Here is a 271261-nt window from a genome sequence, read left to right as displayed (position 1 = left end):
CGCAGATATATCGGAGAGGGTGGGCCCAGGACGGCCGCAGCTGCGATCGATTCAGGATTTTTCGGGCGCTCTCCTTGATGCTGGGTTGATAGATGCCGGTTTTGAGGGTCCTCAGTTTACCTGGACGAACCGGCGGGTGTGGAAGCGCTTGGATCGGATACTTTATAACCTTTGTGGGAGGAGTTTGCGGAGACCACGCGCCCCTTCTGGTTCAGGTCTCGCATGAGCGACATTGAGTTTCGTCAGCATTTCGATTCCAGAGCATGTGGATTCGCCATCACTCGTTTCTGGACAGAGTTCGGGAGAGTTGGGAGGTTCCTACTGGGGTGTCGGGGCTTCTCAACCTACGCTTGAAGCTAGGGAGGCTCAAGCGGTTATTGAGGTGGTGGAATCGCCATGTGTTTGGCGATGTGTTTCATTTGTTGGCGGAGGCCGAGAGGGAGGCTGCAGAATGTGAGGCTGAGTATGACAGAGATCCCTCGGAGGCTACTTTGATGCGCCGACAGCGTAGTGCGGCAGCTTTGACACATGCCATTGCGCTGGAGGAGGCTTTTTGGCGGCAAAAGGCCGCGTGTAGATGGGCCGTCGATGAGGAGAGGAACTCCCGGATGTTTCACTCGATGGTTCGGGAGCGCCGTCGACGGGCTTCTATATTTTACATGCGAGATGGTGACAGGGAGCTTACGGAGCACTCGGACATCAAGGCATCGGCCGTATCTTACTTTGCCTCGATGTTCGGGGAGATGGATGATGCAGATACCTCGGGTATGGATGATTTGGCGGATATGCCGCCGCAGGTTCCCCCGGAGGAGAACCGGCGGCTTTTGGCACCACCGACGTTGGCGGAGGTTCGGGAGACAGTATTCTCGATAGATCCGGATAGTGTGGCAGGTCCAGATGGATACTCGGCAGCTTTTTACAGAGCTTGTTGGGAGATTGTTGGTCCGGATGTGTTAGTAGCTGTATTGGATTTCTTTTCGGGGACCCCGGTCCCGAAGTTTTATACGGCCACCACCATTGTCCTCATCCCGAAGAGGGATGCCCCAGAGTCTTGGGCTGATTATCGGCCGATTAGTCTGTGCAACGTGAGCAACAAGATCATCACGAAGTTGCTCACGGTGCGCCTTGGGACTTTACTACCGCGCCTCCTTTCACCGCATCAGAGCGGATTTGTGAAGGGGCGTGCGATTGCGGATAACATTCTGATGGCATCTGAGATGGTTCATGACTTGAACCTTAGAAGCACGTCGCACAACGTGCTTCTGAAACTGGACCTTAATAAGGCATATGATCGGGTGTCTTGGCGTTTTTTGAGACATGCCTTTTTGAGGTTCGGTTTTGCGGATGCGTTTATTACATTGATGATGCATTGTGTAGAGCATGCTTACTACTCCGTTTTGATTAACGGAGACCTTGGGGGATTTTTTAAATCCTCCAGGGGGGTCCGGCAGGGAGACCCGTTGTCGCCTACTTTATCTGTGCTTGCGGCGGACCTGCTGTCGAGGGGTTTGGAGCGTCTTTACCAGGGACATCCGGAGCTTTACTTTCGGTGTAGAGGAGGGTTTCGGTTGTCTCACTTAGCATATGCCGATGATGTACTGATATTTGCGAGTGCCTGTAGGGAGCAGATGAGCTCTTTGACGACCTTTTGGGCCGATTATGCGAGGATCACTGGCCAAAAGGTCAACTGTCAGAAGAGCTCGATTGTTTTTAGTCGACGATGCCCGGGGGAGGTTCGGGAGCAGCTTCAGTCAGTCACGGGCTTCAGAGTGGCTGACCTACCCCTTACTTACCTTGGTGCGCCCCTCTATGTGGGAATCAGAGGAGCATATTGTATGAGGAGCTTCTGGGGAAGCTTCGGAGGTATTTGAGCTGCTGGGATCGGGCTGTATTATCACATGGCGGTCGATTACAGCTTATCCGGAGCACACTCTTATCCCTACCACTATACTTACTTCAGGTCCTGCATCCGCCGCAGTCGGTCCTTCATGAGGTTGAGCAGATCTGCGCGCGTTTCTTTTGGGGCTCGTATCATGGTCATCGCCAGCGTCATTGGATTTCGTGGGCAGATGCGGCACGGCCGCAGGATGAGGGTGGATTGGGAGTTAGGCGATTATCGGATTTGGTTCATGCCTTCTCCAGGAAGCTTTGGTGGAAGCTTCGGGAGGGTTCTTCATTGTGGGCGCAGGCCATGCGGCACAAGTACTTTCGCAATTCCTTCCCGGGGAGAGCCCCTTGTCGGATATACGACAGCCCGGTGTGGAAGCGCTTGTGCCGTGTTAGGGAAGAGGTCCAGTTGCAGATATTCTGGACGCTAGGTCGAGGGGAGTGTTTCTTTTGGGAGGACAGATGGTTCGGGGAGCAGCCCCTTTCGACCTTCCGGGGAGACAGCCGGCCGCCTCCATCGATACTGGTCCGGGATATGTGGACAGAGGGGTCGTGGGATATTGGGCGACTACGTGCTTATCTTCCGGAGGCTTTAGTACAGCGTGTTATTGAGATCCCCTTCGACAGGTTGACAGAGGATCGGATGAGTTGGATGGCTTCGGCATCCGGTACATTTACTACCTCCTCAGCTTGGGAGCTTTGTCGGGACACAGGGGTACAGAGTTGGCTTTCGGGTTTACTATGGTCGCGGATCCTGACCCCGACGATGTCGGTTTTTTTGTGGAGACTGTTTCGGCGGCGTATACCGATGGATGAGATCCTTCAGCACTATGGGATTCCGATTGTATCGCGCTGCCATTGTTGTCATGCGGAGATAGAGACTATCTCACATGTCTTTATTGATTCGGGAGTTGCCATGAGAGTTTGGGGGCACTTCGCAGCATTATTTGGGATATCGTTGCCGGAGATACACACTCCGCATTTGTTGGTGTCATCATGGAGACTCTCTTCGACGCGTTCTCAGAGTATTAGGACGTATGTTCCATTGTTGGTATTCTGGTTCATTTGGACAGCACGGAATGACGCGAAGCACAGGGGGCTTCGAGTGTCTTCCGAGAGGATCATCTGGCGGATTCATGCGCATTTGCAGACCCTATGGCGGGCTAGGGTCCTTCTGCGTCGACATTGGGAGGGCGATTTCCATATTGCTGATGGGCTTGGATTTCGATATCCCCCTCCGGTCCCTCGACATCCGATTATGGTGCGTTGGGAGGCACCGTCCCCGGGATGGTTCAAGCTTAACACCGATGGTGCTTCGCTTGGCAATCCCGGTGCGGCTGGAGCAGCCGGTCTTATACGGGATTCGGCTGGAGCAGTGCTCGTCGCATATCAGGTTCCGATTTCACACGCGACGAACACTCTGGCAGAGCTGACAGCGATTCAGAAGGGAGTTGGGATTGCGATCGATCGGGGATTGGTGCCGTTGTGGATCGAGACAGACTCGAAGGCATGTATTTCTCTGATCTCCTCCTCGATGAGTCATTGGTCGCTTCAGAGGTGTCTTCTTACTCTTCGCATGCGCTTACGGGACACGACTTGGAGGATCTCGCACATTTATCGGGAGGGGAACCGTGTTGCGGATATTTTAGCAACGACGGCAGTCTCCCTTCCGACGGAGCGGATACTTCTTCCGATGGATCTCCCTCGGGCGACCAGAGGCCTCCTTCGAGCGGATGCTGACGGACTTCCGGGCTTCCGTTTCCGGTTGTAGGCCTCGTCTTGGTATGACTTTACTTACTCATTGATACTTTGGCTTGATTGGCTTAGTGTTGATTGGTGTTGATGACTTAGGCATTTTTCCTTAGGATAGATACTTTGATTACCTAGGCCTGTCATGCATGTTTGTTTACTTGGACTATGTAGCTCTACTTAGAACTACGTATGGCTTATTCCCGTTCGGGTACGTAGGCAGCCCACCTTGGGTTCAGCCACTGCTATATAGTTTTTTTTTTTTAAAAAAAAAAAAAAAAAAAAAAAAAACCCTAACCCTGAACCCGAACCCGAACCCCGAATTCCGAACCCCGAACCCCAAACCCTGAACCCTGAATCCTGAACCCTAAACCCTAAACCCTAAACCCTAAACCCTAACCCCGAACCCCGAACCCCAACCCTCAACCCTAAACCCTAACCCCGAACCCCAACCCTCATCCCTCTCTGGATCGAGATGGACTCGGCCAGCAGTATCTCTCTCATCTCCTCCTCGACGGGACACTGGACTCTCCAGCCTTGTCTCCACCACCTGCGCCTACAGCTTCGCAGCATCGAGTGGAGGATCTCTCATATATTCCGCGAGGGCAATAAAGTGGCGGACAACTTGGCGAACACCTCTGTTGCCCTTCCTCATATGCGGATACTTGAGCCGGCGGACATCCCAGCGAGGACCCGTGGCCTCATCCATGCTGACGCGGCGGGCCTCCCGTGCTTTCGCTTCCGTTAGCTTTTATTTGCTTACAATCTTTATTTACATTTGCAGCACTTGTACCGAACTTTGCAGAACTACGTATGGCTTGATCCCGTTGGGGTACGTAGGCAGCTCTTTGAGCCCAGCCAAAAAAAAAAAAAAAAAAAAAAAAAACCCTAAACCCTAAACCCTGACCCCCAAACCCCGACCCCCGACCCCCGAACCCCGAACCTCGAACCCCCGAACCCCGAACCCCAAGCCCCAAGCCCCAAGCCCTAACCCAAACCCCAAACCCAAAATCCCAAACCCTAAAACCCCTAAAACCCCAAACCCCAAACCCTACCCCCTAACCCCTAACCCCTAACCCTAAACCCATACCCCTAGACCCTAAACCCCAAACCCCAAACCCTAAACCCTTGATGCTAAATTGATAACCCCAAACTTTTAGGGCCTAAAGCCTTGTTTAGGAATGCCAATGGGTGTTGGCCCTGCATGAGAATAGCTCTTAAGCCCTTGTAAGATGCATCAGTCTCAACAACAAAAGGTTTAGTGAAATCAGATAAGGCCATAACCGGAGCTGTAGTCATTGCATTTTTAAGAATTTGGAAGGCAGTCTCAGCCTCTGGAGACCACACAAACCTCCCCTTTTTTGTAAGATCAGTTATGGCCTTAGCAATTGTTCCATAATGTTGAATGAATTTTCTGTAGTATCCCGTGAGGCCTAAGAATCCTCTTAAAGCCTTAACATTATATGGGGTCGGCCAGTCCAGTATTGCTTGAACCTTAGACTTATCCTTCCGCACTCTTCCACTCTCCTAAATACTCAACCTTTCTTCTTCCAAAACTGCACTTCGATTTTTTTGCAAATAAAGTATGCTGAGATAGAATATTAAACACTATTCTCAAGTGTTCTGCCATGTTCAAGCTGTAGATAAGTATATCATCAAAGAAAACCATGATGAAATTTCTTAAGTGAAACTTAAAAATTTGATTCATAACTGCTTGAAAAGTAGCTGGTGCATTTGTGAGGCCAAAAGGCATCACAACAAACTCATATAGGCCGGAGGCAGTTACAAATGTTGTTTTTGGGATATCCTCTTCATGCATTCTAATTTGGTGGTATCCAGCCCTTAGTTCTATCTTTGAAAAGATAGTTGCTCCCCCTAGCTCATCCAATAAATCATCTACCAAGAGAATCGGGTAGCTATCTTTAATTGTAGTTGCATTGAGTTTCCTATAATCAATGCAAAACCTCCATGAGCCATCCTTCTTTTTAACTAATAGCACAAGCGAGGAATAGGGGTTGTTATTGGGTCTAATTACCCCTGTTTGCAACATCTCATCCACCAATTTTTCAATCTCCCTCCTTTGAATCATAGGATACCTATAAGCATGTTGCTTAATAGGTCCTATATTAGGCTTGATGGAAATTCTATGGCCCATGCTTCTCTTATGGGGTAAACCAACAGGGACTTCAAATAGATGTTGATACTCTTGAAGCAATGTCGCAATTTCAGTATCACAAATAGATGCCTCCACTGCTGTTTGCTCAGAAATAATGCATAAAAAACCCCCAGTGTTTTCCATTTCCAGCTCCCTACTAAATTGGTTCATAGTTAGCATGCTTAATGCAATCCCAGGCTGGATTCCTTGGAGTTTAACCATATTCCCTTTAAAACAAAACTGAACTGTATGCTCTGCAAAATCCATGGTCACCTTTCCAAACTGACTTAGCAGGTCCACTCCAATAACCATGTCACAGCCCCCCTATTTCAACAATCTCACAGGAGCACTGAACTTGTGGCCCCCCATTTTCCAGGCAAACATAGGGCACTTAGATCTGCATTCCACCTTGTTCCCATCGGCAATGGTTATCAACCAAGGATTAGTAAACTCCACTATGCACCCCAACTTTGAGGCTGTTTTTTGGTCCAAAAAAGTGTGAGTGCTGCCTGAGTCTAGCAAAATAACCAGTTCATAGTTGTTGGACTTTCCTAACAACTTAATGGTGTTGAAAGGGACCTGACCAGCCATAGCATTCAAAGAAATTTGGGGTTCCTCCACCCCTTGGCATTCTCCCAATTCCAAAGTTCCAATGTCGGTCTCACTTTCCCCATCCTCTTCTCCCATGATCAAATATACTCTTTTGCACTTGTGTCCTATATGGAACACCTCATCACAATTGAAACACAAATTTTTTTCTCTTCTAGCCTTCATTTTCTCGGGGGACAGCCTTCTAATAGGAGGTAATTTTGGTTTAGCAACATCTGAACCAATTTTAGTTAACGGAACTGTTGGTTGATGGCTGCTACCCCTGTTCAATCCTCTTTGTCCGTTAGTGAGAAGATTCACAATATCCTCACTTTGGATCGGCAATTGAATAGCATTCCTCAAAGTGTTAGGCTTCTGCATTGTCACGAACTTTCCAAACTCCTCCCTTAATCCGCTAATGAAGCTTTCTACAATTTTTCCTCAAAGCTTTATTATCCTCCCTTAATAAGGCTCTCATTTCTTCAAACTCCTGGACATAATTCTGCACAGTGGTGTTTTGCCTCAACTTATTAAATTGAGCAACTAGACTTCCTCCAGCAGGATTCAGAAACCTTTCCAACACTAATGCAGAGAATTCAGTCCATGACAAATTGATATCCTCCTCAATATAGTCCACAAACCAACTATCAGCTATTCCTTCCAAATTCATAGCAACAAGGCTGAGTTTGTCATAATCAGACACTGGATTGTAAGCAAAATACCTAGTGCACTTCCTAAGCCACAGCCTGGGGTTATCTCCATTAAATTTTGGAAAACCCAATCGTAATTTATTATTATGCAAAGTGGAGTGAGCTTCATTAGTCAAGGGAGTTGGAGACAGTATTCCCCTTCCTTCCTTAGGTTTAACACCAGAGTTGAGAGCAATATTTGAAATATGAGGATCTAGAGGCTCTTTACCTCTAAATGAAGGTCCAGCTTGTTGTTCCTTCATGAAATTCCGAAATTGAGTCTTCAACAAATCTCCAAGACTCTCCAACTTCGCATCTAGCTTAGATTCCAGCCTACCTTCCATTTGAATCTGACCTTGGATTATAGCAGTTTGGCCGTCTACAACCTCTGTTATTTGCTGTTCCAAAACGTCCAGCCTTTGTGTTTGGGATCGCATCATCTAGAGAGAGAGCAGCGAAATCTAGCTCTGATACCAAATTGTCACATCTCCGGCATAAGCGCGCGAGAGATCAGAAAGATTGGAGAACAAAAAGACATGTAATTCGATTAGATTTTTTGTTGTCCCCAAAATTGGTTCAATATAGATATTTATACAATCCTAAATTGCAAAATTAGAAATTAAAAAGAAACGCTTTTACGCTTTTACAAGTTAACGCTTTTATTAATATTTGTCTTATTCTTTTTCATTTCTTCGTGACAAATAAGGGAATGGCTAGGTTTAGGGACGTAAATAGGGAGACCTTCTCACTATGGAAGCAGAAAGAAATCAGATAGCAGAGGCAAAAGGAGAAACGCCAGAGCCAGAGCAGCTGCCCTACCCTTCCCGAGACGATGATGACATCAAAAATCTCGACTGAAACTTCTATACTTACTGTAAGTCTGTAACACTAAATATAAATATGAATATATATTTTTTAGCAAAATATTTTTAAATGTTATTATTATTTTTTTTCATAAAATATTTTATTAAATATTACTTTTATACTAAAATCAAATCAATTTTCTTAAAAAAAAAATCATAAATAAAGAATTTAGTGGTCCAATATTTTTTTTATATAGTTGTATATATAAAATTTGTTTGATTGTAAAAGTTATTGGGTGTTTTATATGAATTATATTTATATAATAATTTAATGTGATATTTTATAAATTATATATTTTTTATTAAAAATTGTATAAAATTAACAATCTAAATTCTAATTTAGAATAGTAAAAGAATAAGTTCATAATATATATTTTATTTTGAAGTTCTGTTATTGTAAAAATGTATAAAAAATTATATAGTTTTTACTAGAAAACAAATACTACATTTTTTAATGATAATCTAAGAAAGAAATATCAATTTGAACAACTAATAAAGTAATAAATTTCTTTCACCTCTATATATATTGTCTTATCAATTAATATTTATTATATAATTTTTTTTAAATCCAACTTACAACTACTTTTGCACATGTGATTTACCTGATATCAAAATATCACAATTGTACTCCTACCATTCATTTTAAATGGTTTTCTCATTCCATTAAAATATTACGCATACAAGCGAATGCACTACCAGAGACACGATTTGGTCTCAACTCGGCTTACCGGCAAAATTTTAATTATTTTCTAACAAATGAAATTTCTACTACAAAAATCTATATTTTGTGGGATTTAATATGAATTTAAAATTTGCTTGCCTTTGAATGAATTTGAGCTAACCAAACATCCTGGGCAACTAAAGATGATGAAGAGGTGCCCGAATTGGGCACTAAGTACCTTTCGATAGATCTGCAAATCACTTGTACAACTGTCAAAATGGTGAGAGGCAGCACGTGGTTATGGTTTAGGGGTTAGGAAGCGGCAGCTACATCAGCAGACGTATGCTCTACTTACATCACAACAATGTATACAACTTTTACCCAAAACCTAGATATGATGACCAAGAAAGGGTAGAACAGAAAGAAAAGAAGCATCGGGTAACCTAGTCAGCTGATTAACCTAGCATGCTCGTTAAAAGGTAAATCCAGGAACCAAATCATCTGTAGTCTGAGTGAAGTAAATAAACACCAAACTCCATATAAATTTTTTTTTTTTTTTTTTTTGGGGGGAGGGGGCAGGGGAACAAAGAAAAAGAATTGCATGCTTGTACCTCCAACACTCTTGAATCAGTCAATCGCCTGCCACGTAAGTTTTATCTTCATAATACCTTCTCTCACTTTCAGACTTCTTCTCATTTCTTTTCTGTCATGGAGTTATCACAGGGAGAAGGAAATGGACTATTCAGTGCAGAATGCAGTGATGTCAAGTTGAAATCAATGTACAGAAGAAAAATGAACACTGGTTTTTTATGCACTTTCAAATAGCAAGGCATGCAAGAAAACCTGGTACGCCTCATGATTTGAAACAATCCTTCTGATTATTGTGCTAGTCGTAATATCAAGAGGGCTTTCCAACAGCTTAAAGATACCGAGGTCAATTGGAACAGCATAAGGATTCTGCTTTTCCTACATATTAGCCCATTGGACAGCAGGGGATGAAACAAGGATTCATATCTCAGAAACTACAATGAAACAAAACCAAATAAACAAAAAAGAAAAAGAAAGATTAATACCTTAAGGAAATCGTTGTCCTCAGCCACAGTTCCATGCACAACCAAAGAGATGTTGAAGGTAGTAATCTGCAACCCAAAAGGCAAACATACTGAAATACATTAAAAAATGATAACAATATACACTGAACGTGACAAGGCTAAACTAATGGTACAAGCAACTAAACCCTTGTGGCAGTAAATTTCATGGATACAAGTCAGGCAGCAGTCAATCTTGACATCTTGTATCTGACCCTATGCATGGAGTCAATCGACCACAATACTCCAAAACATTTAGACATCAAAAATGCAAAAGTTAAATAACTACTTCCTTTTGCTATGGGTGTTTGCAGAGTATAACTGGCGTTTCATAGCCCTAGGCAAAATCGAAAATAAAGGCCCTTGTACTTCTAGTCCTTTAATTTGCCTATGAAAATAAATAGATAATTGATTAGAAAAAACACTATGTGATACCGATTTGTAAACAGTTAAACAGTTCTTGAGACATCAATGACAGAAATAATTTTCAATAATATTAATACTAAATTTTGTTTCAGTAAAATGTTAGTCACTCTATTAATAATAAAATACAGTAATTAATTGAAACATTTGAATGATAATCTCAATTTAATAAATTCAAAGTATTCAATTGGTGGTGTAAAGCTGATGTAAAAATAATAATAATAAGAAGTAAACAGATTAATTTTCAAGAAAAAAATAGAAGAAAAATAAACATGCTTTTATTTTGCTGGAGATTCCCTAATTTTCATGTCTATATTGCTCTACCAATATGAACACCTTATCTAATATTGCATCTATATATTTCGGTTGATAGGCCCCCTACCTAGAGTGGACTTGGTAAGGGGTTCAACTATCTTCCTAGATCATTATAGCTAAAATCTATCAATCAAATCACCTTACTTTTCCAAAATGTTTTCTTAAACACATTTTTGAATGCCTTTAACGTACTGATTAGAGGTGAATTCAGAATAATGGCAAAAAAATAAAACCAGATCCAACAAAAAGGCTGAAATTTAAGGTAGGGCGCAAAATTAAGCCAGGTTAGAAAGATCATGACCATGATAGTTGCCACATTCAATGTCTGTTTAATTAATATCCATTTTAAATAATTATAAAACATGTTAAATTCCATAAAATTTTACAAAAAATTAACATGAAAAAATTGACAATGTAATCTCACCATATCTTTCGACACTTCCCATGGTGCACCAATTATAACCTCATCTACATATCGGCACGCCAAAACACTTAAGCTTCTTTCATGAAGATTCATAATCGGACGGTGTGATCCTCTGTTTGCACTACAAAATACAGAAAATATATCCTAATTGGCTAACAAATAAAATCAAAACATGAAAAGTATCCATTAACAGACTTATTAGTAATAAGTCGTATTGTGAATGCCAAAAGTTAATTGGTGATGTTAACTGTCAGATTGCATGAATATACCATATACTTATGTCAACTAAGATATAATGCATGAGTAAAACCCTCTGTCACACTCACATCTAGTTTATGTTGAATGATTATCATCTAGCCAACTAAATCAAAATGCACTATAATTTTTCCAAGGTACAAAAACATGTCTATCCATTACTGTTAAAAACATCTTACCGTTTAACATCACTCACTGACTTCAGCTTTGTCATAATTCTGTTTTCAACTTCGTTTTTGCGCTATTCATTAGAATTTTCTTTAATAAAAATATCATATTCGGAACCAATATTTCATTTTAAATATTGCATAAAAAGCATATTATCTAATCAAAATATCACATCCAACACCTATATTTACATTAAATCAAAAAACCTGTTTTTATTCAACTTTTTATTATTTCTAAAACTCCAAAACACTTCCCGAAACTTTTACCACTTAACATCACTGAATGACCTCAGTTCTGTTTAGTTTTTACTTTTGTTTTGATCTTTGTCTTCACACTATTCATTAAAATTTCTCTCTAAAAATATCATATTTAAACCCTAAGTTTCATTTAAAAACCTATTCTCTATTTCAAACTTTACGTCTGACACATATTTACATCACATCAAACACATTTTATGTTCAACAATTTAATATTTTCAAAACAGCCCAAACGTCAAAAACACTTTCAAACATATCTACACATCCTTCCAAACAGTCCAGTGCCAAAATTCTGGCAAGACCAGCAACTCAAATATAGTCAGTCATGTAACCAGGCTGACATTACTTACAACCTACAAAAGATTGTTCTCATATGGCTTGAAAGCCAGAGCTATGCAACTTGTAAAAGTTTACAGTCCAAATAAAAAAATCACCAATTCAGAGATTAAAATTAGCCAATATAATTTGGTTGTCTTGAAGTAAAATGGAGAATGTCACACGTGATATGCATTCATGCATGCATCCAAGCAACACACAAGTAGATGTGAATGTATGTCTGTGAGATAGTATAATGATACAGAGTACTTAAAATTGTAGCAAAAGGTTAAAGTTAGTTGTAGGGAAAAATACCTGCATATGAGCATATATGTTGATGTAAATCTGGGGGTGGAAAATGTATTGTTCTGATTGTAAGTAGAAGAAATAGCTTAATTATGAAGTAAAATACATTCAGGAATCATTTAGTATGTTACCCAATTAGAAAACGCAATCTAAGATTGCCTTAATTTTAAGGAAGAGAACTGCACCACCTGGATAACATTAGCATCACAGCTAAACCAGCATTCAATGTTTAGGGTTGTATGGAACAAGTCAACAAAAAGTTCACTTTTTCAGAAAATGATCAATGACAACTAAAAGTAATAACAGAAAAGCCATCAATTTATGTGAAATCTCGTAATCAATAACTACAGTGGCTAGCTCAGGTTATATGGAACTAAGAGAAACTACACCTACATGGATAAGAAAAGAATTCACATTTATTGAGTAGAGAATGAGAAAATAAGGGAATAGGCAATGTAAACAATACACGTGTCTAATTATGAGTTCGCTTAAAATGATTAGAGACAGGATTTAGCTATAAATATGAAGCAGACCTAACAGTTTGGTCTGTATGGATGCCAACAAGAAGAAAATCTCCTAGTCCTCTGGCAAGCCTGAGTATCTGCAAAAACCAAAATTGGAAATGGAAGTAGCCAAAATATGCAAGCAGAGGGAAAAAAAAAGGAATTGGTGAACTTATTTAATGTGGATTAATTTGAAAAGATGAATCAAAGGACATTAGATAAGATTTTTATAAACAAAAAAATAAAAAGGAACAGTAATAGTACAGAAGAATGAGATATAAAATTATAACTAAAACAAAAGAAACAACTTGAAAAGTTGCAATCATGTCAATTAATATGGGATCAAGTATCAATCACCTCAACATGACCAGCATGGAAGAGATCAAATGCACCATCAATATAGACTATCCGAGCATCAGGTCCAGGTCCCTGAGGGGGTCATAAATTTCAGTGAAGTTTGTAAAATAAAACAAACAATTTTCAATCGCATTGGAATTACTTGTACGCTATAGAGATATATTAGCTTAAGAAGATAATAGGAATAAGATAAAGAGTTTGATTTACATTGTATATGCGAAGGTGTCAAAATATATTTTCTTTCAATTATATAAGCCCAGTTATCTTTAGTTTTGTCTTAATCCAGGCTAGAGTTAATCATCTATTTGTCTCAGATTTAGAAGGGAAAAAATATCTTGTCAAATTGACCTATACATATACATGAGGCTGTCAAATGTGGACAACTTAATCTAGGAAGACAAATCCCTATGATTATGGGATTGTTCTTAAGCACAACCTAGTATTGATAACAAGATAAAGCTATGATAAGTAATAGAACTACAACATGAATAATATATAAAGTTCCTAAAATACACAATAAATATGATTTTGACACTCCCCTCAAGCTGGTGAGAAAGTGTTCTTCATTCCTAGCTTGGATATCATCCTTTGCAAATCAACATTCTTCAACCCCTTGGTGAGCATGTCTGCAAGTTGACTCTGTGTGGGCCACATATGGGTTGCAAAATAAGCCACTTTCCAGCTGTTCCTTGATAAAATGTTTGTCCACCTTGATGTGTTTAATTATATCATTTAGCACTGGGTTGTGGGCTATACTAATTGCAGGCTTATTGTCACAATATAGCCTCATAAGTTCAGCCGGAATTACCTTCAACTCTTCCAATATGATAATTACACATAGAAGATCACATATTCATCTAGCCAATTTGCTCAAAATTCTTAAGCACTGCATCTAGCAAATACACTTTGCTTTTGGCTCTTTCAAGTCACTAGGTTCAAAGCAGGAAAGGTGCAATATCTAGTAGTTGATCTCTTATCCACAACTCTACACAATCTGCATCCGCACATACTTCAAGACATGCACTCTTATTTCATTTGAACAAAATCCCTCTTCCTGGAGTTTCATTTAAATACTGGACAATCCTAAAGGTATCTTGTACATGTGCTTCCTTTGGTTGGTTCATAAACTGGTTCACTATGTTTAAAACAAAGGCAAAACCTAGTGCAATGTGAGATAGATAAATTAGCCTACCCATAAGTCTTTGATACATTTACTTGTTCTGTTGTTCATAGGACCACACTTCCTAACTGAATAGTTGGATTAACTGGAATATTTGTTGGTCTGCAAGTTGTCTTGCATGTTTTTTAAAGCAAGTCAATGATATACTTTTACTGAGATAAAAAGATTCCTTTCCTGGAATGGGCCACTTCAATCCCCAAAAAGTATATTAAATCTCCACAATGTCTCGATCTCGAATTCCAAGCCAAGACATTGACTTAACTTTTGTTGCTCCTTTTGTCATCCCCGGTTATCTATAAAGTCATCCACATGCACCAGCAATATTATAACTCCCCCTGAATCTGAATGTTCATGAATAAAGTGTGAATCCCTTGACTCTATTTATACCCCAGACCAGTCAAAACGTTAGTGAAATTTCCAAACCTGGCTCTTCGGGATTGTTTTAGCCCATATGTTGACATTTTAGCTTGCCAATAGTTCCAGCATTGTTCCATTTTATAGTGTGGCTTGTTGCTGTAGTTACACCAAACCCACTCATTTTTTTCCGTCATCATTAATGAACTTCCCGTAATTGGGATCTGCAGGATCAGTTCTCTCCTGCTTTCTTCACTCTGGATAATGTCTACCACTTCAAAGCTCGGGAACTTTCTCTTTTAGCAAGATCTGAATCGGTACCTTATCATAGTCAGGTCTTAGGCCTACCAGATAATCATATACTCTATCGTGTTCAATATACTCCTTAAGGATTGTTAGTCTTCTGAACACTAGGCTTTCATAACTTGATAGTGATCCATTCCCATCCACAGGGACTTGAGTTGATTGACATATTTTGTAACCAATTTGTATTCCTGCTTGGCAACAACAAATTTTGGCCTTTACATCATAGACTTGAGTAGAGCATCCTTGCCTTAGAATAGGATAGTTCTACTGCCACCCTGATTTCCTTTGTTGATCTAAGACACATGCAGGTATCACTGATTTCTAGGTAACACAGCCATAGCATGGTCATGGAGTCTTCTCCATCCCATGATTTGAGCTGGGCATCTTTTCCATCAAGGGCATTATCAATAATCACTGACCTTTCCTTTTCCTTTCAACATGATCCTAATGAGTTGAGACCATTTGAGGTAATTTTCGCGTTTAATCCATAAGCAGAATGAACATTCAGCAATTCTCGCAGTGCTTTTTGGATTTGTCCCTGCTTCCAAACCTGATTATCTACCTCAATCATCACGAATGGATGCAATCAAGGTAAAGTGGATTGTGCAGCAATGAAGGTTGAGACTAGGCTCAAGGTCGCATTGAAATGAAGGCTGTGACTTAGGGTTTCCAAGCTAGGTCAGAGGCTCCCAAAAAAAACATATCTTATTAATTAATGAGATCATTTGACCTATATATATACATATATATATCAGGCTGTCAAATATGGACAACTAATTATAGGGAGACAAATCCATGTATTGCGTGATTGTTCTTAAACACATAATCCTAGTGTGAATAAGAAGACACAGCTGTGATAAGAAATAAAACTACAACATGAATCAAATATACAAATCCTACACACAATAAACAACACGGTTGGACAATGGACTTGCAGGATGATAAGAGGAAATGAACACTAGTGTATAAGAGGATAATGAATAAACAGAGCATCCTTAACCTTGACAGGTGCCAAGTTTAATTACTGATAAACACATAGACACAAATCAACAGGTAGATGATAAAGGGGATAGAAACAATACTCAATATGATATGTTGCTTATATGTACAGAAACTCATAAACAAGGGTTACCATATTCTATGCAAGCAATATACAAACCTTTCCATTGGAAAATTGCACAATCCTTCGAGATGTAGGTAAGAAATGAGATACACGGGTTCCACTACCAGAGCCACCATCTTCGGATTTTTGGCTGTGACCATGGCTGAACTGTCGTTGCAAAGATGAGTGATTATGGCTGTCCCCAGTTGGCCTTTCTCTCACACAGAGAAGCATTCGTCCTGTAACACAAGCGCAGAAAAACAGCACTGTAATTTTCCACCCAATGTGGCACCCAGGGGAGGGTTTTCAAGCAATGAGTTAAAGGATAAAGAATAAAGAATCAGCAATACTATACAGTTATAGAATCTCAGTTTGAGTTCAAGTTTCAAAGCATCAAAAGCAATGAGATGTTGTGAAGATATAGTGTACAAAATAAACCAAATTGCATCCAGATCCAAACACAAGGGCAAGCTCATATAAAGTAAGAAAGACATACAATCAGATGCAGTTAAACAAACAAGTAGTTGCAGGTACCAACCAACAATATCAGTGCTAGATACCCCTTCAGTGCGCTTAATTTGTTTATAACGACCAACTTTCTTAGCGAGGGCATAAGCATCAGTCCCATCAGGAAGAATGCAGGGATCATCCCCATGAATAATGTAATCAACATTGTACTCATCAAACAACTTTCTCATAAAATCCTCTGTTATAGCATAAGGAGCATCAGGAATGACTTCATCCACCCATTTCACAGCACTTACCATGATGATCCTGTGACAGATTTAAGCTTTTAAGTTAGTTATCCAGCAAGACACAGTAATCCTTGTAGAATACTCAAGTGAAATTATCATATAAATAATAGGATATGCCGATTGTGCTCAAACTTGAACAGCGTGACAACCAAATATCACCATATAGATAGCACCCAATGAGAAGTGAGAAAAAAGGCCATGCATCATGCATGGAACAGGGAAGAAATGGATTCATAATAGTAGCCTGACATTGGAACAATTCCGCTCGCATGTATGTTTCCCTTCATCTTCTTTAAATTATTAGTAAGATCAAGCAATCAGGCTGTTCAGAGAAATCCAAAACCCGCAAAGAAGCAAGCAATAAAATTTTTGTAGACAGAACACCCGGATCACCAGGTCACGGCGATTCCTGCTTTCAGTAAGCCAATAACCGCAGTATAGGGGAGAGAGAATTAATAACTGTGGGTCAGAGACAAATAGGTAAAAGAAACGGGATAAATCCTAATCTTAAAAGCTCCTCGCTAACTTATTTTTACCTGAACATAAGTCCAACTCTTCTCTGTCTAAGATGCTAAAACAGCTTATTGTATACACATTAACTTCAATGAAGGTGCTTGATTTCGGTTCTAAATCATTCAATCAGAAAACGAGCGTATTTTTGCAAGCAGAAATATCGAGACATGCATCGGATTGGACACATGATATATAATTATTTATATATGTATATAGACACGGGGCCTGGGAAACAGTGGATGAAAGAGGAGCTAGACCTCTCGTTCAAAGGAGTAACAGGAGGGCCTTTGTTGGCAGTGATCTCCGCGTCGCTTACAACGCCAACGATCAATTGGTCTCCGAGGGCTCGAGCTTGGCGAAGGGCATTACAATGTCCGTAGTGCATCATATCAAAGCACCCATCCATGTAAACCCTAATCGGCCGTTTCTTCTTGTTTTTAGGTAGAGCAAATCGAAAGCCCAGAAACGAGAACCCTATTACGAGACCTCCGATTAGCCATGATGCTAGGATCCGAGAGCTCAGTTGAGCGTTTTCCCCGTCCACAACCATTCTCCTTTCCTCTGAGCATTCAGACGCAGTTGCTCCGAGTTTACAGCTCTTTTTGTATCAGCGAACTTTTTTGGGGATGGGGGTTGGGGGTTTTGGTTGAGAGAATGGAATGTGGAGAATAATGTAATTGAATAAAGAATAAGAATAAATTTCTTTTTTTGTTTATTTGGTAGAATAGATAATTCAGTTGAAAAGTGTAAAAATAAATAAATGGATGAACAAAAATAAATGATTAATTTAACAAAAAAGAATTTTAGCGAATGAAAATTTATGAAAAAATTATTTTTCTGATTTTTTTAAAATTAAAAATTAAAAATTATATACGAAATTTTATAAGATAATATATTCGTATAATTTTTTTAAAAAAAATAATAAAAAATTAAATATTTGAATGATAAGTTAAATATAATTTTTGTAAAACTGAAATAATATAATATAAATAATTATAAAAATTAAATAGTAAAAAAAATAAAAAAAAAGATAACAATATATATATTACAATATCATTTATCTTCATTTAAAAAATAATAATAATAATAAAGAAGTAAAAATAATTCATTTTTCAAATTTCATTTATCTAATTCAAACAAATAAGAAAAATGAAAACATTTCTATTTCTTTGTTGTTAAGTTTCATTTCTCTTATTTATGTAGAATGTGTTTGTTTGGGGTTTTGGATTTTGAGTGAGAGATTTTATTAATATAAATTTTGATGTAAATGTAATATTTTGAATGTTAAATTGATTTTTTTTTAGTATTTTGTATGTTCGTCCTTATATTTTTTTAGTAACTCTGCTGTCTACATAACATTAAAAATATACTTTCAATTTATCGTTGAATTAACAAATGTCATTATATTTATATAATATTAATATTTTTATTTTTTGTAAAAAAATAAATGGATAAATATATACGAGACGAAGAAAGTATAATATAAAAAAATAAAAAATAAAAAATTAAATGTTTAATTTAATAATTTTTTTAAAAAAAAATATTAAATAATAAAAAATTTTGAGAATTCTTCAAACAAAGGCACCCTTAATACTCCTTTGCTTGAAAAGGCCTTCTTATCATACATATGTTTGAAATGGAACACATAGCAATAAATACATATCTCTTACTCTCATCGTCCGTTTTGAAATGGACTTTTTAGGTGTAGATTAATAAATAATATTATGTCCGTCTTATTTATTGTATTCATCGTTTATTTTCATTGGTCACTTTTTTTTTTAAGGGTGTGTTTGTTTGCGGGTTTGGATTTTGAATTGGGATTTGAATAGTAAAAATTTTGAATTTAAATAGTTATATGATGTTATATAAATAGATGTTGATGTGATGTTTTGAATGTAAAATTGATTTTTAGTATAAGATAAAAAATGAAAAATAGGTGTTTGATTTGATATTTTTTGGGAAAAAATTGGATGAATAATTAAATTTAAATCCAATCATCCAACCAAACACATTCTAAAAGTATTATACTTTAATCTTATTTTAAAATGTTTTAATTTAATTCTAATTATATTGATTAATTATCTTCATGTTAATTTAAATTTATTTTTATTAAATAATTATTATTTTAACTAATATATTCTTAATTATTTACTAATTATTTCTTCTAAAACTTGTGTCTAAAGTAAATGGGAGTAAATGGGACAGGATACCTGAGACCATTTGACTTTTTTTTATATAAAATAATTACATGTGATGATATATTTGTAATTTAAATAAAAATTAATTGATATAAGACAAATAAAAATAATAAAAATAATACTTTGAATGATAAGAAGTAAGGGTATATTTCTCCCAGCCTGACTTGGGCAAAATCACTGTGTAATTACTGTGCATAATGATTTGAGCGCCAAACCGGGCAAACCGCTGCAATACAATAGAAAAGACCTGCAAATCACTGTAGTGCTGCACTTTGTTTTTGTTTTTGAATTTAAAATATAAATATAATTCAAATATTTTATTTGTTTAATATTTATAATTATTATAAGTTAAAAAATATATAAAATATTATTATTTTTTAGAAAATAATTTTTTTTTATAATACAAATAAATAAATATTTAAATATATATATTGGATATAATATAAATTTATAATCAAATCATACAATATAAATTTTATCTATTAAATTTAATACACATTTATATTATTTTATTAATTATTCATAGTATCAATACACATCAAAACTCTTCAAACCCCAACCAAACTCAAAAACAAAAGAAACAACAAAATTCAAACTTATCCCAAAATTCAAATAAAAATCAAACTCAAACCCAAATTTTCTCAAACTGCTCTAAAGAAACATACCTGAATATCTCCACATACATGTTTGAGGGATGAGAACACTCGTGTGCACCCAAGAACTGTGTCATTGGAGATGATTTAAATATATACTCTCTTCGTCCTAATTAAAAAGATCTCATTAGTTAAAAAATACAATATTTTAGATAATATAATTTAATCAACATGATAATTATAATATTATTTTATTAATTTTATATAAGTAATATTTTTTATTATTTTAAAATAAAAATTAATATATTACTACGTCCCACAATTGGTGTCTTAGTCACTGTAAATACGGAAATTTAGGATAAATATAATTAGTAAATATAAGAATATATTAGTAAAAATAATTAATTTATAATATAAATTATTATAAATTAAGATTAAGATAACTAATTAGTTTAATTAGAATTTAAAAAAATTAAATTAAAAAATTTAAAAGAAGATTAAAATGGATATGAAATGCGGGAAGAAGAAAATATTAAAAAATTAAATATATATATTTTAAATATTATATTTTAATAAAAAATATATAATATGAATATAATGTAAATAATATATAAATAAATAAAAATATATTATATATATTTACTTATACATAAATTAAATTTTATAAAAAAAAAAGAAGTTTTTAAATATATAAAAATATGTGTTTATTAATAGAAAAATCAAAATAAAAAATTTAAATGAATTTATGTATATTAAATTTAAAATTTTAATTAAATTAATTTATATTTAATAGAATTCAAATTAACAAAAATAGAAAATAATCACGTGGGATATATTAAAAAAATCTTCTGTGATAAATAAGAGAAAATACTATACAGATATTGGGAATCGAAGCCCCTACACTGCTGCATACAATTGATAGTATCAAAAAATTAATATCTACGGTAACTAATATAATAAAATTCATTAAAAATATATAGATATTTTTATTAAAAATATATACGCAAAAGTGGATGTAGTATATATTTATAATTTTTAAATTTTAATTATGGATCACTTCTATTAATTAAATAAATTATTATTACAAAAATATTCAATTTAATTGTCTAAATATACTTTGGGTGTGTTTGTTTGGGGAGTTTGGATTTTGGATTGGGATTTGAATAGTAAAAATTTTGAATTTGAATAGTTGTATGATGTGATATAAATAGGGTTTGATGTGATGTTTTGAATGTAAAATTGATTTTTAGTATAATATAAAAAATAAAAAATAGGTGTTTGATTTGATATTTTTGGGGGGAAAAAATTGGATAAATAGTGGAAATCCTTCAAAATCCTTCAAACAAACACACCCTTTCTTTGTTTATTGTAATTTAAACATGATTTGAAATGAAGTGTTTTGTTTAAATAATATTTTGTTAAATTTAGTAAAATAAAATAATATATTTTATATATAAAAAAATTGTATTTAGTAAATAATATTAATATTAATTTAAAATATTAATAAAAAACAAAACAAAATAAACCACTAATTCTCAAAACTATAGATTTTTTCATGTCCAAAATAAAATAAAATAAAAAGAGTGGTAATTTCTCTGGTAGGAATTATTTGTTTGTGTTTTTACAATTTCAAATCAAAATTGATATTATTTATACAATTTTTTAATAAAAATATACTATTTATTTTCATAAAATATCTGATTTACACAAAAAATAATAATAATAATAATAATAATAATAATAATAATAATAATAATAATAATAATAATAATAGGATCTTAAAATAAGTTAGAACACGAACACTACAAAAAAAATAGTATATTTGTAACAGAATTTCGTCACTAAAGATCACGTAGCTAATGTAATTCCATCATTAATTCCGTTTCTAATATAATTAGTAACGGAAAAAGTGAATTTAATGACGAAAAAATCTCGTTACAAAAATGATATTTTCTTGTAGTGGAAGTCCGGCGGAATATGAGAAAATATGCACTTAGGTCGGTTGGTCCACGGTCGGTTGGTCCGCAGTCGGATAAGCAGGTCGGTTGGTCCTCAGTCGGATAGGCAGGTCGGAAGGTCCGCAGTCGGATAGGCAGGTCGAAAGGTCTGTAGTCGGATAGGATGGTTTGCAGTCGGTTGGTTCGCAGTCGGTTGGTCCGCCATCGGTTGAGTCGACCAATACGGAGTTTGGACCAAGTGAAGGTCTGTTAATTAGTCGTCTAATTAAGTGAACAGTAGTTCAATCGCTTGGTTGGGGCGACCATTGAATCGTCTTGAGAGATCAGATATTGGTCGCTTGAGGGGGCGACCAATAAGTCGTTTGGTCTAGCGACCAGTTAGTCTCTGGAATAGTCGGTCGGGCCAGTTGAGTTCTGGAATTGGTAGAAGCGTTTGGCGAGACAGTGTAAGACACGTGTCGACAGAGGAGGACCTTGTGGACGGTTACCGTAACCGCCCAGACGACGTTTCAAAACGTTTCGTTGTGGGCGGTTGCTGGTGACGGTTCTGAAACATTTTCTTGAAGGAATATTTAAGAATTTAGATTTATTCTGGAAAGGCATCTTCAATCATCTTCAAACGACAGCTAAGTCAGTGATTCGGGGATCATCATTTAAATTTTCAGTTTTTTATTTTCTAATTTATTTTCTGTACCGTACAGTGTTTGGAGATTCATAATCTCAAGCACTAATTATATCAAATTCGAAGATAATTTCCTATTTTCGGGTTTTACTTTTTATTGTTGAAAAAATACATCAACAAATTGGCAACCACAGTGGGAGAAATGCAAAATTGATGATCCTACGTCAACATAGAATTTTATACGATTGAGGTCTGGCCGAATCATCAGAAAAATCCATATGGCAGGTTCACAACCTCAAGAGTCTTCAACACCGGTAGGAGAAACAATTTCACCACATGCTATGTCGAATGCAGGGGAAGCACCACAAGTACCTACCGATTGGATATCTTATATTCAACAATTGAACAATCAGCAAATTTTGGTCATGCAAAACATGTTGCGTGAGCAGCAAAACCTCATGTTGCGTGAGCAACAGAATCTCATGTAGAACATGTTAGATCAAGCTTTATCAAGGGTTACTCTTCAACCCACTCACACGCCACCAGGAATATTACCATCAAGAATGCAAGCAGATTTCGCTAGGCCATCATACGTTGACAGTACATTGCCAAGCGCCACAACGTTCAACCGAACAGATAGGGGAAAGACTCCTCTAACTTTTCCAAATAATGTTCCTTTAGGACCAAGATTGATAATACTCAGCCGAATATCGTAAGGGAAGAGAGATTGGGGGGACAAGCTCATAATCTCATTCCAGCCGAGCCAACTGTTCCCAGAGAAGAAAGATTAGGAGATCAAATTCATAATCTCATCCCAGCCGAGCCAGCCTTCTCTAGGGAAGATTATGTTCCACCCAGGGTAGATCCGAAGGATATCGCTCAAGTTTTGCGGGTGTATTTCGGAATGAACCCGAAAACGGTGAACCGACCGGCGTATCAAAGGCCATTTCCAGAGAGAATCATCAATGAGTATCCTCTCCCAAGGAATTATCGACCGCCAGACTTTCATGTTTTCTCAGGAGAAGACGGATCCTCCACAATAGAGCATGTGGGTCGGTTCACAGCACAGTTAGGAGAGGTCAGTAATAACCCTTTTTATAAACTGCAACTATTTGGTCTGTCTCTTACCAGGACAGCTTTTTCGTAGTTTGTCGATCTACCACCTGTACAAATACAAACCTGGGAAGGTTTGGAAACGGCCTTTCATGCAAGGTTCTTTAATCCTCTTCCAACAGTCTCACTCACAGACCTTCTGAAGATCAGGCAAATGCCGGAGGAGACCGCTTACAAATTCATAGAGCGGATGCGATTAATGAATGGACGTTGCCCGACAATCGTTGAGGAGAGCGAGATGACCAATTTGGTGGTCCGAAATATGCATACACAACTGCGGGAGGCTTTAACGGCCCACGAAGTTCAAGATCTGGCCAGTTTAGCATCCAAGACAGGGAGATTAGAATCATTTTTCAGAGAAAATGATCACGACTTCTGTCATGGGGGAGGTGCTGAAGAAATGATAGTGCAAGATCGACGAACACGCAAGCCAGCACCAGTCCGCGATAAATGGAGGTCGGTTACAACGTAGCCTCGAAAGATGGAGGTCGGATCTGAGGCTGACGTGGCCTCGGATGACGGCCTGCAAACTCCTAAACATCATGAGAAATGACGCTTAGGAGTCTTGCAGATGAGGCAAGTTGTTACACACAAAAATAATAATAATAATAATAATAATAATAATAATAATAATAATAATAATAGAAGGATCTTAAAGGAAGTTAGGACACGAAGTCCGGCGGAAAAGGAGAAAATATGCACTCAGGTCGGTTGGTCTACGGTCGGTTGGTCCAGTCAGTTGGTCCGCAGTCGGATAAGCAGGTCTTGGTCCTCGGTCGGATAGGCAGGTCGGAAGGTCCGCAGTCGGATAGGCAGGTCGGAAGGTTTGCAGTCGGATGGGATGGTTTGCAGTCGGTTGGTTCGCAGTCGGTTGGTCCGCCATCGGTTGAGTCGGCCAATACGGAGTTTGAACCAAACAAATGTCTGTTAATTAGTCGTCTAATTAAGTGAACAGTAGTTCAGTCGCTTGATTGGGGCGACCATTGAATCGTCTTGAGAAATCATATGTTGGTCACTTGATGGGGCGACCAATAAGTCGTTTGGTCTAGCGACCAGTTAGTCTCTGGAATGGTCGGTCGGGCCAGTTGAGTTCTGGAATTGGTAGAATCGTTTGGCGAGACGGTGTAAGACACGTGTCGACAGAGGAGGACCTTGTGGACGGTTGCCGTAACCGTCCAGACGACGTTTCAAAATGTTTCGTTATGAGCGATTGACGGCGGTTGCTGGCGACGGTTCTGAAACGTTTTCTTGAAGAAATATTTAAGGATTTGGATTTAATCTTCAAGCATCTTCAAACGACAGCAAAGTCTGTGATTCGAGGATCATCATTTAAATTTTCAGTCTTTTATTTTCTAGTTTATTTTCTGTATGTACAATGTTTATAAATTACTAATCTCAAACACTAATTATATCAAATTCGAAGATAATTTTCTATTTTCGGATTTTACTTTTTATTGTTAAAAAAAATACATCAACAATATCTAAATTAAAATACTATTTTAAATACAAATTTAAATTCAAATCAACTCTCTACTTCAATTAATTTCAAAATTATAAAAAAATAACCTTTATTGTCCAAATGTTTAAAATTAATTTTTATATAATATTTTAGGAGTTTATTTGTATTTAATTTTTTGTTTTAATGTTAACTAATTTTTTTGAAAAATAAAAAAGAAAATATTTTCACAAAATTTTTACTTCAACGGAATAAAAATTGAAAAACGTAGTAATTTAAATAGACTTTTAATTTTTAAAAAAATGAATAATAAAGATAAAATAATAAAAATATTCTAATCATAAATTTTAATTTTTATTCACTTTTTTTCATATCAATACATATATTACAATTTTATTTAAAAAATAAGAGTAATAGAAAAAAAAATTAATTTAAAATTTGATACTAATTCCCACAAGCAACAGCCTTATAAATTGGCAAAATATAAAAAATATAAAAATGATAAACAGAGGACTTTCTCAATCAAACCATTGCTTTGCTCTAAACATATTTCACTTTCGGTGTCTTTCCTTATCTGTATTCGTGCACGTAATATATTAAATACATGTTCGATTTATGATTTATCTTTAATATGAGATTACGCAAGCTGAGCAGAGCAGACTGCAGCTCAGCTTGATCACTATCAGCATCAATCAATTATTGTTGGATTTGTCTCTGGCCTGCAGCTCCCACCCTCTTCCTTGGCATGGCTATAACCTTTACTACTATGCTGTAGTGCTGTAGTTAGTTCGGGTTAGGTAATTGGGTAAAGGTTTGGTTCTAGTGATAACGCGCCGCCGTCAGCCTTTATACTATTCTCTAAACATTTTATTTTTATTTTTATCTTCCATTGGTTCAAGTCGAGATATGATACATGTTTGTAGAGATCGACCCAATCCCCACTTTCTGATAAAAAAGGAAAAGCAATACTAAAAATCTAAGGAATAACCGCTTTGCCTTTGCCCGCAGCTACGTAGCCGGCTAGCCGTTCGGATTTTGGGTCGGATTCGGATCTACCTACCATCAGGGTAGAAGGAATGGATGCGGAGGCTGGTAGTGGTCAGGCTGAGACTAAGCGTGAGCGTGAGCGTGAGCGTGAGCCTGATCCATCCAACTTGAGATCTAGTACGCAGGAGGAGGATGATAAGCAGCTGATGGGGTCTCAGGCAGCAAACAACACCAGCGGCGCGGGGGGCAGATCCGGAAGATGCCTGTGCCTGTGCCCGTTGGTTGCTGCTGCTGTGGTTATGGGGGTGGGCCTGTTGTTCCTCGTACTGGGTTTGACCGTTTTCAAGGCTAGGCGCCCCACCACTAGCGTCGACTCGGTCTCCCTCTCCCACCTGGACGCCTCCTTGGATTTAGCGAGTCTGAGAGTGAACCTGAACGTCACGCTGGACATCGGCCTCGCCGTTGGCAACCCCAACAGGGTGGGCTTCAGGTACTCCCGCAGCACTGCCTTCCTCAGGTACAGAGGCAACAACGTTGGTGAGGTCCCCGTCCCCGACGGCAAGATTGGGGCCCGCGAGACCCGCCCTTTGAACCTCACCCTCACTTTAATGGCGGATCGCCTGCTCTCCAACTCTGCTCTGTACTCCGACATCACTTCCGGTACTTTGCCCTTTCAAACTCACATCAGAATCGCCGGCCGAGTGCGGATGCTGTTCAAAATTCATGTCGTTACCTACACCACTTGCGATCTGCAAATCGAGCTCGCCGATCGGGCTCTCTCTCAGCAGAAATGCCGTTACAAGACCAAATTATAGTTCCACATATGTATAACTATCTATCTCCGTAATCGTTTGATTTTGCTGTCAACTGAGATGTTTTGGATTGCAGCTGTGTGTGTACATTTTGACACGTTTTGTTTTTCCCGTGTCCATCTCTCTCTCGATTTCCTTATATATATATATACACACACAGCTCGCATGCCCAATGTTCTACACAACGGGTTGTTCTGTGCCCAATCAAAAGTGATAATCGGTATAGACATTTTTTTTACAATTTTATTCGATAACATATTCTTCAAAATCGTTTTATTTCTATAATACATAAATATATTTATTATGTTATATGTTTCTATTTTTTTTATAAATAAATTGATGTTATTCATAATAAATGTATATTTTTATTTATTTGTATATAAAATTTTATTCTTTATAAAATAATAATTATACATAAATTTTATTAAAATATAAGTTTTAAAATATTTAAATATATAAATTAACTTTATAATCATAAAATTATTTTTACTAAAACTATTAACAACACTATTCACGTAAAAATAATAATACTCTCTCCGTTTCAAATACCATGTCCACGTTGCCGTTTCTGTCCGTCCTACGTACCATGTCACTTTCCTTTTTTGGAAAATGATTACACACTTTAATCTCATTTTAAATTTTTAAATTTTATTTTTTTAATTTTAATTAAACTAATTAGTTATTTTAATCTTAATTTATAATTATTTATATTATAGGATAATTATTTTCACTAATACATTCTTAATTATCTACTAATTACACCCTTCCTAAAGTACCGTATCTACTATATCCAAAAATACCGTGTCTACTATATATCATATCACGATATCTGGGACATAGGAGTAATATAGTATCACAACGCACTAAACTTTATTATCTTAAATATTATCACTAATCAAACATGTCAATGGAAGCAAAATGGAAGAACTAAGATATTAGTAAATAGGTTTGTACAAAATGAAAAGTTGTTGGAAATATTAAAAAATATATTTATATATATATTATATATCCTCATTATTGTTATTATATTAATTATACAATTCTTTATACTCAAAATAAAAATATGTTCTTCAAAACCATTCCTAATGTGATATGATATATACAAAAAAAATTGTATTATTTTTAATAAATATAAAATTTGTACAAATTATATTTGATTAAATTTAGAGCAAGTCATATTTTTTAAATGAGTGATTTGATTCTCTTTCTGAATCGATTTGTTTTTCAATTTGGATTTAGATGGCTTATTTGGACGATCTAAAATGATTTGATTTTCGGTTTGGCTTTCTCGGACTTTTAAAGGGTTTTGGCCTTTGTACGGGGAATTTGATTATCAACTTTGGATTTGATGTCGTACTTGACGGTCCAAAGGAATTTGGCTTCGGTTTGATTTGATGGACTTCAGAGAGCTTTGGTCTTTGTAAGGACAAATTATCGTCAATTTTGCATTTGAATTTTTTTTTTTTTTTTTTTTTTTAGATTTGGGGGTTTGATCTTTGAGGAGGAAAATTTGTTGTTCCATAACCTTTTTGACAATGTGTCATTTGACTTTTGGATCCAACATGACTGGATTTGATGATTCGGTGAAAAACACAACGAACGCCTTGAAGTTCTAGGATGAACTTTGGAGGCTCCTTTAACCGATTCAAGTCAATGACTTTCGATAAAGAAGTGCACGACAAACATTGTAAAGAGAGTCCAGGGATTTACTTTTTTATTTAAATTCTCGATATAACTTCGACGCATCAATTCACATTTAATTTTCATAAAAAAAATATTTTTTTCCAATATATATCATATTTAATTTAATTTAATCATTAAATAGAGATTTGAGCGAAAATAAATTGATAATTGATTAAGGCTCATAAACTATATATATATATGTATGTATATATATATAGATTGAACAATCTTAAACAATAAACAAAATGAGTGTGTTTGTTTTTTGTTTTGTAAAATTGTTGAAAATGAATTTTTTTTAACGTGAGATACAGAGATAGAATTGCGTAGAAAATATAAAAATAATGAAGATGTATAGTGTATTGATTTTTTTTTTTTGAGAAAATATGTAAGAGTTAAAAAGAAAAAAAAAAAAAAAAAAAAGAAAAGAAACAAAGCCAATGTAACTAACCATTATTATATTTGATTGTAGTTTGAAATTAATTTAAATTGAGGTATTGATTAGTATTAATTTTAGTTTGAAATAATAAAAGAAGAAACTGTATATACAAGCACAATGTATTGAATATATTACTTTCATTCGCCCACTTTTTTATGTCAAACTTTTATTTTGTCACTCCCACCTTATTTGTTATAATTCATATTTTAAATTTCATCATTTATAATTTTATTAATTTTAATTAAACTATTTAGTTATAATTTTAATTTATAATTATTTTTTTATTAATATATATATTTTTATTTCTTACTTTGATTCTGGTGTCTATTGTAAAATGAGCGAAAAAAGTGAAACATAGTACATTTTTATTTGAATGATGATAATTTTAAATTTAAATTTGATTAAAAAAATTATTCCTAGTACTTTTTTACAAAATATAATAGTATTAAAATTATTTATTTAAATTAAAATTTAAAATCTAAAGATTTATCTATTTTTAATTTAAAACCAAATTATTGAACCTTTACAATTTTTCAATAAAAACGTTAATTTTTTAAACTCCATGGTAAACTAACTTAATTTACTTTATTCTAAAAAATACTCCCTTCGTCCACAAAAAAAGTATACAATTACTTTTGGCGCGGTGTTTAAAAAATAATAGTATTTTAATTATAGTGGGTAGTTAAAAGTAGTGTAATGACATTTTTGCCCTTGCTTTTTGGTGTAAAAGTAATGATGTGATGTAAAGTAGGGGTATTTGTGGAAAAAATTAAGGTATTTAATGAAATGTTTACTTTGTAATTGGACGTCCCAAAATAGAATCATGTATACTTTCTAGCCGGACGGAGGGAGTATTATTATTGATAATACGAGAATCCGCAGTTATTTTTCAGGTGCGTTCTGGATAAATCCCGGTCGAACTTAATAACCTACCTATCGGTTGTGATAACTCCAAATATGAACATATTTCTCGCTTGATAAAACTACGTATTACTTGAATTTCTGTATAAAAACTATTACAATTTATGACATACTTTATTGATCTATCTAGCTTGGCATGATCCAAAGTTGGGTTGTTGAGATTATTAACAATTTTTGTCATTTTAAGCAGTGTTTTGGATCCAAAAAGCTAAGACAGATGAAACTAACGATAAGTCATTTCCGCTCACAAGCGATGATCCCATCACTAAGAAAAACTAAGGTAAGAGAGGCAAGCGGTAGCTTCCACCGCTCGCGAGCAACACTCCAGCATTCAGGCCAGCGACCAGACACCCACCGCAGGGAAGCGACAACACTTAACTCAAATATTGCCGAAGTGTTCCAACTGCAGCCGTACAGCCACTCCACTACCAGCCAGCACAAGCAAGCCCGCTGATGCCCTCCAGCCATCCGGCAAGCGAGGAAGATCTGCGCCCTTACAAGTCTCCGCAAGCAAAGCGAGCACCTGGGAGTTATGGCTAGCAACTGCTTCAACAGAATAATCGTCATCAACTGCCTAACTGCTTAGCGGTAGAAACCACTTTGTAACTGTTTGCAACCGCTACTTCTATCTGCTATAAATAGAGCCAGATATCTATATGTAAAATATACTTCGAGAGGAGTATATTAGTAATTACTTTCGTGCACTCTAGTTGTTGTTCTGTTTCCCGAGAGCTCCAACCCTATAAGGGAGTTCTCTACATAAATGGCCAAGGGAGTTGAAACTCCTCTTCTCCCTTGGCCATCGCTTCACTGCTTACTTAGTTTAGTTTATCGTTTTAATTACAGTTTTGTAGAATTAAAATTTCCAGCTTTGCTAGTAAGTAATGAAATATCATTCAATTTTTCATTATCACTTCTTCCACCCATTTTCACATTTATATAAACCCTAATTGTCACAAACATATTCAAGGTAGTTCAACGTAGTTAAGTACTAGGGAGCCTTGTCAACCTACTTAACTACTAGTTTAAATTCAATTTTGATTAAAAAGAGGTAACAAAAAAGTAAAGCCACTAATGAGGCAGAATTTGAGATAATTAATGGGGCATAGACGGTGGTCTATTGGGTTACAGAAACTCCTAGTGACAGTAGGGTTTCATGAGGTCTATACTCGATTTAAATTTACGATTTAAAATCCTTGTGTTCGACCTAAAAATTCACAAGTCAAAGAGTATAAATAATTATGATAACAATTCAGGGTCTACAACCACAAATTTTACTATATCTGATCGCTTTTTATAATTCACTACATCTCAATCTTCGAGTGAAAATTCTCTGTGGCTATATACATATACCATCAAAATCTTAGTTACGAGGTGCTCCAGGTAAATCTTCATCGAACCTAATAGTATGCAAATTAGACTTGAAATATTACATTATACAAATTATGTGTGACAAGCAAAAGACAAGTCACAAACCGTGGGACAAACAAGACCTAAAAACATCGAAATTTGAACCCATACTCTCACGGTCACAAATCTATCTATTATAAAAATTATTAGTTGATACTAACAATTGCTCTTCCATATATACACATATTCATATATAGTAGATTTATAGGACCGAATTAAATTATTTCTATTCATTGCTTAAACTTTATTGCTATGAACAATTTAGTATGATTTTAGCTATCAAAATAAGAAAGATCATGGTATCCGCCTGGCGCATTGAGACCGAGATCTCGATAGTCAGGTTTGCCAACAAATATAAATGATATGGTATATTGAGGCAGGTGAATTAATGAGGAAATGTACGGTCTGTCATATCATACGATACAGAAATACAAGAAACCTGCTAGATCAAGCTCGAGACGTGAATACATGCGATATTTGTCAATTAATTACAATGCCTTTTAAGGGGAAGAAGTAACACACATAACGGATCGATTAATGTTGTTTGCTTTGTGAATTATTAATTACTCCATATTTCTTGTGTCCATAACAGAACAGTAAGCTTATATGCCCGCTAATTTCATTGAACGAAAGCCTTGCTTAGCAACAAAGGCTCTGTAACGATTACACGCAGCACAAGTCGTCGGCAGCAAGTAAAATGGGGAGAGATGGGAGCAAGAGACGGAGGAGGAAGAACCCCCAAATCAAAGCCCTTGATGCCCCCCCAAGTACAAGCACTAGGACGACAAGGACTATCAAGCGGAAATTTGATGATGCTGCGGCGGCGGCGGCGGCAACACCCGTCTCAAAATTAGCCAAACAAGTTTGGAAGGTATGCACACATGAGCATGAGTACCGACTACCGACCATCACTGGACATTCTTAGTTTCTTACATCCATATACATGCTTATTATGCTGCCCGCACGCTCTCATCACTCATAATAATAATAATAATAATAATAATAATGTTGCTTTGCATGAACTGAATACGGTGCAGGGCAGAAACAGCCCAAGATATGGACGTCGCTCCACGGATTCATGCGGTGAGTAAACTTAGCCGTCCAACATCTCACCCAGCCTGTAGCCTTAATTTTCATGATGGGTCCATCATTAACTACCACTACTACGCATTTCTGTTTGCTGGCCTTGGCAGTACTGATCTGGAAATCTAGCCATGGTGAACACCATAAGCAGGATGGTGGTACTGGTGATGTTGAAATTACAATATAATTAGTTTCTCCTACTTTTATTCCAGATTTTTCAAATGATAAAACTACTCATTTACTGCATCTAATTATTCCTTCCACATTAATGATTCTGTCTCTTTCTCCTTTTAATTGGTATTCACAGGCAAAGCATTGATCTTGCCGGAGAAGCATACTCTAGAGCTTGTTCTTGACACGCTACAAAGGTGAATAACTTTCAGCAGCATTGAATATCCTATTCCGTAATACTCTGGTAGGCTAGGTCAGTGTACAGGTGAATAACTTTCAACACAGCTTCTGCAATTAAATATATACACAAATTTGTTTTAGGCTTAATGGGATGGATAATCGCATTGTTCTTGAAATGCATTTCAGGAGAGATACATACGAAATATTTGCTGAACCAGTAAATCCGGATGAGGTTTGCTTCCGCTCATCTTTAATTTGCTGCATCTCCATCACCCACGTACTTTGGCATTTTCTAGCTCAACTATTAACTCTGGTATCGTCCTCTACTAATATTGTATATATATATATATATATCTATATATGTGCTGTAGGTTGAGGATTACTATAAAATAATTAAAGAGCCCATGGACTTTGGGACAATGAGGGCAAAACTTCACGAAGGGATGTATGAGAATCTCGAGCAATTTGAGGTTGGTTTGCTTCGGCCTATTCAATATAGATAGATCTACACAACATTTTACAGAGTTCCTATTAACTACACCAACATAGAAATTAGAACCAATAGCCTAACGTTTGGCTACACTGCAGCGAGATGTGTTTCTGATACCAGAAAATGCAATGCATTTCAACTCCTCAGGCACCACTTATTTTCGACAGGTGTGTGCTTCTGTCTACTTTGGACTAGCAGGCAATATATATATATATATATATACTTATATAAGTGGACCAGTTTCCCGGCACACATATATATATTCTCTAGTTGATCATAATGGCGGTGGTTCACATGGACGTCAAACAGGCTCGTGCCATGCATGAATTAGCTAAGAAGGTCTTTGAAGCCCTTAGAGTGGATCCTGAAAATTTTGTAATGGAATTTTCGGGGGCTCGGAGAAGATCTATGAGAAAGGCGTTAGGCGAGTCCAAGGATTCAAGACCGCCAGCAGCGGCAATGGATGAAGCAAGGGACGCTTTTCCCAAGGAGACCCCCACATTCCGAAGAAGCAGCGGCATCAGAAGGACCGCTGGGTGCTCAGCCGAGACATCACCCACTGCCCTGGCCCATCATCACCATGCTAATTGCTCCGACAGCAACTTATTGTTCGCCACCGCCACGGGTAATTCAGGCTAGTGCTAGCTAGCTCCAAAGATCTAAAAAGTCTTTCGGGTTAACTAAATTACTTGGTTTCCTAAGCAAAATCCTGGCCATCACATATAAGCAGGGCGCAGAGATGGCCGAGTGTCGAGCTCCCAAGGAGCGGACGATAGGCGTTCCACATACAGAATGGGTCAGCGGAGGTCATCCTTGTTTAAGCACGCGGTCGACTCAACCGCATCTTTCCCACACACTTGCAATCAGCTAGTATCGGTATGCATGCATGCGCCCTTCATATATTTTCTATTTAATTTACTTAAAATTTGTATTGCATTCATCACTATCTCGGTGATCGTATCCAGACTGACTGTTGCACTAAATGTACTTGTCACGCACGCACGCACGCACAGATTAATCAAGTAGACATAATTAGCTACAGGAGTAGCTTGATGTCATTTGTCAAGGGTTTAGGACCCACTGCACAAATGATTGCATGGCGGAAGCTGGTGAGTGAACGCGCATCATTTGCCGGAAAGCAGTCTGCGAAATGTCATCAAAGACAGAGCGAGGAATCCCTTTGTTCGGAAGCAACTACGCATAGGGCTATGTATGAATTGTATCCCGGCAAGCGCCAATTCTTCACGGAGGGCAACAAAGCTGATTCGACCGGAGGAGGAGGAGGAGAAGAAGCAAAAGCAAAAGAAAAAGCAAAAGGAGAAGGTGACCTCCCAGAAAAACAAGAACAAAAAATTGATGCTACTGCATTGACGACAACTCGCAACAAAATTAGAAGGGGTTTCAAATACGCAGGCAAGTCAGATCATGATGCTAATAGTGTCAGGCCAGTTATATTAGCTTTGGAAAGTAGTCATTCAAAGGGTGGAGCTGCTGAGAATAGATCGAAGAACAGGAAAAGCAGCACAACGCTCCCGTGGAACGTCAGCCCGACCCCCACCCCGAGCCTGAGCCAGAGCCAGAGCCAGGGGGATTCAGTGGGGCAATTGCAATTAAAAGAGGAGGCAGCGTTAGCAATGAGGCCTGCACCTGCAGCAGACCCCTCAGCGACATTAACCACCTCCCAGTTCACATTCAACCTTTCTTTCTTAAAGGCAAGGTTGGATCAGATGAACGGGCTTGTTGTTGGAGCAGGTGGTGAGCGACTAAAGAAGGGGCCTTCATCCGACAAATTAAGTATCGTAGGAGGCGGCGAGGTAGAGGTTCGACCGAGTAGAGAAAGCGGGCCCGCTCAACAGCAAGCTACAGCAATCATTGCAGGCTAGGTGCACGGCCGTCCGCACATATGAACCTCACCTAAAGTTTCTCCGACCCTCCGTATCGCCTTCTTTTTCTCCGCATCACATTATTTTTTTCTATTTCAATAAAAAATTCATATATATTCATATTTAGATTAAAATTATTTATTTTATAAATTAAAGTTAAATAAAAATCTATCAATAATAAGAACTTTGTAGAGAAACTTAAGGATTCAGTTAACATATTATTGACATGAAACAGTGTGAGCCTAGAGTCTCTCTCTATAATATAGAGTATTCTCACCTTTTGAAAATATCACAATGTTCATAATGACAGTGTTTCATATGTAGATCAGTTTGATTAAATTGAATTACTAAATTATGTGTTTTATATTCCTTTTTTGTTTTTGTATTGTGTTATTTTTTTAAAAATTGATATCATTGAAAGACTGCAAGATTAGAAACATATTGTCGGTAGAATTGCAAGAATCGGTCCTTGTGAGTGTCTTTTATGAGATCCAAAAACTTAAAAAAATTTTATTTTCATAAATCAATTTTCAACTGTGAATATTGCATATTGAGGAAATAGAAAAGGATGATCAACTTGAGAGAGAAATCGAAATAAGCAAAAGTTGAAACTAATGCATGGACAATTGTAGTGACATTTCTTGGTGGAGCATACTATTGCATGACATTCATTGGTAATGCAACAAGAATCATATGGATTTACTTTATGAAGCATTTCAACTTTTTAGGAAGTGAAAAGTTATGATTAAAAATTAAACAAAACTCAAGTTAAAGTTTCTAAGATATAATAACGTCATAAAATATGAATTATCATATCATATATATATATATATAATATTATTGGAGCTCATTGTGGGGTCCATTCATACAAAAAGCTTGAATTTCTAGCAATTTTGTATTTTTTTTAAAATAATTTGATTGGTCTTTATTTTTGATTGGTGGTTATAAAAATATAAATTATATATAATAATTGTTATATATATTTATTTTAATGATTATTTTTAAATGTATATATATTATTATAAGAGTTCATCGTAGAGTTCACTTATATGTAATGCAATTGTATTTAATGGTTATTTTTATATACTTAATACATTAATAGAATTGTAATAATTTAATAATATATTTTCTAATATGTTAATATATAAATAATATTATAAATGTAGAGATAGATTTTAATTGTATATGTATAAGTTGTAAATTATAATTTTACATCGGATATTTTTGTATGCTTATAAATTTAATTATATATAAATTTATCTTATCTTATCATATTAATATATGTAGATTCCAACTTATATAAAATTTGAATTCTTAGTATTTTTACATTTTTTATTTAATTTTCATTGATTATAATATTTAATATATAGAGTATATATTTAATATATATGTTTTAAAATAATGTGCATCATATATAATAATTATTTGTATAGATATTTTTGTAATTATTTTTTTTAAATATATATTTACATGTGAGATAGATGTAGTTTATTATAACATTAATTTTATTTTGCATAGGTATTGTAATAAATTTATTTATATATATAATTTTAATTATATCATATATCATAATTATATGCATATTTAATTGGCATGCGTGCAAGCATGTATGTAATGATGAAAATGGGAGCTTTTTCTTTGGGGAAACCGAAGGGTGTTTTTTTGGAAATAACTAACAGAAATTTGAAGCGTTTCTTATTTTAATTATGCAAGTATTTTTCGCGTGTGTGTATATATAAGATAACCTATAGCCCTATTTCTTTTGAACGTGTCACGCCACTGTCCGCTGAATCTTCTTTTTCTCCGCTTGGATCTTAGACGTCGATATGGAATTCTCCGGTTGAATGGCCAAGCCGTTGCTGTCCGCCGGCGAGGATTCCGTGCCGATCATGTTCTTGCACGTCGGTGTTGTTCGGTGGAGGAGTACCACGTGTATCCGGACGAGAGCATCTTTCGAGCGCTGCCGCCGGTGATACCTGCTGCTGTTGTTGGAATCAATTGATGATCATATCATCGCTGAGAGGAGTCTTCTACCTTGATTAAATCAAGAAGATGAACAAATAGAAAGTATTTTGTAGTATGATCTCCGCACTGCTTCTAACGGCATGGTCGTTTTCAGATTTGTTGCTTCTGTAGTTGCACTATAGTAATAGACGATGGATTTGATGATTTATATTTTGCGGTTTTTTGTATTGTTTAATTAATTGTAGTCTTATAGTGGTTTGATTTGTTAGGATTATGACTCAATTTATGCGTATTGATTCTTTAATCTCCTGTTGTCTTCACCCTAAATGACATATACGGCCGTAGGAATTACATTTTCCTATAGGTGAGGAGAGAAGATTATATAAAAAGATTATTTGGGAAGAAGTAAAAAGAAGGTGGGAAGTAGAGAAATAGAAAAAGATAAAGAAGAGAATGACCAGGGCTAAGCGGAAAGAAGGAAATAGAAATAGAGAGAATGAGTTGAGGAATGGACTAAAAAACAAGTTGAAAGTGGAGATGAAGGCGGAGATGAAAGATTGTTGTCGGTATGTTAATTAACTAGGATTTTGAGCTATTATTTTTTTTATTAGTGTATTTCAAATTTAAATTTTATAATATATTTTATTGTGTTATTGTTATATACAATGTGTGAAAAAATTATATAAACAAATATTTTAAAATAATTTTTTAATTATTATATCATAATTATTTATTCTATTTTATTACCGTCAAATTATGTTATGAAACAAATCTTCTAAAAAATGTTAACATAATTTCAATTAAGAAATCAAAAATTTTAAAAACAAAAATAAATTTACTGACCTTTTTTAAAATATTATTTTAGCAATATAAACAATTTAATTCTCATAGCATACAATTAGAGAAATAATTATATATCTTTAGTGTTTTGTAAATTTAAAATTGTAATTATTATTATTATTATTATTTCCTACTTAAATCAAAGCTATACAAATAATTGTGTTAGCTTATTTTCTTGAATTTAAAAGTGTTAAATGTAAATAGAAAAAATATTGTAAATATAGAATTGAAGTTTGTTTTTGTTTATGAGATGTAGTTAGAAAGTTGATATTGATAATATATTTCATAAAATATTATTATAAGTAAAAGAATAATATAATTTGTTAAAGATTTTTCAATTTGATATATGTTTTTTAAAATTTGAATAGATTATTTTATTTGTCTTTTTATTTTTTAAATTTTAGTCAGTCTTATTTATTTAATTATTATTTTTTATAAAATATTTTATTCTTAAATTTATGAAACTATTAAAATATTTGTATAATAATAAAAAATAAATAAAAAAAACTTGAATAGTGTTAGTGTATTTTGAAATAGAGAAAATTGGAAAAAAAAAAAAAAAACTTTCGTATGTAGGTCCAATTATTATTTTCAAACATTATTTATTTATTTTTGCAATTTAGAAGATTATGTGTACTTCGAATATAATTTTTGTCATTCGGTGCCAAAAAACGCACTGACGTCTTTATTGTATGACCAACATATACGTGGATATTGTCGCCCACGTGGTCTTCAGACAAGTAACGTAAAATTATAATTTAAAAAAATAATAATTTATTTACAATTTCAACTTTGCTCGATTAGATCAAATTGCAAATAACATATTTGGATTTTGGTCCAATTGGACCAAATTGAAAAAAAAAATTAAAAAAAAAGGCTAAAACAAATTATTTTTCCATCTGGAGGGCAAATATAATGTCAGGAGTACATATAATGTCTTACATTACAAAAATGAGAAAAAAGATAATTTCACATCACCTGTCCAACAACCACGCGAGCGATAACATAGCAACGGCGACATCCATGATATGCACCGGTCATACCATGAAGGTGCATGTGACAGTCATGTGCGTTTTTTCGGAGATGGAGAGTAAAAATTAATATCCGAAATATACATAATGTCATGGGAAAAAAAAATTGTTTGAAACTAATAATTGAGCCTAATTCTAAATACAAAATATTTTTTGAAATTTTTCCTTTAAAATAAATGGCAAAAATTCATATAGATTATTAATATTGCAATTTTTTTTTTTAAGTTAAATGCATTGTGTTTGGCACGGGCCTTCCCACTAGCATATATATGTATATATATATATTTGAATTCAACGTGGATGCCATCCTTGAAAAAAACATGAAGTTTTAGCTATTTTGAATTTTTTTTCTTCCTTTTTCATTATTATACAATTGGATTGGCTATTGCAAATAGTAAATTTTTATTTTATTTAAATAATATGTGAGACATACCCAATGATTATTTATATATATATATATATTTTTAATTGTTGTTTTCATATATATATATATACTATATTAAATTATTTATTTCATAATATACAAAAAATCATATGTGATGTGATGTAATTGTAATTTTACTATTTCTAATTAGTTTTTGTATTGAAAGAAATGTAGTTATAATTAATAGTTATTTTTAAATATGTGCTACATTAAAAAAAATAATATATATATATATGTAGTATCTTTATATGTATATAGTAGATATATATATATATATATAAAATTATAATTTACAACTTACACATATACAATTAAAATTCATCTCTACATTTATAATATTATTTATATATTTTCATATTAGAAAAAATATTATTAAAATTATTGCCATTCTATTAATATATTAGGGTGTGTTTGTTTGAAGGATTTTGGAGGATTTCTACTATTTATCTAATTTTTTCTCTCCAAAAACATCAAATCAAACACCTATTTTTCATTTTTTATATTATACTAAAAAAACAATTTTACATTCAAAACATCACATCAACACCTATTTATATCACATCATACAACTATTCAAATTCAAAATTTTAACTATTCAAATCCCAATCCAAAATCCAAACCCCCAAACAAGTATATAAAAATAAACATTAAATACGATTACATTACATATAATTTTTAATATTTTTAAAAAAATATATACAACAATTATAATATATGACTCATATTTTATACCAACCAATCAAAAGTGATGACCAATCAAATTATTTTTTAAAAATAATATAAAATTGCTAGAAATTCAAGCTTTTGCATAAGTATATCACACAATGAGCTATTATAATAATATATATAAGATATAAGATAAGATATAAGATATATAATTTAATTTTTGTTTATTTAATTTAATATATATTTTTGATTAATTTAAAGTGATTTAGTATAGTGAAGTATTAATTTAAAATTTAAATATAAATTTATATACAAAATTAATATTGCCTCTGTCTCATAAGAACAGTAACCTGAGTTTTTTTTATGTTAATATTTGAATATTAATAATTATATTAATATGTAGTATAAATTTAAAAAAAATATAAAATAATTTCTATTAGTCTCTTATAATACAAATACAATAACACTTGTGGAGTAAATTACACAAATATGAATATACTTTTAATATTAAACACAAATGATATTCTTTTATGGGACGAAAATAGTATTACAATTTTGTTATTCGTTAATGTTATCGTGCGTAGCACGGGCTTACCACTAGTTAAAGTTTAAAGAGTATTGCGTTAGTATTCAAATATTATACTTTTTTATTTGGGACATCCAACAACTATTGTCTTATTTTTTTTTTTTAAATACAAATTTTATATTTTTACCCTTCATTCATTTATTATTTTTCATCTCTTACCCTTCAGATCACCTAAATCTAGTTTACATAATATTAAATTCAACTAAAAAAAATAATATAAAAACTTCAAATTCAGTAAAAAAAAAAAAAAAAAGAAAAAGAAAAAAAGAAAACGATGTATCACAATAGAGAGTGCGTGTTTTTTTAGCTCTTTAAAAATATCTCAAAGTAATAAAAATTCTGAAAATAACAAACAAACCACTGTCTCGGAGTCGTCTCTCTCTCTCTCTGCTAACATTTGGTTAGGCCTCTCATCCTCTACGGTTTCTGTACCTTCGCTACTTTGCACTTTGCACACAAAACCTTCTCCTCCCCCTTTCTTCTCTCTCCCTCTTCCTCCGCCGGTGGCTAAACCCTTGCAAAGTATTTGGTTGAGACGGTATGTCTGGGCTTTACAATCCCAACTTCTCCCCTGCGAGGGCTGCTTCTCCCCAGATTAGAAGCGCCCCAGATGTTGACAGGTGCGATTCCTCCCCATTTCTATTCTTCCCGATGCTCTCTCTCTCTCTCTCTCTTTTCTTCTTTCTTTTCGTATTCCTGTGCTTCCTCTTGTAAAGTACTTCTGATCGATCTCTACCCCCCTCTCTCTCTTCCCTTTCCATCTTTTAAACAAATTTTAGCAACCAGTATTTGTCAGAGCTGCTGGCTGAGTATCAAAAGCTGGGCCCTTTTATGCAAGTGCTTCCGATCTCTACCAGGCTCCTGAATCAAGGTTCAATATTTCCCCGTTATATTCAGCTTCCAGTCTCTACTTTAGATCTAGGCTTTATGTTGGTTTCTTGCTTCTTAACTAGGGGTTAATCATTCGGGTAATGGATGCTGCTCGTCATCTATTAGATGGTTTTGTTGGATCCATTTCTTTTATTCCGTGCAAAAGCTAGTAGTTGCTTCCCTCCTCTTATATTATATGCTACAATTCATTCAGCGATGTGAACTCATGGCTTCGAAATTTAGAACATACTCAAGTTATTCCCCAGTGATTGCGAATGAGATGAGTGAGCTACGGCTGTGCAGGTTGTCTTTTCAATGCTGTGCTCCCTGCCTCCATCGCAGTGCGTCAATTGGTGTGGTACCAATGTTTGGCCTATCATGTACTTGCTCGGCATTTACATTAGCATTGCACCATCTGGTTCAAGATTTATTTTCATAAATAGGGAGTATATAAGATCCAAAACATGCACATTTCTTGTATTGGTTCAATAGGAACCTTCGTGGGGAAGAAGCGGTTCTTTACCATTAATGGTAGGATGGACGGCTAAGCCATTTCTTCCTTGGTGCATTACATATTGATGTTACCTATTTCTAATTCCAATGTAGAATTTTACTTTATGCTAATATTTGTGTGGTTTGGTACTTTGGTTTGTCTTTTGATGATTTTCTGTGTTAGGCAATTATTACATCTTCAATTATAATTGCATTGCGCACTTTGTCTTTCTTAGAGATCTTACGGGTCACTGGAATGGTACCGAATCAAGGCTTCGGTGAACTTGAGCGACTAAGGCATAGAAGTCCCAGTCCAATGGCTTCATCAAATTTTTTACCTAGTGTTGCTGGGACAGGATTACCTGGCTGGAACGGACTTCCTCATGAGGTAGCTATTTTACCTGTCTGCTTAGCTCTTTGGTATCATTTGTAACATACTTCATTGTTCTTTATCTCGTGATTTTCTTTAGATATATTTACTAAGCATGCGGTGGATGTGAGGTAGCAATGCACCTTGACAGCTACTAGCTAGTATTTCTATGCTGCTTGCAAGCTATAATCATGTGTAATTTGGCAATGGTATCCTTCAAACTGGCTCTGCTTAGAACCTGTATTAAATCTAGTTCTGTGGTTAACCTCAAGACTGGATCTGAGCACAACTCATTTCCTCATATTTTCTACAGAGAATAAATTGAGGAAATTGGGTGCTTGCATGATGATTTGTGACACCCTTGGATCCATCTGATTGTGTAAACTTGGTCTCCTACTGGTACCGCTGCTGATTTGCTTCTTGTGTGCATTTTACCTGCTGTGGTCTATGATATTGTGCTTGAACTCAGTTTGGGGTGTGCTACTACATTTGCTTGGGCTATTCTCTCTTTATAATTTTGGAAGCCAAAAAAGTAGGTGGTCACATAAAAGTCTTATTTTTGCATAGGTAGGCTATAAGATGCTGTTTGAATAATAATGCAATCATTGTTTCTCCTGGTTTTATATTTAATTTCGTAGAAACTTGTTGATCTTCTTTATCAATGGCAGAGACTTAGTGGGCCTCCTGGGATGACAATGGACTGGCAAGGAGCACCAGCAAGCCCCAGTTCATTCACAGTCAAAAGGATTTTGCGGTTAGAAATTCCTGTGGATGTATATCCAAATGTACGATTATTTATAAGCTTGCTGTCTACTGACTTTTGTTGATAGATTATAATCAGCTTTCAGGTGTCTCTCTTTTTCTTTAGCTCCCCTGAATGAGTATTTTCTGGTGTCATAGTTCAATTTTGTTGGGCGCCTTTTGGGGCCTAGAGGGAATTCGTTGAAAAGGGTTGAAGCCACTACTGGATGCCGTGTATATATCAGAGGAAGAGGTTCAATAAAGGATCCAGATAAGGTATTCTGATCTTTTAGTTTTCTTATGTCTTTTTAGGATTAATACAAAGAAAATAAATGAACCACTTGCAAGTCAGCTTCAAATTATGCTAATGGAGTTTACCATGATTGTATTGATGAGTACATATCAATATTTTGCACATCTGTCAATGTCAGGAGGAGAGTCTACGAGGACGACCTGGCTATGAGCACCTTAACGAGCCACTTCATATACTAATTGAGGCTGATTTACCAGCAAACATTGTTGACATCAAACTTAAGCATGCACAGGAGATCATTGAAGAATTGCTAAAGCCTGTGGTATGCACCTCAGTGACTCAGTAATTTTCTTGCTTTCTTTTGAAGAGAAATTGAGCAATCCATTGACTCAGACTGTCAATTCTGCAAAGATAAAATTTCAAAGTAGATATAACTCACCAATTCCTAATGTGATGCTATTTTGGTTGAAATTAAAGAATAAACTTTGCCCAGCTATGTTCTTTCATTGGATCAAAGTGGGTATAAGTAATGGTGTTTTTCTCATATCATCGATACCTTCTTGGGGAGTTATCCAAACATGTGGATGCTGCTATCGATACTGTACCTGAACTAAAAGTTGAAGCATCCAAAATCCTGAGTGGTATGAGTTACTGATTGACATTTTCGCATTTCTACAGGATGAGTCTCAGGATTATATTAAGAGACAGCAGCTGCGTGAACTAGCCATGTTAAATTCCAACTTTAGGGAAGAGAGCCCTGGACCGAGTGGGAGCGTCTCTCCATTCAATACTACTGGAATGAAACGTGCAAAAACAGGACGTTGAGATATTATGTCAGTATAATATCTGAAGATATTCACTTATGCGATTGGAGAGTCATACGTGTCTATCCGTTCAAAGCACATGATAACCTTGCCTTGTTGATAAGAAATAGGTAAAAGCATCTTTGTGGCTGAGCATCTGTTTCCTGATCTAGTGAAAAAGTTTACGGACAGGACTGGACTGGGGAATGGGCTTGTGTGTTGTTATTGAGTTTTATTTTTTGGAGAGAGAGAGAGAGAGAGAGAGAGAGAGAGAGAGAGAGAGAGAGCAATTTAGAGGGCAGGCATTGGTCACAGCATACATACTCCAATTTAAGCTAGGCATTGGTGGTGCGAGCACTTGAGAAGGCCCTCGTTGCATTGATTCTTGTGTCGGTAATGTTGTTGTTTGGTAGAAGGTAGTTTTTTACTTAGATTAGCATAAAATTGGAATTTGTGGCTACAGCAGCGCGCCCCTATTTTATGAGAGTAAAGTGGGTATTTTACGCGGTATCCTCCTCGTAACTCTGGAGTTGGAAGTTGAAGCCCGCTCGTAAATTGATGTGCCCCCTGTCCTGTGTGAGTGGCCCTCCCCTCCCATCCCCTCCCAGTAGATGAGAAGCGCATACAAGGGTAAGAAATGGTAATGCTACGCTCTCCCTGGTTACCCTCCCTCTGACCAATTGCCTAACCAAACCAAACACGCTCAAAAACCAATTTCCTTGGTTCCTCTTCTTCCCTGCATCTCAGACTCAAGAGTGTTGGAACTTCATCTCTCTCTCTCTCTCTCTCTCTCTCTCTCTCTCTCTCTCTCTCTCTCCACACTTAGTAGTCATCCGAGGTCTGCATTTTACAGTATTTTCTAAAATTGACCAAGTTGATAATAAGGCAATTTACTTGTTGACCTCCTTGCAATGGGACATATTCAAACAAGTGTGAATAGTTCTTTAGTTGCCGCTGCTGATGTCTCTTCAATGATAATTTGCTTCTTCCTACTCGTTGAACGGAGAACTGTTGATGCCCCTAAAAGCTGGGGAAAATGGAGCTTCCAATTGGTCCTTTCATGAAGCCCGACAACAGAACGTCAGGCTGTGGATAGAGCACACAGAACACACCTCAAGGTTTAATTATCAAATAAGTGTTGCTTTGTATTATGTTTGGCCCTGGCTGCCCTTTGTTTCGCAGCAAATACAGGTGCTGCTTGCTTTGATGACTGACTCTGGAAACGGAAGGGGAGATGAACATCACAGGGCAGCATAAAGGAGCAACAGAAACAGTAGCAGCAAATCCCCCAGAGATAAAATCTTATTGAATCCAATCTAATTCACAGTTTTGAAATCAACAATTTGACTTGACTGAAAGTGTTTTGCACCCCGAACAAAGACAGGTATCAGTTTCTGAATACAGACACCAACGCACACACACATCCAGGTATTATTTCATATGGAATACAATTGTGACACTTCTGTGAGCAGAGACACAGAAAATTACTCTCCCTTCACACAGAAAATTATGACACAATTGCCTTGCCTTGCCTTGCCTTGTCTACCCTCATCTGAGATGGTTTAGTATTTCGGGTACCAGAACATACCTTTAATGCCCTCAGGATCAGGTTCAAAACCGAGATTCCGATAAAACTCCACAACTGCATGCAAGGGCAATAAACACAGTGAACTCAAAGGGTCTTTAAGTAAAATGCTCATATTTTCTATGCCAAGCAAAAATTGCACGACCGCTCATATATGGATACGCATCTCATAGTTGATCTTACCTTGGCTGTCTGCAAAGAGTGAGATGTTACCAATATCCCGCTGCAAAAGAGCCCTTATAAGCTTCTCAATTAGGGCCTTACCAAGTCCTTGACCCTAAATCACCATCACATTCATCAAATTGAACTACATGATGCTGATGCCTATAGGAATGGTTAGAACAGGTATTGAACTTCTAATTTCCTGTCATTTGGATCAGTCCAACCAACATGGAGACAAAATACTATATTACTGTTACTAACTCAAATTACTATACAACCAGGTAAAATTTTGCTATTATATAGTTTCAGCTGATGACTTTCAATAGTACTCAAAAGTACCTGGTATGAAGGATCAACAAGTACATCCCAAATTGTAGCATTGAAAGCATGATCTGATGTAGCTCGAGCCATTCCAATCAGCTTCTTTTGGCCATTTCCCTCTGCCAAGTAACTTGAAGTACACTAAGATGTCCGTCACTTAGTTTACTAATAAATATATCACTAGCTATTGCATAGATTAGTTTAGTAGTTTCAAGATAAATGACGAGTGTAAATATTTAGTGTAGGGTTAAAATTACATTTTTAACCAGGAAAAGTACTGTCACTAACCACCTTCCCCCGCAGACTTGCTTATGGAGTGCAAAGTTGCAACTAAGTAGCTATTTCTCAGAGCTGCTGCTAGCTTTGACAGTGGCCTCCGAGGCCAACCAACCTATTGCATAAATTATTGCGTTAACTTTATTTAAAAATAAATACAACTAAATTTTATGAAACCTAGCACCCAAAAGAAACTAAAAATATCTGGAATGTGTACCTAAGGACACTAACTATTCAAGGAACACATTGATACTAATAATTTCTGGTTCAGCACACAAGCAATATTGCAATAATGCTGAAAGTCCAACATGCCCCAAGTCCACTAAAAGTCTAAAACAACTAAACTTTATACTAATATTCATTCTTCCTACTGCAAGACCGAGGTCTGCATCCAGAAAGAAATATAGTGTTTTTCCGGTATCTATTCTATTTCTAGCAAGGATGGAAATCATTTCCAGAATCGACAACATACCTACCTAAGCCAGAATAGGGGACTGAGTGCACATCATATGCTATATCTGTGTAGGTTTATCTACTGCAAGACATCTCACAAAGAGTGACACTGTAGGAGGATCATATAGCCTAGAAATTTGGAATTATGGAAATTTATAAAAAAAAAATTAAAGTGCACCTCATGGAATTCAAAAACTTTCGTCACCTATACTCTCTATGAATTCAAAGAGATGGACAGAAAAAGTAGTGAGCTTTAATTACCTTATCACATAAAGCTTGGAGATCATATACATCAACATTCCCACCAGATGAAAATATAATCTGTTCGACTGTGCCATCAGGTCTTGTTCTCTCAACAAGAACAAATTCCTCGGGAAAGGGCACCTCCTCCTCAGCAGTGGAAGCTGGTTCTATTACTTGTGCTGTATTGTTTTTTAAAATCCTGCAGCAGAAAAGTGTCAAGTTGCTGATCATCCACTTGATGACTTCAAAATACAGTATATCTAAGTTAGAGTCCCTGAATTAATGAGCTAATGTACTATTTTTTATTTTTTTATTTATTTTTTAATCCTGACATAATAGAAGGTGTAGTAGGATTAGAATTATTCCACCGAAAGTAGGTTGACATTTACAATAGATACTTCCAATTTACCCAGATCTAATGGATTCCCAAAATCCAGCCTTCAATTTACGAATCTTTTGGTTCCTGCTGCCTGCAAGAAAAATAAAAGGAAAGGAAAGCACAGGAGAGTATATGGAACGATACAAGAATCCAGAAAAACAGCAGAAAAATCAAATTCACAGTCGATTGAGCTCGGAGGATCCAACTATTTTTCAAAGCATAACATGCAGCTTGTTCGTCCGCTGCTTCTCCGTACCATTTCAGCTCCCACGTTATCAAAATCGGGCGTCACTCAGTGACGGGACAAAATGTTTAAATCGAGGATGCTAGGACATATCACATTATTATTCCTTTTCCTCTAGAATAGTCAAAACTTGAATGATAAGGAAAGCGACGAAGTGTGCTGGAACCCTAGTGACCGGTCGTCAGTCACCGGGATCTCAATTAAAAGTAAAGATATTTTAAAGGTGTTAGTTACGTTACAGGAGGGGGAGCAGGGGAGGTCGGCATACGAACCTCTGGGAAGAGCCAGCGCGGGAGTGGAGGGGAAATCAAGAGAAACGAGTGGAGGGCCACTGCAACTAGTGAATAACACAGAAAAAGAATTATTTACGAGACAAGAGGCACTTGGAGATGAAGAGGGATAGACTCACAGATTGAGAGCAGAGGATAACAGAAGAGCGGACATGTTTCTGTTTCGGCGGCGGCGAGGAGGGGGGCGGCGTAATTAGTCCAGATAATGAAGATTTTTCGAGGGAGCTTTCGTCTTTTTCTTTTTAGAAATTAAAGGGCGCACTGTAGTCCAGAGAATGAGATATGAAACGCACCCCCTCCCCGGTTATATCGCTGGTTAGTCGTTCCGAGTTCAAGTAACACCCGTACCATTCCGTACCATATTTGGAATTGGAACGTAAACCTACCACTGCCACACACTGACCCCCGGCTCTCTATCCAACTACGGGCTGGGCCAGAGGCCTACTTTCTCTTTTTCTTTTTAAAAAAAAGTAATCAACTAAAAACACACTGCCGGGAGTTTGTGATATGCTATTTGTCTTACAAGCATTTTCCATGTCCAACAATATTTTCTTACCGTATGTTGATATACGATAAATCCAAATATTTAAATACCAGAATATAAATACACAGGAAAATAAATAAAGGATAAGACTTCGATCATGAGTGACAAAGAAATATAAAAATAATGAAGGAGTATAGTGTATTAATTTTAAAAAAAAATTAAAAAAAAAATAATAGAAAGAATAAAGCAAAAAAGATACTTTAAGTTATCTTACAAAATAAACACACCCAAGAAAAAATAATAATATTTTAATATTAACATAAAATAAGAATAAAATAGCATAAAATTCCAACGTGATTTTTTGAATTTTTCATAGTTCTAAAATTCCAAAATGTATACTTGTTGGTTTGTCAATGCGATTTTTATTAATAAACTAATATATCTCTATTTGAAATTAGTAAAATATATGCATCCTCAATCAATTTACACAGTGATAATCTTTATATTCACAAAAAAAAAAAAAAAAAAAAAAAACAACTTCTTGAAACACATCATATATGTATCTAAATAAGTAAATTCATCATATTTTTCTAAATTCATTAATATTTCTATTTTAATATTTTTGTTTATTCTACTCAAAGATATCGATTACATATTATAATAAAGGTAATTTATATATAATTGTGGGGAGAGGATTGGGTGCTGAGTAGTGTAAATATGATTATACATAATTATATTAATTATATGATTTATAAAATAAGTTAATATAATAATTTTTTTGCACTCATGCTGATTAAAATCAACACCCAATCCTCACCATGAATGTTAAAATACTTTTGATTTTTATAAAAAATATTAATTTTCTTTTGTATTTGTAAAAGCAAAAATGAAAATACAATCTTAAAACATTTTTATTAACTGCTAAAATATTAGAGTATACTTTTTTATTCTATTTAAAAAAAAATAAAAAAAATAAATTGTACTTCTGATCCAAAGGAGGAAGTTTTAAACAATAGAAAAAGAAGGATGTCAGGTCACCTCCTCGCAGATGGCATGATACTAAAAGGCTTTATTTGTTGTTGGGAAACATGATGCGGTGACATCTATAGCACCGAACCCGTAAGGTAGAGAAGAAAAACTCTATTTATTTATTATATACTTTGTGAAGAAGAATTGGTTTGAAATCATGTAAATAATTTGATACTCTATTTATTACTTAATGTTTACATCTCTGAGATCGCTATCAACACATAAAAAGGACGTAATATCCACCATGAACATATAAAATAAAAGAAGATCATACCATAAATCGAAAAAGGAAAGAAATAAAATGAATATCTTCTAACAATTGGACATCCAGGTTCACTTCTTTCTTTCCACTGCACGCCCCAATCTAATCACTGTATCAACTTCGAGAAAATGACATTGCTGCCTAAATGATAAACACTCAAAACCAACCTAAAAGAACCCGGCTCGTCGTCCCTTTCTTTTATAGCATCTGCAAAACACTAAGTCAAGCAACTGCAATTGTGCTGACTGCGTTCATTTTGTGTGGATATATATGCCCCTTGCCTGGAAAATAATTAAAAGAAAAAAATAATAATACAATGCGCAGAGCCTGTGAACACACCCCTGCAAAAATTTCTAGTTCTCTTTCCTACAGAAGCAGCATCCGCTAGCCTAATCTTCCAGCATCCTTGTTCACTAAATCTGCTCCGCTAACATATCTAGCAACAAAGGTTATTAGTCGGAATGGTGCACCAATCAACGGGGCATCCATAAGTGGGACATCAGCACTCTCATCGTTTTCTCCCAGCAACATATTAGTTTCCTCTACATCTTCATTTTCATGTAATGGAATTTGAACAATTTCATCCCCCTCCATTTCTGAGGTTGTTACTCCAACACCATAACCATCACTTAAATTCATATGTTCTCCATTCCTCTTATCCTCAACTATGCCATCTTCCAGGGATTGGTTGCTGCCCAAGATTTGCACCACCTCGCTAGCTTTGGACTCTGAACTGGTAACCGGGGCGGTTCTGTTCCCATCACAATCTCCGACAACCAATGCTGGAGTGAAAGTGGAGCCATCACCAGGAATAGCTCCATGAAGGGAGCCAACAGATGAAAAATGCTCCATTCTTCTCACCTCTCCTTGGTCGTGCTTGGCATGCAACTCATTCACCTGAATGAAAATTAGTAAGTTATTATCATAGCTTAGCATGAAAAATATTTTTATTCTATTAGTATCAAAGGCATAATCCAACAACCAATTGAATCATATCCCTACGAAAAGCTGCGACAGCCAGTTCCACAGAATTAACTCTTTGTGGGGAGGAGAGATTATAAAAATAAGGAAAAACAAGAAGAAATGTGGATAGCAAACCAATTTCCAAGAGCTCAAAATATACCCCCAAACCATGAAAAAAAACTAATAATCCTTAACCAAGTAATATAAACAGCAATCCATAGACTAAGCCCGTGATAGATAAAGATAAAACCCTAGATAGAATACGGCCCAGCTACTTCACCTCCTTTCTTCCTTCTAGTGTAGGCAGTTAAACCTTTATTAGACTTCAAACTCTGGCTCATATATCAACATCATACCATTTCAACAAGCAAGCTCTGAATTCTACGCAACCAATATCTAAATTAGCGTTAGTGCAGCTTCTATTGTAGCAACTATTTTTTTTTTGGATCGTTTTCAACCCCATTAACCTAAAAAAATGATAAGCCTAAGGTAACCATCTCCATAGATCTTAGTCGTTAAAGAAGGGTAGGGTAATAGTGGTATGTGGGATGGTGTCCGAAAGTGGTGTCAGTGCTCTGCCCATGATCTATGCAGCTTGTGAGTGCCCATCAGAGCTGCGGTGCCTTAATCTCGGCAAATTTCTAACCCAATTTCTGATCAAATGTTAGAACCCACTCACATATCTTTTAACAGTGAACTTACAGTTTTCTCCAACTCTTACCACTTTCAATTCTAGGTCAGTAATTTTGGTAGTGTTTAGCATCCCTCCAAATCTAACAGGTTGGACCAAATTGATGGGACTAGAATTTATTGATCAGCAAAAATACCCTTTGAGAGGGAAGACCAACCACGAGAGAGAGAAGGAAAAACTAAAATGCAATGGGGATATCCCGCCAACATCATAGGGAAGAGAAAACTAACAATCCTAGAGCAATTCATGGGCTAAGCCCATGATAGATAAAGATAAAACTGTAGATAGAATTCAGCTCAACTCCTTAACCTCCTGTCTTCCTTCTAGTGTAAACAATGAAACCTTTATTAGAAGTCAAATTCTGTCACATATATCAGCATCATACCTTTTCAACAAGCTCTGACTTTTCCGCAACCAATTTCTCAATTAGTGTTAGTGCAGCTTCTATTGTATACTTCATCTCCTCTTCCGAACCCTGAATGACAAAAATGCATATACCACAACGTTAGTAATGTAACACGCAAAGTATACTACCAACTCAAATGAGCAGAATTCATTCTTCAAAAGACAACATACCAAAAACAACAAACAAGTGAAAAGAAGCCAGAGAACACAGGAAGTCCTCTTACCACTTTGTAGTTCATAGAGGAATTCGAAATACAAGCAGAGCTATCAAGATTTGTAATCTGTGACCTTAGCTTGGAAATAACTTCTTGCAACTGTTGTTTTTCTTCGGTGACAATCCTCCTTGTTTGCTCCAATTCTATCACCTATGAAACTTTAGATTTAATTTCCAGTATAAAAATAAATAGAGATTCCTAGAAATACAGTACTACAAACATAGTTGCATTTTTCACATTTCCCAGACCTGAGGAAATGAATCTGAATAAAGGAGAGCACTGGAGAAAATTAAGTATGTGAGTAGATTTAGCTTTCTAAATATTAATTTATGCTTCTATAGCTTTTACCTGAGCTTTTAGTTGTGCCTTCTCGTCAATCAGGTTGGCAATTGATTCTTTTGCTGTGTTCTGTCAAAAATGTTCAAACCCCTACATAAGATTAGTATTAAATAAAGCATCAATTGAGTCAAGATGATGAAGTGAAGGTTGTCTTAATTCTTCATTATATATGTGTGTGTGTGTGTGCGCGCACACACACATTAAACCAATTTGAATATTTTGAATCCATAAAAAATTGTGGGTTCTATGATCAACCTACATGCTTTATCTCACACTACAGTGCTTTAGGAGGACTTGGTGTCTGAGCAACTGTAGAAATTATTAGTCAAATATGCAAATATGTTCAATTTGGTGATATTAGTATGAGGATAAATGCTACCAATGGCATTACAAAACCAACTGCTTACCTGACGAGTTATATTATAATTGACTATTAACTGTACTTTAAAATGCTCGTATAAATTTATGCCAGAAACTAGCATTGGGTGTGTTTACTTGTAAAATTTTACTCCTAGGTTTACTATTCCAACTTTTTTTTTCCTAAAAAAAAATCAAATCAAACACCCAATTTTTATTTATTTTATTATACTAAAATCAAATTTTATATTCAAAACATTACATCAATACATATTTATATTACATCAAACAACTATTTCAATTCAAAATTTTACTATTCAAAATCAAAACCTCACAAGTAAACATACCCATTGTGTTTTTTTGCTATTGAATAACCAAAATAATAATTCAATCTATGAAGAACGCCTCTAACTTACTCGCTTAAAAGTTATAAGAAAAGTGATCATGTTTTTGTCCATAAGATGCCCATATATCTTAATTTGAGTTCGCTTAGAACACTGATCGTGTTATTTCATCACTTAATTGTGAGTTCTTTGAGACACTGGAGTTAAAAATGGAAGACTGATAAAAAAGCAGTTTCCAGATTTGACCTCATTCTGGATCCAGGAATCTCTTTCTCTTTCCATCTGTCTGATCTTTTCTTGTAAATTACCCTGTATTTTAGCAACAGGTTAACATATTCAACAGCTTATTTTGTCTTTGTTATGTAGACCTAAGCGTCAGGAGTTTAAAATAGAGATCCAATCAATATTTATCATTATTTTAGTCGAACATTGACTCGATTTCACCTCTTGTAAACTTAAAGCTGCAGTTTCTTCCTTCATACTTTTTATTTTCTCTTCAAAACGTACCTGCAAGATAAAAATTACAAGCCTCAAGAATTATGGCATAAACATGTTTAAGAGAATTGAACTAGCACAAATACTAACAGAAAAGCGCAAACTCAGACATAAAAGCATTGCTGGTGGTGCCAAAACTAGAGCTGTAAACGAATCGAACAGAGTCGAACTTGTCATGTTTGAGCTCTAAGGACTCGAGCTCGGCTCGTATTAGTTCGTTAAAAGATACGTGTTGATATTTTTATTTAAACTCGGCTCGTTTAATTTTTTTTTTGGTTCCTGTTCGGTTCAGCTCGGCTCGTTAAGAGAAATTTTATTTTATTTATTTAATTTTTTAAATAATTTTTTTATTATTAAATTTAAATAGAAAATAGAATGAAACATAATATTTATAAAGATATATATGCTTATTAAATATAATATTATTAATTTAATTTTTCTAATAAATACCGGTGAACGTTCGCAAATAAGCTCGAGCTCGTTCGTGAACATAACGAGCCAAACTTTATGTTCGTATTCGGCTCGTAGTTTAATAGACGAGCTCTTAGCGAGCTCAAACGAACTGAATCAAGCCAAACTCGTAAATTGTTCGTTTGTTTTACAGCTCTACCAAAAACTGATGATGACATAAAACAAACAGTGTGCAGATTTGAAAAGATAAAGGAATTTAGTAAATTTCACAAATTGATGAGTGTCACATCTTTCTGTATCCATAAATGCTTCAAAGCCTCCGGATGTAAAATTTTTGTCACTAGAATCTAGACTGGCTAAAATACAACAAAGCCCTTGCAAGACCCAAAGAGAACCAATGAAGAATAACTCCGGCCAAAGAAAAAAAAGCAAACTTAAAGGGTTTAACCAATGAAATAATCTTCTACTTCAAACTTAATATAATTATGCGGTCCCCCTTTCTAGTCTAGTGTAAACCTTGAATTGAGTAAAAACTATTCATGACTTTCAAAATGTACAGAAACTAAGAGAAAGTCTAGGATAGCATGTAAGTACGGACAGTAATGCTCAAGATATCTATGATACATGGTCTGATATACAAATTCAAAACTAACCACTTTCTCAATCAATGCATTATTCTCCTTTTCCAACTGCATGAGTTTCTCTTTCAGGATAGTCTGTAAAGAACACATTTGTCACATGCGGTTTCTCTTCAGACTTGTTTGTAGAAGCATATAATTAAGAAACTCAATTAATCCAAAAACAGCTTTAACATAGGCAAACATCAATTTCTCATAATTCACTACCTCATTCATCATGGAGCCATACTTTTCATTCTGTAATTGTTGAATCTTGACATTTTGACTAGCCTATTAAAACCAAATATAGCATCAGCTCTTCAAGGTAACAGGTGGCATAATAATAATAATAATAATTAATTATTATTATTATTATTATTATTATTATTATTAAAAAATAAAATAAGTAATTAATATACTGGTAATTCAACAACTTATGACCACTTCTCTTAAGGGTGTGTTTATTTGGGAGACTTTCCCAAACTTCCACTATTCATCTAAATTTTTCCTCCCAAAAAATTAAATCAAACACCTATTTTTTATTTTTTATATTATACTGAAAAATCAATTTTACATTCAAAACAACACATCAACACCTATTTATATCACATCATACAATTACTCAAATCCAAAATTTTTACTATTCAAATCTCAACTCAAAATCCAAACCCCCAAAAACACACACCCTAAATTATTTTCATCGTTATGCTTCAGCAACTGGTAGATTTTCTCTTCAAGGAAAGCCAGTGAAAGCAGATGACAAACTATTTTAATGCAGAGGGCTAGGGAAGCGATTAATAAACACAATAAGTATAGGAACCTCTTTCTCTGCAAGTGCGTCTTTTTCTGATTGCAGTTCTTTAACTTGCTCCAGGAAGCTGGTCTATGTAGATACGGTGGTCAACAGTTTTTCACAAGTTTGTTAAATCAGTAATGATTAAGTACACGCTGCAACACATGATACATGTGGGATTACCTCTCTGTCCAGCCTGAAGTTTTCTCCCATTTCAGCTAAATTTCTCTGTGCACAAAATACAATATCATGCAACATATAAAAGTAGAGGTACAAAAGGATGTAATTGGTACTTTCTGAACCGGTAAGAAACCTCAAGGTGTTTCACTAAAAGATACAGAAAACAAAATTGACCTACTCCTTCAAAGCAAAAAGGAAGGGCTCCTTCCTTGTCCGCATCCAAGTGTTCTCCAACATCATCCTGATCATCTGTAGCCTGTGCAATCTGATGATAATTATTATCTTCTCCCCTCTCAAGAACATTGCTTTGACTGTTAGAAGCTGACTCCCTGGTATCATGAGTTGCACTTTCTATTTGTTTAGCAGCTTGTTTACTCCTTTTTTTCTTGTTTCTCTTGTTCTTCTTGTTCTTGTCTACTTCCATAAGGTCTAAGATCGAACACTCAGGGTATCACAACAATTGTGCACCACGCTCTACCTGCTGTATGCTGAAAGAACATGTCTCAGCAACAGGCATTATATAATAGACTTATTTTCTTATAATATTCACCGAAATAGTGACAAGCGTGACTTTCTACAAAATAGTAAGCACATTAATTTGTGCAAGCTCAAAAATAAACGAACAAAATAGCACAAATTGATGGAAGGAACTTAAAACAATGAGATGGACTTACACACACATACACATCGTTTTAAAACTTAGAACTAGTCTCATCAGATGAGATCCCTCAAAGCTCCAGCTAAACAAAAATAACACCTTTCATACATCTAATGCAACATTCCGTGTTGGACATCTACATCACTACATACAGGTCGAACGATATCAAAGATTAAGTGCACGCCTTTACTGCTGGCACAATACCCCCGAATTAGGGAATAAAAATAAAAAAAAAGTAAAAATTGAATTCCGCATTTTAGCCTGAACGGATAATGAATTCAAAACCTAGATGAGAAACGGGCACTGCGCATCCAAAAGCAAATCAAAGCAAAACAAGAGATGGCGCACAAGAATACATACATTGAAATGAAGAAGCAGCTTTGGGAGATAGGTGGGTCAGCCTTCCCTTCGAAGAATTTGATTCATGCCGGAGAGAAAATAACGAAATTAGGAAAGCGTAGCAGAACTCCCACGCCCGCGTCTACACAAATACTCACTCCGTGAGAGAGAAATCAAGAACTCCTTAGAAATAATCTAAAGTTATCAAAATTTATTACTTTTCATTAAAAAAAATATATATATATATATTAAATACTATCACAATAATTTTAAAATTTTAAATTATAAATTAAAATAAACTATTTATAAATATATTTAAGATTTATTAATTAATTACATTTTATCTATTATATTTTAAATTTAAGTAGGAGGCGCAGTTAGTACATATTTTTACTTATTTAATATTCCTTTCATCCACTTACAAAGTTTACAATTTTTTTTCATTTTGGGTTATCCAATTATAAAGTTTACATTTTTTTTAGTAAGTATAGACCCCATCCATATTACTCGTACCCTTACTTTTAAATTTATTTACACAAATACCATTATATTTATTTATACAACTTTTTTTTTTAAATAAATACAATTATTAACATTTAAACACAATACTTAAAACTAAAACACAATTATTAAAAATAAAAGCCAACAATTAAAACTAAAACACGTTTTCTAAAATAAAACACAATATTTAAAAACAAAAATTAATTTTTAAAATTACAATAATTATCTGAATCTTCATTCTTGTCGGTCCTCTCTCGCTCTCCTAGGGTTCTCTCGCAATCTTCGTCTTCATCATTCTATCGGGATCTTGGTTCCACCGTCGCCATCGACCACCCGTGCAAAATCGCCCAAATCGCGATCGATCGGAGGATTTATCAATGGATCCTCATCCGGCTTCACCCGTCGACCTTGTTCGGCAGTCGCCTGAGAAGCCATATTCCGATCTTTCACTCTTTGACTCTGATCTTTACAGATCCATGGTGCTGGAGACGTACGGGATCTTCGACAGTGGGCTTGAGACCTTCGAGACGGGGGGCCGTCGGCTGTCTGTTGAAATGCCTTACTCTTGTATAGGCTCGGAATATTTGGCCTCCGAGGTGCCAGAATCGCCCCACCTATACTCCGGCTGGGTTGTGCCAGACTCCAAGGATGCCATTGTGTGTCCGTCGCCTGTTGTCGTTCAAAACGACATGGCCAAAAAAAACCCTTAGCTGGAATCGATGCTCGTAGCCGCAGTGAAGTGTTCCTTCAGTTCCTGAGGATTTACTATCCTTTTGCGACCACCTTGCATGAGTTCTCTGAGGTATACCTTATATGGTTTTTATTTTATGAGTACTTGGAGTTAGGAATTTAAATTTTAGTGGCTGAAATGATGATTTTCGTGTTAATTATGTGCAATATAGGTTGCTGGTTGTGTGTAGTGCATATTTTTCATGGATGACTTACTCTATAAGTAATGTACCATATATGTAATGCCCCGATTTCGGAATGTATAAAGTAATATTATTATAGCAAATAAATATTTGACAATAGTAATGGAATCAAGAAACTAATATTTTGGGATAAATTATATTCCAATTTTGTATATTAGTTATAATTAAATAGACTGTTAAATGGATAAATATCGATAAAATTAAAAATAAATATAAATATAAATATAATATATAATATATAATATAATAATAATAAAGGTAATGATGATGAAGATAATATTTATAATAATAACGTTAATAATAATAATATAATATAATATAATATATATAATAATAATATAATTATATATATATATAACAAACTTACCTGCGAAGCGAAGGAAGGCAAAGGAAGAAACGCGAAGGAGAAGAAAGGAGAAAAGAAAAGAAGAAAGAAAAAGATTTAGCCGTTCGATTTTGATTTCGATTTCGGTATTGTATTCCTTGTTATACGTAGAATTTAATTATGGATTTTAATATGAATTTCAATATTGGGAATATTAAATTAGAAATTCTTTAAAAAATTCATAACCGGCTATTTGGCTATTTGATCGACGAATTTCTTTAGCTAATAGCCTATTCGTAGTCCTAGTATTATATTCTGAGAATTTCGTATTGATCCGAGCCAAATTGAAAACGGCAGTATATCGCACCTGCCTGCTTGTTCATACCTTTGCGTATTTTTATTTAATAATCGGGCAATATAAATATTATGAGGTAGAAGGATTTTATAGCTAGAATATCATATTCTACTAAATATAAAAGTTTGGAGCCCGACGAGTTAATTATAGAAATTAGCTTTTGAATAAGCAGGTAGCTCCTGAGAATAAGCATAAAGCTCATCTGATTTGAGTAAATAATGGAACAGGTGTACGTTGGAGGAGATTTGGGTGAAGTTATAAAAATCCAGAAAGTATCGGTAGGAGGTAAGCAGTAGGGAATTAAATCTAATTTTAAGAAATTAGGTATTTATGTTGCATGTGATTCTGATTCTGATATTGATATGATATTATGTGGAATCATTTGGTCAGTGCATCTATATATGTATATATGTGTGTGTATCTGCATGTGTGAAACTTCGTTTTACGATATTTGATATACGTATTTGATCGTGTTGGTGAATTTATGAAAAGGAGGATAGGTGGGCCGTCTCACCAGCCCTTTTCATTAAATTCACTTATTGACATGCTGCACACATCGCACGATTTATCGGATATGTTTTATGGATCTATCGTTTAGTCGCCGTGTGCGGTAGTGCTAGGCGAGGGCATCATCTGGGGTTAGGATATTCGACCCCGATGTACCGTAACACTTTGGCGATAGTGGACGATAGTAGTCGGACAACTGGGTGACTTAGTCGCACGGTCATTCAAGGATTAGACCCATTGCAGTTGAGACGTATTTGGTCTAATCATGCGTGTTCGGTGTTGGTCCACTCATTGGAGTAGCTACTAGTGAGGTCTACCGGTAGTTTAGGATCAGATGCCAAACTCCAAACGCGATCCCGTTAGGGCGTGCGAGGAGGAGTAGAGTTTCCGGGTTTCCTTCGGGTGATTCCAGGTTGCACGGATTCTACTACGTTACACGGGGTAGGGCTAGACAGGAGGGTCCTATCTTCGCTATCACAGACTATGGGGTGTCTTGTGGTTAATGGCGACAACGCTCGACTATCTATGTATTGATTGCGGGAGTCGTATGGTGGGTATATGGGAGTGACCGGGTGACCGTTATATTATTATGGGTTTACCAGGTCCTTCCTTGAGCCGAGGATTTTCCGGCTATTTATTGATGATAGTCTAGTGAGCTGTTATTATGGAGCCGAGGTTATTCCGGCTGCTCACTTTGACATATGTATATGGGTATATGTGCATGAGTTGTCGATTTTGACATTATTGTTACATTATTTCAGTATGGGCATGGCATGGCATTTATTTTGCAAATGACGGAAATTAAACTCTATTTTCGAGCATGACATGGCATATTTTATGTTAGTTCTTAAAATGGATTTAATTCTAGACTGCTTTTAAGAAAAATATTTGATTCAGGTACGCATGGCACCTCCGGGACAGGGGACGTCTCGGGAGATAGAAAGACGGGCTGAATGAGTGAACTGCATCTGATGTATTATATGTAAATTCTAACTAGAAAAACCTCCCGTTTTGGGAGTATGTTTTTGTAAATATTTATAAACTATTTTTTTGGGAATAATAAAATGCTTATATAATTAATTTTAGCCTTAACACTGTGTTGTGGGGCCCGAAGTAGAAGGTGACGACCTCATGATGCAGTGTGGCGGTAGCATTTCCAGTATGAGCCAACTGGGGGTGTTACAATATATGTGCAAGACTTTTTGCATAACTAGCTTCCACTCGATGACGATTTTCTTCCGAGAGTGTCTCAATCGTGCATAGTTGTATCGGATGCTTACTTTATAAGTAATGCAACCACTGTGCATTTGAATTCATAGTCACTGCCCCCCTCGATGAAGGCTAACGTCTGAGAGTATATTGAATATGTTCTTTGATAGTCCTATATTGTATTTGGAGGCTTACTTTTAAAGTAATGCAACCACTGTGCATTTGAATTCGTAGGCATTCCGCCCCACTTGATGAAAATTATCTTATGAGTTACTGATTGTGCTCTTTGATGACCATATGATGCATTTTGTATTTGGAGACTTACTTTTAAAGTAATGCAGCCACATATGCATTGAAATTTGTACACCTCAACCCTTACTTGATGATGATTAGTATCTAATAGCACCCAATAAATGTCAATTAATTTGAGAGTGAGTTGATGACACTGTATGATGATAAATTATGAAAAGAGACATACAAAATGTTCCGCATATGCATATTATCCCATCCAAAGATTTGTTGAGCGTACAAATCGATTTAATTATCCTACAAAAGAGATTATTAGTTATTGTTTAAACAACCTCTCTAAATAGAGATGTTTTATAGCAATAATCATAACTTATCCCATCATTAAAAGCATGTTTTACTACACATACGCATTTATATATTGCTAAAACTCCTCTATATAAGTTATAAAGTCCTCCGGACCTTCCACTTCATTTAAGTCCATCAAATGATCAATACATGCTTTGATCATCTCATGGTCAACTTGAATGTCTTCCGGGAGATTCCATGACCTTCTCGAAAACTCTTTTTCTAGGTGAAGGATCTTATAATTGTTTATCCAAAATTAGCCATTATCTTGCCAAGACATGCTTGCAAATTTAGAAATACTGAGTTTAGAGCTGTATGTGAGAGCTGCTCAAATGATTTGTGAACTGCATTTGGTAACGGTGGGACTAATGGTGGGAATTTTTTTCCTTGATGAGAAGGGTTAACATGATGTGAGTATGATATGATTATCCCTCTTTGGGAGAGAAATGAATTTGTTTTGGAGGCTATTTTGTGCACTAGTTTTTATCTATATTCACTGTGATTTTTATTGTGTGATGCCATGATGTTTTATTGCCATTTCTACTGATATATTGCATTGTCTACTGATTTTTTCTTCTCAATGTATGATGTTATACATTTGTCTACTAATCTTTTTTCTAATTATGCACACTTTTTAATTATGTGAATTGTAAATTTAATTGTCTAATTTTAATTTTAAATCGGTAAATTTAATTGTGTAGTTTTAATTCTAATTACATTAGTTATTTTCTGCATTTTGTGATTTTTCTAGTAATTATGTAATTATCCCAGTAATTTTAATTATTCTATAAATTTGCTAATTTTTTGTACACTCTAGCTTTAATTAATTTTTTGTAAAGTGCATTAATTGTATTACCCCAAATTACCACTTAATTACAAAGCAAAAAAGTAAAAGTACCATAGGGGTGTTTTTGGTCTTTTTACATTAAATTTGTCATAACCTTGCAACAAGTAAATGTCATTTTTGTAAACAGACGGAAGAAGTATTATTTATTTTTCAAAAAATTCACATCAATTAATTTTTTATTTTTTATTGCAAAACATCAAATTAAATATTAAATATTTACTTTTGTTAAACTTTTAAATTTCTAAAAATTTCTATCTAAACAAATATATTTTCGGTATAGCTGCGAATTATCTGTATATTAAATGAAAAAAAAAGAAAAGAAAAAGTGATCAATGCTATGCAGGCTGCAGTTAGAGGTAGTTAATTCATCGGTACCGTGGTCATTGCGTTTTACGCGCTTTCTTATCCTTGTTCTTCTTTTTCTTCCTTGATTTTTCCCCACTCACACAAGTTTTGTATTCAATATTGATTTAAATAAATTTCTAGGACTTTATTGAATTTTTTACGAATTTATATAAATTTTGTAAGATTGTAAAATAATATTTTTGATAATATATATTAATTATATAAATTTATATTCAATATATTAAATTAGTTTTATATTTTTTATTATTTATATAATTTTTTTACATAAAAAATAAATACGTATAACTAAAATGAAATGACAATATATTATATTCGATAATTGAAAAAAAAAATAATAATAATACATATTTAACATGATAATAATATTATTTAAAAAAAATATATATAATATAAAAATAATAATTTATTAATATATTTTAATTTTAAATTATTATTTTTATTAAAAATTATAATAATATTAATAAATAATTTAATAGTATTTATAGCAAGAACAACAATAACAATACCATCACCGATGATAATAATAATAATAATGATAATAATAATAATTTTAAGAATTTATTATCAAAATTTCTATGTATACAAGATATTCTATTTTATACAAAATTTTTACGATTTTTTAAATTTTAAAAGTGCAATAAAATCTAAGGGAGGCTAAATTGAATACACCACTTAATTGGATCCACGCCATGCCACGCCAATTCCCAAGTCCCAACCTACCATCCACCCACTGTTCCGCACCGCTTCGTTCATTTGATTAGTCCCTCTCCTCCCCTTCCCTCTCTCTGTCTGTGATACCGATCGATCGATCGAGCGATCAATCAATCTCGGATTCTCTGATTCAAGACCTCTCGCCTCGCAATTTGGAATCTTCCCTCTACCCATAATCCTTCCGTCCCCCTTCCCCAAAACCTCTCAATTCCATCCTCTCCTTTGCCAGGCTCCTCTTGCTCCCCCTGCTTTCCTCACCACCGAATCTCTGCTCGCAAGTTTTTCCCTCCTCTGAGATAGCCATAAACACAATCGGTTGTGTTAGTATCAGAACCCATTCCTGTCGCCTTGATCTTTCCAATTCTATTTTTTTTACCTTTATTTAAATTGACTTTTCATCATTTCCTTTTTATCCATGCGAACAGTTTGTGGTTGCTTCTCTACGCGTCTAAGCCGAGCTTCTGTAAACCGTCCTAATGGGTCACTGCTTGGCTAAGGTACGCGGATTTCTCGTGATTGAGCCATGTGTTTTCTTTTTGATGGATTTTGGTATGCTTTCCTTGCGTCAAATTTCGGATATTGGTTAAGTTTCCTCCCCCAAAACGGCTTCTTTGCCGCTAAGAGTTTTTCTTCTTCAAATCAACTGTAGAAATTTGATTTTTGTGACGATGCAATTGCAGCCTAAGGATGACATAGATGACGCTGACCATGACGTTGAATTCTCTGGCGGAAATGTGCACCTCATAACATCAAAGGAAAGTTGGGAGCAGAAGATGTCTGAAGCAGAAAGAGATGGAAAAATAGTGAGTTTATTTTTTACAACCCCCCAAATCCAAACATGCCCCCATAATTTTCACTATTTCTGCAGTCACATGTTAGCAGCTACTGAGGGTGTTTTTGTTTGTGGGTTTGGGTTTTTTGGTTTGGATATTTTAACAATAAAAAATTGAATTTGAATAGTTGGTTAGATGCTATATAAATAGATGTTAAATGTGATGTTTTGAATATAAAATAAAGTTGTAGTATAATATAAAAAAAAAGAATAATTGTTTGATGTGATTTTTTTAAAGGAAATATGTGTTAAAACCTACAAAAGAACATGACTTAATTGAGCGTGCTAACAAGTTCCACTTTACTTGCCAATGACGCTATGCTATTCATTTTCTAGTACAAAGGTGGTGCCTCATATGTTGTTCTTGTCCTACATTCTTGTTAAAGAAAATTCCAACTATAAAAATCCCACTAATACTCTTATGTTATTACTTTTTGATGAAACTTACGGCGGGTGAAATTTTACTATGGGAATAACAAGATCAACACAGTATTTATATTCTACCCAATAATCTTAGGAGATCCCTCTTTGACAGAATCTATATTGTTAAAAGAGATAGAATTGCAGCTTTGGACACCAAGAATTAATTATACATAGTCCCTTCCTACATTACAATATAATGCTTCAATATTACTTATGTTTACATTGTTAGCTGTTACCACTGATGATCTTCTAAACTGATTTATCCATCTCTCCGCCCTTATATGACTCAGCCCACATACTACTATAGTTCAAGTTGGTTCCAAAAAAGTGTTCTAATAGCATGGAGGTGAAGTAACTCTAAATAAACTAAAGTTGATTTCAAATACTTGGTGAAAATTTGAAGTTCTTTTGTCTTTGTTCACTCCATTATTTTATCCCCCATCATTTCTTTTTGGAGTCTTCATATACATTTTGTAAAATTTTCAATGCCACTAAGTTTTAAAATTTTTATTCTGATACAATTTGTTAGGAGAACTTTAATAATGAATTTTCCTTCGAAAGCTTCTATGATACCTTTTGGTGAAAAATCTATATAAGAAGTCACAGTAGCACTACACTAGCAGCTTGGAAGATAGACGATTCATAACAAAAGAAGGAATGTGTAGGCAACCCCAACAAAATAACTAGAATCTTTACTTAAGCAATGTGTATTACATTATGACACTAAAAGTTTTGTGTAAGCACGCATGAAGGGTGAAATTACAAGGCTTACGCTCTCCTATTTACATAATCACAACTAATGTATGCTTCAATTAATTCATTTGTCTCTATAGTCTTTGAACAAATTGACAACATTAGTCGCACGCTTCAAAATTAAATATCAATAGCCCACTTTCACAATAAAAACAAACATAATATAGCAAGAATAGAATCGTTTCCTCTGGGAATCAGAAAGATTTGATCTCCGAATGTTTAAAATAGAAAAAATCTTACGAAAGTCTGACTTCCGAAATAATAAAAGACTTCTAGATTTTCTATGAAAAGAAAAACTTGATCATTGATAAATATTTATTTCCGTTGGCTTCTAAATAAATTAGTTATAGTTATCGACACACGTAATAACCAGTTTTTCCTTATTTATTTTTTAGTCAAGGTACGCCGGTTAATTGAATTAGAATCTGGTGACACCATAAAGTATTTACTATTCTGACCACATTTCGAACTAGAAAATACTAATTTAATTCAACAATTATCTATGTGGAGATGTTTAAAATTGATTTCATAATTCCTTAGTATTGACTATCTCTTCGTTGTTACCTAATCAAATTAAAATGCAATTACGGACATCCAATGCCCAACTGAATTAAAAATAATTAAATATTTAAAATTGAAAACACAAAAATGCTTATCAACCAACGGAATATCATAGAATCAAAACAAGTCAAATATCACAAATTCATACCAAGTCAATTTCACTCTTAAATTAGAAAAGAGAACTACTCAATAGTCATAGAAATATAAACAAAAAGAATAAAGAAAGACATTGCCTTAGACTTGATCGATTCGTCGGGGGAAGAATTCAAAATCTTCTTGAAAGAATCTTTCATTCTTGTTGTCTCCTAGGCTTCGGATTGTAACAAAAAATCATAAAAGTTAACTTGTTTGTATAATCCAATCTGCTATCTGAAACATTGAAAACTTGTCATCTCTCATTTAATTTTCAAAATGTATGACAACATGTCATGATAAGGATTGAAAGTATCTGGCATGTAACTGGTATTAGAAATGCAGTCTATTCTTTTGATGAATGTAAGTCTTAATGATACTTATAGCTCTTGGGTAGCCAGATCAGAGTTGAGCAGCCTTATGGGACAGGAAAACGATGTGGTGAAGAGGGAACTTGATAGAACAAGTCTTCCACGTAGGGTTTTAGTCTTCCTAAAAGTCCTCCATATTAAGAGCAACTGATAAAACTGTATTATGGATGTGTGTCTCTTTTTCCCTCCATTACTTTTATATTACTTCATACATACCGTAAAAAGAAAAAAAAAGAAAAAAAAAAGGTCCAACATCAATAATCAACACATGTGAGATATATACAAGATAGTTTGGTCTATTTTATGATGGGTAAAGTTTGCACTGATGTTGTTGGTCTCTATATTATGATTAGTGAAGTAGTTTGCACTGACGTTGTTAGTCTTAATACCTTCTTAGAAAGTATACAAAATTTATGTGATACATTTGATCATTATGGCTAAAATGTTACACTTGTCATCAGTGCTGGAAGAAACTTCTTTTGCTATTGCTACGACACCCTAGATGCAACAGGAGTTTTTGTTCTTCTTTTTTTCCGTTCACATCATTGAGGGTTGGAGTTGCAGATCTAGGGGAGGTTGGTGATACTGCCAACATTATAAATTGCAGATTTAAGCTGCTAAAAGAACTCTAGTTGCTGTTGTTATTGGACATGATATGATGGAACATGTTTGTGTACTATCACATGCACTTACTTGCCTTAATGATATTTTTCATCCTAACGTGGATCAAATATGTGCCAGGTGATTGCCAACTTTAGTGCTACCTGGTGTGGCCCTTGTAAAATGATTGCTCCCTTCTACATTCAGCTATCTGAGAAACATACGAGGATGATGTTTCTGACAGTTGATGTCGATGAACTCATCGTAAGTCCTGCAGCTCAGCGAGCTGAAATGATTATAATCACTGTGTTGTAATTTCTGAATTCTGTGTGTGTGTGTGTGTACTGTTAGCTAAACTCCAGTACCAAGGGATTTGATCCTGTTTGTCTCAGGAGTTCAGTACGTCATGGGATATTAAAGCAACGCCAACCTTCTTCTTCCTAAAACATGGACAACAGATTGACAAACTTGTTGGGGCCAACAAACCGGAGCTACAGAAGAAGATGGTTGCAATTCTAGATTTGGAAGTGCCACGCCAAACATAGTTTGGAGCTTGTTCTTAGACTCTTAGTAGATGCTTCCATCCATGTACCTGATTGTAAATGTACACTTGTAGATTAATTAGGTCTTTTTTTTTTTTTTTTTGTGTGTGTTAAGTGTATGGAGGATGCGGGATGGGATGGGATGGGATTGGATATCTTGAGTTGGATGCTGTGACTAATGAGGCTAGCCAGACAGATTGATTTTTATTACAATAAATCAGGTGTGATGGATGGTTGAATCGGTTGTAAAACATGTAATGACGTAAGAAATCAGGTGTCATGGTCGAATCGGTTGTAAACATGCAATGGCATAACTACTAAGTCAGGTGTGATGATTCAATTGGTTGCCCTGCGATCGTGTTTTTATCTGGAGATCAAATGAATTCTCATCGACTCATCATATTGGCTTGGCTGGCGGCTTTCAAGCTGGCGGACACTTTCTGCTTCCGCTCCCTCCCTAGCATTATTATTAGCATAAACGTATATGTTTGGGTTGGGGACATAGTAAATTTAAAAACAGTGGCACGCTCGCTCCTCAGTATTGGCAAATACCAAAAATTCTGCAGTCAGGGAGTTAAATGGCACTACTCTTACAGCAGGCAGCGCCCAAAACAGGAAGAAATATGAAATGAGAACGATCCCATCTCTCTCTCACAGACATTTACTTACTTGGATCATCAGAATGGTACATACATCTTGGCTTGGCGGTAGTATAGTTCTGAACCAAACGGGAGAAAGAAACAAAATAATGATAGAAACAAATAATACACAAGACAAGACAAAAGAAGAAAGAAAAAAAAAAGAGAGAGAGAGAGAGAACAACCTCTCTCCCCTTTCCAACCCCAGCAACTCTCTCTATCCATGGCGAATGGCAAATGGCATGCGTGCATGCATATATTCATATACAATACAATACACCACACTCACCTCCCTTTGGGATTCATTATCTGCGAGAACACCGCACTTGGGGTCAATCCATCCGAGTCCTCACTGGCAAGGCTGCGGCCTCCAATGCTCATCGACATTCCACTGCTCTTTGAATCCGTGATGTTCCCGTCGAAACCCCCCGCGGATGAATCGGGATCTTTCTTCACCTTGCAAGATGCATCATCATCATACTCCATGTCCATTCCCCCTCCAAGTCCCAGGCCGCCGCCCTTCCCACTCTCCTCCGCACTCTCCTGAAGCTGCAGTGCAAACTCCAGGTTCCACAGCACATCGCCCATGGACGGCCGGTCTGTCCCTACATCCGACACACACTTCACTGCAGTCTCTGCAAATTTCTTAAAGCACTCGGGCGCAATCTTCCCTTTGAGATAGGGATCCAGTATCTGGTCCAGGATGCCCTTCTTATAACAGTGCTGAGCCCACTCCGCCAAGCTAACCTGCTCCTTTGCCAGCGTAGGGTTCAGAGCAGGCCTGGCACATAGGATCTCAAAGAGCACAACACCATACGAGTAGACATCAGATTTTTCCGTCAGTTGTTGCCTTCTGAAGTACTCAGGATCCAGGTATCCGAAGCTACCCTTTACCACCGTGCTGACATGGGTGTGATCCAGCGCCGGACCAGTTTTTGACAGGCCAAAATCAGAGACCTTCGCCACCCACTTCTCGTCTAAGAGTATGTTAGTAGTCTTGACATCACGGTGTATTATAGTATGCTTTGCTCCAGTGTGCAAATAATGCAATCCACGCGCTGCACCTATGCAAATCTCAAGTCTCTGCTTCCATGGCAGTGGTGGCTTTTGGGTCTTGTAGAGATGTTCGCGGAGTGTTCCATAAGCCATGTAATCATATACAAGGATCATTTCACAGTTCTCCTCGCAATATCCTATGAGAGAAACAAGGTGACGATGGCGAAGTTTTGAGAGCATTTCAATCTCCGTTTGGAATTCATGCACTCCCTGCTCAGACAGTGGGTTCCCTCGCTTGATTGCCACTTTGGTGCCACTGTCAATCTCACCACGATACACTTTGCCAAAACCCCCAACTCCAAGGAGAAGAGCCTCGTCAAAGTCATTTGTTGCAGCCTTGATGTCGGAAATTGAAAAATGGCGGCAAAGGTTAGACGGGAGGGAGGAAGCATAGCTTCCCGTGGTGTTCGTCTTGGCAGAACCAGACGAGTGAGAGTTTCCATATAATGACAAAGGAAGCCACCCATCGCTAGTGCTAGAATCCTTTTTCTGCTTATGCCTTCGCGAAAGGATGCAAATAAATAAACCAACCAGAAGAAGGGCGGCAATTCCACCTCCAACCCCTCCTCCAATAACAGCTTTGTGACTTTTACCAGATCCAGAGGACTGGTCGGCCGAGGGGTCGACTGGGGCTTCTGGAAGAGGATCTGGATTTGAGCCAGCAAGATTTCCGGTGGTATCATTTATTTTGAATATTTCCACTCCGTTCAAGATGGCGTCATAGTATTGGGGAGTTCCCTGCGTGTAAGGATGCAATTCAAGCCAAAGCTCCTGGCGAGGAGGCCCAGTGGGAACAAAGACTATATAATCCCTGTGAACAGGCACGCCGTTACTTCCTGCCCACCCAATAACATCGGCCTCTTCCTCCGCCGTCTGATTGTTCAGGAAGATAGTGAAGACTCTTTGGTTGGCTTTTGTAATGATATCCGATATCTCGCAGAAGTGAAGCCTAACGAGGTACGAGAATCCAGAATCAATATCGAAGAACCATGTTAGATTGTAATTCTGGTTGACGGATGAATTTGGCCCCATTGATCTGAGTGTATTGTACACGTCAAGCGGGGCATTGAAACCCGGCGATTGGACAGTCACGTTTGGATCACGAACCTCAGTAACCCCATACGCTGCACCATATATATATGAGGCATCATCACGCCACGACCTATATAGCCCAGTATCGCCAGAGGGTGAGATGTCATTTCCGCCCACATTCAGACGATACACATTCTCGAGCGAGGTACTGTTGTCGAGGGGGAAGCCAGTGGACTGGCCAACCACAGGTACAGTCCCGTCGGTGCTATAGATGTCGGGATGCGACACAACAGCAATCCCATTCACAAATGCATACGAGTCGGACGCATTTGGGGAAGGAGAGAAGGTGACATTCAATACCTTGGAGCCGGAGGGCACATTAACAGAGAACTCTTTCATCATATAATCGTAGTTTAGAGCCTCAGTTGTTTGAGCAGCACTGAAGTTCCTCAGCAGTGTATATTCCCCGGAAGTAACTGAGAAGATTGCACTCGAAGCATTAAGCCCATTGTAGGATGCGGGGTAGAAATACAAACGCAGGAACTTGCGGCCTGTTGCCACTGGGAAGCTATAGGTGAATTCGGAATGAAAGATGCGCGCTGTCATGTAAGGAATTTCAGGCACCGATGGCTTTTGTATGGACGCCGAAGCAGTTGAAGACGACTTGCTGGTGGGTGACGTGGCAAAGGTAGACCCGATGTCCGACGTCCATTTAAGACCATCAGCATCCGTAGACTCAGGGGGACCTCCACAGTTCAAGAAGATCTTATCTGATGGTACGTAATCAGCGGCTGATATTACCTCAACCGAAACCAACAGCAGGAGAAAGCTAGGAGCCCAGAGGAGCCACCAGGTATTGCTGTTTCTCATGGATGTGCGATCAATAGCTACGCCGCCAAAGTTCTGACCAACCAGAAATAAGAGAAACGATTAAATTATCTGACCTCTACACTAACTACAACACGCCGCGCCGCAGCAGATCTAAGCATATAAGGAGCTGTGGTGTGTGAAAAGAGCCGAGATCCACCACATACAGGGCAGGAGACGCGCTAACGACAAGGACACGAACATAAAAGAAAAAGCTTGGAACTGCACATGAATCTTGGAAGTTGAAGAAAATAAAGCGCAACCACCATTCAAAAAAAAATTGAAGAAACTAAGAAGGGGGTGGGGTGGGATCGAGGCCAGAGGAAATACAAGGTTACAGATCCACATAAACCCTAGACCGGGAAGCTAAAAAACGAGGATGGAATATGTATCATCAATCAGCACCACCATCATTAGCATCCGTCACAGTTAAAACACGAAGGAGGAGGCGGAGAATAAGAGAGTTACCTGAAAGATCCGCCTGCTAGCACAAAAAAATTGCGATCTTCAAGTCATTCATTGACGAGAGGAGGAGAAGGGAGAGGCAAAAGGGGCGAGTGGGTCAGATGAGAGAGGTTATAGAGTTAGAGGAGGAGAGAGAGTGAGAGAGGAGCAAACGAAAATAATAAATAAATGTGAGATGAGAAGCAGCAGAAGCAGCCAAGAACCATATACATACATATACATACATCTCCCGGGAGATTTTTTTTAAACATACAATAATGATGGTGATGGTATGGTTACGTGTGTGTGAGTGAGTGGAGGGAAGGGGAGTCGTTCCGCTACACACCGATCGATCAGTATGTTGTTGTGTACAGTGTAGGGCAGTGTAGTGCGGTATGCACAACCAGAGCAGAACAGCTGGGCTGGGCTGGGCTGGCCTAGCGGTGTGGGTTGTTAAGTTAATAAGTCGATTGATGATAAAATATACTAGTACTATAATAATATAATAATAATAATAAAGAATACAAGTAAAATTGATTGAACAATAGTATAATAATAAAGTAAAAATAATAATTTTAATAATAAGAGTAAAGTACAGGGTAGGCGTACGCGGTTTCGCATATATGATTATGATGATGGCATTATTATATAGAAAAAATAAAGACAAGAAACGAGGCGAGGCAGCTCGGGCGGTGGACTGGTGCCTAACACGTACGGACACACCCACACACCCTGTCCTGGCCTGGCCTGGCCTGGCCTTCACCATCACATAGACTCCCCGTATGTCTCGGTAGAAAAGATCCTACAGCTGTCCCCAGCCCAGGCCCCGGCCAAGTGGGGCCTACCTTACAGCTGCAAGAGAAGAAGATGCTCAGCATGCCTCCCCTCTTTCCTTTCTTTCATACATAATTAATAATCACGACACATACATACTTAATTACTTAGTACTGTTAACTTCTACCCTTATTATTATTATTGTATAGATAGAGAGCAGAACAGGCCCTCACGTTAGGTGCGGTTCCCACATACATACATGACACAACCCTTATCTCTTTCTGCATTTCAATTCTAATCCCAATTCCAATTCCAGTCGCAATTCCCACACACTTTATAATAAATAAATATACATGGTAATAATAATTAATAATACTCTCAACTGCTGCAAGGCTGGCTGGGTGGCTGCCAGTGCCAGTGCCAGTGCCAGTGCCAGTGCCGCCAGCACCCAATCAATTCCACCGCCTTCATATGCACAAGTGGACTGGCCGGCCCACTCTCACTCTTTTTGTCAATTTAATTTATTTATTTATTTTTATTATTATTATTATTATTATTATTATTTGTTGCCAAAACGGAAGCCCATTTGCTCTGCTCTTCCCATTCCTTTAAAAATCATTTACAAACATAACAACACACTACTTATTTTGCAATTTTTCTTTTTCAACATCCATCGTAAAAATAAGTATAAAACTAATTCGATGATGTGAGCAGACATATACACACATACAGGACTTTCTTATAGAGTATTCAAGCCAAGGCCAGCCCATTTAAGGGCATGGGTAACTTTGGGTGGCTCAATAGCATAATCTTGTCCAAATATATATGATTCTCATCGTCCCAATTTAAATTGTCTCTCTCTTTTTTTTCTTTTTTTTTATATCATTTTTGTATATTTTATTTCAAAGTATGTTTTTTACTAATATTAAAATGCTTTTAACTATTATTTAAAGTATAAATTTATCATTACACATAAAATTACTTTATACTCTCTCCGTCTATTCTAAAAGTTTCATTTACATTTTACATCATTATACTTTACATTAAAAATATTATTATATTTGTATAATTTTTTACACAAATGTCATTATAATAGTATTATAAGACATTAATATAAATATTTTTTTTTATTAATTTGTACTATGTTTTCGTATAATAATTAATAACAAAAAAATAAATGAAACATTTGAAATCAGACAGAAGTAGTATATAAATGTCATCCAAATACCAAATTTATAACTAATACTTTCCTTTAGAGATGTCACCGTATATACTTTTTCTTGTTCTTCTTCATTTTTTTTTTAAAAAATAGAAAATCATATTATTTTGTATTTTTGGGTTATAAAAATAACAAATAGAAATACTTTCTCTGTTTTAGAATTGGTGATTTTTTATTTTTGACACGATTATTTAAATAGTATAGATTAGTAAATTATAAATTATGATATTATTTTATTATTTTTTATATGAATAGTATTGTAGGTATTTTAAATATGTTTACCATTATATCTAAATAAAAAATATATATAATATGAATATTATTTAGATAATAAAATTTTATATAATACAAATAAATAAAAAATACTTCATTCGTGACATTCAATGGACCAACTCAAAATTCTTTTCTTTTTATTTCTTCCCAACAAACAAATATAAATATTTACATTAAAAACCTTTCTTTTTTTTGTGATATTTAATTTATCTTAATTATAAATAAATAAATATATATATTTTATTTGTTTGTAATATATAATAATTTTATTATCCACAAAATTATATTTATATTGCATATATTTTTATTAAAATATTTAAATATATATTTTAAATTTATTTTAATTATATACATTAATTTTTATTTTAGAATTAAAATAATATTACTCACATAAAAAAGTAAAAAAAAAAATTTAATTCAATATTATTAACTAATTAAACTACATTTTTTTTTTAAAATATCATGTCACAATCAAAATGAACCAGCTCTAATAAGACGAAAGAGTATATATTTATTTATTTATAATTAACTTAAAATTAATTTTTAAAAAAATAAAAAGTTTTAAATAAGATAAAAAAATATTTGTTTATTAAGTATAAAGATAAAAATAAAGGGTTCAAAGTATGTACTGCAACATAGATATTTGTTTAATATATTTAAGATCAATAAATCATTTGTGGCGGAGCGGAGAAAATATATGTATATAAAAATTCTACATTTTTAGAAAGAAATAAAATTTGTGTTATTGAGTGCATAAACCATATTTAAATATGCTGAATTGAAAATAAAAATTTACAGAAAGTATGGGTGTGTTTGTTATAGAATTTTAGTATATTCTTAGTATGATTTATAATGTGTTTTGTGTGTTTAAATACAATGTAATTAATGTATAAATTTAACATGAAATGATAATACAACAGGATGAATATGAATGGGGACTTAAGTGTTCTATTGCTAATTAGTTTAAGTTGGAAGATTTGTATTCATGAAAGTTCATACAACGGTTATTTATTTAAATTTTTGGATTTTAATTTTGATTTTTTATAATGTAATATAATCATGAAAGTTGAACAGAATAAATTTAGAAAGAAAATTATCAAAAGAGCAAATTCGATCTATAGCAATAAACTGGCTGAAAACTAACAATAACATAATCTATATATATATATATATATAGAGAGAGAGAGAGAGAGAGAGAGAGAGAGAGAGAGAGAGAGAGAGAGAGAGAGTACCAACTCATGTAATTAGAGCTAACAAATTCCTAAAGCTTTGGTTAAAGAAAATACATTAAAGGCGAAATCAATTAATTTGAAAAATAGAAATAAAATTACAGAGGCTATTAATTGATGCACAAATTCAAATCAAATACTCCTCTTTGGTTTGCATCGATCAGTTCGCAGGAGCAAAGTCGACTACGGCTCTCGACTCCATGTAAGGTCAGAAGTTAGCAGGCATCGTTGCTGGCTGATCGATCCATCTCTGCTTGTCAATTCTCTCTCTCTCTCTCTCTCAATCTCTCTCTCTCTGTGTAATATATATATATATATATATGTTTAGTTTGTTGTGTTGTGAGCGGAGCTTGGAGGAGCTAGGGGTACTTACACATCCCCAATCATTCGATTTCACTTTTTCACAAAATAATATCAATAATAATAATAATAATAATACTTGTCAAAATATTTGACCGCCAAAATGTAGATTAATTATTCTGATGTCAATAAATCGTGTGTCTTTCTTTGTGTTTTTAGTTTATTGATTTTCCCAAATTTCGCAACAATATTTGGATTGGAGATACGGATACGGGCCGTCGGTGGGTCGGTCGCATTAATGTGTGTGTTTATATATATATATATATATAGATATATGCATGTATGATGGATGGTCGCCGTTTGTTGTATGTTGCGCCGCAGTCGTCGTCAGCATTTCATTCTTTCGTAATCAATAAATCCTAGTATGCATCTTTCCCCCAGCCGCATTAATATATATGTATGTATGATGTATGACTGACTATATATGTATATATAATTGTATTGATTTTTCATTAATATTTTATCAATTAAACAAGAAAAGCATCGATCGAGGCTTTCTCTGTCTAGCTTCTTCTTCATCACACGCACGCAGTCATAGATAGATATTCATGGAGATGGAGATGCAGGTGCAGCTGAGCAGCGGCAGTAGGGTTTGCTGTCCCTCCGCCTCCGGGGATCACCACCGTCGTCACTTCAAACTGCAATTGCGGGAGTACTTGCCAAGATGCACAGCGCCGGGCAGCACTTCATGGTGGAAGAAACTATTAATGCATCCATCCTCCACCGTGAGGTATATATCTATACATAACGATTTTATATATTTCGAATTAATTACATCGAGCCAATATTCATATCCATCTGTATGTTATCCACTTGATTGATCGTGGTGCTAGCTAGCTCGTATGTATTCGATCATCGGGGCTAATCAGAAATGATATTTATAATTAATTATATTGGCCATATATATGTATGCCAATAAAAGTGAAGGGAACCTACCATATTAAATAATACTCCATTATTCACCTTATGTATTTTTCCCATGCATGCAATTTAATTATAAGGAGATTATATGTATTATGTATATGGGTCGGGGGTAGCTGGGAATTACACTTGTCCCATTCCTACTTAAATTGTTAATCCATACGCATTATGTATCCGGTATATATGATCAAGTGGGGGCTCATCATGTATAATAATAAATTTAGCCAGCAAGCTCATTCTAAGTTTGTTTATTTGGGTTTTTTTTGTTTTTTTTTTTGTAAGAATAGTAGTAGTAGTAATAGGAACCCGAACGAGATCGAAAAGAGATAGAGAATAGAATAGACTGGGGTGATGATGGTGATGGTGGTGGCAAGGCATGGAGCTAGCTAGAGGAAACTTATAAGCATTAATTGCTGCTCCAGCAATTATACATATAATATATATAGAGTACTATAGTATTGGTTAATTTGAAAGAGAAGAAAGTGCATCTTTGCTTTGAAGGGAGGCAGAAAGGCATATGCAGCAGCAGCAGCTCCTGGATTTCACCTACTTGCAAGCATCCCAAAAAATAATTACCAAGACCCGACCCGACCCGACCTTATATAAATAGGTAGATAATTAATTCAATGGGGCTCCTGCTGCTCCGCTAGCTGCACCTGCCTGCAAACATGGATTCCAAGTATGGGCTACTTGTTGCAGCCATTTGTTTAGTGCTCACACACGCATTGCTTCTTCACCATGCATCATCATCGTCATCGTCCATTGTTGATGTTGATACTGCTACTAGATATGAGAGTTTTGAGTTGGAGGAGGAAAGTGGCGCGGGATATTATTGTGGGGCTGGGAGGAGCAACAACAGGTGGTCGACGGCCACTGATGTATTATTATGTATCGTAGATGACGACGACGACGTTATAAACATATATTACTCCATTAATTAATTAATGAAGATCTATGAATGGACCGATATATATTCTTACAGTCCATATTAAATAAATGTGCATGCCATGTATGTAATTTGTCACTGGTCAGCTGTGTGTGTGTGTGTCTGACTGCAGATTTGAGGAGGAGGAGGATGAATGGAGCATGGTGAAGAAGAATGGGAACCAATTCAGCGTGAATGGCAGACCGTTTTACGTGAATGGATTCAACACTTACTGGCTAATGGTGTTGGCGGTGGATGAGTCAACCAGGGGAAAGGTGAGTGAGGTGTTTGAACAAGCATCAGCTGCGGGTCTATCGGTTTGCAGGACCTGGGCTTTCAACGATGGCCAGTGGCGAGCTCTCCAAACATCCCCTTCTGTTTACGATGAGCAAGTCTTCAAGGTTTCTTTCTCCCTCTCTCTATCTTTCTCTCTCGATTCTGCATATCCATATATATATATATATAATGGTATAAGTGACCCATATCTATCCTTCCTTAGCTTCAACTCCGATCCATAATTGTTTTGTTTGCGTGCGTGCAGGGGTTGGATTTTGTCATCAGCGAAGCACGCAGGTACAAGATAAGGCTCATACTATCGCTGGTAAACAATTGGGAAGCCTATGGTGGGAAATCGCAGTATGTGAAATGGGGTAACGCTGCAGGCCTCAATTTGACTTCTGATGATGACTTCTTTTCTCATCCCAATATCAAGATCTATTACAAGGCTCATCTCAATGTCAGTTCAGTTGCTTCTTCTCAATCTCCGCTGCTCTAGTGCTTTGCCGCTGCTCTCTCTCTCTCTCTCACACACACATATATATATATATGTATAGTAATTGTCGGCCTCATCATCATTCATCCCACTCTCCTTTTTTTTGTTTTGTTTTCTTCTTCCAAAAAACTGCAGAAAGTGCTGAACCGAGTTAATACAGTAACAAACATAACGTACAAGGATGACCCAACAATTTTTGCTTGGGAACTTATGAACGAGCCGCGCTGTGAATCAGATCCCTCAGGCGACAAGTTACAGGTTTGGTTTCCTCATTTATGTATATGTATTATATATATATATGTATGTGTGCATGGATGATATAATGGATCCTCCTCCTCGTCAGGGTTGGATAGAAGAAATGGCCGTGTATGTGAAAAGCATTGATCCAAAGCATCTGGTGGAGATTGGGGTTGAAGGTTTCTACGGGCCTTCAACTCCCAACAAAGTTGGGTACAACCCCAATGCTTATGCCCAGCGAGTTGGGACTGACTTCATCCGCAACCATCAGGTTCTTGGGGTGGATTTCGCCTCTGTCCACATCTACCCGGATTCCTGGTACTGCTGCTGCTACTACTACTACTAGGTTACGTAGACTAGTAAACGCCAAGCCAGACAGCCATGCATCTATCTAATCCATTCATTCATTTGTGGTAGGATTGCTGCTGATCAACCCATTTCGGAGGCACATATGGTTGAGTTCACGAGGAGGTGGATGCAAGCCCACATCGAAGATGCAGAACAATTCCTGGGGATGCCGGTGGTGTTTTGCGAGTTCGGGGTGTCGGCAAAGGACCCCGGCTACAATGCAAGCTACCGCGACACCCTGATCAGCAGCGTGTACGAGACGCTCCTGGACTCCACCAAGAGGGGGGGTGGGGGCGGGGGCAGCCTCCTCTGGCAGCTCTTCCCCGAGGGCACAGACTACATGGATGATGGGTATGCAGTTGTGCTGTCCAGGTCCCTCTCAACCGCCAATATCATCTCCCTCCACTCCAAGCGGATGAAGATGTTCAACTCCATGTGCTCTTGGAGGTGCCGATGGGGCTGCAAGCGAAAGCATCCCCATGCCCACGCCCACGCCCCTTCCCTGCACTATGAACTTTGATTGCTCAATCACTCTATTGATATGTATATATATACCCAACACAATACACCGGATCCACTCGGTCAGATATATACTGGCTGCATAATATAATATCGATTGTTTGTATGTATGTGCAAACGAATATGATTGATGGAGCCAATGATTGTGTCCCCACCTCATCGCAGCAGACGACACTCAGATAGTTGAGAAAAAACTAATACAGGAGAGAATAGTACAGGGCCCATCTCAGCCTCACGAGAAGGCAGTGCATAATAAGGAATTTGTTGATAGCTTCACCTTCACCTTCAATTCAGAAGGTAGGTAGTGTGGATGACGAAAATGGCAGCAAATCATTGCTGCTGCTGCTGCTGGCCGAGCGAAGTGAATTTAGAGAGGACGGCAGCAGCTTGATCACCGCCCAACAGAAAGTAAGGATGCCTCAAGGCAGCGGCGGCAGAAAGGCGTCCCCTTCTCTCTGCCACTAGTTTTGTGGCCAAATCCCAGCCTCTGCCAGAATCAAGCTCAACCAGAATGCTCAAGTCTGGCCTTGATCGAGTTTTGTCCCTCCATCTATTCAGATCATAGCCCACACCCTTCAGCTCCAGGTTAAAGTTCTTCAGCCCTGCGCTGGTCCTTAGGTTTGGCACTGCCATTTGCAGGAGTACTATTCCAGCAGAATACATGTCAAACAGATCAGGACTGTTGAGCTGCAAGAGCAACCAAGAAAGATTAACGGAACAAGTAGTAGGAAAGGGGACGATGGCATGGGCATTGAATTGACATATATGATATATATATATATATATGATGTATATCTATCTATCTATCTAGCATCTACTACCAGCCACAGGATTGGAGAAAGAAGGGCAGCTATGGGTTCTGGCGGAGGATTGGGAGTTTCCTCAGGCATTACATAAAGCTCAGGGGGGCAATAGTCAGGGTCCATCAAGGTACGATTGGGGGTGTAGTTTTTGCCTATGCGGAGGTCTGTTGCAGCCCCGAAGTCAATAAGTTTGACCTGCCCCTTTCGGGTGACTACCAGATTGGATGGCTTCACGTCTCTGTGAACTATGCCCGTGCTGTGGATTTTCCTGAGGGAGCTGATAAGCTGTCGCATTATCTGTTTTATGATCAACGCGCTGCGCTCCCTGGACTCGAGGCCTTGCAGGACTTGTCCGAACATGACCGACTCCAAATTCCTAGGAAAGCTCCGATCTTTCATGTAGTCCCCGAGGTCCAAATCCCCCTGCAGGCAAAAAGACAGACGAAGATTGTTTCTGATCGATCGTCAGTTGAATGATCCATCTGATGAGGCAAAAAGACAGACGAAGCAGAAGAAGAAGAACAAGTAGTAGTAGTAGTAGTAGGTGCGCCAACCAACCTCGTATTTCCAGACAAGCCATTTCTCACCCTTTGCGAATTGGGTACTCGTTCGATCAGCTACAAAACTTCCCAGAAATTCTGCACACGTCTCAGGGGCTGCTCTCGATAGCCTATAATTGAACCACTCTTCAAGGTCCCCAAACTCCGAAGCTCCTCTCACCCCAACTTTTACCTGCTAATTGTAAATGTAAAAATGCAATATTAGTTGTTAGTATCGGGGTTAGCAGTAGCACTCGGCAATAGCAATAGCAATGGCAAATTAGCAATAGCAATAGCTCTAGCAAATTAGCTCTTTGATTCTTCAACTACTAACTCCACACTTCGATTCTCTCTCAGTAGTCAGTAGTACACCAGGACTCGACTCAACTCAACCGCTAGCTAACCTTCTTCAGGATAACTCTCTCTGTAGACCTCCCATCCACCTTCAAACTTGCTCTGCTTCTGCTGCTTGCATTTGCAGTACCCCGTAACGTCGCGTCCACACTTACATTCCTGGGAAAAACCATTCCAGAATAAACGACGCCGAAGGATCCTTCGCCCAGCCTATTACCGACCAAGAAATTGTTACTGTTCAAACCCCTCCTCCCGGTCAAAGTGTCGAAAAGCAGTTGCGCGGGAGCCAGGAGGTAGGCATCAATGGCGCCAACGAGCACGCCGGGAGTGGCGGTCAAGTAAATCCAGGTAACTCCAGCAAAAGCAAACCAACCCCATCTCTGAGCCTCTGGAAGTTGGGCGGGGAGTTCCTGGAGTTGGCGGAGGAGGGCAGTGCCAGTGGTATACAGCGGCGCAGCCTCCAGATGAAGGGAATTATTAATAATATCGTTGGATAGGGTATCGGAGAAGAATGCGCCGCAGGAGAGGGGAATATGGTTCCTTAACCTTGTGAGAGGATGGGGATGATGATGCCTGGAGCTGGAGCTGGAATGATCCGTCGTCGAATGGGTGAATCGGGAGGCGGTAGAAGAAGAAGAAGAAGAAGAATCTTGAAGAAATGTTGGAGGACGGGGGAAGACGAGGGAAGCCACCATATCTGTCAGACTCGGACTGAGGGCTCGTCGATCGTCTTCTTCCTCACTTGAATGGATAGATAGAGGAAGTGAAGAAGAAGAAGAAGAGGAGGAGGATGAGACAGGTGCGTGTGTGGGTGACAGACAGACAGGCAGGCAGACAAAGGGCGACCCTCTTCTCCTCCCTCGCCTTCGGAACTACTACTGCACTGCAGCAGTGCTGATCATTCCACTTTGTCTTGGATTTTAATTCTTTCTTCCGTTAGTTCTCTCCTATTGTCATTCGCTAAAGCAAAACGGCAGCTACCCACACCCACCTGATTTCTACCTCATCTCATCTATCCATCTCTGTATTTGTGCGTGCTGCTCTCTCTCTCTCTCTCTCTCTCTCAAGTATTAAAACAAGGAAATTGTAGAGTATCACCATAATTCCAAACAAAAGGATGGGCCTACGCATTTGACTTGGAAGGAGTTTGGGAACGCTATGGCCCATCCCAGCCCAATACTGTCTTATCCAGTAAGACGCAAGTTAAACAATTAAATATTTTATTTGGATAACAAATAATTTATTAACTTTAACGTAAGAGCGAAGCAGTAGCCGTTGTCCGCTCGGCTGCTTTCAAATTCAAACCCAAATTTGAAATCCACGCACTCGGGCCCACCCAAAAGCAAGTGAAGAACAACAGTAGAAAGAATATAGGGACATATAGTAAGTAGTATATAATACTAGTGGGCAATCTTCATTCTTGCTTCTTCTCCTCTTCTTCTCCTCCACCATCCATCCATCCATACATCAGGTAGGTTTCAGGTATCAGATCAGATTCAGGCATGGTGGTGGCCGCTCCTCCTCCTCAACCTCGATGCCAAGCTCCTGCTGATGCTGCTGCTACTCTTCAACCTCGGGTGCCTCTCCGCCCCAAGAATCATCATCCCACTACCGATGCTCCCCCACCTGCTGTTGCTCTTGCTCCTGCCCATCCCACTTCTTCAAAGCCCCATCCCCATCCCCATCCCCAACCTGCACATGAACACAACAAGGAGAATCATCAGCATTTCCCTCTTCCTCCTCCTCTCTGCTCTGTTGTAATTACGACTACTACCACTGATGAGCCAGAGACAGAGCCTTTCTCCTTTCCTGTTCCGCAAATGGACGCATCGCTGGCCGATGAGCTCGGTGCTCTCCGGGAAAGACTCCAGAGAGTGCGAATCGACAAGGACAGGACTGACAAGTTGTTGAGGGAGAGGGCCCTCTCACTCGATTTGCGGATGAAGGAGATTCTCAGCCGATGGGAGGTGCAGAAGCAGCTCGAGATGGAGCTGGACCGCCTCTATCGCCTCCACCAGATCCGACTAGCATCCGCGGTAACCAATCCAAATCCATCTTTACATTATGTATGTATAAATATTACTGTTAGCATTCATTCACACAGCTCCTGCTATACACCACATATATAGTGACTAGTGAGTGATCTGCGCTTTACGTCTCAATTCATTCCAGAAAAACTTTTTACACACACAAAATATATTTTTGATGGAGCATATATTTATATATGTGTATGTCTTGCCTTCTTGCAGAGGGTATCTCCACTGCCATCCTTGAGAGAGAAAGAAGAAGCAAAGAAGCTGCAGCGGCAGATGTCGCCTACGATCATACATTCTAACTAATATACTGCTGCTACTACCACAGCCTACAGGCACACATTCTAACTAATATACTGCTGCTACTACTACAGCCTACAGGCACACGCCAGATGTTTTAATCAATCAAATTATTCAGAGCGCATCTGTGAATCAATAAGATTCATTAATCAATCTCACTAGCCCGAATCCAAAAATTTACTCATGATAGACATGCGTTTGTGCGGGGTGGGGTGGGGTGGGGTGGTGGTTGCAATCAAGATGGATGGGAACAACCATTGAAATTGATTGCAAAATGGAAGAAAGAAACATACATGGTCCATGTACCATCAGCAGTTAAGAAGGGAGCACAGACGGACGCCTAATTGTAACTGTTGGAATCCGGCTGGTTATAGATACAATTCCGCAGTCTCGGATGGAAATAAATTGGCTTGCCATGATGGATTCGATCTAAAATTGGAATATCATTGACGTGAAATGAAATAATATCATGTACCTATAGATTTTATACAAACAAAAGTATATACAATGTATATATAATTATAATTCATATGCATATTATGTTATTATTATTATTATTATAATAAAATAAAACGCTATCCAAAACCAATGAAACTAGCCATGCGAGCTAAACTAGTTAAGCTAATCAAGGGAAAGCATGCATGCAGCTTATTTCTGTAGGAGACCCGTGGGATCCAACATCTATGGGGGACGGTCAAGTGAGTGAGAGAGAGAGAGAGAGAGAGAGAGAGAGAGGTTTCGTTAATTTATTGGACTGAATAGATATCCCTATCTATCTATCTATCTACCAAGCTCCAACAGTAAGCAAGCAAAAAAGCAAACAAATACCCCCAACCCACACCACCACATTCAAGATTCAGTTCAACCCAATCCCTTTCATTCACTGGAGCACCGCCACCAAGTCTTGGCGAGGCCAAATCTTGTCGTCAGGTTCACATGAATATGCCTGAAAAATGGATGTGCCATGACTACTTCTTTAACTGTGTACATCACTCAAATAAATTCAGGTGTTGTTTCCAATTCCAATGAAAACTTACCCATCCATTTCCAGTGCCAAGCTCAAGATCAATTTCCTGGTTCCCCTTCAAAATGAACCCCCCCAGAGCGCCCTTTATCTGTAACAATCCTGTAGAGATAGAATGCAACTACTCCACCACTGCACATCACCAAATATACCAAGTCACTTTCACCGGGCTCAGGGACCGACGGACAAATGTAAAAGCTTAAAACGTCATAAACTAAGCCGGAATTAAACATTTCTCAACACGCAGGATCCATGATATAATTGAGAATAGCTGTTTATTTTTCCCCAGCCTGCCTCAACAACTCTCAACACCTCAGGTACTGCCACAAACATTCCTCTAATCAGCTCTTCTTCCCTGTCTTAAGATTCACAAAATGCATCCCTTCATTTTTCACATTTATTGTATGCAACATAACCTTCTAAGCACAATGCCAAACTGAATTCAGTTGCAAGTGCTAATGCACCGCACTGAGGGCGTACTCAAATTGATACTTCATACAGCAGTGGGTTAAAAAATATATATTATAAAAGACTGATATATCACAGAGAAAATCAACAAAAGTAGAGATGCAAGATAAGGTGTACCTTATTGTGGTGGAAATGAAATTGGCAATAAAGGTTCGCTGCAGATAATACAGGCACAATGTTAAGGTAAAAAACCATAATCTGTTTCTGGGATTGTGGTAGAACAGATCTTACCATAGACAGCATGCGCATTTCCCTAATAAATAAGACACTGGCAATCACTGCAAAGATAGGAAAATACAAAACTATAATGCATGCCTAACCAATTTTCAAACATTAAAAATATAATCTGTAAAGAAAGTCAAACAATCCAATTCATCTGATGAGCTTGCAATGACTCACTATAAAATAATTATGCGAATGCAATAGCTTGTGTGTTAACACAAGTGAGAATAAAATGCATTCTAAAGATTAGTATACCTTTGAACAACATTTAAACAGATAAGCAACCACACATGCTATCCCACATATTCAATGATAACTTCTCAACATGATGCAAAGATAACCATGTATTCAAATTACTTAATCAGATTGTAAAAAGTTTTATCCCAGCTGTAAAACACAAATCGGCTAATTTCACCACTATTCATAGGTAAAAGTTTATTAAGCTACAACCTTAGTCAGTCACTGAGAGCTGTAAGAAGAAAATATTGATATTATTTAAGTTTAAATTAACATTTTCAGCAGCAACATTTGAGTCAGCAATTTAAAATCCAACAGTCTACTACACATGTATCATATTTCATTCTTTTAGACAAATAGGGTACAGTATTCCTTAATTACAGCAGAAGACTAACCTGCCTGCCCCTTCAAGGCCAAGGGTGATGGTTCCCCCCTTTTCCATGATCTCAAACTTGATATACCCAAGGCCAAAAGAGTACCACCAAGTATAACACCAAATCGGATTGCAGGAATGCTTCCAGTGAGCATAAACGAAAGGAAGCCTCCAGCCGAAAGAAAAGCACCTGCACAAAACCAAATGCATTACTTTATAACTCACACGGAGCTTGATTATACACTGATGAGCTTACCATAAGGTATTCCAACATAAAAGTCTCGCACTTTAGACATGTCACTGAGCTCATCACTGGAATCTGCAAATGTTTCAACAATATCTTTCATTGCCTCAGGGGAATTTTCTGCAGCTGTGGCCAAGTATTCTTTACTCTCCTCCGCAATTTCTTTGGCAATTTCACTCACATCTTGTCTTGCCTTTTCGGCTTGAATTTTCAATTTTTCAGATGTCTCATTCAGAATGATAATTGCTTTTTTAGAATATTGTTCATAGGCTTCCTTAGATATGCTCTGCATTTTTAAGGCTTGTTCTTTGAAAGAAGCAAGTGTCTGTTGCCATGCTTCCTGCGATTCTTGAGCCTTCTTTTCCTTGTCTATATCAATATCTGAGGCCTTCTGAAAACCAACTCACAGCATTAGATCATTCTTGAGCATTCCAATGAAACAAAATAAAGAAATTTTAGACAAGCCTAGTAGCCTACTTAACAATATGAATTGGCGCTAATATACTGCAACAAAACATGAAAAAATGCATTTCCAAGGACCTAAACAAAAGAGAATTAGGATCATTCTATTAGAAAATGCAGTTCAGCAAAAATAATAAACATTTTGCAGAGGTGCAAAGTACAAAGAAGATGGCAGCAAGTTGTTATGCAATCATTAAGGATTGAATGTCAATCTAATTAACAGATGCAAACTAACTAAATCATTGCTCCTATGGACACATCATTCAGCTACGCTTCCAAGAAGAAAATTTAAAACATTTTAAGAGTTTTGATGTTAATAGAGAAGTTATAGGAGTCTCTCCATTTAGAAGAGTTCAGCTCTGAGAGTAGATGAGTCTAGAGAATGCAAACCGGATCTATGTACTTTGAAACACCGAAGTCTCTCTTTTTCGCCTGACGAAACATCATCGGTCAGGTTATCCACTTATGTACACGAATCACATTGCTGTTAGTTCTAGGTATCAGCATTCTTTTCTTTTCTTATCTTACCAAGCACGTGGAAACTAAACGAGATTTTAAAAAAGTAAACGCATAGCCAAAATTAAACAAAATAAATATAAATTCCCACTTAGTTAGAACCTAGCAAACTCCTTTACGTTGCAGAGCGGATCAAGTTAACCTTGCAGATATGAACTGAGATACGCAGGAAATATATAAATTGGATTCAGTAGAAACGCAAGGGACGGACGCTGACCGATTCGTCGTGAGAGGCAGCAAACAGTAAGACAGGGCGATTGCGCGTATATTTCAAACGCAGATTGAAGGCAAGGGGTGGGCGGTGCATTGTAGGTGTGGAGAGTCGGTGAAACCCTAGCGAAGTCGGGAGCACGCGAGACAAGGTCATGGAAGGAGAAGAAGAGGAGGCGGCGGCGAGGGTAGGGTTTGCAAAGGCAATCGAGTTTAAAGAGATTGTCATTTTGGGGAAGGGAATAGTAGAGGTTGGCGGATGGGAATGATGGGAGGGTGAGAGTTGAGTGGCAGGGAGGGAGCGGCGACGAGCGGCGACGGCGGAGGATGAGGAGCCGGCGGCAGAATCTGAAGAGTGGGGCTGCTGTGACTGACTGTCCGCTTGCCTAGTGATTAAGGAAGGGAAGAAGGGAAGGGAAGGGGAGGAGGGCAAGGCAAGCAACGCATCAATTTCATTCAATTCAAGAAAGGCATCTCCCTTCTCCAACACATTATAGTGCTTGGGAAGGGATGTCGAGTAATGGGCCCGGCCCAGCCCAGCCCAGCCCAAGTTTGAAATTACTCACACTTTCAGTCTTAGGCATCCAACCAAGTTACCAATCAACACGAATTTCCTCCTCTTCCGTTGGGATAATAAACAAACAAACAAATAGATAAATTATTATGTTATGAAAGCGTGTGTGTGTGTGTGAGAGAGAGAGAGAGAGAGAGAGAGAGAGAGAGAGAGAGAGAGGGAGAATCGCATGGCATGCACACAGAGTCTCCCAGATTAAAATCCCTGAGGACTCTGCCGACCGAGTGTGGATGCTGCTCTAGTGTTGACCGACGACCCAGTCTCTTTTTTCCTATTATTTATTTATTTTTTTAATGTAGGAATTCATCTCGGACTAATCTCTGCAAAATAAATTATACTTATACAGGACGAACTACATATGCCATACATGATTGATTTAGAAGCATCATAAACTTGAACCCCTTTTCATTCACTCTTATTAATCTATCTATTTATTTACTTTATCTATTCATACCCTACCATATGTGCGTACTTCATATTCGTTTTTTTATAAATAAATAAATAAATATAATAAACAATCCTTCTTGCTTGTTAGTACAATTGATGTTCCAAACAGCACTAACTAGCCGGTCGTGCGATTACTGCTGCTTGTCCCAGGATTGCATTGTCTTCCATGTTTCGTCGTCGTCGTCATCATTTTCATCATTATGATGTGCTCGCTCGGTAAACCTTTAACCTGAAGTTAACATTATTAATTGCACTACAACACGCTGGCATGAACATAATAATCATAGACCACCAATAAATAAATAAATAATATTTATGTTTACAATCAAAAGACAGTTACGTATGGATGGCGTGCATTCCCTAATTATATATGAGTCGTATGTACTGCCACCCCCTGGCCCCTGGCCCCTACCCAATCCATGTTCCTCCCTACAAAGAGCACTTATCAGAGTGTCAATAGATTACTTAGATTAGGTCGGCTTTAAAAAAAAAATAAGAATACTAATTCTTTACTGGAATTGTTTAAGTGGGATTATTCAACATACATTAATATCATTAACAAACTTATATTCTATTTAGATAGAAATTTTGACATTTTTTAGAATTAATCAATTTTTTAATATTTAATTTAATATTTTTACGATAATAATATTTTCTAAAAAACTAATAAATAATAATATCATTAGTTATTAAAATAATATATATATATATATTTCAAAAGTGTATGATTATTCTGTGCAATCTTAAATTTTTATTATTTTTAATATTTTATGACTTCATATTAAATAGGTCCATATACATATTACTAATAATAGCTTGGATTATTTCTTTGGGATCAAAAAAATTATACTATAAAAATAATTTTATACTAAACCATAATTAAATATAATTAAGAAATAAAAAATTTTAGTTTAGTTTTTTTTATTATTATTTTTTTTTATGATATCGAAACCCATAACCACTACCCAAAAGTGCGCATTGGATAAACTCCGATGGAACTTGATTTTAGTTTCTTTTTCCTCTACGCAATTGATGTCCACTTCTACACTTACATACTACTATCTCATTATTCATTTATTATTTTTATTTCAAAATTAGGTTTTAGGTTATGTGACAACATTGATAAAAATATCAATAATTTTCTTTTTCTAACATGTATAAATGATTTTTTTTCTATTTTTTCAACTTAATGTAAATTAGACCAAATTGCTTATGACATCTTTTGATTTGAAAATTTAACATCATATTTTATCATGATTTAGAAATGACACGAAATACTCTTATATTTTAAAAATATTATTCAGAATCTTCTAAAATTGCATGAGATTTCGAATAAATTTCATTCAATTTTTAAATCATAAAGAAAATTAATGTAGAATTTTCAAATTGAATTATAAGTAATTAGTTTAATCTAATTTTAAATTGTGATATTTGATTTATGATTTGCATCACTTAATATTCAATATTTTTTATTTTATTTTTTTAGATTGCACACGAAGGGAGAAAAATAATGATAAAAATAAAAAGATTCTCACTACTAGAGATGATTTTTTTTTTTCAAATTAATTTTAATTTTAATTTTAATCTAAGATGAATTATAAGTAATTATTTTAATTTAAATTAAGTTTGAATTGAAATTGAAATTGTAATATATATATTTATGATTTGAATTAATTCATATCTATACTTACTTTTAATTTTGATTAAAATATATAAATTTAAATTAATGTTAAGTTATTGTTAATATTTTTTATAAAATATTTTAAAACAAAAAATATACGTTAATTATATAAATATTAAAAATTAAACTATTAAAATAAAGCATTACAAATATAATTTTACATACACTTATTGGGATAACAGTACACCATTTTCCCTTGAGTTATAAGTCAACAATGTAGATAAAAATTACATAAAAAAAAAAAATATTAAATTTAAATTGTATTTTGATGTGATATTTTGTAAAATAATAATATATTTTTATTGAAATTGTATAGAATAAATAATATTAATTTTAATTTAAAATGATAAAATAATAAATTCATAGTGTTTGATGTAATATAAATAAATACATAATTTTGATTTAAAAATAAATTTTTATAGGGTATATTAAATAAAAAATAAATCTAAAAACATAAGATATTAAAATCATACTTTAAAAAGCATGAAAGTTTTTTCTCCTTATAAATTGTTTGATTGTAGTTTATAATTGATTTAAAATGATATATTAATTTTTTTATTTTTAATATATATAAATAAATATATGCATGTATGTAGATGTTGAGCGGGTGGGTCAGGAGAAGCATAGGAGACTGGAGACCGGAGAGTGTAGTGGGAGATCATGTAGATGTAGTAACACACTACACTCGCTATACTTACTAGGATCATTGCTGTCGATCGGGCCCCAAACCTAATCAAGCTAAAGCAAAGCAAAATGGTTTGTAGTTTGCCCCCATGAGCATGAGCATGAGTGTTGTAGCAAACACTTTAAAGGGCACCCCATCCCCATCATCAATGCGGCCCTGCTGCCATCTCCCCTCATCATTTCATTGTCCATCTCTCCCCTCATAAATCAATCCATTAAGTAAACTTTTTTGTATTCGATTCTTCCACCTCTCTCTCCTCTCTCTCTCTCTCTCTCTCTCTCTCTCTCTCTGCAGTCTGCACTCAACTTATTTCACGCTTGCCGCCCGGCCTTCTTTCCTTCCGATGCTTATTCAACTACGAGCCAACAAATTAACTAGCAGCAGCAGCAGCATCGCATTGCAAATTTGCAATTGCAGCATCTATATCCGGGAGTACTGCTACTACTTATTGTTCTGCCATCTCCTTTAACTTTAACAATATCATCAATATCATCATCATTCTCCTCCTCCTCCTGCTGCTGCTGCTTATCTTTATTAATTCATCTCGCCGGTGCGCGCCTTACATTCTTCATTAACCAACTGTTTTTTCTTTTTTTTCTCAAGTTCAGATATATCCATCACCCCCTGGCGATCGAGAGAGAATGCTGGCTGCTCTTTTTCTATTATTGTTGCCGTCGTTTCTTCTCGTTCACTCTTTGGAGACGACGACGACAGCTTTCAACGACGATGTGTTGGGCTTGATCGTGTTCAAAGCCGGCCTAAGCGACCCGCACTCAAGACTCGCTTCTTGGAGCGAGGAAGACAACTCTGCCTGCGGTTGGGTGGGGGTGGTATGCGACCCCGCTACCAATCGCGTATCCCACCTCCTTCTTGACGGTTTCTCTTTATCCGGACACATTGGAAGGAGCTTAGTCCGACTTCAGTTCCTCAGGGTCCTGCAATTATCTAGAAACAATTTCTCGGGGGTTATCACTCCTCCCCTTTTTCAGATTCCAAGCCTGCAGATGATTGATCTGAGCGAAAACAATCTATCAGGGCTGATACCGGCGGAGCTTTTTCAGCGATGTGCTCCGTTGAAGGCAATTTCACTGGCCAACAACCTCCTCACCGGCCCGATTCCACAGTCGTTGAGCTCCTGCGCAAATTTGGAGAGCCTCAACTTCTCCTCGAACCGTCTTTCAGGTCGGCTGACCTCTGGATTATGGTCGCCTATGACCTCCCTTCAGCTACTCGATCTGTCCGATAATATGCTAGCGGGTGAGATTCCCCGAGAGATTGAGAGTTTGTCCAGTCTGAGAGTGATCAATTTAAGTAGGAACAGTCTATCAGGGTGGCTGCCGGAAGGCATTGGGAATTGCTTGCTACTAGAGTCTATTAATTTTGGTGAAAATTATCTTCTTGGCGGACTTCCTCCATCCATGAGGAAACTCGGATCGTGCAGATATCTTGACGTGAGCGGGAATCTATTGACAGGAGCATTTCCTGATTGGATTGGAGAAATGAGGAGCCTGGAGCTGATAGATGTTTCAGATAATAATCTTTCAGGCCGGATACCAAGCAGTGTGGCCAATCTCCAATCCTTGAAACAAGTCAATCTATCAAACAATCAATTTGTGGGGAGCCTTCCGGACGCATTTGGGGGTTGTGGGAACCTCAAGGTTCTGGACATTGGCCACAACTGGTTTTCCGGTAATGTGCCTTGGTGGATTTTTAAGTTATCCTTGGAGAGTCTCTCAGTTGCGGCCAACAGATACAGCGGAAGCATCAGTGTCCCCGCTTCACCCGTCCAATCCCATGCCACGCTCCGGCTCTTAGATTTGTCATCCAATGCCTTAACCGGAGATATCCCACCAGCTATTGGGAATTTCCGTGTGCTGCAGGCCTTGAACCTATCTCGGAATTCTTTAGTTGGCTCCATCCCCGCAGGCGTTGCTGGACTCAACACAACCTGCATTCTTGATATGAGCCACAACCTGTTGAGTGGGAACATTCCGGCTGAGATAGGACGCGCACTTTCACTGAGGGAATTGAGGTTGGAAAGCAATCTCCTGGCTGGGGCCATTCCACCGGCCATCGGGAACTGCTCGGCTTTAACCTTCTTGTACGCGAATCTCTCTTATTTACTTCTATCATATTAATCTCTGCTTAATTTTTACATCTATCTGTTGTGATGATAACTTAACTACAACTGTTTCTCTGTGTTGTGTTGTGTGCATGTAGATTTTTGGGTCGGAATAACCTAACGGGTCCCCTCCCTGTTAAAATCGCCAGCATAGCCAACCTTGAGCATGTAGATTTGTCTTTCAACAACTTATCCGGAAGGCTGCCAAAGGAACTGGGGAACCTTTCCCACCTTGCCACGTTTAATGTCTCCTTCAATCATCTCCAAGGAGAACTTCCCGTTGGGGGGTTCTTCAACGCCATCCCTCCATCGTCGGTCATCGGCAATCCTTCCCTCTGTGGCTCCCTCGTCAACCACACCTGCCCTGCCGTCCACCCCAAGCCTCTGGTCCTCAACCCCAACTCCTCTGCTTCAAATCATGGCCCTCTTTCTCCAAACCTACGTCACAAGCGGATAGTGCTCAGCATATCTTCCATTGTTGCTATTGCCGCGGCCATGTCCATAGCCCTTGGAGTGGTTGCAATCTCTATTCTTAATATGCATGCCCGCTCTTCTACGGCTGCGCGCGCTGCTGCATTCCCAGTATTCTCGGGGGGCGGTGGTGATGATAATTTCAGTCCCTCCTGCTCCCATGACGCGGAAGCCAACTATGGCAAGCTCGTCATGTTCACTGGTGAAGCTGAATTTGTGGCTGGGGCCCAGGGTCTGCTCAACAAGGATTGTGAGCTGGGGCGTGGGGGTTTTGGGGTTGTTTACCGGACAGTGGTTCAGGGAGGCGGCCGGTCGGTTGTCATCAAGAAGCTCCACAGTACAAGCTTGGTCAAGTGTGGGGAGGCTTTTGAGAAGGAAGTGAGGGCACTCGGGAGGATCCGGCACCCGAACTTGGTGGTGCTGGAAGGGTATTACTGGACGCCGTCGTTGCAATTACTCATCAACGAGTACATCGCTGGGGGGAGTCTGTATAAGCACCTCCACGATAAGGAGTGTGGCGGCCTCACATGGCAGGAGAGGTTTAAAATTGTGGTTGGCACAGCTAAGGGGCTGGCGTGCCTACACGGGCAGAGTGTCATTCACTACAACATCAAGTCGAGCAACGTCCTGATAGACGAGAGAAGTGGGGAGCCGAAGCTGGGGGATTTCGGGCTGGCGCGGGGACTGGGATTAGACGGAGACCGGTGCATCCTGAGCAGCAAGGTTCAGAGTGCGCTTGGGTACATGGCCCCCGAGTTGGCGTGCCAGACGGTGAAGATCACGGAGAAATGCGACGTGTACGGGTTCGGGGTGTTGATCCTGGAAGTGGTGACGGGGAAAAGGCCCGTGGAGTACATGGAGGATGATGTGGTGGTGGTGTGCGACACGGTGAGGGAGGCCTTGGAGGAAGGCAGGCTCGAGGGGTGCGTTGACGAGGAGCTGAAGGGGATGTGTCCGATGGAGGAGGCAGTGCCGATGGTGAAGCTGGGACTGGTATGCGCCTCGCAGGTGCCGTCAAGCCGCCCTGACATGGAAGAGGTGGTGAGGATTCTGGAGCTTATTCGATGTCCTCCTGCTCCAGCTGAGAGGCAGAGACAGGGTCGAGAAGAAGCAGCAGCAGCAGCAGCAGCAGTTCCCCGAATGGATGAATGAGTAATTAGCTGCATGAGAGAGACTGTGGGTGTGTCCGTACAGACCAGTACATGATATACCTACTCGCTGCATGGATGGATTCTGGCTCGGAAGAAGTTTTATCTTCATTTTTCACTTGGAGCCCTGCCCCTTGCCTTGCCTTGCCTTGAGGATCATCATTCATATATATATATATATGTATATATATTGAGGTGGGTTGGTTTATAGTTGAAATTAATAGCTTATGTATGTAGCTTTGCAACCCCGGGAACTCATACGTCAATTGTCCGCTGATTTGGGTTTACGTTTCAGTTTGCGAACGCTGAATGAATTTTGAAAGACAAGAATCAATCAATAAACAAATTAATATACTGTATAGGATAAGATTTTTAATGAAATTATCATTTCCGATATGACAATATAATATTAATAATAGCAGTAATCATATACAGTATATATACCAATCAGTACTAACTCTACTGACAATTAAGTGTCGATTATGCCATTTTGGGTTCTGCAATCAATAGATCTTTATTTAATAAACCTACAAGACAAAAATAAAATTCTTTTACATTTCATTTAAAAACACCAATATACCATCATTTTGTTTTACATTTGATCTATTCTATTAGATTATATTCACTAGATTCGTTCTTACATAGTATCTATCATATCAAATATTGATATTGATATTTCTTAATTAATCGATACTTACAAAATAGGCATTGTTAAATACAAGGAAATTTTAGGATGCTATCACACAATAATATAAAAATCATCTGCCTGCCTGCTACTATTTTAAATCATCACAACTTAAATGACTAGCATACAAAATTAAAATCAAATTGTATACTAAATACTAATATACTATGTCTATTAGTCTAACCTCCTTTCTTTCTCGTTTATCCCTTCCCCAAATCAAATCATTTATTCCTTGGGCATGCTGACCCTTTCTTTCCTATCGTCTCCGCCTCCGTCTCCGTCTCTATCTCCTCGGACTTCTGCACAACCTACTTCTCCTGATTGCCTCTTCTTTCCCAGCAACCCAATATCTCGACCTGTATTTGCCACGCTCATCAAGAAAAATCACAATCTTTCCTTACATCCTGAGCTAGTTCGAGAATTGAAAAAATTCGAAAGCATTGGCGGAATGAGAACCATATCCGGGTTTAACACTCTCCTCATGTCTCTAGTGTCGGCGGATGAATTTGAATTGGCATTGAAGCTCAAGTCCAGCTTGTCATCATTTTCTGGATTATGTCCAGACAGCAGGACATATTCAATTTTAGTGGACTGTTACTGCAAGAAAAATGAGCCGGCGGAGGCTAAAAGGGTCCTGGACCAAATGCTGGAAAAGGGTTTTCAGCCCAACGTTGCCACTTTCACTACATTGATCCATTCGTTCAGCAAAATTGGAAGACTGCGAGATGCCTACGAGGCGTTCGACATAATGTCCAGCATAGGTTGCGAGCCCACAATCAACACGTACAATTGCTTGCTGAAGGGGTTGTGCTATCTTGGGAGGGTGGAGGAGGCCTATGCGCTGATGGAGCGCATAAGAAAGTCAAAGTCGCCGACCATGAAACCAGATATCTACACTTACACCACAATGATGGATGGGTTTTGCAAGGTGGGGCGATCAACCGAGGCATTGGAGTTACTGGACGAGGCCCTGGAGATGGAGCTAACCCCGAATGTGGTTACCTACAACACCCTGTTTAATAGCTACATCAAGGAGGGGAAGCCGCTGCGTGGTTTTGGGATGTTGAGGCGAATGAGGGAGAGGAAATGCAGGCCTGATTACATTTGCTACAGCACGTTCTTGCACGGGCTGCTCAAGTGGGGAAAGACCAGAGCGGCCCTGCAGATTTATAAGGAAATGGAAGGTGCGGACGAGAGGATGACGAACACACTGCTGAGGGCCTTGTGCAGGCGATCGAGGGAGGAGAGCGACTTGGTGGAGGAGGTTGAGAGGTTGTATGAAGAAATGCGGGGGAGGGGGTGCGCAATCCGGCCGCCGGGTGGGTATGATCTGGTGGTGGACGCCCTTTGCGCCGCCTCCACAGGAGAACGGCAGAAAGGCAAGGCGGTGGCCGCCTACGAGGTGGTGCTGGAGATGGTGGGCAGGGGGCATTCTCCCAAGACCTTCACCTTCAACGTGGCCATTGGAGCGCTGTGCGGTGCTGGGGAGGCTGACAAGGCGGTGGCTCTTCTGATGCTGATGCACCGCTGGAGAAACCCCAACCGCACACCTTTTCACCGCTTGATCCGGCAGCTGAACCAGCGGGGAAGGTCGTTGGAGGCTTCTGCTGTTTATGGGCTGGCAATCAAACGGGGACTGCGCCTGCCCCTGCCCCTGCCCCTGCCCCGAACGTCGAGCCAGATGCTCCCTGTGCCTCCTCCCTCACCCTCGCCCTTGATATGATTCATAACCTAAGTAATTAATTAATTAAGTTACGTTAAGTTAAGGTTACCAGCCCAGGCCAGGCCAGAAAGAAAGAGGGCCACCTGCCTGCTGTCGATCACTGTGTTGTGTTGGGTCGTGGCCTTATTGTTTGTCCCTGCCTATTATTATTAGTATTATTATTATTAGCCTGCGTGCACCATATAAAGTCAGTGAAGCAGCATCAGCGAATGCCCGCCTCCTCGGCCTTTTAAAAATGTGTAAGTGACGACGGTTTGGTAGTATAAAGATAATTCTACGACGGTTAGATCATGAATTGTCTTTAGGTTTTTCCACAATTAAATATCTAACAAATTGAAGAAGCATATACATGGATGCATGTGTCCCAAGTATTATTATCATGTATATGGTTTATTAGTCCATCTTAAATTATTACATCAATCATATCCCTTGCTCCAAATTAATTTAGTTTTAAGATGGGAGAGGGGTAGGGGTATGCAGTGATGCACATACATACATACATACATATATATATAATATATATCTAGATATATCATCATAACTAGCAGTGCAGTGCACTGTAGCAGCTCCAATGTCCAAGCCAGGTAGGGCAGGTAGGTAGGTACTCCCATATATCCCAGAGACGGGGGAAAGATAGATTATTTCACCCTGTCGCGAGTACACATGTATAAAATCAAAATGTGTAAATATATTAGTTCGTACGTAATACTAGTATTGCATATATATATATATATGTATATGTATATACGTACTTGGAGCAGTCGGTGGAGGAGGTGATCTTGTAAGGAATGTGGATGCCGCATTGGCTGGGGATGGCTGCGGCGCGGGCGATGTTGGCAGGCCCCGCCGCTGACACCACGCACCTGCACACTGTTTGGCGGTCCTTGGTGGTCTTCGCCGCCGCGTACAGGGCCTTGGCCCCCGCGCAGCACTTGCCCCCGACGGATCCCCCGCCCCCGCCCAAATACGGGACGCACGGTTTCAGATACGACACCACCGACCCGCAGTCGAGCCCCCCTGACCCTGACGAAGACGAAGAAGAATAAGATGGCGTAATCCCCACCGCCATTATCATCACTGTCACCGTCACTGCTGCACCCATCAACCACTTAAAATTATTACTGTTGTTAGTATTACTCATGTTTCCTCCACCATCACCCATTGCCATTGCATGCAGCAGCAACTCAATTAGCTAGTTCAGATTTATGATGATGATAGATTATTATTATCTACTTCCACCACTAATAACAACAGACACTTTAAATAGCAGCAGCAGCAGCAGCTTCCTGCATTCTGGGCGCGCCCACTTATTAAATAACGTTAACAATAGCTCGAACTCTAAGCATAGTCTAGGAGAGCTTGATAAATAAATAAATAAATAAGTCGGTCCTGTTCTGTCCTATGTCTGCCCCAACCAACGCCATCGTGCCTACAATTACATCCCCACTTATTCCATGCATGAATAACTCATTCCTACGAGAGGGTGAGGTGAATTCGTGATTAAAAAGTTTTCTTTTGTGAATTTTATTGTAAGTTTCTACTATTCATTTTTTCTTTAAATATAAATCAAATCATTATTTTTTGATTTTTATATTATACTCCTATAGAAACTAATAAGGTGTTTGGAGAAACACTTGACCCATACATTTTAATGTAAAATGTAAAATTTTTAAAGTTAATATATGAATTTTGCCCCTCTCGTTCTTTTTTACAATTTTTTTTTTAACACAACATATTTTTGGTTCATTTTATGATTTGAAATAGGATAAGTTGAAAATAAAAATTAATAAGACAACAACTTTGCCATTTAAAATATCACATTAACGCACTTTGATGTTGTGGCTTTAATGCTGATTCTCAATTGACATAAAGCTCAAAATAATTTATGTAACAAGAACTTCTTTGTATTTTATAAAATATAAAAATTATACATACTATGTTTCTACATCAACAAACCTTTCATATATTTTTTTTCTTTGGTAATTATAGACCTGCTTTCAACTATAATAAAAAACATCAACAGTAAAATAATAATAATAGAGCCTGAAGCAGTAGAAAATAAATAAATAAATTTGTAGGGACATATGTACAAACATTGTTGAGTATTTGAAAACTGAAAAAGAAAAAAAAAGAAAAAGAAAAAACCACTCACACATCAGGCTAGGACGACTGTGTAATTTGGGAGCGTCGAAAAAAGTAAATATGAAGACAATAACCATCGGATGCAAATCGTTGGCAAAATCGATGATAATGTTGCATTAGAAATAAATTTGATAATGTGAAGCAAAATATCACATAGAGAGAAAAAAAAGAAAAAAGAAAAGAAACAAGAAAGAGAACCAACTTGTGTAATAATGGAAACGTGCAGAGGAAAAAAAAAAATGAAGGATTAAAATGCAAAATGAAGAATTTTGTTAAAACTAAATAAAAAGACATTGCTATGTATCGATCTGATAGACATTGACGATAGAAAGACATTTCAGACAGGTAATTTGATGCGTGTGTGGCACTCACGGTACCGGGTTAAAGCTCGGGACCGAGGATCCCGCCTGTACATGGTCACATTGCTACCATTTGCATGTTAAACAAGCCAAACAAAGTTGAATATGTGTGGTTCAACTTGGATCCGTTATGCTCAAATTCGAATTCAGTTTGTAGAATTCAATCTTGTGCTTGAGTTCAAATTCCAATTGAATTATATATATATCACATATTTTTTAATATATAAATTCAATGTGCTTAATTTTATCTATAATTTATTATAATAATAAAATATTCAAATTTTATTAATAAATATTAATTTTGATAGAAAAAATTATATATATTATATTAATTAAATAAAACATAGTACTGAACTTAATCGAACTACATGTTATTCATACTATTTGCGATACTTTGTTGATTTTGATTGAATTTTATATGTATATATTATTTATTTATGATTTTCATGAAAAGAATAATGAATTTGAAGAAAAAGAGAACGAAAGTGACCAAACAATTAATTAAAATGCTCAAAAGCCCATTGTTACACATTATTGTTAAACTAAATTGAGCATGGGCAAACACCACTAGAAAATCGCAAAATCAATTTTAAACCGTTATGCATGGGTAATTGTAAATTGAATTAGACTCTTCTAGTTCGAAAAACGGTTAGACTAATATATTCTTTGTGGCGTCACTAAAGTTCTAGTCTAATTAGGAAAACAATTGACAAACGTATCTAAACTGTCGAGAAATTAAGGAAGAGTCGGTTATTAGGCGCATGTCAAAACTATAACTAATTTATTTAGAAACCAATGAGATTAAATATTTATCGATGATCAAATCTACTATCTAAGTTATCAATTTTATTCGTAGACTGAAAACTTATTTTTATTGAATTTATCTTTTAGTAGTAGATGTTTAGTTTGTCTTTTTTATTTTTATTTCCATTTTCCAAAACCCCCCGTTTTATTACATTTATATATTAAACAAGCAAAAATAAAATATTTTTTATTTCTTGAAGAGACAATCTTACTTCATCATCTATACTACTAAGTTATTTTTATTATGAAAATAGATTTATTTTATTTAATTTTACAGCGTGTGAGTAAAGCATGTCAACATGCGAATTGAGCTGCTCGTTTATAAAAACAATACATTTTAAAATCATGTTTGGCTCATTTATTTATATATATAAGGCAAACCTAATTGTTAACAAATCGAGTTGATCGAGCTACTCGATGTATTTAACAACGCTAATTATCAACATGGGAGTATCTTACCCTAAACACATCTCATATGAGTTTTGATGTAAATTAAAAAAATATATATATTTTGTTAATAGAAATGTTTAAGATGATTTGGATATTTTTGTTTTTTATATTTTATATATAAATTAATTGTACGTGTAATAGTATATTTGTAATTTACGTAAAAGTTAAAAAATATTTTAATATTAATGTACGATTATTTTTTTAATAATTCTATTTATAGTTTCAATTAACATAATATATCAATGTTGTATTAGGTGAAATAATGTATTGATAATTCTATTTGTAATGTGTGATCAATGGACATATATATTATATGTTGAAATTATTGATAGTATATATTGTTTGGACAACTATCATGTAAACTATATTTCTATTAATATTTTTTATTATATTAATATAAATAGTATATTATCTGGTATTAATTATGTATTATTTATTGTTAAATGGTGTGCCGTTAAATTTATAGCTTAAGATGATCCGTGGGGGTGCATTTGTGCAGGACCGACTCCGAATTTTTCAGAGCCTCGAGCAACAATTAAATCGTAGATTTTATAAACAAATAATTATTTTTTTAAAAAAAATATTATAAACAACAAATATAATAATAAACTATACAAAAGTAAAAATCATATTAATTGTTACGAAATGTACATGTAGCAACTACGTGGTACTGTGGATGCTTTTGGTTTCCTTCGTGTGGAGGTTTCGTGTAACTATAAATATATGTTGAATAAAACGAATTGAAAGAGACTACGTTTCAATTTCATTCATTCGCATTTAACTTCCTCTTGTCTGCTGCATTAAATTCTTTCATGCTTGCTTCTTTCAGCGCAATTTATATATACATATATACTATCATTATATATTATATTATCAAGCTGGTGGGACTGGAACTCAACCTTAAAATTCCCTTCCCAAGCTACGCAGCGAACGAATTTGTAGCTCCTTCCGCCCTTTTCTAGTCTAAGCTCACATTCTAGGGATTCCAGCGAAAAGAAGTAGTAGCTCCTGCGATAGAAGTTGTTGGTGCTCTTACGTTCTATCATTATATATTATATTATATACTTATATCATACATATATACACATACTACATATATATACTTTATATTATATAATATATATTATATACAATATATAAAATAGTGGTTAGCGGTAGAAGTAATTAATATTTTTATTGGCTAATCCTATAATAATATCACAACACGTTATCAGTACGATTATATATTTTAATTTTCGCAAGGTAATATTTCATATTTTATCTGTTTATTATGACTAACTTTGCAAAACATGAATTTCTCCCTCTCCTCGTTTCTGGCCAAAATTATATAGCATGGGCTCGCGATGTTAAAATGCATCTGGCATCAATGGGCTTGGAAAATACCATTGCCCGGGATAAAAACTCCCCGAGCCAAGATCGTGCAAAGGCCATGATCTTTTTGTGCCATCACATCGATGAGGCACTGAAAATGCAGTATGTCACGCTGGAATCCCCACTCGAATTGTGGGAGAGATTGAAAGAAAGATATGATTATTTGAGGCTGACATTGTTGCCAAGGGCACGAAGCTAATGGCAAAGCCTACGGCTTCAGGACTTTAAAACAGTCCAAGAATATAATTTTGCTATGTTTAAAATAACATCACAGCTGCGCCACTGTGGCGAAAATGTATCTGAATCTGATATGATGGAGAAAACTTTATCCACTTTTCATGTCTCTAACATGGTTTTGCAGCAGCAGTATCGCGAAAGAAGCTTTCCAGAGGCAAATGCAATACAGCCGGCAAATCCTGCGTGGTCGTGGGCAAGTCAGAAATCAGCGAATTGATCGCGATCGAAATCAGAATCGCGGATGGGGCCGGGTAAATGCATACAGTCATAATAATTATCAAAACATGCCCCGATATGTGCCAAATCGGCGTTATAATAACAGAAGACCGTACAGACCTCAACAGAGGATCAACACCAGGAGAAACAGAAGTAATGACGAGGAATGCACCCGGTGTGGAATCAAAGGTCATTGGGCCCATGTTTGTCGTACGGCCAGTCACTTGGCTGAACTGTATCGGGCCTCAAAAGAAAGACATGGAAGAATTGCCCCCGAAACAAATCACGCTGCCCACGATGACACATTTGACGATGTGATGAATGAAAATATCATGCACCTGGATGCCGATGATCTACTTGATATAGCTGATGATGTTAAATAATAAAATGAGGTTGTATCTCTTTTGTTATTTTGATGTTTTCTGCCCCACTTTTTGTATTACCCCCTATAATATAAGTCTATTTTGATTATGTTACTAATACATATCTTTTATTATTTTTACCTTCTTGCAAAGATATGGATGCCAAATATTTTGGAGCCGATGACAACATCTGTTTTATTGACAGTGCTACGACTCACAGCATTTTGAAAAACAAAAGTTATTTCTCCAATCTTAATATGGGAAAGACCACAATTTTTACTATCAATGGTGCATCGAAAATAAGTGAAGGCTCAGGAAAAGCTATTGTATATCTCCCAAAAGGGACAAAAATGGCAATTGAAAATGTCTTGTTCTCGAGCAAAGTTCGAAGGAATTTACTGAGCTTCAGTGATATTCGGAAAAATGGGTATCACATTGAAACATTGAATGGAGCAGAAAATGAATATCTTCTGATAACTCAAGTTGTGAATGACAAAAGAATTGTGAAAGAAAAATTGTCATCATTTTCTTCCGGCTTATATTACTAAAAAATCAGTGTCATTGAAACATATCACCTAGTAGACCAAATGGCTACTAGCGAATTTAAAACTTGGTACGATCGACTTGGGCATCCTGGCAATGTAATGCTAAGGCGAATTGTTGATAATTCTAATGGCCACTCATTGAAAAAGAAAAATATTTTGAGTCCGAATGAATTTGCTTGTGCTGCCTGTTCCCAAGGGAAGTTAATAATCAGGCCATCTCCAACAAAGGTTGGATTTGAATCCCCAGCATTTCTGGAAAGAATTCAGGGTGATATTTGTGGACCAATAGATCCACAATGTGGACCCTTCAAATATTTTATGGTACTAATTGACGCGTTAACGCGATGGTCACACGTATGTCTGTTATCTACTCGCAATCTTTCTTTTGCTAGACTACTTACACAAATAATTAAATTGCGAGCACAATTTTCAGATCACCCGATAAAGAAAATACGTCTAGATAATGCTGGAGAGTATTCATCCAATACATTTGATGATTACTGCATGTCAATTGGGATTACTGTGGAACATCTTGTTCCCCATGTACATACGCAAAATGGCCTGGCTGAATCTCTTATTAAAATATTGCAATTAATTGCTAGACCATTATTGATGAGGTCTAAACTTCATGTATCATGTTGGGGGCATGCTATATTGCATGCAGCAACCCTCGTGAAAATAAGGCCGACCAGTTATCACTGTTATTCCCCCACTCAATTGGTTTCTGGAAAAATACCAAATATATCTCACATGCGAATATTTGGGTCTGCTGTTTATGTGCCAATTGCACCACCTCAACGCACGAAAATGGGACCTCAAAGAAGGTTGGGTATGTATGTCGGGTATAAATCACCCTCGATTGCGAAATATCTTGAACCAACAACGGGTGATTTATTTATTGCGAGGTTTGCAGACTATCATTTTGACGAATCACATTTCCCGACATTCGGGGGAGACAGTAATCAACTGAAAAAAAAAAAGAAATTTCGTGGAAAACACCATTTGAATTTGATCCTCGTACGAAACATAGTGAACTTGAAGTTCAAAGAATTGTGCATTTGCAGAAAATTGCAAATCAATTGCCTGATGCTTTTAATGATGCTGCCAGAGTTATGAAATCATATATTGCAGCAGCAAATGCACCAGCCAAAATAAATATCCCAAAAGGGAAAGTGCCGAGTGCTAATGAACATACTGCCCACGTAAAACGTGGTAGACCGTTGGGTTCCAAAGATAAGAATCCACGATTGAAGAAAATTGTAAATACTGGTGAAGAGATCAACAATGATCAGATACCTGAAAAGGTCAGTACAACCCCTGAAGAGGTTGATACTAAAAATGCTGATGAAAGTGATGATGAAGTTATTGAAACTTCTGTTAACTATACCACAAGTGGAAAATATTGGAATAGAAAGAAAACAAATATTGATAATGCATTTGCATATTCTGTAGCACTCGATATAATGAAAGATGACGAGGATTATGAACCAAAATCAGTTGATGAATGTCGGCAAAGAGATGATTGGGCAAAATGGAAAGACGCAATTAAGTCTGAACTGGACTCATTGAAAAAACGGCAAGTATTCGGCTCTATAGTCCAAACACCAGAAAATGTGAAACCTGTTGGTTACAGATGGGTGTTTGTGAGAAAAAGAAATGAAAATAATGATATCACAAAATATAAAGCAAGGCTTGTAGCCCAGGATTTTTCCCAGAGACCGGGTATTGATTTTGAATAAACATATTCGCCGGTCATGGATGGAATAACATTCAGGTATCTGGTGAGCCTGGCAGTATACAATAATCTTGATATGCGATTAATGGATGTGGTTACTGCCTATCTTTACGGCTCTTTAGACAATGACGCCTATATGAAAATCCCAGAAGGAATCAACATACCTGAATCATTCAAATCAAAGCCAAAAGAGTCATATTCCATCAAATTACAAAAATCTTTGTACGGACTCAAGTAATCAGGCCGAATGTGGTACAATCGTCTCAGCGAAAGCTTAACCAAATAAGGTTATATAAATGACCCTATCTGTCCATGTGTTTTTATAAAGAAAAATGGGTCTGAATTTGTAATCATTGCTGTATATGTCGATGATCTCAATTTAATTGGAACTCCTAATGAAATTTAGAAAACTGTTGAATATCTGAAAAAAAAAAAAGTTTGAGATCAAAGATTTTGGAAAAACTAAGTTTTGTCTTGGTCTGCAAATTGAGCACTTGGAAAGTGGAACGTTCATCCACCAATCAAATTATACTAAAAGGGTACTGAAACAATTCATGATGGATAAATCACATCCGCTAAGTACCCAAATGATCGTCAGAGCACTCGATCCAGCAAAGGATCCATTTAGACCAAAAAAGAAAAATGAAGAAATACTTGGCCCAGAAGTGCCATATATGAGTGCTATAGGCGCATTGATGTATCTTGCTAACAACACCCGACCTGATATATCATTTGCTGTAAATTTATTGGCAAGATTCAACTCATCGCCTACTCGACGACATTGGAATGGGATTAAACACATTTTTCGCTATCTCCAAGGAACAATTGATCTCGGGTTATTTTATTCGAAAGATTCTCGACATGAATTAATTGGATTTGCCGATGCAGGATATTTATCGGATCCTCATAAAGCCAAGTCACAAACTGGCTATATATTTACTTGTGGCGAAACAATGATCTCTTGGAGATCAATGAAACAAACTTTAACTGCTACTTCTTCAAATCATGTTGAAATATTGGCAATACATGAAGCTAGTTGAGAATGTATTTGGTTGAGGTCAATGACTCAACATATTCTGAAAAATTGCGGGTATAGCCCAATTGAAGATAATACGGCTTGTATAGCCCAATTGAAGGGGGCTACATTAAAGGAGATAGAACGAAACATATTTCACCAAAATTCTTTTTTACTCGTGATCTGCAACAAAATGGTGAAATTAATGTGCAACAAATTCGATCTGATAATAATTTGGCGGATATATTAACCAAGGCATTGCCGATGACAACATTTGAAAAACTGGTGAAGAAAATTGGGATGCGTCGGTTAAAGGATCTCAAATAATGCTCAGATCAGGGGGAGCGAATCGATACAAGAATGTTGTACTATTTTTTCTTCACTAGGATTTTTTGTCCCACAGGGTTTTTTCCTAGTAAGGTTTTAACGAGGCACATTCTCTGTACAAAAACATCCAATGGGGAGTGTTACAAAATGTACACGTAGCAACTACGTGGTACTGTGGATGCTTTTGGTTTCCTTCGTGTGAAAGTTTCGTGTAACTATAAATATATGTTGAATGAAACTAATTCAAAGAGATTACGTTTCAATTTCATTCCTTCGCATTTAATTTCCTCATGTCTGTTGCATTAAATTCTCTCGTGCTTGCTTCTTTCATTTTGCGCAATTCATATATACATATATACTATCATTATATATATTATATTATATACTTATCTCATACATACATACACATACTACATATATATATATTTTATATTATATAATATATACTATATACAATATATAAAATAGTAGTCAGCGGTAGGAGTAATTAATATTTCTATTGAATAATCCTGTAATAATATCACAACATTAATAATATATTCAATAAATAAAATATACTAACACAATAATAATAACCCTATCACCACCGCCACCAATAATAATAAAATTTTCAAGGTAGAGAAAAATGATATTAATTTTAGCAAAAATATGACTATAGTTTAATTTTAGAATTATAATTAGATTTGGTTATCAATATATAAGATAAAATTTAAATTATATTTTAATATATTCAATGATAATAGGGTAAAATGAAAAAACATATAGGCTTTTCTAAAATAAAAGTAGCAAACTGTGTATATGTGTGAGTGGGTTACGTTGTTAAAGTGAAGACTGTAATGTGATCCGATCCGCGTACCCGTATAGCGTATTGATTTTGTGTGGGTGGGTTTTCTGAAAGAATACCACAAGCGAGCGCGTGAACAAATTAAATTAATATTAATATATGGGATACAAAACAAAGCAAGAGAGCAAACGAAGTGAAGACGAAGACACTTATGTATATATCAATCTAAGTATAGTAAGTAGTAAAGCTCAGGAGCGGAATATAGTGTTCTTCCCCAAATTCAGACAGACAAACAGAGAGACACACTCTCTCTCGCACTCGCAACCTTAACACACACATATAGTTGCCCACATTTATATAATTTCCTGGTATTCTACTAATAAATTACTTATACTAAGTACGTACTGCCAATGGTGATCCATGATCATACACACTAGCTAGCTAGCTAGCTCCGATCCCATTCTCAGCAGTCAGCAACAGACAGATCGATAGCTAGCTAGCTAGCTGCTGCCCTAGATAGCCAATATGTATATATAACATAACATATATATATATATATATATAATATGGGGAAGATTCCATGTCCACGTCCACGCCCAGCTCCGAATCCGATCCATCTCAATGAACGCTGCACATGCAAGAAAGGCGTACGTACATTAATTAATTGGTTACATGTACTGTGTCACACACACACACACACACACACATATGAAAGTATCGATTTAGTAAAAGTAATGTAGTGAGTATGGAAGGAGGAGAGAGAGATGATGAGATGTAGGCAGGCAGGTAGTATACGTGGAGCAGTCAGTGTTGGGGCTGATCTTGTAGGGAATGGAGACGCCGCATTTCCCAGGGAGAGCGGCGGCGTTGGCGATCATGGCCTGGGTGGCGGAAGCGGCCACGCTCTTGAGGCAGGAGCACACCGCCTGGCGGTCCGCGGTGGAGCTGGCCTGCCTGTAGAGGGACCGCACCCCCTCGCAGCACCCAGCCGGCGGGGCACCACCTCCATTCCCGTTCATCACGAAGCTGATGCAAGGGGAGAGGTCGTTCGCCACTGTCTCGCACTGCATCGCCGCCTCGGCACCGCCGCCGCTCATCATCATCAGAGCAGCTGCAGCTGCAACTGCAACTGCAAGCCCCACCGGCACCGCGCCCCACTTGTCCATTAATTTGTTTGTTTGTTTGTTTGTTCTAACGAGCGATCGATGATATAAAAAATATATATATATATATATATTCAACCAATAATAAGCTGCTGGTTTGGTTTGTTTGAGGTGGTATGTGGAGAGGAAGGTAGTCAATTAGTGATCATAGCATGCATTATTTATATAGACAAAGAGAAAGAGCGAGCATCCATGCCCATGCATATATGGTAACCCATTATATATGTGCCATACGTGTCTGTCTCTCTGTGTCTATTTGTCTCTACGTATGTATGTATGTATGTATGTATGTATATCACATCATCACCATCACCATCATATCCATTAATTGGGCAGTCCGATAGGTTGTTGGGTGGTCGTTGGGTGTGTAATTAATTGCTTCATTCTACTAGATCCATCCATCCATCAGCTGGGGTGGGGTGGGGTGGGGTGCGTATTATTAATTAATACTATTATCATTGCCTGCCTGCCTGCCGGTGCTAATTAACTGCTCCACCTTCGGTCGCTCGCCATTCAAAACTTTCGTATGTATATATATATTCATTAACTCCACAAATATATATATATATATAACTACATACACATATATATGTTGTATGCGTGGCTGCCAATCTGTCGTCTGCGCCTATGCACTATTATAATAAATTGAAGCCGGTTGGTTAGCTACTGTATTTATACTTCTTTACAGTAGCAATTAATTAACCCATATGATCTATATATCATTTTCTTGATGTATCTCAAAACAATTATCTTGGACAATTGTTTATTGTTTTTAGATAATCAGTGAGTAATTTTGTCCCACTATTTGTAATTCTTAACAATAAAGTTCGAGTGTGTTATTGATTGATAGTCCTTTATTATCATTGGTTACATATTCATGAAGGTAGGTAGGGCCATAGCTATTTAGAATTAATGATCGAATAACAAACAAAAAAAATATAAAAAAAACACAAATTTACGTAGTTAACCAACAACATATTGGCTACATCTAAGGCATAAACAAATAACAAATTTTATTAAAGACGGCTAGGTTAAGAGCCGAGCCACTACGTGAATAATATCAAAATCATATTTCTAAATCTATGATATAATATATATCCCTATATTCAAAACATATCAACAAATATCCATCTTGAGTTAAATCTACATATCAACAAATAACAAACTAGCTTCAAAGGATATCAGCAAATCTTTGTCTATGCCTTATAATCTCATTTTCAGATGCATATTATTACAATGTCATATGAACATATGACAAACTAGCTTCAATGTATATCAGTGAGTTGGTATCAGTGGGCTCCTTATAATAAATTCTGATGCCCGGCAGCAGCAATATTTGAATAGGCTAGCTAGCTAGGTTCAAAGTGGGTGGTGAATTAAGATTAATTGATTGGTTCTCGCTCCCAGCTGTTCATTATTATATGTTACTCATTCGTTCCTGGCTGGCTGGCTGGCATGCATGGCATTAATAAGTAATAGGACAATATTTGAACCAACAAAAAAGGAGTGATGCAGTGCAGCAGCTAGTAGGCAGTAGGGCCAAATGAATCCACCTTAACAATGAATAATTAACAATTCTTATAATTCGTCGTTCCTTAATTAATTAAATAAAAACATCACATACAGACGAGATAGCGTAACAATAGAGATCTCTAGCTAGTACTGGCGGATCCAATTGGAGTACGTAGGTCGATGATAATTGATTGGATGGATCCAGTAGGCCAGGCCAGATGATGATGTGCATGGCTTCTTCACCTTTAATTAATTAATTAATTCAATTCACCCTACCCTGCACGCACACACGATCAGAGAGTGAAACTAGTCAATAATAGTAGCAATATATATATACATTCATGGATTACTGAAGTAGATAGGTAGGTAGGTAGGTAGGAATAAGTGTATTCATTAGTTAATTAATTGAACTTTCTTAGCTTGTTGCAGTCAAGCTGAGGGGTGATCTCGAAGGGAAGGGAGACGCCACAGGCGTGAGGGAGGGTTTTGGCGTTCCGGAGGGTGGTGGGGGAGGCGGCGCGGGTGACGCGCTTGAGGCACTCACAGACTGTACGGCGATCGTCGCGGCTGGCGGCCTCCCTGTAGAGCTTCCTCACCCCCTGGCAGCAGGAGTCGGTGGGCTTGTCCCCGGGGCCCCCCCCGCCCACCACGAACTCGTAGCACGGCGCCAGCGTGCTCGTCACCGCCCCGCATGACGCCACGCCACTGTCGATCATTGCTATGCCGCCTCCACCTGCAGCTGACGCCATCACCGTCGTCATCATCACCACCACCACCACCACCACCACGCCAACTGCACCACCGGGTTTATAATTCTGACTTGCCATACGGAGATCTCGGATCAGATAGCCGTATCACTGCACTGCACTGCACTGCTTTAGCTTATCGGTCTGCGCGTCCAACTGCACCATCCTAATCTTGCTATATATAATATAAAATATGCATATGGATGACATGACATTATTATAATATCTGTATTATTGATCAATGGGGTAGCATATTGTTATCTGTTGATGGTCGCCCATCAAATGGGAGGGAGGGCCGGGGCAATGGCAATGGCAATGGCAATGGCAATGTAGCGAGGACAGGACAGGACAAGACAGTTGGATAATTGAATGCTTTGAAATTATTAATGATGTCTATTCTATCTATTACCTAAGCTTGCATTGTTTTGTTGTCTTCTTCTCTTAATTGGTCCCATCCCATCCCACCCCACACCATGCGGTCATACCACCCACCCACACTACCTACTACTGCACTGCACTGCACTCCTCCGATCCATCCATCCATCCAAACCTGCTGAAACAATGCTACTGCTACTGCTACTCACTCCTCTCCCCCTCTGCATTCATTCATTCATTATTGAATCAGTCTTTACTCATCATCATCATCATCTTCTTCTTCCTTCTTCCTTCTCCTCCTACTTATACTATTATTATTATGCGCAATCAAGTCTGTGACGATGTGAGGGAGGCTGATCAGGAACGTATGTACAGTGCCAATCAATTCATTAAAGGCACACCGTCGACACCGCCATTAAATAGGAACATGAATTATTCAACCACCCTCCTCTAATATCTCTATATCTATCATACAGTATAATACATCCTCCTCAGCCTCAGGTTTTCATTCATACTACATGTATCATAAATGCTAGCTTTAATTATTACTATATTTAGCGGCAATTATATATATATATATATATATATATCTTCAATTCGTATTCCTAAAAAGTTGCGTTAGCACCATTAAAAACACCTACATATATATGTTTCTATATATATAATTAAGTCCGCTAGCAGCATTAGTGTGACTTGTTTTTTTTAATTTAATTTGTAGAGTATTAAGTTCTACATTTTTTGTATAATATAAATAAAAAAAAATAGATGTTTGATTTGATATTTTTTGAGAGAAAAAATGGGATGAATAGTGGATTGAAAATCCAATCTTCCAAACAAACACACCCTAGGCCCTATAAACCTTGCTCAAAACAATTATGTTTGAAAAAAAAAATGATAATTCCAAATTTTTAAGCACATTCATTTTTTGTTTTAAGCTTTTTAAGCACATTCATTTTTATGGCATATATTATAATTCCAAAATTCGTCAGATAGCAAAGAATGTATAGATAGTTCGTAGCAGTTAGCTATTGTAGCCATGTCAACGTACTTAGCAAATTTCAATTTAGACTACAGATAGACAGCACAAGAATATAATAGACCATTAGTGAAACAATTAAGTAATAATTAATTAGATATAAATGTTTCCCTGTCAAATTGCAGAGGTATAAAGTAACAGTAACTTTGCTTAAATAATATTTTTAATTGTGAAATTAAAAATTCCTCATATTTTTTTTCTAATATCAAGTAGCAATCAAATAAATAATTAGATATAAATAAACAAGTTTGATCACCTTGGCTCCAGACACTTGATTGTTATATGTACAAAGTTGGGTAACACAATTTCCTCCCATCACTTATCTGGGTCCACTTCTACCTTCATTGATTCATCCTGGTTCGTTCGTTTGCTACGTTTGATAAGTGTAAAAATTAGGGTTTGTATCTTGGCATGTTTGCAAAATGATGAAAAGGATGTTGTTGTAAGACAAATTCAAGAATTTTAAGTAATTAACTAAATAAAAAAATCTCACTATCAAATCATATATTCTCTCTATCCCAAATTAAAGGGTCTTTTGCGATTTCATAGTAGATTAAGAAATATTAATAATAGTAGTTAGTAAAAGAGTAGAAGATTTTTTGATATTTTTGTCTTTTTAACTTTGGTGTACTAGTGGATGTATCCAAGGTTTCGTTTCGTGGGTCAACGGTGGAATGCTTTTTACATGTCTCAGTTGAGGTTGAGGGCGCCTTTGTTGGTTTGTTTTAATTTTACTTGGTAAAGTAAATTTTAAGCTAAAACGTGGCTTGAGTAGGAGTAGGAGTAGGACTATAATATACATTAGTAATCTTAACTAAAAAATATTGAATCCTATAAAACAAAATAAATATATAAAGTAGTATATCATTAATCGATAGATAGTTGGTATGTATGCATTGATCTAAACAACTGGAATGCTAATGTATTTTGTATCATAATTGCCTCGCTAATTGGTATGTGTGCATTGATCTAATTTCTAGCTGCAGGATTAGACTCTTCCAGACTTAACGGCCGAATTGAATAAATTATTAGTTCCGACGTGTCCCTCTCTATTATTGGGTTTGTTTGGAGAGAGAGAGTTGATCATTGTACTTACGACTGGGTCGGATTGGGGTTATATACGCAAACAATATTATAGTATAATTTCCTATGCATAATTACTAGTATTTAAATAATAATTATGAGTTAGGTGGGGCGGGGCCGTGGGGGTGATGACAAGTCAAAACCTGTAGTCATTTTCAGTTTGTTTTTTTTAGGTAATACTATATAGTACTGTATCAATTAATGTACGTAAGCTAACGCGAGGGTACATGCGAAGCGAGGCGAATTTAGTTGAGCGGTGTAGTGATCCATTGCCGATATATAATAAATAATTAATTAATTAATGCGGCAGATAAATCAAATTAAATTAGATCAAATTAAAAGGGGAACCGCCACCGCCACCACCACCACCACCTGGCAGTTGGGCTATTGCTGCTGCTTGCCTGCATTATAAGTTACTGCACTATTTTATGCATTGCATAGATGACCATATATATATACATATAGTTGATGAATAATTAATAAAGCAACCAAGCAAGCTGTTTCTTTTTCTCTTCTTCTTACTTCTTGTTAGATTATGTTATCAATTTAAGTTTGTAAAAATACAATTATTATTTATATTGCACTCTAATGTCCAGGGGATATATATATATCACAATATGGACAACAATGAATGGAGACAATGTCGTCGCTCCAACGGGAGATATGAATTCTTAGTTTTAATTAATTACTCAAGATTCACAATACTAGCAGATTAACTAATTAACTCAACTCTACTGTTGTGTACATTTGTGTGTATAAAAATGAAAGACATAAACAAATATATATGATGTCAGTGCAAATTTGCTTTGAAGAAATCAAATCAAATCAAATCAAAGCGATATATAATTCATGTTAAGCAGCTAAGCGGCGCAGGGAGAGGGTGGAGTTGGAGTTAAATGTGTCTTTTGAAGTTTGGTAGCACATAAATAATACTCCCTCCCTCAAGAAGAAAAGTCTTGTTGGGAATTGACACCTAAATTAAGGAATAACAGTATTTATTAAAAACGGGTAAAGTAGGATATAAAAGGCTATAATGCCCTAAAAAATAGATTAAAGTAATAATTATGGATAGTTTGGAAAAGCACGAATAATTTTGTTATAAAGTGGGCACCACAATTACGACAATTATTTTAGGACGGACGAAAATGGAAAAACAAGACAACTCTTTGGGACGGAGGGAGTAGTATTTTATTCTTTCAATTTATGTATAAAATAATTCTATATGTAATTGTATAATTGTAATTTAAGTAAAAATTAAGAATATTTTGATATTAATGTATAATTATTTTTACTAAAAATAAAAAAAATAATACTTTGAAATGAAATAGACGAAAATAATAAAATATATATATATATTTTTTGAATTCAAACGGTAGAATAAAAAATAATCAATGTTGATCGAGCATGATACGAGGCAAGTAGGCAGCTGTCAAAGGGTGTAAGACCATCTCCAGTCGAACTGGATTTCCTCTATTTTTGCAGGGTGGGGAGAAAAAAATCGCTCCAATCCACCCTGTAATGTTGCAGAATTCACCGGCCGATTCCAGCGGGTGAATTTTTTTTTAATATAATTATCTATTTATTTATATAATTACCTATTTATTTATTCATTTTTTATATTTATTTAATTTTTATTTTTTAGATATCATCAACAAAATAAAAAGTTGTATTAATTTTTTTTATTTTGTTTATATTTTTATATTTTATTTTATTTTGTTTTGTTTTAAGCTTATATTTTATATATTTTATTTTATTTTATTTTTGCTACTTTTAATAAATATAATTTATCAGTATAATATTTAAAATATTAATTAAAAATATTATTATAACTTAAATGTATAAAAATAATAAAATATTAAATTTTATTTGTAATTTTAAAAATTATGTAAAATAAAATATAAAGAGAATATTTTTAAACCCTGCAAAAATGAAGGGTATGGTTGAAGATGAATTACTAAGCTAGACCCTATGCAAAAATGAAGAAATGTACTGTAGACCCTGCAAAAATAGAGTTATGAGTTGGAGATAGTCTAAGCTAGTAATTAGGGTCGTTAACGAGTTGAATGGATCAGATTTAAGTGTTTGTATTCGTTCGTTAATATTAGCAAGTAAAACTCTTGTTCGATTGTCAAATATTTAAACTCGCTTGTTAAAAATTTTATTATTCAATTTGTACTCATGTTCGGTTCGATTAAATTTGTTCGAATTCGTTTAAATAGATATTATATATTATTTTATTTTTTATTTTACATTTAAAATTATATATATAATATTTTATTTATTAATTAATTCATATATAGTATTATATTTATTTGCTTTTAAAATTCATATATATAATAGTTTATTTATATATTTATTTTTTAACAAATATTAGCAAATAAGATTGGGACTTCATTAACAAATAAGTCTATTTATGTTGTTCGACTTGATTCATTTATGTTTACAAACGAACTTGAATCGATCTGAGTCAAATTCACAGGCTATTGATTCACTTAAGAACTTAGACTAGTGATGTGAATGTGTTTTTTGTGAGTTTTTATTCAAATTTTACTATTTATTAATTTTTTTTAAAAAAATATTAATTTAATATCGTATTTTATAGCATTACCTCAACATCACCTGTTTATATAGCATCGTATAACTATTTCGATTAGTCTGTGAGGACAATCACCGCCATCATCATCAAAGCAAGCAAGCAAGCAAGCAATGTCAACTTAATTTAAAGTGTCAACGCTATATGCAACACAACATCATCATCATCAACATCATCATCATCTTCTTCTTCTTCTTCCAACAGACTTAACAAGTAACTAGTCACCATCTCCTTCGATCTACCTATCTCAGCCGTTGTCTGTCTCCAATATTATTAATCTGATCAATATTGTGAATTAACATTTAACTAATTGTTTTGTTGTTATTATTATTAGTGTGACGGCCGGCCAAGAGCTGAAAAGCCGAAACCCCAATGCCAAAAGCCAACTAATTAATTCGATCGCCATAGAGACAGAGTCTCCACTCCACTTGCCCTGCCTTCTTTCTCTTGTGCTCTCGTCTTCATTAATTACCGCCGCACTGCTACTGCTACTGCTACTGCTATCGATCCATCGTCGCCACCAACAACCTAACTATCCTCTGCTGCTGCTATTCCAATTGGCAGTACCGTACCGTGAGTGAGTTAATTATCTATCTATCTATCGAAGAAATTACACAAATGGTACTTCCCAAACGCGGCCACAGATTCTTCAAGTTCAGAATCCCTCTTTCTATAACCGCTCCCTCCCCACGCCCTCTTCCACTTCCACTTCCACTGCAACAATATAATTAACTAGTCATTGCGTTCATCTAATTAATTTCCTATTTCCTATAAGCAGCTTCCTTCTTCTTACTCATCCCTTGCTAGCTAGTCCAATCCAATAATTTGCACCTCTAGCTATTTCTTATTTCACTCTTTGCTTTTTAATTTTCTAATAATTACCAGTAGTACGTAATTCATGAGATGAGCCCAGTACCTCTACCTGAAATGGCTTCTCTGCGGGACTTGGACTTGTACTACCACCACCACTCGTCATCACGTGCAGCTGCAGCAGCTCTGGAAATCGCTTTGGCTTCCACCGTCACCATCATCACCATGCTCCGAAATATTGATTACTCCAGGCTCTTTTGGCTCTTATTTCGCGTCTTTTCCTACGAGAATCACGAAGGAAAACCTCCAATTTCCTAGCTTAGCTGATATATTCATCCTACCGTACCAGCAACAACACAGCGCGCACACTCACACACATACATACCACCAGTCGTTACATTACAATACATTAGTCCGTAGCTCGACCCTTTTTAATTTCTGTACGTAATCAATTAGACCAATCAATATCAATCGATCTACAAGGTTACTGCAGTTTGGATTTCAAACTATCAATTAAATTATCATGCATAAACCACGGGTCTTGGTCGATGCTGGAAAGAATAAGCTGCTGCAGTACTACGTAGAAATGGATCCTTGGCAACGATACGGTCGTGTAAGTCCTACTTACTTATATCTTCAACAATTAATTCGTAGTTGTCTGCAGCTGCAGGCAGGCAGGCTTGGGGTTCCGTTAGTTCACGGATGGTTAATATATATGTACATGTTGTTGCAGTTTAAGGATGTACTGGGGAAGGGAGCAAAGAAGAGTGTGTATAGGGCATTCGATGAGCTCCTGGGAATGGAAGTAGCATGGAATCTGGTCAAACTTAACGATGCTTTGGGTTCTCCCGAAGAGCTGCAGAGACTGTATTCTGAGATCCACCTGCTCAACAACCTCAACCACCCCAACATCATGAGATTTCACGCTTCCTGGGTTGACCCCCATCGCACCACCTTCAACTTCATCACTGAGATGTTTACTTCCGGCACCCTCCGAGAGTACAGGAAGAAATATCAGCGCCTCAGCATCGCAGCAATTAAGGACTGGGCTCGCCAAATTCTGGAGGGTCTCAACTACTTGCACAGTCACGACCCTCCGGTGATCCACCGGGACCTCAAGTGCGACAACATCTTTGTCAATGGCCATCTTGGCCAAGTTAAGATTGGCGACCTGGGGCTAGCAGCCATGCTTGTTGGATCGCACCATGCCCACAGTGTCATAGGTACGCCGGAGTTCATGGCACCAGAACTATACGAAGAGGACTATGATGAGCTCGTGGATATTTACTCCTTTGGCATGTGCGTTCTGGAGATGCTTACTTGTGAGTATCCATACAACGAGTGTTCGAACCCTGCACAAATATACAAGAAAGTGACATCGGTAAGGATGGATGGATGCATGGCATTAGTATATTATACTATTATAAATTAGGGATTGCATGCATGCATCGATCTACTGCCAAATGATACGATGATATACTAACTAGCAGTAATATACATATAAATGATAATGATAATAGGCAAAGCTGCCAGAAGCATTTTACAGGATCAATGATGGTGAGGCTCGGAGGTTTGTGCGTAGGTGCTTGGAGAAGGCTCCTGAGAGGCCATCAGCTCGTGAACTTTTGATGGACCCCTTCCTTTCCATTGACGAAGAATCTCCCGCAGCAGCCTGCGCTATGGTATCATCTCCCACTGCAAGTGCGACTGCGACTGCCACTGCCATGTCAATCACAGGGACTATGAATCCACAGGATGACGCCATTTATCTCAAAGTGCAGATCTCCCATAAAGATGGTATGTGTAGTAGCACTGTACTGTAATGTAATGTGACATTAATTAAAACAAAAACACCTGATGAGATTTTTAAATTATGATCATGGGATGTCATGTCATGCATGCTTGTGACGATAATGAATTAATGAGATGGATCAGGTCCTCGAAGAAATGTGTACTTCCCATTTGACATCACGAGTGACACTTCGTTGGAGGTTGCAGCAGAAATGGTTGAGGAGTTAGAGATAGAAGATTGGGAGCCATTTGAGATTGCAAATATGATTGAAGAAGAAATCTCCGCCTTGGTTCCCTCCTGGAACTGGACATGGAAGGATTCAGATTCAAATTCAAATTCAATCCTCCAGCAGCACAGTTTCAAATATGATGATGACGACCACAATGACAGCAACAGCAACAACAACATCCCTCCCCACCCAGATTTCTACGCAATCTCAGTGTCATCGTCTTCTTTTTCTTCCTCCCAGGCTTCCCTGATGCCATTGCCAGCAGGTCTTTTTGACGATGACTGCACTGTCTTAATAATAATAATAATAAGAAGAAGAATAAGAACAATAATACTTGTGAGTTGTGATTCATGCAGCAGAACTAGAGGTGGAGGAGGAGGAGGCGGAGGCAAGTACTAGAACTGTCCATGACCATTACGGTTCTGAGAGCGCATCATCATTTTGCACCAATAAAAGTTACCCCTCTGATTATTCAGTAAATGAGGATGAAGAATATTTCTTCCAAGGCATCATCAATTCCAAGGTTAAGAAATGCACAAGGTTCTGCCCTGAAGCAGCAACGGCAAGCAAGGCCAAAGTGATCAAGGGACAAGGAGGGTATCATCATCAATACGACCACCACCATCATCAACAAATGGTTAGAAGAAGCAGGTCGATGGTAAACATTCATAGCCAGTTGCTGCATCAAAAACTTGTAGAGGAAATAAACAAGAGGCGCTTGTTCAACACAGTTGGGGCACTTGAGCATATAGGCTGGGCCGCCACCACCACCATCACCAGGTGAGTGATCAGTGTTCCTGCAGTGATACAAACAGATACACAGCTGATGCTGATGATGCAATAATATAATATTATTGTTATTATTTATACATATATTCAAGCGGTACTCAAACCCAATCAAATCGATTATATAATATTTGTGAGATGGGTGGATGCATAGATCGATTTGATATGTATGTATGTATACTATTCATGATCGAGGTGCAGGAACTTCTATCTGTAAATACCGTTGTTGTGAATTTGATGTCAAAATCTTTACTTCAAAAACAGCTTGATGTCAAATCTTATATCAAAAACAACTCAAAAAAATTTAGAAGGTAGGTTTGAGATAAATTCTTGTGTCCACTAATGTCATAAAAGTTTCATTAATCAATAAAAAAATTCCATATACAATGCATGGTTCAATAAATCAAGAAATAGTTAAATTAATAACTTGATTATCTTCAATATATGATGCATGGTTCAATAAATCAACAAATAGTTAAATTAATAACTTGATTATCTTCAATATATGATATTGCAAAGAAAATTGGAAGCAACCGAATAAATCTTAATCTATACGTGTATGATATATGGTGTGTATCAACACATGCTCGTCATCTTAGCTAGGATGTAAGTTCCACAAATTATATTATATGTAGTATGTGTGTGTTTTAAAACTAAACATAAAGCATAGGTTCCACAGCAAAGTGATTGAGGCAAACCGAGCAGCTGTTTACAACAGTTTTGGAGTCTTTCTTAGTATTCAAACTTTTCAAAAACGTCAAATCAGATATATTATTCTGTCCGGTAAAAGATCACATCATATACTTACTTTTTTACTGCAACCAAAATTCCAAAACTTACAAAAAATCTCTCGTCTAAAGGGATCGGTGTTCAAGGAGGCGTAAACAATAACGTGTTATAACAGACGCATCGAAGATAAAATGAAAATTGTACAATCGAAGAGGTAAGGAGTCATTAATGAGATATATACGACCATAAATCACCGGATTTTAAGTTCAAGGCAGCAGTGTGAAGCTCTCGCTGCTACAACTCCGATATCAACTTGTACACCCAAATAGCACACATAAATAGGAACGAGCATCACCAACACCAATAGGAACCTGTGAAAAACAAGAGCTACGGAAGCATAACAAGTAGACGGAAAGAGTGAGAGCAGGCAGACGGGAAAGAGCGAAATAGTCCAAGTGACTGCGTGTGAGACTGAGAAGTGTGAGCGCGTGGATGTTGGTTGAGAGAAGAAATGCTAGAAGGGTTTATGTGTGGTATCCGATGGGCCTAGCCCATAATTGAAATAGTGAACAAAGCCCAAAACTGTATCAATAGCCAACCCAACTGCATTACATAAAGAGAAACCCACATGTAGGGTAACAAAAGGTGTGACACTGTGAGTAATTTTTGTCCGTTCGACCGGGTTTGTACTTTCAGGCGGCAAAAAAAAAAAAAAACCAAAAACAATTCAAATATCCTATTTCTATTTTTGTCGTACTCTTATATAATTATTTTTTTTCTAAAATATAATTATATGTTTTTATTATATTTTAAAATTTATAATTTATAATTTTTAAATTTTAATTAAATTATTTAGTTATTTTAATTTTAATTTATAATTATTTTCATTAATATATTTATTAATCAATTATTTAGTAATTTTTTGATTTTATATTTAAATTTTTTATTTGTATAAAATTTGTATTTTTATTTATAATCATACATTTTTTTATACAAAAAAAGGAAATTGTAATTTAATACTGGAGTTTTACCTAATATAATAAAATATAAGATATTTATATATTTACTAAAAATATAGTGGAGTATAATACAATTTATCTTTAATTTTATTTTAAATATATTTAAAAGTGTTTGACTATTAACTTATAATTGATTCATTTAATTATTAGCTGATTTAATAAATTGATTTTCCTAATCCATATATTAGCCATTAATTTATTATATATATACTTTTAATAAATTTATTTTATTTTATTCATTTAAATATAAAATTTATATAAAAAAACATATTAAAAAATAATAATATTTATGCTTTTTATTTTAACTGAATTTTAATAACTTTATTTATATATTACAAATAAAAAAATAAAAATTTTAATTACTTTTAATTTGTAAAAATAAACTTAAAATTTAGTAAAAATATAAATATATTCCAAAAATTAGTAAAAATTAAAATAAAAAATAATTTGAAACAGAATTATAGTATAATTTTTGCAAACTTCAACTCTTTCATAAATGAATTTATCAAATACTTGATTGTTTGATCGATCAAATGAATAAAAAATCGTTATATAAGTCAAAGTTTTTGAAGAAATTAATAGTCAAACAACCTCTTAAATTTATGAATGAGTTAATCTTGAAATACTATTCCTTGATATTTTATTTATTTTTTTTTGCGTAAAATCAAATAAATATTACTCAATACATTAATCAAATATTCACTTTATAAATAAATTTAAAAAAATGTTTTTGTTTGCTTCTTTAGTAAAATGTGCATCATTTTCCTTTTTGAATTTTTACACTATAAACATAATAATTAATTGTTTTACTAAAAAATTATGTCTAAACATTTGATCATATATTTGGATGACTAACGGAGTATATTTTAGATTGGTATGTGTCATATTTAAATGTATATCAAAATTAATGTAATTATATTGATATAAATAAATATAAATTTGAATATATTTTTAATGTGTAGCAAAATATATATTTACTAAAAAATATATAAATACATAAAATATCTTTGAAAAGGACTATGAAGTAAATAAAAATCATCATAATTCACATGAGTATTAATAATATATATCAAACAATATATTATATATAAATTTATAGTGCATATAAAATAGAATCAATAGTATATACTAATTATAATACTTTATAATGATGGGTAAATGAATAGATGAAAGAGGAAGAAAATAATATAAAAGGTTATATCTAAAGTTAAAATCTAAAGAAAAATAATAAATCATACAAGTATTTATGATCCATTGCTAATAAATTAAAGAATAATTCATCTAGCTTGTTTATTGGGCCTAGTTTGCAGACTATTAAATTCGACTGTATTTGCCGAATAGGAGTTGCGAATTTTGTTAAAAACAAAAAAAAAAAAAAAAAAAAAAAAAAGAAAAATGGATTGGGACAGGTTGTCAGTTTTTAAGGTAAGGCAAGGCAACAAGTGAATGAATCAATAACAATTAATAGGAATGCATATACACAATTTTGAGAGCAGTGTAAAAGAAGCAAATTAGTATATACTAGAATGGATGAATGCAGCGGCTAGCTAAGCTAAGCTACGCTAGCTACCAAATAATATAGAACGAACGAACGCATGGATGGTAACGTACATGAAGAGAAAAAGCCAATATAATTATTAATTCATGAAGATGAAGATGAAGATGAAGATGAAGATGAAAATGAACTAACCAACCAGCCAACGCCAGCCAGCCAGCCCTAACTTCCTTCCTTGATGTTCATTCAAGCAGCTGGCAATACTATCCTCGTTGAAGCAGAAGCAGGACTCACAACAACAGAGTGGTGTTGCTGCAGCTGGTGCTGGTGACCCTCGTTTACCAATCCGGCTGCCGCCCACCTCCTCAGGACCCTCAGCAATGTCGCAGCCTTCCGCCTGGCCCTCTCCGTGCCCATGCCCCCCATCATCTCCCATATTACCCTTTCGATCCCTGCTATTGCGGCCAGCTCCCCCACCATCTCCGCCCCCCCCTTCCGGCACATGTTCACCAGCGTCGCCGCTGCGCTCTCCCTGCCCCTATCCGATCCATCCCTCATCACCTTCCCCAGCTTCCTCACCATGTTCCCATGATAGGCCGCAGAGATGGCCACAAGCCCGCCCTTCTTCACCACCATCTCTAGAACCGCCACCGCCACAGCCTCCACCTCCTCCTCCTCCTCCTCACCATCATCCATTGCCTCCCCAATCACATCCACCACCCCACCCTCCAGCAGCCTCCCTGCTGCCTCCCTGTCTCCCGCCAAATTCAGTATTGCCATCATGGCATCCCTCTTGGCATTCCCAGGCCCCTGCCTCGCCAGATCCAGCAGCCCCTTCACCACCCGCCCCTTCTTCCCCAGCCTCTTCCGGTACGAGGAAGTGGAAGAGGAAGAAGAAGAAGAATGATCCCCCGACCCCGTCAGGCTAAAGATTGTAGCGGCGGCATTCCCCTTGGCCTCCCAGGTGGCCCCCGATCTCAGCACCTCAATCACCCCGTTGACCACTCCATCCGCCTCCATGATCCTCGCCTTGTTGGCCTCCAGGATGGAGAGGTTGAGAATCGCCGTCACGGCATTGATCTGGAGGCTGGGATGCCCGGCGCAGCCCAGGAACTTGGCCAGCAGAGGCAAAGCTCCAGCCTCGGCGATGCAAGCCCGGCTGTCGGAGTCGGTCTTGGCCAAGACGCGCAGCTCATGAACCACGCGATCAGCATCAGCCGCCGCCTCCGACGGCGCTCCGAACGCCCTCAACTTGCTCACCAGAAAGGAAATAGTCATCTTGGTTGCTCCCAACGCGGTTTTGTTGCGGCGGCGGGTTCTGCCGCTGGCCCCCGTCGACGACTCCTCCTGCCCCTGCTCCTCCAAGCGAATCCTCTGGTCGCGGCACCACATGCCTATCAAATTCTTCAAAGCCAAATTGGGGATGAGCTGCGTGTGGGCCAACGTCTGGCCCGTCTTCGGACACGTGGCGTGACCCGATTCGATCCACAGGTTTATCGACGATCTATCGTACGTCTGTCCCGTGGACACCACCACCGGATCTCTCATCAAGTCGAGAGAAATCGGGCACCGGAAATCCGACGGGAAGCTCACCTCCCCCGCCGACTTCTGCCGCCTGATGCCGCCGCCGCCGGTTCTAGGCGTCGACGCGCCGTACAACACGCACTTTGCATAGCGCACCAGCCCTATGAGAGCAACAGCATCTGCTTTTGATTTGTCGTCGCCCCTTTGATTCTGAACCTCATCTTCGAGATTCTCAATTTCACGGCTGCAGCTTGCGGAGTCACTTAAATCTAATCTCTCGAAAATCTCAGAAAGGCTCGAGGGATCCGGAACAATTTCCTTCTTAATACCCTCCAACATGGTTAGAACCTGGGCTCTCAGATTTTCGCCATCCGTATCATCCCTACTACTACTACTACTGTCCACACGAGCGTTTTGTGAACATTGCTTCTTAATCAAATTAAGCAATTCCTCAACATCTTCGTTCAAGTAGAGCTGTTTTGCGGGGAAAATATCCAAGAGCGTTGATAGTTCGACCATCAATTGATGAATAGAACTGGAAATGGAAGGAATCTGCATCAGCAGCCACATTTTGCTGCAGCTGGAACAATCTTCCAATAATATTTTGATTCGCTGCAAAACTAAGTACAATTCCTCAAAGCACAAAGACGCAGAAGGCGGAAGCATATTTACCGGATTCCGAATAAGTTCCTCGAATAGGATTGAGATGAGCCTGGATTTCCTGAGGGTAGATGCGTAGGTTTCCTTGAGAAGGATCCCGAGCGGGTGCAGGGATGAAATATCCTGAGAGAGGAGAAACAGGGATCGGAGGAGCCTCTGGTCTGAGAAATTGAGAGCGACGAAAGCCTCCGAGGAGGAGGGGCGGCGGCGTCTGGCCGGAAAGGCATCGTGCGAGACGGCCATCAGCGGGAGGAGAGAGCAAAATGGGAATTTGTTGAATTGGAATTGGACGGGAGTGGAGCTGTTAGAAATGGAAATTGGGGTCTCGTTGCTGCCGACTGACTTTTTCGTTTTTCTTACGAGGAAGGAAGGAAGGAAGGAAGGAAGGATATGGAAATCAAATTCAAAACAACAAAGAATGAAAGCAGTATGAGCTGTGAAAAGTGGACCGGACCAAACCAAACCAAACCAAATCCTCTTTTTAATCAACTTGTAATTAATTAATTAAAACCTGATGCTGGATATATTTAATCTTATCTTACATTGCGCATTTTATGTTTTTTCTCCCTGATGACGTCCTTATTTTTCCAAATTTGGATCAAATGTGATAGTATGTAACAAAAATAATAAATAATGATGATGAAGAATATATATAGATAGTAGTATTAATTATATAAATACTAGTATAACATAGGGGTTGTGTTTTTGTTGCCAATGAATACTAGTATTATTGATGTATGGAGGAGACAGGAGAGGATGCCTTGCAATGCATGAATGAATGAATTAATTAGTGAATTGGGAATCGCTGCATCTGCACGCCTGCCGTGTTTGAGTTTGAGTTTGAGTTTGAGATATATATATTCAAATGTCGTCGATTGGTGGGTGGGACTGCCTGTCGTCGTGTGATCTGATCATATCATATGTAATAAGAAAGGCAGAAGACGATAAGCATGAGAGTTGGCATGGGATATTATGGGATATTATTATCTTAAAGGGATGGTGGGTGGGTGGGTACAAATACAAATACAAATACACTACAACATGTTGGCATGGGCTCCTTCTCAATGAATTAATTGATTAACAAGGTGGACCAGCTTGTTTTTTGCTTTTTCATTATCATTTACCTCCAACACTTTACTTGCTGGTTATCTTATCTATCTGTATATATATAGACATATTATGAAACACATAAGTTAAACCCAACAAATATATATATATATTATAAAATGCTAGATATAATTTAAGATGCCCAAAATAAATAAATAAATTCATACAATTGAAATCTGAGACTAGGGTTCAAAACAAAAGATGGAATAACAGGTGATGGACTGATAACAAGCAGATAAACTATCATAATAATGATCTTTATTATTTTGAACTTCTAGAATCTAAAATTGTTTTTGCATTTAGAAAAAGAAAAAAAAAAAAAAAAAATTTGTGAAAAAACAAAAATGATATATGAGTTGGCCATTTTGTAAACCAAGTCACTAAATTATTGTCTTTCGTGTGTATTATTTTGATCTTCATCATTTTTTCTTACAATGTACATTAAAATTATATGTTCCAGTCAAATGAGAATCAAGATGAATTCAATAAGATCGATTTCAAATTCTACAACATATAGTTTGAAGATTACCTACGTAGCAAAGATTTTGAATTGATATTGAAGAAAAAACAAGATAATAGTCAATTAAAAAATTAATAAAAAGACAATAAACGTAATTCAATTTTCTTTTGCGTGAAATATTGTATTTCAACAACAAAGTGAGGTGTGTTTACTTGTAAGGTTTTATACCTGATTTTACTATTCTAACTTTTTTTTTTCTCCAAAAAATCAAATCAAACACTCAATTTTTATTTATTTTATTACACTAAAATTTAATTTTACATTCAAAACATCACATCAACACATATTTATATCGCATCAAACAACTATTTTAATTCAAAATTTTACTATTCAAAATCAAAACTCAAAACTAAAACCTCACAAGTAAACACAAAGTTATTATATTATATGTATAGACAATCCTATCTTACAAAGAAAGTTTCTTTACAATTTGAAGATTAAAGAAAGTATTCTTATTACTATACATCTCAATTCATGATAAGCATAATTAGTAAATACTAAAACAAAGTATATATTAGTAAAAATAATTATATTATAATACAAATAATTATTGATTAAAATTAAAATAATTTAAGTAAGATTAAGACAAATATAGATTATAAATTTTAAAATATAATTAAAATGTATCATATTTTATTTATTTTATTTAAAAAAAACAAATTATATGAAATTGATCAAAATGAAAAAAAAATATATATATATATATATTTTATACTTAATGAAAGAAGTATGATACATTGTTATTTTTATATGCAACGAAAGAAATATGATACACTTTGTAGGCTCAATTGTAGTATGTTGTCTTATCTGGATTTATTTAGAGCAAATGCATCTGGTTTATTAAAGATATATTTCCTTCATTTTTAATACTCTTTTCAAAATATGACATATGTAAACTGCTATTTCTTGGCGTGCAAAATTTCGGCTGGCCGTCCCCCTCACTCCGTGGAGTAGAGGTTTAGTTGAGGCCAAAATTAGATTCTCTCTTCACCTCGCTATTTCATTCTCTTTTTTCTCGTTCTGTCCGTCTGTGCAAAAGTCATATCTAGCCTCTCTTGAACTTTAATTTCTACAGAGCTCGTTCAATTAATTTCAAAAAATTTAAAGAAATCCAACACAAAAACGAGTAGAATGAAAAAACAAAAAACAAACAATAGGATCGATTCAGAACCAAAATCGAAATATAGAAAAAGGATTATGGCAAAGGAGCACTCTTTTGAAGGGTTTGAAATGAGGGGAAATGTGACTGATGTAAAAAATATGTTTTTTTTTTTCTTTCCATTCTTTGTATATGATACAAAATTATCTTTTAAAGTAAAATTATTGCACATATTGCACGGTTCAACAGTGGTTCCATCCCAAGTACGTATGGATAGCCTTAACACGTAAGTTGCACAAGGCTATTTCTTCTTTTCCCATTGCCGTTGTTCTCAATCACTGCTATTGGTTATTGATTGATGATGCACATATGATGTTTTTGTAGTTAATATATTAGAGTTTAAATTGATTTTTATCTTTAAGATCACTAAATTATTCACAATGATTCATGAAATAAATTACAGTAATAAAGAAGAAGAAAATAGATTTGTAGGTGACGAGAGGAGAAAAAAAAAATAAAAAAGAAAAATAAACTTGAGAGGGAGGAAATACCGTATAAATTGTAAATAAACAGACCGTTATTCAGAAAGGAAGGCACGACCAAGTTGGACTCACCTGGTCGTCCGACCCAAATTCAGGTTCAAGACCACCCAACCAACCCGCTCACAATCGGCAACAGCAATCACGTCCCCAACCAACCCGGTTCCATCCGGCTCACCACCAAATCAGTCGGTCTAATTGGTTCCTATATATTCATCTCAAACACAAACCCCCGCCCGGGTGGCTCTTTCCCCTATTGGAAACGAGCCCTCCATGTTTCTCTCTCTTATCTCCATTTTCTACGTCAAATCCCTCTCTCTCTCTCTCTCGCACAGGATCAACGAATCGCCGTCCGGTACTCCGCCGTCGCCTCCTCCTCTGATTCTTCCGGTATCGCCCCCTCCCCCAACTGCATTTCATTCCCCCCCCCCCCCCCTTTTTTTTTTCCTCTCTTCCGTTTTCTTTTCTTGATTATTATTCGTTTCGTGTTATCTAGGTTTCGAAGCTTCAATTAAACACGGTTCCGATACCCTAATCAATGATTTTTTCGGTTTCGGAGGCTCTCTTTGTTGATTTTATTCGTTTCTTCTGCTAATTAGGAGTTCCACCTAAATTGCTCCTCTAGGGTTTGGAGGATTAGCCAATATTTGCCATTGCATTTCGGACCGAACAACAAGTTGAGAGGGTAGGGTTCTTTCCATCACTTGTTAAAGGATTTGGGAAATTCTTTAATTAATTCGCGTTGGGAACTTGAGATCGATTGTGTTCAAGACTGGGGAATAGAGGTTGCAATAAGGAGGATAATGTGTATACTTTGTGTGATCCAGAAGTGGTCCCGGAGGATTGCTACCATGTTGCCGTGGCTAGTAATTCCACTTATTGGGCTGTGGGCTCTGTCGCAGCTATTGCCCCCTGCGTTCCGGTTTGAAATCACGTCTCCAAGGCTTGCTTGTGTCCTCGTTCTGTTGGTAACCTTGTTCTGGTACGAGGTTTTGATGCCTCAACTGTCAGCATGGCGGATCAGGAGGAATGCTAGGCTTAGGGAGAAGAAGAGGTCTGAGGCTATTGAAATGCAGAAATTGAGGAAGACTGCTACCAGGAGATGTAGGAATTGTTTGACTGCATATAGGGATCAGAATCCTGGCGGGGGTAAGTTCATGTGCTCCTACTGTGGCCATATCTCGAAGAGGCCAGTCTTAGATTTGCCTGTGCCACCTGGGATGAGTAACGCCGGGATTTTGAAGGATATTGTTGGGAAGGGTGGGAAAATATTAAACGGGAAGGCTTGGTCGGATAATGGGTGGTTGTGTGGGCAGGACTGGCTGGAGAATGGGAATTGGGGTAGTGGGGCTTTTGCTGGGAAGTCGAGCTACATAAAGAAAAATGGTGGTGTCTTATTTGGTGGGGATGATGACCATTGTTTGGCGGAAAAATCCTATTCTCGTGTTTTTATTTTTGCTTGCAAGGCATTAACAGCAATGTTCTTTTCTGTTGCATGGCTTTGGAGAAAGATTTTTAGATTTAGTTCTTCCAGAGATGATGCTTCAGTTGATACAGAAAGCAGAGGAATGTTGGATAACCGAGGTGAAAATGGTGGACATGGTCAAGAAAGTAGGGGGGAGAAAGCTCGTAGAAAAGCTGAGGAGAAAAGGCAGGCTAGACTAGAGAGGGAGCTACTGGAAGAAGAAGAAAGAAAGCAGAGAGAAGAGGTTGCTAGGTTGGTTGAAGAACGTAGGAGATTGAGAGATGAGAAAACAGAAGCTGAAAAAGAGCGTGGTAAAGGATCTCAGCAAGCTAAGGAAAGGGACTGCAAGAAGGATTCTGAAAGAAAGAGGCAAGAGAGAAAGAAAGAAAAAGATAGGGGGTCAAGTAAAAGCAACTCTGATGCTGAGGAATTGGAAAAGAGATCTACCAAGGAGAGTGAGCGAAGCAAGAAAAGTGAAAATGATAAGCGGGAAAGCAGAAGTACGCCTGAAAGTATGAAATCTCCAGAAGGTGGATATGGACTTAAGGGTGCTACAGTAAGTAATCATAACAGGGGGAATGCTGGAACTAGATACTTGGATCGCATGAGGGGCACCTTTCTGTCCTCTTCCAGAGCATTTGCTGGAGGTAGTTTTTTTGGAAAGGGTGTTAATGCATCTACTATTTCAAGGGAACTGAAGCCTAACACAATGATAGAAAATGCTAAAACTTCTACACACAAGAAAGATATACTGCTGACTGACCGGGCTTCAGGGAGATCAGCCACAACTGGAGATGATAAAAGTGCCAGCCGTCCTGTAAGTTTAATTTACTCTGAAGTCTTTCAACAATCCTCTCTTTTCTGAGAGGAGTGGTTTAGAACAATTTGTGGATGGCTTGACTTCTATGTTTAGCAAATATTTTGTTCCCATCAGAGTGTTACCTCCATAATATGCCGTCACTTGATATAACTGTGCTTAGATGCGAGTATATATTTAATTTTTCCCTTCTCATAGTGCTCTGTAATGTGTTTGCTGCATTTTTCAACTTATGCTTTGCAAGGCTGCATGAAAGTGTTACATTAGTGTGGCATTGTTAGGATAGAGTAAATCTAATTGCAGTTATTATTATCTTGCTCCATTTTTATATTAAGCATATTGATGACTTGTTTACCTGTAGGTGCTCATTGATGCTCAACAATGTACAGCACCTAAAAAGTCATGGCAACAACTATTTACTCGTTCATCTACCATTTCCCCACCATCTAGTTCAAATGTCATCAGCAGACCAACAGGAAAGAGTAAAACAGAAGTTCAAAGTCCACCGTTTTCCGGTCAGCTGACCTCTACACAATCGTTTAACAATCCAATCAATATCGGATTGTCATCACCATTTAGCTTACCTTCATTTTCTTTAGGATCCAGCACTAGCAATATAACTCTTCCAATATCCTCCGAACCCTTGCTTCCTATAATGAAAGGTGCACCACATGAATTTTTACCGGAGTCTGAGATTTTTGATGACCCCTGTTATACTCCAGATCACGGTTATGTCCCAGATCCCATATCCTTGCTTGGACCTGTTTCTGAATCACTTGAAAACTTTCAGCTGGACCTAGGCTTTGTGGCAGATACTGAAATGAGAAAACCATCTTCTGTGAGGACTAATGTTACAACTTCCGAAGTTAACAAGCCATCACCAATTGAGTCTCCATTGTCTCGATCACGAGTTACAGACGAAAGGCATGCCAGCTCTTTTCCTTTCCCTAGAACTCCTAAAGCTCAGGGTAATCCTAATAATATTAGTGACAGTGGAACATGGCAAATGTGGAACAGCTCTCCACTTGTACAAGATAGTCTTGGTTTAGTTGGTGGGCCTATTAGCTGGCTTCTGCATCCAGAGATGAACTTTCCAAGCAAGGAAGACAACATTCATCCTGTACCACAGAAGACAATGGCTTCATTGTTCAAGAAAGATGAGCAAAACATTTATGGTGCTCACTCTTCTCAGAGTGTTCTATATGGATGTCAGAATGATGGAGCTGCCACTACCGGTGCTCCATGGTTTCCCAAAACTGTGTTTGGGCCAGCATTAAGTCCTGAAAATCAAATTCTGCTGAAGCCTAAAGAAGATGGTGTTCAGCATGGCCTGATTTATGGAAATGCTGATGGCTCTACTACTAACAATCAGTTTGAAGTCTCTGCTACTAATTCGTGGTCCAAGTAAGATAGCAGCCTGAACTCTACTCTACTCTTCTTTTGGTGTCTGTTGCAAGTGAAATTATTGTTGGATTTTTTGGAGTGTAGCACTGATGTTGGAATGTGGACTATATAATGAACTGTGTGATGTAGATTTTTGTGGTTGCTGAATTATATGGCATTTTAGTTTAGACTAATATTGGTGAGTATTTAGGTTTATAATTTCGTTATTAAGCAACAAGCTAGAAAGTTGAGAAACAAGGGCTTTATTTGGTTTTTGTTTATGATACTTTTGTCTAAATTTACTTGGATAATCTATGGACTTAAGATTTTTGATGATTTTATTTCTACTTGAATGAGCTTTTGGAGAAGTTAAGAATTTAATACTAAATAACATGAAGCAAAAAGAGCTATAGGCTATGTATAGCTTCTCTTTTTGGTTGAAATATATCTTAGTAGGCAACACTTAGTTATTGGAATGCTGTTAAATATACATCGGAGCTAAGTTATATAATACTTGTTATGCTTTTTTTTTTTTTTTCTGTAAGGTTTAATAAGAAAACAATGCATGCTCACGTGTTATGCCAATATTGAAGATCTAGAGAAAATTCTATAATGGCTGTCTTTGCCTTATGAACCTTATGATTTAACAGCTTTTTACTTAAATGTTTGCAAAGTTAAAAAACTAAGCCTTGTATCACTCAAACAGATTCGATTTTCTGGGTAAAGATGGCAAAACTGGCAGATTTTTAGAGTGGACCTGTAAAATTTAATGCATAGCAATATAGCAGGATGCTTATATGCGCTGAAGCAATGCCATTGGCAGTTCCAAATTCAGTCATTGATTTATTATTATTATTATTTGTTTCTAGTGGTAACTTGGAGATTTGGTTTTGTATATTTGCAGGAAAGATTGGGCGGTGCAGGGGGGGTCTCGAGATGGTATTGGGAATTCCCCAATGAGCAGGCCTCACATTGGAGGTCTTTACTCCCCTCCAGATGTACAATCGCTTTGGTCATTTGAATGATTAGGTTCTAATAGTCAAAGAAGGGAAAGTGGCAGATTGTAGGGGGAGAGAGTTGAATGAAAATACAACAACAACAACAACTACTACTACTACTACTACCTGGTTTCCCTCTTTCCTTCTTGTAGTGAAAGAGGGAAGTCAGCGGCCTCTTTTTGAGTGGGGGGGAGTATGTAATGAATACCGAACTGAACTGTATCTTTTCTCTCTCTCTCTCTCTCTCCCTCTCCTTTTTCTGTTATTTTCCTTTTCTATATAAGGGAGATTTTAGTGGAGCATGGTGGAGAACTAGTTACAAATGCATGCATGCATACTTGCTTTGTTGCCTTCCTGTGCCTGTGCCTGTGCCTGTGCCTGTGCCAGTGCCAGTGCCAGTGCCAGGTAGGGTAGGTATATGGTATATATATTTAATGTTTAACAGCGGCAGCAGGCAGGCAGGCAGGCGGACGAGGAAGGGCTAGTACTTCTTACTATTAGTAGCAGTAGTACATTCCTCCTATGTTTGATCGGAGGTTGCAATGGAAGCTCCAAGGGAGGGAGGTGGAGGATGGATAATGATTAGTGTTATGCTTGTGCCTCTCCTCCCCTCCCTCTTGCTCTACTAATTTATTACTATACTACTACTACTACTATTACTACTCCCTCGCTGTAGTTTGAATATATTGCTTTGCTTTGCTGCCTTTCTGGTAAGGAAAGGAATGAACATCATCATCATCATTGTCCCTTGGCTACTTTGGAAACATATACTAGAATATGATATGATAATAGTTAGAGAGAGGTGGGATTGGATTGGATTCGCAGGTGCGTAATGTAGTGTGGTGTGGTGTTAGATCAAAATCGCCATCCATAATGGTGTACTCAACTGGCAGAGTGTAATGATTTGCGTCTTAGTGTAGCAGAGCAGAGCCAAGCCAGCCAACCCTGAATGGACGACGACGATGATGGGTCTCTTTGTACTCAACTGCTTCTTGGATCTTGATGGTCGCAAGGGTGCCGCGGCCCCACACGCACCCTTCTTTGTTTTTTTTTTAATTTCATTTACGGTTTCATCCGTACCTTGATTGCTGCCCAACATGGAAATGGAACTAACGACCGATCCATCTTAATTTCTTAACATTGTTTGTTTCACTCATACTCATAGAATAAATAAATAGAAAGCAAACGCCCATCCATCCATCCATCTCACTTGGATTTGGAAGTTGGAAGTCGCAAGAAAGGAGAGATGCCCGCCCGCCCGTCCCTCCATCCATAACTACCACCTACACCTAGTCTAGTCTAGTCTAGGCTTGACCGGCAGAGAAGAGAAGCATCACCATCGTCGTCAGTGGGGGTGGGGTGGGGTGGGGTGAACCAGCATCGATCAGCCTTGGCCCATTCCTCCTCCCGGGCCCGGCCATGCCCAGGTCCACACGATGTCTTCCAAGGAGGGCCTGATCTCCTGCTTCAGCAGCTTTAGATATTCCAGCGTGTCCCCACTGGATTTCCTCATCTCAACTAAATGGAAAGGCGGGGCCGAGGCCACCTCATACACCTGAGCCTCTATACACAACGCCCCTTTCCTCCCCGCCTTACTACTCTCCAGTCTCACAAACCCCCCCTGCTTCTTTTTGGCCTTCATCTTCAGCCGCTTTGCTAATCCCTCCAGCTTTGAGATGATGCTCGAGGCCGGCTGCTCCGACATGAACCTCACTTCTTTCTTCTCCCCCTCCTCCTCCTCCTCAAACATGCCTGACAAGTCGAAACCAGCCGACAGTGAGATGATATCGAAGGCGTTCAAGGCAACCGCTGCCGCCACCTTCATGTTCTCGGTGCTGCTGCTATTCCCGCAGCAGCTATTGCTATTGCTGGCTCCTCCTGCCGCTGCATGATTCATATTTTCCTCACACCTCCTCTTTTCTCTGGATTTGAAACCTTTGCGGAACCAAGAGTTTTCCATGATCTGCGGAATAGAGAACCTGGTGTTTGGATCAGGATCCAATATCTTAGAGATGAGACTGCAAGCGCTGGGAGACATCCCAGTGGGATATTTGAGCTCCGCACTGGCTATTCTCCTGTACATCTCCATTACATTTGAATCGTGGAATGGGAGGCGTCTTGCTAAGAGCACAAACAAGATCACCCCGCAAGACCAGATATCGGCTTTGGACCCGTCATATCCTCTCCTGTTGATGACTTCTGGGGCAACATAGGCAGGGGTTCCACAGACTGTGTGAAGTAAGCCGTCCTGCCTCGCGGATTCAGCAAGAGCGCTCAACCCAAAGTCTGAGACCTTGAGGTTTCCAGCTTCATCCAACAATATGTTCTCAGGTTTCAGGTCCCGGTGATAGACGCCCCTGCTGTGACACAAGTCCACAGCAACAATCAGCTGCTGAAAATACTTCCTGGCCGCATCTTCTTTCAGTTTCCCTCTGGCCAGCCTTTTAAAGAGCTCACCTCCCTTCACATACTCCATCACGAAATAAATCTTGGCCTTGCTGGCCATCACCTCATAGAGCTGCACAATGTTGGGGTGCCTGATGAGTCTCATCACAGATATTTCTCTCTCGATTTGATCAGCCATTCCCCTTCTCAAGATCCGATCCTTGTCAATCACCTTAACGGCCACACTCGTACCAGTCTTGATATCCCGGGCGTGATAGACCTTGGCAAAGTTGCCTTGTCCCAGCAATTTACCCACCTCATATTTTTGCATCAGCACAACCCCTTTACTCTCCTCCATTCAAAGATAGAAGACACAGATACAGATATAGATCTAACTACTTGTTCGCCTCCCAGATAAGTTTTACCAGTTCAAAAACACCACCTTGACTCAACCATCATCGTCGCTGCAGATAGCATTGTGCGGAATTAGCCGTCTAAGGTATTCACCAAAAGCTGGCCTCTGAAAGCGCAAGTGTATAGGACTGCAGAATGTATATCTGGTGGTATCAGCAGCAGCAGGACAAGGTGGGGCTTCCTCCACCTCACCAAAGTCAAAGATTGGCCGTCTCCCCGCGAAGCACATCTTTCCGCATTCCCACCCTGTATTTTATATATTGAACTTGAAAATAAGGAGAGGGGAAGGAGGAAATCAAAATTTCAAAATTAAAATATCATCGTAGAATCAGAATTTTTTTAAAATAATACTATATTGAGATCTTAGTACTGTTGCTTGGAGTGGAGACCGGCCAGCCAGTAGAACTGAAAAACGCGTGATTCTAGATGAGAATGAAGTTTCAGTAAACAAGCAAGCAAGCAACATTGAGATCGCGCAAACCCAAAACAATCACAGATTCCAAGAGAAATAAAAAGGAAACGAAAGAGAAGGGAAGAGGTGGGTTGAGATCGTCTTTCTGACAAACCAACCTGAAGACCTTTCTTTCGTCTGGTTCGGATTCCGATCTCGATGGTTATTCAAAAGCGCATGTATCCAATTTCATCAACAAAAATGACACCGTTTTGAACGATACATCTCCGCAACCTAAAATGGACGGAGAACCCTCTTCAGTTCATATTCAAACATTTCATATAAAAAAAAAAAAAAAAAAACTCAATCTACATACATTCATGAAATCTGCGAATAAAATAGACACAGAATCGAAGCTCAGCAGCAGCAATCTCTTGTCCGCTGGTAAAAACGCGTATGGAAAATAAGGCGAGAAAGGAGCGGGAGCGGGAGCGGAGAGGAAGAATGGGTGGGTGCAGAACTTTGATTGCTAGAAAAGATTGGAGGAGAGGAAAAGATAGGATTATTAGACTAGACTGACCTGTGGAATGAATGAATGGTATCAGACAGCACCGCACTACTGCTAGTTGGTGTAGAGGGCTTCTCTTCTCTTATCTTCTCCTTCCTTCCTTTGTTCTCAAGATCTTATCGCCATGCCAATGCCAATGCCAATGCCAACCCCAATTTTGGGGGTTATATTTGAGAAGGAAGGCAGGAAGCGCTAGTGCACAAAGGAAAGGACAAGCAGGCAGGCAGCAGGTAGGTTTAAAACGGCTGGTGGTGAGCTGAGCTGACTGTAATCCACGCCACTTTCCTAATTCCTACTTCCTTCCAACTCATCGTCATCCTCCTCTCTCTCTATTCATAATTCTTTCTTATCGAGAGTTATGCATCATGCATGAAATCAAATTCATCTCTCTCTCTCTCTGCCAGTCAAATTAATCATCGTTGTTAGATTTATGTTGTCGTTGGGCTTCAAATTAACAAACTTTGAAACCTATTAAGAGTGTTGCAAGGTGGTATTATCAATAAATAAATAATAGTTACTGAAATGGAATAGGAAATGCCATCGGCTGCACACTACGAACCTTGATTTTCTTCGGTTTTATTTTTCAACCAAAATCACATATAATAGTAGTACTGCTACTTAGAAACCCATTTTCTGTTTTTGTTGTGTTGTGTATGTACCACATCACAATCATTGCACAGAAGATAGTCCATCCATCCATCCATCCATCTTTCAACTACCAGCAGGAACAGGTCGATCTGCGTGCGAATGACATAATACTGATATCATCAATACAACAACCACTGCGATTCCAATTCCAATTCCAACTCCAACTCAGCGCCATTTTGTACCTTGAACCTGATATTCAACTACAATCACAATTGGAGGAGGAGGAGACCGGCCATTTAAAAGAGTAAAAGTGGAAGCAATATTATCATACACATGTACTATGTATGTATGCATCAATCATCAAGCTCAAGGTCAAGGTCAGGCCAGCCCCGGAGGACCAACCACGCATCAAATCAAACAATCTTATATCATATGGCTGGCTGGCTGGCTGGCTGGCTATACAAGCAGAGCAGAGCGCATCAAATTGAGTATGGTACATAAAACGATGACAGGGCACCGTCACAAAAGAATCACGAGGAAGCATGCATGGGCATTGATGATGCTGTTGACACTTCCTCTTCCTTCTCCTCCGCACCATCTCCGCCTGCAGCAGCTGTTGAATTGCAGAGATGCAGTATGGTGCAAACATCGTTTGCTTCCAGGAACTGCTCCGCATTCACAAGAATCACAGGCGCGTACTCAAACACCAATCTCTTACACTGCCATTCATTTTCAACACAAACAATTTTTTAGCTTAATGGAATGGAATGGTCAATGGTTCCCTTTTGCATTGCATTGTCGGGTGGGCACACACAACCCAGAAATAATATTTTCAAAGCAAGCACTTGTGACACACACACACACACACGGTATAAGCACATCATATGATTGTTGTTACATAGTTACCTTTTTCACACTTTTCCCAACTGAGTCGCAAGCCTTCAGAAGCAGCTGAACAATCTCCATCTGTGTCACAATACCATAGAATATATAATTCAGACACAAGGCACAGATACGAGCTTCCACTGAGTACTCATCAGCTAAGAAAAGCTGAATTTAAGAATGCATATTTCAGATATGAATTTTTTATGAGTGTTGTTCTATGCAGATGTTTGTGGTTATGTTTGAAGATCAACATTGTAATTAATATATATATGTATATATATATGCATCAGAAGATACTGCAGCATGATCTATTAGAACGAGTTATCCATAGACAGGTTGAATTGCTCAAAAGTTACCGCGGTATCAGGATCTTCCAACTTCAGAAGAGCCTCTGTAATGACATCATGGCATACTTTGCATTTATCCTTGTAGAGAGGTTGTGAAATGGGAATGCCTTGCCCACAAAGACCAAACTTAGTGCAGAATTCTTCAGCGTGAGCTTTGGAAGCCTCTAAGAAAAATAGAGGGGCATAATAATCCACCAGACGAATGCACTGTAAGAAAAAGATTACCAATCATACAGTCATGAAGGGATGGTACCTCATCACCATAACAGTATATAAACATTATATGTCAACTAAAATTCAGCATAAGTCCTGTGTCGCTTATTCAGCAGCTGTTCCAACACTGCATTGCAAAATTTCTAGTTCAAAACAGCCCAAATTGTTTGTGAAATTCCCTATACTCAATCAGCACATAAATGTCATGATGCTATCTAAAGTGCATGGCATCATAATTAGACACATTAAGTTTTGACTGGATTGAAGACATACATTAGATTGCAAGACAAAGATTCTACTTCAGCAGTAAATTGCAGATAGAATGATTTTTCTCAGTACCTGCTGCTCGTATGGAGGTATTTTGGAGCAGGATTTGTGAAGGACTTTAAGTATCTCTGATTGGGTTTTATTGTCTGCAATATAATTGAGTGCCTCAGTGACAAACTCTTCACACATCAAACACAGCTTGCCATTCTTGATCTCTTCTCCCCCATGTTGAGATTCTCCTGTAGAAAGTTTGTCAGGGAACTGCAGGACTGCAAGACGAGAACTAGTAGTTGTTTGAATTTCTCTTATAATTAAACAGTTAGCCAGAAAAAACAAACCATCAGAGTAGAAACATAGATCTTACTGCAGGATAATTTTACAGAAACACTATAACTACAAATTGTGCTTTGAAGGATAAATCTAGAGAGGTAATAGATATATCTCCCAGTTTAAACAATGTAGCAAGTTTAGTATGCTTTATGAGGTCAAGGACACAACCATTAACAACTTGTAAAGATTGCACATGGCGATTCTCAGAGATCTACTTATATCTGTGGAGCTTATTTTAGCATTTATAAAAGATCTAGCTGGATGGAGCTTATCTTAGCATTTACAGGAGATATAGTAATTGACACCATGTGTAAATAGTCAATCTTCTCCATAACAGTAGCGACTGGATGGGTTTCTTGTGATGCTCAGAGACATTGATATCTTAACAACAGACAAGCCGTGCTCAATATTAAGATTAATCTCTTCCAGCAGAAAGAAATAACAACATTTAAGTGGGGTACCAGTTTAAACCACATGTAGAAATTTTACCTCCTCCAGCAACATGATTAGCTATCAGGTTTCTTGCATCACAGCTCCAGAAGCTGCCAACTACAAATAGAATTATGACGAGCCTTCTGTCCATGCTGCAAAGATGATGTTTATCAACTAAACTTGGAAAAAATTACGAAAAACGTGGAAAGAAGATATGAACTCGAAGTAGAATATTGCTATAAAGTGGGGATAAGAACCACACACGCAAGATATTATATCCAAAAGGATATAAAAGGTAGATGAAGGGCATACAAAAGAGGCATAAGTTAACTATAGCTGCATTTTGGAGGTAGGAAGGACTGAGTCAGTATCTCGAAAAAGCCTGTGCAGACATGTATCCTTTGTTCTAAGCAAAAAATTATCCACATCACAAAGGGCGCACATTCAAATATACGACCTATCATATTCAAATTGCCTTGATGCAAAATCCATTGTAGAACTGTCAATACTCATTCCATCAAGCAAAGAAAAAAACATGGTAAAGTTGTCGCGTAAGGGATGGCCTTGTAAAGTCAAACTTACGGACTCAATACATGATTATCACAAGCGGCTGTAGGAATTTTGATTCACGAGCAATAACCATACTTTCGGCTAATCACCGAATACGCAAGAGATTACAGCCCCAAAGATTATTTTTTTATTCATTTAGTTTTTGAATCAACTCAATTTTGAACTGTGTATTTAAGTAAAAAAAGCAATCCCGGATAATTATTTCGTCTTCAATCGCAAACATAGAAATTTTGATACGTCATGATTCAATAAAACGACAAACTTCTCCCTCTGTTTATGGGCGTTGACCTTCAGAAACAACTTGAAGAAACCAAGAGTAAGACGTGCTTGATTGGAATTGAAATTTAATTGAGTCGATTGAGTGCCTGTATTCCAATTAAACGAGAGAAGGGCCCGTTTAATAAAATACCCAGCAAGCAAGCATCACGATTCAAATTGTGTCATGTCATCAAACTAAAAGCAAAAAAAAGAAGAAGAAGAAAGATAGCAAGCAACAAGAAGATGATACAGATACGGGAAAGAAGAATGTAACAGAGCTAAAAGGAAACGAGATTCGATGGATGGCAAAAAAGTTAGAGGCGAGGCGAGCGAGCATTGAAGAACATCTTCTCATACCAAACCTACCTACCTAATCAAATCAAAGTCGTGGCAGAAGGCAAAGGGTTGCGATCTGAACAACGCTGCAGATGGGAAGAGAGGGAGGGAGCAGACGGGCTTGGCTTGGTGGACTGCCGCTGCTTCTTTCTTTATTCTTCCTTGAAGCGAAGGCAAGGATTAAATAATCGTAATTGCTTTTAGGTGATCGACGTGGACCAGTAGGAAATGGACACGTCAGCGATGACAGACCGGTGCGTATCTGATTTTGATTCAACAAAAACAAGGAAAAAAACGCATATTCCGCTAGGCTAGATGATGCAGCGCTATCATTGCTGGATAATTGGATTGGATTATTAGTGTCTGCCGTGGACTGGACTGGACTGTAGTCGATGAAGTAGATCCATCTATCTTTATGTTCAGTGTTCTCATCTCAAGTCTCAACACATTAAAATAATAATAATACAATTCAAATACCAAGAATTTCTAAAAGACATTAAAATAATAATTAGACTTGTTTATAGGTTGAGTTGCAAGCAGATGGAAGGGAAGGTGTGTCCAATGAAATGGCCAATGCATGATATGATAGGATGACGAGTTGGAACTGGAAGTCACAGCTGGCTTTGGCTTGATGGTGTGTATAACATAAAGATAGATACTAGTGTTAATTAACTAATTAAGAATCCTCATCCCTTTCCGGGACAAATTCCTTTTCTTAAGAATACATACAAGATTCGTCACTACAAAAAGGATAATGGTAACCCCACCATTAACCACTTCATTTATGAATTTCATAGTAATAGAAATACATGTCCTACCGAGACAGAATTTGTAATTTGCTATCCTCTTGCCTAGCAGGCAAAGATTGACCTACGCGGAAAGGATGATTCATTCGGATCGACATGAGTGCGACTGTCCTGCTGGTTCTGGGTTACGGAAGGAAGTTGAAAGGTTAAGGTTAGGAAGAAGCTAAGAATGAGCCAATCCATCCACCTCGTCATTGTAGAGAGAGAGAGAGAGAGAGGCACAGCCACTAGGAAGGATTAGTGTGCATTAATTAATTAATGAATTAATGTGAATTGATACTATGCTTTGTTTCTTTCTTTCTTTCTTTCTTTCTTTTTTTTGCAACCGTCTCCTCGTTAGAGATGCTTGAACTTCTTTCATTTATCCGTAAAACCAAGCAAAAAAACTCACGAGTGAGTTAGTTAGTTTGTTTATAAAAAACCCTGCTGCCTCCATTCTGTATCTAATCTAATCAGTATAATGGAAGTGCAAGTGGCTGATGTTTTCATCAATGTCTCTCTGTCGTAGAAAATAATCTCAATCTCAATCCCAATCCCAATCCAAAGCAAAACAAAAACAAAGCTTTAAAGCCAAGATTGGATCATTATATCCCCATCAACGCATATATATATATATATATAATTCCTCTCTCTCTCTCTCTCTCTCAAGACAAGCAAACAACACAAGGCACTATTCTAAATAGGGCTAGGAGTGGGAGTGGGAGTGGGAGTGGGAGCGGGAGTGATTGATTACATGCTTGTTTGGTATATGTTTTGGTTAATTGATTAGTTATAGTTAGTTGTGAATGTGACAGGTGAAATTTCATAGTAACAGTAAATAGCAGCAACTCTAATCTCTAATAAGAGGAGACGGATTAATGAATGAGAATGAGCAACAGCATCCATAACTAACTGATTTCAACTCTAATATCCTCGTCATCATTATTATTTATTAACATACCCTTAATACCTAAGCTACCCGCCTTTGATAACAAATAATGTAAACTGAAATCAAGGCACACGCACACGCACTAGACAAATACATACATACATATACATACTGACTTCTTCGTACATCAATTCTACAGCGCCAGGCAAGCAAGCAAATTCATTTCGTCCATGTCGCCGCTCTGACATCTGTTGTTCTGTCTCTGTCATTCTCTCTCCCATCCTCAATTTACTACTACTTACTATTTCCCTTCCCTTCCCTTCCCTTCTTCCTTCACATTGCTCTCAACTGTCATACACCCCCCCCCCCATCCATCTCCCCAAATGAAACTGACCACTTCTGCTCCGCAATCCGCATTTTCCAATTTCAATTAATCTGCTGCCCTGCCCCGCACTGCACATCCCTCCGATCTAACCTGCGTCACCGTCCCGCCTTCGCCTTCGCCTTCGCTGCCTAGGCCACCCAATCCATCCCCCGCCCCCCCCCCCCCCCCCCCCTCAAAAAAAAAAGAAAAAGGAAATGCCCATATCCAGATTTGAGATTAAGAACATGTATAGTTTAGCCGATTCAGACCTCTACTGTGCTTCTGATAAGGATGATCCGGAGGCTTTGCTTGAAGGAGTGGCCATGGCTGGTCTAGTCGGACTTCTGCGGCAGCTCGGTGACCTCGCCGAGTAAGCTATACATATCATTTTTTAATATTTTTTTCTTCTCATTAACTCCTTTTGTCAGTCATTTGGGATGAAATTGCTGGATATAGTGGTGTGGTGTGCCAAGTATCCAAGCCAATTCTAATCTTAACAGCCAGCAAATTTTTGTGTAGAACCTTTCTTGTCTGGTCTGCACTCTGCAGTTTTTGAGGAACACTCTTTTTATAATTTTCTTCTTTTTGAGCACTCGAACTTGATCATTTTCTTCCTGTTAATGCAGCATAATTCTTACAACTTCCGCTGATCTCTATTAATCTTGAAAATTTCTTGTATCCTTGACACTTATCCAGAAAATGGACAAGCTTCGTTTAATTTGATATGCATGTACTAGGAAACATATGAGAAACATTAAACTTCTGTGCAATTATCTTGTGTTTTGTGCAGAAAGAGATGCCTGTCTGATAATATGGCTGCTTGCATTATTTTGTTTGTTTTGTACGTATGGTAAATTAAAGATTACACTAGAAGGATTGTTGTTAATGTAGTGTAATTTGGATTTGCTCAAAGATCAAAGGGATTTAGTGTCGAACTATAATGCAGAATTAAGAAGTAATGCTTGTATAAATTGAAATAATACAAAAGTCAAATTTCGGCGGGGGTGATGGGGAAACCACAAGGTTTGGGGTTCGAGTTAGTGTTTTGAAACCTAAACGGTATGGAACCATTCATGAGAAGTTGTAAATTTTCGCATGGAGGCGGCCTTTATCAATGAGTGCAATTATTCATGAAGATTGTACCTTGACTGAATGTGTCTTTTCACCAATTGGTGGAACCATTCGTATGGTTGTATCTTTAAACAATAGATGTTGCACTTTTTCGCCAAAATTGACCAACCCTCTATAAATCTTCAATATGGGTTTAGTGCAAAACACGGCGACGACTAGCAGCAAATCTTTTAGTCTCTGACTATTCTCTTAGATCAAAAGTTCGAGTATTTTGTTTGGATGGTTCCATAGTTGAGTTCGTAGTAACCCAATAGTGGGATTGAATTTTATCTTTTGAAAAAGTGTTCAAAACATGATCCCGTCAACTATCCAAGTTCTTATATTGATCTTCAACTTCGTAATCTGATATTCCCCAACACATGGTGCAAATGCATGGTAGGAATATGTGAATTTAATGGACTAGGTTTTGGGCATGATTGGCCATTCCCAATCACATTGCTTTGTTTAGTTTTCAATCTTGTTTATAAATTTTTTCTTTTAAAAAATATAACATCCAACACTTATTTTTCTTTATATTTTACTATTCTCAAAACACTAAAACGCTTATAAATTATAATATTATATTGGTTGATTGTGACATAAATTAAAGGTATTTTTAAAAGTATATATGTGAGTTAATGAAGTGAGAATTTTTTTTTGATAGATTATGTGTGTAAGTAGTTGTGGCATTTTTGTAAAAAAAATGTAATATTGAATGGTATATATTAAGGAGTGTATAAAAGTTATTTGTTATAGATGGAAAGTGCTTATTTTTTATGAACGAGCAAAAAGAAAAAACGAGCATAGATTTAGTGGACGGAAGGAATATATAACTGCGGAGTGCCTGAAACAAATACATATGCTAGTTTTTATTGCCTTACTGTACTGTATAAAGATTTAGTACATAGTGCATACAATCTACAGTGTTTATACTCTCTACCTTAGTGATTGCCAAGTAAAAAACAGTGATTCAAGTTTGCTTTTGTTGGGCTGTAGTTAGATACTCTATGGATTATTTGGCTTGCTTGAGACAAACTCATACTTGCTTCCTTTCCTATTTATGATAATTGAAGGTTTGCTGCTGAGATATTTCATAATCTACATGAAGAAGTGATTGTAACAGCTGCCAGAGGACATAATTTAATGATTCGAATTCAACAACTTGAGGCTGAGGTTCCTTCCATAGAGAGATCATTTCTCTCCCAGACAGATCACTCATCATGCTTTTATGATGCTGGTTAGCCACTACCCTTCTTGCAATCACATGGTTAAGTTGATTGGGAAAGTTTTCATTCTATAAGGAATCTAAGTCTTGTCTATGCTGCATCTTCTCCTTCAGCTATGACAGTGCTTCTTAGACGAAATAGTTATGTAGTTAAAATATTATTGTGCAGGTGTTGATTGGCATCCTAATCTACAAATAGATGTGAATCTAGTCACGCATGGAGATTTACCTCGTTTTATAATGGATTCCTATGAAGAATGCAGGGCCCCTCCTCGTCTATTCATGCTGGACAAGTATGGTTTGTTATTTAAATATAGGTTAATGTATATGTCTTGTGTAGAAATAATATGTCAGATAGTTTCTTTGGTTCAGGTTTGATGTTGCTGGGACTGGATCATGTCTAAAACGTTACTCAGATCCTTCATTTTTTAAAGAAGAAACAACAAACACTGCAACTGCAGATGTCCAGAGGGAAAAGAAGATTCTCAAATTGAAGGTACAGTTCTTGCATTTCTTTTAGAGAAAAACACCATGTATACAGAAACAAAGGAGTTCTTTTTATAGTATTTGTGTGGGTTTGATCATCAGGCTCTGTGTGCCCCAAGCAAGTATCATGCTTATAAATATAGCAGAAGATACAGCCACATTAAGATATTCTTTTTATCTCTTTTCCTCTAGCAAAACATGGGTACTGTCATGATTATAGCTATTTAATCTGCATCCACTCCAAATTATATGATTCGTGCATTAGTTGACAGATTTTAATATGGGCTTACAGAGAAAAGGCCACCATGGAAGAAACGGGGAAACCGCAGAAATTGCACAAACTTCACATGCCAAGTAAGGCGCATATATTATATTAATCTAGATAACTATTTGCCTTTTCATTTATGCTATAGATGGAGAATGATTGGCATTCTAACTTGTTAGAAATGTGTTAGATTAGGCCATTTATTTATGAACAGTTTTGACGTGTTTAGGATAGGCATATTTACTTGCATTAGTATGCGATTTGATTGATAATTGAAAATACACATTACACGTTTACATAACTCTTACAGACTCCATCAGCTTTTTCTGGAGGAGCGCACTGAAAATGGTGTGAACAGCTATTCAGGTCGTGTGAAATTAAAGAGAAGGCTGAACGGATTTCCATTTGACTCAAACATTGGAAAAAGCTACATGGAGAATATTCTTAAGTCTCCTTCCTCACATCAGAAAGTGCTTCATGAAGTTGATGTAAATTCACTGTCTTCCCTGATGCCAGCGAGTATTCATGAAAATGAATTTGGCCTTGAAGCGCTTGAAGTCAGACCAGTGAGCCCTGACAGAGGACATGTGGGAAGAGAAAGACGTATAATTCTATCTGCAGAAAGAAAAGATAATTTCCCTAGTCCTTCCTCTTATGAACCCAGTGAGGTTACGACAGATGATCAGACTGGCATGATACCGAATCATAATTTTGCAAAAGGTGGCACTTCGTCTACACTTGATAAGGTGACCACTGAAAAAGTTATAGCTGTGAATTCAGAAAACAACTCAGAAGGTTGCCTCACTGGTTTTGAATCCAATGCTATTGCCAGTGAGGTTGAAAATTTTGTGGATGCAACTTCAATAATGGAAACTGAAGTGGACACAGAAGACGAATCAGAAATGAAGAATGATTCAACTGCTCAACATACTCAGTCACTGATGTCTGATGCAAATGATGAACATAGTCCCACTTGGATGTTGGATTGTCAATCCAGTAGAGGCTCTATAATATCCGACGAGGGGAACAACTCCTCCAGTAAAGAAATTTATGGTTGCTCTTCATCCGAATCTGCAAGCACATCAGTAGAAAATCCACAATCAGAAAAATCTACCAACAGAAGACTGCCTGCAGATACCCCTGAAATTGAGACAGTTGCTTCATCTTCCCCCCTAAATTATTTTGATCAATGTTTCTCTGCGGATCAGCATTCCCAAACTGAGGTTTGTGATGATGCAAGTATTTCCACTGATGCAACCAATCGCTGTACTTCTGACTTTGAGCAGCTGACTAGGCTATGCAAAGATGACTCCTTACCTACGTCGATGCATTCTGAATTGAATGATTCTGTCACAGAAAATAAGTTAAAGCGACCTGAGTATGATGAAACATCCTCCACCTTTGACGATGATGAAAAGATGAAAATTTTAGAGATGGATCAGCCATGTTATTCAGTTGTTTCTGATTTTGAATTGCATTCCGGAGGCAATTCAGAAATTCCTTCTGCTGGACAATTTCTTGTGAATGAAGTGAAGGGTGAAATGGTTCTCTCCTCATCTTCTGTCCCTGAGGTTAGCTATCACATCACAGATAGTTCTGCTACATCTTTCAATATACACCTTGAGGATGAGACCTACCCGAGGGGTCAGAATCTGGTTGAGAACTCAACATCCTCATTAAATGTATTTAATGTTATTTACCAGAGCAGAAATGATACTCCACAAATGAAGCCTAGCACAAACCCTATTCCAGTTGAATCAGATGAAGTTCCAAAGTTTCTTGAAAACTTGTCCTCTGATTATCCTGACATTGCGTACAGCAAAGATGTTATTGAGTCAGTTGTTCCCCAAGAAGAAAATCCTAGCGAATTGAATAATGAGGACTTAAATGGTTCTATTGATGCTTCAAAGTGTTCTTCTGTTATGATGGGGGCTTCTTTTAGCCGGGAGCTCAATGAAACATTATCTGCAAATGATCAAACAGTAGATGCTGAAGAGAAGAACCGCTCTAATAGCTCAACTGATAATCTTTATAACTCAGAAAATTTGATGCTATTGCACTTGGTGAATTCTCCTGATCGGCCACAGGCAGACCTTGATGCTGATGAAGAGGCTGTTATTCCTGAACAAGACATAGTGGGAACTGGAACCTTTACACTTGGATCCCTGGCATCTTGTGAAGTTGTGCAGTTGCAGGCTACAGGAATGACAGATTTTGTTTTCGCCAATGATTCAGAAGCCCTGGGAAGATCATTTTATGCTACTAAAAATCTTGAGAAGCCTTCAGGAGCATCAGATAGCATAGAAATGGATGGAATAGCTCTTGTGACAAGTCCCACTGCTCAAGAAGTTACTGAAGTATCTGATTCCACTGTTGTGAAAACACCAACTTTGGCTGATATAATGTTGGAAGAGCCTGATTCAAAGGGGGAAATTTTAAATATAGATATGGGGGATACTAAATTTACTGTTTCTGATAATACAATACTAGATAATACCCTTATTAATGTGAATTTTAAGGAAGAGGTTTGTTGCTCGGAGGAATCTAGACTGGATGAACTTGAGAGTGATAGGAACTGTGTTTCAGGAAGTCTTGGGAAATCAGGCACCGTGGAGGAAGTTGGTCCAGCAGACGATGGCATCACAGATTCTGAAGCATTCTTGTGCAACAGATTGTATTCTGATCATCCAAAACTAGAAAAATCAGATATTGTTCCTAGTTCACTTCATTATTTGGAAGCTGAAAACGAATTGAAATATGCTGAAGCTGACACAATTCAGCCACTTTTGGAGCAAAGTGTCTTGGGCACAAAGCATGAATTTTTCCGTCAATGTTGTAGTCTTGGGAATGAAGTCCCTGATGCTATGTTCTTACCCCTCAGTTATGGCACTGAAGAATTCACAACCCAGGAAAGAATTGGACCATCCATTGAACTGGATCAAGAGTCATCAGATCCTGGTCACGTCAGTTCAGCGTTATCATCTTTGTGGCCCATGAGTCACCAGAAAATGCTAGCTCATGATAATAGTGAAGGTAACAACAGTTCTGCTATCACGTTTCATGTTGATCATTCAAATCTACCTTCAGTTTCAGAGCTTCAAAGGCAAAGTAACTATGACGATGGTGTCTCTGGCTACACGAAGGATCCATTGGGTTCTATTTCCCCTCAAAATAATCCTTTTTCTAAACCAATTCAGATGAACCTGGTAGAATTACCTCCATTGCCACCCCTTCCTCCAGTTCAATGGAGAATGGGAATGTTTCTGCAGAACTCAACTTCTACAAGGGGAGAGGTGATGCAATGTCAGGAAATACCACCTCAATCAATTTTCCAGCCCCTTCCGCAGACGGCTCCTTCCACCAAGGATGTTAGTTTTTCTTCTGCCACGTTGACACCAACCACTGATTATGTTAATCTGTCACCTGAAGAGATGACACAGTGTCCATTTCAAACTACTCCCAAGCTTGAATTGAAAGAAAAAGAAGCAAAAAATAGTTGCTCTACCCTGGAATTTAAAAATATGAGTGAGACTATAGATGTTGTACCAAAAATGGAAGGCAAGCAACAGCCAGTGACAGAATCATGTCTTGAAGAGGCAACACATTTTCCAAATCAAAGTGCTCCCAAACATGTATCAATTAAAGAAGAAGAGGCAAACAGTAGTTTCTCTGTGATAGATGCTGTATCAAATATAGAAGACAAGAAGCAACAGTCTTTGGTAATGACAGTGAATAGGGAATTTACAGCACCACAAGAGGATGGGCATTCACATGGGGGTCGTATGGTGAAACTGCCTCGTTCTCGCAATCCTCTGGTCGAAGATATTGTTGCTCTTGATAGGAGCAAAGTAGGTGTTATTGTGGTTTATTATCTCTTACTGCAAGTCCCGTTGTTTAATACTATATATTATACTGTGAAGTAGTCTGTGTAATTCTGATCAGTTGAAATCATTCTGCAGCTGAGGAAAGTTACAGAGAGTGAGAGGCCGTGGGTGCAGAAGGGTAATGAAAGAGATGCTTTCTTAGAGCAAATAAGGGACAAGGTATGGATCGATCAAGTTTATATTGCTGTTGGTCTGGTCTGGTCGGGTCTGTATGAATGTAACTCCTCCTCGATATCATGCATGCATGTTGGGTTGGTCAGTCTTTCAAGCTGAAGCCTGCTGCAATGGCATCAAGAGCCAGCAGCAGCATTCAACAACGTAAAACCAATCTTAGAGTTGCTGCGATTTTGGAAAAAGCAAATGCAATGCGACAGGTTCCTTTCTTTTCCTTGTCACAGCTAGCTCTCATGCATGCTGCCCTGGCCTGCTATTGTTGTCAACATTATTTATTTAGTTATTTATCAATGGGACACCGCCCGGGAATATTAATAATTTCATTTACAGGCCATAGCTGACAGCAGCGATGATGATGATGATGATGATGCTTGTTGGGAGTGATTGATTATTGACAAGGAAGCTATTGATGGGCAATTGGATGGGCACTGTACGTAGAAACTCCTGCGCTGCGTGGGCAGGCAAGGCAACAACGGATCTACCTTACCTTGCCTTACCTATTAATTTGTCTACAACTAGAAGATGATTTTCTTGGCATGGCCTGGGACAGACGGACGGAATGCCAGTTCAGGTATTGCTTTAATTCCAGTTGAGGTCATCAATATTATATTATATTATATTAATATTAGATGAAGCAAATGTTGCACGCGTGATATACTTACTACCTAGCTACGAGCGTGTAAATCTCAGTATATATATATATATATATATATTATTGTTGGTTAGTTGCTACTGTACATTCGTGTTCGTCTTTCCGTCTCCAACCGACCTTTGGAAGTTTTGTGACGATCAACGGCACATGTAAGACTCACACACCGATCGTCTATCTGACGCACATCCGGCCTTATGCAGGGGCTGTCAGATTTTGATTTTGCCACTATTTTATCTCATTGCTCTCTCTATTCTGTTTTATTTTGAAATTTTATTTGTTCGCATTTGTTAAACTTGACTTATTTATTTTTTTAATTTGAAGATTTACTTATTGCTTTGATATGTGACAACATAATTAACTTTTATTGATTTGATACTATTTGTTTTTGGAAAAACTTCTCATCAAATACATAATTTTTTTTCATAGAATATCAAATTAAATAATAATTTTTTTGCAAATTTTCAAAATTTTTCAAAAACTTTAGTTAAAACGCAACCATAATCTTTGTGATATTTGGGAGCTTTCAAGCTTGTGGTTATATTATAGATAATCCTATGACTACTCCACGTGATATTAGAATAGTAAGACATCAAATTCTTAGGCATTGTTCAAGAAATTTGGGATAATTTAAAATTGTGATTTTAGACTATTTATTGTGTACATTACTATCAGCTTCTTATTCATTGATTGAATTGAAACACAAATATGATAATTGAATGACGTTTTTTCCTACCATTCAATTTCTCTAAAATCGGGTTGAATCAATAAGGCCGTTGTTCCCGTTCGCTACTCCAGCTCGTTGAGGAGATTCCTGTATAACAAGCGGTCTCTTTATCCTCAAATTCAAACATGTGGGCCGCTCAACTGTTCGAGCCGCAATGCTTGGTATAGATTCGAATCGAATCAGGAGGCCATTGAACCTAATCATTCAACTTCTTCTAATGAAGCTCCATGATCCCTTTTGTGTCTTGTTACTTCATCGTCCATTTCCTTTGACAGGATATTATATTTAATTTGAAGAGATCTCAAATTAACTGTATTTTAATATTAATACAAATACATAATTACTTTTAATGTAATATGAAATGATATTTTTGAGTAGAAGAAGAATACATTCAATTAGAAATGCTTCAAAATAAAATTTTATATAATATAAAATATAAAGTAAATTATTTTAGTATGCAAGAAACCCAAAAAAATCCAATTCTTCTTTATTTATATATATATATTGACTGACAATGACGCGGAGGGTTTACTGGTCTCAAATGTCGGTGCCCTAAGAATATATAGAAGATTGAATGTGGTCTACGGAGCTCAAAACAAAACGTAAGAAACCCTAATATTTAGTTGGTGTTTTGATCGATGATCGACGGATCGAGCGATGACATACATTATACTCCTAATAAATTCAGATTCTCGACCAACGCATGCATACGGTCTCCGACAAGTATAGAGTAATGAGCATCATTACATCTGAAAATTACGATTGATCGATCGAGTATGGATGTGGCCGCCGCCGCCGCCGCCTCCTCTTCCTCTTCCTCTGAGTCTGTACTGATGATTAGGTTATATGTGGGGCACCTGCTAGCCAGATGGGGCGCCAGGATGTGGGAATTCTCCGTTGCCTTGTACCTCATCCATATTTCCCCGCACTCGTCGTCTTTGCTTCTTGCTGCCGCTTATGGCGTCGTTGAATCAGCCTCCACTGCGCTGTTCGCTCCCTTCATTGGGCACCTCCTCAATAAGTTTTCCTACATTCAGGTTTAATCTAATTAATTGAGCAATTTGTTAAATTAATTAAGCCACTGAGACATATATAATTAGACTACGTACTCAAACACACACACACATATATAACTCTACTCGCAAAACACTACTGGTATTAATTAAGATTGTGTTCATCCTCTTAATTAGCTTCATCTTTTTATGAGTTGCTGAGTTTATTTTAGTCGTGTCCCACTTCTCCATGTATGTAGTACGTCATCTTCATTTAAGTCCCCTGATGGATGCTGTGTGGTTAAATCTTTTAATTTACGTTCATGATCTCTACGAACGAACGAACGAACGAACGAACAGGTACTCCAAGTTTGGCTTTTGACCCAGAATGTGTCATTTGTAGTTGCTGGAGGTGCTGTTGTTGTGGTGTTGGTCTACGCACAATACATGTCTGCAAATTATGTGGCATTCATCTCTCTCGTCATAGTAATTAATCTCACTGGAGCTGTCGGAATGCTTTCAACTCTGGCAGGAACTATCTTGATTGAAAGAGAATGGTGAGCCACTAGCATTCTTAATTCATTCATTCAATTTTCTTTTCAACTCACCATTTCACCAAATCCAACATTCATCATTTCATGTCATGTCATGCCATGTATAATTAAATACTCATATCCTCTTCTCTTCTCTTCTCTTCTGCAGGGTGGTTGTGATCTCAGAGTCGGAGGAGCAGCCTCCAGGAGTTCTGACAAAGATGAACTCCATAGTAAGAAGGATCGACCTGAGCAGCAAGTTGTTTGCTCCTGTGGTGTCCGGATTCATTATTAGTTTTGCATCTCTAACTGCATCCGCCATCACCCTAATACTCTGGAATGTGCTGTCCGTCTGTTTGCAATATTGGCTTTTTACGTCTGTATACAATGGTTTCCCAAGATTAAGAGAAATCAGCCAACAAAGAGCTGAGGGAGGAGCATCTGCATCTGTTGATCTCGAGAAACAAAGCTTGTTCATTGATTCAGAAACAGATCATGAGCAGCGCCTTAAAAATAGCTCAAAAGGGGAACGGGAAGGGGTAGATGAAAAGCTTCTGAATAATCTTCCTTACATTGCTGCTTGGAGATTATACATCAAACAAGATGTAGTCCTCCCAGGGGTAGCTCTTGCATTCTTGTTTTACAATGTGCTTAGGTAACAACAGCCAGCTTTTATTATATTGTATCAAGCTAATATATATATATATATATGTTTTAATGATGATGATTATTATTATTATTCCTAATCAAGTTTAATCATTGTTTGTCTAAAGAATCCTGGTCCCTGCAGATGAGCTGGTGAATTTAATTAATGTCTGACGATTCATCTAATTAATTAACTTTCTTCTATGTTATATGTAGTTTTGGATCGTTAATGACAGCCAGTCTAGAGTGGCAGGGTGTGGCAACATATGTGATCGGAATAGGACGAGGGGTGAGTGCAATAATGGGAATAGCTGCAACATTTGTGTACCCTGTGTTAGAGTCGCGCATTGGAACACTTCGGACAGGCCTTTGGTCTATATGGTCTCAGGTGAGTATGACATGCATAGATACATACATACATATACATATACATATACAGAGAGAGTGTGTGTGAATGTGTATTGTGTGGATGGATGCAGTGGAGCTGTCTGTTGGTATGTGTTGGTTCAGCATTTGTGAAGAATGAGGTGGTAGCAGCTTATATGCTAATGGGCGGGGTGGCTTCGTCGCGCCTTGGACTCTGGGTTTTTGATATGTGCGTGCTTCAGCAAATGCAGGCACGGATCATAATAATAATAATACATAAATCAATAATCGATGATATGAATTACATCTGTATATATTAATGCCTTTGTTTTATGGTTGATATTTATTGGGTCGTGTCCTGTACTGTACTGTGCTGCCAATTTGCAGGATGAAGTTGCTGAATGTGATCGATGCATTGTGGGCGGTGTTCAAAGCTCCCTCCAGTCTGTGATGGACTTGATGACCTACATTATGGGCATAATAATCAGCAATCCACAGGTAAAATACACACACACACACAGGCTCAGAGGAGGAGCTGACCTTATATATATATATATAAAAGAAAATTAATTAGATAGATTGGTGCATGCTCTCATGTATGTGGTGTGGTGTGGTGTTGCAGGATTTCTGGAAGTTGATAACGACATCATTTGTGGTGGTGACAGTGGCGGCCACCGTGTACGTTGTGCATGTTTATCGCCTGCGAAGCCATCTGTTCCACTGGGACAAGCTGCTACCGCCGCCTCTCTGCTCCATATATATGGGAATGGAATACAAGAACCACAACAACAAACCACTGCGGGGTTGGACAAATATGAATGATTGATTTGCAGGATAATTCATATTTATGACTAACCCGATCTCTGTTGCATTATATAATTATTATTATATATTGGTGGGATTTGCTGCATTTTAAGATTTTGGTATTTTAATGGGAGAAAAGCCAAAATAAAATAAAAATTAGGGTGTTGAGATGTTAGGCATCGACAGCATAAATAAATAGATAAGTATTAGAAAAGTGGCTGGTTGGCATTTCCTTGATGTCAAGTTAATAATTTCAGAAAAGACAGACAACATCAAGTAGATTAGACACTTGGGGTTACGTTGCGTTTTGAGTGAGATCTCATTTGATTCGTCTTTGTCATAAGACACATGATAATATTGTTGGCGCTACGTTTCGCTTCACTGCCACTTGACTTACTAACTACACCGATTAAATATAAAAAGTAGCAGTTGTAGTATTAGTATTTTATTAAACAGGCTCAGGCTCAGGCTCAGGCTCAGGCATCGATCTGGGTCTGGGAGTGGATATACTCAACCACTTCTTAAATATAATAATAATAATACTGATGGATTATTACTAATTTCAATTAATTCAACAGAGTGAGTATATAGTTTGTATATACAATACAATACAATACAGTGCAACACAACCAATTAACTGGTGGAGGGAGCTCCTGCTCCTGCTCCTGCTCCTGCTCTGCTCAATTAAATGAGCAACTTCAACTACAACCTAACCGGCCGAGCCTGGTAAGATGTGAGATGTCTCCCTGCCAGTGCCTACCCACCCAACCCAAGTCTCTACTCTGAAGACTACTAAAACTTCACATAAGTCAGTCAGCTGGTTCCCTTCTCTACTTGCTGTGGAGGGAAACACCACCGCGCCATTACCATATATTCATTCTGCTCTGCTCATAAGGTAAGGCAGGGTAGCATAACATAACATGTAGTATCCTGGTCGACTGAGTTCATGGTTTCAAACTCCCCGATGATGCCTAATGTGATTTGCGGATGCCCTTGCTAGGGAAACAGTTGTAATAGGAAATCTTCTTGGCAGAGACAGAATAATAGTAATACACTAGTACAGAGGAGCAAGAGGAAGACGCAGAAATGGACAGAGCACCATTGATACTGACTGAGGAAGAACATGGTGCACCATTGATTGAGGAAGAACCTCCTCCTCCATCATCCTTTCACTTTCCATTACTGCTTAATCTCTATATAGGCCACTTCTTAGCAAGATGGGGAGCCAGGATGTGGGAATTCTCGGTTGGTTTATACATGATCAATATCTGGCCAGACTCCTTGGTCCTTGCAGCAGTTTATGGGGTGGTCGAGTCCGCCTCCACAGCTTTATTGGGTCCTTTAGTCGGAGAATGGGTGGACAAATTATCATATCTTCAGGTAAATAATTTGCTCCTTCACTACTAATTCTTATAATTCTAATTCTAATTCTAATTGAAGAGGGTGCTGGTGATGTCTTCATTACATTCATATCACAGCTCTGCCCTGCCTGAACTACTGAAATATTTTGCCGCTGCTAATTAATCAGGTCTCTGATCAAACTAGTTTTCAACCTAACCTAACCTAACCTAACAGGCCAACGAACCAAGTAATATCTTGAAATCTTTGCACATGCTCTATCTATATTCATCAACGTCTACATTCTATTATTCAATCTTGAGCCATACATTTGTAGCTTGAAGAAATATGAAATATATGCCCACTTTAATTTCCATTACATGTGAATATGAACGATGAGCAAATTATTATGGTTTTCAACATGCATGTTAACTTTATGTTTCTCGTTTCTGCTTCATTACCATGCAGATATTGTATTGTTTGGTAAGGATCCATTCATTTTTAAAATTTATGAACATACAGGTTCTGCGACTTTGGCTCTTGATCCAAAACCTCTCATTTGTGGTAGCAGGAGGTTCAGTGATTGCAATTCTGGACTATGCAGATCACCTGAGTGCAAAATCTGCAGCATTCATCTCCCTCATTAATATCTCCGGTGCTGTTGCTGTTCTCTCTTCTTTGGCTGGAACAATCTTGATTGAAAGGGAATGGTGAGGCAGCCTTGTATTGGAATTGGTTTACTTATTTGCTTGTTGGTATGATGCTTGAATAGCTGCCTGATTGCCTGCCTGCATTAACTAATTAATCATCTGAAAAAAGGGCCTCGGTTGTTGCATGTAGGGTTGTGGTGATCTCAGGAAGGCAGCCGCCAGGAGCTTTGACGAAGATGAACTCAGTAGTAAGGAGGATTGATCTGAGCTGCAAGCTGTTTGCTCCAGTGGTCTCTGGCTTCATTATTAGTTTTATATCCCTAACTGCATCTGCCGTGACCTTGGCCTTATGGAACATGTTAGGTGTGTGCTTACAGTACTGGCTTTTATTGTCTGTGTACAATGGTTTCCCGGAGTTACAGGAAGCCGACCAAAGGAGGAGGAGGAGGAGGAGGATGGAGGAAGTTGTTGAGGCCACATTTGCATTGGCCTTTGCTGATCATCCTGATCCTGATCCTGATCCTGAGGGAGAAACCTTGATGAGAAGTAGTAGTAGTAGTAGTAGGAGTAGCCCATCATCCCACACAAATTGCAATGGAATAATTAGAAGCAGCAGCAGATTAGTGAAGCAGTTTCTTGAGAGTCCGTACATGAATGCATGGAGGCTGTACCTGAAGCAAGATGTTGTCCTCCCAGGGGTAGCTCTTGCACTGCTGTTTTTCACTGTACTAAGGTAAACATATAGTAGTCAGCATACGCATACGTGTGTGTTTGCTTTAGGATTTTGTATCATAGACATAGTTAATAATTATTGTAATTAATTTGTAGTATGAATTTGTATGCAGCTTTGGGTCGTTGATGAGTGCTGTGCTGGAGTGGGAAGGCATCCCCGCATACGTGATCGGGATCGCACGTGGGGTGAGTGCTACTATCGGAATAGCTGCCACATTCGTGTATCCTCTCATGGAAGCCCGCATTTCCACACTCCGGACGGGTCTTTGGTCCATCTGGTCCCAGGTACGTCCATACATGGACTAGTAGTAGATTTGAGATAATGAATTCAGTTGTGATTGTTATATATACCTAGAGAAATCACCAAAGACTTGAAAAAAAATGATGATATGATATGATATGGTGTGCAGTGGAGTTGCCTGGTGGTGTGCGTGGGATCCATATTGGTTAGTGACAGAGTGATGTCGGCATATTTGCTGATGGGTGGGGTGGCCTTCTCCCGCCTGGGGCTGTGGATGTTCGATTTGTCTGTGATTCAGCTGATGCAGGAGGAGGAGGACAGCCTGGGTGGTGGTGGTGAATCCCATCGCTGTGTGGTTTTCGGGGTTCAGAACTCACTGCAGTCTTTGCTCGACCTGCTCACCTACGTCATGGGAATACTAATCCCGGACCCCAAGGTACGTAGGCAAGCAAATAGAGATAGAGATAGATACCTCCATCCATCCATCCACCCATCTAGTATGTAAACTGACCAATCAAATGCTAATAATTTATCAGGAGTTCTGGAAATTGATCACCATGTCATTTGTGGTGGTTACGCTGGCGGGGGTGCTCTACACCCTCCATGTTTATCGGGTGCGCAAACATCTCTTCCATTTTGACAAGCTAGCTTATTGATCATTACATTACACCGTAGGGGGTTGTGTTAATAATTCTTACTTACTATCCATTGTTGTAATATTTACCATCTAGAGGAGACTATAATTACTTTTAACATATACTATATATTATTATTCATTGTATCGATTAGAGTAAGATATCTACATCATCCTTTATTCAAACTTACAACACCTATTCATTTGATTATAGTGAAAAATTGCCTTAACTAGTTTGTATTACACGTTCAAATAGTATTTTTATGTAAATCATTTGTCATGTCCGATAAATAAATCTGCTTAATTTTCTTACAATTGTTTTTTTGTTTCAGCATAGTCTTCAATTACTATTTTATTCTATGTTTACATGTATATCTATAATTAATCAAATCAATCCCATTGTTTAGCAGTCTAGTAGTAGTAATAATAATAATAATAATAATAATAATAGGTGTTATAATTGATTTGATTGGGATGTGATGTGATGTGGAGACCAGTTTATATATATAATACATATTGGTGTTGCTGTAGGGACGGAGTTAACTATTGATAACGCCTCCCCCTCCTCCTCCTCCTCCTCCTCCTCCATGCTTGCCACTGCTAGTTGCTTCCTGCCATCATTTTCACCTTATGCTGTCATTCTCAACTCTCTATTCTTTCTTTTATTGGTTTATTATTTTTTAATATAATTAATAGGGGGGATGAAGAAAACGAAGACATTTTATGCAAAGTGTGTTTTACTAGTGTGTATGCTCGTTTAATCTGTTACTGCTTAATATCTATCTATTCAGATAGATAGATAGATAGAGGTGAGAGAAGACTCAAGTCAAGTTTTGCAATTCACAGCCTTATATTTTCATTTCATAATGAATAATAATAATAATCATAATAGAAGAGGGTTTTCTTGGCGATTTGGTTTGATCTGATCGGATAGGAGCTAGGCAGGCACAAACATGTTTTCATTTGGGTTTGGGTTTGGGTTGTCTTGCAAGAAAAGAACACCTCAACCTCAACCTCAACCTCACCAAAAGTCAACATACAAAAGGATTGATTAATGATGGTGAAATAAGACGCTGTCATTAATTATTTAATCATCAACGTTAGCGTTAAACGCGGTGCCTTACGCAACCACTGCCAACTTTTATTATTTATTAAGTATTTTATTTGATTTCAGTAATTCCCTCTGTTTTGCTATTTAAGAAAGAAATACACACTACTCACCAATACCCTACCCTAACTAACTTGCTCTCAAACAGAAGTTTATGTCGTTTCTATTACACATTGTTTGTTTGCTACGATGTATTGTGTCACATTCACGTACTATTAAATTTGGCTACAAATTTACTAGAATGCATTCGAAAAATAATACTCACCATTTTCCATGTTATGATAAATAAATAAATTAATGTTATAAAAACAAAAGAATAAAAAACACATATAATGTTTGAAAAGGAAATCTTTTAATTTTGACAAAAAATATCTTTTGTACCATCTTTTTTTTTAATTAAGTAAATATTAATTATATATTTTTGGTATACTATTATGTTTGATATGTCCCGATTAATAAAATTAAAAGAAAATAAAAAACAATGGGTGTGTTTATTTAAATATAGTTTAAATAGAAATATAATATTAATTTTTTGAAAAAAATATTACTGTTATTATCAAAATTTATATAAATTGTATAGTAAAATGATTAATAAAAAAAAAAAAAGTAAAGTGAACAAAGCTAACTTACCAGCATTCATCGTCTCATTACATAAAATCGTAAATAATAATAATAATATTATTATTATTATCATTATTATTATGGGTTCATCAAAAAAAAAAAAAAAGAGAAACGATAACGATAAGTAGGAGAATAAAAGAGGGTGCACGTGGAGGAAGGGAGGTAGCGAGAACAGACGATCCCAGCTCAGCTCAGGTCTGTGCGAGTGAGCCGCCGGCGCCGAGAACTGGTCAAACCCGCAAGCTTTGACCAAAGATGTAATTTTCCACAGTCAAAGGTGGTGTTGCCTTCCCAGAAGCAGCAGCTGCAGCTTCTTTTTCCACAATTCAACCAAACCATCTTTATTGCATTTTAGTACTATATAGGAGTATTTGTTTGTTTGTATATATACCACCATCCCCTACATCTCCCCGAATTCGATCCTTGCTTCTACTTCTACTGCTGCTCCTCTTTTTGAAAACCAGCACGGAATTGAAATTCGAAAGCAGCATGGCTTCCTCTGGAGGCAGCTTGAACACTCCTGCTGCTGTGAACCCTCCTCTTCACCACCGCAGCAGCTCCTCGTCGAACGCACCTCACTCGCAGTACATGGCCACTTCGTTTACCGATCTTCTTACAAACCACGGGGATGGCGGAGGAGGGGAGCGCACTGGTGCTTCTGCTGCTGCTTCTTCTTCTTCTTCCTTCAGTTGGGGTGGGATCAATTCTCAAGCACTGCTGGCCTCCTCCAACCACAAGAGCATCGAAATCCCCAAGTACAAGTCTTTCTCACCTGCTTCCTTACCGGTCTCCCCTCCCCCCGTCTCCCCTTCTTCCTACCTTTCGTTTCCCCCCACGTTGAGCCCTTCTGTCCTTCTTGATTCTCCTGTTCTTTTCTCCTCCTCCAATGTAAGTTAGCTGCTTAGTTTAGTTAAATAATTCTCTCTTAATTGCCACATGGATAGGATTTTGAATCGCGTGTGTTTGCTTGTTTGTCTGTGTAGGTGCTTCCATCCCCGACCACCGGTAGCTTTGCAGGCCTGTTCGCCAAGGAGGACGACGCCAAGTTTTCTGATTTCTCTTTCCAATCCCACACAAGACCTTCTTCAAATTCTACTTCGGCCATGTTCTCCTCGTCCTCGTCCTCTGCTGCTGCTGCTGGATTCAATTCGACGGTATTAACTAACGAACACACACACACCTATATGGTTAATAATTCATGCTATGCTTTCGATTGGCCACAGACACAACTCTGATCGATCATTTACCAACTTACTCTCGATTTTCCAAATGATTTGATTTGATTTGAGACGCACGAGTTGTCCGCAAATTAGATTTGTCTGCTGGCACTATGTATATTCATTCGTTTCATCTTGATCGATCGTTCAATATAACTGCTTTTGTAACTCGAGTTCTTTATTTGCGTGAGAAATTCCGAGTTGAACAACATTGATTAATTGTCTAACCTACTACTTTGCTGGTCAACAATTCGCCATAATTACAATTTACAGACTGAGTCATCGTCATCATCAAGTGTCGATTAATCTAAAAACTGGGAGCCAAGCAAGCCTGCAGTTATGTTATTAGTTCTTGTACTTGCTTTACTTCCTGGTTGCTGACAGCATTGAACTTGGAACAGGAACCACCACCACCACCTCCACCATTCAGAGGGCAACAAGAAGATGGTGTGCCATTTATTAACAGCAGCAAGCCAGCGGAGTTCCCAACCGCAAAGCCGCCTTTCTCAAAATCAGAAGCTGCTGCAGTAGAAAGTTTTTCTCAAAAACTTCAGCCCAGCCACAGCCAAAGCCAAATGCAATACGCTCCTCAACCGCCATCACAATACGTCAGGGAGCAGAGAAAATCCGACGATGGCTACAACTGGAGGAAGTACGGACAGAAGCAAGTTAAGGGGAGCGAGAATCCTCGCAGCTATTACAAATGCACTTTCCCCAACTGTCCAACCAAGAAGAAAGTGGAACGGAACCTGGAGGGGCATATTACTGAGATTGTGTACAAAGGAAGCCACAATCATCCAAAGCCCCAATCCACTCGGAGATCTTCCTCCAATTCCATGCAGAATCCCTCTTACACTACTAGTTTGGGAATGTCCAACCAGCCAAACTCGTTTATTGACAATGCTCATCAGGTAGACTCTGGGTCCGCCGCGACCCCCGAAAATTCATCAACTTCCTTTGGGGATGATGATTTTGAGCAGGGCTCCTCAATGAGCAACTCTAGAGAAGATGATGAGATTGAACCTGAGGCCAAAAGATGGTGAGCAAACATTTTCTAAGTGGCCAACCATAACCGTTCCTGGTGATGCATAGTGTTATACAACAGCAACTAATGCTAACTCTTTTGCAGGAAGGGGGACACTGAGAATGAGGGCATATCAGCTTCTGGAAGTAGAACTGTTCGCGAGCCTAGAATTGTTGTTCAAACCACAAGTGATATCGACATCCTTGATGATGGTTACAGATGGAGAAAGTATGGGCAGAAAGTTGTAAAAGGCAACCCAAATCCAAGGTATATAGTATATCATAACAACAACACTACTCCCAAGTTTACACCCAAACATTACATTCTGAATCTCATTCATGCCCACATTCACATTCTTGCAGGAGCTATTACAAATGCACATACAATGGCTGCCCTGTTAGGAAGCATGTTGAACGAGCCTGCCACGATTCAAGGGCCGTGATCACCACATATGAAGGGAAGCACAACCATGATGTGCCCGCCGCACGTGGCAGTGGCAGTTACACCATGAGCAGACCCCCAACAATGAGCACGGCGATCAAGCCCTCTGCTATTACCAGCCATTCCAACGGGATGAATTTCCCCAACCAGAACAGGCTGCAGCCAATGCAAAACCAAACTCCATACACCCTGCAGATGCTGCCAAATGCAGATAGTTATGCTTTTCCAGGATTTGGAAACTCAGCCGGAGGCTATATGAATCAGATACAGCAAGCCAAGGAAGAACCCAAAGATGACTCATTTTTCAACTCATTTCTGAACGGAAACTGAAACAAGCCCTGAATCAAATTCAGGCTACTGTCAAATTTTTTGATAGCTGCGTCTAACAAGAAATTTGTGGTTGTGATTTGTAAGTAGGCAATCGTGATCATACAATAGGGTGGGTTTAGTTAGGAGCATTTTTTCATCTCTTCTGGTGGCCATTGAAATTAGGCTAGACGGCAGCCTTGGATCAGGTTTGCTTTTGCAACAGAAAAGTAGAATAACGAAATTGTGTTAGGAAAGGAGCTTTGGATTCATTTTCATTTTTTTATACACTTTCCATTTTCAATGTATTGACTGTGTAATACAAGCAATGAATTCTGTTTCAATATATTATTAATTAATAGCACGTCTCTGGTTCCGCCCACTGATTAATCTTGAATACTGGTGACTGTTGTCTGTTGTGGTAAGATAACATAGAAGAAGAGAAGGAAAGATGGATTGAAGCGGTATCCTGTAGTTAGTATAATTAAAGAACATGTCAATGTTCACTGCTAGCAGCTCTAAAGATTCAGGGACCAGGTGCAAAAGACAAATGTTGTCGTTCTATAAAGAGAGCTTTACAATCTTAAAACACATTGACATTTAATTAATTACATGTAAAAATGGCTGGAGCCGATGAATCGGATCAGGTGTATAATTGATTTGTGAGTTTGTATCCAGAAGCAAGAGCCGACAATGCCAATGAGAGGAAAGCAAGGAACTCCAAGCTGATGGCCGATGCTGAGGCATCCGTAAATATGTTGTCTGCTCCTTCTCTCATTTTATTTGTTAAAGGCACAGCGGATGAGGCGGCTGATATCAACAGGTACGCCAAGATCTGCATTTCCGGGAAACTGCATTATATATATGTACAGAGGAAGAGGAAGAGGAAGAGGAGGGTAGAGCTGAGACGTCTCTCAAACTGCCTTGATTATTATCTTTATTATGACTGTATGATCTAGAAGACTGGGGGTTGAACTTATTTGAACCAAGGTTGAATTTTCATGTGATAAAAATAAAATTCAAAAGGAGACCGAATCCATCCAGATGGCTCCTCCAACCCAACGAATCAGTTTTCATTCATATTGTAGGATGTTAAACATGATCCCATCTCGATCGAATAAAGCAACACAGCAAATGGCTGATTATATTGAGAAATTAAACTGGCAGTCAAGTCAAGCTATAATAAGTAAGTCAACCTGATCACCAATAAAATCAAGCGTGGCCAACTTGTGCCTCGACAAAATCTCGGTGCCTGTGTAGCGTTGATGAATATCCCGCAAAGATTGGAGGCCCGTGTAGAGAGTTGATAGAATTGCAGTTGCCAATACGTATCTACAAATTATAAGGTGAGGAGAGAGAGCATGCTAAGAGATAAAATCATATGGAGGCAGGGAGATCGAGATCAAGATCAAGCAAGAAGGGCAGAATATGATGTATATGGAATTAATTAGGTAACAACAGGGTTTACTTTACCTACCTGTATTCTTCATATTTGTCGAAGTCTTTCCAATCACCATGTTTGTTGCTGGCCATAATAATAAAAGATAACAAAGAGAACACGAATCCAAATCCCCGCAAAGGCAAGGACCCTTTCTTCACGAGATCGTCCCTATTCCATCGCCGCGCGATGCCTGAAATTCCGGTCCCGCCCGGCGGCGGCGGTGACTGCGGTGTATCTGTAGGATTCGTCATGTGGTTGCCAGCGAGAAAGGGACACTAAAATGATGTTGCTCTGCCCTGCTTGCTATATCAATTTCCAGACAGTTTGGTGCTGATGTGGTCGGGTTTTGTCTTTTTGGCGATATTCTTTCTCTTGGTTGTTTTCATTTATTGATGTATGATGATGATGATGAGATGATGATCGGTAGTTAACGTAGTTGCGAGGGGAGGCTACCCTGATCTGATCTGATCTGTGTAGGCATTATTACACGCAACGCGACACAGCACAAGGGCTCCAAAAAAAAAAAGAAAAAGAAGCTTCACTTTCACCAGAAGCTGCTTGATGGGAATATAATAACAACAAAAATAGTGTAATGGACAAGTGAGAGGCCTTCCTCCACCGCAGTGCATAGTAAATTATATTGATATTATTATCGTTTAGGAGTGCCGGCAAAAACAGTCGCCGTCGTCTTGCATTGCTAGCTATGTGGTGGAACTGGAGGCTTAATTACAAAGTCTGTTAGTTGGTTGGTATGAATCAATCAAACCATTTAATTTATTATTATACCACCATCCTTCAATTCCCTCACCAATAAAACAAGAGCTGAGCTTGCACAAATTAACCTGCGGTGTCTGTGTATTATAATTAATTTCAATGGAACTTGCACAAACTAAATTCATTGAATGAATGGTGGTTGCATTGTTTTATTAGATGAGATGAGATGAGCTGAGATGGCTAGAGATAGAACAACCTAAGCAAATGCACATGCTTCCTTCCTCCTAGCTAATTCATATATAATTAGTTGCACCCTCATTTTAAATAAACAACACTAATTAGTAATTAATTAACCTTCGGTGCAGGTGCTGAAGAGAATAAGCTAATTAATTCATTACTTAATTAATTAGCACTGGAGGGACAGTTGGAAGCAGGCAGCAGCAGCAACTCTAATTAACTTATTTTCTTTCACTTTGAATCTAGCTTAGCGAATTAAAATGATAGACGGTGATTCATTCCTTTCTCATATACACTACTACTACTGTACTGACATACTGTGTTTTATGGGATTCTCCCCAAATATACTATTCATAGAAACATCGAATTAAATATTTGTTTTTTATTTTTTATATTACAGTAAAAATTAATTTTACATTCAAAGCATCAAATCAGTACCTATTTATATCACATCATACAACTATTTAAATTAAAAATTTTACTATTCAAATTCTAATTCATAATCCAAACCCAAACAAACACACAATTAAATTAGATTAGCTTAGCACAGCACAGCACGGTACAGTACGCGACTTGTCCCCATTCCAAATTAAACATGTACATATATATATATATATATATATATATTTATTTATTCCAATTAAGACACACTATGAGATAATTAAAGCGAATCCTGAATCTTTTCAATGAATGCCATATCACACTCCATCAATCGGTTTTGCTTGAAAAAGAAATTAAATTAAATTGAAGGGTGGTGGTGGTCAGGTCAATTATCCCATACCATACCTATGTATACTACACATGTCAAAACGAGTTAACGGGGCAGATTGGCCTACAACCCACCATAATCCGCAGATAGGTGGGTTGTTTGCTGGTCAACCCACGACGAGACGGATCAAACTTTCATCAACCCAATTCAATCCACCGGCTGATGGAGAACTAAACTAGCTAGCCCACAGGTTTTTTTTAAAAAATAATATTATAAATATGTTCGTAATTAATATTTAAAAATAGCTAAAAATAATTTTATTGTAAAATATAAATAATAAATATTTTAAAATAAATAAAAAAATATAAAAATTTTTAATTCTAAATAGTATTAGTTAGTGTATTTAAAAAATTTATTAATAAGAAATATTTTACAAATAAATTATAATTAATTTTATAAAACTGTAGATTCTAAAATAAAAAAATATTATAAAACAATAAAATAGAAGACAGAATAAAACAAATGATGAAAAATCGAAATAAATAAAAGTGACATTGATAGTAGAGTTAGAAAATAAAAGTAACGTTTAGACAATATTGATTAATTTATTTAAGCTAATTTTATTCAGTCTTAACTAAAAATATATCTTTTCAGTAGATTAAAAATAATAATATATTATTTATTGAATAAAATGTACATAATGATTCTGATATTTTTTTTCTTTGTACGTTATTTATAAATTAATTGTATTTATAATGGTATATTTGTAGTTTATATAAAATAAAAATATATTATGATATTAATATTTGATTACTTTTATTATAATTTTTTAATATGACAGTAAAAAATAATTAAAAAATATTTAGTTGATACAGGTTAGTACTAATTATTATATTTAGTTAGCCCGCGCTAACCCACCTCACTGTCGGCTAACCCACTCTCAACCCACGGCCCACATGAGTTGGTCCGTTTAGACCCGCATTTTAATGGGCTTACAAAATCACAACTCAATCCTCCTAAAAAGTGAGGCGGGACGGGCCAACCCAACGAGCTCAACCAATTTTGACGACTCTAAGGTATACCACCTGTCTGGATATCTCTCGCCCTATTTTTAGTCATCAGGTCCAAGTTCACCTCACCATCCAAATTCGGGTAGATATATGTATTTTTACATTTAAAAACTAATAAATATTAAATAAATCTCATATTTAATATTAGGAATCAATTAATATGCATGATCGACGATATATGAGATCGATCGATCATGTCCCTCAAAGTCGAATTGATGGACTACACTACACTACACTACACTAGTGCACCATTCACCTGCATAATTTGTCCATCTGATCTATCTGTGTATCATAGGGCAAGGTCTGAGTTCCCAATTTAAGTCCAACCTCAACCGCAACCAACACTTTAAATTAGTCCTAATAATAATAATAACTCAACCTCTAATTAAATTTATGTATCTGATGAAGAGAAGAAGATATATGAAGAACCTTTTTCGTTATTATATTAATAATTTCTATATAGATATGATGCATGGCCACGTTTTACTTGCATATACATTAGTTATACTATTAATTAATTTTGTAACACTCCCGCTCCCACTCCCTACTCCAAAATGTTATGTACAATTTTTCAGGAAAAAAAAAAAAAAAAAATTACGTATATCACTAAATTTTGTTTTGCAATAATGCTCTTCCATATTAAAATAATATTCTCTACATAATTAATTAATAATATTCTCTAAATAATACGTTTTATATTTAAAATATAATATTAGTATTATTTATGTGAACAGCCCAAAACAACGGCAACTCACTCGCTCACTCACCGACCCATTCTTCTTCCAGAACTCACTTTTATAATATTCCTTTGTCTTTACTGCCTTGTGGTAATTAATAATATTATCTTGGAAAAATAAATAAATAAATAAAATAAAAATGGTTGAGGTTGTGTAAGTATTGCTTAACTTGGAATTAATCACATAAATACTAAAAAGACATCATCAATGGCATCGTCGTCATTTTATTCGCTTTCAGACCTTCTCTCTCCGCGTCCGTGTCGTGCTTGGTTCCATCTAACCCTAACTATAATGATTATTATAATAATAATATAATTATTAAGAGTGTATTCCGGTTACGATTAATTATAAGAGACCCCACTAGTAGTAACGTAACGTGCAGTTGGGTTGGGTTGGTTTGATTTAAGGGCTGCAGTGAAATTGTGATTAGTGGGCACTGCTGCACCGGCTCGGCCCGTGACCGGTTACCCAGCCGCGTTGGCGTCTCTTCTCCTCTCATCCAATCCATCCGCTGGCAGCGGCGGGACCAGCGCCACTTGGTGCCTTATTCCTTTCGTTTCTTCTTCCATCCTTCTCCTTCCCTTCCAGCGTCTATACCGAAATACCTCTCCGACGCTCCTCTCCCCCCCGCCCCTCTTAACAGACTCGTAGTAGAGAGTTGATGATGCTATTGCTGCTGCTATGTATGCTATGAATAGAATCCTCAATTGGGTCTACTCAACCTGAACCTGCTCTTATCAATCTTCAATCATGTTCTCGCCTTTTGCCCCCTTCGATCTATCCTTTTCTTACCCTTGTCCCGCCCGTTGCCTCGTCGGCGCAAATCATACTTCCGCTCGATTCTGCTGCCGGTAATCGTTCCCCCACTGCGGTTTCTACCCCTTTCCTGTAATTTACCTGATTTCTTTCTTCTTTTTCTTTTTTTCTTCGTTTGGTCTGCTTCGAAAATTACACCGTTTCAGATTCATCACAGGAAAGGAAAAATAAAGATTCTTTATTGATTCATTTTTTTCATTGTTAATGGAACCGACCGGTGGGAAGCCCAGCTTCCTCAAAAATATTCTGGTGCGTCTGTTTCTCTTCTGCTTGCTTCTCATCGCCTTCAGGTTTGCTTATTTGGTCACAATCCGAGGTGAATCGTGTGACATCGGCGATTTTTGTTTCTTCGCCTTACCGGATAACTTCAACGTTGTATCGAGCGTGGGACAGCTGACCAAATCCTCTTCTTCGGCTGTTAGCTCATCCTCCGGCAAAGCCGCGCGGTCGACGCCGAGTAAAATTCCCGATCTATGGACGACCAAGGGTTTCCAGAAAGCAGTGGGATTCTACTCCTCGGTCTTTCAGGATCTGATGTCTGAAGCCATGCTAAGCCCTAATTTCAAATCCCTATGCGTCGACACTCAAACGGGAGCTGACGTCTTTGCGCTGAGAGAGGTCGGCGTTGAGGATTCCATTGGTATTTCAAAGAAGGGTTTCAAGCCGTTGGTGATTCAAGGGCAGGGTTTTAAGCAGCGGTTCGGCGATGAGACTTTTGATTTCGTCTTCTGTGGAAATGGGGCGGTGGAGAAATCGGGGAGGCCTGGGGATCTGGCAGCAGAGATTGGTCGGACAATGAAACCCGAAGGGTTTCTTGTCATCCACACAGGGTCGAACGATACTTACAGTTTTGAATCTTTACTTGCTTTGTTCAATTTTTGTAGATTGGTCAAGAGTAAGAACATTGATGGGTTTGATTCTAAAATGCCATTCATTCGAGAGATTGTCCTGCAGAAAATTAGTGGGGAGGGGTATATGAATCAAATTGCTGGAAAATCCAGCGGTGGGTCAGTGGATAAATGCTCTGTTCCAAGTTATAAACGGGATTTGATAAGCAAAGCAGAGCCTTTGATTATGGAGGAGCCTGCAAAACCATGGCTTACGCTTAAAAGGAATGTCCAGAAGATAAAATATCTGCCTTCAATGGTTGATATTAGTTTCAAGCCAAGGTATGTATATGTAGATGTTGGTGCCAGAAGCTATGGATCGAGTATTGTGAGTTGGTTTAAGAAGCAATATCCGAAGCAAAACAAGACCTTTGACATATATGCAATTGAAGCAGATAAGACTTTTCACGATCAGTACAAGTCCAAGAAAGGTGTTAGTTTACTACCCTATGCAGCCTGGGTGAAGAATGAGACGCTGTCGTTTGAGATCAATGAGGACCCAGGACACAAAAATGTGGAGAAAGGCAGAGGGATGGGCAGGATTCAACCTGTTCAATCTTCCGGTGCCTCTTTATCTTCTGGTAATGTTGATCGCATTCAGGGATTTGATTTTGCCGATTGGTTGAAGAATACGGTGTCAGAGAGGGACTATGTGGTGATGAAAATGGACGTTGAAGGGACTGAATTTGATCTGATTCCCAGGTTGTTTGAAATGGGAGCAATTTGCTTGATTGATGAGCTTTTCCTTGAATGCCATTATAATAGGTGGCAGAAATGCTGCCCAGGTGAGAGAACAACCAAGTACCAGAAAACATATGGGCAGTGCATGGATTTGTTCACTTCGCTTAGAAGAAGTGGAGTTCTGGTGCATCAGTGGTGGTAACTGGTAACATATATACACATATATATATATATATTATTCTATATACACATATTCTTGCTGCTAGTGTAGTGTAGCCTTTCTCATTATCAAGCCTTCACTTCAGTTTCTGCAAGTAAATGAAACATGTAGCATTTTCCTTCCTCCCCTTTGTGGAATACATCTACTTTGTATTGTATTTATTGTATGTTAAAGGCATGGGTAGAGTGTTGTAGTTGTTGCATGAAATTGTGTTTCACTGTAAGGACAGTGAAAGAGAAGACATTACAGATTCATTTGAAATTCCTCGATTTATTGCTCTTAAGTTGTGCATTGCTGCTTGTGAGTTTTGCCTTTTCTGCTAGTTAAGAATCCTAGTCCGGGTTTAGTCTGGAATTCCTCAGCTTTAGGGAATTCATAGCGAGTGATGCTGCTAAGTTATTGCCAATATTTTCCCCATTTCTTGAACCTGGATGGGTGCCATTTACATCTCAAAGTAACATTAGTTAGTCTGTTGTTATTTTTAGTTGGGCAGAGAGTTTCGAAAATGATAATGTTAGGCTTAGGCGTTGAGTCATTAATGTAAGAAGCAGCAGCAGCAGCAGTTATTGTTCCGGTTGGCCTGGCGCTGAGGGTAGCTGTAAGCCGGCCCTCTCCCTCCCTTTTTCTTTTTGGTTAAGTTAATCACGAACATGACTTGAAAATGCAAGGAAGGCTCTTTTGCTTTATTTCAATAGGGAAGGGAATCTTCGGGGACACGGACGCGGTTCTCTGCCTTTCACGTTCTTCAACTGACTGATGGTTTATTCTTTCGTGAATTAGACATGATGCAATTAAATTCTGGTTATGGAGATGATATGCAAGTGCCTGCTTGGACAGGATTCATGCTTTTGCTGTTTGTATGTTTGGTGGTCAAATTTGACTCACCCACTGACTGCTGTGCTTGCTTGCATGCATGCATGCATGACATACACACACGTCGAACTGACATGAATGAAAAAGTGGCCGCGTTTTGGCTCATCGTCACAAGCATAGTTAGTTAGTCAGAAGAGCCACGAATGGCTCATAGTTCCCCCGCAAGCAACAATCAACCAGCGCTAATGCTGCTGATCTCCTCCTCCTCCTCTTTTCCTGATGTCCAGACGACCTAAAAGGGAAGTAATTCCTAAACTTATCCATCCCTTCTTTCTTTTATTTAACGCCAGGAAAATGAGTGATTTAGATGCCTGCCTGCCTGCATCAAATCTATTATTAATAGTAAGTCAATAGTAATTCGAGGACCTGAAGCATGCGTGAGAGCCGTACATCGTATGAGAAGATACAAACCCCAGTTCAATTGTGACAAATTGCTCAACAAGAAATTAAAGAAATATGACTCTTTTCTGATTTCATTCATCATTTCATTAGGGAGGTTTATGATTGATGTTCAAACAAATGCCATTTATTTAATTAATTAATTAATCCTCCCTTTGCATTTCCCCTCTCTAACTACTATTGATTGATTAATGTTTTGTTTGTTTGCTTGTTTGTAATAATAATTGACGTACTTGGATTTGAAAATATACCAATTAACCACCCCTGAAGAAAAAGTATTTTCGGGTGCCATTCGTTTTACCAGTTTGTTTATATAATGGGCGGCTGTTGTTCATGTCGTACGGCTACCAGCAGCTTTGTGGATTACCACCATGCTCATGGAAAAGAAGATGGAGAAGGAGATGCTGCTGATCATGATATTGATATCGTACTCAAAGAACGTGCAGGCGCGCGCGTCCTGCTCCAAGGTTCCTCCAAACATGTATCTATGTTCACCAAACAAGGGAAAAAAAGCGTCAATCAAGATGCCATGACCGTTTGGGAGGTAAGACAAAATAAGACAACACAAAACAATTGAATTGTAGGAAGAAAAACAAACAAACACCAGGGCAGGGCAGTCTTTATCATTTCCATACGCACGTGTTATTGTTAATACAAATATATGATACTAATTGGTACTTACTAATTAATTAATTAATGCATCTTATCCTTGTTTGTTGTTGTCCGTCCGTCCTCGTCCTCCTCAGAACTTTTTAGGCGACAAAGACATGTTCTTCGGCGCTGTGTTTGATGGGCATGGGTCGTCCGGCCATAAAGTGGCGCGCTACATTCGTGATTTTTTGCCCGCAAAGCTGTATTTGCTGCTGAATAAAAGCACATACGGAGATGGAAAGGATGCAGATGTGCTTGACATGGACATGGAAACCACACCCGATGATGACGATGATGATGATAATGATGCTGACCATAATCCCTTGTTCTTGTCGTGGAAGGCTAGATTGACCAGGTGCTTCAAAGAGATGGACCAACAGCTTGAAAGGGAGAAATCAATCGAGAGCTATTGCAGTGGTTCAACTACAGTTTGCCTACTTAAAAAGGTATGCAGATTGGTGATCGTCTACGAACTCACTCTACTTGCAATTAATCGATTATGATGACGATGATGCGAATTAATGCTCTCTGTTTATAAATCCAATCCATTGTAATTAATTGATTCCCGTTGATGATCAGCACGAGCACTTGGTGATTGCAAATTTAGGGGATTCTCGTGCTGTTCTCTGCACGAGGGATGAAAATGACAGGCTTGTTTCAAAACAGCTCACTGTTGATCTCAAACCGAGCGTCTCAAGTTAGTTAGTCAGTGTGCAGCTGATATATATATATACATACATATATATGTATTGAAATCCTGGTGTGATCAGGTGAGGCGGAGAGAATAAAAAGTTGCAGCGGCAGAGTGTTGGCGGTGTACGAGGAACCAAATGTGTTCAGGGTTTGGATGCCTCACGAAGACTGCCCTGGTTTGGCAATGACGAGGGCTTTCGGGGATTTTTGTTTGAAGGACTTTGGCGTCATCTCAACCCCGCAAGTTACCTACAGAAAGCTTACAGACAAGGATGAATTCATTGTCTTGGCGACGGACGGGGTAAGCAAGCGTATATGTATGTATATACAGTAAGCGATGATGACGATGATTGTGAATTGTGATGGTGATAGACAGATATGGGATGCTCTATCCAACAATAAAGTGGTAAAGATCGTGGCGTCGGCGAGAAACAGATCCATGGCAGCTCAACTGGTGGTGGACAAAGCCGTGAGGGCCTGGAGGTACAGATACCCGCGTGCCAGGGTGGATGATTGCTCCGCTGTCTGCTTCTTCTTCAACCGCGACACCACTCCTCGCCACCACCCCCCAATCCTCCTCAAAAAATCCTGCTCCCAAGCCGCCCTCAACCCCGACCCCCAACCCCACAAGATGCACGTTCTTGGCACCAGGAGCCACCACGCCCTCGACACGCTTTTCGAACTTCAAAACGACTCAAATCCCTGATTCATTGTTTAGGTTTAATTATTTGCAGGAAGAATGTAAGGTCTGATTATTACTAGTATTATTATTATGATAAGCGATTGACGAAGACGAAACTTCAGTCTTGACGACGACTCGGTAGATATTGAAGGGGAGCAACTATATGCTACACTAGTTCATTGTTTCTGAATTTATTTGCTGGGATTTTTATCAGGTACACAAAGATAAACTAAGCAACACTAGAAACTGGCAAGTAAATTAGTGCTCCTACAAATAATAAGTATATAATTTTCTCAGTCGTCACGTCTTCTTTTACTGCACCACAGGTCACGTCATTCATTCCTATTCTTACAAGATACACTACAAATTTAGTAACGTTTTACTGCACCTTTAAAGATAAAATTCTGCCTACATATTTCTGTGTAGTAAATATCTTTCTCAACAATGACAGATACTTCAAACCGTGACACACGTAGTAATAATAATAATAATAACACCTTGGCTTAGCATATGATAGCATATAGTAGTATTTGTTTTTTAGTTCATTCTACACACAACAGAACAGAACAGATAGATAAAATGATGATGTAAATAAGGTCAAAAAGGCTAGCTTGGGCAATAGGAAGGGTGAATTGATCTGATCTGATCACTATGCAGAGGAACAAAATACAAGTGCCACTGGCCCGGACCAATCAATGCATGCTACCTCATCTTAAAAAACCAATTTCACTTCAAACACTATTGGGTCACCGAACCAAAAAATAATAAAAATTAAAAATAAAACGGAAAGTGCTGACAACTGAAAACGAGACCACGGAACGGACAGATTTTAATTTATTGGACGTACAAGCCAAGACAATACCAAACAAAACCACTGCCAATTCCACCTCTTGGATCTTGGTATATATGTATATATTGTTCTTTTTCTTCATAAGAAGAATCTCACTAAACAAGAAAAGGAAAGAAAAAAGGCTGAGAGGAGAGCCCTTCAAAACCTTCCGAATCCCAAACCATACAGCACAAACCCGTCATCATCAGTATCATTTCCTCTCTCTCTCTCACACACAGTGCAACAAGCATAGATAGGTTATAATAGATTGAAATGTAGATAGACAGATGGGATGGGATGGGATGGGATGGGATGGCCCCTACCAGGCAGGCCCATTACATCACTCACTCACTACGCTATTCTACTGTACCTTTTTCTTTTTCTTTTCCGAAACCCAAGAAAGCATGCTTATGCTTAGGTCTCAGAAATTTCAGAGCTGCCAGGGAAAAAATCAGATTGAAAATCAAGCAACAGCTGCTTGCTGATGCTGATTTTGATTTTGCCTTCCCCCACCAGACACACTGCTTCAAAAGTCTTTCCTCTCTGACCCACCCCACTACATGTTACAAAAGCAGACCCACAATTTCCTCTTAACCAGTCATTAGTCGGACGTGCCTTATCCTTAATTATTGTTACTGTAAACGCATTTTTATAAAGAATCCTTTGAGCAGAAAAAGGGTCAGGGAATGGACTGGAGTACTGATAAACTAACGTGGTGGTATCCTAACACCATTTCATGATGACGATGATGATACCATTAACACGCTAAATAGCTAGCTAGGCCACACAAAATCATTTCCCCTTTATGTTGGCAAATGCTGCTGTTATTGACTGTTAATGCTTTTCCTGATCTCCACAAGGGTGATTTCATGTTTAAATTAATCTTCATTCAAACAATATATCGGCAGATCCAAAGGCTGACTGTCCGGGGAATGCCCGCAACTAATTACCTTCTAAATGTTTGTTCTCATGATTTCCAAGATATAATAGCATGCACTCTCACGAAATTATCAGATGAAAGATAAATATAGATAATAATGGAACACAGCAATATTGATGCAACAGCATCGCGTTTAAACACGACGACACAACATGCAAGCAAAACATATCATTACTATATATAAGTAAGTAGTATTTTATTATTCTATTACAAGTGTCCACACATTTCATTAGCGGCAAAAGCAGCAGGAGGAGGGAGATGGATGGATGGATGGATGGATTAAAGATGCTAGCTAATTAATTGATCAAGTGGGGGTCTATTGTTTCATTAACATAATTAAACAGCGGTTGTGGATGATGATGATTTGCGGACAATGTAACGGTATGCAGCGACCTTCCTCCTCCGGGAGGTGGAGTTGTCGACGGAGAGCACCAGTTTTCCAGCTTCCCTGGTGGAGTAGGAGTTGTGAATCGCCTCCTCACTCGCCGGAACCCGTCGCGGCTTTTCCACCGCGATGGTGTAGCTGCCCTCCGCGTTTGGTACGAATTCCACGCTATATTCCAACTCCCACCCGGCCACCACTATGTCCCACGTTATCGTTGCTCCACCCTGAACATTCATTAATTTATTAATCAATTCATTATGTTGAATACGGATGGATGTTGCAGATTTGCATCGATAAACCGCCAAAAGTGATCAATGAATAATAATACAAATAATTAAAGTAGGCAGAAAAAGTCACGTTTGTCGGAAATTTGAATTTTTGTCATCTTCCGACAGCGATCATGTGATGCGATGGCAAGTGAAAAGGTATTGTTCGGCTGCTTTTTCCCCAACCATACCCGATTTGAATTCAACAACCAACAAAACTGGTTCGATATTTTCCCCCCACGGAAGGTAGAGAAGAAGAGGCAAGTAATTAAGAGGCATTCATGGACTGATGTTTATTTATTACCTCAATGCCCTCGATTTGAATATTCACTTTCTCTCCTCCTTTGACTGTGAATTCAGACGCCGGTTTGGGCGGACAGTTCAGCGCCTCACTCGGCCGGCTCATTCCCCCGTATTGAACCGGGACCTCCTCCGGTCTGATGAACCTGATCATCACCAACACCAACACCAAGCAATAAGCAAATAAAACAAAGAAAAACACACTCCGATCCAGACAGCAAGCATTAAAGTCTTAGGACATCAACATGATGGTAAGATTATATCTATCTATGTGTATCACCGGCCAGGGCATCATCGCAGCATAGCTACTAGCATGAAGGACAGTAGGCAGGCATTAAGCGGCTTGCTGATGCAGAGGAATGAAAAAAAAATTGGTGTATACAGACAGAAAATCTAAGCACACTTACTTGTAAAGGGTCTCAGCAGCATTGCCTTCCTTGGATATCACAAACTTACTCTTAGTTCTTTGAGTCAGAAATGGACTAAACATTGAATACATCAGGCTGAAGTACCATGGCACGTTTATAAAGATCTGCACCGTACGTACGTACGTAGATAGGATCAGAAGCGAATGCGATTTGGGAATGGAATTCAATACATGGAGATACTAATACTATTGCAGTAGGAGTAATTGAAAACGGCGGGGGGCGAAGGAAGAAGAAAGGAAGTGATATAGTAGTAGGCAGCAGGTACCTTTCTGGCAACCATTTCAGGGTAGTTGTCTTGGAAGAGCGAGAGAATGTGATTGGAGGCGACTCTGAGCTCTCTTTTAGGCATATCCTTGAGATCAGTGACCTGAATGATGGAATTGACCCCGCCAGGCTTGAACTGCAGGAGCTTGATCCCTCTCTCAAGGACCTGGACTCTCCACCTCAGAAACCTCTTGAGCTTCTCATCGTCGCCGAAGATCCTCTCGTACATCTCCCTGTCCTTGAAGACTCCGTAGGCATTGTAGCAGACAGGGTGGCCTTGTCGGTCGCAGCCGTGCATATAAGCCACCACTCCTTCCAGCTCCTTGAAGCCCAGGTCTTCCTCCAGGATGGACTCGGCCGTGAATTCCTTCCTCCACGCCAAGCACTTGAGGAGCATGTTGAGGGCGTCTTGGACGCGGAAATCCCGGGCACGGAGGAACTTGAGGAGGATGACGTCAGCGCGCTCGTCCCCGTTTCCCACCAGGGGCATGCCCCACATGGAGTCCGGGCCGTGTGCGGCCATGAAGCGGTCCTTGAGATCCAGGAGCGCCTTCTTCTCGGAGTTGTTGAGATGGCAGATGAGGTAGGTGTCCTCCTTGAAAGAAGGCGTGCGGAGGGAGGCGGCTTCCATCAATGAAGCGACGAATGTTTTCTTGGCAGCAGAGGTGGGCTGAGCGCTTTGATTTTCTTGGAGACGACGACTGGTTGCGGTTGAACTTGAGAGAGGCGAAGTGGCTTCCATGTTTGTTGATGATGATGATGGATGAGGTCAGTAAAAAGAAAGGAAAAGGAAAGGATGGATATAGCAAAGAAAAGCAAAGAGGGAGGGAGGGAAATGCGTGAAGGCGCAGTAATAAGAAGTGAAGTACAGTGCAGCGCTGAGCTATCTCTGTGTGTGATTAGTATTAGAGGAAAGGTGGGGGTGGGGGGGAGGGAATTGGAGTGACTAGTATTTAATTATAGCGGCCGGGTGGCTGGCTGGCTGGCTGGCTCCGCTCAAGTGACATGATGATGATGATGGTGATGATTAGCGTGTGGGCACGGGCGGTGTTGCGGGTTTTTGAATGAATGAACGGAACGGAACAGCACGGATTGTCGTCTATACAAAGCCGCTTTCATTTGCTTTTATCGACCAACAAAAGCTGTAGCAGTCAGTTTACTCTCTCTCTCTCTCCCTCTCACGCATACAGCATACTTGACTTCCTTCCATTCACTGGGTACTCCCTCTATTGGGTCTAATCATCCATATATAATAGTACTAAGCACTAGTATATAGATAGATAATAAGTATAATTTGATGTTAATTCGGAGTGTAATAGCAGCATTACGTGTATGTTTATATTATTGTTATCATCAACAAGAAAGGTCGTCGTCCATATAGATTTTGGACTTGTAGAAATGGGATAGACTCCTCTTAAGCCCAATAAATTAAAATTATCATCATCACTCTTGTTGCATAGATAGGGTGGATTCCTTCCGGTGCTGTTATAATTAGTTCTTCAATCGAGTTCAACGAATGAGGACTAATTGATGTAGTTATGGCAGCCTTTGGGTCCATTATCATTCAAACTGATACTAAATCCAAGCCCAAACCCAAGTCAACATTATTATTATTAATCGTTTTCAACAAAGTAGTAGAACAGCATGGTTTCATCCCTACAATAGCTACCCATTCGAGATGACTAGGAAGGACCATTCGCGAAAAAACACCGTGCGACCAACCGTATTTGGGTGGAGAAATCTGATCGAGTTCAGTCAAATTTGGAGTAAAACCTATCTAGTATCAGAGGATAGACGTCGTAGCATAATCATTTGACATGGTAGGATGTGTATATATCTAGCTAGAAGAATTGATGATGTAAGAATAGAGGATCTGATTCCAGACATCAGGCACGCCTGGAAGACACCAATGGCCGCAGTCCGAGTGGCGGCTCCTTTTGCGAGGGTCTGCCTCCTTTTGAAAGTCGTAGGTATAGATGGAAGGATGTGCGTCCTTCCTGTAATCCGACAGATGTGTAATGTTGAGGTATTCCACTCTCACACCCCTCCTCGCCAGCTTTTGTATGGCAGACTGTGCGATTAGGCCGAAATCATCGGGAAATGTCTCCACCCGGCGGCGACCACGGTAACCATCCTCCTCCAAGGTTGGCTCTGTTTCGTTGTAGCAGTGCTGCAGCACGTCCAAACTTTCACCACTGCATATATGATACTATATATTATGTATCACATATCACACTTGAAGAAGAAGAAAAATGAATCGAGGATGTTAACAAGCAAACATATAGTAGCAGTAGTAGTAGCAGTTACTATGGGTGCATTGGCGAGAGGCTCATAAAGAACATCTTCGTCCTCGTTCTGTTGACGTTGAACTCGACCCAGTCCGACCAAGTGTCTAAGGCCATTTCATAGACACGCTTCTCCATGCCCTCGACAACCTGTTTGTAGCTTGCATCGGAGCTCCCGGGTGAAAATGATCCCCCCCATCTGAATCCATCCATCGTCAATCATCAATCATCAATCAATAAATATTAACCATATAAACAGGGAGAGAGAGACGCACAAGATGGTCATCGATGGCTGCAGCCACCAGATGAAAGAATCAAAGACGAGTATATCTGCGTCGGTCCAGTGCCGGCCATGCTTCTCTATCGCTTTGATCTTAACAATACGCTGCTTCACCTTGTGTTCCATCGGGTCATCGCAATTCGACTCCACCAGCAACGGAGACCAATAGAAATCGATTGTCGAATTGTATTCCTATTTCACAAAACCCATCCATTTAATTAGCTAATATTTTAATTACACAGTAGAAGAGGAGAACAATTAAATTAATCAAAGCAGAGAGACATATGGATGGATGGATAGATAGATAGAGGGGGATTGAATTGAATGGAATGTAATGTAATTGAAATTGAACTTACAGGAGCGTGGAAGGTGAACTGATTGCCGTCTCTGATGACTGTGGAGTGCCGGAGAGACGAAGAAGACTCGATCAAGCAAAGCATGGACACCCATTGGTTCCTGTTCAACGAATCGCCAACAAACACAAGCCTCTTCCCCCTCAGTGCCTCCATCAACGCAGTGCCGTTAAAGCGGGGAAGATCGCAGCCCCGAGGCTGCCATTTCCAACCTTGATATTTGGAGTCGGGTCTCCCGTTCCTCTGACAGGCAAACTCTGGTGTCATGTAAGAGCATTGTCCCTCCTCATACGGCGGATACGAGGACGAGGACGAGGACGAGGAGGCCTTGCCAAAAACCCATCTGCCTGAAAACAAGTTGCACTCCGAAACCAGCTCTATTATCTTTTCTTCATTGCTCTCTGCCTTTGCCTTGTTATTCGCAGCAACCCCCATGTTCCGCTTCTCCACGATGCCGCTGCCATTGTCAAGGGTTAGGAGCGCAACGGCGGCTAGAGCTGCGAGGAAGAAGACGACCAGGTAATAGGATTTGAATCCCACTTTCCTTGTCTCCAGATTCATTTTTTTTGTTAGGTACGACTCAAATTCCTTGTATAGATACAGATGGGAGTTTTTGTCCTACTTGAAGATAAAATTTGTTCAACTGATTTGTTCATAGAATAGAATCCAACTCGCTCTGCCGGCTCATATTCGAACTCAGAGAGACGTCCAAATTTGTTGCGCCTCCGAGGAGGTTTTATCATGGTAAAACGTACCCCAACTTATTTTAATAGATTTTTTAGATCTGATTTGAAATAGTTGATGGTAAAGCGGAATAGCATAAGTTTATTAATTATAGATACTTGTATTATTACCTGCATGCATTGTTTTATTGGGGACCACATGTTTATAGTATTAATTATTTCGTTTAGATAAGATGAACTAACCCAATAGAGAGGCAACAGTTAATCTTAAAGTGTATTCAGTGGAAATCAGTATATATTTCATTGTGTGTTTTGAGAGGTTAATTAAGCATATATGACTTGTAACGGATTGGGTGAGCCTGCCAACTCCACCGATGATAATAACATACATACATACATACAACTAACTCGTCAAGCAAGTACAACAACGCCACTATGATATTACTACAGTCTACAGTATTAAATAAGTAGTAGGAAAGAATAGAGGATCTGATTCCAGACATCCGGCACTCCTGGGAGACACCAGTGCACGCAGTCGGCGTAACTGTTGGGATCTAACTTCTTCTGCTTCTGGTTATTAGTAGTGTAGAACGATCTGTAAATAGAGGGATGTGCGTCTCTCCGGTATTCGGACAGCCCCGTTATCCTTACATACTCCACTCTCACCCCTCGTGTCTCCAGCTTTTGTAACGTTGATTCCACTATACTCGCCAGCCTCTTCCTCCTCCTGCTGCTGCTGCTGCTGCTGTAACTGGAATACCTAATTCCACTACTGCTCGCCTCTTCAACCTTAGCCTCAGGCTCAGTCACATTGTAGCATTGCCCCCAGGTTTCACCTCTGCATCATCATATCCGCATTCCCACCTATACATATATACATATACATATTAACTAAGAAATCATGTACGTCGTACCTCAACGTGTAAGGTGACGCACTCATGAAGAACAGCTTGGTTTTGGAACGATTAACGTTTATTTCCAGCCAATCCGACCAAGTGTTTAGTGCCATCTCGAATCTACGATCCTTCATTGCTACTGTTTTGTGAATCGCATCTGGGCTCCCGACTGATCCCCACCTACCAACCAACCAACCAGTTCGTATATAAAAATATATATATATATATTGTGGGCTGTTAACCTTGAAAAATGAAAAGATAACAACCGATGATACATCGGAACTTTATTTTTATTTTAACTTAATTAAATTAATCAATCTATCGTCTACTTACAAGACTTGAATATCGTAATTGATCCACCACGCATATGAATCAAAGACGAGGATGTCTGCGTCGTTCCAGTGCCTGGCATGCTTTTCGATGCCGTGGACTCTAACCGTTTGCCCTGCCGACTGATGCTGCCACGGGTCATCGCAGTTCGATTCAACAAGAAACGGCGACCAGTAGAACCCAATTGTCGTTTCGTGTTCCTAAACGGTCCATCCATACTTTCAATATGTTTGTTTGACTAAGGAAGGAGATCGACTATCGAAATTGGGGGTGGGTTTCATCATTCAAACCCTAATTCCAGCTCTCCTACTCGATCAATAATATGAAGAAGAAAGAAAGAAAGACTTCTTACGTACTTTGATGTGGAAATATTGCAAGTTGCCTGTAAAGTTAAACATCTTTATGGACGAGGGAGGAAGAGACGACTCGATGAGGCAAAGCATGGACACCCACTGGTTTCGACATAATGAATCTCCCACAAATATAAGTTTTTTCCCTTTCAATTTCTCCAGCAATAATGTGCCATTAAACCTGTGCAGTGAGTGGATCATGACACACATGTATCTTCTTAAACTAAACTAAATGAAGGCGCAATGCCATCATAATTAACTAATTAGTCCAGAAAAGAAGGTTTTTTTTTTTTTTTTTTTTAATAGAACCTTGGAAGGTTGCAGTGATGAGGCTGCCATCGCCAATTCTGATACTTGAGGTTCTTTCTCCCATATTTCTGACAAGCAAAAGCACCCTCCATGAAAGCACACTGGCTCTCCTCGTACAGAGGGTAAGACACATTATCGTAAACCCATCTGCCCGAGAAATGGTCACACTGTTGACTGGAGTAAATGTTGTCTGCACTTGACTCCGATCTTTTTACTCTGATCTGGTTTTTGAACAAGTTCAAGTAATTAATATCATGAGATAAGTATACAACAGCGAAAAAGAAAACGAGGATGAAGAGGCCTGCAGCAATGTGGTGCAACTTGAGAACGGTTTCCCATGTTTTGACAGGCCACATATTGCTATGTGTGTATTATGATGATACTCGCTACTGTTAGTTGGAGATTTATATATTCTCTCTACTTGCAAGATCAACATAGTTATATTCAGGTGTCGTACATGTTAATAATTATCCTGGTTATAATTTTCACGTGATTTTCATGATTATTTCAATACATATATATGATTGAATCGCTTCTTACCTTGTTTAATCAGAAGAATGTTTGCAGATACATATACTTAATATGTACATATTATTATTATATATGATCTTCTGCGTATCATAGAGTTGAATGATATTGATTTTGTTTCCTCCGTGATTAACTGCCCAAGTGCAGACCCCTGTTCCTCCAGCTTGTACATATACATGGTCCCTAGTAAATATTGCAATTTTGCCTGATTTGCCAAGTAAATCATGGTAATAGCTGTATTTCTCGTGAGGGACAATTTCCTAATTTTTAGACGATTATGAACATAAAACATAAAAAAACACTCAAATGTAAAACATTTAATTACAATTGCAGTTAATTTGATTAGGGCCTTTGTACTATAACCACCACACCACCACATATATATATATATATATATATATATACGTGCAGTGAAAAAGACTTTACCTTTGTAAAATCTTTTCAGCAATGAGATGGATATATCACCAGTGAATTAATTTTGTGTGTGGTTAAAAATGTAAGCATACAAGAGCTCGTTCCAGACATCAGGAACTCCGGGAAGACACCAATGCACGCAATCTGCATAACCAAGAGGATCTGCAAGTTGCTCTTGAGTCAAAGGCTCCCATTGTTTTCTGTATATGGAGGGGTGCCCTTCTTTCCTGTACTCAGAAAGCTGTGTTATGTTGATCATCTGCACATTCAACCCTCTTCTTTCAAGGTCATCTATTGTGGCCTCCACCATTCTCATCATCTTAGGATCTGTTCCTTTTCCTCTGTACCCCACTTCCTTTATCATTTCTGTTTCTGTGTAGCAGTTCCCTCCTTCAGGCTGCCCCCATTCTTCAGCCCTGCAAATTTAATTGATTGCATATATATGATGAAATCAGCAGGTTTATTTTTTTAATTAGATGAATCGAATCGAATTGTACGAAGATTATACCGTTCATGAGTCGGGGACATGCTCATGAAGAACAATTGGGTCTTGCTTCGATTGACGTGTATTTCCAGCCAGTCGGCCCATGTCTTTAGAGCTAGTTCGTAGCTCCGCAGCATATCTACTTTCTTGTATATTCCATCTGAGCTATTGAATGTGCCCCACCTGATCATCGATCATAATAGCCATTTATCTTAATTAATTATATAAGTATGTGGTGCCGTGCGAGGTGGCTATGTATGTATGTATGTATATATGGATATATCAATTAGTTAAGTGCTCACAGGACATCCATTTGAGGCCTTCTCCACCAAAGATAGGTATTGAAAACAAGTATATCCGCGTCGGTCCAGTGGCGGGCATGCTTCTCTATAGCTTGAGCTCTAACGATCCGTTCTGGCAGACGATGCAAAACTGGATCGTCTGAGTTGGACTCCACCAACAAGGGAGCCCAGTAGAACTCTATTTTCGCATTGTATTCCTTCAATGCAAGAATTCAATATATATTAATTAATCTTGAATGAACAAATTAAGTAGGTATATAGGTGTACTGTAATTGCTTACTTTTGCCTTGAAGGTGATCAAGGAGCTGCCATTGTTGTGCATGTATTTGAGGTGTGGTGGAATAGCCTTGTCCAGCAGACACACCATAGATACCCATTGCCCTCTATTCAATGAGTCCCCAACGAATACTAGCCTCTTATTCCTTAATCTCTCTAACAATGCTGTTGCATTGAACCTAGCTTTATACAGATAGAAAGAAAAACACACACATTCCACCTTGCGCGTCAAATATCATTCTTACATAAACCTGCTCATTAAATCAATTGATATATTTTTTAATAATATAATCTAGTATAAGGTCTCCACGCAAAAATTAATTGATGAATCAAATAATTAATTAAGAAAGGCGAGACGACGTTCCAGACCACCTTGGGAGGTCACACTGATGAGGTTGCCATCGCCAATGCTGATAGTCCAAGTCTTTCCTGCCAAACTTGGCACAAGCCAATTGATCCGACATGAAGGAGCACTCCTTGTCTTTGTACAAAGGATATGACTCGTTGTCATAAACCCATTTCCCTGCAAACAGATCGCACCCAGACGTAGTAGTCGTATCGTTAGTTGCCCCTATCAATTTGTGACCCTCATCTTCTTCTCGTACCAAGTAGCCACTCTCCGCTGTGAGATAAATGGCCCCGACCACCAACGCCGCCACAAGAAGCCCTATCAGGGAATGAAAACTGCACCTGATATCTATCGTCCCGGACACTGCTTCTGGAAGCAAAATATGTTTCTTGGCGGCCATTAATAATTACTCTATTCTTAATTACCTGATTGGAGGATACATACACAATCGATGTTCTGGCGCATGGAGGTTATATCTGTATTGAAGTGGAAGCTGGATGCCACAGCATTAGGTAGGTGAAATTTAGCTTTCGGGGTTTGTTAGGATTATTTAGCTAGAGTAGGGGAACTGCAGCATACTTGGTGGTGGTTTAGCTAGTGGAACCAACAGTAGTAGTTCTAAGTAGTTGGTTGCTTTAATTAATTAGTTTTCTTATTGGTTAATTAGGAGCTCCATTAAAAATTAATTAAGAAAAAATGTAAATATAAATTATAGTACATATGTATGGACTATTTAAATATTATTGATTCGCGGGGCTCAATCAATCAGTCAATCGTATTTGCCAAGCTAAGGAAAGGAAGAAAGAAAGAAAGAGTGGCGAGGAGGTTTTGGTTCGTGCACACCCACACGGGCATTATTATTAATTTACATATTTGTAATGGCAACTAGGATGTTTGGACCGGGGTGGATACTATATTAATTAATTAGGTTGGGGTGGGGGTGGGGGTGGGGGTGGGGCAGTTGAAGTTCTGGTTGAACCGTTGACATCTTAAATCGTTGAAGTCAAGATAATTCTCATATATATATATATATATATATCATCCCCCACTGACTGTCCACAGGCACATCTATATATATAGATACAGCACTAAACCCACCCATTCCCATTCTTTTCTAATATAAAGTGATAGCTATATGAAACGGATCTTATATATATATATATATATATATATACATGTATCAATGTATTGGTGAAATATAACCCCAAGAATAGATAGATAGATAGATGCACAAGTACGCAGGAAGCCTCTAGTTAGGTATCTTTTCCATGAAGCATTGGTTGCTTGAGATTGAATGTAGTTTATAATTAATCTTTGAATTGTTGTTATGGTCCTGTCATATCATATGACATATGTACATACTCGTTGAAGGTGACGAAATAATTAGTTAAATGAGGCCTTTCCCGTTGATAAAAATCCATGCTCTGCTGTAGCATTATATATGTTACAGTGATACTTCAAAAATACTGCCGAATGATTCATTCAGCAAGGCTTTATTTAATCTCAATGTGATACATGATCCAACCCCTTAAATTTTAATTTGAATCTTAGATTAAAACAGTATTTTTATATCATTTTGTGGGGGAGAAAAAAAAAGAAAGTATGTTTTTATTAATAATTAGACAAAATGAGTAATCATAATTTTGGTTTGAAGAACAAACCAAATAAAACATACTCTGTATGTATTCATTAAGTGAGTTTAAATGCACGCGGTTAAACAAAACATGTTTCCAATAATAGTTTATCAATTTAGCCACCCCGTGTAACGTGTACGAAAACTGATATGCCCGGCGCATAAGCCATGCTCGCGAGGCTCAGACCAACCGTCCCCTGTGCGCAATACATTTGGGACATACACGTACCTGCACCAAAATATAGGTTATCAGTCAGCCGTACAAGATAAGGACTCGCACACATAGGACGGATTATGGCTGAGAACCAGGGGCAGAGATATTGGTCCGTGACACTCGGCAACCCTAATTAATATTGCTTCGGAAATCAAATCAAAGACAACATATTAAGGCCATTGGCCATGCATGTTTATTAGTATATGGGAGCATCGGGAATTAATAAGAATTAAAAACACTTGAAGACTTCTAAAGATAATTTGTAAAAATCCTCTGCTAATTAATTCTATTGGCATGTCGACAATAAATTATTATCTTACGGGGCTGTGACTATTTCGTGGATCTCAAATTTAAGGAATAAATAGCACGACAACTTTCATGGTTCAGAGTCTTCTAAACGTCATTTTATATATGTCATGTGAAGGAGATGGATTTTGAGATTTAGATACGGCCGTCGTGTCGTGTTGGAGAATTATGCATTATTAATTGCAAATTTATTATTACTATTAAAAGGTCTAGGATTCTAAAATCAAGAAAAATGAAAACTGAATAGTTAGCAAACTACTGCACTGGACTGGACGTTTAGGCACGTGAAGGACCAAATATTAGAGCTTCTAGGCTAACTTGTATGTATGTATACTTGGTTATTCTATACATACATACATTTCTGGATATTTATTTATACTTGGCTTTGTTTTTTGCTGTACCATATTTGATTAAACATGCCAGCCAGAATATCTTTTGCTGATTCCAAAGCAATTAAAAAACATTGTTGTTTATATACATGATCCCGATCGAATCATATTCACTTTGTTTGAGCCTATCTATCTGACTGACTATCTATCTGGGTTGATTGATATATAGATAAGTATGCAATTATAAATTTCTGTTACTGATGTTGCTGGATGGTACTAATTTCTTTATTCATATCAAACGTAGTAATTATATTAATTCCAATCATGCTTTGGTAGTAGTTAAAACTAACATGTACATATACATGATAATAATTATAATCAGGAAGGAAGGAGGATATATGTACTCTTACACAACTGTATATGCCCCTGCCAATGCCCACTTCTCCTTTTGTTATTAACTCGAATATTCTCTCCATCCCCACAATTTTATACCTATTTACAAAGAAAATTGGTATAAAATTCAGAATTAATAATTAGAGAACAGTCAAGAAAGATATTCTAAGGCAAGAGGGCAAAAGAAAAAACGAAAATGATGATAATAAAGAAAGAGAAAAGAAAAGCAAGATGAAAAAGGACGCTAGCTTCTGCTTATTTAAGTAACTGGAGAATATAAAAAGGGTTTATATAAATAAAACCCAAACTACTCAACTTGCGAAATTGATCGGAAGAAGACGAAACATCTTTTTCTTTTAGCACAGTTAGTTTGTCGTTTCTGCAAATTGACAGGAGGAGGAGGAGCTCACACTAGTATTTGTTTGTACTCGAAATATCTGGTTCCAATTTATAATTAAATTTATTATCGCATGCATGTGTTTCCCCTCCACACTGCAGTCAGCAGATATCGATCGAGTCGAAGATAGATAAGTACCAACGTATAGATTGAGTCAAAAAAGATGCAGTTTTATATATATATATATATATATATATATAGTAGAAGATATCATCATCATCATCATCCACACAGAGAGAAATTAAAGTAAAAAATGATTTCTGTAACGAGGAAACCTTGCAAAAATTGCATGCGGTCTTTCTGTAACGTGAAGGCATTCAACCTAAGCAAGCAGAGAATATTGAAAAAGGTAGCTGCTGCTGCTGCTGCTGCTTCTGCCCACTTGGCCTCATGCCATGCCATGCCGATGCCAGCCAACTTGCATCCCTAAGTACCCTCAGCCATTTCTTTTTTCCTCTATATGTAATATTAATTTTTAATTCAATTCCACCATTTAATTTCTTCCTTTTTAAATATATATATATATATATATATGGCCAAGTTGCAGTGATATATATATATATATTTATACATCCCCACCCTAGTTCCCTTACCTTACCTGATGAAGAATTAGACAGAGAGATACGAAAATCAAGGACAATCAAACAATGCCCATCGAGGAGACCTTGCAACTTGCAGGCTTATTAGCTTGCTACAACGCATGCTTTTATATATGTGTATATAAATATATAATTTTAAAGGCTACTTGTTGACACCAAAAGGCCAACTTGCAGCGTTGCTGTTTGCTTTCAATTATCTTTTACTGATAAATAATAATTCTTTCTTTTTAATTCATCCACTGGGTCATGTTGAATGTTATTTTTGAAGAAAACAAAAAACATGGAAACCCAAGTGCTTGTTAGATCTATCTAATCAGATGGGAATTTCTGTACATACTACTAGTTCACAATAACATTAAACAAAAGACATGAAATTCCATTAATTTATATCGTGTGTCTTAGATGTTAAAAATAAACTATCAGGAATATATTACATCTTCAAGGTCTGCACGCACGCTGACAATATAATGGTACATCCAAGATACAACATAGATATGCATATCCATGGCAGCAATTATACATACTGATGCTAAAGTTATTCTTTTATTTCATAACACGAGTAGAATGTATAGTGATAAATATATGCTACATTAACAGCTGTGATTCATTTAACTTCTCCCCTTGTCGCATTTTAATGGTGGATATATATATATATATATACATATTGTGTTTCGTGTGAATTGCTTATATTATTGCCCAATGGAGTTGAATGGAGAAACCCTATAGCCTATACAAATATAGTAAGCATCGTCTTGTGCTGCCCAAACTGCAGATCTAAAACCAGTCGTCAAACTAATGATCGAGTTACGTTGTTTGAGGTTACCAACGTTTAGTTATATATATAATGTGTAAGGCTGTTTTTGTGTGATCTATGGAAAACGAAGTGGCCCTGGAAGATATTATTCTATGCAATTGCTAACATTATAGTTCTAAATTATGATCAGCTCTCTGACACAGAATGCATTCAAGTTTAATTATTAATTAAAAACCATTTGATTTTAATTTGATAGCATCATCATCTTTAGCCGCCTTAACTTGCTCTCCTCCACATCCAAAAAGTCCACCACTTCACATGCTCACAGATGCAAAATAAATTAATCGCAGAAAGAGAGAGAGAATAGCAGCAGCAGCAAGAATATGCACAGATCAAGTGTAAATTGTTCTTGAACACACAACGGCAATCGACAGACCTCAAAGTCAAGGCCATAAAAACATTACATGTTCTTCGAACAATAAAAAGCAAGCTTCGTCTCATGGTACGATGAGTATAATACAAAAGTCACATTGATCCAGCCGGGATTCCTCTGATGATATGAGCTGATCGAGCAGTGCGTTTCGAATTGTAAATTTTTCATGGAGGAGTTAAGGGCTTCGTCTGACTAATCAGATTCTCAGTGATCTGAGTCAACGATTGAAGATTACATTTCACAATCGTATCAACAAAAACGCAGGTTTCTTCTTTAGTGTTACCTTGCGGGACATCGACAACGTACGACTCCACCACCACCGTGCCGCCGTCCGATGCGGCGTGTAGTGTCGTGACAGATCTATAATTAGCTAATCGGTGGTCGCCGCCGACTACGCTGAAGCTGATGATGTGGCGCTCATCATCCAGAATTTCCAAACGCTCGGTGCTGCTGACGGCGGGTAGGCCGGAGATGACTCGGACTTCCCGGACGGTACCGACGTTTCCGTTTCCGAGGATGACGTGGCAGCTCTTGACGAAGTGCTTGTAGGCTTGTGGGTTGTCGAAGCGGCGGACTACTGACCAGACGGTGGAGACGGGAGCGGAGATGTGTTGGATGACGGCGGAGCAGCACTGGTTGGGGCCGACGGCGTAGGTGTGGTACCTGGCTACTTGGTCGGGAACCTGGGCGGCAGCTGGATGGCTGTATGCTTGCTTGCAGGCGCCGGCGGAGGCGGTGGTGGTAGGCGTTTCATTGATTCGCTGGAGTAGAAGGGAGGATTTAGATTGAGTCGAAGGCATTTTAATAATTTGTTTAGATGGATGGTGATTGAGCAAGATAATCTGCAGGGATTGTGATTTGTGACTGCATATATATGTATATTTAAGAGAGAGAGACACACAAACACTTATGCCCAAGTTGCAATATTCAACTCTTACCAGAGCTTTTCTTACATCAGTGAAAGTGAAGGAGAGAGTGGGAGAAAAGAAAAAGAAAAAGAAAAAGAAAATCACAAAGTTGGAATTAGTATTTCATAGACAGTCCTGGACCACAAACGCCGGGGACAATAACAAAACACAGGAATCACGTTGCACGCATGGGACCCGCGTCATGATTGGCGGAGATTGTTCTAAAAATTAAACTCCCGGGAGCGGGAGCGGGTAACAATCAGGGCCAAGACAAGACAACCTTGCCAAATTCATGATCAAATTAAATAGGATTGATTGGTTATTAGAAAATTGCAATTTGTACCATTCTTGGAATCTCAAAACGATATTCATTCGCTGGTACAAAACTCTACTATCTTCTGGTCAAAGAAGATTGATTGTCTAGAAGAGGCTAGATAAATGGATGGATGGATGGATAGCCATCGATTTCAAGTAGTAGTAGTTATTCAATAGTTTAAAATACAATTAATTAATGAACCATTTGGTGCGTGGGTTTTTCTTTTAAAATTTTCTTACATCAACAACACCACCCAAGTGGGGTGGGATATATATATATATATGTGTGTATATTACCCTCACATATGAGGTTAATTAGAGATTAAGTAAGGCCCACATTATAGTCCATGCCATGCTATATATGAGGAACTAAGTTGTAGAGCATGCATATATACATACATACATAGATACATACGCTGCACAGTAAATTAAACAGGAATAGGACTAGTGCACTGTGACTCGATGATGGATAATTAATTAATCATATCAGATTATATTATTTATTTACTTCTTTAATTGGGCCGTACGTGTTTAATAATTTTGTGTATATATAGTTGAATAGTAGTGTATGCGATGCGATGTGATGTGGTCCATTCCTCCTAATTTCCTCTCCAATTCTGCATGCATGGTGATTGGTCCCGCCTGCTGCAACTATTATTTGAATGAATTGTTTTATGAATAAAATATTGTGAGTGAAGAATCTGAGAATTGGATTGGTGCAATCAAATATTAAAAGTAGCAAAAAGGAGAGGAGCTAGGCATAGGGCATAGGGCATAGGGCATGCATCATCATATCGAAAAGCTACCAAAAGCAATTAGCAATAGTCTGTAAGTAGGTAGCTGTACATGAACATACTACATCTTTCTCACAATACAATAGAAAGGATCTGAGTCTCTCTCTCCATCTCTAGGTACACAAACACAAACAAGGCCAGCTCTGCCTTGGCTTATTAGGTTATCTCCATCCTTGGTTGCATTTTCATGCATTAAACTAATCTAAGGAAACACACTGCTCTACATTCCAATTAAACCCATTCTCAAAATAAAACTTAAATGCATCATCATTTTATTTCTTCTTACGTACGTAAAATGCAACTCCTTTAATTTCCTAAAGTGGTTGCTTATATATATCTCCAGCGACGGCAGCAAGCGCGCATTATTATAAAACTGAAAATGATGAGTAGAGCAGTACTCTATTAATCAACTTTATTCTGCCACTTATATATCATATGGGAGGGATGTATATTGGACTCAGGATTGGTTGATTAATTAAATAATTGCGATCACCTGCATATCTGTTAAGTACTACTAGTTAAAAATATCTGAGTGGATGTACCATCAATCATTCAGTAATATATATATATATATATGTATATGGAGTAACCTTAATTTGTATTTAATTTAAATTACTTTATATTTTAATAATTTTGAAGTAGATAAACAAATTAAAGTCGAGCTGAGCTAGGAAGGATTCCTCGCTCGTCTCCAAGCCACAGGGGCTGGCTGGCTAATATCCTAGCTAACTAGCTGAGAACTTATTAGGCATGACAAGAAATGCATTTTCTACTTACTAATTTATTAATCTAATTGCTCACAAAACCATATGTACATTAAAATATATAGTTCCAGAGTTTTCTTATTTCAGTTGCGTATGCATATTATTTTTATTATTATACATGGCCCTTGGGGACTGTAATATATCAAAGTTGAAATGTACAATACATTCATAACTGTATTATTTTATATTATGTTTTATTGCGACATATTGGAGAGGATATGGGAGTTCAGCCCCCCATTGCCCTATCTATCTATCAACATACTGTCGTTTTGTCTTCTCTCTTTTTTTTCCTTTCACAAATATATTAATTACTATAGTAGTCTCCAAACTCCAAAGCGCTAGTACTACCTCTACCTCTACCTCTACCTCTACCTCACTGTAATAATCTATTGCAATGGATTGGAAATCAACAGATAAACCAACCTTACACAGAAAGAAACCTACGTAATCAGGAGCTAATTCCATCGTAACTGCAGCTTGCTTCACTTCAACTCAAAAAATAAAAAATCATACTTGGTTTCTGAATCCTAAACATGTATGTATGTATGGTATGTTGTACTTAGATATCTGCAGTATTTCAGTTAACAACAAATACCATCAAGAGTATGCATATTTAAGATAAAATAAATCATGGTAATAAAAATACAAAGGAAAATCCCCTATCCACCATCCTTAGAGAGTGGAGAGCAGGTAACCTTACCCGCATATGACAGATTTCATAGAGAGTGACCTAAAAACTCCCGTTGGAGCAGGTAGGTAAGAAAACATCCTACTATTATTCTGTCAATCAAAGCCATGCATCTTTAAATATAAAATTCCAATGTAATACCAAAAGCTCATACAAACATAAAATTATACTATCCCCACACATACTAAATCAAGTGCCCAAGAAAATTTAATAACGTCAAAACTTCAAATAGCCTAGGCAGTGGAAGCCTGGGCGGAAAGCCTCTTCCTGGCCTCCTCAATGATGGACAACTTGATACCTTTGCCCTTTGGAAGGGACACCCAGGGTTTTGTACCCTTGCCAATTATGAACACATTCCCCAATCGAGTAGCAAATTCATGCCCAGTAGCATCCTGAACGTGAATGGTTTCAAAGCTTCCCTTATGCTTCTCTCGATTCTTGATCACTCCAACCCTTCCCCTGTTCCTACCACCAGTCACCATAACCACATTTCCCACATCAAACTTTATGAAGTCAACAATTTTGCCACTCTCTAGGTCAAATTTGATGGTGTCGTTTGCCTTGATCAGAGGATCAGGATAGCGAATGGTCCTGCCATCATATGTGTTAAGGTAAGGGATACCTTTTTGCCCAAACTGCACTGACCGGACCTTGCACAGCTTAAACTGCATTTTCATGACAACATGAGTATTAAGGCCTTAACAAAAAGAATTTAAAAAAAGTAGCATAACATACCACATTCAGGAATTCAAAGGACCAATAAAATAAGGATAATATAAACATTTAAATCCAGCTACTAGGCAACACAATAAAACATCAAGGTACAGAAAAAATAAGGGGAAAAAACCTGATGTACAATAATACGCTTCATCAAGTTCACTAAAGTCATTAACCAACAATTGTTCAATAAACCAGATGCTGATATATCTCTGAGGGTAAAATATCCATCATAAATAAAACCTCACCAAAGAATAAGGTGTAGAAATACAAACCTTAGCTTCCTCATCCCTGATAGAGTGGAGCCTAAAACGACCCTTGGTGTCATAGAGGAGACGGAAATTTTCGTTGGTCTTGGGGATAGAGACAACATCTAGAACAAATTAAGAGGCATACATCATATTAGCAAGTACGATTAAGAGGGAAGAAAATTTAAACAGCATAAGAGAGATCCAAAACTTGTTGAGTGAAAAGTGTTGAGAATAACTAATGTGATCAAAATAGTATAGGTGAAAATATTATTAAGCATTGCAAAACATTAAGTATAAGCATGTATAGGGCCCGTGGTTTCATAATTCTACATACAAGGAATAATCACTGAGCACTACTATCCAACTTAAAATTACGTAAAGCAGATAAACATACCCATAAAACCAGCAGGATAAGTCTTATCAGTCCTGACCTTGCCGTCAACAAGAACATGCCTTTGCATCAAAATAGCAATGACTTCCCTGTAATCCAGGGCATATTTCAGCCTATTACGCAGAATCAGAATTAGAGGCAAGCATTCCCTGGACTTGTGGGGTCCAGATGATGGTTTCGGCGCCTGCAGATCAAAGTATTAAACATAATGGAAACATCGTGACACCCTTAGATTAGATACCATCAAGATGCAGACTAACACAAGAACAGAAAGACAGATAGGTAAGGATAAGGAAGAAAAAGCAGAACAGAACAAAACAAAACAAATCATACTCACAAAAGCACCACCAAGCTTATCCAGCATCCAATGCTTCGGAGCATTGAGCCTCTTCAAGTGCTTCTTCAGACCACGAGCCTGTGGCAAATTCAAAGACAAATATCAATAGCCATCCATAAGTATTCTCCGAACAATGTATAAATCCCACCACAAGATATTTTTGTTGTACAAACTATAATATTGCAGATTCCCTAGGAAAAACATTAGAAAGCTATGCGTCCAACGGATTCACGTAAGAATGATGTCTCAGAGCATGACTATGGATTTATGTCGTAACGAACGATAAATTTAAGAGAACGTCCGAGTGCAATTTTTTTCATGTTGGAGAAAGATAAGAACAGCTAGCTTCCACTGAAGCCAAATTCCAATCATGAACAAATCTGTTAAGAAATTGGTACGATTTTTTATCCTCCTTGGAATGATACGAACAGGTTGCAGAAATTAAACATAAAATAAAATAATCCAAATTACAAATAAAAAACAAGTTCCAAAAACATACAAGCAGGCTCAGAAAGAATCGATATTTCAGCTAGCAAGGTAGAACATCCGCACATACAAACACTAAATCCACAAGCAAATAAGAAGAAACACCTAAAAAGCAATACCGATTATTCGCAGCCCATGAGAACAACCAGGAAACATCATTCTTCAAAAACATTGTAATGTTTCTCAGAGATCTACAAATAAGAACTACACGAAGAATTGCTTACCATCTTGCCGACGAAAGTAGGAACCGCGGCGCTTGTCTCCCTCGCTGCCCCAGTACTCAAGTAAACAGAATGATAACCCTAAACGCGATATATATGTGGCAGTGGGGCAAAGGGTTTATGATTTAGAGATACTTTCGGGCTTAATTTATAGCAAGCCCAGGCCCAATAAGATGGCATAAGGGGTATATATTTAATACCAACGCATGGAAAAAAATGTTTTGTTCACTTGTTTTTGTTTTTTCCCTTAATAATATTTACTAATGTATTTTTTTAATACGCATTATATTTAATAATTATATATTTTACATATAAATACTATATTTAATGTTTTTTTCTATAGATATTAAAAAAAAAAAACACACACCAAATCAACATTCTTCAATGAAAATTTGATTCTGCTTTCTAGATCACAACAGCGATTCCATTCATCTATCCTTTTAACAATTTTGCTGCTGTTATTACAGGTTTGCAATTGCCACCCATCAGATATGACTAATACCACCAAATATTTTCAGTAGTTTTTTACTAAGTGATCATTTTTTTTTTTTTCTGATGACTCCATTTAATTTCTTGAATTATCCTCTGTACATGTTTTTTGCAATGGTATCAACAGTATGACTCCCTTTTTACAGAAATTAACACAACACCCACCCCTTTTACATTTGTGCCATCCATATCATATGTACTTTGACATGTCTTCTTTCACACCCCAAGTAGAAACCCTCACCAGGGGTGTCTCCTTCCACAGCAAGACCATCATCTTGCTTCCAATCTTCACATTGTATGAACTATCTCCTCCATCCACCATCAGCTTAGCTACAGCCAAACTTTCTTGGCTGTGCTTCACACCTTCCATCCCTGAGTCCTCCATCTCTGATAGAAGACTATAATCTTTCATCTCCTTCCACTCCTGGAACCAAACTTTGGGGCACATTAGGGGTGACAGAAAAAGATTTTCCATAGCTGTTCTTGCCTCTACAAGATAAACAGGGAAATTCTTCTCCAACGATTCAAAGATAGCCCGGTAGTGTCTTAAGAGATGATCAAAGTATAAGGAGTAACTTGACCCATCATTCAAACTCTCCCCAGCTTCTCCATCCCCGAGAACCACAATTCCATCACATCTCTGTAACACTCCCCTGGCTACCTTGAGAAACTCTATTCTAGTTCTTGTTCTCCTCCTCCCACCCATGTGGGGAAGTCCCAACATGCAGTTGAACACCACCCACTCTCCTCTGCCTCCTGTTCCCTCCCTCATCAGTTCACTAGAAATCTCCCCAATGCTTTTCTCCTCCATCTGCAGCTTCACACCGTACTGTCTCGCATGAGACATGAGGCGTTTCATCGTATCCTCATAGTTCCAGCAAGAATAGATGCATCCCTCTTCTGGCCTAACCGATGTGATCCACACTTGCTTACGTTTCCTGCTCAGGGCCTCAATCAATGGAGGCCACTGAATCCCCTCCCCGAGATGGAAATCTATTATGCGTATTTTTTCTACATCGTGTGGCATTGATTTGAGGATAGCAGTGGTAGCTGTGAAATGAGCGAACTGGGAGTTGGGGAGACTCTGACACAACACCTTGAATGCTGGTAAGAAATTCTTGCTTGATTCCAGCCTCAAATATTCTCCTTGGTGATCTCTGGACTGAAACAGGTTGTACGCAAGGCGTTCCATGGTGTTGCCCACAGGACTGCTTTTCTCGTTTATAGACTTCACAATCACCTCCGCCAGCTCCTCCTCCCCATTCTCCATAGCCTCACCATACGCCTTGAGCAGATGAATCAGACTCAATTGCTCATCCATCTTCATCTTCTCCATGCCAGTGAGAGAATACTCCCAGGGATTATGGTTACATTCTACAGAAACACAAGGGCTCCCTTCGTTACTCACAGTGTCAGTGGTCAGCAGAGACGAACAATTTCCTTCTGCTGTCCTATCATTTCCATTTACCCATTCATAGATATCCTCCTCCATTTTTTCACTCGGAGTAGCTGTATCTATGGGCGAGCACATTTGAACTCCATCTACCCAATTGTCGAGATCCAGAAACTCGTCAGGGAACATGGTTGGGACATCAGAGCTTGAAGAAACCACAGAGGACTCCGCCTCCGGGGAAGGGAAGGAACAAGGAAAGTCACAAAATTCCATTACTTGATCACCATATTCAAATTGTGATGGTGAGGGTGTGGTAATGAAGCTGGGTTGCCATGAACTAGGAAGAAGCAGCTCTGGTTCAATCATTTTTCTTGCTATTATTTTTCTTCTGCCGGGATCAAAGGTATCTAACTATCTATCATCCACCCATTATATATATATCACTAAGCTGTGGCAATTGATGTTGACACAAAAAATAAAAGAATATCACGAGGAAAGACAACACAGTCGGTCACACGCATATAAAAATAATATATTGTAAAGTTCCCACAGAAGTCCTCTTTTGCTGCAAACTTCTTGGATGTTTACCATGAAGCCTTGAGTATTGGTATATAATTCAAACCATAAAATATTGAATTAAATATATAAGTATGATACAAATCTCTTTCCTCTACAGGCCATGGCTTGCAATTAGCAGTCCATATGGGTCCCAGAGGTTTAGGTTCACCGAAAAGTTAGGTCACATACCGACACACACAAATTACTTCCCAACCATGGCAGCTTTCTTTAATAGAGAAGCTTGCAGCAATACTTCAGTAATTAATCAATTGATCATCATCCTAACAAAATACAAATACAAATACAGATAGAATACAAGCCAAAGAGATAATCATTTACTAATTAATTTGCATCTCCTACTTCAATTTTTTCCATTATACCTTTGTTGGCCGGACTCCCAACCTCCCATCCCGTGTCAACTAACTTACATATGTATGTAAGACAACTTCCAAGTGCATTGATGATGATCATACAGGATAATTTAATAGGTAAATCGTCTATTGATGTGATGTGGTGTGATGTGATGTGTTTAATCATTTCTTACGAGGGTGAGTGCGTGCAATTGCAATACAATCCAAACACATATATCCCCTGCCCTTGCATGAATTTCTGGGAACTGTTGTGACTTGTAAGATACCCACTGAATGAAAGGCGTCGATCCATGCAGATCAGGGGACCTGGACTCCCGGCCATTCCATACGAGGTGAGCATTGAAAAGAGTTGAGAATGAAGTGGCAGTAATGAGGTGACAGGGAATCCCAATTAAGGCTTTTTTTGGCGAAGGAAAACTTGCATAAATCCAATCAGTTGCACAACCCAAAATGTTTCGTATCCATCGCGACACCGATACACACATCTATTTTAATTGTGGACAACTTAACTTCATGACCGTACCGAGACAACAGTTTCGTCCAAAAGAAAGTGTATATAATATAAATAAAGCCCTGCTGAGCCTGAGCCTGAGCCTTTATTATTATTATGGGCCTGTTTTTTATAACTATAGAATACCAATGCCTTTATATTAATATGTTTGGTCTGCTGTAGTACAAGTAAAGATGGGCTTTGTTTGTTTGATGGACCAGATTTCTCTAATCACATGATCCAAATGATTCATAGTCTCTATTTACCCAATACTCTTGGACTTTTTTGTGCGTTATTGAAATTTTTAAAAAAGTCTCCCAAAAACTGAAAATTACAGGGGACGTTAATATGGGAATGGGACTTGCCGTCCACCACCACCGACACAAATTTAAAAATAACTAAAATAATTGAACAAAAATTCAATGCTAATACCTAGCTCCAATCCCAAATCCATGGAATGTGTAGAGTGGTCAGTGGTAATCCTAATACCTCTCCACATGGAGTAGCAATAAAACACTTCAATGCTCCACTAATCTGTCGGTAGTCGGTAGTGTCAACTTCTTTGATCTTGTTTTCTTCTGTTTCATCTTGATCTTGATCTTGATCTTCAGGTTTCTAATTAACATGACATGTCAAGGAGGGAGAGATTGTTACAGAGTGATTAGAAAATGTAACGCGGCTGCTTCCCCCTCAATCACCATCATCACGCTAATTTCAGTCATGGCTGCTGTCTTGATCCTGATCAAAGACATAACTTTCACAGCCAGAATCACTCTCAGGTGGCCTCCTGAATATCTCCATATTATTGGAGTTGGAGGACGCTCAAGCACCCACCCCAACCCCACAGTTGTCAAAAATGGAGAAGTAGAAGTAGAAGAAGAAGGGGTTGCGTTGGGGTGTGACTTGTCCAAGGGAAGATGGGTGTTCGACGATGTGACGAGGCCGTTGTACAAGGAAGAAGACTGCAGGTTTCTGACAGCTCAGGTGACGTGTATCCGAAATGGGAGAAAGGACACCATGTATCAGAAATGGAGATGGCAGCCCCATCAATGTTCTTTGCCCAGGTAAGTTAAGTAGTAGTGTTACTGAATGATCAATACCCGGCCCGCAACTTAAACAGAAGTGAATAAATACTTACGGTAGCTAGGTTTAAAGCAAGAGTCCTGCTGGAGAAGCTGAGGGGGAAGAGGATGATGTTTGTGGGGGATTCACTGAACCGGAACCAGTGGGAGTCAATGGTCTGTTTGCTCCAATCCGCCGTCGCTCCGCACAAAGCTTCCTGGAGGGTCGGGGCCCCACTTTCCGTTTTCTCTCTCCAGGTAAATATATACCAACCTACTCTTTAACTACCAAATACTTGTACTTTTGGGCTATGCTAAACATGTATGTGATTGCAATGGGATCCATCCAAGTGTCGGTAGACTCAGTCATATCCATCATTTTTGTTTTTTCAAGTCAAAATCAGCCATGGGGAGAATTTCTTTCATGTACCCCAACTTAATTAATCCACCTCCTTCATACATAATTAGAGGCCGGTCCCGTCCCGTCCCGTCCCAGTCCTTTTGCAGGCAGCCACAAACAATCCTTTCGTTGTTCATCAAATTGCAGGAGTACAATGCGACAGTTGAGTTCTACTGGGCCCCTTTTCTGGTAGAATCAAATTCGGATGACCCACGAAATCACTCCGCCATCGCCCACCGAATCATTGCGCCGGACTCAATCTCCAACCACGGCCTCCACTGGAAGCCTGCGGATTTCCTCGTCTTCAACACCTACATTTGGTGGATGAATCGCCGCACCATTAAAGTCTTGTACATACGCATACACATACACTTTCATTATTAATTATTATTATTATTATTATATATTGATTTGATTGATTAATCTAATTAATAATTATGGTGGTATATGGAGCAGACGAGGAGGAGGGCCGCTGGCTGATCATGGATCAGCAGCAGCAGCAGCAGAATTCGACGAACTCGAACGTGTCACAGCATATGAAAGAGTAATGACAACGTGGGCAAATTGGGTAAAGCATAACATCGACCACAATCGCACATCGTCCTTCTTCGTCACCATGTCTCCAGTTCATCAGGAGTACGTACTTCATTAATTAATTAACGAACTGAAGTTGTCAGTAGTACAGTTAATTAACCTTAATTAATTTATATATACTACAAGTTTTAAAATTGATTAAAGTAAGTACGTGCGTATAGCTAGACACGGTTGGTATTGTCTTGATGTGCCAATAGGAGCTCAAACTGGAATGGTCCAAAGGGGATGGGGTGTGCCCTGGAGACTGTCCCCATCATCTCAATGTCAAACTCAAACTCAAATGCAAGTCTGAGCCTGAGCCTGAACATGGGCACTGACAGGCGGCTCCTGGAAATCACGAGGAGGGTGATCAATGCCACAAGAATCCCGGTGAGGTTGATCGATATCACGACGCTGTCTGAGTACAGAAAGGATGCGCACACGTCGGTATATACAATCCGGCAAGGAAAGCTCCTGACGCCGGAACAAAAGGCTGATCCTGCAACCTACGCGGATTGCCTGCACTGGTGCGTCCCAGGACTCCCCGACACCTGGAATCAACTGCTCTACGCTCACATCATTGCCAATGCCAATGCCAACTGCTCCTCTTGAATCATTCAATCCATATATACCCTGCACTTCCCAATACATACACCCACATTAACTATTAATGTCGAAACTTTCATACTTTAGTAATTGGGTTTGGGCTTTAATCACTTGGCTACTATTGGGTCTGATAAACAGCTTGGTTTAGGCTTAATTCATTTTAGTTTAATGGGCTTAGGTTGATCTTGGGCTCAAAACTTGGCCCATGTATTAGGTTGTGCTGTCTTGCGTCTTGTCCACAATTAGTTCCGCTGACATACGAGAATAATCATATATCCATTTTTTTAAAAAAAAACATATAAAATTATTTTTGATTTGTAATATTCTTAAACTTCTGTATAAATATATTTATTAATGCCAAACCAAAAACATGCAAAATTATTGGGACGAATGTAATACTAAATAATTTTTTCTTTATTATTTTCATGAACTTTTATATTAATTTAACTTGAAATTATTAAGTGGGGATGAGAACTTATGTATATATAACAGAGTCAGGGAAAATACTTATTGAAGAAAATGATGACAATTACGCACAAATCTCATTGTAATTAAAGTGGGGTTATTTGTGAATATAATGTCGACTATATTGAGTGGCATAAGAAATTTGAGTATTAATATATAAGATAGGTGAAATGTTAACATTAAGTGGGGGCCAAATAGACATTGAAAATGATACAAGATATACCTTTGACGTGAATACAATATACATATATATATATATAATTAGATAATTATCAACAAAATATATTCTTTATATTATTCCCCACTATGCTATAATAATAGTATGATTTTTCATCTGTCACTATGACTATCCCAAAAGTAGTATTACACAAAAATACAAGATCAAGAAACTTCACCTGCAGTGCTCAAGGCAATAAAAGGTCTAAAATGTCCCTGAATAGGGGAATTTGCAAATTATTCATCTCTTCTCGTTTTCTATTATTATTATTATTATCATTGATTAGTATCCAAATGATATGTATGAAAAGTGGTAAATAAAAAGCAATGAATTTACAATCTCTAGAATGGTTCAAATTTTATTGGAACAAAGACTTCTCTAAAAATACAGGCGCAAACAAGTAATAAGTTTAATTGGAGATCTTAATCTGCATTTATGACCACAATTAAACTTTAATTAATATATACAGAGACAAAGTGCACCAAACAGGAAGCAATAAGAGTTACAGAATAAGGATTAAAGATTTGTTAATTACGACGTTTAAGTCCATGTATATATATATATATACACACTAATACACGTCATCTCTTGCATTGCATGAGGTAATATATAAATTATATTGAATTGAATTAGATATGTATTTAATACACAACAATAATAAGAGAGGTGGAAAAAAGAGCACATTAGTATATTTAATTTGTGGGCTCTCAGTCATACATAAAAAGAATTCCTTACAAGTCACCAAAATTCAATCTGTAGTAGTATTGTATGCCATTCTTGGCCCCTATAATTTTAATATCTAAAAAATGATAGCAGTATGGAATATATGCACCTACCAATATGGACTGGACCAGTTGTGAAGCTGCAGCTTGAATATTGGTATTCAATTCCATGCCGTTCATACATATACATACATACATACATACAAACATGTAAGTACATGCTAATGCATATGTGCCAAGGCATGTGCATGTGCATATGATATATATATATATATTTATTTATTTATTTATTTGGAATTGAAATTGGGATATACTAGTATATTTCATAAGACGACAGACATGCTCATTCTGAGTTGAAGAATGCATGGTAGCTAGATCCGCATTAATAGGCACAAACACACATTTCCCTATGGCCTATGTCACCCGGGCCCTCCTTCCTTCCCCCCCTAGCTACCTTGTAAGAGATGCCAAAATTTTTATTTGTATGTATATGTGTATGTATATATATATATATATAGAGAGAGAGAGAGAGAGAGAGAGAGGGCACACGCATACATACACACAGACAGAGACACAGGTCTTGTTGGGACTTGGGCGTTGACTTCAACAAGTTGGACACTTTGTGATTAACTTTTCCTAGATCTAAATTAATCATTGAAAAATAATTATATACTTGTTTTAATGGCTGCATAGATGTACGTCTTCCATTTGTTGTTGTTTCGAGAGGCTTGTCTATGCCTTCACAACAAATATTGAGTCAAGTGCCCATCCAAAACTCAACTTTTCAGAAAACTTTACTGAATTGAAAAGTTAAAAAAACAAATATTGAGTCTTCAACAAGTTAATACAAACTTGTAATTTCTTCAACTTTACTAATATATATAAATATATATAAGTAGTCAATTAATATTAATTAATTTCAATGATTAGATGCTAGTTACTGAAGCACGCATATGTACGTACAGTAGTAGTAACTCATGTACATTAACATATATAATTGTTGCGATGATTATAAAATACATACAATGCATCTGAAATTAATTAATTTTTTATCCCGCCCAATAAATGGATTATTTATCTTAGCCACTGGCGTTGTTGCTGCTGCTGCACCAATATCTTTTTCAAGTCATCGGCTGCATCAAATATTTCATGAAATGGTGGCCACACATACAAATATTTCAAGAAGCCCGTGTTGTAGATTAAGTTCGTCCATGGATTCATTTTCTTTACATGTAGTTAAAGTGAAGTAATTAATTAATGTAGTAACAGAGAAAGTTATATAAATTGTATGGTCTGCCTGTCCCTGTTATAAGGTCACGGTTCATAATACAATTAACAATCCTTTGGAATAACCCTAACCACTATGCATCCCATCTCTATATATCTATGATCACAGAAGATTCCCATGAATATTTCGTGGTCCACATTTTCTGAAATTCTATGTATACAAAATATATATGTGTGTGTGTGGTCTCTCTCGCTCAGGATATATGGTTAAAGAAATTGATCAATAAGCATGCATGTGTTATGGACAAAACAATTTAGAGAGAGGGTTTCAAACAGTAGGTAGTGAATTAAATTAAATCAGATTATATTAGATGGAGGAAGTAGTTGAATAAATAGTGTAGGTCCCAATTCCACCAGCTTAAGAACAAGCCCCGTGATTCCCGACGCAAAGGCAGCTGCAAACATGCAATTTTTCTTGATTTTATTACCCTCTTCATCACTCTCAACTCATTTCTTCTTATTTATTAATATTTATATTGTGAATCTGCATCAAATCCAATGTTAGACATGACTTCAAAATTTGAGATAACACAATTCAATATTTTTTGGACCATCCCGGAAACAAACATACAGACATCCCCTCCTCCACTCTTAATTATTGTTTAATCAAGCATTTGGGTTGAATCAAAATTCGAATACTTCCTGCACTACTGATTCTAATGGTGCAAAACAGGTCACCCTTTCTTTCAGAGACAACTTGCTAATTAATTATAATTTCCAGAACTGATCAACGTTATTCAGAACAACAATAATAAACCAGAAATTAAATTTCCAATATATATGATTGGTTATTAATGTGGAAGAGAGCAGGCAGCAGCAGTGAGACTTTTCTGCAAATGCCTTATTTAGGTTGAAAAAGGTTGATTAATTAGAGAGAGTGTATTGAGATGGATGGCATGCACATTAAATAAATAAATGGTAGAATATGTAATTAATTTCAATCTCCGATCCGTTTTCCATACAGAAATTTGGCGGTCCCAAGGTGTTGCTTCTCCCACTAACATAATGACAAAAAAATTACTTTGAAATTACGAAGACTCCAATTTCATCCAAGTAGCAGCTAGGGTTCTGGTGCTCTTTTATAAAATTTGTAAGGTTCCGCTAGCTGTTCCCTTTTTAAATTTAAGTTTTGTAATTGTAATTTAATGATTACATATATTATTATGTCTTGAGTTGAACCAGTCTATATAAATTTCAACATTTTCAACTCTGTGAAAAGATGAAAGCAATTTAATATTAGAAAACAAACAAGTCCGTGGAAAATATTGCTTTTCTTAGAAGGTGGACAATAGTGATCTGGCTTCACATGAGTGCAGCTGCATATACATACATACATCCATATTAATAAAATATTTTTGGCCATTCACATCAACATCACATATTGATGCATATATCTATCATACATACATGCACATATAGGTTTGTCAATCAAAGATACCTTCCGATCGATTTAATTTCCATAGACAAGTATTTCCAGAGAGAGAGAGAGAGAGAGAGATGGGGGTGGATCTTTCATCTTCCTAGCTAGTTAGCTAGTTCTCTCATTCTAGGGTTTTATTCTTCATTCGTTCTAGCTATATATCTAGGGTTATAGATCATATATAATGTGATCTTTTATTCTGTGGGGGAATAAGGTTTGGGTGTAGTATAACTAGCTTACCTGCAGGCTGGAGAACTACAGGAGGAGAGATAGATTCAATATATATCAGATCATATATAGCTTGAGCTTCTAGTACGTAATTAGCCCTAGCTAGTTGTCGAAAGAATCAGTAGGCTCCTCTGTACAGATTGATCAGAGATATATAAGATCAGATATTAGTTAGTACGTAGCCAGATGTGCATTCCAGTTTCTTTGTAATTATATCCAAAAAGGCTACGTCTGTCAGGGAGATTCAAATGGAAAGTGATGACAAAGGCAGTTATCTGAAGAAAAGCCACTGCGAGGATCAGGAGACTGATCGTGATGACGAGGGGGAGAGCTGCACTGTGAAAGATGGAGGAAGTTCAAGCAACAGCACGGTTGATGAGTGCGAGAAGAAGCCTTCTGTGCGGTCATATGTCCGATCCAAGATGCCGAGGCTCCGGTGGACACCCGATCTTCACATCCGCTTTGTGCACGCTGTGGAAAGGCTTGGTGGACAAGAGAGTGAGTCGTTCTACCTCTAAATCATGTATACCGATTGTGAATTCAGAGGCTGTTTACTCACTTGATGATCTAATTATTATTCACATGATTATTGAGATTTGTTTTAATTAGTTTTATGTAATGTGTCTGTGCTTCTCTCATTTCTGGTTTGACGCAGGAGCAACCCCAAAGTTAGTGCTTCAACTGATGAACATTAAAGGACTGAAAATTGCTCATGTCAAGAGCCACTTGCAGGTTCGATTGTAAACCCTTAAATTGATGACTCTTTTTTCTTGATCTGAATTTTAAGTTGAGAGATAGCTGTATTGTCTGGCTTTACAGATGTACAGGAGCAAGAAGATTGATGGATCAAATGAAGGTAGGTATCTGATGATGTTTTTTCTTGTTCTTGATCTTCCACGTGTCCCTTTCAAAATTTCAAGAATACAATTAGGGTTTCAGTTTGATGTTTAATTGTTCTAAGCCTCCTTTAATATGTGTTCTCAGATCACAGGCTCTTTATGGAAGGTGTAGATCAGAACATTTACAAATCAACTCAGCCGCCTCATTTTACCAACTTCAACCAAAGAAAAATCTCAAACTTCGGGTACTACTCGCCCTGGAAATCTAACTGATGACATAATAATACTCTCTCCTATTAAGGGTTGATATGATTTTGTTGTGTTTTAAGTTTTTTCTCTTACTAGTATATATTTTTCTTAATTAAATTAATTGCCTTCACTGAAGGTATGGAGATGCTCCTTGGATTAATAGTCATGGAAAACGGATGCATGACTTTACTATGGGGCAGACTCCAAGCAGCAAGCTGACGAAGCCAGGATTTTATAGTACAATGACAGAAAGGTTCTTGGGCAGCAAATTCCATAGATCAACAAACACTGATCTTTGTTCCAGAATTTCCTCTTTCAATGAAGGATCCATACGGCTCATCAATGAAGATACGAAACAAGAATATGCTTCAAGGCAGAAGCAAGAAAATTGGGTAGGTCAATCTACTGAGTTCAACTCTTTGAAGCTGATCCAGAATGGAGTTCTTGGGCATATAATGGTGCCACCATCAGGCACTGGTGAGAGCTGCATGAGCCACCTGAAGAAGGTTGGATACAAAAGAAAAGCCTCTGATGCTGAACTTGATTTGAATTTATCACTTGGGCTGGAACCAAAACATGTGGAACCGGAGGATAAGCAATACCTGGATTTGTCACTGCACATTACCCCTACCTCTTCAAAGTTTATTAAGAAGATGACAATTGAAACTCTTGGTTGCGAAACTGCAAGAGGGATGAGTACTCTGGATCTGACTCTATGAATTAGGTAAGATTCTAAGTGAGATCTTGAGGTACTTGTTTCTGAGTTTGCATTTCTAAGACTGTCTTGTAGCATTAAGATAGAACCGATAATCAGAATCGTTTGCAAATGTTTATTTCTTGTGATCTAATATATCTATCTATATCTATATCTATATATATAACACAGACGCGCGCGCACACACACACATACATATATATATATATACCCTTGTTTGGAAGGTGGCCTGCTTTATGAATTCGTGTGCTCATCTTTATGGGAAAAGGTTACTTTCTTGTTTGTGATAATTGTTTCATGTTCAACAAAATAAAAATACAGATAGTAAGGGGGTAATAGAAAGAAATTCCCCTCACTACTGCTTCAGTTTAGTATGGTAGTTGCAAGTTGAAACAGTTGGCAATAGTTAGTCAAAATGGCGTAGTGCATTTGTTTGCTGGTGAATTTATCAATGTTATCTCTATGGGGAAGTGTGCATAAAGTTTTAAATTTTGATTTCGGAAGAGACAGTATATACATATATATATATATATATATGCAGTAAGGCTGATTATTTTTGTATCTCCCAGATATGCAATTATAAAATAAAGAACATCTGTATTTCTGCAAAACTGGTTAGCAGATTCCTATGATGAGCTAGCTAGCAAATTAACTAAGAGGCAATTCAGAAAGATGCGTGCTCTCAAACAGTCATAACAAAGTTTTAGCTAGGGTTTTTGTAAATAAACCTGTGGGGGGGGGGGGGGGTGGGGGGGGTAGGGGTAGGGGTTTATTACATATTTGAGATTACGAGGATCATTTTATTTAAGGTAAAAACTAAGGCAGAAGATGTAGTTGATAAGCAATTTCATATCAACTTGGGAATAAAAATGAGATGAAATGCTGCATGCCTGGAACTTACAAAGTGCAAGCAAACTCTAATTGGTATGGGAACTTTTAGCAGCACAATGCCCTAATCCAGCTAATAGGCCGCCTCACTCACAGTCATATTGTAAATTAAGGGTGTGTTTGTTAGAGGGTTTGGATTTTGAGTTGGGATTTGAATAGTAAAAATTTTGATTTTGAATTTGAATAGTTGTATGATGTGATATAAATAGGTGTTGATGTGATGTTTTGAATGTAAAATTGATTTTTTAGTATAATATAAAAAATAAAAATAGGTGTTTGATTTGATGTTTTGGGGGAAAAATTTTAAAATGAATAGTAGAATTTTGGTAAAATTCTTCAAATGAACAAACCTTAAGTAAATCACTTCTCTTTGGGGAATCTGCACAAACAAACGTGCGCACTGCTCCGTACAAGGCACTAATTAGTAACATTAAAAGAAAAGAAAAAAAGAAAAAAGAAAAGATCAGTTCAATAGGTATTTTATTTTTATGGATGAAAACACTACACAAAATCGATGATTTTAATTTGGGATTATCTCCTATATTAGGCTATTGCCAGTGTGTCTTTAATTAAATTCTATGATATATTTCTTATATATATTTATATCCTGTATAAAAGCCAGAAAAGTTCTAATCGATCATATATATATTCGATTAAGAGGTAGCTAGTTGTGTCATTGCTAACTGTACTTCGTATGACAAATTATATTAGCCGCATATACACATTTCCTTAATATAATTCTTGGTTGCCTGTGTCTGAGTATGTTAGAATCTATTTGCATTGAGCATGCTGAAATTTTCATTGTTTCTCATAATGTTCATTTTCAAGGTGAAATCGCTTTTATTAAGCTGACACATATAATCCGTTGCATATTTCATTTCATTCATATTCATATAAATTAAAGACAATGGGTGTGTCCTAACTATGGCATTGGCAGGACAAAGCACGAATGTCAAATGGATATATGTAACCCCTAGGCCAGCTTAGCTGCAGGGGACAAATAGAAGATCGAACGAAAGAAGCAACAAAATAGCTTAAATTCATTAATAACTATTAATCAAATATACTAAGCACGTTGATGGGTAGAGACATAAGGTTTATCCTTTAAAACAGGGTGACATAACTGGTCTAAGCATCCGATGAAACAAAAGCCTACTTCTCAATAAGCACGCTCTCGCCTTGTACATATTCAACTCAGTCAAGCATTTGGTCTGAAAGGCCAATAGGAAGAAGATCCCTTTACCTGTCCCGTGTCTTTCTCATCTTTCACAGCCATCTTACTCCCATAGGCCAGAGGGAGCTACATGGTTATATCATATCATCTATATATATATATAATCGCCTAACCACAGCACAAGCAGCCATGCCCTCTATCTCGAATTAACCATCATACCAATAAACAAGTGTGAACCATCATCATATCTAATCAAATTGTACCCATTCCTCTGTTACCTTCGCAGAAGAAGGTATAGGTGCAAACAGTTGCACTGGCACAGGGTTTGAAGATTGGATATTATTGAAGGAGGAGGGGGAAGACAGAACAGGAGAAGGGATAAAAGAAGACGCCATAGTAGAGGCAGCAAGTTTCACAGGCTTGTGGGTAGAAGATTGGATCTGGGAAGAGATGGAAGATATTTCAGCCGAGGGGCTGGAACTTGTAATAGTGGGCGTATGTTCGAGGGTTTGGTTAGGAGTAGGAGAGGGCTGTGCCTGTGTGTTAGGGGAAGAAGACGCCGCCAGGGAGGGTGGTATAGTTGCATTCCCCCAATCAGGCTCAAATGTCTCCCATTTAGTGGTCAAGGACACATGATCACCATCTACCTTGCAGAAGGGATCTAAGTTTCTTGACTTAAGATAATCCATTGTTTCCACAAAACTCTGAATTCTATGCACCTGAAGAGGAGATAAATTAATGTCAGTCCAGGAACACCAAAATATACCTGATTAACATGATGGCAATGGACTCCCACTCACTGATTATGCTATCATTTCTTCAGAGAGAGAAAGGCTATATATGCTTTACATAACAGAATACAAACCTCCATCTTCCTCTGCACCTTAGCTTCTCCTTCCGCTTCAATGCCATCCAATTGGAGCAACTGTCTCATCAGCATCTCAGTCACATATAAGATATCCTTGGCGTCAACCTTGACTCCACTGTCTGCAGCAGCTTGCAGAGAAGAAACCTACCATGGGAAAGATCAAGCACAGTTCATGTGCTAGTCAACTAAGTAGCCACAAAAACAGAGAAAAAGTGGTACCATAAACAACAATTAAGAAGTCATCAACCTTCTCTGAGAGCTTGTCAACCTCTTCCTTTACTTCAGCAACGGCTGCACTCCCTTGTGCTATCATGCTCGCTTCCTTAAATTCAGCCCTCTCCTGGGTGCATGATATGCCTTGTACAAGAAAGCCCTCGGGACAATTTTTCACTCCGGCAGTCCGGAGGTCTTCACCGTCCCCTTTTAATTTACCTAGGAAAAGGAACAGGAGTTTATGCATCTTTTGAATAATATTGATTTCAAATCTCCTGCTTCCAATGAACGTAAATATTTAATGTAAATACAGAAAATTAAAGGAAAACAAACAAGAAAGGATTTTAAGAATGCAGATTGCACAACAAATAATATGCAGGGTAGAAAAAGGAATAGCTTTCTCTGAACAACCAATGTTGAATGGATAATCGTAAGATCACATTACAAAGGTAAGGAGAACACTGTTGAAACGGAACTTGAAACTGTTATCAAATCCGATCAGGGAACAAGAGTGCAAAACATTCTAATAAAAAGATGGATTTGTACCCTTATATACACCGGAGTAGATCCGTGGAGAAACGGACCTTGAAATCCTGGACTATATACATACAAACGGCCAATCTACGGATAGATGGGTACCCCCACTCATGATCTCAATCAGCAGTGTGAAAAACCAAAAAAAAAAGGAAATGCAGCAAATAAATATTCATAGGCGAATCTTTCGCTGTAGCTATAGAATTGATTCACTAATCATATCGCACTCGATTATCAATAAGAAAGTAAAACTACCGAAGCCAGCATTAGAATGCAAGGCAACTTGATGTTCATTAAGCCCATGAGTGACCTTGACGTTAGGAATGCCGGCCATATCTTCATGTCTCTCGCCAGTTTTGACGAATGAGTTTAAACCACTCATTGTGCAAATCTACAGTGGTTGGAGCAACAAGAAGTTGTTACAGAGTAGGATGAATCCGGCCGCTTAATGCATATGGGGTGATGAGGCTTTATGGAGATCAATGAAAGCGGACCTACAACAGATTTTGATCCCGGATAATCACTGAATATGGACCGGAACTCTTGACCTCTCTCCCCTTTCTTCTTCCTGCTGCGCCATAAAATCGACAAGGCAACCGTAGCAAAGGAGCTACTTTACTGAGGTCGATGTTTGAGCTGCTGAAGGATTTCCGTAAACGCCTCTGTTGCTTCCGAAGATGGAGAATAGTAAATAAAGGCCCAACCTTTTGGGGGCCACGCCCACACAATGGGACCTCAACACAGCCCAATCTTACCTTTTTTCCCCTCCATAATTTTTTTTAACTTTTGTTATTTATATTATATGGGAGTTGTTGAATGATTTTGATGGGAGCTGCGATCTGCAAACTGCAATCCGATATCTGCATATTGCTAATGCTTTGTGGCGTGGAACACACACATATACACACAAGCTAAACCAGTACCACTTAAAAACTTGAATTTATTTCCTTTACAATCACAGCTCACTCCATAAAGAAAAGAGAAGACAAGAGTGAGAATTTCGCAATCTAATAAATGGAAGAAGGAAGACTAAAACTTGGCTAACAGGACAGACTCCCCGAGTATGTGCCCATCCACTGCCTCCAATACCTTGTCCTTAGTTACCTGCACAAACAATTCCTGTCACCGATCTTGATCTTGATCTTAATCTTACAAGAGAGAGAGAGATGGAAAGAAGAAGAGAGAGACCTTGTTTCCAAGATGCAGGTGATCGTCCAAAGCAAAGAGCTTGAATTCAATCCGGTGGCCCCCGGAGGGTAACTTGGGTGCGTCCCAGCCGTGCTTCTTCATATCATTCTGCCCTTCTTTGATGGCGGCATAATCGCCGCCCATCTCCTCTCCCTTGAGGGAGAATCCCTCCGGCAGACCCTTCACGGTGGGAGGGATGTTGATCACCACCCAAATGGTCCAGGGGACGATGGGCCCAGACGGGTCTGGGGCATCAATGTCTTGTACGATCAGGGCCAAGCTTTTCGTCCCCTCCGGCAAGTTGTACCATTCCAGGGGCGGAGAAATGTTCTTCTTAGCGCCCTGCCCGTCGCCCATGTACTGCCGAGGCAGCCTCCCCTCGTGGTCGATGTGCGGCGACACCACCCGGAATTCGTTGCTTCCATCGCTCGCCATTACGTTTTTTTTCTTTCCCGCACAATCCAGCCTTCTCTTCCCTGCACAACTACTTATAAATAAATAAAAGTATTCATATTCATTCATTCATCCGCTTGGGAACAGGTGGGTTGTCTGAGAAACATCGGGTTGGGCATAGAAGCTGTGACGACGCACGGGGAGGCGGCACGTAGCGTCTACGTGTGATACGCTCCGCGGACATACCCTTCCAACAGATTCCACTCATTTCGCAATCTCTCCAATTTTAAACCCACCACTTCAACTTCAATCTCGCCTTAAAATAGTAAAATATAAATATGTAATTATTGTACAATTTATTTTTTAATTAAATAGATTTAATATATAGATATTTTGATTTATTTTAAATAATTATAGAATCAAATAAATAATAATATAATAATTAAATTTAACTATAAATATAAATATAATACGTTGGGATTTAAATGCTAGTCTGCTGTGTAGGTACGTACTTACGGTACCGTTCACCCACAAACTTTTTACTCTCTCCGTTAACTAACCCCCAGACAAAAGAAACACCAAATAAAATGAGCCCCGACGAAATAACACAATTTTGTAACAATAAACATTAATCAATTTCTATTTTCGAATTGTTAAAGTAAACATGTTACGATTAATTGTTGTCACTTTTATTCATATCTATATATATATATATATATCATATTCAGTATTAAGCTGAGTACTAGTACATAGTTTGAAGAAATCAATCCATTTAAATTTCGGAATTATGATTATATAAAATACAAAATCAAAATATTAGAGCGATGTAACAAATAATGCGGAATACATATATATTTTTGTCAAAGCGACGTAACAAATAATGCGGAATACATATATATTTTTGTCAAACCGATACTATACATAGGCATAATTCTCATTGGGTTCGAAAGGATAATCTCTAAAGTGAAGGTGACATTACTTGTTCACCACAACGGCCATTTACATAGCCCATAATATATTTCTCCAAGGTCTGGTTCGATCTTATGATTGATGTCCATTGTAATCGAAGACCACCATTGGAACGGATCCTCTTACCAAATGCATAGAAACCCTCAACAGTAACCAAAGAAGAGAAGGAATCACCCAGATTGATTTTTGGAAATATGCTCTCAAAATGAGTGTTTGAAAATATTAACGAAATATAGGTAAAAACGCATCCTTTGGGTACGCACACCCATAAAAATATTCTCCATCGGCAGCCAAACCCCTCATATATTACAAGCTACAAGAGCATTCCATCACAACAATCCCGGTGTGTCAACTTCTCCACTAATTCCGATAATGGCTTCCATTTTATCCGGATAATTCGTAGTCATAAAAATGCTAATCAAGCTCCACAATAGTTAGGCGATCTTCCATATAATTTCTACTACTCCAGAGAGTCAAATTGCAATATTGATTAGATTCATGGCAGGCTAAGGGTTTGGGATTGGTTTTGGTTTTGGTTTTGGGTTGTGCCGTGATTTTGGTTTCAAAACAAAACCACGTACACTCTCAAGAAATTTGATTGGCGCAAGTAAGAAACACCCAAGAGAATCAACACAATCACATCTACATGAATTGCCAACTATAAAAAGGGGATATTGATAAAAGACAGAATAGTCCATATGATTGATGAAATAGTTCATTTCAGCGTCGAAAAACAGCAGCCAACACAAGTACCTTTTAAATATAATGAAAGTGAAAAATAACGGGAAATAAACGAAACCCTAGAAGCAATTCATTGCAGCAAGAAGAAACAGCGGAAAATTAGAGGCTTCTACTTGGATCTCTGCCTCATCTTTCGGCGCTTCCTCTTCAGCCTCCTCATACGCTTCTTCTTCCACTATAATTGCATATAAACCATAGGAGAATGAATTATGAATTAACAAAAACAGTGAAAGCAGTCCTAATCTTAGAAAAAACGATGAAACAGAAAGACTTACCTTGGCTCTCATCGTGAAGGAGAAACTTCGATCAGACGCAGAACGCCGCCTTAAGGTAGAGAGAGGAATGTAATGAGAATCGCAACAACACAAACCCTAGGTTTGCTAGGAAATATATAGTCGTCCTTGTTTTGATTGGACCGAAAATAAATTGGGCTTTTAAAATTCTCAGTGTTGCCCAGCCCACTCTTGTATCGGACTCTCATTTCGTTTTGAATAATTTAAATATCAAATTTAAAATATTTCCCAAAACCTGTTTATTTCGATTATAAATTATTTTAAATAATTAACAACTATAAGTATTAATCTTAAACTGTTAATAATATTATTTCATATTTTCACTATAGCACTTCACAAAATCAAAATATCAAGGCATTTCAGTATGAACAGATCCTGATTATTATAATAATAACCCACGCTTTAAAGAAAACGTGTTTGTTCGTGGCAGAGTTGGCGGCGAGTTGAAGGCCTGGAGAGAAACGCCTCCGTTGCAATCCCTTGATCAACAATGGAGCCCATGGAAATTGATCCTGAAAAAATTCCGTCTTCAGGTTCGAATGTGCTTAGTTAGCTTAATTTTGTTAATATTTCTGAAAGTGAACTCTAATAAGTGATTTTCCTTCGAGAAGGAGAAGAAAAGGAAGGAAGCAAGCCAATTGTTCTAATGCTGGTAGGACTGCCGGGAAGTGGAAAATCTACCTTTTGTGATGAAGTTATGAAGCTTTCTTCCCGTCCGTGGGCTCGTGTCTGCCAGGTTTCACTTATATTACCATCTGTTATTATTTGCTCAAATAGGGAGCTTCAAACGAATATCTGTAAAAATGGATACTTGCAGATGTTTCTTGCGCGGTTTACTGCTCCAGGCTTAGTCCTTCTCGAGATGTTCAACTTTTGTTGTTTGATTAAATATTTTATAACGAAAGCATTGCACTCTACGTTTGTGACCGAAGTATTTTGTTACACTTTGTGGGTATTAAGTAGTTTGGTGGTGCGTACTCTGTGCTTTCATGGAGCATACACTTTGTCGGAATTTATGTCATCTTCGTACTATATTAGGAGTGTTGCTGAAAATGCTACACCTTGTATATGATTGTGAATATTCTATTGTTCACTAAATCCTTTTGGTCTATATTCTACTTTAGGACACTGCTAATAACGGCGGTAAGGCTGGGACAAAAGCCCAGTGTCTGTCAGTTGCAGCTGCATCTTTAAAGGATGGAAAGAGTGTACTTATAGATAGATGTAACATTGATAGAGATCAGCGAGTGGACTTTCTGAACCTTGGTGACTCACAAACTGAAAAGCATGCTGTGGTTCTTGATCTTCCTCCCAAGCTCTGTATTTCACGTTCCGTGAAGCGAACTGGACATGAGGGCAACTTACAAGGCGGAAGAGCTGCTGCTGTAGTGAATCAGATGAACTCAAAGAAGGAACACCCTAAACTGAGTGAAGGGTTCTATAGGATTACATTTTGTCAAGATGAGAAAGATGTCGAACAAGCAATCAAGTTGTATGGTTCGTTTGGCTCATTAGATTCTCTTCCTTCTGGTTGTTATGGTCAGAAGAATTCAACTGCCAAAACACAGCAAGGCATTTTGAAGTTTTTCAAAAAAGTAGATCCTTCAGGAAATCCAGAGTCTGAGCCAACTGTCGGTCAGAAATTTAGACCTGACAAAATATCTATAGAGAATGGTCCCAGCCTTCAGACGAAAGAGAATTCTCATTCATCAAGCGATGCTTCTGAGAGATTAAAAAAAGGTGGTAACTCCACCCTAGTCTCTGCTTCTGGTGCCATTGATGCAAACGATATTCCCACTCTGGCATTTCCATCTATTTCTACTGCAGACTTTCAGTTTGATCTTGATAAGGCATCTAGCATTATTGTTGAAACAGTTGAGAAATTTATAAGATTGATAGGAAAGGCTAGACTTGTTCTAGTAGATCTGTCACGTGGATCTAAAGTCTTGTCCATTGTAAAGACTAAAGCTGCACAGAAGAGAATTGACCCAAGCAAATTTTTTACATTTGTTGGAGATATAACGCAACTTCGCTCTCAAGGAGGTTTACAATGCAATGTCATTGCAAATGCTTCCAACTGGTAAGTTTGTGAATTTTTCATGCTAGATTGAATAATGATAAGCAAATGGTTAAGCATGTGTACTAAGAAGATCACAATTATGTCTGACCTGATATTATAGAGGTGAGAACCTAAAGGACTTAATGAATATAAGTGATGAATCTGGATGGATAAAATAAATCTCGAGAGGAGATAGAAACACATTTTTAAGAGGGCATTGAATCTAGAACATCATCTCTCGGGGAAATAACATGTATTACAACCTTGAAAATAATGTACTGTGCTATGTTCCACATTAGTTGCCATTTGTTATTCAGTATACTCAAGCATTTATGCCATGACTGAATAGAGTGGCTTTAATTGGAAATCAATGCTGAAGCACAATTATTCAGAGCATCATGGTGTTGCTAAGTTTTCATGTTCACAGTGCTATGTCATCTGATACGTGTATGGTTTTAGTTGTTGAGCATGATGGTGAGAATGCGAATATTTTATCGTCTGACCACTGTGATTCAATTTTCCAATAATAATCACATGTTAAACTTTGCGCAGGCGTTTAAAACCTGGAGGGGGCGGTGTAAATTCAGCTATCTTCAATGCCGGAGGTTCTGCACTAGCAACTGCAACTAAGGAAAGAGCTGTCTCTCTTAGTCCAGGGAAATCAGTGACTGTACCACTTCCTTCATCTTCTCCATTGTTTTCCAGGGAAGGTGTGACTCATGTCATTCATGTTCTTGGACCAAATATGAACCCCATGAGACCCAACTGCCTTAAAGGTGACTACAATCAGGGCTGCAAGATACTTCGCGAAGCTTACTCATCACTGTTTGAAGCATTTATTTCTATTTTGAGATCTAACAACAGTGAAGGGCCGTTTAATGCTGGAGAGATCCAAGAGGTAATCCCTTTGAAAGATGATCCAAGGACCAAACGGGAAGCAACTCATGAAATCGAAAAGAACAAAAAATATAAGGGTTCCCAAGATGACCTCAGACTTGGCGACAGCAGCTCCACTGGTTTGAATAAAATCAAGGATGAGAAAACCCGTATATCCAACACATGGGCTTCATGGGCTCAAGCTCTTCACATTATTGCTATGCATCCTCAAAAGCATGAGAATGTTGTACTTGACTTGTTGGATGATGTTTTAGTGATTACTGATGCTTATCCAAAGGTCTCTCTCTCTCTCTCTCTCTCAACACTTACATACACACACAAGAGATAAAAGGATAATAAAGTTAACTAGGAAAAATATTTGTTTGGAATGTTTTCATCTCCTTCTTACTGCAGGCACAACACCACCTCTTGGTCTTAGCACGGGCAGATGGTCTTGACACCATTTCAGATGTGCGCAGAGAGCACATCTCATTATTGAAGTCGATGCATTCGGTTGGCTTGAAATGGGCTGAGAAGTTCCTCAGTGAAAATAAATCTTTGTTATTCCGCCTTGGATACCACTCAGTAAGTTCTGATAGCTTTCTCACTGTCGTAACCATTCATGGAAACAATGCTGTGCTGCTTGGGTTATGGCACATTTAAAGCTACTGAGATAATTGTAATAACTTAGAGATGAAGTATCCTTGTAGGATGTGAAGCATTTTGAAATTGTATTTCTAATCAAAGAGTTCTTGAACTATCTTGGGTAGCAGAAGTATATTGTACTAGGTTGTACTATGTCACCTTAACAGTATGTTACAATGCAGCATTGAACCTGTCTCATTTATGACTATGCTCTTTCCAGGTTCCTTCTATGCGACAATTGCATCTTCATGTGATTAGCCAGGATTTCGACTCCATTCATCTGAAGAATAAGAAGCATTGGAATTCATTCAATACTCCATTTTTCCTGGATTCAGTCGACGTGATAAAGGAACTTGAGAATGTGGGGACTATTACATTGAAAGATGATAAGTTCCTGAAAATGGAGCTGCGGTGCCATCGTTGTCGAAGTGTACATCCAAACATACCTCGCCTGAAATCACATATCAGCGCTTGTCAAGCCCAGTTTCCTCCTGATATGCTGAAAAATGGTCATCTTGTTTCCGCAGAAGGTGTCGCATGCTAAGGTTTCTTACCAGTATGCTCCTTAGTCTTCCTTAGTGTCCAGGTTTGAGGTACATAATCCTAAGATTTTGTTCCCTTGTTTGGAAGTGGTTGCCAACAATGGACAAAGATAAGGCACGTTAGTTGATGCCTGCCCGCCTGTTTTTGTTTCTAAAATATCGGGCTGACAATAGGAATTCAGGGTTGACCTAAAATGATCCACTTTTGAATTAAATTTAATCTGGGCAATCATTTGGTGCCATAACTATACTTGTGCGTTGGAATAATGACTCTTTTTGCTCAAATGATCTTTACTTAGCGAAATAATAATAACTACTATTCAGAAGATTCGTGATTATTTGGAAACTTCATGAAGCACTAAAATGAGTTTGATGAATATGATAAAATTCTTGTTAGAATCAATAGAAAGTTAAGTCCTTTACCATCAGCCAGCATATGGAATAGAAAATAGTTGCCCGGTTGGCTGGTTTATTAATTATAGCTTTTTGGGGGGACTAATATCATGTTCTAATTATAGCTTTACACTTGTCGGTAGATACTCACTAAGTGGGTCTGGTCGTGCCAAACTTGAATAGATGCTGCTGGACGGACAAAAATGGCGCAGTTACACAAGCAGCTTTACACTGTAGTGCAGCTGGAAGCAATTACTTTTTCATGATTGGTAATAAATTATAAATTACATGGAGTGATAATTATTCACTAGTCTAATTTGCACCAGCGAAAGCTCCATTAGCCACCACAAACCTAACCTAACACTCGGTCCGTCTGTCTGCCCTTCATCTTGTCTTTCTGGTGGATGGATTATACATCAGAAGAAAATTAAAAAGCAGCTTTTATGGAACTTGGGACTGCCCCACCATTATTATGCCTTCTAAAGCCAGGATATGAAATATCTAACACGGCAACATATCCCATACAGAATTATTTCTAGTCTGGTATACACAGATGGTATGTTGCCTGAAGATTGATCTGTTCTGATGTAGGAGACAATAACAAAATTGGAACTAATTATATATTATCGTTTCAGTAGAGTATGTACATGCCATACCTACTGAGGGTTTGGGGGGCGGCTATTAGCAGCAGATACCCTGGAGCCCCATTCAAGAAGCTCTTTGCTCGTGTCATCTTTGTGCACAATCACTTCTATGAAACACAAGCAATCCTTCTTCTCTCCGGTTGCTGTCGCTATTGCATTGATCAGTTCTTCTTCACATCGGACCTTAGTAGTCCAGCAGTTGCCTTCACCGTTATTGATTGCATCGACAAAGGCTGTGTAGTTCCAGTTCTTTATCACATTATACGGCCCATCGTGGATCTCCACCTCAATGGTGTATCCGCCGTTGTTTATCAGGAATATGATGCTCTTCTGGGCATACCGGATCATCGTTGACACATCCTGAGCTGTTACCTACATATGTTCGCCAATGTAGGTAGTAAACAACTTATCACATTAATGGGCAATAACATCAACCAGCTACTAGATTCTACATGGATAACAGACAGCAAAAAATTGTAAAGGTATTATACCTGAAAGCTACCGTCTCCAATGCAAGCAATCACTCGCTTCTCCGGAACACCCTGCGCATAACCCAGAGTTGCACCAACTGACCAGCCAATTGATCCATATTGCATCTGGAATTCATACCTACAGAGCAGATTTGGCATTGAGTGAATATGATATTGCCCAAGCCATCATCAAGAACAGTTGTATAACACCATCACTCACCCACATCCAGCTGGTAATTTCAGTTTCTGGCAATTAAACCAAGAGTCTCCGGTCTCAGCAATAATGGCCGTGTCTCCAGATAACATCTTTTGGATGTGCTGGAAAAGAACATTTACCCTCAGTAATTCCTTAGGATCACCTTTCAATGGCTGCCCGTCTGAAACATAAATCCTATGGTAGTTCTCATATGCAGTTGTGTTGCGCTTGAGCCTTTTAGCAAGGGCGGACAAGAAATCTTTCATCAGAATGCATCCAAATGCCGGCCCATTACCGATGACCACACGGTCAGGCTGCACGATGATTGCCTTCTCCTTCTTGAGCAGCAGAGAGTAGCCTACAGAGCTGTAGTCGTTGAATATGGGTCCAGCAAAGAGATAAGCATCAGCAGACTCCACAATTTCAGCACAGAAGGCGGTGCTAACAGCCCCCCAGTAGGTCCCGATGAAATGGGGGTGGTGTTCTGGCACTAGCCCCTTTGCAGATGGCATTACTGCAAGGGCATAGCCACAAGCATCTGCCAGTTCAACAAATGCGCTGCACGCTGTTGCAACACGCAGTTTAGGCCCTCCCACCATTACTGGCTTCACAGCCTTGTTCAAGAAATCAACTGCTGTCTCAACTGCAACTTCTAGACCCATCTGATTGCTCAATCTACAATCACGAAACATTCGTTATATTTATTTTCGTAAAACGGGTTCTGCTATTCAAATCGAGTAGGGTTCGATTACTAGTTTACAACAATTTAAAAGATTATAAAGTATCAGATTCTAGCATGATCTCTTCCACATTTGAAAACAAAAACGCAAGTTTATGTATTGAAGCTTGAGCTTACTTGGGGGAGAGCGAAAACGGAACAGGCTCGCGGCTGAAGGTCGGATGTGGAATTCCCGGAAGGTTACAGCTCACGCTTATATACACAGGCTTGCTCTCCTTTAGCGCCGTCGATATCGCCGTATCCATCAGCTCGTGTGCGTCCTCCAGGTTATTCACCACCGCCTAATGAAATCGTAAAAAATATCGTTAGAAAACTAGTGAATAAAAGGAAAATGCATGAAATGGATGCACATGCCTGATAGCAGGTAACAGTCTGGAAGCAACGGAGCTCCTGGCTGAAATCCGGCAGGCCGATAGTGTGGTGTAGGATCCTGTTAGTACCATAATCGTTGGAGTTGGGGCCCCCAACAATACATATCACCGGCAGATTTTCGCTGTAGGCGCCGGCGATCGCGTTGAGAATACTCAATCCACCTACAGTAAACGTGACGACGCAGGCACCAACTCCACGAGCCCTGGCGTAGCCGTCGGCGGCGTACCCGGCGTTGAGCTCGTTACAACAACCGACTAAGTTAAGACCAGGCTCAGCCAGTAGATGGTCCAGCAGCGTCAAATTAAAATCTCCTGGAACTGAAAAGACGTCGGTGACGCCAATTTGCACGAGGCGGCGAGCCAAGTGGCGACCGAGCGTGGCGTCGGCGGAGTTGAAAGGCAGGGAGGAGCATTGGATGGTTGAAACGGCGCCGTTGGAGGGAAGACTGGCAACGGCGTCACATGTAGCGGGGCTGGAGCATTCCAAGGGAGCAGAGCCTATCTTGGTGTTCATTTCGATCGGGTTGATGGCGATGGGATCAGTCAGGACAGGGACAACAGGCGGTGGTAGTATATATATTAGTATTTTATACGATATGGTGAGCTTTAGTGCTGGTGGAGGAGGAGAATTGAATTCTGAATTCTGGGGTTGGACAGACAGACAGTAAACATACAGGGCGTTCCCGTTCAGTCCACAGGCGGTGGACTGTACACGTAGACGCAGGCGGGCCAGGATGATGATTAGTGAATATTTTAAATATTAATTATTTCAAAACTAATGGCTGGCTGGCTGCGGGCAATACACGAGAACTTTCGAGACAGCACAACACAAACCTCGTGATTTATTTACTATGTGGAGGAAAAGTAGCATAGGAGGAAGACAAGGGCAATTTGATGTTGTCATTAATTAGGGTAGGGAGATGGATTCTTTACATTGCATATACAAAGTCTTACACTAAACTCACCTCCAGCCATTGATTAAATTCTTAGCACAGCACAAACAGGCAACAGGAGGATTCTTGAGGGGTCATTGTCATGTGATGGGAATAGGAATCGGAATCGGAATCTGGCGGGTTCTTGAAAAATATCCCAACACACCAATATTGTTACATTGAAAATGGCTGACAGAGAGACAACAAACCAATATTGTTTACATTTATTAATCATTCTATCTATCTAAATAGAAAGAAAAATGTATACATAAATGGCAGCAAAAGAGCAGTCAGTGAACAAAGTACGACACACCACACCGGTTAACAATTTTCATGTCTCAAAGCAGCAGCAGCGAACACGATACAACCAAGCGGCCAAAATTTCTTTCTTTAACATGCATGATACACGACTAAGACTGCCAAGAAACAAGAGAAACTCCTCATTCTTTTGCATCCATAGGCTCTGGCTCTGCTGCTGCACCTTCAACTTTGTCTTCTTTCTTACCTGTGTGTATCAAATGGCATTTTACAATGGAAAACAGGAATCCAATCACCAACATATATGCAAATCATGTATAAAAGTTCTCACCCTTCTTCTTTTTCCCTCCGCCCTTCTTTTTTGTCTTTGTGGCCAATGCTAACCATGCTTTAATCTCCGGATCCTCAATAGTTTTAGTAGGTTGCAGCTCCTGAAGAGGATGGGATGTGATCCTATCCGAGCCATTTGGCATAAGCAAAACAGTGAACTTGATATGCGCAACCAAGTCACCTGCCATACAAGCATTTATGCAGCATTCATTAGTCATACATGATAAGTAGCCACGGCTCAATTTTAGCCATCACAAGTTCACAACCTACCTGGCTTCTCATGAAGTACGGGATAGGGCTGTAAAAGTTCATGGTTCACACACTCTAAAAGGCCCAGACGACCTCTCTTTTCGTCCAAAGCCCTGTAATATTAAAAATTAATCCTCATTTGAAACATTTAGAATCTAGTTGCAGCAAATAGCATAGACCAACAAACCTTGCAGTGAATGGCATGATGGGGAAGTTTTGGCTTATCTCACTAAAAATAAACCGAGATGCTTTCATCTTGAGGTGATAGTTCTTATCAACAGCTCTTTTATAAATAGTTGTTTGTTTCTCATCTAATAATTTTGGCTGCAAGTTACATAAAAAGATTTTAGTATATTAATATTGGTTAAACAGTCATATGTACCATTAATATCCACTAAAACCATTACCTTTCCTTCACCAGTACTGGTGACAATGTCAACAGAATACACCTCATTCTCCTCAAATTCTGCTTCATCCACTCTAGTATCAGGGCTTGAGACACTTAGCACAACCTTGTTTCCATCAATTACAAATTGCTTCATTTGATGACTTAGTACTCCTTCAACAATCTTGCAGTCGTAAGCAGCTGCAACTTTCTGAATTGCCTCGGTGACGTCTTTATTCTACGAAGATGGAGGAAAATGGGAAGTTAATAGAGACCTCATCAATGCCTAAATCAATAAATTAAATGGTATTTTGTAGATGTGTGAATTACAAAAACTTTGTAGCTGCCCATTTAGCACCAAGAAACTTTAAGTTAGCACCACACTCCAGATGCATTTGTTTGCACTAGACTTTTATTTTGGCAATAACAATATGCAGGACCGACAGATTGATCAGCCATACAGGTCAAATGTCATACAGCCTGTAATAATATTGGCAACAGGGAAAAGAGGAAACCAACAGAAAATTTGATCACCTCGGCAAAGTTGCCATTGTAACAGATACCAAAATAGAAAAAGGGATCATGAAACCACAGAACATTCAATTACAAAGAATGCGCTAGCTACATATACAATATTGTTTTCCAAATTAAAATGCATGCAGTTAGCATCATAATCTAAGTTGTCTTACTATATTGTTGCAGAGATATCTACAAATAATATCTAGCTGTTCCAATTCCATTAATGACTAAGAAAGTGATAAACCTAGCAGTAGACCTGTATACAAGTTTTAAAATCATTACCAATAATAAAGAACCTCACAAAACAGTTAACTGTTCTCATACACCACCAAAAGACAACTTTAGGAGAACATGATGCTTCTCTATCAGTGTAACTATGACTAAAATGAAAATTCACTGGATACAAGATCCATCACTCAATAATAATATCATCATGTAGAGAATCATGTACTCCCTTAAAAGTAACTAGGACTGGCACTTTTTCAAATAACAGCTATAAGATACACAACTGAATAAATCAATAAGGTATTTCTAGCTAGTCTAATATCAGCACAGTAGAAAGTGATGGAGACAGTTCTTCACCATCCACTACATTCAACCAGGCAATTTCCTTATAGGCAACAGGGAAAAGAGGGGATTAACAAGTTCTCAATCACCTCGGCAAAGTTGCCTCCATGTTTTATATGCAGCTAAATGTCTTTCTCAAAGTTCTAGCTTGGAAGTTTGATCCAATTTATTAAATTAATGATTAGCAAGAAGTAAAAATGGCAATAATTAAGTTGCAACAACAAAATTCCTCCATCAGAGTAACTATGACAATAGCATCACTTGGATTTTCACCCATAGCTTCTTAAATACATTCATCATTTAGAGGATCCATGCAGGTAATCACTCACTAAAGACAAGACAAACGTATTCAATGCAATAATATGACTTAGCTTCCAACTATGACCTTGATTATAATTGATTAAGAACAATATGATAGAAGCGCAACCCTTGTACGTACCTTTTTCCCTGGCCTCACAAGCCTCAAAGCAACCTCAGCAGCCGTATTTGCTGCAGCAATAACATCAGCTGCTCTTCCAGTTACTGGCCCTTGCTGAAGCACTTGCGTATGAGCAACTACAGCAATAAAGCCATCTATGTGACACCCCATATCACTGCAGATAAAATAAATTACTCCCAAATTCCAAAACGATGGGTGTAAAGAGTAAATTTTTTAATTAATATATTTGCAGAAAAGAATAGCAAAGCTCACATTTTCACAATATCTCCATCTTCCAACACAGCCTCATCACTGGCCAATGGCGAAAAGTGACAGACGGTATTGTTCACTGAGATACAAGTTGGGAAGGCAACACCCCTTTCTATCTTCTTCTTCACATTCTTGTACATGTTCCCAGTTTGTCTAGTCCAAAAGCATAATACAAATTGAGCAATGACTATAAATAACAGAATAAGTTAAGTGAGATACGGCAGAGACTTACTCCCTGATAAAAGCATCCCCCTTTTCACAAATGTCAACAATCTTCGACTTTGGTTTGCACTGAGACAAAACTAATTGCAGCGCCTCTGCACCCATTCGACAAAAACATCTAACCATATTAATCGAAGCATTAAATAAATGGTAAAGTCCGCATCACCAAACAATAAATCCAAACGAGAACGTTAAATCCTATAAAACACCAATCATTATACCGATAAAAATCCCTACAAGTTTCGGTAACGAAGTACACAATGGCACAGAATTACACGCATACACACACACATGTATATATAAATGGAAAATAAAGAAGGGAACATACTGTTAACAATTTCAGCAGCGGATTTGTATTTTGTGACAACTTCGGGGGAGGTGAGATCCAACTCCCGTTCCTCCCTTTCTTCGTCGGACATTTTCCCAACCTTCAATAATAATAATCAACAAAAAAACAATCACCCGTTAATCGCATAGTGGCAAGCACAAGATTTTAAAACTGAAAATCAGCAACAAATCATGATATACACAATTGAGACCAAACGAAATGAAAAACGCACGAAAATTCAGTAATGCTAGGCGATTAGGGTTTAAGCCAATAGAGAGATGACGAGGAGAGAATAAGGTTAAGATTGAAGTCGGCGGCGACGAGTGCAGCGTGCTTTATATAATGCTACTATTTGTGTATAGTGTGCGTTGGATTGAGCTTAGGGTTTCGGATGAGTAGGCCGCTGAGCCGCTCCTACAATTTTTTTTAATTATTTTTGTTTATTATTTGTTGCAAGCTGAGCTGGCTGCTGATCACGATGATAAATGATTTTTTCCAGTGTAAAAGTACATAATTAAAATTAATCTAATCAGAAATGTTCAAAATAAAAACGGATGTCTTGTAATATTAGGTAGCATTAGCCCACTGGCTTGGTCGGTTTGGACCATCAGCCCAGATCACACTGGACCTAACCTACAATAATAGAACTCATTTGATTAACTTCATCATTTTGGTTCCAACCCGTTATATGGCCCATTTGTTTGGGCCTAAGTCAGGCGGCTGGGGACTTTACTCGAACAACTAAGATTTGTTTTGTTATGCATGGTTAAAAAGTGTATATTTGATTGATAATTAAACTACCGCATAATATATATTTAATTAAAAATAAAATTTAAACATATATTATGATATACTTAATATGAATACTAAAAATAATATATAAATGATTAATATAAATCAATTTTATAAGTAAATAATAAATATATATTTGCTTAATTGTTTTTTTAAGAGAACTAAAAATTAGAAGTTATAGCTTATTTAAAAAATTATGAACTCATTAACTGTTGGCTATTTAAATCAGCAGCCAAAAAAAAATAGCAACAAAAAAATCCAAACCTTAACAAATAATCCCAATAACTAACAGGTTGCTTTCCGCAAGAATCTGGAACAAAAAATTTCCAATGGATTTGTCTGCACAAGGGTCCATGAACAACACATCGATCCATGGAATTATTACCCTTACTATCACGGTTCTGGATACAACATATCAATGAGAAGCACAAATTCGCATATGAGAAGTCTAAGATAGAGATAATCAATGGATGGAGAAGGCAGAGGGCTTTCTAACAACTCAATCCTTACTCATATGAAGAATGATGCTACAAAATTTGTAGATTTTGATTCTGAGAGAGTGAAGTGATCTACAGAGATATGCTGTGCAAGTATCTCCTCTCATACAGGCCAATTACTTGATCCGCCACAGCCCACATAATAGCCTGGCCGGGTGGGATTCTCATAAGCCGGGGCAGCAGCCCCTTCCAGAGGGCGCGCAATCCTTCTTCCGTATATATTGTTTTGATGGCATGAACCATACCTGTGTATTTTAGCTCACCACCAGATCGACTCTGAGCCATGAGCCTTGTTTTCACAACATCAAATGGACCAGTACAAACTGGACCAACAGTTCCTGCAAGAAATCCAGATATCATCGACTGCCAAGGCTGGAGCACTTTCCCATCACCTTCATGCTTATTCCACAGTAGCCCATCAAATGCATTTTTGGCTGTAAACATAGCGGCCTGGTTTGTTCCATTGCGCATCACAGTTGGGGCAGCTCCTGCCCACAAACCAAGCAGCCCTTCTTCACGAATGATCATACCGGCACAATGAATAGGTCCCTTGTACTTTAGAAGCTCAGGACTCAATCCCCTTTGCTGCTGCAGTCTGATTTTCACTACCTATATGTTACAGAAGTTCAACAATTTCATTTTATAGCCACTAGAACTATGGTTCATAGCTTGCACCTAGGCAACAAAACATAAAGAAAAATAAGACAAGAACAAAAAGAAACAAACAGAACTTAAGTCTATAAATTGTTCCCAATGCAGGCTATGTGCATATATTACTGCTTATGTAAAAACAGGCCAGAGAGCACCAATTACAGAGAGTGTTGTAACACATATCTGAATGCCTGAAATTGGGCAGGAAAATCCATCAACAACAAGGAATGCTTTTCATCATTTAATCATGATCATCTAACAGAAATCCATATCCCAATACCAAGTTAAAGTGATTAGCAAAAATCAACTTTAGATTGGATGAGCTACAACCAAGCCAAGGCCATCCAAGTTAGAAAACCAAGTAGTTGTTCCAGTTTCTAAGAACTTGTATCAATCGCCAACATGTCTACCCAAACCAGCTATTCCACATTTCACTAGTGCTTTTTACAAACATATAATCCCTTTCCAAACACTAGTTTTTTATACATGGAAATTTTACAAACGATTGCAGTTTCTTTTCATTCTTTAGTCTGCGCAATAGGATTTAAGGGTGAAATCAAGAGGATCAGAGTTCTAATGTCAATATAAATATACTATACTAGGTTAACCAGCAATCTTATATATGCAACAATTGGTCAAGAACACGAGAGCCAATCAAGAAGAATTTTCGTGAATGACAATATGTGGACTGACCTCGAAAGGGGTGACGATAGCAAGAGCTTCGAGCACGCCGGCACCAAACCCCGAGAAAAGCCTTGCGTGGTGACTGAGATTTCCAGTCTGCGGGTCCTTGAACGCCGATTGTAGAACCGCATTGGAGCCCATACGGAGTGTGTATTTGAGAGTCAAATGAGTAGCAAAGGGCGTCAGCCCCTTCCACAAGGCTCGCACTCCTTCAGTCTTGGTTATGGTGGCGCCGCAGTGGAGTATCCCTTTGTAGGATCCGGAGCGATCGAGTTGGAGCCTCGTCTTGATGACGTCAATAGGTTGTAAACAGCAGGCTTCGACTATGCCGCCTAGGGATCCGGATGCTGCCTTCATGTACGGCGGAATTGATTTCGTATTCTTTTGATTTTTCTCGGCCATGGCCCCGCGGAGAAGGCGACGCTATGGTTGGTGAGTTGGGTGGTTCTTCTCCTCCTCTCAGGGCCGGTACAGTTTTGTAGGTGGGATGGGATGGTAATTTCGGTATTCAGGCAAAACACAGCAAGAGCACAGAACCAAAAGAAATTCGATTTTGGAATGGAGGAATTTTTTACGGTACAACAGTGGTTTAATAACCCACCCCGTTTGCCACGTAGATAAAAAAGAAAAATATATAATACATATACCCAATTTAACTTAAATAAAAAATAAAAAAAATTAATTCATTATTCATGGAGTATTTCTTAACGGTACAAAAAGAACTTAAACCATATGCTTTAGCTGCTCTTAAATATCGAGTTAGTTTAGATAGTCCAAACTATTTTTCCTCATGAAAAATACAATATTATAATTTTTTTATATATAATTATACTATAATTCTAAAATTATTATACTAAATATTTATTTATATTATATAAATAACTATTTAAAATCAAATTTTATATTATCACAAAAATAATTTAATACTTCTGTTGGGTACAAGATTTTAGATGAAAAGTATTAAATATGATAATTTATAAATTACGTGATCTGATAAAAAAAATATTATATAATTTTTTTTTTTTTTGAGTGATGAGATGAAATAAGTTATGAATATAGATTAAATATAATTAATTACTTTTTAATTTAAAAATATTGCATGTATTTCGGATATATCAAAAATAATATTAATATTATAGGGTGTTTGGTAACGAAAAAATTCTGTTTAGAAATGTTAGAAGTTAGAACGAACATACCCGTTACCATTATCTGCAGCTGTAACTGGACCTCCACGGATTGTGAAAAACTGGTATTAAGCAAATCCGAAAGGATTTAATCTTTTTTTTGTCTTTGTTTTTTTTACAATAGATGATACATTTGATGGTACAATGTAAACATGAAAACAAAAGTAATTGATTCTGCAGAATGAAAAAACAGGTGTTCCATCAGCGAGGGCTATTGGCATGGGGAAAAACCTGACTGGGGTTGTTGCTGTTCAGACTGTACTGTCCTGAGGAGAAATCTCCATTGCTTATGGGAACAGTGTAAAGATCAGCCCCGGCCCCTGTAACCGGAGCACTGTAAAGATCCATACCATCCCCACCGCTCATCAGCCCCACCGATTCTTCATGAATATTTTGATTTGCCCAAGGATGCCTGGTGAACTTCCTCAAGCCTTCAAGTTCCATGGCCACCTCCTTCATTGTCGGCCTGTCTTCGCCATTCAGATTCAAGCACCTCTTTATGAGCTGTGCAGTTGCCTGGAGCTGCTCCAGGGACCCCTCCCTCACAACCTGTGGCTCCAGGATTTGAAACAGTTTGTTCTCTTTCAGAGCCATGATGAAATAGGTTGTCAGGTTCCGCTGCTCCTGGCTCCTATCCATGTCAATGGGCCTCTTCCCTGTCATCAGCTCAGCAAGCACCACTCCGAAGCTGTACACATCGCTTTTCTCCGTTAATTGGCTGGTGTGGAAGTATTCGGGATCCAGGTACCCTAATGTCCCCTGAACCAGCGTTGTGACTTCTGTTTGATCCAGGGAGACCTGCCTGGAGGCCCCGAAATCTGATATCTTGGCCGTGTAGTATCCGTCCAGCAAGATGTTGGCTGATTTCACATCTCTATGGATGACAGGGACTGAAGCTGCTGAGTGAAGATAGGAGAGGGCACCGGCAGCTTCTGAGGCGATCCGTAGACGATTCTCCCAGGTTAACCAAGTCAAGGCCCTGTTGTGGATGTGCTCGAAGAGTGTACCGTTCGAAACATATTCGTAGACTAATAAAGGGACTTCTAGCTCTAGACAGCATCCCAGAAGTTTGACAACGTTTCTGTGATTCACCTGTGTGAGAATGACCACTTCGTTGATGAATTGTTCGACTTGAGTTTCATCCATTACCCTGGATTTCTTTATAGCGACTGTTCGATTGTCTGGCAGAATCCCCTTGTAGACAGTGCCGTATCCACCTCTGCCTAGGATCCTGTCGTCTGCGTAATTGTTGGTGGCCGTTTTCAGCTCTTCTGCCGTGAATATTTTTGTGGACTCCATGGGGCCTTCGTCGGAAGAGATCTGCTGCTTGAGCAACAAACCACCGTTCTGCTGGAAGAATTTCTCCCTGAGCTTTATGAGCTTTCTTTTCTTGAGGCTAAAGTAGAGCCAACTCACAGCGATCACCAACGACAAAAACCCAATCCCAATTCCTACAAGATGATTGAAGACAAGAGGATCAAACACCAAAGCAAATCATCCCAATCTCAGGAATCTTCAAGAGAAACATTACCTAATGCCACCTGAGTCACCGGGAATCGAGAGCTGCGTTCGGTGCAGCCTTTACCATTCTTTCTGCCATCCCCGAAGTGTCCGTGTGGACACGAACAGTTGAAACCACCCGGAAGGTTGGTGCACATCTTTTCGTTTACGCAGTCATGCAGGTTTGGATCCGCGCATTCATTGATGTCTACAGATGATAAATTAGTTAAACAAGTACAAACACAAGGCAGGCAGATCTTCAGATTCACTGGTGTACAAAGTTACCTGTGCAGCCTGGATCTAAGTACGGATTGCCTTCATAACCTTTCTTACAGCTGCATCGATAGCCATCCAATCCGGTGTCCGAATCAACGCAGTCACTGTTAGCCTTGCAGGCGTAATCTGAAAAATTCGGAACCTGTGCGCAGGTGGAATTGCCAAGTGCCCAATCTAGCACGATGGGAACTGTAGTCAGGACCCGCTGCATGAAATTCGGGTCGGATAGATCCGTCGCCCCTCGGAAAACGAACCTCTCCTTCTCTCCAAGAAACGCGTAGCTACATGGATCGAACGAAGAAACTTGCGTGTGATTTTTCAAGCTGCTGAGATCGGTCAAGTAGAACTTCAATCCTTTCGGCAGGGACGTCTGGCAGCAGCCTATACCCGAGCAGGATTCGTTTATTACATCCTCGGCTCTCGAGCAGAGTGAAACGCACCCGCTGGTGAAGTTCCGGCTGCCAACGCCGGTGACGAGCGCGAAATCGTCACAGCCGATGACCGTGAATTTATTCAGCTCCGAGTAGCTGAACGGAGTGGAGCTGATGCTGGAGGAGGCGGTGTTGTGCAGGACTACTGAGCCAGATCGGTCGTAGCATCTCCTGGCTACAACGTTGGAGATTCGCATTTGATTGTCGGAGATTTCGTAGACCTGAATGTTGCCAATTAATGCTCGGGGAGGATCGAAGGCGTTGCTGCAATTGAGCTCAAACCAGTCCCCGATCCCGCAGCCGCTGCCAACGCCGATGCCGAAGGGGTACGGAACAGTGAGATCCCCACATTTGCTGGGGCAATCGGGCCTCTTGGTGATGATTGGAGCCCTCGTAATGTTGAATGTGTCGGCGGTGGCGGTGTCGGTGGAATTGGTGGCTGCCAGGGCTACGGTAATCCCGGCCAACAAAATTCCGGCGAACTGGACGATAAGCATGATTAGTCTTCACCAGTGATTTTTCCGGTGAAGGAAATTGTGAAGAAATACTATCAAGGTCAAGATAGCATGCAAACGTACAATAAACAATGCTACATTATTTTTTATCAGGGTTGGTGAAAGACGACTTTGATGAGAGCAGGACGTGCTACTCATACCATTGCAAGTTGACTTGACTTGATCAACGATGCTTTGGATTTTTATTTATAGTTTGCTTCTAATAAATATTTACTATATTTGAGAAATATGTTCTATTGTCTCAAGGTTGCTAAGTCAACTTGCTGCTATACTAGAATCTTTTAGTAAATAGTAATAGAGTGTAGTGAGAATATCGCATGGGTGCACGTTAGCTGTTAGACGACATTTTTAGGTAGACCCAGAGTTTATGCATGCCCACTTGCAATGCGACACCCTCCTTTGAATTTTTAGATAAATTTTGAAAATAATAAAATTTGATTTTAAATAGCATTATCAAAATATTATTTTAAAAAAAATATAATGTCAATTTTGTGGTTGTGGAAATTTATGATATGCAATTGCAAGTATAAAGTCTGTAAAAAATGATTTGTCAATTGTCATGGCACATTATTGTCAACTCTGCCATTCTCAATTTGCTATTTTCTCTCCTACCGTCGTTTCGACATCTTCTCAGAAATTTCCAACCTCATCTCGCCCAATATCCGAACTGCATATCTTTGATGGTCGTCACAGAATGTATAAGAATTCACCCAACTTTTTTTCTTTCAATCCTCGTGCACTGCATCACAATCTTGATTTTCATATGATTAACTGTTCGGAAAAATTATATATATATATATTTGGAACAAAATTTCCACCTGTCAATGGGTCTAACACCGTTTGTTCGTTTAGATTTGATCCCAGACAAGGCAAAAAATTGCAAACTCGAGTATTTGTGTGTGTAATAACCAGCTTAACAAAATAAATCATTCACGAAAAAAAGAAAAAGAGAAAAAGGAAACATGCAATGCAATGATTCACATGGACCTTAACGGATGGAAACTTTTGTTACAGAACGATAATTAACAAAGCGTAAACGCTTCTTCAATTCAATCACATTGACCAAGGTTGCTGTTCAAAATGTACTGCCTTGCAAATTCTCCTCTACTAATTTGGGATCAGTGTAAAAATCGGCCTCTGTAATTGGAGCAGTATAAAGATCAGTAATTTCACGGCCGCTGTAGCTCATTAATCCCACCGATTCTTCTTGAACATTACTTTGATTATTAGCCCAAGGATGTCTGGTGAACTTCCTCAATCCTTCAAGTTCCATCGCCACTTCCTTCATTGTTGGCCTGTCTTCCCCGTTAAGGTACAAACACTTTATTATTAGCTGCGCAGCTGCCTGGAGCTGCTCCAGGGATCCTTCCCGGACAACTTGTGGCTCCAGGATTTGAAACATTCTGTTTTCTTTCACAGCTGTGATGAAACAGGTTGTCAGGGGTTGATTTTCCTGGTTGCTTCCAATGTGGATGGGTCTTCTCCCTGTCACTAATTCCGCAAGCACGACTCCAAAGCTGTATACGTCACTTTTTTCAGTTAATTGGCCCGAGTGAAAGTATTCAGGATCCAGGTACCCTAATGTCCCCTGAACAAGTGTTGTTACTTCTGTTTGGCCAAGTGAGATCAGCCTGGAGGCTCCGAAATCTGATATCTTGGCTGTGTAATATTCGTCCAGCAAGATGTTTGCCGATTTCACGTCCCTGTGGATAACAGGAGTCGATGCGGCTGAATGAAGATAAGACAAGGCTGATGCAGCTTCTGCAGCAATACGTAAACGATTCTCCCATGACAACCAACTCATCGCCCTGTTGTGGATGTGCTCGAAGAGTGTACCATTAGAGACACACTCGTATACTAACAGGGGCACTTCTAGCTCCAGACAGCATCCAAGAAGTTTGACCACATTTCTGTGATTGACCTGTGTGAGGATAACAACTTCATTGATGAATTGTTCGATTTGGCTTTTGTCCATTATGCGCGATTTTTTAATAGCGACTGTGCGGTGGTCGGGAAGAATGCCTTTGTAGACTGTTCCGTATCCTCCTCTGCCAAGGATCATGTTGTCTGCATAATTGTTAGTCGCTTTTTTCAGCTCATCGGCTGTGAATATTTTTGTAGGTTCCATGGCCCCTTTGTGGAAAGAGAGATGGTGTTTCAGCAACGAACCACCATTTTGCTGGAAGAATTGCTTCCGTAGGTTTGCCAGCTTTCTTTTCTTGATGCTGACGTACATGAAGGATACAATAATTATGAAGGACAAAAGACCGAACCCAACTCCTGCAAGATGTGATGTGCTCGCCTGTTTTTATATTTTATTTCGATCGAGAAAATTTCCGACTCAAAATAGTTGTAATTACCTAAGGACACCTTGGTCACAGGGAGCTCAGAGATGCGTTTGTTGCAGCTTTTACCATTCTTTCTGCCATCCCCAAATTGTCCCCGTGGACAAGAACAGCTGAACCCTCCCGGCGTGTTGATGCAGATCTTTTCACAGACATTCAGGTTTGGATCCACACATTCATCAATGTCTACAAAACAGAACAAATTCAAGCACGATCAGCAGTTGTACAAAGCTCAATTGCCGCGCGTATACAAGAATTGAAGAATAATAATTTACCTGTACAGCCGGGATCTAAATAAGGGTTGCCTTCATACCCCTTATTACAGCTGCATCGATACCCATATAATCCAGTGTCCGAATCGACACACTGACTATTAGCCTTACAGGCGTAACCTGAAGAATTCTGGACTTGTGCACAAGTCACATTCCCAATTGCCCAATCAAGAACGATTGGAACTGTACTCCGAATCCGCTGCAAGAAATCTGGGTCGGATAGATCCGAAAGCCCACCAAAACTGAACCTTTCCTCCTCTCCAAGAAATGCATAACCACAAGAAACGTTAGCTTGGGTGGGAGTTCCCAAGCCGATGAGACTGGAATTGTAGTATTTTAATCCTTTTGGCAGGGAAATCTGGCAGCATCCATCACCGGAGCAGTATCCGCCGACCACATTCTCGACGGTCGAGCAGGCTGAAACGCAGCCGCTGGAGAAGTTCCGGCTGCCGACTATGGTAAAAAGCGCTAAATCACTGCAGCCAACGACTGTAAATTTATTTACGTCTGAGTAGCTGTATGGAGTGCTGCTAATGTCGGAGGAGGCAGTGTTCTGCATCAAAACTGTGCCAGCTTTGTCGTAGCATCTCCTGGCCACGACATTGGAGATTCTTATTTGGTTGTCGGATATTTCAAATACCTGAATGGTGCCGAGGAAGGCTCGGGGAGGATCGAATGCCATGCTGCAATTGAATTCGAATCCTTCGCCAATGCCACAGCCGCTGCCAATGCCAATTCCGAAGGGGTATGGAACGGAAAGATTTCCACATTTGTTAGGGCAGTCAGGCCTCTTGGTGATTGCTGCGGCTTTGCCAATGTTGAATGTGTCGGCGCCGGCGGCTGTGGAATTGGAGGTGGCCAGGGCTACGGTCATCCCGACCAAAAAGATCCTTGCAAGCTGGACGGCGATAAGCATGATTTTTACTTCTCCGACTGCAAAAATTTTTGCTAAACAAAACTATAAAAAAAATGAATCCAGCATGCAGATACATATACAATAAATTATTTTTTTAATCAAGATAGGCGGAAGATGACTTCGATGAGCAGGGTCGTGCAATTAGTCATGCAAGTTGCAAGTTGACTTGACAATGCCACAGCCTAAATTGGATTTCGGAATCTTTTTCATCGAACAAATATTGAAAATTCAAATGATAAATGAGATTTAGCGCCGTTGACGATTTCAAATCCGTAATAGAAAAAGATATTATGAATTTTAATTAAATTAATTAATTAATTTTGGTTTGTGATTGTTACTAGCTAATTTGTCTTCTTCTGGGCGGTAACAGCCAAATATGAAGTTTACTGAAGAAACGTGTGTACATTGTCGCTCGAAACTAAATGAACTCGTTAAGGCGACCAAGACCCAATTGCTAAGGTCAACCAACGACTTACAAATCACAATATACTAACATGATGTTGGGATATATAAAAGCCTATTGGATATCAGTGTTCATGAACAGCAATTCAACTAAACTTAATGTATCATAATACCAACATAAAATTATATTGAAGTTGTTTTTTGTTTTTTTTTTGCGAGGGCGTGTGTGAGAGATCTAAACATGAGCCTATGCCTTCACAAATAGTGAAGAACCCAGAAGGAAATTTTTCTTGGACAACTGAGAGTTTTCATCTACTAAAAAAGTTGTGCATTTTTTACACTGTTTACTATATTACATCACTTGTCAAAAAAAAAAAAGTCTGATTACAAGGTTGCCCAAATTAGTTAATTTGCTTACAAACATTTTTTATTTGTCGAGTACATTTAATGTGCAATTAATTGCCTATCGTAATGAAAATGAAATTTGCAGCTCCGATTGCTTCCCCTTATCTGTGCTTTGCAGCTCCTTGACCTCCAGCAAACCATGCCTGTGCAAGAATAAATGACTTACTGCAGAAGCAGTGGCAAACATTCTGAGATAAGAAATGGTTGCTGTCTAGAATTTCATACAGAGGAAGTCTCTTTTCAAATAGCGAAATACAAATATTGTTAAGTGTCCAAGATAACGTGTCCCAATGTTTGGGAATAACCAAACCTTGCTTGCACAACCTTCATTAAGCCAAGTAAGCCTACAACTTGGGGTTGTTGTACTTGGTTCCTGCCTACAGCATAAGTAGCTTTGAGGTGCAAATTATTTGGCAAGGAGTGTATGTGCATCTTAGCATTCCCTGAAGTCAATATTTGGGGAATTGTATGAATATTTGGATCAATCCTGCATGTTTCAATCCTGCATGTTTCTATGTTGCTTATGCTTATGCAGGCACCGATACTGCTCCAAGGGACTTGTATCCAGTAGGTTGTATGCACACAACCTGAGGATGCATTACGAAAGCTAAGGTAGTGTTGGCAAGAATTTTTATATCCTTTTTGGGTTGAAATTTTTGATACCATGGGAACAATGTGGTGAATTAGTCTACCTCCCAGAACAGGGAAGTACTATTTTTAAGAAAGTTAAAAGTCTGCCCCAAACAAATTGCAAGTAGATTAATCACATTGCCATCCATTGGTATACGGATGATATCACACTCTACGAATATTATATGAAGTGGTTGAGGAGAGGCCATGTTGACAAACCTTTAATAAGACCATGACATTTCAATCAGAATACTTCACTTGTAATTTTACAGTGTCCGAAGCCTGGAACAAGTCAACTCTCCCATTTTTTTTCCATTTGAGATTGGTAAGAATGATGTAACAATGTTATTCTTTAAATGGAACATCATATATAATGCATTGGTATTGGACTTTATACCTGATCTATTTTGTTCCCAGTTGCACCATTTAGAGCTTCAAAAAATATTTATTTAGGTTGGCATGCACTTGCATATAGAGAGGAGCTTCTGCCTCTATGATTCATAGTGAGTGAGTATTGAGAGAATTACCCTTGTGACTGCTTCTGCCGAATACCATTAGCTTTCAATGATGCTGAAAATTTTTCTACTGTATTCTTTTCTCTTTCACTTTACATGGCTTCACAGTGCACTTGCTGACTCTGATAAAACCAACACAGCCAGATCACCCACAACCATCACCAAAGGACTCAACATATCGAAGCCTGGCTGCCCAAGCAAGTGCGGAAAGTTAGCTGTTCCATATCCATTTGGCATTGGCATAGGCTCAGGGTGTTCCATAGGCCAGGCGTTTGACATAAAATGTGACACTTCTTTCAGCCCTCCAAAGCCATATAAGGGAACTTCAGGTTTTGAAGTCATATCTATATCAAACTCCCAAATAAGGATTAAGAACTTGTTGGCTTCAGGATGTTACAACCAAAATGGCAATCTGACGAGCCGCAGAGTTATTGAGATCTTTTGGGAATCACAATTTACCTTTTCTGATGCCAATAAGTTTACTGTGGTAGGATGTGATGATATTGCCTTGATTGGTGGAATGGGTGGGACTGATTTCTCCAGTGGATGTGTTTCTCTCTGTTCCAGGAAAGAGGATATCCTAGAAGGTTATTGTACAGGAATCGGTTGCTGCCAAACTTCAATACCAAATGGCCTAAAGGGCTTTTCTACTACAATGATGTCCATCTATAAACACATAGAAGTCTCATCCTTTAACCTTTGTGGTTATGGTTTTCTTGCAGAGGAGAACACTTTTATATTTCATTCATCTGACCTCAGTGATGCAGAATTTATAAACAGGACAAGAGATAATGTTCCAGTAGTTTTGGACTGGGTGATCAGTAATCAAACTTGCTCTGAAGCTCAGAAATCAAATGATTACGCATGCAGGAAGAATAGCAAGTGCATTGACTCTGACACAAAATCAGGGGGATATCACTGCACCTGCTTTGAAGGATATGAAGGCAATCCCTACCTTGATCAAGGGTGCAATGGTTAGTACATTTTTCTATTTCTTTTTTAGTTCAGTGTTTTGACAGTTTATACTATTGGATGAGAGCTGATTATTTTCACGTTGATTGCTGATTTCTAGACAAAAATGAATGTGAAAATAGCCCTTGTGATCCCCAAGGTATTTGCACCAACATTCCTGGTAGTTATAACTGTTCATGCCCTCACGGATTCCATGGTGATGGCATGAAAGATGGCCGAGGCTGTGTCAAACATGCTTCATCATTTCCGGCGGTGAAGTTCTCATTAGGTACAACGTGCACCTCTAGTTGCTTCATACGTTAACTGAAAGCTTAATATTACAAGCCTGACTGAAAATTTTTCATTTGCAGGCTTTGGCTTTAGCTTGTTGGCAGTGATAATTGGCCTTACATGGATATACTTCAGCTTTCAGAAAAGAAAACTAATCATACTCAGACAAAAATTCTTCCTGCAGAACGGAGGCTTACTACTGAGACAGCAGCTGTCCTCTAATGAAGGAAGAATGCAATCAGCTAAAATCTTTTCTGATGAAGAACTTAATAAGGCCACGAATAATTATTCCGAAGAACGCATCCTTGGAAAAGGGGGCTATGGAACAGTTTACAAAGGGATTCTCAAGGATCATCGTGAGGTGGCAATCAAGAAGTCTAGAATAATGGATGAGACTCAAATAGAGCTCTTCATCAATGAGTTTGTTATTCTCACTCAGATCAATCACAGAAATGTGGTCAAACTCTTGGGCTGTTGTTTAGAGACTGAGGTTCCTTTGCTTGTATATGAATATGTCTCCAATGGTACTCTGTTTCACCATATCCACAACAGTGCGGACATGCCTTGGTTTTCTTGGGAAAACCGGCTCAGGATTGCTGCGGAGGCAGCAGCTGCACTTGCCTATCTTCATTCTGCAACAGCAATGCCAGTTATTCACAGAGATGTCAAGTCACCAAATATATTGCTTGACGAGTCTTACACAGCAAAAATAGCAGATTTTGGGGCTTCAAGATTGGTGCCTATTGATCAAGCACAAGTGACTACTCTTGTGCAGGGAACATTGGGCTATCTTGATCCTGAATACTTCCATACTGGCCAATTGACAGAGAAAAGTGATGTTTACAGTTTTGGAGTGGTCCTGGCAGAGCTTCTGACAGGGCGAAAACCACTTTCACCTGAAAATGGTGAGGTAGAAAGAAACTTGTCTACTTGTGTAGTTGCAGCTATGAAGGAAAATTTGTTGTTTCAAATAGTGCAACCAAGAATTCTGCGTGAAGGGAGTACAGAACAGATTAATGCAGCGGGTAAGCTTGTTAAGAGATGCCTCAAATTAAGTGGGGAAGAAAGACCAACCATGAAAGAAGTGTCTATGGAATTGGAAAACTTAAGAAAGTACAAGTTGCATTTCAGGAAACAGCTTGAAAACCCTAGCGAGAACATGCGATTTACAGCGAAGCAAGCTGATCTACATCCTGTTTCTGTTGACCCTGGTTTCAACACTGGAGATTTTTCTGGACAATATTCTCTGGACAGCACACACTTCTTTCCGGAAATCAATACTCCTCGCTGAATGGAACTACCTGAGTACATTCAAATGTTGATAGATATGAAGATTTATTGATTTGATTTTTACATTTTTGTTCTCTTATATAGTGCCTGATAAAATTTGTGATGCACCAGATTTGAAGAGTTGTTGATGCTTATTTATCAGTGTTGTATATTTAGTGATGCATTGTGTTGGAGTGTTCTATTTGTAATAAAAATACTGAAAGTGACTATTGGATTACTTTTTGGAGTATTATGTTACCTACATACACACCAAAGTTTTGTCTAATCAATAATAAGCACATCGAATCTGGGAACATTGGATTGTGTGGTGCAGCGAATAATTCTGTAAGAAGGGAGTACGGAACAGATTCGGGCAATGAGTTGTCAGCTCGTCATGAAATGCTTCAAGTTAAATGGAGAAAAATTTTCAACCATGAATGATGTGTTTGTTAAATTGAAAAGATTGGCGAAGTTATACCAGCTCTTGCTTCCATCATACTGCATAATTAGCTGTGCAAATATATATATATATATATTTCTTTTTATGACGTGGAAACCGCAGCCGCTATTCTTCAAGCGCGCTCTGGTTTACAAATATTTTACACAAATGGAGTTGTGCATGTGTGTAACATGCCTTATTAGTGCTTGAAGAGTTTATATGAGTGGCCAGATGATTCCTGTATATATATATATATATATATTTGCATTCCCTATATATACCTGTGTATGTCGTCACCATGCGGTTGTAAAAATTAAAGAAACTCAAGCCAGTGAATCTGTGCCAAGTCACTGAAACTCTTCATTAAATATTAAATATTAACAAAGTGAAATTGTGCTGCATCAGCTAACAACATGTCAATCGATCTGTACTTGATTCAGTCTAGCTTCCATCACATATGATACAATTCTGTTTGACAGCTACACTTAGTTGATTCAGTATTATATCCTCAATTTGCATGAGATCAAGGCTACTAATTTATATAAACTGAGAGCAAGTGATGAGCAATCAATTAAAAGTCAGCCATATAGATTGTTTTTGAGTTTCTGAATAAGCAAAGACTACGCTGCATTTGTATAATGTTGGGATAGTGTAACTACGACAATGACATTATAGAACTTGAGAAATAAATAGGAATAAGGTTGGATTTATGGTTTATGAATGGAATTAAATTTTTATTCTGTAGGTCACTTGGCAATGTTATATTTTAATTCCTCTTTATATTCATTTTGTCTCATTGTGATTTCACATTGAACCTGTCAAATTAAAAACACATATAACAAGTATGCTAAAATTCCAGCATATACAATGGTGAAAACAAGTTTGCAATACATTAGGGGAGCAAGAGATCTGGAATTTATTCATTTATCCAATTCTCATGTACACTCTCTGATATCTGTTGTAGTATGACAGAACTGAGGGTAAAAAAAAAATTATTGCAAAAAATAAATCTCCTTTCTACCAAGCTGAAACCATCTCCTAACTTAGATATGTAGTCCGTATATATTTGGCCTAGATGGACTTTATATATATATACAGACTCAAGAAATAATAAATAAATAATTCTAAAACAAAAGTTCAAGTCATCAACCTTAGCAGCTGAAGTGAACTTGGTCCATCTTTCCTTAACATAAACCTTAATTAAGATTGCCCAACCTCATATCATAGTATGGCTCTTTATATACTTCAGCATATCTAATATTAATAAATTTACTGTGAACATACTCCCTTGTCAGCTAACAAAATGTCAATCGATAGGTACTCGATTCAGTCTGGCTTCCATGCATCTGATAAAATTTTGTTTGATAGCTACACTGTGAGTTGATTCAGTATTGTATCCTCGATTTTGAATGAGATCATGGCTTTAACTAATTTATATAAACTGAAAGCTATTGATGAGAAATCAATTAAAAGTCAGCCATTTAATTTACTTTTAATTTCCTGAACACCAAATGACTATGCTGCATTTGCATGTAACAGTGAAAACAAGTTTGTAATGCTTTCTAGGGAGCAGGAGATCTTGAATTTATTCATATATCCAACTCCCAAATATCGTCGGAAAACATGCTTGCTATTTCCAACATATTACAATCAACTTGGAAACCAGATCGACAAAAATATACTATCTTATATCTTCAGTATGGCACTTCACTTCAGCATGTCTTATAATAACTTTACTATGAACAAGACGCCCTTGATGCCAGGAAAGTAGAAAGGTATATTAATTTAGTGCATCACGCTGGGGGTAACAGCTTGATAAATTAAGATAGCTAACAAACCTTTTCCATAGAAAAAAAATAACCCTTCAATTCAAACATCCAAGTTGTAAAGTTTTGACAATGTCTGAAGCCTGGATCAATTATAGTTTTAAATTGATAAGAGTGATGTAACAATGCAATTCATTAAAATAGAACATCATAGATGTTGCTTTTGAGGGATTTATACATGATTTCTTTAGTTCCTGGTGGGATTGTTACAGCTGCAACTAATTTGCAACTTGAAATTTAGGGTGACATGCACTTGCTGGTGCAGGAATAGCTAGAGCTTCTAAGTTCTGCCTATATATATCATGTTCAGGCGTTGAGAAGATTACCCTTGTGAACGCATCCTAGCTGAAGATAATTTAACTCCAAAGATGCTGAAAACATTTCTTCTGTATCTTCTTGTTCTCAATTTTGTCTGGTTTCACTGTTCACTGGCCGATTCTAATAAAACCAACGCCACCAGACCTCCAGCAACCATCACCCAGGGTGTCAACATAACTAAGCCTGGCTGCAAAAGCAAGTGTGGAAATTTGATCGTTCCATATCCATTTGGCATTGGCGTGGGCTCAGACTGTTCCATAGGTCCGGAATTTGACATCTTCTGCGACACATCTTTCAACCCTCCAAAGCCATTTATGGGAGAATCCTCCAATCTTGAACTCATTGATATATCAGATACCCAAATACGGGCTAAGAACGAGGTGGCTTCGCAGTGTTACAATCCAAGTGGTAATGAGACCAGTTCCTTCGCAATGAACATCACTTTGGTACAGCCGTTCAGCTTGTCTGAATCAAATAAGTTAACAGTAGTAGGATGTGACGATTTTGCAGTAGTGTCCGGGTGGGGTGGGAGTAACATCTCAGTTGCGTGCTTTTCTAGTTGTGGAAAAAAAGAGGATATCTTCGAAGGTGATTGTAGGGGGATTGGATGTTGCCAGGTTTCGATACCACCTGGACTAACGGAAATTTATGGCACGGTTGACAGTTCTGATAATCACACGAATGTATCATCCTTCAACCCTTGCGGTTATGCCTTTCTTGCAGAGCAGGATAGTTTCGTATTCAGTTCAGCAGACCTTAATGACCCGGCGTTTGAAAATAGAACAGTTGAAAATGTCTCAATAGCCATCGACTGGGCGGTGGGGGAGCAAAATTGCTCTGAAGCTCAGAAATCCAAAGATTTTGCGTGTAGGATGAACAGTAACTGCATCAACTCTGACACCAGGCTAGGTGGGTATCGCTGCTTGTGCGCTGAAGGATACGAGGGCAATCCTTATCTTGATCCAGGCTGCAATGGTTACGTTCATAACCTTTTTTCTGTTCTCACTCATGAGCATGGCATTTTTCTGTCATTATTTTTTATAAAATGAGATGAGCTAATTACCGTGATGTGATTTCCTATTTTCCAGACGTCAATGAATGTGAAAAACATCCATGTGGCCGTAATGCTATATGCATCAACACTCCAGGTAGCTACAACTGTTCATGTCCTAATGGATTCTCCGGCAATGCAACTGAAGTTTGTGTCAAACCGCTTTCATCAATTACAGCTTTGAAGTTTTCATTAGGTACACTAACGTCCGCCAGCTTCAATATGGTTGACTTACATCTTTATGCTTAGCTAAAGACTTTTATCTGCAGGTTTTGGCTTTGGCTTGTTGGCGGTGATAATTGGCCTTACTTGGATATTCTTCATCTTCCAGAAGAGGAAACTAATTAAACTCAGACAAAAGTTCTTCCTGCAGAATGGAGGCTTGCTATTGAGACAGCAGTTGTCTTCAAATGAAGGAAGTATGGAATCAGCCAAAATCTTTTCTGCTGAAGAACTTGAGAGGGCCACCAACAATTACGCCGAAGAACACATCCTTGGAAGAGGGGGATATGGAACAGTTTACAAAGGAATTCTCAAAGATCAACGCGTGGTTGCAATCAAGAAATCCAGAATAATGGATGAGGCTCAAATAGAACTCTTCATCAATGAGGTCGTCATTCTGACTCAAATCAATCACAGAAATGTGGTCAAACTCTTGGGGTGTTGTTTAGAAACTGAAGTTCCTTTGCTCGTATATGAATATGTCTCAAATGGTACTCTATTTCACCATATCCACAATAGTGCGAACATGCCTTGGTTTTCTTGGGAAAATCGGCTCAGGATTGCCGCGGAGGCAGCTGGTGCACTTGCCTATCTTCATTCTGCAACAGCAATGCCAGTTATTCACAGAGATGTCAAGTCGCCTAATATATTGCTTGATGAGTCTTACACAGCAAAAATAGCAGATTTTGGGGCATCAAGATTGGTGCCTATTGATCAAACACAGGTGACTACTCTGGTGCAGGGAACATTGGGCTATCTTGATCCTGAATATTTCCACACAAGCCAATTGACAGAGAAGAGCGACGTTTACAGCTTCGGTGTGGTCTTGGCAGAGCTTCTTACTGGGAAAAAACCACTTTCTCCTGAAAACGTTGAGGAAGAAAGAAACCTGTCTACTTACATTGTTTTAGCTGTGAAGGAAAATCGGTTGTTTCAAATAGTGCAACCGAGAGTTCTGCGGGAAGCAAGTACAGAACAGATTGAAGCAATTGGCAAGCTTGTTAAACGATGCCTTAAGTTAAATGGGGAAGAAAGACCAACCATGAAAGAAGTGTCAATGGAATTGGAAAGCTTGAGGAAGTACAAGTTGCATCACAAGGAACAGTTTGAAAGCCCTGTAGAGAACATGGGATTTACAGGGAAGCAAACTGATCTGTACCCTGTTTCACTGGACATCGGTTTCAACACTGGAGACTATTCTGGACAATATACTCTGGACAGCACAAAAATTTTGCCTGCAGTCAATACTCCTCGCTAATGGAACCACCTGAGTATATTTGTTAAGATTTCAATATATGTTGAAGTTTCTTGCACATTTGCTGTGTGATGTGCCTTATTTGAATGGTTTGGATGCTTATTATCATTGTTCTCTTAGTAATGTATCGTGTTTCGAGTTTGATTTGTTTTCGATAAAAACAATTGGAAGTGACTATCAGCTTAGAGTCTTCGCTGTATCATGTTACTTAAGTAAAATAGAAAAATTGTCTAATTGAATGTCGTTTATCCTGTTGAAATAATTTATAATCCAAGAACACTATTAAATTAATTACAGTAAACAGGGTGTTTTGTCTTGACTAGTTAAATTGATAACCTGGTTTACCCTCGCTTTTGAGAAATTTTAGTCCAACCTATCCGCGGTCCAAACACCACTTGAAAAATATTTGGCTAAATATTTAGTAAGGGCATAAACATGGCTCTGAAAATTATTTTTAATTATAAAAGAAATTGTATTTTGTTGCAACTAAAAACGTGTAAGAGGATTTAATTGTAGGATCTTTTGAATGGTCCTTTGCTTCTATTTCCTTATTGTGAAAACCAATGTTTTTCCTAATTTTATTTGTTCATTCTAAACTATTTGTATTGTAATATTTCAGATTCAAATTTTATTCCTTATATACCATTTCCTTATTGTGAACAGCAATGCTTAATGCATGATTTTACGATAGATATAGCATTGACGTTATATACATGAAGATGGTAATATGTTACAACTTACATATATACATATAATTACTGCAATTATAATTACTATATATATTACGAAAGTGGAGATGTGTTAATATTACTGCACATAAATAATTGTTTTGTACTATAATTACTGCAGTTTTGTAATCTGACTCAATAAGATTAATGAGTAGTAGGCACGTGTGAAGTATAAATAGCCAATCGCTCCTCTCACAACACAACAGCATCCATCCATCCATCCTTTCTGCAATAGAGAAAAGATATACAAGTAAAACATGTCTCGGTGGCTATGGCGAACAACAAGATTCTCTGGGTTCTTTTACTCTTTTGACAGGTATATATATATACATACATGAAAAAAAAGAATTAGTAATGATTTATGCTAGTGTGTATATGTGTATACATATACTGATCCATTCATTCAATTATATATATGTAACTAGTGATGGGGGCGAGCAAAAGCATTGTGGAAGTGAAGGGGCAGAAGAAGTGCACAGTGGTGCTGAACAACAAGGGATGCGTTGAGACGCTGTGTGAGGGGCAGTGCTCTAAGCCGTACAATGGCGGCAAGGGCTCCTGAAAAAGCTGAGGAAGAAAGAAACCTATCTACTTACATTGTTTTAGCTGTGAAGGAAAAACGGTTGTTTCAAATAGTGCAACCAAGAGTTCTGCGGGAAGGGACTACAGAACAGATCAAAGCAATTGGCAAGCTTGTTAAACGATGCCTCAAGTTAATTGGGGAGAAAGGCGAACCATGAAAGAAGTGTCGATGGAGTTGGAAAGCTTGAGAAGTACAAGTTGCATCACAGGGAACAGTTTGAAAGCTCTGGAGAAAATAGGGGAATTACAGGGAAGCAAGGTGATCTGTATCCGGTTGTAGTGGTCCCAGGTTTCAACACGGGAGAGTATTCTTGGCAATATTCTCTGGACAGCACCCAATTCTTGCCAGCAATCAATACCCCTAGGTGAGTGGAACCACCTGAGATTATTCACATGTCACATTAGTTTATATATTTTTTTGTCTTTTGCATTGTTTTTTTCTTAGTTTGTGCCTCATAATGTGTGTGATGCATGTATGATTAGTTGTTAATGCTTATTTATCATTGTTGTTTTTCATCTGGATACATTGTACTTCGAGTGTAAATGTGTTATCTGTCTTGAGTGAAAAATATTAAAAGTTACTATTGAATTAAAGAATTTACAGTATTATATGCTATTCAATTACACGTTAAAGTGTTGTCTGATCAATGACAGCACATCAAAGCGGCACCATTGGATTCCATAGTGCAGCCAAGAATTCTGCAAGAAGAAAATATGGAACAGATTGGGGCAGTGAGTCAGCTTGTTCAGAAAAAATTCTCAAGTTAAAACAGGGAAGAAAATCCAACCATGAAATAATTAATTTTCGATGGAATTGGAAATATTGAGGAAATACAAGTTGCATTACACAAAATAGGTTGAAATCCCTATTGTAGCATAGTATAAACTAAAACACAACCTGTTATATATCTTGTTTCAGTTAACTTGATTTTAATTTTGGAACCTATTATTCGGTAAGGTAAGTTGAAATGCATGTTGACTATTAAAGTGGTTGAGGTATATGAATGATAAATTATAATCGTGTGCCACCAATTCGGACCAGATAATGACGTAAGTACACGAGACATTAGTTTTATCTTGGGCTCAAAGGTCTTGGTCAGAATTTAGGTTTGAATTTTGGTGAATGCTAGTTTGATGAAGTCTATTATTTTTTGGGTGTCAAATTGAAACAAAATATTTTATTGAAACCCAAAAATATATATTTTTATGGACAAAAATTATAGTTCAAAAATTGTAATTACATATAAATAATTATTTTGAAATCAAAAAATTCAAATAAATATCATGAATAAATAAATTTGTTTTGACTGTTACCCTAGCCTAAGGTTTAGGCTTAGAATTAAATTCCCACTGCCACATTAATTTTCAACACCATTCTATAGCTCTCCCTTCCTATTTTCCTCTAGGCCTTTATCTCTTCCTCCAAGAGTTTTTTTCATGAGTTTTTCAGAGATATTTCGGGAACTCTTCTTTATATTCAAGTCTTCCGACACAATTTTTTGTTTCCCAACTTTTTGTTTCCTTATTTTAGTTCGTCTGACGAAAGTATGTTTTATTTTTAAGAACGTTAGATCATGAACAGGAGTCACTACCACATTTATTTCAATAATTTATTTTGATTATCAAATTTTATTTTTCGATAATTATTTGATATTTTCATGATATAATAATTAAGGTTTATTTTGTTGAACTAGTCAAAAAAATATGGTCTTTGGTTCTTGGCGATAATTTTGAAAAAAAAAAGATCATATCCATGTTTCCAAGTAAATTTCATATGTATCACCTCTACATGGCACATGTTGCTCTACCTGTTTCTCAAGTATCCCAGGACATGCAACTACTCTTGTTTCCGGTTTACTGCATGAATAGCTAGCTCTGCAAATATTTTACGCACATGGTGTTGTGCAACAGTGTGGCACCCCTTCTTAGTTCTTGAGGAATTTATATGAGCAATCAAACTATACCTGTACATATTTGTGTTCCCTATACCTGCTTACATTGTCACCAAGCGATTGTAAAGCTAAAGAGAACTCAAGCATGGATTCAGTGCCAAAGTCACTGGGTGAAACATGAATTAAGAATTAATGCAACAAGTAATGGTTGTGCTCTGTCAACTGACATGATGTCAACCGATCATCACTTGATTCAGTTTAGCTTCCATCACTTACAGATAGCTAACTGTGAGTTGATTCATTATTATATCCTCAATTTGTGCATTAGGAAAGGCTTTAGCTAATTACTATAAACTGAAAGCGAATGATGAACGACCAATTAAAAGTCAGCCATTTAACTTACAACCTTTAGTTTGAATAAATTGGCGTCTGAGTAATTTATTTCTGTCATGAGTGCACCCAATGTCCACCAATCTATTCATTTTTTTAATTATTTTTTTTATCTCCAAAAAAATATATATTTTGTATATAACAAATAATTCTTACATACTGATTAGTATTATACATATATTACAACTACTTACACACTTAACTACATAAATTTTGTGGATGTAGGAAGTAGTTGATTTGTCGCCCAAAAAAATCTCTTAAAAAAAAAAAAGGAAAGAAAGAAAAGCTGTGCAAATCCTACAAGATTTGTATATGAAGATGAAAACTGGTTTGCAAGGCATTAAGAGTAGAGGACAAATTTACACATCTGACTCCCGAATAAGGTTGTGAACATGCTTGCTTGGTTCAACATGTTACAACCAAATTGGCAACGATATCATGATTACACTGCTGATACCTGAAGTTTGGCACCTCACTTCATCATCTCTAATGCTACTGAGTTTACTGTGAAGATACTCGGGAAAGGAATTAATGCATCACTTTGGACTATGTTTGCAAGGTCACAAGTGAGCTTATAACAGTTAAATTATCCTGATGAGAAAGTGGGGCAAAAGATTAAGGGAAAGAAAAGGAAAAGAAATAAAAATATCAGCGTTCAACAGCTTGACAAATTAAGACAAGACCAAAATAGATAAGAATAACAATGTTGTTCTTTTGATAGTTATAGATGGTGCTGTTTGAGGATTTATACATGATTTATTTAGTTCCTAGTTGGAATATTAGAGGTGCAAATAATTTGCAACTTGAAATTTTTTGACAATGTCTGAAGCCTGGAACAAGTCTAAGATTTTAAATTGATAAGAATGATGTAACAATGCAATTCTTTGGATAGATCATCATAGATTTTGCTCTTGAGGGATTTTTACAAGATTTCGTTAGTTCCTAGTGGGATTGTTTAAAGCTGCAAATAATTTGCAACTTGAAATTAGGGTGACATGCACTTGCTGATGTACGAATAGCTGGAGCTTGAGTTCTGCCTCTATATATACCATGTTCAGTCGTTGAGAAGATTACCCTTGTGAATGCATCCTAGCTGAAGATAATTAATTCCAAAGATGCTGAAAACATTTCCTCTGTATCTTCTTGTTCTCAAGTTTGTCTGGTTTCACTGTTCACTGGCCGATTCTAATAAAACCAGCTCAGCCAGACCTCCAGCAACCATCACCCAGGGTGTCAACATAACTAAGCCTGGCTGCAAATCCAAGTGTGGAAATTTGATCGTTCCATATCCATTTGGCATTGGCGTGGGCTCAGACTGTTCCATAGGTCCGAGATTTGACATCAGCTGCAACACATCTTTCAACCCTCCAAAGCCATTTAAGGGAACATCCAATCTTGAAGTAGTTGATATATTAGACACCCAAATAAGGGTTAAGAACGTGGTGGCTTCAGAGTGTTTCGACCCACGTGGTAATGTGACCAGCGACTATACAATGAGCATCACTTTGCTACCACCCTTTAGCTTGTCTGAAGCAAATAAGTTAACAGTCGTAGGATGCGACGATTTTGCAGTAATGTCCGGATGGGGTGCGAGTAATATCACCGTCGCGTGCACTGCTAGTTGTGGAAAAAAAGAGGATATCTTCGAAGGTGATTGTAAGGGGATTGGATGCTGTCAGGTTTCGATACCAAATGGACTAACGGAAATTTTTGTCACGATGAGAAGTTTTCATAATCACACGAATGTATCGTCCTTCAACCCTTGCGGTTACGCCTTTCTTGCAGAGCAGAATAGCTTCTCATTTGATTCATTAGACCTCAATGACCCAGCGTTTGAAAATAGAACCGTGGAAAATGTCTCAATAGCCATGGACTGGGTGCTGGGGGATCAAAATTGTTCTGAAGCTCAGAAATACAAAGATTTTGCATGTAGGAAGAACAGTAACTGCGTCAACTCTGACACCAGGCTAGGTGGGTATCGTTGCTTCTGCGCTGAAGGATATGAGGGCAATCCTTATCTTGATCCAGGCTGCAATGGTATGTTCATATCTTTTTTCTGTTTTCAGGAGCATGGCATTTTCTTTTATTTGTTTAAGTTTGATGGGCTAACTACTGTGATGTGATTTCCTGATTTTCAGACATCAATGAATGTGAGAAAAACCCATGTGGTCGTAATGCTATATGCACCAATACTCTAGGTAGCTACAAGTGTTCATGTCCTAAAGGATTCTCCGGCAATGGCACTGAAGAAAGACCTTGTGTTAAACCACCTTCATCATCAATTACAGCGTTGAAATTTTCATTAGGTACACTAACGTCCGCCAGCTTCAATATGGTTGACTTACATCTTTATGCTTAACTCAAGATTTATTATCTACAGGTTTTGGCTTTGGCCTTTTGGCAGTGATAATTGGCGTTATTTGGATATTCTTCATCTTCCAGAAGAGGAAACTAATTAGACTCAGACAAAAATTCTTCCTGCAGAATGGAGGCTTACTATTGAGACAGCAGTTGTCTTCTAATGAAGGAAGTATGGAATCAGCCAAAATCTTTTCTGCTGAAGAACTTGAGAGGGCCACCAACAATTACGCCGAAGAACACATCCTTGGAAGAGGGGGATATGGAACAGTTTACAAAGGAATTCTCAAAGATCAGCTCGTGGTTGCAATCAAGAAATCCAGAATAATGGATGAGGCTCAAATAGAACTCTTCATCAATGAGGTCGTCATTCTGACTCAAATCAATCACAGAAATGTGGTCAAACTCTTGGGGTGTTGTTTAGAAACTGAAGTTCCTTTGCTCGTATATGAATATGTCTCAAATGGTACTCTATTTCACCATATCCACAATAGTGCGAACATGCCTTGGTTTTCTTGGGAAAATCGGCTCAGGATTGCCGCGGAGGCAGCTGGTGCACTTGCCTATCTTCATTCTGCAACAGCAATGCCAGTTATTCACAGAGATGTCAAGTCGCCTAATATATTGCTTGATGAGTCTTACACAGCAAAAATAGCAGATTTTGGGGCATCAAGATTGGTGCCTATTGATCAAACACAGGTGACTACTCTGGTGCAGGGAACATTGGGCTATCTTGATCCTGAATATTTCCACACAAGCCAATTGACAGAGAAGAGCGACGTTTACAGCTTCGGTGTGGTCTTGGCAGAGCTTCTTACTGGGAAAAAACCACTTTCTCCTGAAAACGTTGAGGAAGAAAGAAACCTGTCTACTTACATTGTTTTAGCTGTGAAGGAAAATCGGTTGTTTCAAATAGTGCAACCGAGAGTTCTGCGGGAAGCAAGTACAGAACAGATTGAAGCAATTGGCAAGCTTGTTAAACGATGCCTTAAGTTAAATGGGGAAGAAAGACCAACCATGAAAGAAGTGTCAATGGAATTGGAAAGCTTGAGGAAGTACAAGTTGCATCACAAGGAACAGTTTGAAAGCCCTGTAGAGAACATGGGATTTACAGGGAAGCAAACTGATCTGTACCCTGTTTCACTGGACATCGGTTTCAACACTGGAGACTATTCTGGACAATATACTCTGGACAGCACAAAAATTTTGCCTGCAGTCAATACTCCTCGCTAATGGAACCACCTGAGTATATTTGTTAAGATTTCAATATATGTTGAAGTTTCTTGCACATTTGCTGTGTGATGTGCCTTATTTGAATGGTTTGGATGCTTATTATCATTGTTCTCTTAGTAATGTATCGTGTTTCGAGTTTGATTTGTTTTCGATAAAAACAATTGGAAGTGACTATCAGCTTAGAGTCTTTGCTGTATCATGTTACTCAAGTTAAATAGAAAAATTGTCTAATTGAATGTCGTTCATCCTGTTGAAATAATTTATAATCCAAGAACACTATTAAATTAATTACAGTAAACAGGGTGTTTTGTCTTGACTAGTTAAATTGATAACCTGGTTTACCCTCGCTTTTGAGAAATTTTAGTCCAATCTATCCGCGGTCCAAACACCACTTGAAAAATATTTGGCTAAATATTTAGTAAGGGCATAAACATGACTCTGAAAATTATTTTTAATTATAAAAGAAATTGTATTTTGTTGCAACTAAAAACGTGTAAGAGGATTTAATTGTAGGATCTTTTGAATGGTCCTTTGCTTCTATTTCCTTATTGTGAAAACCAATGTTTTTCCTAATTTTATTTGTTCATTCTAAACTATTTGTATTGTAATATTTCAGACTCAAATTTTATTCCTTATATACCATTTCCTTATTGTGAACAGCAATGCTTAATGCATGATTTTACGATAGATATAGCATTGACGTTATATACATGAAGATGGTAATATGTTACAAATTACATATATACATATAATTACTGCTATTATAATTACTATATATATTACGAAAGTGGAGATGTGTTAATATTACTGCACATAAATAATTGTTTTGTACCATAATTACTGCAATTTTGTAATCTGACTCAATAAGATTAATGAGTAGTAGGCAAGTGTGAAGATTACATAGCCAATCGCTCCTCTCACAACACAACAGCATCCATCCATCCATCCTTTCTGCAATAGAGAAAAGATATACAAGTAAAACATGTCTCGGTGGCTATGGCGAACAACAAGATTCTCTGGGTTCTTTTACTCTTTTGACAGGTATATATATACATACATGAAAAACAAGAATTAGTAATGATTTATGCTAGTGTGTATATGTGTATACATATACTGATCCATTCATTCAATTATATATATGTAACTAGCGATGGGGGCGAGCAAAAGCATTGTGGAAGTGAAGGGGCAGAAGAAGTGCACAGTGGTGCTGAACAACAAGGGATGCGTTGAGACGCTGTGTGAGGGGCAGTGCTCTAAGCAGTACAATGGCGGCAAGGGCTCCTCAAAAAGCTGAGGAAGAAAGAAACCTATCTACTTACATTGTTTTAGCTGTGAAGGAAAAACGGTTGTTTCAAATAGTGCAACCAAGAGTTCTCGGGAAGGGACTACAGAACAGATCAAAGCAATTGGCAAGCTTGTTAAACGATGCCTCAAGTTAAATGGGGAGAAAGGCGAACCATGTATATTAAAATTTATGTATTTTATTAGAAAAATATTATAATAAAATAATATTTTTAATATAATTATATTATTCGAAATTATTTTTTCATATGTATAGTTGATATATTATTATTATATTACCCTGATCATTGCCGAATCCCGGCCTAATACTCAAATAATTGGACTCAACTTCAAATAAATAGGTCGGGCTCAGTAGGGTCTCGAGTTTAAGCGAATCTATTGTCGTCCTATAAAATTATTGATATATTTTTAATTTATATTAATAATGAATTAGAGGTTTAATTTGTCAAAATAAATAAAATTTATAAGAGGACAATTATGTCATAGAATATAAAAAATTCAAATCCACAAAATATAAATCCCACCATATTTTACCAACCAAACATAATATGGGATTCCAAATCCTAAATATAATAAATCCCATCACATATAAATGCTATTGTAAAATCACAATCCCACCAAAAAAGTCCATGAACCAAACCGTCCATAAGTTTATTGAAGATGCTGGACAATATTGTCCAGGAGATTTTCCTGGACAATATTCTCTGGACAGCACACACTTCTTTCCGGAAATCAATACTCCTCGCTGAATGGAACTACCTGAGTACATTCAAATGTTGATAGATATGAAGATTTATTGATTTGATTTTTACATTTTTGTTCTCTTATATAGTGCCTGATAAAATTTGTGATGCACCAGATTTGAAGAGTTGTTGATGCTTATTTATCAGTGTTGTATATTTAGTGATGCATTGTGTTGGAGTGTTCTATTTGTAATAAAAATACTGAAAGTGACTATTGGATTACTTTTTGGAGTATTATGTTACCTAGATACACATCAAAGTTTTGTCTAATCAATAATAAGCACATCGAATCTGGGAACATTGGATTGTGTGGTGCAGCGAATAATTCTGTAAGAAAGGAGTACGGAACAGATTCGGGCAATGAGTTGTCAGCTCGTCATGAAATGCTTCAAGTTAAATGGAGAAAAATTTTCAACCATGAATGATGTGTTTGTTAAATTGAAAAGATTGGCGAAGTTATACCAGCTCTTGCTTCCATCATACTGCATAATTAGCTGTGCAAATATATATATATATATCTTTTTATGATGTGAGAACCGCAGCCGCTATTCTTCGAGCGCGCTCTGGTTAAACTCTGCAAACCTAATAGCCTACAAATATTTTACACAAATGGAGTTGTGCATGTGTGTAACATGCCTTACTAGTGCTTGAAGAGTTTATATGAGTGGTCAGATGATTCCTGTATATATATATATATATATATTTGCATTCCCTATATATACCTGTGTATGTCGTCACCATGCGGTTGTAAAAATTAAAGAAACTCAAGCCAGTGAATCTGTGCAAAGTCACTGAAACTCTTCATTAAATATTAAATATTAACAAAGTGAAATTGTGCTGCATCAGCTAACAACATGTCAATCAATCTGTACTTGATTCAGTCTAGCTTCCATCACATATGATAAAATTCTGTTTGACAGCTACACTTAGTTTGATTCAGTATTATATCCTCAATTTGCATGAGATCAAGGCTACTAATTTATATAAACTGAGATGAGCAATCAATTAAAAGTCAGCCATATAGATTGTTTTTGAGTTTCTGAATAAGCAAAGACTACGCTGCATTTGTATAATGTTGGGATAGTGTAACTACGACAATGACATTATAGACTTGAGAAATAAATAGGAATAAGGTTGGATTTATGGTTAATGAATGGAATTAAATTTTTATTCTGTAGGTCACTTGGCAATGTTATATTTTAATTCCTCTTTATATTCATCTTGTCTCATTGTGATTTCACATGAACCTGTCAAATTAAAAACATATATAACAAGTATGCTAAAATTCCAGCATATACAATGGTGAAAACAAGTTTGCAATACATTAGGGGAGCAAGAGATCTCGAATTTATTCATATATCCAATTCTCATGTACACTCTTTGATATCTGTTGTAGTATGACAGAACTGAGGGTAAAAAAAAAAAAAATTATTGCAAAAAATAAGTCTCCTTTCTACCAAGCTGAAACCATCTCCTAACTTAGATATGTAGTCCGTATATATTTGGCCTAGATGGACTTTATATATATATACATAGACTCAAGAAATAATAAATAAATAATTCTAAAACAAAAGTTCAAGTCATCAACCTTAGCAGCTGAAGTGAACTTGGTCCATCTTTCCTTAACATAAACCTTAATTAAGATTGCCCAACCTCATATCATAGTATGGCTCTTTATATACTTCAGCATATCTAATATTAATAAATTTACTGTGAACATACTCCCTTGTCAGCTAACAAAATGTCAATCGATAGGTACTCGATTCAGTCTGGCTTCCATGCATCTGATAAAATTTTGTTTGATAGCTACACTGTGAGTTGATTCAGTATTGTATCCTCAATTTGCATGAGATCATGGCTTTAACTAATTTATATAAACTGAAAGCTATTGATGAGAAATCAATTAAAAGTCAGCCATTTAATTTACTTTTAATTTCCTGAACACCAAATGACTATGCTGCATTTGCATGTAACAGTGAAAACAAGTTTGCAATTCTTTCTAGGGAGCAGGAGATCTTGAATTTATTCATATATCCAACTCCCAAATATCGTCGGAAAACATGCTTGCTATTTCCAACATATTACAATCGACTTGGAAACCAGATCGACGAAAATATACTATCTTATATCTTCAGTATGGCACTTCACTTCAGCATGACTTATAATAACTTTACGGTGAACAGACGCCCTAGATGCCAGGAAAGTAGAAAGGGTATATTAATTTAGTGCATCACGCTGGGTGTAACAGCTTGATAAATTAAGATAGCTAACAAACCTTTTCCATAGAAAAAAATTAACCCTTCAATTCAAACATCCAAGTTGTAAAGTTTTGACAATGTCTGAAGCCTGGATCAATTATTGTTTTAAATTGATAAGAGTGATGTAACAATGCAATTCATTGAATAGAACATCATAGATGTTGCTTTTGAGGGATTTATACATGATTTCTTTAGTTCCTGGTGGGATTGTTACAGCTGCAACTAATTTACAACTTGAAATTTAGGGTGACATGCAATTGCTGGTGCAGGAATAGCTAGAGCTTCTAAGTTCTGCCTATATATATCATGTTCCGGCGTTGAGAAGATTACCCTTGTGAATGCATCCTAGCTGAAGATAATTTAATTCCAAAGATGCTGAAAACATTTCTTCTGTATCTTCTTGTTCTCAATTTTGTCTGGTTTCACTGTTCACTGACCGATTGTAATAAAACCAACGCAGCCAGACCTCCAGCAACCATCACCCAGGGTGTCAACATAACTAAGCCTGGCTGCAAAAGCAAGTGTGGAAATTTGATCGTTCCATATCCATTTGGCATTGGCGTGGGCTCAGACTGTTCCATAGGTCCGAGCTTTGACATCAGCTGCAACACATCTTTCAACCCTCCAAAGCCATTTAAGGGAACATCCAATCTTGAAGTCATTGATATATCAGATACCCAGATACGGGCTAAGAACGTGGTGGCTTCGCAGTGTTACAATCTAAGTGGTAATGAGACCAGGTCCGTCGCAATGAGCATCACTTTGGTACAGCCGTTCAGCTTGTCTGAATCAAATAAGTTAACAGTAGTAGGATGTGACGATTTTGCAGTAGTGTCCGGGTGGGGTGGGAGTAACATCACAGTTGCGTGCTTTTCTAGTTGTGGAAAAAAAGAGGATATCTTCGAAGGTGATTGTAGGGGGATTGGATGTTGCCAGGTTTCGATACCACCAGGACTAACGGAAATTTATGGCTCGGCTTGGAGTTCTTATAATCACACGAATGTATCATCCTTCAACCCTTGCGGTTATGCCTTTCTTGCAGAGCAGGATAGTTTCGTATTCAGTTCAGCAGACCTTAATGACCCGGCGTTTGAAAATAGAATCGTTGAAAATGTCTCAATAGCCATCGACTGGGCGGTGGGGGAGCAAAATTGCTCTGAAGCTCAGAAATCCAAAGATTTTGCGTGTAGGATGAACAGTAACTGCATCAACTCTGACACCAGGCTAGGTGGGTATCGCTGCTTGTGCGCTGAAGGATACGAGGGCAATCCTTATCTTGATCCAGGCTGCAATGGTATGTTCATAACCTTTTTTATGTTCTCGCTCATGAGCATGGCATTTTTCTGTCATTATTTTTTATAAAGTGAGATGAGCTAATTACCGTGATGTGATTTCCTATTTTCCAGACGTTAATGAATGTGAAAAACATCCATGTGGCCGTAATGCTATATGCATCAACACTCCAGGTAGCTACAACTGTTCATGTCCTAATGGATTCTCCGGCAATGCAACTGAAGTTTGTGTCAAACCGCTTTCATCAATTACAGCTTTGAAGTTTTCATTAGGTACACTAACGTCCGCCAGCTTCAATATGGTTGACTTACATCTTTATGCTTAGCTCAAGACTTTTATCTGCAGGTTTTGGCTTTGGCTTGTTGGCGGTGATAATTGGCCTTACTTGGATATTCTTCATCTTCCAGAAGAGGAAACTAATTAAACTCAGACAAAAGTTCTTCCTGCAGAATGGAGGCTTGCTATTGAGACAGCAGTTGTCTTCTAATGAAGGAAGTATGGAATCAGCCAAAATCTTTTCTGCTGAAGAACTTGAGAGGGCCACCAACAATTACGCCGAAGAACACATCCTTGGAAGAGGGGGATATGGAACAGTTTACAAAGGAATTCTCAAAGATCAACGCGTGGTTGCAATCAAGAAATCCAGAATAATGGATGAGGCTCAAATAGAACTCTTCATCAATGAGGTTGTCATTCTGACTCAAATCAATCACAGAAATGTGGTCAAACTCTTGGGGTGTTGTTTAGAAACTGAAGTTCCTTTGCTCGTATATGAATATGTCTCAAATGGTACTCTATTTGACCATATCCACAATAGTGCGAACATGCCTTGGTTTACTTGGGAAATTCGGCTAAGGATTGCCGCGGAGGCAGCTGGCGCACTTGCCTATCTTCATTCTGCAACCGCAATGCCAGTTATTCACAGAGATGTCAAGTCGCCTAATATATTGCTTGATGAGTCTTACACAGCAAAAATAGCAGATTTTGGGGCATCAAGATTGGTGCCTATTGATCAAACACAGGTGACTACTCTGGTGCAGGGAACATTGGGCTATCTTGATCCTGAATATTTCCACACAAGCCAATTGACAGAGAAGAGCGACGTTTACAGCTTCGGTGTGGTCTTGGCAGAGCTTCTTACTGGGAAAAAACCACTTTCTCCTGAAAAAGTTGAGGAAGAAAGAAACCTGTCTACTTACATTGTTTTAGCTGTGAAGGAAAATCGGTTGTTTCAAATAGTGCAACCGAGAGTTCTGCGGGAAGCAAGTACAGAACAGATTGAAGCAATTGGCAAGCTTGTTAAACGATGCCTTAAGTTAAATGGGGAAGAAAGACCAACCATGAAAGAAGTGTCAATGGAATTGGAAAGCTTGAGGAAGTACAAGTTGCATCACAAGGAACAGTTTGAAAGCCCTGTAGAGAACATGGGATTTACAGGGAAGCAAACTGATCTGTACCCTGTTTCACTGGACATCGGTTTCAACACTGGAGACTATTCTGGACAATATACTCTGGACAGCACAAAGTTTTTGCCTGCAGTCAATACTCCTCGCTAATGGAACCACTTGAGTATATTTGTTAAGATTTCAATATATGTTGAAGTTTCTTGCACATTTGCTGTGTGATGTGCCTTATTTGAAGTGGTTTGGATGCTTGTTATCATTGTTCTCTTAGTAATGTATCGTGTTTCGAGTTTGATTTGTTTTTGATAAAAACAATTGGAAGTGACTATCAGCTTAGAGTCTTCGCTGTATCATGTTACTCAAGTAAAATAGAAAAATTTTCTAATTGAATGTCGTTCATCCTGTTGAAATAATTTATAATCCAAGAACACTATTAAATTAATTACAGTAGAAGGGTGTTTTGTCTTGACTAGTTAAATTGATAACCTGGTTTACCCTCGCTTTTGAGAAATTTTAGTCCAACCTATCCGCGGTCCAAACATCACTTGAAAAATATTTGGCTAAATATTTAGTAAGGGCATAAAAATGACTCTGAAAATTGTTTTTAATTATAAAAGAAATTGTATTTTTTTTTAAACTAAAAACGTGTAAGAGGATTTAATTGTAGGATCTTTTGAATGATCCTTTCCTTCTATTTTCTTATTGTTAAAAGCAATGTTTTTCCTAATTTTATTTGTTTATTCTAAACTACTATTTGTATTAATATTTCAGATTCAAATTTTATTCCTTATATACCATTTTCTTATTGTGAACAGCAATGCTTAATGCATGATTTTACGATAGATATAGCATTGATGTTATATACATGAAGATGGTAATATGTTACAAATTACATATATAAATATAATTACTGCAATTATAATTACTATATACATTACGAAAGTGGAGATGTGTTAATATTACTGCACATAAATGATTGTTTTGTACTATAATTACTGCAGTTTTGTAATCTGACTCAATAAGATTAATGAGTAGTAGGCATGTGTGAAGTATAAATAGCCAATCGCTCCTCTCACAACACAACAGCATCCATCCATCCATCCTTTCTGCAATAGAGAATAGATATACAAGTAAAAGATGTCTCGGTGGCTATGGCGAACAACAAGATTCTCTGGGTTCTTTTACTCTTTTGACAGGTATATATATACATGCATGAAGAACAATAATTAGTAATGATTTATGCTAGTGTGTATATATATACTGATTCATTCATTCAATTATATATATGTAACTAGTGATGGGGGCGAGCAAAAGCATTGTGGAAGTGAAGGGGCAGAAGAAGTGCACAGTGGTGCTGAACAACAAGGGATGCGTTGAGACGCTGTGTGAGGGGCACTGCTCTAAGCAGTACAATGGCGGCAAGGGCTCCTGCCTTCCCATCCCCAGCGGCGGCTCTTTCTGCTCCTGCACCTACGATTGTTAACCCTGCTACCTAATTCTTCATCGCATCTCATTATTATCATAGCTAGCTGCTGTGATAGGAAGCTCATGCACCTAGCCCCACAGATCACCGGCCCACAATATATTTTTACACATATATAATAATACCAGTGCACATTCACATTCAAACAACATATCTATTTATCCATGTTGCTGCTAATAATTACAATAGCTTTTTTATTTTGATCCAACATCCTATCATCCATCGTAAACATCATGTTGCATATGGTTGCTTGCCCTTGCATGCTTTATAACCAAACCTTAATTCATTCAATCAAACACACACATATATATATATATATACACACACAAGTTCCTTTTATCAAATGGTTGTTATGATAAATATAACAAACATGTTTCTAATAAAAACTCTTCTCATCCCATTAATGAGTTTTCTTGATGATAATATTTTAATCCATGTCCTTGTTCTTGTACTTCCCTCCTTTGCCGGTCTTGTCTGTCTTATTTTATTAACATTAATACATATAAAGTTGTGTTGTGTCAACTAACATGATGCGACCGTTCTTTGCTTGATTCAGTCTAGTTCCCATCACATAAAATTCAATTTGACAGCTAAACTATGAGTTGATTGATTATACTATCGTCACTTGTGTGTATGATCATAGCTTTAATTTAGGTAGTATATGTAAACTGAAAGCAAGTGATGGACCAATAAAGGTCTGCCATTTAATTTTCTATCAAGTTTCTAAATAAACAAAGACTAAGCTGCCTAACAATAAGTAGAGATAAGATGACAAAGTATTATTTTTAAAACACTCATTAGCTTGGACTAGTTCATATCCTAACTATCTGTTTCTGCCATGAGTGCAGTTAAGTATAGTCTATTTTTTGTACAGAAATTGGTAACTTGAATTATGCGGAGCAGAAGATTTTGAATCTATTCATTAATCTAACAGCCAAATAAGGGTGGGAATCCTTGCTTGCTTATATATGTTACAATCTACTTGGAATCCAGATCAATGAATACATGATATTTGTGCTGCCTGGCACCTCAATTCATCATTTCTATGAGTATAAGTTTACTGAAGATACTGCCTACATATCAGCATAGGGTAAAGGAATTGATGCATCATGTTGGACTATTTCATAATTTATAGAACTGATAACACCGTTGAATAATCCTTAAGAGAAAGTGAGAGCCAAACAGAAAATATAAAATAAAATTCGGATGACAACAGCTTGACAAGTTTAAAAAAAACATAAAAAGACCTAGATAGTTGACTAATCCTTTTCTAAACCATAGCCATTCAATCCAAACTGGTCAATTGTAAATTGTTTACAATATCTGGAGACAGGCGTATGTCATGTATCGCTTTCTAATTAAAAAGAATGATGTAACAATGCAATTCTTTGGACAGAGGATCATAGATGTCGCAGGTAGGCAATATATACGAGGTCTCTTTTATTCCAGGTGGGGTTGTAAAGTACTAAAGTTTCAAATAATTCACAACTTATTATTATGTTGGCATGCACTTGTTGTCGTACAAATAGATGGAATGCTGAATTCTGCTTTTATAAATCATATGTTGAGGCGTAAAGAGGATTACCCTTGTGACTGTATCTTAGCTGAAGACCGTTAGCTCCTGAAGATGCTGAAAATCTCTCTTCTGTATCCATTCTTGTTCCACTTTGTTATGTTTCACTCTACACTTACTGATTCTAATAAAACCAACACAACCAGACCTCCTTCAACCATCACCCAAGGTGTCAACATAACTAAGCCTGGCTGTCAAAGCACGTGTGGAAACTTAACTGTTCCATACCCATTTGGCATTGGCTTAGGCTCAGACTGTTCTATAGGTCCAGAGTTTGACATCATCTGCAACACCTCTTTCAACCCTCCAAAGCCATTTCATGGAATATCCAATCTTGAAGTTATTGATATATCAGACACCCAAATAAGGATTAAGAACATGGTGGGCTCACGCTGTTATGACCAACGTGGTAATGTAACGAGCGAGTACAATTTGCGAATCACTTTGACACCACAGTTCAGCCTGTCGAGTACAAATAAGTTGACAGTTGTAGGTTGTGATGATGGTGCCATAGTATCCGGATATGGGGCGCGCAATATCTCCATGGTGTGCAGTTCACTATGTGAAGAAAAAGAAGATATCCTTGAAGGTGATTGTGCGGGGATTGGGTGTTGCGAGTCTCCGTTACCAAATGGGCTAACAAAGATTAATGCCACAATGGGGAGTTATTATAATCATACGAATGTATCGTCCTTCAACCCTTGTGGTTATGCCTTTCTTGCTGAGCAGAACAGCTTCTTATTTAAATTAGCTGACCTCAATGACCCAGCATTTGCAAATAGAATCGCGGAAAATGTCTCAATAGCAGTTGATTGGGCGCTGGGGAATCAAAATTGCTCTGAAGCTCAGAAATCCAAAGACATTGCATGTAGGAAGAACAGTAACTGCATCAACTCTGGCATCAGACTAGGCGGGTATCGCTGCACCTGCTTTGAAGGGTATGAGGGCAATCCTTATCTTGATCCAGGCTGCAAAGGTCAGTAGTACATATATATTTTCTGATTGCAGGAGCATGAAACTTGTTAGGTTTGATGAGCTGACCATTCTGATGTAATACACTTTTAGACATTAATGAATGTGAGAGAAGTCCATGCAGTCGAAATGCTATATGCACCAACACTGCAGGTAGCTACAACTGCTCATGCCCTGATGGATTCACCGGCAACGGCAGTAAAGAAAGTTATTGTGTTAAGCCGGCTTCAATTCCAGTATTGAAGTTTTCTTTAGGTATTCACACTTCCAACAGCCTTAATATGGTTGGCCTACAGCTTGATGGCTAAGTCAGTAATTTGTTGTGTTTTTGGCAGGTTTAGGATTTGGCTTGTTGGCAGTGATAATTGCCATTACATGGATATACTTCAGCTTCCAGAAGAGGAAACTAGTCAAATTCAGACGCAAATTCTTCCTGCAGAATGGAGGTTTACTATTGAGACAGCAATTGTCTTCTAATGAAGGAAGTATGGAATCAACTAAAGTCTTTTCTGCCGAAGAACTTGATAGGGCCACCAACAATTATGCTGAAGAACATATCTTGGGAAGAGGGGGTTACGGAACAGTTTACAAAGGAATTCTCAAGGATCAGTGCGTGGTTGCAATCAAGAAGTCTAGAATAATGGATGAGACTCAAATAGAGCAATTCATCAATGAGGTTGTTATTTTGACTAAAATCAATCATAGAAATATTGTCAAGCTCTTGGGGTGTTGTTTGGAGACCGAAATTCCTTTGTTAGTATATGAGTACGTCCCAAATAAAACTCTATTTCACCATATTCACAACAGTGTGGACATGCCCTGGTTTTCTTGGGAAAATCAGCTCAGGATTGCTGCAGAGGCAGCCAGTGCACTTGCCTATCTTCATTCTGCAACAACAATGCCAGTTATTCACAGAGATATCAAGTCACCAAATATATTACTTGACGAGTCTTACAAAGCAAAAATAGCAGATTTTGGGGCATCAAGATTGGTGCCTATTGATCAAACACAAGTGACTACTCTTGTGCAGGGAACAATGGGCTATCTTGATCCTGAATATTTTCATACAAGTCAACTCACAGAGAAAAGTGACGTTTACAGCTTCGGTGTGGTCCTGGCGGAGCTTTTGACAGGGAGGAAACCACTTTCTCCCGAAAAAGGTGAGGAAGAAAGAAACCTGGCTAATTACATTGTTGCAGCTGTGAAGAAAAATCAGTTGTTTCAAATAGTGCAGCCAAGAATTTTGCGGGAAGGCAGTGCAGAACAGATTGATGCCTTCGGTAAGCTTGTTAGGAGATGCCTCAAATTAAATGGGGTAAAAAGACCAACCATGAAAGAAGTGTCAATAGAACTGGAAAGCTTGAGGAAGTACAAGCTGCATCACAGGAAACATATTGAAAGCCCCGGAGGGAACAAGGAATTTACAGGGCAGCAGGCTGTGCGATATCCTGTGTCAGGGGACCTAGGTTTCAACAATGAAGAGTATTCTGGACAATATTGTCTTGACAGCGCACAACTCTTGCCTGCAATCAACACTCCCCGCTAAATAGAACCATCTTAGTATATAGACATCCGCATATGTGAATACTTTTTATATTTCTTTTGCATTATCCTCTTAGTTTGTACCTGATACTTTGTGTGAGGCACCTGATTTAAAGAGTTATTGATCTTTATTTATCATCATTGTTCTCTTACTTTGTAATATGTTTTACTAAAACATATATTGATGCACTGATCAATGATAAGCACAGCACATCAGAGCAGGGAAAAATGGATTGCAGTTTAAGATCATAAAAGAGCCTATTGTCAAAATAATAATCTTTAAAACACTTGTTTCTCATCAAATTTTGACGGTGAGGACTTAAGCCAGCTTTAACACAACCTTTGGGCCAGAGCTATATATCCTTGCGTTCAAGACACGAGAATAGCCAGATCTAATCATGAAATCAAAGCATGATGCGGTAATACCTTGTTATTTTCAGGCACTTTGGCAGTTACAAAGAACACACCCGTACGAATCTTTGCAACAGAGCACCATGCAGCTCCTCAATCTTCAGCTTTGCATTTCTGTAACATAAGGATCAGTGGCTAGTTCCCAAAGCTATGACTAACAAGCCAAGGATAAGAACCGGTTGTGCGCTAGCCTGATATTCATGACAAGGAAGCTAAGCATAGCAACTTTACAAATAATTATCAGCTTTCAAATTTTATCAGACCTCATTGACCCATTGTTTGAAAATAGAACCGTGGAAAATGTCTCAATAGCCATGGACTTGGTTCCGGGCAATCAAAATTTCTCTGAAGCTCAGAAATCCAAACATTTTATGTGTAGGATGAACAGTAACAGCATCAACTCTGACATCAGGCTAGCTGAGTATCGCTGCTTCTATGTTAAACGATATGAGGGCAATCCTCATCTTGATCCAGGCTGCAATGGAGTTATAATCATTTTTCTTTTTTTCAGGAGCATGGTAATTTTTTAAGTTTGATGAGCTAACCATTAGGGTGTGATGTGATTTCCTAGGTTTCAGACACCAATGAATGTGAGAAAAACCCATGTTGTCATAATGCTATATGCACAAATACTCCAAGTAGCTACAAGTGTATGCCTAATGGATTCTCCCGAAATGAAGAAAGACCTTGTATTAAACAGCCTTCATCAATTACAACGTTGAAGTTTTCATAAGGTAAGCAAACTGCCCGCTAGCTTCAATATAGATATTGTACTTCCCTCCTTCGCCGGCCTTGCCTATCTTGTTTTTATTAACATTAATACAAGTAAATTTGTGTTGTGTCAACTAACATGATGGCAACTGATCTTTGCTTGATTCAGTCTAGCTTCCATATTTAAAATTATGTTTGACAGCTAAACTATGAGTTGATTGATTATAATATCCTCAATTGTGTGTGTATGAACGTGGCTTTGAGTAGTATATTTAAACTGAAACCAAGTGAAGGATCAATAAAGGTCTGCCATTTAATTTACTATCGAGTTTCTATGTAAACAAAGACTAAGCTGCCTAACAATAAGTAGAGATAAGATGACAAAGTAATCTTTTTGAAAAACGCATTAGTTTGGGCTCTTTCATGTCCTAATAATCTATTTATGCCATGAGTGTAGATAAGTATATAATATAGTTTATTTTTTGTACCGAAAGTGGCAACTTTGAATTATGGGGAGCTGAAGATTTTGACTCTATTAATATATCTAACAGCCAAATAAGGGTGGGGAAGCTTGCTTGCTTCAATATGTTACAATCAACTTGGAAACCAGATCAATGAATAAACTACTGATGTGTGCAGCTGGCACCTCACTTCATCATTTCTAATGCTAATAAGTTTACTGAAGATACTGCCTTCATATCAGGATAGGGGAAAGAAATCAATGCATCATATTGGACTATTTCATAAATTTATAGGAGAACTGATAACTCATAGTTGAATATTTCTTAAGAGAAAGAGAGAGCCCAACAGAAATATAAAATAAAGAAAGGATGACAACAGCTTCACAAGTTAAAAAAAAGGCCAAGATAGTTGACTAAGCTTTTTCCAAACCATATCCCTTCAATCCAAACTCATCAATTGTAACAATGCAATTCTTTGGACAGAGGATCATAGATGTTGCCTGTAGGCAATATATATGTGATCTCTTTTGTTCCAGGTGGGGTTGTAAAGTTTCAAACAATTCACAACTTAAAATATAGGTTGACATGCAATTGTTGTCGTGCAAATAGATGGTACCTTCTGAGTTCTGCAGATGTAAATCATATGCCAAGGAGTTAAGAGGATTACTCTTGTGACTGTGTCTTAGCTGAAGACCTTAGCTACTGAAGATGCTGAAAATCTCTCTTCTGTATCCATTTTTCTTCCACTTTGTATTGTTTCACTGTTCACTTGCTGATTCTAATAAAACCAACACAACCAGACCTCCTTCAACCATCATCACACAAGGTGTCAACATAACTAAGCCTGGCTGCAAAAGCAAGTGTGGAAATTTAACTGTTCCATATCCATTTGGCATTGGCTTAGGCTCAGGCTGTTCTATAGGTCCGGAGTTTGACATCATCTGCAACACCTCTTTCAACCCTCCAAAGCCATTCAAGGGAACATCCAATCTTGAAGTGATCGATATATCAGACAGTCAAATAAGGATTAAGAACGTGGTGGGTTCACACTGTTATGACCAAAGTGGTAATCTGACGAACGAGTACAATTGGGAAATCACTTTGACACCACATTTCAGCCTGTCGAATACAAATCGGTTTACAGTCGTAGGCTGCGATGATGGTGCCATGATAACCGGATTTGGTGCGCGTAATATCGCCTTGGAAAGCGTTTCAACTTGTGAAAAAACAGAAGATATCCTTGAAGGTGATTGTGCGGGGATTGGGTGTAGCGAGTTTCCGATACCAAATGGCCTAACGAAAATTAATTCCACAATGTACAGTTTCAATAATCACACGAATGTATCGTCCTTCAATCCTTGTGGTTATGCCTTTCTTGCTGAGCAGAATAGCTTCTTATTTAAATTAGCTGACCTCAATGACCCAGCATTTGCAAATAGAATCGCGGAAAATGTCTCAATAGCAGTCGATTGGGTGCTGGGGAATCAAAATCAAAATTGCTCTGAAGCTCAGAAATCCAAAGACATTGCATGTAGGAAGAACAGTAACTGCATCAACTCTGGCATCAGACTAGGCGGGTATCGCTGCACCTGCTTTGAAGGGTATGAGGGCAATCCTTATCTTGATCCAGGCTGCAAAGGTCAGTAGTACATACATATTTTCTGATTGCAGGAGCATGAAACTTGTTAGGTTTGATGAGCTGACCATTCTGATGTAATACAATGACTTTTAGACATTAATGAATGTGAGAGAAGCCCATGCGGTCGAAATGCTATATGCACCAATACTGCAGGTAGCTACAACTGCTCATGCCCTGATGGATTCACCGGCGATGGCACTAAAGAAAGTTATTGTGTTAAGCTGGCTTCGATTCCAGTGTTGAAGTTTTCCTTAGGTATGCACACTTCCACCAGCCTTAATATGGTTGGCCTACAGCTTGATGCCCGAGTCACTAATTTGTTATGTTTCTGCAGGTTTAGGATTTGGCTTCTTGGTACTCATAATTGCCATTACATGGATATACTTCAGCTTCCAGAAGAGGAAGCTAGTCAAACTCAGACGCAAATTCTTCCTGCAAAATGGAGGTTTACTATTGAGACAGCGGCTATCTTCTAATGAAGGGAGTATGGAATCAACGAAAGTATTTTCTGCTGAAGAACTTGAGAAGGCCACTGACAATTATGCTGAAGAACATATCTTGGGAAGAGGGGGTTATGGAACAGTTTACAAAGGGATTCTCAAGGATCAGCACGTGGTTGCAATCAAGAAGTCTAGAATAATGGATGAGACTCAAATAGAGCAATTCATCAATGAGGTTGTTATTTTGACTAAAATCAATCATAGAAATATTGTCAAGCTCTTGGGGTGTTGTTTGGAGACCGAAATTCCTTTGTTAGTATATGAGTACGTCCCAAATAAAACTCTATTTCACCATATTCACAACAGTGTGAACATGCCCTGGTTTTCTTGGGAAAATCAGCTCAGGATTGCTGCAGAGGCAGCCAGTGCACTTGCCTATCTTCATTCTGCAACAACAATGCCAGTTATTCACAGAGATGTCAAGTCACCAAATATATTACTTGACGAGTCTTACAAAGCAAAAATTGCAGATTTTGGGGCATCAAGATTGGTGCCTATTGATCAAACACAAGTGACTACTCTTGTGCAGGGAACATTGGGCTATCTTGATCCTGAATATTTTCATACAAGCCAACTGACAGAAAAGAGTGATGTTTACAGCTTCGGTGTGGTACTGGCGGAGCTTCTGACAGGGAGAAAACCACTTTCTCCTGAAAAAGGTGAGGAAGAAAGAAATCTGGCTAATTACATTGTTGCAGCTGTGAAAAAAAATCAGTTGTTTCAAATAGCACAGTCAAGAATTTTGCGAGAAAGCAGCACAGAACAGATTGATGCCTTTGGTAAGCTTGTTAAGAGATGCCTCAAGTTAAATGGGGGAAAAAGGCCAACCATGAAAGAAGTGTCGATGGAACTGGAAAGCTTGAGGAAGTACAAGTTGCATCACAGGAAGTATATTGAAAGCCCTGGAGAGAACATGGGTTTTACAGGGCAGCAGGCTGCACTGTATCCTGTTTCAGGGGACCTAGGTTACAGCAATGAAGAGTATTCTGGGCAATATTGTCTTGACAGCTTACAACTCTTGCCTGCAAACAGTACTTCTCGCTAAATAGAACCATTTTAGTTTATACAGGCTTCCATATATGTGAAAATTATCGTTCTTTGGCATTATTCTCTTGGTTTGTGCCTGATACTTTGTGTGAGGCACCTGATTTAACCAGTTATTGATGCTTATATATCATTATTGCTTAACTAAAGAATTTTTTGAATGATCCTTCTATTTCATTTACAAAAAGCAATATTTTTCCTACTTTTATTAGTATAGTCTAATTTGTATTGTAACATTTTATATTCAAAACTTATTCCATTTTCTGGCTGTGTGGTTGGGAAATTCGTATTGAATCATATTTAGATACATTTTCCAAAAATTATATTTCGACCCTATTGTCGGATATAATCAACTTTATAGAGATATATGTATGCTCTCTTTAATTTTGAAAAAGAGTAAAATTCAAATATTTTGATGTATAAGAAAAATACATACAAATAGAATAAATTCTGATTTTACAAACTCTCCAGGGAATATTAATTACCATGGAAACGAGTTAGTTTAAACTCGAGAATTGGCAATATTATGATTCCAAACTTTCAATCTGATTTTCATTTTAGATTTTCAATTTGATCTGATTTTTCACATAACTGATGCAATCTTTCAATAAGACGTGAATTTTCATAGAATTGATGCAATCCTCCAATCAGATTTCAATCATTGACGCAATTCTCATTTAATCTGTAATTAAATTTATCAAATTTAATTAATTTTTTGTTTTCACTGCAGAGAAATTAATGAAATTTATGTTTGTTCGGACATAATTCATTCAAATTAGATTGCACGAAAATTATCAACATGGTAAACAGCAAATGATTAATGCATGATTGTAAGATAGATATAGCATTAATCTAATATGCATCTATAATTTGCATGAAGCTGGTAATATGTTACAAATTACATAGATACACATACATATCAATGGTAACAGCACTAAAATATTACAAAAGTGGAGATCTGTTGAATATTACTAGCAGCAATAATTGTTTCACGTTTGAACAAATTACTGCAATTTGTAATCTGACAGAATAAGGTTAATGAGAAGTAGGTAAGTG

The 271261-nt window shown here is 37.9% G+C and overlaps 49 protein-coding genes, 4 long non-coding RNA genes and 1 pseudogene across 86 annotated transcripts; 25 read left to right on the top strand and 29 right to left on the bottom strand.

Moving 5' to 3' along the window:
• Positions 1-8796: 8796 nt before the first annotated feature.
• LOC127251821 (ethanolamine-phosphate cytidylyltransferase) lies at positions 8797-17865 on the bottom strand. The gene is made up of 9 exons (XM_051275713.1): positions 17471-17865; positions 16484-16719; positions 16003-16184; positions 13004-13075; positions 12677-12744; positions 10843-10963; positions 9666-9731; positions 9436-9558; positions 8797-9295 (listed from the first exon to the last, which is right to left on the bottom strand). The coding sequence occupies exons 1-9, from the start codon at positions 17761-17763 to the stop codon at positions 9224-9226; spliced, it is 1233 nt and encodes a 410-aa protein (XP_051131670.1). The 5' UTR covers positions 17764-17865; the 3' UTR covers positions 8797-9223.
• Positions 17866-25834: 7969 nt separating this feature from the next.
• LOC127251909 (uncharacterized) lies at positions 25835-27167 on the top strand. The gene is made up of 2 exons (XM_051275858.1): positions 25835-25950; positions 26162-27167. The coding sequence occupies exon 2, from the start codon at positions 26230-26232 to the stop codon at positions 26953-26955; it is 726 nt and encodes a 241-aa protein (XP_051131815.1). The 5' UTR covers positions 25835-25950; positions 26162-26229; the 3' UTR covers positions 26956-27167.
• Positions 27168-32099: 4932 nt separating this feature from the next.
• On the top strand, positions 32100-35209 carry LOC127251584 (uncharacterized). Its single transcript, XM_051275322.1, has 10 exons — positions 32100-32273; positions 32440-32485; positions 32596-32649; positions 32793-32853; positions 32978-33068; positions 33208-33306; positions 33425-33493; positions 33597-33951; positions 34057-34202; positions 34292-35209. The coding sequence occupies exons 1-10, from the start codon at positions 32100-32102 to the stop codon at positions 35207-35209; spliced, it is 2013 nt and encodes a 670-aa protein (XP_051131279.1).
• Positions 35210-41069: 5860 nt separating this feature from the next.
• LOC127251633 (KH domain-containing protein At3g08620) lies at positions 41070-44368 on the top strand. The gene is made up of 7 exons (XM_051275405.1): positions 41070-41341; positions 41501-41592; positions 42320-42471; positions 43122-43238; positions 43354-43470; positions 43626-43769; positions 44126-44368. Exons 1-7 carry the CDS (start codon positions 41262-41264, stop codon positions 44270-44272), a joined length of 849 nt encoding a protein of 282 aa, XP_051131362.1. The 5' UTR covers positions 41070-41261; the 3' UTR covers positions 44273-44368.
• Positions 44369-45524: 1156 nt separating this feature from the next.
• LOC127251634 (histone acetyltransferase TAP1) lies at positions 45525-48585 on the bottom strand. 4 transcript variants are annotated; one of them, XM_051275407.1, is made up of 8 exons: positions 48323-48553; positions 48186-48250; positions 47700-47760; positions 47309-47489; positions 46610-46709; positions 46337-46437; positions 46019-46112; positions 45525-45892 (listed from the first exon to the last, which is right to left on the bottom strand). In XM_051275407.1, the coding sequence occupies exons 1-8, from the start codon at positions 48355-48357 to the stop codon at positions 45813-45815; spliced, it is 717 nt and encodes a 238-aa protein (XP_051131364.1). In that variant the 5' UTR covers positions 48358-48553; the 3' UTR covers positions 45525-45812. The 4 variants fall into 4 exon arrangements, with proteins under 4 accessions (XP_051131364.1, XP_051131365.1, XP_051131363.1 ...); XM_051275408.1 differs by having other exon boundaries at positions 46607-46709; positions 48186-48244; XM_051275406.1 differs by having other exon boundaries at positions 46607-46709; positions 48323-48548.
• Positions 48586-49876: 1291 nt separating this feature from the next.
• LOC127252028 (uncharacterized) lies at positions 49877-56953 on the bottom strand. 2 transcript variants are annotated; one of them, XM_051276023.1, is made up of 12 exons: positions 56807-56953; positions 55967-56276; positions 55792-55836; positions 55636-55698; positions 55044-55106; positions 54852-54914; positions 53737-53799; positions 53539-53601; positions 52601-52660; positions 52262-52402; positions 52018-52107; positions 49877-50875 (listed from the first exon to the last, which is right to left on the bottom strand). In XM_051276023.1, the coding sequence occupies exons 2-12, from the start codon at positions 56210-56212 to the stop codon at positions 50363-50365; spliced, it is 1410 nt and encodes a 469-aa protein (XP_051131980.1). In that variant the 5' UTR covers positions 56213-56276; positions 56807-56953; the 3' UTR covers positions 49877-50362. The 2 variants fall into 2 exon arrangements, with proteins under 2 accessions (XP_051131980.1, XP_051131981.1); XM_051276024.1 differs by having other exon boundaries at positions 55967-56269.
• Positions 56954-57424: 471 nt separating this feature from the next.
• On the top strand, positions 57425-61774 carry LOC127251917 (uncharacterized). 2 transcript variants are annotated; one of them, XR_007838980.1, is made up of 3 exons: positions 57425-58088; positions 59126-59183; positions 60303-61774. It is a non-coding gene; the product is annotated as an uncharacterized LOC127251917 (long non-coding RNA). The 2 variants fall into 2 exon arrangements; XR_007838979.1 differs by lacking the exon at positions 57425-58088 and adding an exon at positions 58611-58689.
• Positions 61775-63096: 1322 nt separating this feature from the next.
• On the top strand, positions 63097-67652 carry LOC127251362 (thioredoxin H9-like). Its single transcript, XM_051275024.1, has 5 exons — positions 63097-63452; positions 63558-63629; positions 63813-63935; positions 66946-67068; positions 67197-67652. The coding sequence occupies exons 2-5, from the start codon at positions 63609-63611 to the stop codon at positions 67347-67349; spliced, it is 420 nt and encodes a 139-aa protein (XP_051130981.1). The 5' UTR covers positions 63097-63452; positions 63558-63608; the 3' UTR covers positions 67350-67652.
• On the bottom strand, positions 67401-71586 carry LOC127251361 (receptor-like protein kinase FERONIA). The gene is made up of 2 exons (XM_051275023.1): positions 71408-71586; positions 67401-70975 (listed from the first exon to the last, which is right to left on the bottom strand). The coding sequence occupies exon 2, from the start codon at positions 70940-70942 to the stop codon at positions 68270-68272; it is 2673 nt and encodes an 890-aa protein (XP_051130980.1). The 5' UTR covers positions 70943-70975; positions 71408-71586; the 3' UTR covers positions 67401-68269.
• A 4033-nt stretch (positions 71587-75619) lies between these two features.
• On the top strand, positions 75620-78961 carry LOC127251416 (mannan endo-1,4-beta-mannosidase 6). Of its 2 annotated transcripts, none has more exons than XM_051275090.1 (6): positions 75620-75968; positions 77218-77485; positions 77626-77820; positions 77992-78114; positions 78200-78411; positions 78511-78961. In XM_051275090.1, exons 1-6 carry the CDS (start codon positions 75787-75789, stop codon positions 78959-78961), a joined length of 1431 nt encoding a protein of 476 aa, XP_051131047.1. In that variant the 5' UTR covers positions 75620-75786. The 2 variants fall into 2 exon arrangements, with proteins under 2 accessions (XP_051131047.1, XP_051131046.1); XM_051275089.1 differs by lacking the exon at positions 75620-75968 and adding an exon at positions 76461-77018.
• A 68-nt stretch (positions 78962-79029) lies between these two features.
• Positions 79030-81719, bottom strand: LOC127251415 (serine/threonine-protein kinase STN8, chloroplastic). 2 transcript variants are annotated; one of them, XM_051275087.1, is made up of 4 exons: positions 80707-81719; positions 80322-80498; positions 79782-80186; positions 79030-79647 (listed from the first exon to the last, which is right to left on the bottom strand). In XM_051275087.1, the coding sequence occupies exons 1-4, from the start codon at positions 81349-81351 to the stop codon at positions 79291-79293; spliced, it is 1584 nt and encodes a 527-aa protein (XP_051131044.1). In that variant the 5' UTR covers positions 81352-81719; the 3' UTR covers positions 79030-79290. The 2 variants fall into 2 exon arrangements, with proteins under 2 accessions (XP_051131044.1, XP_051131045.1); XM_051275088.1 differs by having other exon boundaries at positions 79035-79647; positions 80322-80495; positions 80707-81718.
• Positions 81720-81873: 154 nt separating this feature from the next.
• LOC127251418 (protein SCARECROW) lies at positions 81874-83188 on the top strand. The gene is made up of 2 exons (XM_051275093.1): positions 81874-82692; positions 82906-83188. The coding sequence occupies exons 1-2, from the start codon at positions 82159-82161 to the stop codon at positions 82993-82995; spliced, it is 624 nt and encodes a 207-aa protein (XP_051131050.1). The 5' UTR covers positions 81874-82158; the 3' UTR covers positions 82996-83188.
• Positions 83189-83435: 247 nt separating this feature from the next.
• LOC127251417 (protein FATTY ACID EXPORT 3, chloroplastic) lies at positions 83436-87296 on the bottom strand. The gene is made up of 7 exons (XM_051275092.1): positions 86753-87296; positions 85570-85948; positions 85336-85503; positions 84713-84759; positions 84599-84636; positions 84027-84145; positions 83436-83935 (listed from the first exon to the last, which is right to left on the bottom strand). The coding sequence occupies exons 1-6, from the start codon at positions 86972-86974 to the stop codon at positions 84055-84057; spliced, it is 945 nt and encodes a 314-aa protein (XP_051131049.1). The 5' UTR covers positions 86975-87296; the 3' UTR covers positions 83436-83935; positions 84027-84054.
• A 3061-nt stretch (positions 87297-90357) lies between these two features.
• LOC127251412 (leucine-rich repeat receptor-like protein kinase PXC2) lies at positions 90358-94232 on the top strand. Of its 3 annotated transcripts, none has more exons than XM_051275085.1 (3): positions 90358-90564; positions 90736-92233; positions 92353-94232. In XM_051275085.1, exons 2-3 carry the CDS (start codon positions 90774-90776, stop codon positions 93875-93877), a joined length of 2985 nt encoding a protein of 994 aa, XP_051131042.1. In that variant the 5' UTR covers positions 90358-90564; positions 90736-90773; the 3' UTR covers positions 93878-94232. The 3 variants fall into 3 exon arrangements, with proteins under 3 accessions (XP_051131042.1, XP_051131040.1, XP_051131041.1); XM_051275084.1 differs by having other exon boundaries at positions 90359-90564; positions 90741-92233; XM_051275083.1 differs by having other exon boundaries at positions 90358-92233.
• Positions 94233-94660: 428 nt separating this feature from the next.
• On the top strand, positions 94661-96574 carry LOC127251413 (pentatricopeptide repeat-containing protein At1g62910-like). Its single transcript, XM_051275086.1, has one exon. It carries the CDS (start codon positions 94797-94799, stop codon positions 96279-96281), a length of 1485 nt encoding a protein of 494 aa, XP_051131043.1. The 5' UTR covers positions 94661-94796; the 3' UTR covers positions 96282-96574.
• Positions 96575-96830: 256 nt separating this feature from the next.
• Positions 96831-97443, bottom strand: LOC127251583 (non-specific lipid-transfer protein 1-like). The gene is made up of 2 exons (XM_051275321.1): positions 97034-97443; positions 96831-96929 (listed from the first exon to the last, which is right to left on the bottom strand). The coding sequence occupies exons 1-2, from the start codon at positions 97441-97443 to the stop codon at positions 96920-96922; spliced, it is 420 nt and encodes a 139-aa protein (XP_051131278.1). The 3' UTR covers positions 96831-96919.
• Positions 97444-106761: 9318 nt separating this feature from the next.
• Positions 106762-107954, bottom strand: LOC127251411 (non-specific lipid-transfer protein 1-like). The gene is made up of 2 exons (XM_051275082.1): positions 107424-107954; positions 106762-107256 (listed from the first exon to the last, which is right to left on the bottom strand). The coding sequence occupies exons 1-2, from the start codon at positions 107792-107794 to the stop codon at positions 107247-107249; spliced, it is 381 nt and encodes a 126-aa protein (XP_051131039.1). The 5' UTR covers positions 107795-107954; the 3' UTR covers positions 106762-107246.
• Positions 107955-109325: 1371 nt separating this feature from the next.
• On the bottom strand, positions 109326-110311 carry LOC127251409 (non-specific lipid-transfer protein 3-like). Its single transcript, XM_051275081.1, has 2 exons — positions 109724-110311; positions 109326-109580 (listed from the first exon to the last, which is right to left on the bottom strand). The coding sequence occupies exons 1-2, from the start codon at positions 110128-110130 to the stop codon at positions 109571-109573; spliced, it is 417 nt and encodes a 138-aa protein (XP_051131038.1). The 5' UTR covers positions 110131-110311; the 3' UTR covers positions 109326-109570.
• Positions 110312-116417: 6106 nt separating this feature from the next.
• Positions 116418-118751, top strand: LOC127251407 (probable serine/threonine-protein kinase WNK5). Of its 3 annotated transcripts, XM_051275080.1 has the most exons (5): positions 116418-116559; positions 116680-117327; positions 117467-117743; positions 117882-118232; positions 118324-118751. In XM_051275080.1, exons 1-5 carry the CDS (start codon positions 116470-116472, stop codon positions 118749-118751), a joined length of 1794 nt encoding a protein of 597 aa, XP_051131037.1. In that variant the 5' UTR covers positions 116418-116469. The 3 variants fall into 3 exon arrangements, with proteins under 3 accessions (XP_051131037.1, XP_051131036.1, XP_051131035.1); XM_051275079.1 differs by having other exon boundaries at positions 116470-117327; positions 118327-118751; XM_051275078.1 differs by having other exon boundaries at positions 116470-117327.
• On the bottom strand, positions 116921-120166 carry LOC127251410 (uncharacterized). The gene is made up of 3 exons (XR_007838902.1): positions 119562-120166; positions 117491-118764; positions 116921-117298 (listed from the first exon to the last, which is right to left on the bottom strand). It is a non-coding gene; the product is annotated as an uncharacterized LOC127251410 (long non-coding RNA).
• A 1778-nt stretch (positions 120167-121944) lies between these two features.
• On the bottom strand, positions 121945-124648 carry LOC127251600 (U-box domain-containing protein 16). 3 transcript variants are annotated; one of them, XM_051275350.1, is made up of 2 exons: positions 124193-124647; positions 121945-124100 (listed from the first exon to the last, which is right to left on the bottom strand). In XM_051275350.1, the coding sequence occupies exons 1-2, from the start codon at positions 124405-124407 to the stop codon at positions 122243-122245; spliced, it is 2073 nt and encodes a 690-aa protein (XP_051131307.1). In that variant the 5' UTR covers positions 124408-124647; the 3' UTR covers positions 121945-122242. The 3 variants fall into 3 exon arrangements, with proteins under 3 accessions (XP_051131307.1, XP_051131308.1, XP_051131306.1); XM_051275351.1 differs by having other exon boundaries at positions 121945-124055; XM_051275349.1 differs by having other exon boundaries at positions 121945-124648.
• A 3043-nt stretch (positions 124649-127691) lies between these two features.
• On the top strand, positions 127692-132772 carry LOC127251599 (stress response protein NST1-like). 3 transcript variants are annotated; one of them, XM_051275346.1, is made up of 4 exons: positions 127692-127835; positions 127942-129727; positions 130089-131131; positions 132015-132772. In XM_051275346.1, the coding sequence occupies exons 2-4, from the start codon at positions 128249-128251 to the stop codon at positions 132133-132135; spliced, it is 2643 nt and encodes an 880-aa protein (XP_051131303.1). In that variant the 5' UTR covers positions 127692-127835; positions 127942-128248; the 3' UTR covers positions 132136-132772. The 3 variants fall into 3 exon arrangements, with proteins under 3 accessions (XP_051131303.1, XP_051131305.1, XP_051131304.1); XM_051275348.1 differs by having other exon boundaries at positions 127709-127835; positions 128071-129727; XM_051275347.1 differs by having other exon boundaries at positions 127712-127835; positions 128045-129727.
• A 65-nt stretch (positions 132773-132837) lies between these two features.
• LOC127251604 (CBL-interacting protein kinase 2-like) lies at positions 132838-136516 on the bottom strand. Of its 9 annotated transcripts, none has more exons than XM_051275362.1 (5): positions 136426-136502; positions 135879-136334; positions 135675-135739; positions 135478-135592; positions 132838-135329 (listed from the first exon to the last, which is right to left on the bottom strand). In XM_051275362.1, exon 5 carries the CDS (start codon positions 134849-134851, stop codon positions 133493-133495), a length of 1359 nt encoding a protein of 452 aa, XP_051131319.1. In that variant the 5' UTR covers positions 134852-135329; positions 135478-135592; positions 135675-135739; positions 135879-136334; positions 136426-136502; the 3' UTR covers positions 132838-133492. The 9 variants fall into 9 exon arrangements, with proteins under 9 accessions (XP_051131319.1, XP_051131322.1, XP_051131323.1 ...); XM_051275365.1 differs by having other exon boundaries at positions 132838-135153; XM_051275366.1 differs by lacking the exon at positions 135675-135739 and having other exon boundaries at positions 132838-135153; positions 135259-135329.
• A 210-nt stretch (positions 136517-136726) lies between these two features.
• Positions 136727-140271, bottom strand: LOC127251606 (uncharacterized). Its single transcript, XM_051275369.1, has 6 exons — positions 140127-140271; positions 138986-139080; positions 138239-138435; positions 137696-137893; positions 137361-137420; positions 136727-137173 (listed from the first exon to the last, which is right to left on the bottom strand). The coding sequence occupies exons 2-6, from the start codon at positions 139077-139079 to the stop codon at positions 136985-136987; spliced, it is 738 nt and encodes a 245-aa protein (XP_051131326.1). The 5' UTR covers position 139080; positions 140127-140271; the 3' UTR covers positions 136727-136984.
• A 1676-nt stretch (positions 140272-141947) lies between these two features.
• LOC127251598 (protein SCAR4-like) lies at positions 141948-150265 on the top strand. Of its 3 annotated transcripts, none has more exons than XM_051275344.1 (9): positions 141948-142500; positions 144314-144477; positions 144635-144758; positions 144838-144961; positions 145244-145305; positions 145575-149064; positions 149176-149259; positions 149361-149474; positions 149605-150265. In XM_051275344.1, the coding sequence occupies exons 1-9, from the start codon at positions 142346-142348 to the stop codon at positions 149656-149658; spliced, it is 4371 nt and encodes a 1456-aa protein (XP_051131301.1). In that variant the 5' UTR covers positions 141948-142345; the 3' UTR covers positions 149659-150265. The 3 variants fall into 3 exon arrangements, with proteins under 3 accessions (XP_051131301.1, XP_051131300.1, XP_051131302.1); XM_051275343.1 differs by having other exon boundaries at positions 145527-149064; XM_051275345.1 differs by lacking the exons at positions 141948-142500; positions 144314-144477; positions 144635-144758 and having other exon boundaries at positions 144867-144961; positions 145224-145305; positions 145527-149064.
• Positions 150266-151259: 994 nt separating this feature from the next.
• Positions 151260-154372, top strand: LOC127251603 (solute carrier family 40 member 2-like). Of its 2 annotated transcripts, none has more exons than XM_051275357.1 (7): positions 151260-151687; positions 152003-152199; positions 152345-152830; positions 153037-153208; positions 153300-153437; positions 153574-153684; positions 153809-154372. In XM_051275357.1, exons 1-7 carry the CDS (start codon positions 151427-151429, stop codon positions 154010-154012), a joined length of 1569 nt encoding a protein of 522 aa, XP_051131314.1. In that variant the 5' UTR covers positions 151260-151426; the 3' UTR covers positions 154013-154372. The 2 variants fall into 2 exon arrangements, with proteins under 2 accessions (XP_051131314.1, XP_051131315.1); XM_051275358.1 differs by having other exon boundaries at positions 151543-151687; positions 152046-152199; positions 153809-154370.
• A 131-nt stretch (positions 154373-154503) lies between these two features.
• Positions 154504-158409, top strand: LOC127251602 (solute carrier family 40 member 1-like). Of its 4 annotated transcripts, none has more exons than XM_051275355.1 (7): positions 154504-155370; positions 155851-156038; positions 156169-156711; positions 156824-156995; positions 157121-157387; positions 157488-157565; positions 158117-158409. In XM_051275355.1, exons 1-7 carry the CDS (start codon positions 155077-155079, stop codon positions 158126-158128), a joined length of 1554 nt encoding a protein of 517 aa, XP_051131312.1. In that variant the 5' UTR covers positions 154504-155076; the 3' UTR covers positions 158129-158409. The 4 variants fall into 4 exon arrangements, with proteins under 4 accessions (XP_051131312.1, XP_051131310.1, XP_051131309.1 ...); XM_051275353.1 differs by lacking the exon at positions 158117-158409 and having other exon boundaries at positions 154506-154885; positions 154991-155370; positions 157488-157829; XM_051275352.1 differs by lacking the exon at positions 158117-158409 and having other exon boundaries at positions 154506-155370; positions 157488-157829.
• A 1284-nt stretch (positions 158410-159693) lies between these two features.
• On the top strand, positions 159694-162610 carry LOC127251693 (probable WRKY transcription factor 33). The gene is made up of 5 exons (XM_051275511.1): positions 159694-160202; positions 160298-160468; positions 160933-161570; positions 161661-161822; positions 161918-162610. The coding sequence occupies exons 1-5, from the start codon at positions 159804-159806 to the stop codon at positions 162324-162326; spliced, it is 1779 nt and encodes a 592-aa protein (XP_051131468.1). The 5' UTR covers positions 159694-159803; the 3' UTR covers positions 162327-162610.
• LOC127251694 (CASP-like protein 4B1) lies at positions 162471-164232 on the bottom strand. The gene is made up of 3 exons (XM_051275512.1): positions 163780-164232; positions 163499-163634; positions 162471-163137 (listed from the first exon to the last, which is right to left on the bottom strand). Exons 1-3 carry the CDS (start codon positions 163992-163994, stop codon positions 162946-162948), a joined length of 543 nt encoding a protein of 180 aa, XP_051131469.1. The 5' UTR covers positions 163995-164232; the 3' UTR covers positions 162471-162945.
• A 3402-nt stretch (positions 164233-167634) lies between these two features.
• Positions 167635-170080, top strand: LOC127251704 (uncharacterized). The gene has a single exon (XM_051275526.1). The coding sequence runs from the start codon at positions 168231-168233 to the stop codon at positions 169794-169796; it is 1566 nt and encodes a 521-aa protein (XP_051131483.1). The 5' UTR covers positions 167635-168230; the 3' UTR covers positions 169797-170080.
• Positions 170081-170250: 170 nt separating this feature from the next.
• LOC127251705 (probable protein phosphatase 2C 65) lies at positions 170251-173410 on the top strand. Of its 2 annotated transcripts, none has more exons than XM_051275527.1 (5): positions 170251-171630; positions 171833-172183; positions 172317-172434; positions 172508-172731; positions 172807-173410. In XM_051275527.1, the coding sequence occupies exons 1-5, from the start codon at positions 171403-171405 to the stop codon at positions 173134-173136; spliced, it is 1251 nt and encodes a 416-aa protein (XP_051131484.1). In that variant the 5' UTR covers positions 170251-171402; the 3' UTR covers positions 173137-173410. The 2 variants fall into 2 exon arrangements, with proteins under 2 accessions (XP_051131484.1, XP_051131485.1); XM_051275528.1 differs by having other exon boundaries at positions 172803-173002.
• Positions 173411-174975: 1565 nt separating this feature from the next.
• LOC127252051 (patellin-6-like) lies at positions 174976-177461 on the bottom strand. The gene is made up of 4 exons (XM_051276050.1): positions 176526-177461; positions 176240-176364; positions 175837-175978; positions 174976-175490 (listed from the first exon to the last, which is right to left on the bottom strand). The coding sequence occupies exons 1-4, from the start codon at positions 177264-177266 to the stop codon at positions 175218-175220; spliced, it is 1281 nt and encodes a 426-aa protein (XP_051132007.1). The 5' UTR covers positions 177267-177461; the 3' UTR covers positions 174976-175217.
• A 660-nt stretch (positions 177462-178121) lies between these two features.
• Positions 178122-180146, bottom strand: LOC127252050 (protein trichome birefringence-like 34). The gene is made up of 4 exons (XM_051276049.1): positions 179446-180146; positions 179085-179281; positions 178832-179008; positions 178122-178719 (listed from the first exon to the last, which is right to left on the bottom strand). The coding sequence occupies exons 1-4, from the start codon at positions 180001-180003 to the stop codon at positions 178362-178364; spliced, it is 1290 nt and encodes a 429-aa protein (XP_051132006.1). The 5' UTR covers positions 180004-180146; the 3' UTR covers positions 178122-178361.
• A 267-nt stretch (positions 180147-180413) lies between these two features.
• On the bottom strand, positions 180414-182366 carry LOC127251582 (protein trichome birefringence-like 34). The gene is made up of 5 exons (XM_051275320.1): positions 182011-182366; positions 181708-181882; positions 181355-181551; positions 181040-181201; positions 180414-180963 (listed from the first exon to the last, which is right to left on the bottom strand). The coding sequence occupies exons 1-5, from the start codon at positions 182364-182366 to the stop codon at positions 180585-180587; spliced, it is 1269 nt and encodes a 422-aa protein (XP_051131277.1). The 3' UTR covers positions 180414-180584.
• Positions 182367-182734: 368 nt separating this feature from the next.
• LOC127251895 (protein trichome birefringence-like 34) lies at positions 182735-184872 on the bottom strand. Of its 2 annotated transcripts, none has more exons than XM_051275838.1 (5): positions 184387-184872; positions 184019-184193; positions 183739-183935; positions 183461-183619; positions 182735-183368 (listed from the first exon to the last, which is right to left on the bottom strand). In XM_051275838.1, the coding sequence occupies exons 1-5, from the start codon at positions 184761-184763 to the stop codon at positions 183011-183013; spliced, it is 1266 nt and encodes a 421-aa protein (XP_051131795.1). In that variant the 5' UTR covers positions 184764-184872; the 3' UTR covers positions 182735-183010. The 2 variants fall into 2 exon arrangements, with proteins under 2 accessions (XP_051131795.1, XP_051131796.1); XM_051275839.1 differs by having other exon boundaries at positions 184019-184197; positions 184387-184644.
• Positions 184873-189374: 4502 nt separating this feature from the next.
• On the bottom strand, positions 189375-190339 carry LOC127251333 (abscisic acid receptor PYL4-like). The gene has a single exon (XM_051274996.1). The coding sequence runs from the start codon at positions 190219-190221 to the stop codon at positions 189586-189588; it is 636 nt and encodes a 211-aa protein (XP_051130953.1). The 5' UTR covers positions 190222-190339; the 3' UTR covers positions 189375-189585.
• A 2460-nt stretch (positions 190340-192799) lies between these two features.
• LOC127251985 (40S ribosomal protein S4-1) lies at positions 192800-195409 on the bottom strand. The gene is made up of 5 exons (XM_051275971.1): positions 195297-195409; positions 194587-194664; positions 194253-194433; positions 193883-193980; positions 192800-193555 (listed from the first exon to the last, which is right to left on the bottom strand). Exons 1-5 carry the CDS (start codon positions 195297-195299, stop codon positions 193124-193126), a joined length of 792 nt encoding a protein of 263 aa, XP_051131928.1. The 5' UTR covers positions 195300-195409; the 3' UTR covers positions 192800-193123.
• Positions 195410-195972: 563 nt separating this feature from the next.
• On the bottom strand, positions 195973-197541 carry LOC127251581 (protein NODULATION SIGNALING PATHWAY 2-like). The gene has a single exon (XM_051275319.1). It carries the CDS (start codon positions 197539-197541, stop codon positions 195973-195975), a length of 1569 nt encoding a protein of 522 aa, XP_051131276.1.
• A 1437-nt stretch (positions 197542-198978) lies between these two features.
• On the top strand, positions 198979-201615 carry LOC127252262 (protein trichome birefringence-like 28). 2 transcript variants are annotated; one of them, XM_051276382.1, is made up of 5 exons: positions 198979-199658; positions 199742-199913; positions 200152-200405; positions 200512-200691; positions 200847-201615. In XM_051276382.1, the coding sequence occupies exons 1-5, from the start codon at positions 199219-199221 to the stop codon at positions 201238-201240; spliced, it is 1440 nt and encodes a 479-aa protein (XP_051132339.1). In that variant the 5' UTR covers positions 198979-199218; the 3' UTR covers positions 201241-201615. The 2 variants fall into 2 exon arrangements, with proteins under 2 accessions (XP_051132339.1, XP_051132340.1); XM_051276383.1 differs by having other exon boundaries at positions 198983-199658; positions 200203-200405.
• Positions 201616-205339: 3724 nt separating this feature from the next.
• Positions 205340-207527, top strand: LOC127251399 (two-component response regulator ORR26-like). The gene is made up of 5 exons (XM_051275064.1): positions 205340-206071; positions 206229-206305; positions 206393-206429; positions 206558-206657; positions 206798-207527. The coding sequence occupies exons 1-5, from the start codon at positions 205822-205824 to the stop codon at positions 207378-207380; spliced, it is 1047 nt and encodes a 348-aa protein (XP_051131021.1). The 5' UTR covers positions 205340-205821; the 3' UTR covers positions 207381-207527.
• Positions 207528-209171: 1644 nt separating this feature from the next.
• LOC127251849 (BAG family molecular chaperone regulator 4-like) lies at positions 209172-211846 on the bottom strand. Its single transcript, XM_051275757.1, has 5 exons — positions 211552-211846; positions 211309-211444; positions 210554-210738; positions 210304-210450; positions 209172-210157 (listed from the first exon to the last, which is right to left on the bottom strand). The coding sequence occupies exons 2-5, from the start codon at positions 211433-211435 to the stop codon at positions 209687-209689; spliced, it is 930 nt and encodes a 309-aa protein (XP_051131714.1). The 5' UTR covers positions 211436-211444; positions 211552-211846; the 3' UTR covers positions 209172-209686.
• Positions 211847-211954: 108 nt separating this feature from the next.
• On the bottom strand, positions 211955-212736 carry LOC127251850 (uncharacterized). Its single transcript, XM_051275758.1, has 2 exons — positions 212242-212736; positions 211955-212157 (listed from the first exon to the last, which is right to left on the bottom strand). Exons 1-2 carry the CDS (start codon positions 212674-212676, stop codon positions 212083-212085), a joined length of 510 nt encoding a protein of 169 aa, XP_051131715.1. The 5' UTR covers positions 212677-212736; the 3' UTR covers positions 211955-212082.
• Positions 212737-214277: 1541 nt separating this feature from the next.
• On the bottom strand, positions 214278-214749 carry LOC127251852 (uncharacterized). Its single transcript, XR_007838976.1, has 2 exons — positions 214620-214749; positions 214278-214519 (listed from the first exon to the last, which is right to left on the bottom strand). It is a non-coding gene; the product is annotated as an uncharacterized LOC127251852 (long non-coding RNA).
• A 254-nt stretch (positions 214750-215003) lies between these two features.
• Positions 215004-218974, top strand: LOC127252118 (transcription factor bHLH140). Its single transcript, XM_051276158.1, has 6 exons — positions 215004-215170; positions 215249-215373; positions 215762-216717; positions 217249-217870; positions 217987-218157; positions 218438-218974. The coding sequence occupies exons 1-6, from the start codon at positions 215128-215130 to the stop codon at positions 218759-218761; spliced, it is 2241 nt and encodes a 746-aa protein (XP_051132115.1). The 5' UTR covers positions 215004-215127; the 3' UTR covers positions 218762-218974.
• Positions 218975-219389: 415 nt separating this feature from the next.
• On the bottom strand, positions 219390-222221 carry LOC127251620 (pyruvate decarboxylase 1). Its single transcript, XM_051275390.1, has 5 exons — positions 221556-222221; positions 221319-221482; positions 220487-221137; positions 220288-220405; positions 219390-220168 (listed from the first exon to the last, which is right to left on the bottom strand). The coding sequence occupies exons 1-5, from the start codon at positions 222084-222086 to the stop codon at positions 219809-219811; spliced, it is 1824 nt and encodes a 607-aa protein (XP_051131347.1). The 5' UTR covers positions 222087-222221; the 3' UTR covers positions 219390-219808.
• Positions 222222-222657: 436 nt separating this feature from the next.
• Positions 222658-226432, bottom strand: LOC127251621 (ERBB-3 BINDING PROTEIN 1). Its single transcript, XM_051275391.1, has 10 exons — positions 226283-226432; positions 226051-226150; positions 225733-225817; positions 225504-225653; positions 225252-225405; positions 223749-223964; positions 223529-223665; positions 223363-223454; positions 223094-223273; positions 222658-223009 (listed from the first exon to the last, which is right to left on the bottom strand). The coding sequence occupies exons 2-10, from the start codon at positions 226139-226141 to the stop codon at positions 222945-222947; spliced, it is 1170 nt and encodes a 389-aa protein (XP_051131348.1). The 5' UTR covers positions 226142-226150; positions 226283-226432; the 3' UTR covers positions 222658-222944.
• A 675-nt stretch (positions 226433-227107) lies between these two features.
• Positions 227108-229241, bottom strand: LOC127251340 (mitochondrial succinate-fumarate transporter 1). Its single transcript, XM_051275001.1, has 2 exons — positions 228684-229241; positions 227108-227948 (listed from the first exon to the last, which is right to left on the bottom strand). Exons 1-2 carry the CDS (start codon positions 229074-229076, stop codon positions 227412-227414), a joined length of 930 nt encoding a protein of 309 aa, XP_051130958.1. The 5' UTR covers positions 229077-229241; the 3' UTR covers positions 227108-227411.
• Positions 229242-229890: 649 nt separating this feature from the next.
• On the bottom strand, positions 229891-232644 carry LOC127251350 (wall-associated receptor kinase 2-like). Its single transcript, XM_051275010.1, has 3 exons — positions 231644-232644; positions 231390-231566; positions 229891-231309 (listed from the first exon to the last, which is right to left on the bottom strand). Exons 1-3 carry the CDS (start codon positions 232560-232562, stop codon positions 230060-230062), a joined length of 2346 nt encoding a protein of 781 aa, XP_051130967.1. The 5' UTR covers positions 232563-232644; the 3' UTR covers positions 229891-230059.
• An 812-nt stretch (positions 232645-233456) lies between these two features.
• On the bottom strand, positions 233457-237519 carry LOC127251580 (wall-associated receptor kinase 2-like). The gene is made up of 4 exons (XM_051275317.1): positions 237460-237519; positions 235201-236155; positions 234941-235111; positions 233457-234860 (listed from the first exon to the last, which is right to left on the bottom strand). The coding sequence occupies exons 1-4, from the start codon at positions 237517-237519 to the stop codon at positions 233656-233658; spliced, it is 2391 nt and encodes a 796-aa protein (XP_051131274.1). The 3' UTR covers positions 233457-233655.
• Positions 237520-237817: 298 nt separating this feature from the next.
• LOC127251792 (wall-associated receptor kinase 2-like) lies at positions 237818-240799 on the top strand. Its single transcript, XM_051275664.1, has 3 exons — positions 237818-239039; positions 239138-239305; positions 239388-240799. Exons 1-3 carry the CDS (start codon positions 238115-238117, stop codon positions 240596-240598), a joined length of 2304 nt encoding a protein of 767 aa, XP_051131621.1. The 5' UTR covers positions 237818-238114; the 3' UTR covers positions 240599-240799.
• A 2382-nt stretch (positions 240800-243181) lies between these two features.
• On the top strand, positions 243182-260228 carry LOC127251579 (uncharacterized). Its single transcript, XM_051275316.1, has 6 exons — positions 243182-244134; positions 251418-251585; positions 251660-252865; positions 257499-258467; positions 258580-258738; positions 258812-260228. The coding sequence occupies exons 1-6, from the start codon at positions 243210-243212 to the stop codon at positions 260020-260022; spliced, it is 4638 nt and encodes a 1545-aa protein (XP_051131273.1). The 5' UTR covers positions 243182-243209; the 3' UTR covers positions 260023-260228.
• Positions 244254-245851, top strand: LOC127252027 (wall-associated receptor kinase-like 10; annotated as a pseudogene).
• On the top strand, positions 246624-247594 carry LOC127251793 (uncharacterized). Its single transcript, XR_007838968.1, has 2 exons — positions 246624-246731; positions 246841-247594. It is a non-coding gene; the product is annotated as an uncharacterized LOC127251793 (long non-coding RNA).
• A 3052-nt stretch (positions 260229-263280) lies between the features above and the next one.
• Positions 263281-270220, top strand: LOC127251787 (putative wall-associated receptor kinase-like 16). 2 transcript variants are annotated; one of them, XM_051275658.1, is made up of 3 exons: positions 263281-263901; positions 268755-268916; positions 268996-270220. In XM_051275658.1, exons 1-3 carry the CDS (start codon positions 263304-263306, stop codon positions 270204-270206), a joined length of 1971 nt encoding a protein of 656 aa, XP_051131615.1. In that variant the 5' UTR covers positions 263281-263303; the 3' UTR covers positions 270207-270220. The 2 variants fall into 2 exon arrangements, with proteins under 2 accessions (XP_051131615.1, XP_051131614.1); XM_051275657.1 differs by lacking the exon at positions 263281-263901 and adding an exon at positions 267488-268661.
• The last annotated feature ends 1041 nt before the right edge of the window (positions 270221-271261 follow it).

Source organism: Andrographis paniculata, unplaced genomic scaffold (genome assembly GCF_009805555.1).
Source record: "Andrographis paniculata isolate CXL003 unplaced genomic scaffold, ASM980555v1 Contig45END, whole genome shotgun sequence".
Taxonomy (NCBI): Eukaryota; Viridiplantae; Streptophyta; class Magnoliopsida; order Lamiales; family Acanthaceae; genus Andrographis; species Andrographis paniculata.
Note: the sequence above shows the minus strand (reverse complement) of the source record. Positions and strands in the feature narration are given on the sequence as shown.

Bases quoted from the DNA above. Each gene is read 5' to 3' on its own strand.
- LOC127251821 (XM_051275713.1), bottom strand. From the start codon at position 17,763: ATGGTTGTGGACGGGGAAAACGCTCAACTGAGCTCTCGGATCCTAGCA. The intron at 10,964-12,676 runs GTCTGCTTCATA...TGTATTTTGTAG, and splicing joins CATACAGACCAAACTGTTAG to TGCAAACAGAGGATCACACC. The intron at 9,296-9,435 runs GTTTTCTTGCAT...ACTCCATGACAG, and splicing joins CAAATCATGAGGCGTACCAG to AAAAGAAATGAGAAGAAGTC.
- LOC127251413 (XM_051275086.1), top strand. From the start codon at position 94,797: ATGCTGACCCTTTCTTTCCTATCGTCTCCGCCTCCGTCTCCGTCTCTA.
- LOC127251340 (XM_051275001.1), bottom strand. From the start codon at position 229,076: ATGGCCGAGAAAAATCAAAAGAATACGAAATCAATTCCGCCGTACATG. The intron at 227,949-228,683 runs GTCAGTCCACAT...TGTAACATATAG, and splicing joins CTATCGTCACCCCTTTCGAG to GTAGTGAAAATCAGACTGCA.
- LOC127251604 (XM_051275359.1), bottom strand. From the start codon at position 134,851: ATGGAGGAGAGTAAAGGGGTTGTGCTGATGCAAAAATATGAGGTGGGT.
- LOC127251704 (XM_051275526.1), top strand. From the start codon at position 168,231: ATGGAACCGACCGGTGGGAAGCCCAGCTTCCTCAAAAATATTCTGGTG.
- LOC127251409 (XM_051275081.1), bottom strand. From the start codon at position 110,130: ATGGCAAGTCAGAATTATAAACCCGGTGGTGCAGTTGGCGTGGTGGTG.
- LOC127251849 (XM_051275757.1), bottom strand. From the start codon at position 211,435: ATGAGTGGTTTAAACTCATTCGTCAAAACTGGCGAGAGACATGAAGAT. The intron at 210,451-210,553 runs GTTGATGACTTC...TTCCCATGGTAG, and splicing joins TTGACAAGCTCTCAGAGAAG to GTTTCTTCTCTGCAAGCTGC. The intron at 210,158-210,303 runs GTTTGTATTCTG...TCTCCTCTTCAG, and splicing joins AGGTGCAGAGGAAGATGGAG to GTGCATAGAATTCAGAGTTT.
- LOC127251985 (XM_051275971.1), bottom strand. The intron at 193,981-194,252 runs GTATGTTTATCT...AATTTGTTCTAG, and splicing joins TTATCCTGCTGGTTTTATGG to ATGTTGTCTCTATCCCCAAG. The intron at 193,556-193,882 runs GTTTGTATTTCT...ATGAAAATGCAG, and splicing joins TCAGGGATGAGGAAGCTAAG to TTTAAGCTGTGCAAGGTCCG.
- LOC127252050 (XM_051276049.1), bottom strand. From the start codon at position 180,003: ATGAATCTGGAGACAAGGAAAGTGGGATTCAAATCCTATTACCTGGTC. The intron at 179,009-179,084 runs GTGCGTCTCTCT...GGATGGATTCAG, and splicing joins CAGCCATCGATGACCATCTT to ATGGGGGGGATCATTTTCAC. The intron at 178,720-178,831 runs GTAACTGCTACT...TCATATATGCAG, and splicing joins CTCTCGCCAATGCACCCATA to TGGTGAAAGTTTGGACGTGC.
- LOC127252051 (XM_051276050.1), bottom strand. From the start codon at position 177,266: ATGGAAGCCACTTCGCCTCTCTCAAGTTCAACCGCAACCAGTCGTCGT. The intron at 176,365-176,525 runs GTACCTGCTGCC...CGTACGGTGCAG, and splicing joins CTGAAATGGTTGCCAGAAAG to ATCTTTATAAACGTGCCATG. The intron at 175,979-176,239 runs GTAAGTGTGCTT...GGTGATGATCAG, and splicing joins GCTGCTGAGACCCTTTACAA to GTTCATCAGACCGGAGGAGG.
- LOC127251350 (XM_051275010.1), bottom strand. From the start codon at position 232,562: ATGCTTATCGTCCAGTTCGCCGGAATTTTGTTGGCCGGGATTACCGTA. The intron at 231,567-231,643 runs GTAACTTTGTAC...TATCATCTGTAG, and splicing joins CTTAGATCCAGGCTGCACAG to ACATCAATGAATGCGCGGAT. The intron at 231,310-231,389 runs GTAATGTTTCTC...ATCATCTTGTAG, and splicing joins GGTGACTCAGGTGGCATTAG to GAATTGGGATTGGGTTTTTG.
- LOC127251411 (XM_051275082.1), bottom strand. From the start codon at position 107,794: ATGGACAAGTGGGGCGCGGTGCCGGTGGGGCTTGCAGTTGCAGTTGCA.
- LOC127251621 (XM_051275391.1), bottom strand. From the start codon at position 226,141: ATGTCCGACGAAGAAAGGGAGGAACGGGAGTTGGATCTCACCTCCCCC. The intron at 223,666-223,748 runs GTAATGGTTTTA...TGTAACTTGCAG, and splicing joins CCAGTACTGGTGAAGGAAAG to CCAAAATTATTAGATGAGAA. The intron at 223,274-223,362 runs GTAGGTTGTGAA...CTTGTATGGCAG, and splicing joins CGTACTTCATGAGAAGCCAG to GTGACTTGGTTGCGCATATC.
- LOC127251584 (XM_051275322.1), top strand. From the start codon at position 32,100: ATGGGGAGAGATGGGAGCAAGAGACGGAGGAGGAAGAACCCCCAAATC. The intron at 32,486-32,595 runs GTGAGTAAACTT...TGGCCTTGGCAG, and splicing joins TCGCTCCACGGATTCATGCG to TACTGATCTGGAAATCTAGC. The intron at 33,952-34,056 runs GTAATTCAGGCT...ACATATAAGCAG, and splicing joins ATTGTTCGCCACCGCCACGG to GGCGCAGAGATGGCCGAGTG.
- LOC127251606 (XM_051275369.1), bottom strand. From the start codon at position 139,079: ATGGACAGAAGGCTCGTCATAATTCTATTTGTAGTTGGCAGCTTCTGG. The intron at 138,436-138,985 runs GTAAAATTTCTA...CTCGTCTTGCAG, and splicing joins TAATCATGTTGCTGGAGGAG to TCCTGCAGTTCCCTGACAAA. The intron at 137,894-138,238 runs GTACTGAGAAAA...TTTTTCTTACAG, and splicing joins TACCTCCATACGAGCAGCAG to TGCATTCGTCTGGTGGATTA.
- LOC127251792 (XM_051275664.1), top strand. From the start codon at position 238,115: ATGATGCTGAAAATTTTTCTACTGTATTCTTTTCTCTTTCACTTTACA. The intron at 239,040-239,137 runs GTTAGTACATTT...GCTGATTTCTAG, and splicing joins CCTTGATCAAGGGTGCAATG to ACAAAAATGAATGTGAAAAT. The intron at 239,306-239,387 runs GTACAACGTGCA...TTTCATTTGCAG, and splicing joins GGCGGTGAAGTTCTCATTAG to GCTTTGGCTTTAGCTTGTTG.
- LOC127251895 (XM_051275838.1), bottom strand. From the start codon at position 184,763: ATGGCCGCCAAGAAACATATTTTGCTTCCAGAAGCAGTGTCCGGGACG. The intron at 184,194-184,386 runs GTGGTCTGGAAC...GTATAAAGCTAG, and splicing joins CATCAGTGTGACCTCCCAAG to GTTCAATGCAACAGCATTGT. The intron at 183,936-184,018 runs GTAAGCAATTAC...CTTGCATTGAAG, and splicing joins TGATCACCTTCAAGGCAAAA to GAATACAATGCGAAAATAGA.
- LOC127251412 (XM_051275085.1), top strand. From the start codon at position 90,774: ATGCTGGCTGCTCTTTTTCTATTATTGTTGCCGTCGTTTCTTCTCGTT. The intron at 92,234-92,352 runs GTACGCGAATCT...GTGTGCATGTAG, and splicing joins TGCTCGGCTTTAACCTTCTT to ATTTTTGGGTCGGAATAACC.
- LOC127251580 (XM_051275317.1), bottom strand. From the start codon at position 237,519: ATGCATCCTCAGGTTGTGTGCATACAACCTACTGGATACAAGTCCCTT. The intron at 236,156-237,459 runs GTGCCTGCATAA...TTTTTTTTATAG, and splicing joins AGTCCCTTGGAGCAGTATCG to TTTTGTTTAGCAAAAATTTT. The intron at 234,861-234,940 runs GTAATTACAACT...CACATCTTGCAG, and splicing joins TGTGACCAAGGTGTCCTTAG to GAGTTGGGTTCGGTCTTTTG.
- LOC127251418 (XM_051275093.1), top strand. From the start codon at position 82,159: ATGGTGGTGGCCGCTCCTCCTCCTCAACCTCGATGCCAAGCTCCTGCT. The intron at 82,693-82,905 runs GTAACCAATCCA...GCCTTCTTGCAG, and splicing joins AGATCCGACTAGCATCCGCG to AGGGTATCTCCACTGCCATC.
- LOC127251599 (XM_051275346.1), top strand. From the start codon at position 128,249: ATGTGTATACTTTGTGTGATCCAGAAGTGGTCCCGGAGGATTGCTACC. The intron at 129,728-130,088 runs GTAAGTTTAATT...GTTTACCTGTAG, and splicing joins ATAAAAGTGCCAGCCGTCCT to GTGCTCATTGATGCTCAACA. The intron at 131,132-132,014 runs GTAAGATAGCAG...GTATATTTGCAG, and splicing joins GCTACTAATTCGTGGTCCAA to GAAAGATTGGGCGGTGCAGG.
- LOC127251581 (XM_051275319.1), bottom strand. From the start codon at position 197,541: ATGATTGAACCAGAGCTGCTTCTTCCTAGTTCATGGCAACCCAGCTTC.
- LOC127251705 (XM_051275527.1), top strand. From the start codon at position 171,403: ATGGGCGGCTGTTGTTCATGTCGTACGGCTACCAGCAGCTTTGTGGAT. The intron at 172,435-172,507 runs GTTAGTTAGTCA...TGGTGTGATCAG, and splicing joins TCTCAAACCGAGCGTCTCAA to GTGAGGCGGAGAGAATAAAA. The intron at 172,732-172,806 runs GTAAGCAAGCGT...GGTGATAGACAG, and splicing joins TTGTCTTGGCGACGGACGGG to ATATGGGATGCTCTATCCAA.
- LOC127251399 (XM_051275064.1), top strand. From the start codon at position 205,822: ATGGAAAGTGATGACAAAGGCAGTTATCTGAAGAAAAGCCACTGCGAG. The intron at 206,430-206,557 runs GTAGGTATCTGA...ATGTGTTCTCAG, and splicing joins GATTGATGGATCAAATGAAG to ATCACAGGCTCTTTATGGAA. The intron at 206,658-206,797 runs GTACTACTCGCC...CCTTCACTGAAG, and splicing joins AGAAAAATCTCAAACTTCGG to GTATGGAGATGCTCCTTGGA.
- LOC127252262 (XM_051276382.1), top strand. From the start codon at position 199,219: ATGACATGTCAAGGAGGGAGAGATTGTTACAGAGTGATTAGAAAATGT. The intron at 199,659-199,741 runs GTAAGTTAAGTA...TACGGTAGCTAG, and splicing joins CATCAATGTTCTTTGCCCAG to GTTTAAAGCAAGAGTCCTGC. The intron at 200,692-200,846 runs GTACGTACTTCA...ATGTGCCAATAG, and splicing joins ATGTCTCCAGTTCATCAGGA to GAGCTCAAACTGGAATGGTC.
- LOC127251417 (XM_051275092.1), bottom strand. From the start codon at position 86,974: ATGACAATCTCTTTAAACTCGATTGCCTTTGCAAACCCTACCCTCGCC. The intron at 85,949-86,752 runs GTCAGCGTCCGT...GTTGGTTTTCAG, and splicing joins CTGCCTCTCACGACGAATCG to AAGGCCTCAGATATTGATAT. The intron at 84,637-84,712 runs GTAAGATCTGTT...TATTATCTGCAG, and splicing joins AAATGCGCATGCTGTCTATG to CGAACCTTTATTGCCAATTT.
- LOC127251634 (XM_051275406.1), bottom strand. From the start codon at position 48,357: ATGTCCGCTCTTCTGTTATCCTCTGCTCTCAATCT. The intron at 48,251-48,322 runs GTGAGTCTATCC...GTTATTCACTAG, and splicing joins TTATCCTCTGCTCTCAATCT to TTGCAGTGGCCCTCCACTCG. The intron at 45,893-46,018 runs GTAAGATCAACT...CCTTGCATGCAG, and splicing joins ACTCTTTGCAGACAGCCAAG to TTGTGGAGTTTTATCGGAAT.
- LOC127251620 (XM_051275390.1), bottom strand. From the start codon at position 222,086: ATGAACACCAAGATAGGCTCTGCTCCCTTGGAATGCTCCAGCCCCGCT. The intron at 221,483-221,555 runs GCATGTGCATCC...CGATTTCATTAG, and splicing joins AGACTGTTACCTGCTATCAG to GCGGTGGTGAATAACCTGGA. The intron at 221,138-221,318 runs GTAAGCTCAAGC...TCGTGATTGTAG, and splicing joins CCGTTTTCGCTCTCCCCCAA to ATTGAGCAATCAGATGGGTC.
- LOC127251333 (XM_051274996.1), bottom strand. From the start codon at position 190,221: ATGCCTTCGACTCAATCTAAATCCTCCCTTCTACTCCAGCGAATCAAT.
- LOC127251693 (XM_051275511.1), top strand. From the start codon at position 159,804: ATGGCTTCCTCTGGAGGCAGCTTGAACACTCCTGCTGCTGTGAACCCT. The intron at 160,203-160,297 runs GTAAGTTAGCTG...TTGTCTGTGTAG, and splicing joins TTCTTTTCTCCTCCTCCAAT to GTGCTTCCATCCCCGACCAC. The intron at 161,823-161,917 runs GTATATAGTATA...ACATTCTTGCAG, and splicing joins AAAGGCAACCCAAATCCAAG to GAGCTATTACAAATGCACAT.
- LOC127251416 (XM_051275089.1), top strand. From the start codon at position 76,828: ATGGATTCCAAGTATGGGCTACTTGTTGCAGCCATTTGTTTAGTGCTC. The intron at 77,486-77,625 runs GTTTCTTTCTCC...GCGTGCGTGCAG, and splicing joins ACGATGAGCAAGTCTTCAAG to GGGTTGGATTTTGTCATCAG. The intron at 77,821-77,991 runs GTCAGTTCAGTT...AAAAAACTGCAG, and splicing joins ATTACAAGGCTCATCTCAAT to AAAGTGCTGAACCGAGTTAA.
- LOC127251362 (XM_051275024.1), top strand. From the start codon at position 63,609: ATGGGTCACTGCTTGGCTAAG. The intron at 63,630-63,812 runs GTACGCGGATTT...ATGCAATTGCAG, and splicing joins TGGGTCACTGCTTGGCTAAG to CCTAAGGATGACATAGATGA. The intron at 63,936-66,945 runs GTGAGTTTATTT...AATATGTGCCAG, and splicing joins CAGAAAGAGATGGAAAAATA to GTGATTGCCAACTTTAGTGC.
- LOC127251603 (XM_051275357.1), top strand. From the start codon at position 151,427: ATGGATGTGGCCGCCGCCGCCGCCGCCTCCTCTTCCTCTTCCTCTGAG. The intron at 152,831-153,036 runs GTAACAACAGCC...TGTTATATGTAG, and splicing joins TTGTTTTACAATGTGCTTAG to TTTTGGATCGTTAATGACAG. The intron at 153,685-153,808 runs GTAAAATACACA...GTGGTGTTGCAG, and splicing joins TAATAATCAGCAATCCACAG to GATTTCTGGAAGTTGATAAC.
- LOC127251579 (XM_051275316.1), top strand. From the start codon at position 243,210: ATGCTGAAAACATTTCTTCTGTATCTTCTTGTTCTCAATTTTGTCTGG. The intron at 244,135-251,417 runs GTTACGTTCATA...CCTGATTTTCAG, and splicing joins TCTTGATCCAGGCTGCAATG to ACATCAATGAATGTGAGAAA. The intron at 252,866-257,498 runs GCTAATGGAACC...GGCGTTGAGAAG, and splicing joins GCCTGCAGTCAATACTCCTC to ATTACCCTTGTGAATGCATC.
- LOC127251787 (XM_051275657.1), top strand. From the start codon at position 267,731: ATGCTGAAAATCTCTCTTCTGTATCCATTTTTCTTCCACTTTGTATTG. The intron at 268,662-268,754 runs GTCAGTAGTACA...AATGACTTTTAG, and splicing joins TCTTGATCCAGGCTGCAAAG to ACATTAATGAATGTGAGAGA. The intron at 268,917-268,995 runs GTATGCACACTT...ATGTTTCTGCAG, and splicing joins AGTGTTGAAGTTTTCCTTAG to GTTTAGGATTTGGCTTCTTG.
- LOC127251633 (XM_051275405.1), top strand. From the start codon at position 41,262: ATGTCTGGGCTTTACAATCCCAACTTCTCCCCTGCGAGGGCTGCTTCT. The intron at 41,593-42,319 runs GTTCAATATTTC...TGTCTTTCTTAG, and splicing joins TACCAGGCTCCTGAATCAAG to AGATCTTACGGGTCACTGGA. The intron at 43,770-44,125 runs GTATGCACCTCA...GCATTTCTACAG, and splicing joins AAGAATTGCTAAAGCCTGTG to GATGAGTCTCAGGATTATAT.
- LOC127251407 (XM_051275078.1), top strand. From the start codon at position 116,470: ATGCATAAACCACGGGTCTTGGTCGATGCTGGAAAGAATAAGCTGCTG. The intron at 117,744-117,881 runs GTATGTGTAGTA...GAGATGGATCAG, and splicing joins GCAGATCTCCCATAAAGATG to GTCCTCGAAGAAATGTGTAC. The intron at 118,233-118,323 runs GTCTTTTTGACG...TGATTCATGCAG, and splicing joins CCTGATGCCATTGCCAGCAG to CAGAACTAGAGGTGGAGGAG.
- LOC127251600 (XM_051275349.1), bottom strand. From the start codon at position 124,423: ATGGCCGTCTCGCACGATGCCTTTCCGGCCAGACGCCGCCGCCCCTCC.
- LOC127251583 (XM_051275321.1), bottom strand. From the start codon at position 97,443: ATGGGTGATGGTGGAGGAAACATGAGTAATACTAACAACAGTAATAAT.
- LOC127251582 (XM_051275320.1), bottom strand. From the start codon at position 182,366: ATGTGGCCTGTCAAAACATGGGAAACCGTTCTCAAGTTGCACCACATT. The intron at 181,552-181,707 runs GTACGTAAGAAG...TGGACCGTTTAG, and splicing joins TGCAATATTTCCACATCAAA to GAACACGAAACGACAATTGG. The intron at 180,964-181,039 runs GTACGACGTACA...ATGATGATGCAG, and splicing joins GCGTCACCTTACACGTTGAG to AGGTGAAACCTGGGGGCAAT.
- LOC127251598 (XM_051275343.1), top strand. From the start codon at position 142,346: ATGCCCATATCCAGATTTGAGATTAAGAACATGTATAGTTTAGCCGAT. The intron at 144,759-144,837 runs GTATGGTTTGTT...TCTTTGGTTCAG, and splicing joins CGTCTATTCATGCTGGACAA to GTTTGATGTTGCTGGGACTG. The intron at 144,962-145,243 runs GTACAGTTCTTG...ATGGGCTTACAG, and splicing joins AGAAGATTCTCAAATTGAAG to AGAAAAGGCCACCATGGAAG.
- LOC127251694 (XM_051275512.1), bottom strand. From the start codon at position 163,994: ATGACGAATCCTACAGATACACCGCAGTCACCGCCGCCGCCGGGCGGG. The intron at 163,635-163,779 runs GTAGGTAAAGTA...TATAATTTGTAG, and splicing joins GACAAATATGAAGAATACAG to ATACGTATTGGCAACTGCAA. The intron at 163,138-163,498 runs GTTGACTTACTT...CCGGAAATGCAG, and splicing joins TTGATTTTATTGGTGATCAG to ATCTTGGCGTACCTGTTGAT.
- LOC127252118 (XM_051276158.1), top strand. From the start codon at position 215,128: ATGGAGCCCATGGAAATTGATCCTGAAAAAATTCCGTCTTCAG. The intron at 215,171-215,248 runs GTTCGAATGTGC...TCCTTCGAGAAG, and splicing joins TGAAAAAATTCCGTCTTCAG to GAGAAGAAAAGGAAGGAAGC. The intron at 217,871-217,986 runs GTCTCTCTCTCT...TTCTTACTGCAG, and splicing joins TTACTGATGCTTATCCAAAG to GCACAACACCACCTCTTGGT.
- LOC127251909 (XM_051275858.1), top strand. From the start codon at position 26,230: ATGGATGCGGAGGCTGGTAGTGGTCAGGCTGAGACTAAGCGTGAGCGT.
- LOC127251361 (XM_051275023.1), bottom strand. From the start codon at position 70,942: ATGAGAAACAGCAATACCTGGTGGCTCCTCTGGGCTCCTAGCTTTCTC.
- LOC127251415 (XM_051275087.1), bottom strand. From the start codon at position 81,351: ATGGTGGCTTCCCTCGTCTTCCCCCGTCCTCCAACATTTCTTCAAGAT. The intron at 80,499-80,706 runs GTTAGCTAGCGG...ATTTACAATTAG, and splicing joins AGAGAGTTATCCTGAAGAAG to CAGGTAAAAGTTGGGGTGAG. The intron at 79,648-79,781 runs GTAGTAGATGCT...TTGCTCTTGCAG, and splicing joins TTTCTCCAATCCTGTGGCTG to CTCAACAGTCCTGATCTGTT.
- LOC127252028 (XM_051276023.1), bottom strand. From the start codon at position 56,212: ATGGAAGTAGACAAGAACAAGAAGAACAAGAGAAACAAGAAAAAAAGG. The intron at 55,837-55,966 runs GTAGGTCAATTT...TTTTGTGCACAG, and splicing joins TTCCTTTTTGCTTTGAAGGA to AGAAATTTAGCTGAAATGGG. The intron at 53,602-53,736 runs GTGAAATCGAGT...GCTAAAATACAG, and splicing joins CAGCTTTAAGTTTACAAGAG to GGTAATTTACAAGAAAAGAT.
- LOC127251602 (XM_051275353.1), top strand. From the start codon at position 155,077: ATGGACAGAGCACCATTGATACTGACTGAGGAAGAACATGGTGCACCA. The intron at 155,371-155,850 runs GTAAATAATTTG...ATGAACATACAG, and splicing joins ACAAATTATCATATCTTCAG to GTTCTGCGACTTTGGCTCTT. The intron at 157,388-157,487 runs GTACGTAGGCAA...ATAATTTATCAG, and splicing joins TACTAATCCCGGACCCCAAG to GAGTTCTGGAAATTGATCAC.
- LOC127251850 (XM_051275758.1), bottom strand. From the start codon at position 212,676: ATGGCGAGCGATGGAAGCAACGAATTCCGGGTGGTGTCGCCGCACATC. The intron at 212,158-212,241 runs GTCTCTCTCTTC...TTGTTTGTGCAG, and splicing joins ACCTGCATCTTGGAAACAAG to GTAACTAAGGACAAGGTATT.